This window comes from Rana temporaria, chromosome 2 (genome assembly GCF_905171775.1).
Source record: "Rana temporaria chromosome 2, aRanTem1.1, whole genome shotgun sequence".
Taxonomy (NCBI): domain Eukaryota; kingdom Metazoa; phylum Chordata; class Amphibia; order Anura; family Ranidae; genus Rana; species Rana temporaria.
In genome coordinates, this window is record NC_053490.1 from 382,196,310 (window position 1) to 382,484,667 (window position 288,358).

Sequence of the window (288,358 nt, forward strand, 5' to 3'; positions counted from 1 at the left end):
GTCAGTTAAAGCGATGCAGTGCCAGAAGCTGAAATTTCACCTGGGCAGGAGGGGGGTATATGTGCCCAGTAAGCAAGTGGTTAAACTTCATTGATCTCGGCTCGTCCCACATCTTGTACATCACCGCCTTCTTAACGGTCGGAATTTGTGTGACCGTGTGTATGCAACACAAGTTTGAACCAACATTCTGTCAGAAAAAAATCCACGGTTTTCTTGTCAGAATTTCCGATCATGTGTACGGGGCAATAGTGCCATACCACTTCTTCTCTCCCTTATTTGGATGTAAATATATTTTTTGGCAAAGCAGCACTTCCACATTTCTCGCCTTGGCAAGAATGATGTTGACATCCCCCTCCCCACTTGTGCTTGCTGAGATGTGATTTAGGGCTCCAGGTACAGAGTGAGCCCTGCTGCACATGCACTGGTTTCCCCACCTTTGGTATCTTTGGGCACGCTCCAGAAATCTCTTGCTCAGATGTGCCAAAGGGCTCTTTCAGGACTCAAAGGCCTGGCAGAGCCCTTCACCAAATCTGTGTATGCACAATAATGTTGGTGCCAGTACAGGGAGGATTGAAGCTCCTCTTTAGGACAAGAATCACCACTAAACTCCTATACATTGAGGTCATCTATTTATTTTATGTAGGTTTAGCACACATATTGTAAATGTTTCAAGAATCTGTACAAGTGTGCAAATTTAAAAGTAACCAGCACTTTGCCCATGCTACCCAAATAACAGGTTTAATTTGGAGCCGGCACAATAAGCTAGCTGTACTTGCCCACCTGCACTTCCTTGCCACATGATCTGCCGCTGGAGCCCTCAGAAATGTACACAGGATTGTACACACCAGTGTTTGCCCTAATGTAATTGTACTGGGTCCTTGTGATTTGCCACTTAGCCACTATACCTGGACAAAACTTGGGGTTGCTTTTTGGGGGAGCCTGAAGGTAAAGTACAGCATGTACATATTCACTTTTTGGCTTTCTACTGATGGGGAAAAATTGGGTATTCTGCAATGGCTGGTGTTTCCACATAGTACACAATGACCAAGCATGTTATGGTGAGGTGAAATAAATGGAACCAAAAAAAGGTTGTCAATCCCTGCGCGCCCGTCCTCCTCTCCCTCTGTCCTCTTCCTCCAGCAGCCGCTGTAACAAGTCACGGGTCTATTGATAGGCAGAACACTGATCCAATGGCAAATTGAATCCCTGTGACGTGATTTATAGGAGCCGGGATTTTGTTACAGCGGTTGCTCGAGGAGGAGGGGGAGGACAGAGGGAGAGGAGGACGCGTGCGCCGGGATATTTAAATTCCAGATAGAGGTAAGGCTGCATTTGATGGGCACTGGTAAGGCTAGGCTACAATGATAGGCACTGATCAGGCTGCATTTGATGGGCACTGAGGAGTGAGCAGACCGGGGGCCTGGGCCCCACTTTGCACAATCAATACAGGAAGCTTGAGGAGAGGGGCCCCAGGCCGGCACACTCGGCACTCCCAGCCTCACTCCTCTGCACAGACCAGCACATGTGTGTGGACGCCTTGGGGCAGGAGGGGCCCCACATATCAGAACCTGCATAGAAACATTGGGCAGGAGGGGCCCTCAAACCTCAGAAATACCCTGCATAGAGACATAGTGCAGAAGGAGCCACCAGTCATTGCAACTTGTTGTAAAAATTCCCTGCGAGAGAACCATTATCACACATTATGGTGTTTTTTTGTTAGCATAGCATACAGGTTAAAGCGGTGGTTCACCCTGAATTTTGACTATGGCTGTATTAAACCACCAGCCATCGACAATAACTGATCCGTTTTTTGTTTTTTTTTAATCGCGATCCTTACCTTTGTAATGCAGCATTTTGGGTCCTGTCAATCACTTTTCCCCGCGGGAGTGGGCGTGTATCACAATTTCCCCCGACCAGCGCTGTCTCCTGGGAATGAGTTATGAGAATCCCAGGAGACGCGCTGTGCTGTAATCCCGCGATATCTCGCGGGTCACGTGACTCAGCAAGCGGGTCATGTGACGTGGGCGGCGACGAGAATTCTCCATTTCTTTCACCGTATCCCGGAAGGACAAGCTGCTGGGCCTCACAGTGCCCACAGTAAAGATGGAAACGTCCATCTCGGGATTTCAAAACATATCGTTTTCGGGAGAAATGCAATGCAGCGGGCTGAAAGACTGGGAGACACGAGTGCTTATTTGAACAAGGTAAGCGCGGCAGAAGCACCCAAAAAAAAAAAAACGAAAACCCGCGGAACCCCCGCTTTAAATTATTTTGTTGTTACATCTGTTCTATATATATATATTTTTTTTGCATTTGAATTTTGGAGGTGTCCTTGTAAACTGGCACTTTACAATAAATGTCCATCTCGGGATTTCAAAACATATCGTTTTCGGGAGAAATGCAATGCAGCGGGCTGAAAGACTGGGAGACACGAGTGCTTATTTGAACAAGGTAAGCGCGGCAGAAGCACCCAAAAAAAAAAAAACGAAAACCCGCGGAACCCCCGCTTTAAATTATTTTGTTGTTACATCTGTTCTATATATATATATTTTTTTTGCATTTGAATTTTGGAGGTGTCCTTGTAAACTGGCACTTTACAATAAATGTTGCACTTTATTTGTTTAAAAAGGAGTACTATATATATATATATATATATATATATATATATATATATATATATATATATACACACACACACACACTTTGAGGTGGGGAATCTTAGGTGAGTTCCCAAATTTTTCTCCCAGGACATGACACTTGTGCAGATAATATACTGAAACTATTGCCCCGTACACACCATCACTTTATGTGATGAAAAAAAAACGACATTTTCTGTGAAGTAAAAAATGACGTTTTTGAAACTTCAATTTTCAAAGACAAAGTTGCCTACACACCATCGTTTTCTCATAATGCTCTAGCAAAGCGAGGTTACGTTCTCACCACTTTTTCCATTGAAGCTTGCTTCATAAGTAGCTTCTGGGCATGCGCGGGTGAAAAAACGTCGTTTTAAACTACACACGGTCAATTTCTGTGAAGTAAAAAATGACGTTTTGAAAAACGACACATAAAATTGAAGCATGCTTCAATTTTTTTTGGTCGTTTTTTACAAGACATAAAATGACGTTTTCCCCCACACACGGTCAATTAAAGTGACGTTTTTAAAAACGTCGTTTTTTTTCATCACATAAAGTGATGGTGTGTACGGGGCATATGTGCCTCAAGAGGACTTATTGTTGCTGTGGTTGTAAACCTCAGACATGAAATATGAACAAAGCATATCCCTCTGCAGTACATGTACACTCTGCGGTGTGTACTTGTCTCGATCCAGAGCACTAATCTCTGCTTTTTGACTCATTCATTTGCTATCTGCATGAGTCACTTCTGACAAGTTTTCCTGACACCAAGAGAAAAAATGGTGACAGAGGAGGGACCTACAACAGTTTGACAGCCTCAGCTCTGTTCCCGTGTGGTGTGTGAAGGAGGGTGTGTCCCTCCCCTCCAATCAGCTTTCGATGCTCTCCTCACTGATGTAACTTCAGCTTTCCACTCCCTGCTTTTCAGAGCAGAGAGATCCTGTGTTAATTCGGCACTTTGAATAGATGTAGGGGAAAGACACCTACAGATAAGCAGATACATCCTGTGTAGAAGGATTTGTTTCATCTCTGTGTATCACCTGAGGCTAGTCCCTTCACTGGGTATATGTGAGGGTTTATAACCACTTTAATAGAGTAGTGAAGATGTAACAGTGGGTAAGATCAGTTATGAAATATCTTTAGTCTAATGCATTGAATTACTACTGAGTAATCTGGAAACAATTAAAATGTTCTATTTCAATAATATTGGTTTTAATCTTTTGAAATGGAAACTGAACTTAAGACCGATTTAAACAGGATATAAATTGATGTAGCTTCGTAGTCATTAATACATAATGAAATTTGTATTTTTTTATTGCAAGCACCTTAAATATCTGAACTAGGCTGGGTATTGGCTTTTGTAATCCGATGTACAGCAAAGCTCAGTCTAGTAGAGGGAAAAGCAGCACAGACAGTGTCGTAGCTGGGAGTCCGAAAAGATGTGGTCCACACTGAGTGCCGACTATCTGGGTTGGGCTGTGGCCACTTGACATTATAGCGTGACCCTTAGCCCCAAAAAAATAGGCATGCAAAGGCAGTGACTGCAAACCTCCTTTCATCTCCCTTTGAAGAGTGATCCACTGCAGATTTTCAGTAGGACAGTAAGGCCCCTTTCACACGGGGCGGATCAGTAATGATCCGCCCTGTGAACCTCCGCTTGCTCAGCGGGGATTGCTCCATTGATCCCCACTGAGCCGGCGGATGTTAGGGCGGTCCCTGCACACTGTGCAGGGACCGCCCTGTCTTTTCTCCGCTCTCCCCTATGGGGGGATCGGATGAACACGGACCGTCTGTCCGTGTTCACCTGATTCGCCAGACGGATGGAAAAGTAGGTTTTTCCTCCGTCACACTTTGGCGGGTCGGATGTCAGCAGGTCACCGCTGACATCCGCGACTCCATAGAGGAGCACAGAGCGCCTGTTCAGGTCCGCCTAAAAAACTGGCAGGCTGTGTGAAAGAGCCCTAACTGTGAAATGAACCTTCCTGATTTTCCTTCACCTCCTGGCTTGTAAAAGTTTTGCCTGCAGGAAAAGAAGTGAGTGTAAATCTTTCTAACGGAGCCCCAGATAGCAGTAATTATGGAAGAGCCCTGGGGCCATCATAAACAAAAAATACAAAATTCTGAGTTTCAAAGTCAGAATTCTGAGATTAAATCTCAGAATTCTGAGATTAAAAGTCAGAATTCTGAGATTAAAAGTCTGAATTCTGAGTTTCAAAGTCTGAATTCTGAGTTTCAAAGTCTGAATTCTGAGTTTCAAAGTCAGAATTCCGAGTTTCAAAGTCAGAATTCCGAGTTTCAAAGTCAGAATTCCGAGTTTCAAAGTCAGAATTCCGAGTTTCAAAGTCAGAATTCCGAGTTTCAAAGTCAGAATTCCGAGTTTCAAAGTCAGAATTCCGAGATTAAATCTCAGGCCCCGTACACACGTCCGAGAAACTCGACGGGCAAAACACATCGTTTTGCTCGTCGAGTTCCTTGTGAAGCCGCCGAGGATCCTCGGCGAGCCAACTTTTCCCATTGACTAACGAGGAAATAGAGAACATGTTCTCTTTTTGGCCAGACGAGATCCTCGTCGGTTTCCTCAGCGAAAAGTGTACACACGACCGTTTTTTCTCGGCAGAATACGTCTCCCATCGAGTTTCTGGCTGAATTCTGCCGAGAAAAACGGTCGTGTGTACGGGGGCCTCAGAATTCTGAGTTTCAAAATCAGAATTCTGAGTTTCAAAGTCAGAATTCTGAGTTTCAAAGTCAGAATTCTGAGTTTCAAAGTCAGAATTTTGAGTTTCAAAGTCAGAATTCTGAGTTTCTAAATATAGTGAATGAATGAATGAAAAACTTATATAGCGCGGCGCATGCGAACTAAATCGCCGCTAGTTGTTCCTGTCTTTCTAGACATCAAAAGAGCAGAGTTTTGATCTGTCTTGAAGGTTAGGTGGTTTTCCTCCAACCGAATGCTGGTTGGTAAAGCGTTCAATAGTCTAGGACCTTGTACCGCAAACCTTCTTTCTCCCTTGGACTTGTATCTGGCTTTGGGTATCTGGAGCAAATTTTGGTCAGTGAATCGCAGAACGCGATTGGAATTGTGGGCTTTTATCTTTTCGCATAGATATTGCGGAGCCTTCCCATGGATGCACTTATGTGTCAGACAGAGTGCTTTAAAAGCAATTCTGTCCTTTACTGGCAACCAGTGAAGGGTTCTCAACGAAGGTGAGATTGATTCCCATGTTTTTTTCCCAGTCACAAGTCTGGCGGCCGTGTTCTGAACGACTTGTAGACGAGCGATCTGATACTTTGGGAGTCCGAGGTAAAGGGCATTTGCATAGTCCAGTCTGGAGTTCACAATTGTTCTGACCACGACTGCTACGTCTTTTTTAGGGATGAATGGAATAAGTCTGCGTAGTAGGCGCAGCAGATGGTGAGATCGGCTGACTACTGACCCTATTTGTGCGTCCATTGTCATGTAGGTGTCGAAAGTGACCCCAAGACTTTTGACTTTGGAGCTAGGGGTGATGATTTTGCCCAGAATGGGCGGAGGTGTCCAGGTTGTTGCCAGTTGATTCTTCCGACTGGCGTGAAACAGAAGAAGTTCTGTTTTGGAACTATTGAGTTTAAGATAACTCTTTGTCATCCAGTTATCTATCAAAGAGAGACATTTCTCTAAACTGAGATGATGATCCTTTTTGTTGCAAATGCGAAAATATAGTTGCGTGTCGTCTGCATAAGAGTGATAGAGTAGTTTTTCGCTACTAATGATATCAAAAAGAGGGTCGAAGATAGATGTTGAAGAGCACAGGTGATAGGGGAGATCCTTGAGGGACTCCGCATGATACCGTGCGTTTTTCAGAAGTGAAAGGTCCCAATTTCACTGTTTGTGATCGGTTTTCCAGAAAGGAGGAGAACCATGATAACTCACCTTCTGCGACTCTGGCTACCTCAGCCAACCGAGTAAGTAACAGTTTGTGGTCTACCGTGTCGAAGGCTGCGCTTAGGTCCAGCAGAACCAGGAGACAAGATTCTCCTTCGTCTGCGGCCTCAAGTGCGTCGTCCCATATTTTGAGCAATGCTGTCTGACGGAAACCTGATTGAAATGGATCAAGTAGATTATTGGTATCTAGATGCTGTTGCAACTGTTGTACCACTACTTTCGTACAACACTATGACGGGCCGAGAAAAATGAAGTTCAATGATTCCGAGTATGCGTTTACCTTATTCCAAGCATGCACGTTTTTTGTGCGTCTAAATTGCATACAGATGAGAGCTTTTCCCGTCGGAAAATTTGAGAACCAGCTCTCAAATTTTTGCTGGCGGAAATTCCAACAGAAAAAGTCCGATGGGGCCTACACACGCAGTGCCGAATCGCAAAAAATGTCCCGGCCATTGGGCAGCCAAATCCTCCGGGGCTGAAATGGTTAATCTGCTGGAGTGCCTTTAAAATTATTACATCATTTGACGATAACACAACTGGGAACATTGGGAGAGGGCCCATGGCCTCAGATCTTTGAAAAGCTCATTTTACTTATCCATGAGTTTCAGACATCACTGGCTTTCAGTTGTTCAACCTTTATCCCTCTTTCTTTCTGGCCTATTGCTTTGACCTTTGGTTTACTTACTAGTCTGCACATTTCAGAAACTTGTTTACCTTGCTTAGTACTGAATTTTTCGAATCAAATAAACTATTCTCAAGTCTGAGGCCTTTTATACATCGTATACTAGGCATTGGCCTGAATTGAACTTCAGAGCTTAGAAAGCAACATGAGTGTTGACCAAGAAAGTTTATAAACAAAATATAGTGTTAACAATGTATAATTCTGGCGCCTAATTGTTTTTTTGTCCATTAGCTACTTTTAGTTGCTTTATAGGTCATGAATTACTAAAACTAGTGTAACGCCCACTACCTTTTGGTAAGTGCTAAAATAGAGTTTATTTGTTTTAAACTGTCAGTGCAGGCAAAAATCTAGTCAGGTCTATACCTTATGCTAGGCCTGGTTGTTTTGATCTGGGACTGGGAGTGTCAGAGTAGCAGTGGGTGTGGCCACCTGAGCTCAGGCTTTGGAACTCCTCCCCTGCCTTCAGGAGAATCTTCTGGAAGGGGGGTGGAGCTGGAGGCTCTGAATGACAGGCAGCTTGTGTGGCAGCTCTGCCAATCCCCAACTAGGGTTGGCAGGGGGCGGGCCTGCTATATAAGCTGAGGTAACATGGGGGGGAGTCGTGAGAGAGAAGAAGATGGGGCAGTAGTCTCTGTGTGAGGGGCCCCAGGCCTGCAGGCCTACCAGATGCTGAGGAGAAAGTCATAATGGAGGACCACCTTTCTTCAACACCGCATAGGAGGAATTCAATACTAACAGAAAGAAACCTGGAATTGTTACTGCTGGGCTGTGCTGTTGAACCATGTCTCTTCCATGGACCGGGGACCATGGAACAGGTCAGTGGGTACATTACAGCAAGTGATGGGACCAGAGGAGGCTTGGGAATATCTGCTGTTGCCCCTAGTAACTGAAAGCCACAAGGGGGTGTCTTAGACGGGATGTTGCACGGTCAGTCCTACACAGCGGGATATTACAAGGAGGGACTCTAACCTTATCTCATCTCAATATGGAAGGCTGTGGCCGGGAAAACTCAGCCTTTCCATCACTGGACTATTTGGCCTAGTAGTCCAGCAGTTACCATTTGCAGTATAGAGACTGTGGGGTTGGAGGGGGGTGTATGAGGATACCTTCCGGACACAGGGCTGGCATTTGGATAACTGTTCATCACCACAACAGTCATTTAGAGTGACTTATTCTAAACAGGGCAGCATGAAGGGAGCAATAGTCTGCAATGACGCACTTCACCAAAAATACAATCTTTGCTGTGCCTTATCATCAGAATTTTATCTACTAAGTGCTAATTTCTATGGGCATCCCATAGACTGAGCAGGGCTGACACCATTTACTGAGATGTCGGTCCTGAAAAATGCATGTGTTGTCAGGCCACAACAGGAATTCTGAGCTATTTTGGCAGTTCAACAGGTATCTAAAGAGATATCTACTGCAGAGATTTATTGTATATGTTTTTAACTGCTTGTGAACTGCCCCAAGCACATGTACAGCACATATACATGTACGCAATGCAGCATTTCTGGGTAGGGAATGCGTGTGCGCTGCCCCATCTGTGCAGTGATTTGCTATAGCACAAATCAGTTAGCAGGTCCCAGCCAATGTCCGGGACCTGCTGATTGGCTTAGCAAATCACAATACAGAGCCCTGTGTTTATGAACAACACAGGACTTTGTACACAGAGCAGAGATGTGGCTGTGTTTTCCCCCTGAAAAGCAGGGAGAAAAATCAGACACCTCTACTAGTAAAAGAAGCACCAATTGCACACATTACACTTATTAGGCACACAGTTAACCCTTTTATTACCTCTAGATAGTAACCCTCTTCCTAGCCAGTGTTATTAGTACAGTGTATAGTATTAGCACTGTATTAATGTCAGTGGCAGTTAGTTCCCACCCAGCGTCAGTGTCAGATTATATGCCGCACTATCATGATCCCACTATAGGTCGCTGATCTACGCCATTGCTAGTATAGAAATAAATAAATACAAATTTCAGTATATATACCATAGTTTTTTGTAGACACTCTGGGCCAGATCCACGTACATCGGCGCATATATAGGCCGGCGTAGCGCATCTCATTTCCGCTACGCCGACTCATCTCAGAGAGGCAAGCACCCTATCCTCAGAGCATTTTCTTCCAACGTTGCACCGGCGCAACGTAAATTCGTAGGCGTAAGCCGGCGTAATTCAAAGTAGGAAGGAAGTGGGCGTGTTCCATTTAAATGAACCGTGACCCCATGCAAATGAAGGGCCGAACGAACGGCGCATGCGCCGTGACGTGGATGTATGTCCCGCTCCCCTCTGCGCATGCTCACAACTCCGCCCGGCGTAACCCCTGAGATACGCCCAGTGCATAAATACGCCCAGACATGTGCCCGTCGAGCGCAAAAGTACATCCGCTTCTTTCCCCCCCTAAAGCAAGGTACTTTTGTTTGCTGTTTGTTTTAGAGCCATGTCTGCTCCAGCTACTGAGAAGGACAAGAGGAAGAAGAATTTTACAGACCAGGACAAGGATGTTATCATCAGGGCCATGTCCAGGTATGATGTGTACCTCCATGGTGCAGAGAGTGGCAACACCACTAAGGCCAGGAAGGCTCAGATCCTGTTGCAGATTGCGGCAGCGGTCAATGCCCTGGGATACGAGGTCAGGTCCTCCAAGGACATCCATAAAAAAATCAATGACCTGCGTCGCCTGGTCCGAGGTAAGCTGGCCAAGATAAGGAGTCATGCAAGTGGCACTGGAGGGGGACCAGCCACTACTATGACGCTCACGCTCACTCCTGATGAGCAGGTGGTTGCCCAGTGTCTCCACAGGCATCAAGCGGAGGGCTTTGACTCCATTGAGGATGCCTTGAGGACAGGTAAGTGTGTGTTTTATCTCCTATCTGGTGTGTAGCATGTGAGGGGGTGGAAGGGAACATGTGACAAGTGTGTGGCTCCACCAACATGTGAATGTTTTGTGTCATCCACAGATGTGCTGGAGGGAGCTGGGCCATCTGATGCTGGTGGCAATCCCACACCATCCCCCGAACATCATTTCGAGCCTGACCCCCTGGGAAGCCAGGAGTCATCGGTGGAGGGGAGTGGCCACACCTCTCCTCAGGAGGTGGTTGAGGAGGAGACGGTGAACATTGATGTTTGCCTCTACTTGGAGGAGTCTCCCCCTTTGGCCGGGCCCTCTCAGACCTCCACCTCCATCAGGGGAAGCCCCTCAGGGTCCTCCCCCAACAGGTCACCCCCCTCAAGGGCCTCCCCCAACAGGTCACCCCCCTCAAGGGCCTCCCCTTATAGACGGCCCCAAGCCTCTTCTGGCCACAGGAAGACTAGGGGGTGCCTGAGGCACAGACCCGCCATCTGGGTGAGGTTGCCGTCCAGATGCAGCGAGTGGCAGACAGCATGGCCTCCTTTGCCAACATCAATGGCAGTATCCTGGATGTCAGTGCCAACTGTGCTGCTGTTGTCACCTGCCTGGGGGATCTGCAGGCCACCACAGCAGGCCTTGTGGCAGAGGTCCAGACCCTGGCAGAGGCCGTACGGGACAATACTGCTGCTATCCAGGCAGAGGGGAGGCAGTCAAGGCTGCTGCAGGCCGAGACCAATGCGGTCCTTACCCGCATCGCCCTGGCGTTGGAGGGCAGGCAGCCAGCCACGGAGAGACCAGGGGATGCTCCTCCTCCTGTTTCCCCCCCCCACCCTAGGCTCCCACCATGCAGTTAAGGAGCCGGGGCCGTGGCACCAGGCGTGGGCCACGACAGGGCAGATGAGTGCGTTTTTTTTTTTGGATGCTCAGGATATGAGTTTTTTTTGTTTGTAGACCCAGCACACGGTCAGTAGTGACTGGTGTGTGAATGTGGGGGTGACACTCCTGCCAGTAAGGGGTGTCACCCTGGCTCGTCGGGGAGAAGTTATCCCCACGGCCGTGTGAATGTGGTATGAATGGACAGCGACATAATTGGGGCCTTGGTGTGGCGTTGCTGCTCCCAAGTCCTGCATGGTGGACTTAGGCTAATCCAATGTGATGAGGATGTGGGGTGTGTGAGCTAGGGACCACAGTGGTGTGCATGCGTGCATTGTCCGTGTGCCATGATGAATGTGTGTGTTTAACGTGCAAAGATACGTTCCACGAGCCACCTCCTGACTGCTGTTCCATCAGCAGAATGGGTAGCCTCGGTCAGGGGGGGACTGTCTGGTTCGGGGGTCAGGTCATCACGTATGTCAATCTCCAGGCCCTTTCTGACGGAAAAGTTGTGCAGCATGCAACATGCACCGATGATCTGGCACACAAAGTTTGGGGAATACAACAGGGTCCCCCCGGACTTATCCAGGCATCGGAAACGGGACTTCAGGATGCCAAATGTGCGTTCCACCACTGCACGGGTACGTATGTGTGCATCATTGTATTTTATCTCTCCTCTGGTTTGGGGATTCCGGAATGGAGTCAGGAGATGGGGCCCAAGTGCATATGCCGCGTCACCTGGAAGGGAAAAGACAGGAGGATGTTAGTCGTGCATGTGCCCCTCGTGATGTCTGCATCATGGGGTCGGACAGTCATGCCTGACTCCCATGTCACTCACCAACCAGCCAGCTGTCCCCGTACACGTTCTGTTCGAATTCTGTTGGGATGTGGCTTTGACGGTATATGTAGCTGTCATGGCTGGCACCGGGGTGTTTGGCATGGACGTGCCATATGAGGGATTGGGCATCGGCTATCACCTGTAAGTTGATGGAATGCCACTGCTTCCGATTACGGTATATGTGTTCTGTGGCACGGGGGGGCTGTAGTGCCACATGTGTGCAATCAATGGCCCCGATGGTGCGTGGGAATCTTGCAATACTGTAGAAATCACGCATTGCCTTCTGCCGCAGATGCTCCTGGGTGGGTCTGATGATTGCGGGGACAACCTGGTGCACACATCTGCTCATGGAGGATTGTGCCATCCCAGCCACAACTCTACTTGGAAATGGAGTGTTGCCAGTACCTTGACCAGTGGCTCCACTGCATGTGAGCGATCTGTCTGGCTGGTGATGTTATCATGCAGGGTTGTGGCTAATTCCAGGATGGCATCAGGGCTGAATCTGAAGATGCGATACACCTCTGAATCCCCTATGCCAAAGACGTTTATGCGCGGTCGGTATATACTCTCCCGTGCCCTTCTCCTAAGGGCCTGTGAAGCCAGTAGTATAGCTATGACCATGGATGCCCCTGGCATGTTGGCATACAGATTGTTGTCCTGCAAGTGTGGATGCTCAGCTCGTCTGTAACAGTGCTGCTGCAGCTGCTCTCCGGCTGACCTGTGCATGTCTGCTGCTGACTTACCCCTGCTTTTATGAGGGGTAACTTTAGGCCAGACGTACAACTTACGCGGGGCGCGCGTTACCGGCGTCGGGCGCACGTACGTTCGTAGATCGCCATATGTCCCTCATTTGCATATTTGAATTGGAAATCAATGGGAGCGCCAGATGCGTCCAGCATATATATGCGCCCACGCTGCGCCGGCGTAGGAAAGTTACGTCGGTCGGAAAAAGCCTATTTTCAGACGTATCTAGTTCTGTGGATACGGCGCATAGTTACGCCGGCGCATATAAACACTTACGCCGCGCATCTCGAGATACGCCGGCGTAAGTGCTTTGTGGATCTGGCCCTTTATCTTTCATGCAAACCAATCAATATACACTTATTGGAATTTTTTTTTTTTTTTTTTTTGTAAAATTGTTTTTATTAAGTTTTCAAAAACAGACATACATTAACAGGCCACATACATGACCAACATTGACCGGTTGAAACACAGAGACCGGTGTACAAAACTAAAACCTAACAAAATTAGGGGCAAAAAGAAAAAAAAAGGGGGGGGGGGGAGGAATGAGGGAACAGAAATGCTCGCATTGGAGACCGTCCATATTCACTGAACGGACTAGGATAAATAGAAGCAAAATGCAGTTAGAGCATAACCAATCACCCCCATACAACATAAGGCTCTTCCGCCCACACCCAGCTCCAGTGCAAAAACCAAATGATATACGGTCTCATTCCCACCCTAGAAACCCATCCATATCAACAGATTACCACATGCCCCTTTGCAAAATTGAACAGTCACCCCCACGCGCTTAGGGCAAATGTTTCTACGGTTCCCTCCTACAGGATTTCTCTACCACTGCACCCGCCAAATACTACACCTCTCCGTCAAATTGGTTTAGTCTGATACCGTATCCGTGGAGGCCATCCAACCCCCCCAGACCTTATCGAACTTGGTCAGTGCTCCTCTGCTCAAGTATGTGGCTTTGTAGAATGGGATGGCTTTGTTGACTAAAACTTTCGAGGCTGATACCGTGGGGGCAGAGGAACTCTTCCATGAGAGGATAATTCTTTTTTTGGCGTAGAAGAGAACAAGAATGAGAAGGGTTCTTATAGCCCTGGTCGTAGCCAGGGGTTCAACCAACAGTAACAGACACACCTCCACTGTCATGGGGACCGAGATGTTGGTGACCGACCGGATACAATCCACCACTTCCTGCCAGTACGTCTGAATCTGTGTGCATTCCCAAAAAACATGCATGAAATCGGCAGCAGGCATGGAGCACCGCCAGCAGGTCGATCCCTGCCCTCTGAACATTTTAGCCAGTCTAGCAGGGGTCAGGTACACCCTATGTAGAAACTTATAATGTATAAGTCTGTCTCTAGAGGAAACTAAGGCCAGGAAAGCTGCCCCCCAGACATCATCCCAGTCGTCCCTGTCCAGTCCCGAGGTCACCGAGTCCCAGGCCTGCCGACAGGGCGACAGTAATCCGGTAGTCTCCGTAAATAAGTTTTTGTAGAGGCTGGATACCTCCTTGGGAAGTGATTCACAGCGAGCCAATGATTCTAAGTCTCCAGACTCCAGAACCAGGGGGTTCCCTCCGAACTGGGCTTGAAATGCATGGCGCAATTGCAGGTATCTGAAGAAATGAGTATTAGGTAGGTCGTACTGCGTTTTTAGGTCATCAAACGTCCTTAGTATACCATTGACTGCAATGTGATTTAGGGTTTTAATCCCATAGGTCGTCCACACCACCGGGTCTGGGTAATCCAAAAAATGGATCAAGTTGGGGTTCCTCCATATGGGAGCATGGGGGGAGAGGGTGGCACGGCCAGTGGGTCTCAACGCCTGCGCCACAGCCCACGCTCTGATCACTGACCTCGTGGAAGGCGTTAAGGGGTACGGGCCCTCGGCCCCCTGTAGACTAACCGGGAGAGGGCTTCATAGGAGCCCACGCATGCAGCTTCCAGCGACACTGCCGCATCATCCAGGGCGGAAGTGAGCCAACGGTGTGCCACTGCTAACTGGCCGGCCAGGAAATACTTGGAGAAGTTGGGCACCGCCAGGCCCCCCTCCCCCCATGGCTGCTGGAGGATGGCCAACTTAAGGCGGGGTGAACTACCCTGCCACAAAAAAGAGGAGATCATACCATCTATGGCCCTAAAAACCGACTTTGGTATTCACACCGGGGCATTCCTAAGTGTATACAGCAGAAGAGGAAGGATCTTCATTTTGATAAGGTTGACCCTACCTATGAGGGACAGAGGGAGATTTTTCCAGGAGTTCAGCCTCTTGGAGACAATATTAAGCAATGGGGACACATTAAGGTCAATAAAGTCTGATACTGAGTTTGTAATCTGCACCCCTAAGTACCTAATCTGGGTCACCCACTGTAAGGGGTTTAAGGGGTCAGCCCCTCTAGGGGACGCATGAGAACGTAGTGGGAGGATTTTGGATTTGGTCCAGTTAACTTTGAGACCAGATACCTCAGTGAATTTGCCCATCAGAGTCAGTGCTGCATGTAAAGAAGGGCCAGTATCCCCAAGAAACAGGACCAGGTCATCCGCATAAAGAGTCACCGATTCAGTCAAAGTGCCCACCTTGATACCCTGAATTAGGGGCGAGGATCGCAATGCAATCGCCAGGGGTTCCATCACCAGGGCAAACAGACCCGGCGATAAGGGACAACCCTGCCTGGTGCCTCTGGATACCGGAAAGGCGTCCGACACCTCGCCGTTCAGACGAATTGCCGCCACAGGTCTGTCGTACAGCAATGATATCCATTTTTTTTTTTTTTTTTTTTTTTTCACGTCAGACTCTGCTCACGTATGATCGTGGGACAAGCTCACGGTTCGACCGCCCTTAGCGTCTCTCTTGTGGCTTCGCATCATCCGTGGAGTTCAGTTTTTTTTTTTTTTTTTTTTCCTTTATATTAATTATATATTTAGGTTCCTTTTCTATTATACGGTTAGAGATTTGATGTTTTTTGAGCCATTCATTATTCTTTTAGCGATTCATAGGTCTGACGACATTACTTACTATTATATCATAACTAACCCCTTTTTTTTTTTTTTTTTTTTTTTTTTTTTCCCCCCTTCCCCCCCCCCATCCTGGATCTGTGTGTCATGCAGTCTTCTATTTGGTTTCTCACCTATCTACTTCTGTCATTCCCCGGACAAACTTCTCTGTAGATTTAAACACTTTCCATTTTTCCCAGATCGCCCTGTATTTGTCCTCTTCTCCTGTCTCTCTACAGGCAAGATACTCCATCTCTTCTATATATTCCATCCTTTCTATCCACTCTTTAATTGATGGCCTCTTTGGAAGTAACCAATTTTTTGGGATCAGGGCCTTTGCTGCGTTTAGCAACACTGGGACCAGAGTTGTTCCATATTGTTTTTTTTTTTCAGTTCCGTGAAACAGACAGGTCAGCGGGCTGCAGGGAATCCTTTCTCCTGTTATTTCTACCGTATATTCCACAATTTCTTTCCAGTATTCCTGTATTCTCGGGCAGTCCCACCATATGTGCATATTTGTTCCTTTTTGTTTACAATCTCTCCAACATAACTCTGAGTTATGTGGGTGAATCTTACTCATTCTTGATGGAGTCAAGTGCCATCGAACCATGCATTTATAGTTTGCTTCTATGGTGGTAATATCCGAAGCATAGTTGTATACTGCTCCTATCGTTTGTATTTTATCAATCTTTATGCCCAAGTCGTTTTCCCACTTTTCTAAGAAGGGAAGTGTGTCCTGGGTCTCGAGCTCCGTTAGTATCCCGTATGCTTTTGATATACCATGTTTCAGGGGCTTGTCCATATTACATATTTTTTCTATTGGGTGTAGTGTCTTGTCTTCCCTAATCGGTTGTGCTAGTGTGCTCACAAAGTGTTTTAGCTGCAAATACTCCCATTCACTCATCCTTTGTTCCCCTTCTCCTATCTTTATATCTTGTCTTAATTTAATTTTTCCCCGTGTGACAATGTCTTTTAATTTTTTCTCCCCCAATAACTTTCCGAAACGTGATCCTTTACCTGGTGGAAAAAAATTTGTGCCTGCTAATGGGATTAATGGGGAATTATACTCCCATTTTTCCCGTCTAAATAGTATATCCCACACTCTAAATACATTCCTTGTTATACTATGTGTATTTGTGCCCAATTCCCTCATTTTTGGTGGTATCCATATATTTCTATTTAATTGTGTGCTACTTAATTTTTCTTCCATTTGTACCCATTTTTTTTTTGTGTGTGTATTTGACCATTCTATCAACCTAGCTAAATTAACTGCGAAATAATATCTTTTTATGTCAGGGAGCCCCAACCCCCCTCCTTTTTTTTTCATGCTCAACAATGAATAGCTTAGTCTAGCCTTTTTACCTGCCCATATGTATTTCAAGATTACTGTTTTGATTACTTTAAAAAAACTTTGTGGTATTTTAATTGGGAGCATTTGAAGTTTGTATGTAATCTTCGGTAATATCATCATTTTAAACGCATTGATCTTACCTATCCAAGAAATGCGTTTTTTTGCTAGATTTTTCAGATCTTGATTAATGTCGTTAATTAAGGGGACAAAGTTAACCGAGTAAAGTTTTTCAAGTGTTGATGTAATTTTTATTCCTAAATATGTTATAGCTTCTTTCTCCCATGTAAATGGAAAATCTTTCTGTAGTTCTTCTGCTTCTTTTTTATCTATCCCCAAATTCAAAATTACTGTTTTAATCGGGTTTATTTTAAAATTTGATAGTTCACCGTATCTTTTTATTTCTTTTATGACATTAGGGAGGGAAACCCTAGGTTTGGTCAGATATAGGAGTATGTCGTCTGCGTACGCCGCCACCTTATGTTCTTCATCTCCCACTCTCACCCCCCCTATATCCGGGTTTTCCCGGATTTTTGCTAACAAAGGTTCCAGAGCTATTACATATAGGAGAGGTGAGAGCGGGCACCCCTGTCTGGTTCCATTTTTCATTTCGAATACAGACGACATACTCCCATTGACCTTCACCCTTGCCGTCGGGTGACTATATAAATTCTTTACCCATTTCATAAACCTGGGTCCCAGGCCTGCGTTCTGTAGAGTTTCCATCATAAACCCCCAGTCGACTCTGTCGAATGCTTTTTCAGCATCTAATGACATGAGTACGACTGGGGGTTTCTTTTTTGGATCGTGTTGTAACACCAACAGGGTCCTTATGCTATTATCTCTCCCTTCTCTGCCTATTACAAAGCCTGCCTGATCTGCGTTTATTAATTGCGGCATTAAACCCTTTATCCTAGTTGCTAATATTTTCGCATATACCTTCAGGTCTGCGTTTAGCAATGCTATTGGTCGATAGTTAGAGCACAGAGTTCCATCTTTTCCTGTTTTAGGGATAATAGAAATATTTGCCAATAGGGATTCTTTTCTCATTTCCTCTTCCTCTCCTATTTTATTAAAATAGTTACACATCTCTGGGACCAGGAGTTCTTTAAATTTTTTGTAATATTTAATCGGCAGGCCATCAGGGCCTGGGCTCTTACCACTCGGTGTTTCCTGGAAAGCTCTGTATATCTCATCTTGCGTTATTGGAGCCTCTAGTGATTCAATATCCTTTTGAGGGATTTTAGGTAATTTCACTTCTTTTAGGTATTCCCTAATTTTCATTTTTCTAGTTTTTTCCTGCTCTTGAGATTCGTTGGGCCTTATTGAATATAATGAGCTGTAATAGGTCCGAAAAGAATCCGCAATTTCAGACGTCTTATATTTCACTAGGCCGTCTTGATTTTTTATTTTTTCTATGTAATTTTTTTTTTTTTTTCCCTGGATATTTTAGCTAGGTATTTCCCTGGTTTATTCCCCCATTTATACCTCTCTTTTCTAACGTTTTTGAATATGTCCCTTGTTTCAACCTTCATCAAGTCTCTGAGCTGGGCCCTCTTTATAACAATTTCTTGATATATTTCACTTTCCCCTCGCTCTTTATGCGTTTGCTCCAGTTTAAAAAGCTCATTTGTTAAATTTTCCATATTTAGTTTTCTTATCTTTTTTTTCCCTGCTCCTATCGAAATTAGTTTCCCTCTGATGTATGCCTTGTGGGCCTCCCAAACCGTGGCTGCGCTTACTTCGGGAGTATTATTGAGAGTAAAATATTGATCCAAATCAGTACTCACTATGTTATCTACCTCGCTGTCCTCTATAAGTTCTTCATTTAAATTCCATGATCCTTTTCTTTGCTCTATCTCTTTAAATCTAATTGTCAATGTTACAGGGGCATGGTCTGAGATTGTAGTTACTCCTATTGATATTTTAACTACCTCTTCTAGTAGCTCGTGGTCTACCAATAGATAGTCCAGTCTTGAATATGTTCCATGCACAGAGGAGTAATAAGTATAGTCCCTTTTGTTTGGATATGCAATTCTCCAAGGATCTATTAAACAGCAGCTGTGCATTTTTTTTCCTAATATTCTTAGCTGTTTAATATTACGCCTCTGTGCCCCGGACGTGCTATCCAGTTGGTAGTCCATTGAGAGGTTGAGGTCTCCTGCTAATATTACATGTCCACATTTAAAATCCATTAAAGCATTCAAAATCCCCCTCAGGTATTTGTGTGGTTGGCTGTTTGGGCAGTATATGTTTGCTAGCGTGTATCTTTTTCCTTGGAGTACTCCTTTTAAAAACAAATAACGGCCTTCGGGGTCTACCTTCCTATCTTCTACCGTGAAAGCGATGTTCTTCCCTATTCCTATGGCGACCCCCCTAGCCCTCTTCTTTGGGGAGTCCCCATAGTACCAGGTGGGAACTGCCCGAGAATACAGTCTAACACTAGAATCCAATGTTATGTGGGTCTCTTGTAAAAAAACTATTTCAGCTGAATACCTTTCGACCTCTCTTAATATCATATGCCTTTTTTCCGGGCAATTGAGGCCTCTTACATTATATGTTAAGAAATTTATGTTTGTCATTTCTTTCTTTTTTTTTTTTTTCCTTCTATCTTTCTCCAATGCTTGTGTTTTTTCCCCTGTTGCATGACACACAGATCTACGTCCCCTTTCCTAGTCCTCCCCTCCCTTCTCCCACCCGAACCCCCTCTCCCTCCCCTCCCTCCCCTCCTCCCTTCCTCCTCTCCCCGCCACTCCTGCCTTGCCCCTATGATCTTTGTATGGGGCTTTCTCATCCCCTCCCTCTCCCCCCCTCCCTTCTGATCGATCCTTGACCCTTCGGTCATTTGGAGCTTTTCCTGTTTGGCGCTCTAGGCGCTCTTTTGCTCCTCCCGCTAAGGTGGAATTCTTTTTGGCCCGGTCTCCTATCCCCCAAAAATGGGAACTCTGGGGAAGGAATACTCTCCAGGGCCCCCCCTCGCCCGCCCAGCTTCCGTTGTTTACTATCTTTGAATCTCCCTTTCCCCCCCCTCCCGCCGCCCCCCCCCTCCCCCCCTTCCCCATCGCCTCAACATTATTAATCTCTCTTTGGTATTGGGATATCTAGACGCTGACAAAATTCTGGAACTTCCTCTAGGAACCTCAGTCTTGCAGAGATACCATTTTTCCTGCCAATTAGGCAGGCCGGGAATCCCCAATTGTATTGTATATCATGTTCCTGCAGGATTCCCAACAGGGGTTTTAAGCTTCTTCTCCTTTTTAACGTCTCTTGTGACAGGTCTTGGTATATTTGGATATTATGTTGATCATATTCCAATGGCGACTTCCCTCTCAGTTTTCTCCATAGTTGGTTTTTCTCTTCCCAACTTTCAAATCTGACAATAATGTCCCTTGGATAGTCTTGTACTCTCTCTCTCGAACTCCTTATCCTATGTGCGCGTTCTATTTTTAGTGGGGAGGTTGTTTCTCTCTCTAATATTGGATTACATACTTTTCTTATTATTTCTGGGAGATCCTCAGCTTGTGTTGTTTCTGGGATTCCACGTATTCTGATGTTCTTCCTTCGATCTCTGTTTTCTTGATCTTCTAATTTATACGCCTGTTCTCGTTGGATTATTTTTAATGTTTTTATTTCATCCTCTAGTTTTTTAACTGAAGTTGCATTACAATCGACTTTTTTCTCCACTTCTTCAACTCTTTCCAGTATATGCCCCATATTTCTCTCCATTTTTTCCATTTGCGATTTAAGTGATCTCTCTAAAGCAGCAAACATTCCCTCCATTTCCCTTTTTGTTGGCAAAAGTGTCATGTCCTGCGTTTCGTCCTTATTTCTTTGTTCGGGGTCTATTTCTTTATCTTTGTCTGTTTCTCTGTCTTGGTCTGTTATAGTCTCTAATAGTGACTCTGAAAGTGATCCTGCGTCCGCCAAGGTACTACCAGTCCCTTTTTTTTTATCTTCTTTTTTTTTCTTTTCCTTTTCTGCTTGAGTTCCTCTAGTGGTTATTGCTTTCTCTATTTGTGGGTTGTCTCCGTTTATCCCATGTGTCACAAATTTACACATCGGGCCTGGGCTTTGACTTAAGCGGGGGCCCTTTGGGATTGCCCCGCCTCTCGCTCCTTTTCCCCTAGTGGCCATCCTTCAGCCCTATCTGTCATACAATAGCCCTGGATGTATATCCTTCTTGCCGCACCTGAGATGTGCCTGCACACTTTACCGGTATTTTATAAAATGTCCGTTTTACGGTAGTGGAGAGTGTATGCTACATGTAACAATACTTATTCAGCTTACAGACAGAGAAAGGAAAAAAAAATTGCTGTTTTGAGTTATACTGTATACTGTATACAACTTTCTTACATAAATGTTTATCCGTTTTTAGCCCCGTTCTCTACTCGGTCATATATATGCTGTAACCAGTAACACACAATGTGAACTATATAACATTACTGACTTCTCGTGGGGTTCCACGTATGCTCCACAAAAAAAAAACGGATCTCACTGTATCTTAATGAATCCTCACAATAGGAGAGGGAGAGATAGCGGGGGAAGCGGCCGCTAAATCCAAATGATTACAGGTACAGAGAACAACATTAACAGGCATATATCTCTTATGTTACTTATTGTTGTATCTCTGTGTCAGTCCCGGCTGTTGGCCCTCTAATACCAGTGTCCCTTTAAAATCCTCTTTCTTTTCTCTTTTCCTTTTCCCTTTAGTTATTAGATCTTAGTCCGTATTAAAGCCTTGTACTCACCATTCTGATGAATATGAACTACTCACCGTTCTGGTAGTTTTCAAAGGGAATAAAATGCCACATATGAACTGCTGCTGTTTGTTTCGGATCTTACCCTCCTGTTACAGGGATTTGTAGGGCTAGATGTGGGCTCAATCTTTTCTTTGCTTTTGGTGGGGTGGGTTACTTAGGCTGCAAGACAACGTGGTGTTGCTGATGTTAGGTCTCCCTTTCATCTGCCTCTGACCTGCTTGCGGGACCTGTTGATATGCACAGCTTGCCGCTGACCACCCCACTACTGCCCAAGACACCTCCCCAGCGTGGGAACCCGCAAACTCTGCAGAATTAAGAGGGCACGATACCAGACAAAAAAAAAAAAAAAGAAAAGAAACTTTCTGTTGCGTCAGGGGGGAGCTCCGGTCCCCATTCGCGTCACTGCATCTTCCCCCCACTCTGCACAGAGTGGCGTAGTATCGTCTCCGAGTACCGCTCTCGCGATACCACACACCCCCGTCGCCGCCGCTGCTCAGGGAGAGAAGCCGCAGCGCACCCGATCGCGCACCTTCCGTGCACCGCGGACGTCCGGGAGATCTCCGGCAGACCCAACCGAGACGATGAGGGCGAGGACTCGGCACAGAGACCGCATTTCCAGGCAGGGGAGAGGGAGGGGGGACGGTCTATCAGGGAGGGGGAGAGGTCCGGCTCCTATGCATCAGCTGGGCTGGAGAGCGAGGGCTCCCATCTAGCTGCTCTTCCACGCTGACCGCGCCATTCCAAGACTCCTCCCTCTGCAATGATATCCATTTAAGAAACACAGGCCCGAAGCCCATACGCACCAGCACCTGAGTCATATAGCCCCAATCAATGGAGTCGAACGCCTTTTCCAGATCGAAAAACACCAGGGCCCCCCCGTGAGATAGATCGCCATCAATTTGCGTGTGCGTGTATACCCTGCGGATGTTAATATCAGTGGCCTTCTTGGGCATGAATCCCGTCTGGTCAGGGGAGATCAGGTGGTCTAGGCAAGACATCAGCCTGTTGGCCACCATCTTTGTTAGGATTTTGAGATCCATGTTCAACAGTGCAATGGGCCTATAGGACGAACAGTGTAGGGGGTCCTTTCCAGGCTTGGGGAGCAAGACCACATGGGCCTCATACCATGATGGGGGCATACTCCCCACCTCCAAACACTCCCCGTAAAGTTTCAGCAGTCTGTGGGACACCGCCTCTGAATAGGTCTTATACCACTCCGCCGGGATCCCATCAGGGCCCGGTGCCTTGCCATTCGGGAAGGAGGCAATAGCCACAGCCAGCTCTTTAGGAGAAAAAGGAGCCTCCAAGAGCTCCACCGCCTCCCCAGGCAACACCGGGATCTGAAAGGAATCCAGTAGATCCGTCAGAACCTGGCTGTCATAATGTGGGATGGTCGCATACAGATCAGAGTAATAGGACACAAAAGCCTTTAGAATATCTCCCCTATCCCGTACCAGAGCACCCCCAGTCGTGTAAATACATGGGACAGACACGTGTGACCTAGCATCTGCAGCCAAGTAGGCAAGCAGTTTCCCATTCTTGTCTCCCCTTTCAAATAGATCCTCTGCCCTACGCCTAAACGTGCATTGTGTAAGTGATTGGAGGTGAACCAGGAAAGCTCTCCTAGCCATCTGTAATTCCGCCAGTGTAGAGGTGGAGGGCGCCTCCGCATGAGCCTTTGCACATAGTATCTCATGCACCTGAAGAGCCTCCGACTCTGAGTTCTTTTCGGTTCTAGCAGCTTTGATAGCTGCAATATACACTCCCCGGGTGGATGCCTTAAACGCGTCCCATACCATGTGTCCACCCGCAGAGCCCTCATTTACCTCCCAGTATTCCGCCACATGACCTGAGACCTGTGGCTCCACTGATGGTTCATCCACCCATCCCGGGTGCAGCCTCCAGAGTCTCCGACCACCCCCCCCAGGACGACTCAAAGTCACCTGCAAAGGAGTGTGATCTGAAAGTCCTCCGGCCAGGTAGCTAGCATCTGACACCTGTGGTAGGAGGGCCGGGTTCGCGAAGGCAAGATCTATACGGGAGGAGGAGGAGCTGACGTGGGAAAGATAGGAGTAACCTCTCTCACCAGGATGTTTCCACCGCCACAACTCCTCCACAACCGCCACATCCGCCCAGTGTCCGAGGTCCAGATTACGCACCCGATTGGGGTTAGAAGCGTCCAACCCGTAGTCTAAGATATTGTTAAAATCCCCAGCCATTAACAACTTAAGTGGGCCAAAGGTAGCAATTTTCTCTAGAATCGAATATAATACCTCTTTGCTGAAGGGGGGAGGAATGTATACATTAACTATTGCTAGCAGTTGGGAGTCAACAGTGAGAACCACAATGGCATATCTCCCATGGGGGTCCGTCACAACATGTTCTATATTGCATTGTAGTTTCTTGTGCAGCAGGATGACCACGCCCCTAGCATATGAGGAATAAGTGGAGTGCACCGCTCTCTGTATCCAGCTCCTATTCAGGGAAAGGGTTTTACTACCCACTAGGTGGGTCTCTTGCAAAAGGATGATATGTGGGTTTAGAGATTTAAGGTACTGCATAACTAGAGAACGTTTGAACTTAGAGTTTAAACCGCGGACATTCCACGATACTAACTTAATATCATTCATTAGGTGGGGGGAGGTAACATGCTAAGGGAAGGAACACGTAAAGCAAGCATATCAGGAGGGCAGAAGCTGGACACAGAGAGCCATCGCACAGCAGGACACATTAACTCAGTGTAGGAAGACATGTAAAGCATTTCACGATGCACAGTGGGACATATGTGGAGCGAGACCCAAGGGCCAATAGGGGGTGAAGGCACAGAGTCAATGTCACATGAATAAAAACAGGGGACAGACAAAAAGCGTCTGAGGACACAAAAAAAAAGATTGCAACAAAAAGGTAAAACAAAAAAAAACATCGTGAGAATCCCAACTCCCTGTTTGCTCCAGGCGAACCAAACTAAAAAACGGTAACACCGCCAGAGAAACTTTATACCCAAAAACTTTAGAGATCAGGTGTGGAGCGTCTTAGTAGTTCATCCACTCCAGAAGAAAAATAAGCGGGAACAAAAAGTTCCGAGGGGTTCCAGGGAAACACAGAAAGAATGTAAACCGTGCTCAACAGTACCTGTTGCTCCTGTCTGGAAAGGATGATTGATCACGCAGCTTAGTCTAGCAATCATGAATTCACTCAGTTCAGCAATCAAGAGAAGCCGGAGTGCAGGAAGGAAACACTGCAGCAAGGAGCCACAGCTCCCAGCAAGGACATCATTTTGAGGTGAGTAACTTTCCTCCCTAGGCCGACCGCGCCGCCATCCAGCCCCGCGGGCCTTTAGGCCAACGAATCCAGCCAGTCCACCGCCTCAGCCGGAGATTCAAAAAATTTTGCGGAGCCCCTATGGATCACCTTCAGGCGACTAGGATAGAGCATGCTATATACCAGACCTTTTTCCCGCAGACGACGACGGACATCTGTGAAGGAGCGCCTCCTCTTCTGCAGCTCCTGGGAGAAGTCAGGATACAAGTGAATCACCGCATTATCATGTTTCAGCTCCGGGTGTTTTCGGGCCTCCGCCAGGATCATGTCCCGGTCTCTGAAATTCAGGAGACGGACCAGAAACGCTCGCGGCCATGCACCCACAGGCCTCTTACCGGTGGGGACCCTGTGGGCGCGTTCCACTACATACACGGGGGACAGGTTCCGCAGGCCCAGGAGTTCTTTAAAGAATTGTTTCGCGAACTCCACCGGGTTAGCTCCCTCTGCGCCCTCTGGAAGCCCGACCACCCTCACATTATTGCGGCGCAGGCGATTTTCGGCATCCTCGGAACGGGCCAATAAGACCCTGACCTGCTGTTGCAGCTCCCCAACCGAGTGAGCGGTGGAGGCCACCGTGTCCTCCACTTCAGATATGCGGTGCTCTGCTTCCGTCAGGCGGCCTCTGAATTTGTCCATGTCCTGCCTAATCAGCCCACATTCTATGGCCAGGGTGTCAATCTTACCCTCCACGGAGGACTTGCTATCTGCAATGGCCGCCAGGATCGCGGCGGTGGACCGACCTCCCAGCATCTCCGGCGGATCCTTCTCCTCCATCTGCGGTCCCTCCAGGCCCAGCGACTCAAGGTCCGCCATCCAGGACTCCGTTTGCGCCGCCACCGAGGCCGGGGAGGATGGTGAAGGCGGCAAGATGGCCGCCGCGCGCGTGGTCAGCGGTGGGTGCCAGGCAGAAGAACTCGCTGCCTTCTTGGACGAGCCGCGTTTACCGGTCATCGGGAGAACCGGGGCTGCCCCCCAGACAGGAGGGAGAAGTTTGCTGAGCAGGATGGCCCTCTAACGGTAAGGATGGAGTCGGATATACAGCACGGATGGCAGGAGCACAGGCTATGCACGTCTGTCTCGCTCTACATCCCGGCCACGCCCCCCTATTGGAATTTTTTTACCAAAGACATGTAGCGGAATAAATTTGGCCCTAAATTTTTGAAGACATTTTATTTTTTTATTTGATATGTTTGATAGCAGAACGTAAAATAGGGGAGACACTCATAGAAGGTATTGCACTGTTTGTTACATTATGGATATCTGACATAAACACAAAAGGGAGCCCTGAGAAGGGGATCACCTTAAACATTTGAAAAGTAAGGTTTATTTTTTCCCATGACTTTCAGATAACATTGGTTTTCCTTGTCTAGCTTGTTTCCTTCACCTTTGGTTCACTAACTAGCTTGCAAATTTCATAAACCTGTTTACCTTGATTAGTACTCAATGCTGAAATTAAGTTTAACTGTACTCAAGTCTGAGTCCTCTAGGTATTTATGTGAACTGAAATTGAGAGCTACATCGTTATAAAAATGTAGAATTATGTCACTTTTTGTTCATCAGCAATATTAGTTACTTTATAGGTCATCAATTACTTAAAAAAAATGTTGTTGCTGAAATGACTGTTTACAGGGTATAGAGACATAATAGTTAACTGATTCCTTTTAAAAATAGATAAAAATCAATCATATAATGTACCTGCAGTTTCTAGTTTCGTTTTTGCATGTTGTTTCCTGCTTCTGTGATGTACAGAGCCACAGAGCCAATACAGGGCAGTGATGGTTTGGAAAACTAAACTGATTGGTGCTGTGGGGTTTTAGACACACAGTAATCACACCTCTCTCACAGAGAGAAAGCTCCCTGTACTGTGGTCATCAGGAAACAGACAACCAGGAAGTGTGGAGATCAGAGAAGAATTACAGCAACTTGAGAGCAAAAACGAACAATGAGGACATGAAAACAGCACTGCATTAAGGTAAAGGAAGCTATTAAGATAAAAAAAAATCCTTTACAAACCCTTTAGCGCAGTATTAATCCCAGTTTATTTGTCTTCTTTTTTTCCCCCATTATTTTTACTTGTTGATCTGGCAAATAAGTCTGTTATTTTTTAAAAAAAAGTATACATTGGTCACGGGACTGAAACATTAGGCAAATCACTTTGAAACATGATTACAAATTTATTACATAACAGATTTCATGTTCACAGTTTACAAACACAATAAATAAAATAAAATAACAATTCAAAAGAAATATAATAAGCTGATCCATACCATAATAGGTTACCACAGGAGCGTAACTAGAAATCATAGGGCCCCACAGCAAAATGTTGTATGGGCCCCCCCCTGCACACAGGCCCACCCCACCCACCAAAAAAAATTAACTAATGCCATTGAACAACAGATTACCACACCCATGTGTCACAGTACCCAGGCAACAACTTATATTAATTTCGAACAACAAAGTATGCAGTATACTGTATGCAGCCCCTGAAGGACACACATTGCTGACCTGCATGCCTTCTAAACAATTTCTGTTCTGATTAAACTTATGTGTAAATACAAGAAAAATAGGGGAGAAATGAGACAGCAATGATGAACAGTGGCCCTAATTGTAGTTTGATCAAGTTTATTCTTAAAGCGGGGGTTCTTTCGGCAACTCGTGACGCGCTGTATGCGCCGGTCGGAAGCATGTCAATCAATTAGGAACGCCCAGTCCCACAGATTTCATACCTGGAAGCGGCGGTGAACATATATATATAAAACGGTATGTACGGCAAGGAGATAAAAAAAAACAGCAAATTGTCATTCTAACAACTCGGCTGAATGTAATGTTAAATTTTTTTTGGGGTGAACCCCCGCTTTAAGATCTTAGGAACATCTGTACCCTTGAACATGGCATTGCTCCCCATCTCTTTGTGCCGAAATTATCCTAATGAAAAAATATAGCAAACATTTTCTTCACAAAAATAGCAAAATAGTCTCCCACTCCCTTCCTATCTCCTGTCCAGACTCCAGAGCCTCCTTGTGCTAAAAATAATGTCCCTTCACAGGCACGCTCAAGCACTCTGCTCTCTGCTCCTGCCTCCTGCTGTATGCGTCTGCGTGTGTCGGGACACGGCCGGACGCGCAGGGCCCGGGAGGCTTAACAGTAAACTTACATTCCTCATCCTCACCTAGGGGCGGACCCAAAGTCTAGTCATGGGAGGGGCACTGCCAGAAAATAAGATTTTTTTCGGGCAAATTATTTGGGAAATGGCTGGTGTTAGCGCTTTAATCATCACGACACCATGGTTGTTATGGTGTCAGGATACTTGTAGCGCATTATTTCTATTATTACATTGTTATAGAAAACAAAATAGTTTAACTCACCATAATGCAGAATCAGTGGGAGCCCAGAGTGTGTCACCGTCGCTTGCCATCAGATACAGATTGTCACTTACCACAAGTTGCGGATTGTCACTTGCCACTTCACCTGCCACAAGTTGCGGATTGTCCACTTGCCACAAGTTGCGGATTGTCCACTTGCCACAAGTTGCGGATTGTCACTTGCCACAAGTTGCAGATTGTCACTTGCCACAAGTTGCGGATTGTCACTTGCCACGTCACCTGCCACACGTTGCAAATTGTCCACTTGCCACGTCACCTGCTACAAGTTGCGGATTGTTCACTTTCCACGTCACCTGCCACACATTGCAGATTGTCCACTTGCCACGTCACCTGCCACAAGTTCCTTGTCACTTGCCACAAGTTGTGGATTGTCACTCGCCATGTCACCTGCCACAAGTTGCGGATAGTCCACTTGCCACAAGTTGCGGATTGTCCACTTGCCACGTCACCTGCCACACATTGCGGATTGTCCACTTGCCACAATTTGCGGATTGTCACTCGCCACAAGTTGTGGATTGTCACTTGCCACATCACATGCCACATCACATGCCACAAGTTGCAGATTGTCACTTGCCACGTCAGCTGCCACACATTGCAAATTGTTCACTTGCAACGTCACCTGCCACACATTGTGGATTGTCCACTTGCCACGTCACCTGTCACACATTGTGGATTGTCAACTTGCCACGTCACATGCCACAAGTTGCGGATTGTCCACCTGCCACACATTGCTGATTGTCCACTTGCCACATCACTTGCCACACATTGTGGATTGTCCACTTGCCACGTCACCTGTCACAAGTTGCTTGTCACTTGCCACAAGTTGCGGATTGTCACTCGCTACATCACCTGCCACAAGTTGCGGATTACCCACTTGCCACAAGTTGCGGATTGTCACATGCCACGTCACCTGCCACATGTTGCGGATAGTCCACTTGCCACACGTTGCGGATTGTCCACTTGCCACGTCACCTGCCACACATTGCGGATTGTTCACATGCCACAAGTTGCGGATTGTCACTTGCCACAAGTTGCGGATTGTCACTTGCCACATCACATGCCACAAGTTGCAGATTGTCACTTGCCACGTCAGCTGCCCCACGTTGCAAATTCTCCACTTGCAACACCACCTGCCACAAGTTGTGGATTGCCCACTTGCCATGTCACCTGCCACACATTGCAGAATGTCCACTTTCCACATCACCTACAACACATTGTGGATTGTCGACTTGCAACGTCACCTGTCACAAGTTGCTTGTCACTTGCCACAAGTTGCGGATTGACACTCGCCACGTCACATGCCACAAGTTGCGGATTGTCCACTTGCCACATCACCTGCCACACATTGCGGTTTGAATATCTCTGTGTGCCTGTGTTCAAATAAACAGTTTATGTTGAGCAGCCAAAACGAGTACTGCCTAGTTATTGGTTGTCAGCGGTTGGAATATCTGATATCTATATTCAGACCGGGAGGAAGCTTTATATGCGGATTGTCACTCGCCACCTCACCTGCCACAAGTTGCGGATAGTCCACTTGCCACAAGTTGCGGGTTGTCCACTTGCCACGTCACCTGCCACACATTGTGGATTGTCCACTTGCCACAAGTTGCGGATTGTTACTTGCCACAAGTTGCGGATTGTCACTCGCCACAAGTTGTGGATTGTCACTTGCCACATCACATGCCACAAGTTGCAGATTATCACTTGCCACGTCAGCTGCCACACATTTCAAATTGTCCATTTGCAACGTCACCTGCCACACATTGTGGATTGTCCACTTGCCACGTCACCTGTCACACATTGTGGATTGTCCACTTGCCACGTCACATGCCACAAGTTGTGGAATTGTCCACCTGCCACACATTGCGGATTGTCCACTTGCCACATCACCCGCCACACATTGTGGATTGTCCACGTGCCACGTCACCTGTCACAAGTTGCTTGTCACTTGCCACAAGTTGCGGGTTGTCACTCGCCACATCACCTGCTACAAGTTGCGGATTGCCCACTTGCCACAAGTTGCGGATTGTCACATGCCACGTCACCTGCCACAAGTTGGGGATAGTCCACTTGCCACAAGTTGCGGATTGTCCACTTGCCACGTCACCTGCCACACATTGTGGATTGTCCACTTGCCACAAGTTGCGGATTGTCACTTGCCACAAGTTGCGGATTGTCACTCGCCACAAGTTGTGGATTGTCACTTGCCACATCACATGCCACAAGTTGCAGATTGTCACTTGCCACGTCAGCTGCCACACATTGCAAATTGTCCACTTGCAACGTCACCTGCCACACATTGTGGATTGTCCACTTGCCACGTCACCTGCCACACATTGTGGATTGTCCACTTGCCATGTCACCTGTCACAAGTTGCTTGTCACTTGCTACAAGTTGCGGATTGTCACTCGCCACATCACCTGCCACAAGTTGCGGATTGCCCACTTGCCACAAGTTGCGGATTGTCACTTGCCACGTCACCTGCCACAAGTTGCGGATAGTCCACTTGCCACAAGTTGCGGATTGTCCACTTGCCACGTCACCTGCCACACATTGCGGTTTGTCCACATGGCACAAGTTGCGGATTGTCACTTGCCACAAGTTGCTGATTGTTACTTGCCACATCACATGCCACAAGTTGCAGATTGTCACTTGCCACGTCAGCTGCCCCACATTGCAAATTCTCCACTTGCAACATCACCTGCCACAAGTTGCGGATTGTCCACTTGCCACGTCACCTGCCACACATTGCAGAATGTCCACTTTCCACATCACCTACAACACATTGTGGATTGTCGACTTGCAACGTCACCTGTCACAAGTTGCTTGTCACTTGCCACAATTTGCGGATTGACACTCGCCACGTCACCTGCCACAAGTTGCGGATTGTCCACTTGCCACATCACCTGCCACACATTGCGGTTTGAATATCTCTGTGTGCCTGTGTTCAAATAAACAGTTTATGTTGAGCAGCCAAAACAAGTACTGCCTAGTTATTGGTTGTCAGCGGTTGGAATATCTGATATCTATATTCAGACCGGGAGGAAGCTTTATATGCGGATTGTCACTCGCCACCTCACCTGCCACAAGTTGCGGATAGTCCACTTGCCACAAGTTGCGGGTTGTCCACTTGCCACGTCACCTGCCACACATTGTGGATTGTCCACTTGCCACAAGTTGCGGATTGTCACTCGCCACAAGTTGTGGATTGTCACTTGCCACATCACATGCCACAAGTTGCAGATTATCACTTGCCACGTCAGCTGCCACACATTGCAAACTGTCCATTTGCAACGTCACCTGCCACACATTGTGGATTGTCCACTTGCCACGTCACCTGTCACACATTGTGGATTGTCCACTTGCCACGTCACATGACACAAGTTGTGGAATTGTCCACCTGCCACACATTGCGGATTGTCCACTTGCCACATCACCCGCCACACATTGTGGATTGTCCACGTGCCACGTCACCTGTCACAAGTTGCTTGTCACTTGCCACAAGTTGCGGGTTGTCACTCGCCACATCACCTGCCACAAGTTGCGGATTGCCCACTTGCCACAAGTTGCGGATTGTCACATGCCACGTCACCTGCCACAAGTTGGGGATAGTCCACTTGCCACAAGTTGCGGATTGTCCACTTGCCACGTCACCTGCCACAAGTTGCGGATTGTCCACTTGCCACACGTTGTGGATTATCACTTGCCACATCACCTGTCACACATTGCGGATTGAATATCTCTGTGTGCCTGTGTTCAAATAAACAGTTTATGTTGAGCAGCCAAAACGAGTACTGCCTAGGAAGCGTTATGAGGTATGCACTCAAGCGGAGTGTGGGATGTTTCGTTACAGGGGGGTCCCAGGGGATGTCTGCCCCTGGGGGCTGGGGTGGCATGACCCAAATGAACCTCAAGGGCAAATGGAGGGCGGACCAAGTTTCTATTGCAGTGAATCCATGACTTATGTGAATAGGTGATGGCACTTGTAGTCAGCAGTGATCTATAAAGATATATATATGCATGAACCCACACGGATGTCTGTCAAATCGCCCCCAAAATTGGACTGTATTGCCGGTTTGAAATTGTGCAAATTTAGCTGAACTCACACAATTTTTAACCAGCAGCAGTGTGAACCTGGGCTAAGTCTTCCTTTTTTTTTTACAATGGGGACACACATTTAAGGCTGAGCCAGTCACATGCCTGACGAAGGGGCCCCACATGGCTCCGAATAGTTGCACTCTCTTTGTGTTGTGATCATGCAATAAAACATCCGTTTGGACGCTATTTACGTTGTTCCATGGTGTGCTGGCAAATATTTCTATTACAGACACATTAGTGAGACATCTAGTGGTGTCCATTGAGAACACGTTACCAATATCCTTCCACAAACGATTCCCTTGATTCCTGATAGATTTTTTGCATATACATTATAAGGAACACAAATGCACAATCCGACATGGCTATGCTGCTGTCCTCCTCCACCTATTAAATAAAGGATACAGGCATACCCCACTTTTAAGTACACAATGAAACCAGAGCATGTATGTAAAACGAAAATGTACTTAAAGTGAAGCAATACATTTTTTCACTTCTAGGCTGTAGTGGGGGTGCCAGGGGCTGTAGTGGGGGCGCCAGGGGCTGTAGTGTGGGCACCAGGGGCTGTGGTGTGGGCATCAGGGGCTGTAGTGTGGGCACCAGGGGCTGTAGTGTGGGCGTCAGGGGCTGTAGTGGGGGTGTCAGGGGAACGCTCACATGTAAATAAGCTCATCCGATGCAAGGGGGGCCGCTCCAATCCATCCCCCGGACATCGTGCTGTGCACAGATGACAGTGCTGTGGAGAGGCTGGATAGCATTCTGCAGCTGACAGGGAAGCCGGAAGAACCACTGAGTGGATATGATGTCACCGGAGGTGGGGCGGCGGCCAGGATACAGGAAGAGCACACTGAAACAGGGCATGATACGTGGGCATGATACGTGCTCAGTTCCATCTAGTGCGGGTGCATGGCGCGGAAATATTTGTACTTGTTTGGCATTTTACATACACTCGCGGGTATGTCCATACTCGCAAGTGTACGTAAAGTGAGTGTCCGTAAAGCGGGGTATGCCTGTATATAGTGGATGAAATGAATTGCATACTACTAAGTATTGAACTTTCCTTTATGAGGATTTCTTATACTGGACGCTTTTTTCAAGTGACTTATCCTCTATCTACTGAAGTTTAAGCCCTTTTGCATTGGCTATATAGGAAATATAAAAGCAAGAGGTGCAATCAGCACAAAAAGAAATAATAACTAGAAAATGCATTCCCTGAGGAAAATGCGAGTGGGAATGCTGAATTGCTGAGCCCGCACCAAAGCCATTCACCATAACCACTACACTATCTTTAGGACACACAGCTCCTTTCTCTATCTGCAAAGTAGAGAGTATGCTGACTTCCTGGTCGCCCCTCCCCCCTCAAGAGGTTTCCCCTCCCCCCAGGTCAGTGAGGAGGAATATTGCACTGAGGTAGAAAGCTATTTATGGAAAGAAATTCCATTACAAACGCCTTTTAATTCACAGACCAATACATTAATTACGCCTCCAAACAAAACGTAATAAATCCACAACCGTACATGCGATCGATACAGCGACTTCACCGTTTGAAAGACACGGCCCTTGTGAACGCATCGATATGAAATTTATGTTGATAAACTTAAAATTGTGGCCATGCCAGCGATTTAGAAAAGAGCGTCTTTGTGTGTTTTGCAGGAAAATTTTTAAAATTTTTAACATGGACGGTCAATGAGAGTGGTTTTGTCACTCTTGTCCTTTAGAAGCTCCTGGAACTAAAACTAAAATACGTATCACAAAACTGATCACATTGCCTGAAACCAGACAAGCATACCTACGTTTTGATATATAAATTGTGTATGACAAGTAGATCTTGTGGGCGTGAGAGCAATTTGTTCGCCCTTTTTTTAAAGATAATTTTTGTTTTCAAAGATCTCCACTCTAAAGGTCACATGACACACTCTAAACCTGCTCCATAGGATTACATTATAACCGATAAAAAAATCACTAAACGTAAATTGCGTTTTCACAAAAACCGTATAAGATATCAATCTAAAAAGTCATGTTTGGATAGCTGAATATTTTGTGACCGCTTTAAAGTTTGTTTGGTGTCTGTAAGTGAAAGTATGAAGGAGCTGAAACTTTTGGCAGAACGTGTGTTTTGAAGCAGGAAAAAGGATGTTCTCATTGACTTCAATGTTAAAAAAAAGTGTCTACAAGCTTAATATTTTAAAAAGTATAAATAGTACAAAAAAACTTGAAGAAGTCCCATCGTTAGCTGAATGAGACGAACATTTTAAAAGTTAAATGGTCTCAATAGCTGAAAGTATGCAGAAGTTACGCAGAGCCAAAAAACGTACGGAATAAAATTAAGAAGAAGAATAATAACTAGAAAATGCATTCCCTGAGGAAAATGCGAGTGGGAATGCTGAATTGCTGAGCCCGCACCAAAGCCATTCACCATAACCACTACACTATCTTTAGGACACACAGCTCCTTTCTCTATCTGCAAAGTAGAGAGTATGCTGACTTCCTGGTCGCCCCTCCCCCCTCAAGAGGTTTCCCCTCCCCCCAGGTCAGTGAGGAGGAATATTGCACTGAGGTAGAAAGCTATTTATGGAAAGAAATTCCATTACAAACGCCTTTTAATTCACAGACCAATACATTAATTACGCCTCCAAACAAAACGTAATAAATCCACAACCGTACATGCGATCGATACAGCGACTTCACCGTTTGAAAGACACGGCCCTTGTGAACGCATCGATATGAAATTTATGTTGATAAACTTAAAATTGTGGCCATGCCAGCGATTTAGAAAAGAGCGTCTTTGTGTGTTTTGCAGGAAAATTTTTTAAATTTTTAACATGGACGGTCAATGAGAGTGGTTTTGTCACTCTTGTCCTTTAGAAGCTCCTGGAACTAAAACTAAAATACGTATCACAAAACTGATCACATTGCCTGAAACCAGACAAGCATACCTACGTTTTGATATATAAATTGTGTATGACAAGTAGATCTTGTGGGCGTGAGAGCAATTTGTTCGCCCTTTTTTTAAAGATAATTTTTGTTTTCAAAGATCTCCACTCTAAAGGTCACATGACACACTCTAAACCTGCTCCATAGGATTACATTATAACCGATAAAAAAATCACTAAACGTAAATTGCGTTTTCACAAAAACCGTATAAGATATCAATCTAAAAAGTCATGTTTGGATAGCTGAATATTTTGTGACCGCTTTAAAGTTTGTTTGGTGTCTGTAAGTGAAAGTATGAAGGAGCTGAAACTTTTGGCAGAACGTGTGTTTTGAAGCAGGAAAAAGGATGTTCTCATTGACTTCAATGTTAAAAAAAAGTGTCTAAAAGCTTAATATTTTAAAAAGTATAAATAGTACAAAAAAACTTGAAGAAGTCCCATCGTTAGCTGAATGAGATGAACATTTTAAAAGTTAAATGGTCTCAATAGCTGAAAGTATGCAGAAGTTACGCAGAGCCAAAAAACGTACGGAATAAAATTAAGAAGAAGAATAATAAAAAACGAATATCAATACTGGGAATGCTTATTAAAGCATTCCCACTAACTAGAAAATGCATTCCCTGAGGAAAATGCGAGTGGGAATGCTGAATAGCTGAGCCCCCACCAAAGCCATTCACCATAACCACTACACTATCTTTAGGACACACAGCTCCTTTCTCTATCTGCAAAGTAGAGAGTATGCTGACTTCCTGGTCGCCCCTCCCCCCTCAAGAGGTTTCCCCTCCCCCCAGGTCAGTGAGGAGGAATATTGCACTGAGGTAGAAAGCTATTTATGGAAAGAAATTCCATTACAAACGCCTTTTAATTCACAGACCAATACATTAATTACGCCTCCAAACAAAACGTAATAAATCCACAACCGTACATGCGATCGATACAGCGACTTCACCGTTTGAAAGACGCGGCCCTTGTGAACGCATCGATATGAAATTTATGTTGATAAACTTAAAATTGTGGCCATGCCAGCGATTTAGAAAAGAGCGTCTTTGTGTGTTTTGCAGGAAAATTTTTAAAATTTTTAACATGGACGGTCAATGAGAGTGGTTTTGTCACTCTTGTCCTTTAGAAGCTCCTGGAACTAAAACTAAAATACGTATCACAAAACTGATCACATTGCCTGAAACCAGACAAGCATACCTACGTTTTGATATATAAATTGTGTATGACAAGTAGATCTTGTGGGCGTGAGAGCAATTTGTTCGCCCTTTTTTTAAAGATAATTTTTGTTTTCAAAGATCTCCACTCTAAAGGTCACATGACACACTCTAAACCTGCTCCATAGGATTACATTATAACCGATAAAAAAATCACTAAACGTAAATTGCGTTTTCACAAAAACCGTATAAGATATCAATCTAAAAAGTCATGTTTGGATAGCTGAATATTTTGTGACCGCTTTAAAGTTTGTTTGGTGTCTGTAAGTGAAAGTATGAAGGAGCTGAAACTTTTGGCAGAACGTGTGTTTTGAAGCAGGAAAAAGGATGTTCTCATTGACTTCAATGTTAAAAAAAAGTGTCTAAAAGCTTAATATTTTAAAAAGTATAAATAGTACAAAAAAACTTGAAGAAGTCCCATCGTTAGCTGAATGAGACGAACATTTTAAAAGTTAAATGGTCTCAATAGCTGAAAGTATGCAGAAGTTACGCAGAGCCAAAAAACGTACGGAATAAAATTAAAATTAAGAATAATAAAAAACGAATATCAATACTGGGAATGCTTATTAAAGCATTCCCACTAAAAAACGAATATCAATACTGGGAATGCTTATTAAAGCATTCCCACTAATAATGTTATTAATGACCCCCCCACTAATGCAAGCTGAACACTGAAGGAAATTCACAAAATCCAATATAAATATGTTAAAAAGGGGTGTAAGTGCAGCGCAAACACAATTATGTAAATTATATAAAAGTACATAAATAGACAACAGTCCAAAATGATGCAAAATCCATAATTGAGTGAACAAAGTCCAAATGATGCAAAAAGTGAAATAAATCCAAAGAATGTGTGAACAACAAGGTCCAGAAAGCCTTTACCGGTGACGTTATAAATTATAATGGTGATCCCTCCACCTCTGATAAGGTTGGCTACTCTCACCTTAAAGCATGGACTCCTGTATTACCAGGCAGTCATGCAAGCAGATATCAATGTCACAGGCTATACCAGGTATTATATATATATATATATATATATATATATATATATATATATATATATATATATATATATATATATATATATATATATATATATATATATATATATATAAATATAGGATATATATCTGTTTTGAATAGATGCTTAATGGACTTCTATGGATTATGGAAGTGCTGAGTAATCCTGGATATATCTTGCTGATAAGTGGATGTCATATGCTTTAAAAGTTTATTTACTTGTTAATACAAGTTAATTTACCTCCTCTAGACCAGCACCAATTAATTCATCAGTGTGAGGGAGTTGAGTGAATAAATACGTGTAGTGACACCTAATTGTGAACAATGTGTCACGAACTGTATAAAGCAGTGCTTACATAAATAAATAAATAAATAAACATATGATTTAAATGAATAAATAAATGAGTGAGTGACCACCCTATATGTGAATTTAAATTAGACAGTGCAAAAGATATGCAAGAATATGGCAGTAATGTCTATAATCCGTGAACTTGATGAGTATATAGTGAAACTAAAGTTCATAAGTGATGATTTCTTAAAAGGTCTTCAGATGTTCTTCCACCACACCAAAGTGTTTCAGTGATTCCACCACCCTTCAGAAATGCCCATTCACCACAACAATAGGCCTCACACTCTCGTGTTTTGGCAAATAAGCTTTATTATTATTATTATTATTATACAGGGTTTATATAGTGCCAACAGTTTACGCAGCACTTTACAATATAAAGGGAGACAAAACAGTTACAATACAATAAAATACAAGAGGATTAAGAGGGCCCTGCTCAGAAGAGCTTACAATCTAATAGGATGGGGCAGGTGGTACAAAAGGTTGTAATTGTGGGGAATGAGCTGATGGAAGTAGTAAAAGATTAGTTGGAGACGTGATAGGCTTCCCTGAAGAGGTGAGTTTTCAGGGATCGCCTGAAGGTAGCAAGAGTAGGGGATAGCCGGACAGGTTGAGGTAGTGAGTTCCAGAGGATGGGAGAGGCTCTGGAGAAATCCTGGAGACGAGCATGGGAGGAAGAGACAAGAGAGCTTAACAGTAGGAGGTCTTGAGAAGAGCGGAGAGGACGGTTTGGGATATGTTTAGAGACAAGATTGGTGATGTAGCTTGGTGCAGAGTTGTGGATGGCTTTGTAGGTTGTGGTTAGTATTTTGAATTTAATTCGCTGGGTGATAGGAAGCCAGTGTAGGGATTGGAGGAGAGGTTTGGCAGATACTGAGCGGTTTGTAAGGTGGATAAGTCTGGCAGCAGCATTCATAATAGACTGAAGAGGGGATAGCCTATAGAGAGGCAGGCCAATAAGAAGGGAGTTGCAATAGTCAAGGCGAGAGATAACAAGGGAGTGAATGAGGAGTTTGGTGGTTTCATTTGTTAGAAAGGGGCGAATTTTAGAGATGTTACGAAGGTGAATTCTACAAACAGAATCACTCAGATCAATTGGTAAGAATCCGTTCCAAAGCAGTGTAGTCCAAGAGGGTTGCCACATAAATAATGAAGGAAAAAGTGCACAATAGTGTAATACTATAAAGCAACTTTAATAAAACACCATATAAAAATCCTCCAAACTATGCACTCACAAACAATCTCTTTAAAACAAGCGGTGAATAAATCCAAAGTAAAATCAAAGTGTTGCCAAAGAAAAAACTCCTCCAGATGAACCAGTGGTCACGGCGGACCAACAAACAGCCCAAACGTACTCACAGCCCTTGTAGTGTAATGGAGCGACTGCTGTAATTGGTGCCTGTCTCAGCTCAAAGCGTCCCACGCCTGAATAGTTCAGGATAAATTATGGTAGTGACCTAGTGACCACACCCCGACATGTTTCGTCACGTGGACTTAGTCATGGGGTTGGTCACCAGGTTGCAGGTCATTCCTTAAATAGGCTGCCATCGAATTAGTTTGTCGAATGCAGCAGCGCGTTCCCGCCAACCACCGACTTACGACGAGAACTACGTCGGCTCACGCCGCCCACAGTTGTCGGCGAGCACGTCCGTATATCCGACAATAAACAACAGTTTGAGATTGAGCAGTTTGAATAATTCTTGAGCATCAGAGGACTATGTGTCCCCATCCCTGCGTCACCTCCTCTAGACCACGGTTTGGTGAATCCATTGGTTTTCTGTTAACCATACTGCTCAAAAGAATTAAAGGAACACTTTGAAAACACATCAGATCTCAATGGGGTAAAAATATCATGCTGGATATCTATACTGATATGGACTGGGTAATTTGTTAGGAACAAAAGAATGCCTCATCGTTTGATAGAAATGAAAATAATCAACCTACAGAGGGCTGAATTTAAAGTAGTCCTGAAAATCAAAGTGAAAAAATTCTGCAGCAGGCTCGTCCATTTTGCTGAAATTTCATTGCAGCACCTCAAAAATGCTATTGTCTAGCCTGATGTCACTGCATCTCTCAATAAACGTGCATCCATTTTTCCCAGGAACACTGACAGGCTACAGGTGGTTTGTTTGGTCAATGGTCATTCATAATTCAGTGGATGTCACAGTATCTGCGTATACGCAGCCCTTTTCTCCTGTTCTTTTGCCCTCCCCTTATCCTCAAGATTGTTCCACAATAGCGGTATGCTCTTCAGCCACAGTTTTGCGCTCCTTTTTTGTATTTTTCTTTATATTTTTGCAATGACCGTTGCTTGTATTTTTACCAATAGGACTGCCTGGTTGGTAGTACAGCTACTGCTAATTGGCACTTATCTATAGTGCTCTGATGTTATATGGTTGCTTGGGTTTTGTCTGTTGCTTTGTTGTTTATTTCTATGTGTTTTTGTCCTTGGTCCCAGACAACGTTGTCTAAATGATGTTAGGTGTAGGATTTTTGTTCAATTTTCTATGGTATTTGGTATACTTTTTTCATAGTATTAATAAATTATTTAAATATTACAATTATCCGTGGTATTATTTCCCTGCACTCCTTCTATGTGGCACTCAGCACTTATAGTACCTTCTCTTTGGTATAGTGCTCAATTTTTTTATATGCCTTCCCAGACCATCACTGACTCACCACCAAACTGGTCATCATAAACAATGTTACAGGCAGCATATTGTTCTTCATGGCTTCTCCAGACCCTTTCATAGTGAACCTGCTCTCATCTGTGAAAAGCACAGGACGTCAGTGGCGGTCCTGACAATTCTGGTGTTCAATGGCAAATGCCAAGTTCAATGGCATTTGACAAGTGCCTGGCAGTGAGCACAGAGCCCACTAGAGGACGTTGGGCCCTCAGGCCACCCTCATGAAGTCTGTTTCTGATTGTTTGGTCAGAGACATTCACACCAGTGACCTGCTGGAGGTAATTTTGTAGGGCTCTGGCAGTGCTAATCCTGTTCCTCCTTGCACAAAGGAGCAGATACCGGTCCTGCTGATGGGTTAAGGACCTTCTACGGCTCTGTCCAGCTTTCCTAGAATAACTGCCTGTCTCCTAGACTCTCCTCCATGCTTCTGAGCCTGTGCTGGGAGACACGGGAAACCTTCTGGCAATGACACGTATTGATGTGCCATCCTGGAGGAGTTGGACTCAGTCAGTGTAAGTGGCCTCCACCTGTAAAATCATTCCTGTTTTGGAGGTTGTCTCAATGTTGCCTATGTAGTGCACCGGTTGTTAATTTCATTAACACCAAAGCAGCTAAAACTAATTAACAGCCCTCTGCTATTTAACTGACCAGATCAATATCCCAGGTGTTGAATCGTTGATGCTATACTCTAAATAAAAAGTTCCCAAATTAGAATTATATCCACTTACCTACAAAGACAACATTTTCATAATTTTCATCTTTGAATCAGAGCAAGTTCGATACAGCTACAGTGGGCTTTCACCACCAACTTTATTTGTCCTCTGGAAAGTTTTTCTTTTTCGTAAAACTTTTTAAAAAAAAATGTTTTATATTTTCTCTGATGGCCACCTCAAGAAATGTTGCTATTATACGTACTGTATTTTAAAGACGTTATGTATCATCTATACCTTAATTTATATAGGTTGGATGGGTGGAGTTGGGGCAGCAGGTTGTTTTAGCTCAATCTTATTTTATTAAAAGACCTAATATAACATGTATGCAACAGTAAAATGGTAGTATCAAATAAATTGAATAGAAAAAGATCACGGTTCCACAAAGTTCCAAAGTCTGCTTTTGGTTTTTAGTAGAACAAAATGAGGACAATAACAAATATATAGCTATAACAGTTTTTACCCATATATGTTATATGTGGAATAATTTTTAATATATATAAAGAATACAGATTTTGATTTATATTACAATTGGGAGCTGAATTATATATTTAGAGAGGTATAAGTGGTATGTTTCATGCAATAGTCATAAGTGACGATTGAATGAGTATGGTTACAGGTAGAGCCCACATCCCATGTGTATTTATTTTTGCATTTAATTGATTGTGGAGCGTTCCCTTACCAACAGTTTTTGCAGGGTAACTCTTTGGTGCTTTGTATTGAAGCTACAGATGTTACATTCTCTACATGTTTCACCACAAGCAAGGCTTCTTCAGGAATTATTGTAGCAAAAAACTATTTATTAAGGACAATTCCTTTTGTACCACAAAAAATGTGTGTATATTGTAACTTTTGACCCTTAATGTGCGCACAAAAAGGATGTGGTTTATAGGTGACCATAGCAGAAACAACGGTCCTGGATGAGAAACATACATATGTTTTTCACCACTGGAGGGCACCAAAGAACCTTACTTCTGCAGTTTTTGTAGCCGACTCAACTAATATGTTCTGGTAGGCTTCCTTTCCCCATGTGGCTACATTGGATTAGCCAACGTGAAAGGAAACCATAACACATGTATTGATTTTATCAAACAATTTTAATGGAATTTATAAATGATTTTGTACATGTTTTTATGTTATCATTGGTGCACCTAACAAATCCTGTTCCATTTGTACAATTCCTGGTCATAGGAAAAAATAATTATGATACATTTCCATCTCAAAGCAAGCTAGGGAAATATAAGCAGTTTCCTGGGCACACAAAATCATGACCAGAATTGAAAATCAGACAGTGCTCAAGTAGGAGTTTCAGCAGCGAGTAAGGATGACTGTATGATCTCTGGTTCTCTGACTTGCCAACCTGGTTCTGACGATACAAGATATCTTTAGACATCACTGAAACCTGGAAAGTTAAATGTCAGCAAATAAAGTAATTTTTCTATAGTATGTGTCCTTTTTTTAATAACTTTCATTAACTTGCACACAATGGGGTTGATTGGTTAGAGACATGTTCATTAGGAAAGGTGGAAAGCCCCCCCACACACACACTTTGCCTACAACCTCTTAAATGCACAAGGGGTACAGAAAAACTTGGTGTGGCCATGAGATTTGAGACACCAGTGCATCGGGAAAGGTTCCCAGTTTTTAGAGGAATCTGTCTCAAAGCACCCTATTCCCAATGTTGAAGGGTATATGGGTAGGTATCAGCATAGCAGTTCCCATGCTATGGGGATACTAGCCCAAATAACAGGCTTGTCAGCTCTGGGGGTGGGGGGTCACACCTTTTTGTTAAATATATAGCTTAGTCTGAGGGCCCTGGATTCTTCAGTGTGACAATTGTGAAGCCTGAGAAACCTACAACCATGTGGAGAGAAAGGGGAGCCATACTGAATACCATACCACCCTCATTTTCCCCAGAATTTGCAAATCAGTAACAAGGATGGTCAGATTTCATTGTCAGGGTCAGGCCTGTTTGTAAGCAACCATACTTAAAGCGGAGATCCACCCAAACATGGAACATCCGCTTTAAGTGATGGTGACCCCCTGACATGCCACATTTGGCATGTCATTTTTTGGGGGGGGGGAGAGGTTACCCACTTTTTAGAGGCATCCGGCTCCCACTTCCTCCCGGGGCTCCACGGTACCGGTAGGAAGTTCACCTCTCCCTCCTCCCTGCAATCTTCTGGGACACATCACAGGTCCCAAAAGATGGCCCGGCCATTCACAGCATGCAGCACGGCTCACGTATGTGCAGTGCGTGCCCGGGTATGAAGCCACAGCCGGGCGCCCACAGTAAGAACCATGGAGAGGAGTGGGGGAGGAGCAGGGCTTCGTATGCCCGTATCGTTGGACAGATGAGTGTCCGATTATTAAAAGTAAGCAGCTATACTTTTTGTACCTGCTGACTTTTATTAATTTCTCTGCGGAACTCCACTTTGAGCCAGCTTAGGACACATTTGATGAAAAGCAGACAAGTTAGATGGAATTCAGACACATTCAAAACCGAGTCCAGGGTCTTCAAAAGACTCTTAGTGAGGCCCTGTCATAAATAGCCATTCGCAAAAGATCACACAGCCAGCTGTGGGCTGTCAAATACTGGACACCTGTCACTCCCCTTAATATATCACTGCCATGGATCCACCCCCCCCAAAGTGCACTAGTGACATCCCCAAATCATTCACTCAGCATCACCCCTGCTCAATTTACTACAATGGGATCTGGTGGGTGGTACAGCTTGCTCGACCTACTGAAGATTTTAGACGGTAGAGCCAAGCGCCCTGCACACTGCATCTTATTAAAACACCTGCTGGGGCTCCAGTACCTCACAGCCCTCACCTGAATTGCCTGCTTCATATTCGCAGCGCCCGGGTGTCGGCGGTAAAGCGCCGCTTTACCGTCGTTTTTGCTGAGCTTTTCGGCCACTAGCGTGGTGCTTTTAACCCCAGCTAGAGGCCGAAAAAAGCACCCGCCCATTGATTTCAATTGGCAGGGGGGCTTTAGGAGCTGTGTATTCACCGCTCTTAAAGTGCTGCAAAGATGGGATTGCATCTGAGGCTTTTTTCAGGCGCTTTACAGGTGCTATTTTTAGCGTTAAAGCGCCTGAAAAAGCCTCCAGTGTGAAAGGGATCTAATGCCGCTGCCAATCTTCTTCCAGAAACACAGCTGAAATCTGCAATTAGCCCTTTAACTACTTGCCGTCGCCGCACCGTCATAATACGTCCACAAGGTGGCTCTCCTAGGCGAGATCACGTATTATGACGTCCTACCCTTTAGCCGCCACTAGGGGCGCACGCGCGCCGCCGGAGGCGCGCGCACGCGCCCCCCGCTCGCCCCCGACTCCCGTGCGTGTGCCCGGCGGGCGCGATCGCCGCCGGGCACACGCGATCGCTCGGTACAGAGCGGGGAACGGGAGCTGTGTGTGTAAACACACAGCTCTCGTTCCTGTCAGCAGGGGAAATGCTTTTCTTCGGTTCATACACTGTATGAACCGAGGATCAGTGTTTCCCCTAGTGAGGCCACCCCCCCCCCACAGTAAGAACACACCCAGGCATACTTAACCCCTTCCCCGCCCCCTAGTGTTAACCCCTTCACTGCCAGTGGCATTTTTATAGTAATCTAATGCATTTTTATAGCACTGATCGCTATAAAAATGCCAATGGTCCCAAAAATGTGTCAAAAATGTCCGAAGTGTCCGCCATAATGTCGCAATACCAAAAAAAAAAATCGCTGATCGCCGCCATTACTAGTAAAAAAAATATTAATAAAAATGCCATAAAAATACCCCCTATTTTGTAAACGCTATAACTTTTGCGCAAACCAATCAATAAACGCTTATTGCGATTTTTTTTTACGAAAAATATGTAGAAGAATACGTATCGGCCTAAACTGAGGAAAAAAAATGTTTTTTTATATATTTTTGGGGGATATTTATTACAGCAAAAAGTAAAAAATATTCATTTTTTTCAAAATTGTCGTTCTATTTTTGTTTATAGCGCAAAAAATAAAAACCGCAGAGGTGATCAAATACCACCAAAAGAAAGCTCTATTTGTGGGAAAAAAAGGACGCCAATTTTGTTTGGGAGCCACGTCGCACGACCGCGCAATTGTCTGTTAAAGCGACGCAGTCCCGAATCGCAAAAAGTACTCTGGTCTTTGGGCAGCAATATGGTCCGGGGGGTAAGTGGTTAAAGATGGATTACACAGCCCCATGGTGCTGAATGATGATTTACTGTTATAAACAAACTGTGGGCCTGTGTCATGTGTGATAGGGTTGCTGGTGCCTGGTAAATTTGCTGGCAGCTTTATTGCATAACCTGACAACACTGATTGTTCTTTCACAGTAGTAAAATAATAGTGGGCTTGGAAAGCGGGTGGGGGCTCAATGCTGACTGTACCTCCACCCACCGTAATGCCCATAAATTGGACTTCAAGCTGGGGTTTGAGCTACAGTCAGCATTAACATAAATAAAGAGGTGCTTTATCCGAAAGGAAGCAAGTGAAACATGCATTTGGTTCCCATGGAAATTAAATAAAAGTGTAAAATTTTTATTAAATTTTATCATGTACCTGGTGATGACTGGACTGTTGTTGAGGCCTCTCTTGCACCTTCAGCCCAGCACTCCTGAAGGTGGAGAGAGTGTGAAGGCAGAGTGGCAAGACTGCTGGAATAGCTGGCTGGCGAAGTTTGCCCTTTAGGTGAATGAAGCTGGGGGTTGCAGTCCTCAGGACAGGATAGTGAAGCTGCTTGGCACCAGAGCAGGAAATGATCATCACAGAGACGGTACGCTGTACTACAACCTTTATCGCTGGCTCTTGGACTTTGGCTTGGCCGACTACCCGATCTGGTTACTGAACTCTGGCTATGTTTTGACTACTCCTACTCTGTCTACCTTTTTATTATTATTATTATTAATAAACAAGTGTGATTTAAGAGCCGGTTCACACTGGGGCACACTGGGGCACACTGAGTCGCGTCCCATTCTATGCAATAGAACCGTTCTAATAGGAGCGACGCAAGTCGCTTCGACTTAGAAAAAGGTTCTTGTACGACTTCGTGGGGCAGCTCGGGGGGATTTGCATTGACTTCTATACAGAAGAAGTTTAGGACGACTTGCAGAGTCGCCCCCAAAGTCGTGCCGCCGCAGTGTGAACCAGCTCTAACTGTACTTCTGTGTCGGTCTGATTCGTAGTTTCTGACACACGCGCACGAATATGAGCATGAGCCCCCACTGGTTTTCTGATGCTGGGAATCCAGTTTGGGTAAAGGGGGAAGGGAAAGTGGAAAATTTGCGCTAGCTGAAAATGTGTGTAAAGAATTAAATTAATACAAATGGTCCCTAAAGGACGTCCTGCTTCTAAACACTACAACCTTGATATAAAGTGCAAGAAAAATAAGTACAAAACAGTGTAGCGCTGGATCAAAAATAAACTATATGTGACAATGAGTGAAATAACAATAAAATGTGAAATCAATCAATATTGATAATCAGTCCACATGTGAAAAATATCAAAATTAATCAATAATAGATGCAGTCCACAAGTGAGAAATTCCAAAAGGAAAAAACTTCAATGAGTTCAAAGAGAAACATCCAATGTGAGGAAAGGTGTGGATAAATCCAATGCGTGAAGATAACCCGTTACCAGAGGATAAATTCAAGGCTTACCATATAGCTAGTGACCACCCTTCTTAGGGGGGTCGAACAGGCTAAATAGATGGGTGAGTCCCACAGAGACATTAGGAAATCCTTCCATCTCTCCCAAACCGAACGGCTCAACTCCACAGCTCCAGATGAATCACGGATACTTCCGGGATAGTCCACAGATGCTTATCAGGATGTGGTGAGCATCCACTCAAAAGTGCAAAATGATTGATGGAGAAAAAAGAGGAAATTCCCATAGTGCAGGCATTAAAAAAAGGGGGGGGGGGGTTTATTTAAAACAAAATGAAAAATTATTCCAAAATGTTCTCTTAAGCAGAGAGATAAAAACGATCCTTGCAAGGAAAGAGAAACAAAGCTCCGTACTGTGTCAGTCTAGCTGAGGCTGTTCGCACATGCGCAATGCGTATGCGTCACGCCCGACGATCGTTTCGTCACACTGACGTCATCAGGGGCACGCACACGCGACCGTGCATGCGCCATTTAACCAGCCTGAGGTGCCAATGAAACACATCCATTGGCTCCAAGGTAGACCAACACACAGAGACAAAAAGAAGGAGTTCAAGGAATGTTATTCACAGACCAGGAACTCACATGACATCTTGTGGACAAATTATATATTGCTACTTCAATGTCGAAATAAAGAAAACATTTTTATTTATTTTTTAAGAAACTATATTAGAGATGGAACACTGCTATCTAGTGGATAAAAAACATATTACTATTTTAAAATACAAAGTGATATATTAATAAAACCAGATAGTCCTCTATATATGAGTATACCATTCCAGTTACGGAATTAATTAATAGTTGACATTTATGCACAAGACGTCGTAAAGTTTGAACCAAAACAACCTCCATATAATTAGGCAACCAAAGAAATTAATAAAAAATATATAAAAATATAATTATTTTTTTTAAATTTGTCCAAATATTAACCATATTAACAGCTTAAAATAAAAAAAAAAATGGGGGGGGGGGGGGGTATAAATATAAAGAGAATTGAGAAAAAATCCAAAAAATAATTAAATGAAAAAGAGAGAGAGCATCTATGCATGAGTGGGACATCAACTATTATTAATTAAACAGTTGATGTCACACTCTACATTAAGCATACCTCCCAACTTGCCCCCCCCCCCCTTTAAAGGAGAATTGTACAAAAACATACGATTGGTTAAACCCACAAATGCTTTTTTACCACTACTATTCCTTTATATTGGCTCTTGGAATTAAAAAATGCAGCAATTTAGAAATCAGATGACAGGTTTAGCACTGGAAAACACTTTGTGTTAGATAAAAAGTGCATTTTATATACAACTAAAAAGATCAGATCAAAATTAGGGACAAATGAGGAGAATGAGGGACAGAGGGACATTGCTCCAAATCAGGGACAGTCCCTTAAAACCAGGGACAGTTGGGAGGTATGCATTAAAGCCTCCTGGAACATGGCAGTCAAGCCTATTGATCCAGTTGGTTGCAGATCTGGATATGGTTCTTTTGCCATTGCCACCACGCCAGTGGGGCACATATTTTTCCAGGGCCATAAAAACTGTACCCTTAGGATCTCTATTATGCTTGAGATCATAGTGTTTGGACACATGGGCCCGGATTCACGTAGCACTTACGCCGACGTATCTCGAGATACGTTGCGTAAGTGTAACTATGCGCCGTCGTATCTGTGCGCCGTGCCCACAGAACTAGATACGCCTGAAAATAGGCTTCTTCTGACCGACGTAACTTTCCTACGTCAGTGTATCGTGGGCGCATATTTACGCTGGCCGCCTCATTGCACATATGCAAATGCGGGAGATACGCCGATTCACAAACGTAGTTGCGCCTGGCGCATCATATACGCGGTTTGCGTAAGTCGTATGTCCGGCGTAAAGTTATTCCCCATATAGGAGGTGCAAAGGTATGGACCACCCATCATATTTTACGTCGTTTACGTAGTAGTACGTGAATAGGGCTGGGCGTAGGTTACGTTCACGTCGTAAGCAGTGATTCGACGTATCTTAGGGAGTAGTTTTGACGTGATTCTGCGCATGCGCACTGGGTTGCGTCCACGGGACGACGGCGCGGTCGCGTGTGCGTGCCCCTAATGACATCAGTGTGACGAAACGATCGTCGGGCGTCACGCAAACGCATTGCGCATGCGCGAACAGCCTCAACTAGACTGACACAGTACGGAGCTTTGTTTCTCTTTCCTTGCAAGGATCGTTTTTATCTCTCTGCTTAAGAGAACCTTTTGTAATAATTTTTAATTTTGTTTTAAATAAACCCCCCCCCCTTTTTTTAACGCCTGCACTATGGGAATTTCCTCTTTTTTTTCCATCGTGCCTCAATCATTTTGCACTTTTGAATGGATGCTCACCACATCCTGATAAGCATCTGTGGACTATCCCGGAAGTATCCGTGATTCATCTGGAGCTGTGGAGTTGAGCCGTTCGGTTTGAGAGAGACGGAAGGATTTCCTAATGTCCCTGTGGGACTCACCCATCTATTTAGCCTGTTCGACCCCCCTGAGAAGGGTGGTTACTGGCTATCCGGTAAGCCTTGAATTTATCCTCTGGCAACGGGTTATCTTCACGCATTGGATTTATCCACACCTTTCCTCACATTTCTCTTTGAACTCATTGAAGTTTTTTCCTTTTGGAATTTCTCTCTTGTGGACTGCATCTATTATTGATTGATTTTGATCTTTTGCACATGTGGACTGATTATCAATATTGATTGATTTCACATTTTATTGTTATTTCACTCATTGTCACATATGGTTTATTTTCATTCCAGCGCTACACTGTTTTGTACATATGGGAATCCAGTTTACCTTGCAGATTTCTTCTTTTCACCCTTAAAGGAGTTGTAAAGAATATTTTTTTTTCACCTTAATCAGCTATGTGGATGTCACATTGCCTTTTTGTGATACAGCTGTATACTGAAGAAGTGCACAATCCAGGTATGAACCAAACTCTTCTCTCCTCAAACTTTTAATGCTTGGCCATTCTGTCATCAATCAAACTGCACTCTCACAAAAAGAAAGTAAGTGAATGGTAAGCTGCCAAATATTGTAGAGAGGATCAATGCATTGTCCCACAAATGTGATAATGCATAGTGAGCCTTCTGGCTCTGTACACACTATTAGCTCTGGCCACTGGGGGCACTTAATAGGCATATGAAGCATCTGCCAGGTCCACCCCACAACAGAGGCACAACTTTAGCTTTCTATTTATATATGATGTATAATTTATTTATTAAACTTTTGAGCATTATTATATTTATCCTTAATATATTTATTTGTGATTTAAAGTATTCTTTAGAATATTAAATCATTAAATTAGAATTAAATTTGAATATTAATAAATAATATTATTATATTATTTTATTATTCTAATACTAAAGTGGGCAGCTGGTTGTTTTTGGGTATGTGCTGTATTTTTTTATTTTGCTTTTTGGCTTACAGTATGCATTCTCAACTTATCTTCTTGATGACAGACATGTTTCACGAGCCTCTGGCACTTTCTAGTGTCTGAAAATATAACTGCAATCATCTGAAGGAACTATAGACAAAACAAAAAAATGCAATAATAATATGTAAAAAAAACAATCAACTTAAAATATGTCAAAGTAAGAAATATGACAAAAAGAAAAGAAGAAGAAGAAGAAGAAAAAAAAACAGTACTGCCTTATGTTTTACTTTCAGACAACAGTCTGCTCCTGTGGTTTCCAGACAACCTTGTTCTCATTATTTATAAACTTCAACTGATGAAGGGAAATACAATTAATCCCATGGGATATCTGCCCACCAGGCATAGTAGCAATATGCCAATACCAGAAATAAACACTTCTATCCCTTACAGCTAAAAACAGGGCCATCTTAGCCTTTATTTATATCTGCAGTTACCATGACAGAGCTGGTCGAATCTCCCAGAAAACTCGGGAGACACCAGATTTTTTAAGCTGCCCTTACATTATGCAATCTGATTGTACAACCTCTTTAGAGTCTCTTAGATTTACTAAAATTATGTAATATGAGGGCAAACTTAAATAATTTGTTGCATTTGTATCAAATCAGGTAGGCCCTTGCACTATATAGTTGATGATAGATCTAAAGGAGATTGTACAATCAGGTGTACAATGGTCATCTTTAGGCTCAATTCACACCTATACATGTTGCTTTAGAGCGTTTCTGCAGTGCTATTTGCTGTGCTTTCTGCATTTTTGGATATTTTTTATGCGTTTCGCATTTTTATGCTTTTTTTCTTAATATTTGGTATTTTTTGGGCAGATATAAATAAAGCAAAACGTGTCAAAAATGCACTAAAAACGTATTACATGCTTTTCTGCAAAGCCTCTATTGCAGTCTATTGAACCCAAAAAAAGGAGCGTCTGCATTTAAAAGAGTCCCTTACCATTTCCAAAAATGTGAATGGAACCTTATGCCCCATACACACGATAGGAAAATTCCCACAGCAAAAATCCGATGTGAGCTTTTGAACGGAAATTCCAACCGTGTGTATGCTCCCTCTGACTTTTGCTGTCGGAATTTCTGCCAACAAAAGATTGAGAGCTTGTTCTCAAATTTTGCGACGGAAAAAATTCCTAACGGAAGATACGATCGTCTGTAGCAATTCCGGCGTGCAAAATTCAGACGCATGCTCAGAAACAATTTGACGCATGCTCGGAAGCATTGAACTTAATTTTCTCAGCTCGTCGTACTGTTGTACGTCACCGTGTTCTTGACGGTCGAAAGTTCCGAGAACTTTTCTGTGACCGTATGTATGCAAGCCAAGCTTGAGCAGAATTTCGTCAGAAAAAACATCCAAAAACATCCGGGTAAGCGCGGCAAGGATGTGGAATTCCCTTCCACAGTCGGTGGTTTCAGTGGGGAGCATCGATAGTTTCAAATAAGCACCTGAACGACCACAACATACAGTGATATACAATGTAATACTGACATATAATCACACACATAGGTTGGATTTGATGGACTTGTGTCTTTTTTCAACCTCACCTACTATGTAACTTTTTCCCGGGGCTCCGCGGCACCGGAAGGAAGTTCACCTCTTCCCCCTCCCTTCCTGCAATCTTCTGGGACATGTCACAGGTTCCAGAAGTTTTCCTGGCCACAGTAGTAATGCCGGCACCGTAGAAAGAGGAGGAAAAAGGAGCGGAGCTTCGTTCGCCCACATCGCTGGACCGTTGGACAGGTAAGTGTCCTATGATTAAAAGTCAGCAGTTAGACTTTTTTTAGCTGCTGACCTTTAAATGGATGGAACATGCTTTAAAGTGGTTGTAAACCTTCCCCCAAAACGTTATCCCATGTAAAGCGGCATAAAAACACATTATGAACACTGCTTGTAGGAATATCCTTACTTGATTAGTATTGTAATCCTTTTTTGTTCTTTAAAATGACGTCACTAGAGCATGCCCAGATCTCCCCTGATTTACGGCACACTCTGTTTGCTTGTCTATCTGTTATCAGGACTTTCTACAGCACAACAGTGAAATCCCACCGAGACTGCATAATCACTCCTCCTACACCCCATGTGACCATGTGACATCACATGGAGTGTAAATCTGGGCATGGGACTGAATTACTGCAGTCAGGGCCGGATTAACAGGGGAGCTGATGGAGCTGCAGCTCCAGGCCCCTTTCTTAAGATAGGCTCATTTGCCCAAAAAAAAATCTTAAAAAAATAAAAAGATCGACTTCTGGGGTTGTAGCTCGACGACCAGAGGTCACAGAAACCTCACATTTGGGGGGTAGGCAGGGGAAGACCTACCCCACAACTGGTCGAAATATGGGACGGCTATCATTTATGGTTCCGGAGATACGGGCCTGCTTGCACAGCCTGTCAGAAGCTACATTCAGAACATTCAGAAGCTACATTCAGATATAAATTATATTTATAAATCAATATAAATACAAGCTGACACACTGCAGCAAACTGATAGGATCACAAGGCTTATAATAATTATTTGTATATTACTCATGGTAATTAACCCCTTGCCACCCAGGCCAATTCTGACACTTCTCTACTACATGTAAAAATCATAATTTGTTTTTTGCTAGAAAATTACTCTATGGTGGTCTTTGCACTTTTTATGTTGCACGGTATAGAGCTGCATGATTCTGGCTAAAATGCGAATTGCAATTTTTTTGCTTAGAAGATAGATCACGATTCTCTCACGATTCTTGCGGCGTAACATCATCTTTCACATTAAAACAAACAAAAAAATAAATGGGCTAACTTCACTGTTTTGTTTTTATGGTTTTTATTATTCATTGAAGTGGGCAAATGCAGTGTGACATAAAATAATGCAGCAATTGCCATTGTATTCCCTGGAGTCTCTGCTAAAATATATATAATGTTTGGCAGTTCCAAGTAATTTTCTAGCAAATAATATTGCTTTTTAACTTAAGAAACAAGTGTTGGACTTTAAGTGGTTACATTTCCCGTATTTACACACAGAAGTTTGATCTAAGAAGGAGGTTGGTTACATTGGGCCAGATCCACAAAAACCTGACGTAACTTGGGGTTCCCCCCCCAGGAGCATACCAGGCCCTTAGGTCTGGCATGGGTTGTAAGGAGACCCCCCCACGCCGAAAAATTGACGTAGGGGGTCCCCCTACAATCCATACCAGACCCGTATCCAAAGCACGCTACCCGGCCGGCCAGGAAAGGAGTGGGGACGAGCGAGCGCCCCCCCCCTCCTGAGCCGTGCCAGGCCGCGTGCCCTCAACATGGGGGGGTTGGGTGCTCTGGGGCAGGGGGGCGCACTGCGGGCCCCCCCACCCCAGAGCACCCTGTCCCCATGTTGATGAGGACAGGACCTCTTCCCGACAACCCTTGCCATTGGTTGTCGGGGTCTGCGGGCGGAGGCTTATCGGAATCTGGGAGTCCCCTTTAATAAGGGGGCCCCCAGATACCGGCCCCCCACCCTAAGTGAATGGATATGGGGTACATCGTACCCCTATCCATTCACCTGGAGGCAAAAAGTAAAAGTTAATAAACACACAACACAAGGCTTTTTAAAATATTTTATTATTCTGCTCCGGACGCCCCCCCTGTCTTCGTTATTAGCTCAATTACCAGGGGGGGCTTCTTCTTCCACTCTCCGGGGGTCTTCCGCTCTCCGGGGGTCTTCCGCACTCCGGGGGGGCTTCTCCGGACTCCGGGGGGCTTCTTCCATCTTCTCCCCTCTTCCGCTCTTGACTCGGCGAACCCCGGTTCTTGTGCAGCTGTCCGGTGCCTTCTTCTTCAGCGCTGGCTGCCTGCTATGTTTGTGTGTTAGCTCGATTTCAAACAGGCAGCCGGCGCGGTCTTCTGTGACGTCAGGGTCTTCTGTTCTTCTCCCCTCTTCCGATGTTGCCTCGTCGCCTGTTGTCGCTGTAATGATGGAAGCGCGCCTTGCATCACATTTATATAGGCATCACCGTCCCATCATGCTCCGGTAGGTACCCACGTGGTGGGTGCCTACCCACGTGCACCCACCACGTGGGTACCTACCGGAGCATGATGGGACGGTGATGCCTATATAAATGTGATGCAAGGCGCGCTTCCATCATTACAGCGACAACAGGCGACGAGGCAACATCGGAAGACCAGAAGACCCTGGCGTCACAGAAGACCGCGCCGGCTGCCTGTTTGAAATCGAGCTAACACACAAACATAGCAGGCAGCCAGCGCTGAAGAAGAAGGCACCGGAGAGCTGCAGAAGAACCGGGGTTCGCCGAGTCAAGAGCGGAAGAGGGGAGAAGATGGAAGAAGCCCCCCGGAGTCCGGAGAAGCCCGCCCGGAGTCCGGAGAAGCCCCCCCGGAGAGCGGAAGACCCCCGGAGAGCGGAAGACCCCCGGAGAGTGGAAGAAGAAGCCCCCCCTGGTAAAAGAGCTAATAACGAAGACAGGGGGGCGTCCGGAGCAGAATAATAAAATATTTTAAAAAGCCTTGTGTTGTGTGTTTATTAACTTTTACTTTTTGCCTCCAGGTGAATGGATAGGGGTACGATGTACCCCATATCCATTCACTTAGGGTGGGGGGCCGGTATCTGGGGGCCCCCTTATTAAAGGGGACTCCCAGATTCCGATAAGCCCCCGCCCGCATACCCCGACAACCAATGGCAAGGGTTGTCGGGAAGAGGTCCTGTCCTCATCAACATGGGGACAGGGTGCTCTGGGGTGGGGGGGCCCGCAGTGCGCCCCCCTGCCCCAGAGCACCCAACCCCCCCATGTTGAGGGCATGCGGCCTGGCACGGCTCAGGAGGGGGGGGGGCGCTCGCTCGTCCCCACTCCCTTCCTGGCTGGCCGGGTAGCGTGCTTTGGATACGGGTCTGGTATGGATTGTAGGGGACCCCCTACGTCGATTTTTCGGCGTAGGGGGGGTCCCCTTACAACCCATACCAGACCTAAGGGCCTGGTATGCTCCTGGGGGGGAACCCATGCCGGTTTTGTTTTTTACAAATTGACGTGGAGTTCTCCCTCGGGAAAGCATACCAAATGCCGTCGCTGGAATGGGCCTTTACAAGGTGTGACTAACTTTACACTTTGTAAAACGAGCCCTAATTTTACACTTGCAAAATAACACTTACGGCGCAAAAAGGAAGCTAGAAAGCTTTGTGGATCGCCTTAAGTGCTAATTTGCATACTAGCAACGGCATTTCGACTCGAAATGCCCCCAGCGGCGGATGCGGTACTGCATCCTAAAATTAGGCAGTGTAATTCAATTACACATGCCGGATCTTCTGTCTACCTTTGGAAAAAGCCTTTTGAGGATCGTTTCCAAAGTTACACACAGACTGAACAGCAGTTAAGTCGGAGTATCTCTTTTGAGGATCTGGCCCAATGTTTCCTGTTAAAAACTTGGCAGACTGCCCAGATATTTTCTTTTGATAGCTGAAAGTCTTTCCACTTGTTCTATGAAAGAATCAGCAAACTCTGCATTGGAGATAATCAGGGGGGTTGAATCGAGATCACAATTTTTTTAACGATTAATTGTGCAGCTCTAGCACGGTATTTGCGCAGCAATTTTTCAAACATGTTTTTTGGAAAAAAAAAACAGTTTCATTCATTAAAAAAAACTAGTTAGTTAAGTTAGCACAATTTTTTTTGGTATCCTAAGCGATGCTTTAAATTTTTTTTAGGTTACATGTTTAGAGTTACAGAGGAGGTCTAGTACTAGAATTATTGTTCTCGCTCTAACGATCATGGCGTATGTAACCTGTGTGTATCTGGCTCTTATACTACCAGTGCCTACCCAGAAACTGACTAGTATCTCTCCCAGCCTGTCCCCACACACCCTCTCACCTGCTGACCTGTGGATGGGGGAATCACTCCTGCAGTGTTATTGTGTTCTGCCAGTGAGTACAATGATCAGTGTTGCTAACTATAGCTGGCAGCACTGATTGTTTTGGGAAAACCTAACAGGCTGGTTGTACTCAATTCGATTAATAGATTGACTTGTGTAAAACCAGCTAGCCCATACATAGATCGACTATGGCTGGTCTCTGCATAATTGGCGTAATTTCAATCCATGTATGACCCGCTTAACCACTACGCAGTCCCTAAATATCCTTCCACTCCTGTACATAGTGCTCACTGTCATACTCTCCACACTCCTCTCCTGTACATAGTGCCCACTGTCATACTCTCCACACTTCTCTCCTATACATAGTGCCCACTGTCATACTGTCCACATTCCTCTCCTGTACATACTGCCCAATGTCATACCCTCCACACTCCTCTCCTGTACATACTGCCCCATCATACCCTCCACACTTCTCTCTGGTACGTACTACACTCTGTCATACCCCCACACTCTTCCTGTTCATACTGCCCATTGTCATACCCTTCACACTCCTCTCCTGTACATAGTGCCTTTTGCCGTACCCTTTGCACTCCTCTCCTGTACATAGTGCCCACTGTTAGACCCTCCTCATTCCTCTCCCTCACCTGCACATACTTCCCACTTATATACCGTCCATACTCCTCCCCTATGTCGCTTACCCACAAAAACAGTTCTTTAAAATTATACTGAATATCCTCAATGTTACCAGCTCTAGAATGGACACCCTTTTGTTAGTTCAACTAAAGGAAATCTCAGTTCTCATATTTGTTCTGCCCCATTATTAGTACTCATTTATTTTTGTGATTACTACTATGATGTATAGAGGAACATCGGGGATCTCAGCTACTCTAAATATAGCACTTATATAAAAAAGTGTCCCTGAAAATATTTGTTAAATGTTGGCAACTGTGCACTTAGGCACTGCCCAAGGGCCACTGGGTCAGTAGGGGCCCCATGAGAGGCTCCTGGGAACCTGTGATATTAAAGCGGTAGTAAACTTTCCTGACATTACTACTTTTTAGAGGCCCTGGGGTAGGTTATGTCACATTGTACAAGTATGCACAGCATATTAGCACATTAGTGTACACTTACATTTTCAGACTGAGCCCTCCAGTGCTGTGCTGTGATGAATCAGGCGGGGCCCGGGCACTTCCATCTTCACCCGGTCTTACTTCTGGGTTCTGTGCCTTTGGTCACTTGCCTTGGCCGGGCTGCGTTCATGTCATTCCCACGCATTTATTTATAATTTTTAAAAGGCCCCACCAAAATCCTCAGCACCAGGCCCATGATGTTCTTAATCTGGCCCTGACTGCAGTCTTATCAGCTGAAGCTGATAAGACTTACATAGGCAAACACTAGATAATCGGCACAAGTAAATACTATGAAATTAAACAAGTGGCTATGAGCAGGGAAGCAGGGTTGCCATAGAAACTTTGGATTGAGAACTTTGGTTAACAGAACAGGAAGTGCTGAATGTATGGGTGGAAATACACTCTATGTGGACTCAGAAAACAATACTTAAGATGGTACTGCCTTACCCCTGGAAAGTTTTTTTAAAGTTTCTTTAAAGCAGCGTTCCACCCAAAAGTGGAACTTCCACTTAAACCACTCCTTGCCCCTTTACATGCCACATTTGGCATGTCATTTTTTTGGTAGGGGAGTGGGGGCTTCAGTAGGAGTAGGATTTCCTGTCCCACTTCCCCTTTCCGCCCAGGGACCGCTTAGGCGATACGTCATATCGCCATTTGGCGGCCCCTCCCTGTAGGTGATCACCTGGGACACGTGACAGGTCCCAGGCGATTGCCTGTCCACTCAGGGAGTGCCATGCCGTGAAGCCGAAAGCCGTGTGCCCACAGTTACAATGGAGGCGCCGGCGGAGAAGGGGGGGAGAGGAGCGAAGCTCCGGGCGGCGTGTCGCTGGACCGTGGAACAGGTAAGTGTATGTTTATTAAAAGCCAGCAGCTACACTTTTTGTAGCTGCTGACTTTTAATAAACATAAAAAAGGCTGGAACTCCCCTTTGAACAGTAAGGCCGCGTACACACGATCAGTCAAACCCGATGAAAACGGACTGAAGGACCTTTTCATCGGTCCAATTCGATCGTGTGTGGGCCCCATCGGTCAGTTAACCTTCAGTCAAAACTTGCTTTAAAATTTAACCGATGGACTGATAACCGGTAGGTCAAAACCGATGGTTAGTATGCAAAAGAATCTGTTAAAAATCCACACATGCTCAGAATCAAGTCGACGCATGCATGGAAGCATTGAACTTCGTTTTTTTCAGCACGTTGTTGTGTTTTACGTCACCGCATTCTGACACGATGGTTTTTTTTAACCGATGGTGTGTAGGCACATCAGACCATCAGTCACCTTCGGACCGTTCTCATCAGATGGACCGATCATGTGTACGCGGCCTTACAGTAAGTAATATGCAATTTGGGCTGGATTCCAGTGGCTATAGATTGATAACTACTTAATATAATGGACTAAATGAAAAGAAGCATCAGAGTGGGAGAGTTTACTTCCTCTTTAATACATTCTTATGCTTGCGTAGCAGTGGTGTATATTGATCTCCAGGTGTTTGGGTTTTTGTTTCCTTCCCTATCTGGCCTATCTGGATACTAATGGTGGATGTCACATACCGGTACTTTATTACCTACACACATTCCTGCTAATTGTTATGACTAATTGTTAAGGCCTGCATAGGCTGAAACACGTCAATACATTTGTTCCTGGAATTTTTACCCCTTAATCATATTTTGAATAAAGACGATTGGATTGTACCTTTCCAGGTTTACGTTTTTTCTTGATTCATTTCCATGTGCAAGATATGTTCTCTTTTCATTAACATATAGTTGCATGTCTAAAGCAGAGCTCCAGCCAAAAATAACTAGAAAAAAATCAATAGCCCATTAAAAGATAAAAAAAAACATATTTTGCTGCAATATTAACCTTCTATTTGATTGATTGATTGATTGATTTTTGAGCTTAGTTAGGTGCCAAATGCCCACTGTGAAGTGAGCGTCTAAGCTCTGCCCCTCTGTATTTAATTTAATCAATAGAGAACCATCAGAAAGTACCCACTGAAATTTGTAACATGCTTGGCCACAATAGTAATGTTTTCTTTCTTTGTTACAAAGAATGAATTGTAAGCTGTGATGGATATTGTCCACACTTCACTCCCCCCCCCCCCCCATCAGGTTCCATATAAATAAAGAATACACCTTAATTTATTGAGAATTTATTGTGGATCTATAGTATCTCAAGCACTGCAGGAGTCTGCTTTCATTCTGGCTTTGTACCAAAAAAAATTGTCCAGTCACATACTAATTTAAATACACGCCAGGGAAAAAACAGTAATCCACACTACTGCACCAATATATACAAGGCAGCATTGGAAAATATAAATTGTTTTGCTATATCTGCAAAAAAGAGTCTATTATAGCCAATATAACACATTAAAAGCTTCAAATGTGCACATGCTAGTGGTATAAAGAAAGGACTCTTCAATATTGTAAAAGATGAAGACAGCATTGTATACGGCGCTGTAAGCATATCTTCCCCTGCTGTGTAAACACAAATAGTAAATATGAATCTCTGATCTCCGAAATTACAACTGAGAAATGCAAATCTGCTTTATGATTTTTAATCTGCAGCTAGCTGCTGCTTTCTTTATCAACTGCTGAGTGGAAGAAACGGGGGCCAGATCCTCAAAAGAGATACGGCGGAGTAACTGCTGTTACTCCATCGTATCCCTTGTCCTAACTTTGGAACTGATCCACAGAAGCAGTTTTCCAAAGTTAGGCAGAAGATCCGGCATGTGTAATTGAATTACACTGCCGAATCCTAGGATGCAGTACCGCATCCGCCGCTGGGGGCATTTCGAGTCGAAATGCCGTTTCTAGTATGCAAATTAGCACTTAAGGCGATCCACAAAGCTTTCCAGCTTCGTTTTTTCGCCGTAAGTTTTAGTTTGCAAGTGTAAAACTAGGGCTGGTGTTACAAAGTGTAAACTAGTCACACCATGTAAAAGCCCATTCCAGCGACGGCATTTGGTATGCATTCCCGAGGGAGAACTCCACGGCAATTTGTAAAAACAAAACCGGCATGGGTTCCCCCCCAGGAGCATACCAGGCCCTTAGGTCTGGTATGGGTTGTAAGGAGACCCCCCCACGCCGAAAAATCGACGTAGGGGGTCCCCCTACAATCCATACCAGACCCGTATCCAAAGCACGCTACCCGGCCGGTCAGGAAGGGAGTGGGGACGAGCGAGCGCCCCCCCCCCTGAGCCGTGCCAGGCCGCATGCCCTCAACATGGGGGGGTTGGGTGCTCTGGGGCAGGGGGGCGCACTGCGGGCCCCCCCACCCCAGAGCACCCTGTCCCCATGTTGATGAGGACAGGACCTCTTCCCGACAACCCTTGCCATTGGTTGTCGGGGTCTGCGAGCGGGGGCTTATCGGAATCTGGGAGTCCCCTCAAATAAGGGGGCCCCCAGATACCGGCCCCCCACCCTAAGTGAATGGATATGGGGTACATCGTACCCCTATCCATTCACCTGTAGGCAAAAAGTTAAAGTTAGTAAACACACAACACAAGGGTTTTTAAAATAATTTATTATTCTGCTCCGGATGCCCCCCCTGTCTTCTTTATTAGCTCTATTAGCAGGGGGGGCTTCTTCTTCCACTCTCCGGGGGGGGGGTTTCTTCTTCCACTCTCCGGGGGTCTTCTTCCACTCTCCGGGGGGGGTTTCTTCTTCCGCTCTCCGGGGGGGGGGTCTTCTCCGCTCTCCGGGGGTCTTCTTCCATCTTCTCCCCTCTTCCGCTGTTGACTCGGCGAACCCCGGTTCTTCTGCAGATGTCCGGTGCCTTCTTCTTCAGCGCTGGCTGCCTGCTATCTTTGTGTGTTAGCTCAATTTCTAACAGGCAGCCGGCGCGGTCTTCTGTGACGTCAGGGTCTTCTCTTCTGTTCTTCTCCCCTCTTCCGATGTTGCCTCGTCGCCTCTTGTCGCTGTAATGATGGAAGCGCGCCTTGCATCCCATTTATATAGGCATCACCGTCCCATCATGCTCCGGCAGGTACCCACGTGGTGGGTGCCTACCCACGTGCACCCACCACGTGGGTACCTACCGGAGCATGATGGGACGGTGATGCCTATATAAATGGGATGCAAGGCGCGCTTCCATCATTGCAGCGACGAGGCAACATCGGAAGAGGGGAGAAGAACAGAAGAGAAGACCCTGACGTCACAGAAGACCGCGCCGGCTGCCTGTTAGAAATTGAGCTAACACACAAAGATAGCAGGCAGCCAGCGCTGAAGAAGAAGGCACCGGACATCTGCAGAAGAACCGGGGTTCCCCACTAACTTTAGCGTAGTGTCCATACTGAAAGTAAGGGGGCGCTACACATATATACAGGATTAGGGGGGGGGGCTGAGTGCGTACAGGTGGGGTGGTCGGTGTGCGGATTCAGTGGGATAGCCCGTGGGCATGCTCTGGGGAATGTTGGTGGTCAGGCTTGAGGGGGCCCAAGCTTAAAGCTGTGTAAGGGGCCCAAAAATTTCTGTTGGCTGCCTTGCTGATGGGCACTAACTAGGCAGCACTGATGGGCACAGGTGAGGCTGCACTGATGAGCAGTGATGAGGTGGCACTAATGGGCACTGATAAGGCGGCACCGATAAGGCGGCAAAAATATACACTAGAAGACACAAACTCCTAGTGCATTACCAAAAAAAAATATTTATTAAAAGCATATAACAGTGTTATACTTACAAAGTATGAATAAAATCAAGCTTGTCATATGCAACACTCCAACCCTTTACACCAAGCATTCCCAGCAGAGTCCTTCTTTACATCAGGTGACCCCAGCAGAATCCCTCCTTACATCAGGCATTCCCAGCAGAGTCCCTCCTTACATTAGTCATTCCCAGCAGAGGCCCTCCTTACATAAGGTGCCCCCAGCAGAGTCCCTCCTTACATCAGGCATTCCCAGAGTCCCTCCTTACATCAGGCATTCCCATCAGAGTCCCTCCTTACATCAGGCATTCCCAGCCCCTCCTTACACCAGGAATTCCCAGCCCCTCCTTACACCAGGAATTCCCAGCAGAGTGCCTCCTTACACCAGGCATTGCCAGCAGAGTCCCTCCTTACATCAGGCATTCCCAGCAGAGTCTCTCCTTACATCAGGTGCCCCCAGCAGATTCCCTCCTTACATCAGGCTATCTCAGCAGATTCCCTCCTTACATCAGGCTATCTCAGCAGAGTCCCTCCTTACATCAGGTGTCCCCAGTAGAGTCCCTTCTTACACCAGGCATTCCCAGCAGAATCCTACCTTACATTAGGCATTCCCAGCAGAGTCCATCCTTACATCAGGTGCCCCCAGCAGAGTCCCTCTTTACATCAAGCATTCCCATCAGAGTCCCTCTTTACATCAGGTGCCCCCAGCGGAGTGCCTCTTTACATCAAGTGCTCCCAGTAGAGTCCCTCCTTACACCAGGTGTCCCCAGTAGAATCCCTCATTACACCAGGTGTCCCCAGTAGAATCCCTCCTTACATCAGGTGTCCCGATGTTGCCTCGTCGCCTCTTGTCGCTGTAATGATGGAAGCGCGCCTTGCATCCCATTTATATAGGCATCACCGTCCCATCATGCTCCGGCAGGTACCCACGTGGTGGGTGCCTACCCACGTGCACCCACCACGTGGGTACCTACCGGAGCATGATGGGACGGTGATGCCTATATAAATGGGATGCAAGGCGCGCTTCCATCATTGCAGCGACAAGAGGCGACGAGGCAACATCGGAAGAGGGGAGAAGAACAGAAGAGAAGACCCTGACGTCACAGAAGACCGCGCCGGCTGCCTGTTAGAAATTGAGCTAACACACAAAGATAGCAGGCAGCCAGCGCTGAAGAAGAAGGCACCGGACATCTGCAGAAGAACCGGGGTTCGCCGAGTCAACAGCGGAAGAGGGGAGAAGATGGAAGAAGACCCCCGGAGAGCGGAGAAGACCCCCCCCCGGAGAGCGGAAGAAGAAACCCCCCCCCGGAGAGTGGAAGAAGACCCCCGGAGAGTGGAAGAAGAAACCCCCCCCGGAGAGTGGAAGAAGAAGCCCCCCCTGGTAATAGAGCTAATAAAGAAGACAGGGGGGGCCTCCGGAGCAGAATAATAAATTATTTTAAAAAGCTTTGTGTTGTGTGTTTACTAACTTTTACTTTTTGCCTCCAGGTGAATGGGTAGGGGTACGATGTACCCCATATCCATTCACTTAGGGTGGGGGGCCGGTATCTGGGGGCCCCCTTATTTGAGGGGACTCCCAGATTCCGATAAGCCCCCGCCCGCAGACCCCGACAACCAATGGCAAGTGTTGTCGGGAAGAGGTCCTGTCCTCATCAACATGGGGACAGGGTGCTCTGGGGTGGGGGGGCCCGCAGTGCGCCCCCCTTCCCCAGAGCACCCAACCCCCCCATGTTGAGGGCATGCGGCCTGGCACGGCTCAGGAGGGGGGGGCGCTCGCTCGTCCCCACTCCCTTCCTGACCGGCCGGGTAGCGTGCTTTGGATACGGGTCTGGTATGGATTGTAGGGGGACCCCCTACGTCGATTTTTCGGCATGGGGGGGTCTCCTTACAACCCATACCAGACCTAAGGGCCTGGTATGCTCCTGGGGGGTGAACCCATGCCGGTTTTTTCTTTGAAAATTGGCATGGAGTTCTCCCTCAGGAATGCATGCCGAGCGACGCTGTCATTTTTTTTTTTTTTTCCCGACGCAACTTTTTTAAGCCGTCCCGATCCTCAAAACTCGGCGTAACGTAACTTCGCGCATGCGCAATACGGCCGGCGCGGGAGCGCGCCTCATTTAAATGGGACTCGCCCCATTTGAATAGGAACGCCTTGCGCCGGCGGAATTTTAGTTACACAGCCTGAAATTTCTAGATAAGTGCTTTGTGGATCGGGCACTTAGGTAGAAATTTTAAGGCAGTGTAACTTAAATGGGATTTTTTAAGTTACGCCAGGTTTTTGTGGATCTGGCCCATGTTCCTATCATGTCCCTTTAAAAGAGAATTTTCAGGTTTAAAAAACTTAGAACATGAGAAATGTGTTTTTATAGACATGCGAGTATTGTAGATTTTCTGTTGCTTTTAAAATAATTTACCTTCAAAAGTATTGTCCATCTTTTGCAAAAAAAAAATAAAAAATGCCTTTACATAAACTAAATAAAAACGGTGCAATTATTATATGTTTGCATTGAAGCCTGCAGAGCATTGCAGCTGCGATCAGTGCGTCATCATACTTGCCAACAGTCCCGGGTCAATCCCGATAATTGGACCCTCGTCCCGATCTAAGTGCATCCCGATGAAAATCCCGGGATTTTGCTTTTGTCCCGGGAATCAAGACTTTTTTTGGCACCGGCCGCAGGTCGTGGCTACGAAAATATGGCTGCCGCTACGAGATCGCTTTCCGGCTGGCAGGTCTCTTTCCCTGCAAAGACACATGGAGCTGCCGCCAACCCTCTCCCCCGTGGCCGGCTGCTGGTCTGTGTCCGACAAGAGGCAGAGCCAACGAAAGCCTACTGAGGACACCTGAGATAGGGAGGGACTCTACTGGGGGCACCTGATGTAAAGAGGGACTCTGCTGGGGACACCTGATGTAAGGAGGGATTCTACTGGGGACACCTGGTGTAATGAGGGATTCTACTGGGGACACCTGGTGTAAGGAGGGACTCTACTGGGAGCACTTGATGTAAAGAGGCACTCCGCTGGGGGCACCTGATGTAAAGAGGGACTCTGATGGGAATGCTTGATGTAAAGAGGGACTCTGCTGGGGGCACCTGATGTAAGGATGGACTCTGCTGGGAATGCCTAATGTAAGGTAGGATTCTGCTGGGAATGCCTGGTGTAAGAAGGGACTCTACTGGGGACACCTGATGTAAGGAGGGACTCTGCTGAGATAGCCTGATGTAAGGAGGGAATCTGCTGAGATAGCCTGATGTAAGGAGGGAATCTGCTGGGGGCACCTGATGTAAGGAGAGACTCTGCTGGGAATGCCTGATGTAAGGAGGGACTCTGCTGGCAATGCCTGGTGTAAGGAGGCACTCTGCTGGGAATTCCTGGTGTAAGGAGGGGCTGGGAATTCCTGGTGTAAGGAGGGGCTGGGAATGCCTGATGTAAGGAGGGACTCTGATGGGAATGCCTGATGTAAGGAGGGACTCTGGGAATGCCTGATGTAAGGAGGGACTCTGCTGGGGGCACCTTATGTAAGGAGGGCCTCTGCTGGGAATGACTAATGTAAGGAGGGACTCTGCTGGGAATGCCTGATGTAAGGAGGGATTCTGCTGGGGTCACCTGATGTAAAGAAGGACTCTGCTGGGAATGCTTGGTGTAAAGGGTTGGAGTGTTGCATATGACAAGCTTGATTTTATTCATACTTTGTAAGTATAACACTGTTATATGCTTTTAATAAATATTTTTTTTTGGTAATGCACTAGGAGTTTGTGTCTTCTAGTGTATATTTTTGCCGCCTTATCGGTGCCGCCTTATCAGTGCCCATTAGTGCCACCTCATCACTGCTCATCAGTGCAGCCTCACCTGTGCCCATCAGTGCTGCCTAGTTAGTGCCCATCAGCAAGGCAGCCAACAGAAATTTTTGGGCCCCTTACACAGCTTTAAGCTTGGGCCCCCTCAAGCCTGACCACCAACATTCCCCAGAGCATGCCCACGGGCTATCCCACTGAATCCGCACACCGACCACCCCACCTGTACGCACTCAGCCCCCCCCCTAATCCTGTATATATGTGTAGCGCCCCCTTACTTTCAGTATGGACACTACGCTAAAGTTAGTGGGGAATGGGAGAGTTATTTTGCTCCAATTCACAATTTGCTAAAATTGGGACTTCTGTCACTCCAGAAACGTCCACTGGGTCAGTCTGTGCTCCTGGGACGCAATATAATCCCTGGCCAGCAGTTGGCACCAGAGGGGTTCTGGCAGAGCATCTTTCCCCAGCAGCCAATTAGAGGAGCTTCTCCCTCGCGGGGCATGCTGGGCGAGGATATATCTGCGACAGGTGTCATGTGCTAGGCAAGTTTTCGCGGGGTTCCGATTCCAGGTGCGGCATCCACCTTCAGGGTGCGCGCATCCATGGACCTCGTCAGCGCAGCCCACCAGGCCAGAATTGCAGTCTACATAAACCCTCATCCGGAGGTAAAAAAGGGACTCCAGTGACTTACTGGGTCCCCAGTTCTATTGAAAGGATCCCAGGCTGGGCGCCGTTTGGATTGGGGGGTCGGCTTGAGGAGAACCCGGAGGCAGGTTGTCCAACAGGGCTTGAACGAACCAATCGGGGATCTGGTGACCGGAATGTTGACAGGTACGTTTTGCTGTCATCTGGTGACCTATGCTAAAACCTACTGGGAGGATTCGCTCCATTTATCCATCTAGCTCACCTAAAGTAGTTGGCCTGTGGCAGAGGCCCTAGAGCCAGGTCTGTGAGAGAGATCTGTTTCTCCCAGAAAATCCTAAGTGACACTTCAGCTGCTAGGCTTGTGAGAGGGGTCCGGCCGGGGGCACTTTACCCACTCCAATTAGAGTGGCGACGAATAATAATTTGGTACTCTATTGAGTAAGGATTGCTCAATTAATATCCGGGCCTGACACTGCAAGGTTCTCCCTTTTCTTCATCAACCTGCTCTTCCCATTTTATGTTGATGTTGGCCGTGTTTGGCCTGGAATAAAGCATTGGAAAACCCTTTATTCACTGTCTGGACCTTCTCTCACTGCTTTGTTCTCCAACTGCACCCATACGCCACATTAAGGTAACTCAATATGCCGATCCCAATAACAAATCAGCGGCTCCTGCGGTGGTAGCGCTACATATGTCAACCCCCTCACTCCTGTATATATGTCAGACCCCCCCTCTCATACCTGTATATACAGTATCTCACATTTTTGTAAATATTTTATTATATCTTTTCATGTGACAACACTGAAAAAATTACATTTTGCTACAATGCAAAGTAGTGAGTGTACAGTGTACAGCTTGTATAACAGTGTACATTTGCTGTTCCCTCTTAATAACTCAACACACAGCTATTAACCTCTGGCCGACCAGCCGCTGCCGTTATACGGCGTGGGCTGGTACGGCTGAGCAAACCGTCGTAGGTGTACGTCGGCTGCTTTAAGGCCCCGTACTCACGACCAAACATGTCTGCTGAAACTGGTCCGCAGGCCAGTTTCAGCAGACATGTTTGGTCGTGTGTGGGCGCGAGCGGGCCGAATTCCAGCAAACATTTGCCCGCCGGGCCTTTTCCCAGCGGACAAATATTCCTGGACTTGTTTTAAAACAGCCCGCTGGAATCTTGCCCGCTCGGACATGTACGGTCGTCAGTACAGACCTACCGTACATGTCCAGGCGCCCGCCGTCCCTCGCATGCGTCGAATGACTTTGACGCATGCGTGGAAGCATTTTAAAGGCGGCCCGCCCACGTCGCTGCGTCATTGTCGCGGCGACACCGCGTCATCGACGCGGCGACACCGCGGACACGCCCTGCGTATTGTTTACGCGCGGACTTCTGTACGATGGTGTGTACAACCATCGTACAGAAGCCCTCTGGCAGACATGTATGGTGAAAACGGTCCGACGGACCGCTTTCACCATACATGTTTGGTCGTGAGTACCCGGCCTTAGAGGTATAGAGGGTGGGCGCACACCGCTGGAGCCGATATGCATGGCCGGCGGCAGTGATGTCCGCCGGCCATCCGTAATCACTTCATAGAGAGCCAGAATAGGCATCTGTGTATGTAAACAAACAGATCTTCGTTCTGACAGGGGAGTAGAGAGGGATCTTCTGTTCCTAGTGATCAGGAACAGCAATCTCTCTCTACTCTCAGTCAGTCCCCTCCCCCCACAGTTAAAAACAGCTACCTAGGGAACCCTTAATCACCCCCTAGTGTTAACCCCTTCCCTGCCAATGTCATTTAAAGAGTAATCAGTGGCTATTTTTAGCTCTGATCGCTGTATAAATGTCAATTGTCCCAAAAAAGTGTCAAAGGTGTCCGATCTGTCCGCAGCAATGTCACAGTCCCGCTAAAAATCACTGATCACTGCCATTACTAGTAAAAAAAAATATTAATAATAATAAAAATGACATAAATAATATATCCCCTATTTTACACTATGGCCCGGATTCACAAAGCACTTGCGCCGACGTATCTCCAGATACGCCGCGTAAGTGCAAATATGCGCCGTCGTATCTGCGCGCCAGGCCCACAAAACTAACATACGCCTAAAAACAGGCTTCATTCCACCGACGTAACTTGCCTACGCCGGCGTAGAGTGTGCGCATATTTACGCTGGACACATGTGGCGCTCCCATTGATTTTCTATTCAAATATGCAAATGAGGGAGATACGCCGATTCACGTTCGTACATGAGCCCGACGCAGGCTACGACTGGTGTGCGTAAGTTGTACGTCCGGCGTAAAGTTAAGCCCCATAAAGCAGGTGTAACTCAGCAGCAGACATGGAAAGGTCTGCACCAGGGAACTCAAGCCCGCGTATTTTACGTTGGACGTGAATATGACTAGGCGTAGGTTACGTTCACGCTGTAGGCAGTGATCCGGCGTATCTTAGGCAGTTGTTCCGACGTGATTGTGAGCATGCGCACTGAGATACGTCCACAAAACAGCGCATGCGCCGTTCGTTATACGTATCTGTCTGGCGCTCGGCCCATCATTTGCATGGGGTCACGCCTCATTTGCATGGCTCATGCCCACTTCCACCTATGCTGGCTTACGCCTAGGAAACCCAGCACAGTTTTGGGAGGAAGTACTTTGTGAATTCCATGCTTGCCTCTCTGCGCTGCGTCGGCGTACCGTAAAGGAGATACGCTACGGCGGCATAAATGTGCGCCGCTGTCTGTGAATCCGGGCCATTAACTTTTGCACAAACTAATAAATATATGCTTATTACGATTTTTTTAACAAAAATATGTAGAAGAATACATATTGGCCTTAACTGATGAAGAAATTTGGATATTTATTCTAGCAAAAAGTAAAAAATATTGTGTTTTTTTCAAAATTGTCACAATTTTTTTGGTTACAGCACAAAAAATAAGAACGAGAGAGGTGATCAAATACCGCCAAAAGAAAGCTCTATTTGTGGGGAAAAAAGGACATACATTTTGTTTTGGTACAATTGTCTGTCAAAGCGATGCAGTGCTGTATCGCAAAAAATGGCCTGGTCAGGAAGTGGGTAAATCCTTCCAGGGCTGAAGTGGTTAATGTCTAAACCGCTGGCAAGAAAAGTTAGTACGCCCCTAAGTGAAAATGTCCTAATTGGGCCCAAGGTGTCAATATTTTGTGTGGACACCATTATTTTCCAGCACTGCATTAACCCTTTTGGGGCATGGAGTTCACCAGAGCTTCACAGGTTGCCACTGGAGTCCTCTTCCACTCCTCCATGATGGCATAGCAGAGCTGGTGGATGTTAGAGACTGCGCTCCTCCACCTTCCATTTGAGGATGCCTCACAGATGCTCAATAGGGTTTATATCTGCAGACATGCTTGGCCAGTCCATCACCTTTACCCTCAGCTTCTTTAGCAAGGCTGTGGTCGTCTTGGAGGTGTGTTTGGGGTCGTTATCAAGTTGAAATACTGTCCTGCGGCCCAGTCTCCGAAGGGAGAGGATCATGCTCAGCTTTAGTATGTCACAGTTCCAAGTTGGCATTCATGGTTCCCTCAATAAACTGTAGCCCCCTAGTGCCGGCAGCATTCATGCAGCCCCAGACCATGACACTCCAATGACCAATTTGATACAGTGTGTGGCGTATGGTCTGAGCACTGACAGGCGGAACCCCCCACCCCTTCAACCTTTGCAGCAATGGTGGCAGCACTCATATGTCTATATGCTGAGCATGTGCCCTTAACTTTTGGTTGACCATGGTGAGGCCTGTTTTGAGTGGAACTTGTCCCGTTAAACCGTTATTACTTCTTTTTAAATTCGTGGCAGCCACCCCCACCCCCCCGGTTCTTTGCTCCAGGGGGCCCATGCCTTAAGCTGTGTAAGGGCTGTGTAAGGGGCCCCATAATTCCTGATGGCGGCCCTGATTGCCGCATTACTGTGCCCCATCAATTGCCGCATTACTGTGCCCCATCATTTGCCGCATTACTGTGCCCCATCGATTGCTGCATTACTGTGCCCCATCAATTTCCGCATTACTGTGCCCCATCAATTGCCGCATTACTTTACCCCATCAATAGCCGCATTACTGTGCCCCATCAATTGCAAAATTACTTTGCCCCATCACTTTGCCCCATCAATTGCAAAATTACTTTGCCCCATCACTTTGCCCCATCATCACTTCAAGACTCACCTCACACAAACACTGGCGCCGCTTTGAGCCAAGGCTGCAGCGCTCTCCTCCTCCTCTTGTATCACACACACAGCGTGCATCTTCCGCTGTGTGTCATGTAGTGGGGTTTGTGTTTGGAGGCGCAATGTGATAAGGTCCCGCCCTCCTAGACCGGCTAATGTGATAGGCAGAACACCGATTCAATCTACTATCACATTAGCTGGGGGGCGAGACCTTGTCACATCGCGCCGCCAAACACAGACCCCGCTCTATGACACACAGCGGAAGACACCCACTGTGTGTGATACAAGAGGGGGAGAAGGAGAGCGCTGCAGCTTTGGCTCAAAGCGGCGCCAGGGCAGTCCAGCCCTGCTGCTCTCTGTGTGCTTCGGCTCACAGTTTCCTGGCTGATCGCTTCAGCCAGGAAACTGTCAGCCTGGTTCACCCCAGCTCCTCACTCGCCCTTGAACAAATTCCACTCGCAAAATGTGAGCAAAAGAGTGAAATTTTGAGGGCTGGCCTAGACCATTTTTATGTAGAGCAACAATTCTTTTTTTCAGATCCTCTAAACTGCTCAAGCTTGGCTTGCATACACACGGTCACACAAAAGTTCTCTGAACTTTCATCTGTCAAGAACGCGGTGACCTACAACACTACGACGAGCCGAGAAAATGAAGTTCAATGCATTCTGAGCATGTGTCAAATTGTTTCAGGGCATGCGTCAGAACTTTGCGCGTCGGAATTGCTAAAGACGATCGGATTTTCCGATAGGATTTTTTTCTGTCAGAAAATTTGAGAACCAGTTCAAAAGCTCACATCGAACTTTTGCTGTCGGAATTTCCGATCGTGTGTACAGGGCATGAGAATTCTTTGCCATGAGGTGCCATGTTTAACTTCCAGTGATCAGTATGAGGGAGTGGGAGCGATAACATCAAATTTAAGACACCTGCTTCTCATTCACACCTGAGACCTTGTAACACTAACAAGTCACATGACCCCCAGGGAGGGAAAATGACTAATTAGGCCCAATTTGGACGTTTTTCATTGTACTCACTTTTGTTGCCAGCGATTTAGACATTAATGGCTGCCAGTTGAGTTTTTTTGAGGGGACAGCAAATTCACATTGTTATACAAGCTGTACACTCACTACTTTACATTGTAACAAAGTGTAAAAGTGGGCAATTAGTGGTCGATAGTCCAAATAAAGATACGGCACCTCATCCCTTAAATTGAATAGAAAAGGGGATGGAGGGGTATGGGATTATTGCGGTGCCTGAATAGAGACCAAACAAAGGCCGATATACAAAAATAGGAAAGTTTTATTGGTAAAACGTTCCTATTTTTGTATATCGGCCTTTGTTTGGTCTCTATTCAGGCACCGCAATAATCCCATACCCCTCCATCCCCTTTTCTCTAACAAAGTGTAATTTCTTCAGTGTTGTCACATGAAAAGATATAATAAAATATTTACAAAAATGTGAGGGGTGTACTGACTTTTAAGAGATACTGTATGTCAGCCCCCCAGTGGCGTAGCGTGGGTTGTCAGCGCCCGGGGTAGGGCAAGAGATTTGCGCCCCCTAACCCACGGATTTTTAGCACTTTCTAAATCCCTTTCGCTAGTACAGTAGTACTGACCAATCTGAATTCCTACACCGACCTATCTGACCACTATACTAACCTACCTGATTCCTAAACTGACCTGCCTGATTCCTACACTGACCACTAAACTGACCTATCTGATTGCTATACTGACCACCACACTGACCTACCCGATTCCTATACTGACCACTACACTGACCCACCTGATTCCTACACTGTCCACTTATTATTGCTCACTGATTGGTTGCTAGACGATACTGCACATAATTACCGCTTACCCATTGTTTGCTAGAGATCACTGCACATCATTACTACAAACTGATTGGTTGCTAGAGGTTACTGCAAATTATTATCGATAACTGATTGCTTGCTAGAGATTACAGCAGATCATTACTGTTCACTGATTGGTTGCTGAAGAACATGTGACGTCACCGCCTGTACACATGAGGAAACGGAGAGGGGCGGGATTGTCTGTGTTGAGGGGGGCGGATATGAGAAGGTACGCCACAGCGGCGAGGGGCGGGCTTGTCTGTGTTGAGGGGTGGAGTGGAGCAAGATGGCCGCCGCTCCGGAGCTAGGCCGAAGCTGGGGACTTTCCTACGGCCGAGGCTCCGGAGCGCTCCGCGGATCGCGTGGTGTGCGGATCCGAATGGGGTGACCCGTTCGGATCACGGATCAGTGACGATCCGTTGCACCCCTAATTACAACCCACTGATTTGTTGCTTAAGGTTACAGCACATTATCTCACTGCCTGCACACCATAGACTGCGGAAGTGACGGGACCCACCAATAGACAGAAAAGAAGAACTAGAACTAATTATTAGCAATGAGGGTTGAGGGGTGCGCTGTGTATGGAGGGCAAGGCTGAGGGATGCGCTTTGTACGGAATGCAGGGTTCAGAGGTGCACTGTGTACAGAGTGCAGGGTTGAGAGGTGTGCTGTGTACGGAATGCAGGGTTGAGAGGTGCGCTGTGTACGGAATGCAGGGTTTAGATGTGCGCTGTGTACAGAATGCAGGGTTTAGAGGTGTGCTGTGTGCAGCGTGCAGGGTTGAGGGGGTGCACTGTGTGTGGCATGCAAGGTTAAGGGTGGTGCACTGTGTGTGGCATACAGGTTTAAGGGGGGGGTGCGCTGTGTGTGGTGTGCAAGGTTAAGGGGGTGCGCTGTGTGTGGTGTGCAGGGTTGAGGGGGTTTGCTGTGTGTGGCGTACAGAGTTGAGGGGGTGCGCTGTGTGTGGCTTTCAGGGCTGAGGGGGGTGCACTGTGTGTGGCTTGCAGGGTTGGGGGGGTGAGCTGTGTGTAGCTTGCAGGGTTGAGGGGGGTGAGCTGTGTGTGGCGTGCAGAGTTGAGGGGGGTGCGCTGTGTGTGGCATGCAGGATTGAGAGGGGTGCGCCGTGTGCGACATGCAGGGGTAAGGGGGGTTCGCTGTGTGCGATGTGCAGGGTTGAGGGGGGTGCGCTGTGTGCGGCGTGCAGGGTTCAGGAGGGTGAGCTGTGTGTGGTGTGCAGGGTTGAGGAGGGTGAACTGTGTGCGGTGTGTAGGGTTGAGGGGGGTGCGGTGTCCCCCCCCCCCCCAAAATACAAAGCTCTCTTTCCCACAGATTCCAGGTCAGCCCCCTCACTCCTGTATATATGTCAGCCCTCCTCACTCTTGTATATAGGTCAGCCCCCCTCACACCTGTATATTTATCAGCCCCCCCTCACACCTGTATATATGTCAGCCTCCCTCACACCTGTATATATGTCAGCCCCCTCACTCCTTTATATATGTCATGCAAGGTTAAGGGGGGTGCACTGTGTGTGGCATACAGGTTTAAGGGGGGGTGCGCTGTGTGTGGTGTGCAAGGTTAAGGGGGGTGCGCTGTGTGTGGTGTGCAGGGTTGAGGGGGTTTGCTGTGTGTGGCGTACAGAGTTGAGGGGGTGCGCTGTGTGTGGCTTGCAGGGCTGAGGGGGGTGCACTGTGTGTGGCTTGCAGGGTTGGGGGGGGTGAGCTGTGTGTAGCTTGCAGGGTTGAGGGGGGTGAGCTGTGTGTGGCGTGCAGAGTTGAGGGGGGTGCGCTGTGTGTGGCATGCAGGATTGAGAGGGGTGCGCTGTGTGCGACATGCAGGGGTAAGGGGGGTTCGCTGTGTGCGATGTGCAGGGTTGAGGGGGGTGCGCTGTGTGTGGCATGCAGGGTTGAGGAGGGTGAGCTGTGTGTGGCGTGCAGGGTTAAGGAGGGTAAATTGTGTGCAGTGTGCAGGGTTGAGGGGTGTGCGATGTCGTCGTCCCCCCCCCCCCCCAGAATACAAAGCTCTCTTTCCCACAGATTCCAGGTCAGCCCCCTCACTCCTGTATATATGTCAGCCCTCCTCACTCTTGTATATAGGTCAGCCCCCCTCACACCTGTATATTTATCAGCCCCTCTCACTCCTGTATATATGTCAGCCTCCCTTTACTCCTGTATATATGTCAGCCCCCTCACTCCTACTTTAGCACCCCCTCACACCCTAGTCCCAGCTCTTGTTTCCACAAACCTGACATGTTGCTGACACACAGAAGAGTTGCAGCCAATCAGAGTACAGGCAGCACACACGAGGGGTGCACATGCAGATAGTAGTCAGAGGTGGCAGTAAAGAGCTTGATGTCTGAGCTCAATGACACAGAGCAGCAGAAGCTACTGATATAGTTTCTGTATTGTATTCATATGCCCGACCCCTTGTCGGGTGCCGGGCATATGAATTACAGCGGTGGTGGTGTTTTGTAAGTGCCTGATTAGAGCCATAGGCTCCAATAGGCTTCCTGATTAGAGCCGTGGGCTCTAATAGGCTTCCAAAAGGGTAAACAGCGGGCGCACTACTGTGCGCTCACTGATTACTCAGTGTTGTGTTAGGGAACCGAATACATCGCTTCCTTAACACTGACCCGCCTCTCAGCAAATCAGGTGCACCGGGTCTGGTTACCCTGTCACCTGATTGGCTGAAACAACAGGCGCCACTATTGGACACCTGACGGGACATGAGGACTGTGTGGAAAAGTGCCCGGCTCCGCAGGAGACATGAAGGTCCCTGCTCGTCGCCATCACCCACTGCCCCACCAAGACAGGGTAAGTGCCAGGCAAGTGGGCGGGGGACACACTGGCAGCATTTGATGGGCAAACTGGCAGCATTTGGCACAGTGGTAGCATATGATGGGCACACTGGCAGCATTTGATGGGCACCCTGGCAGCCTTTGATGGGCACAGTGGCATCATTTGATGGCACAGTGGATGGGTTTGATGGGCACAGTGGCGGCTTTGGTGGGACAGTGGCTGCATTTGATGGGCACAGTGGCAGCGTTTGTTGGGCACAGTGGCTGCGTTTGATGGCACAGTGGCTGCGTTTGATGGCACAGTGGCTGTGTTTGAGGGGCACAGTGGTAGCGTTTGATGGGCACAGTGGCTGCGTTTGATGGGCACAGTGGCTGTGTTTGATGGGCACTGTGGCTGCAATTGATGGACACAGTGGCTGCGTTTGATGGGCACAGTGGCTGCGTTTGATGGCACAGTGGCTGCGTTTGATGGCACAGTGGCTGCGTTTGAGAGGCACAGTGGTAGCATTTGATGGTCACAGTGGCTGCGTTTGATGGGCACAGTGGCTGTGTTTGATGGGCACTGTGGCTGCAATTGATGGACACAGTGGCTGCGTTTGATGGGTACAGTGGCTGCGTTTGATGGCACAGTGGCTGCGTTTGATGGCACAGTGGCTGCGTTTGAGAGGCACAGTGGTAGCATTTGATGGTCACAGTGGCTGCGTTTGATGGGCACAGTGGCTGTGTTTGATGGCACAGTGGCTGCGATTGATGGCACAGTGGCTGTGTTTGAGGGGCACAGTGGTAGCGTTTGATGGGCACAGTGGCTGCGTTTGATGGCACAGTGGTAGCGTTTGATGGGCACAGTGGCTGCGTTTGATGGCACTGTGGCTGCAATTGATGGGTTTTTTTTCAAACTTTTTTCAGTTTGAGCAAAAAATTGGAGCACCAGCTGCCACTGCTAGAAGTCCATCCATCCATCCACACAATGACAGCTGCTGATGACAAGGTGATGAAATCTTCTTCGCCTAAAACTTGATGCTCTCACCATCTCCTTGCACCTAGTCCCATAGCTCTGCATAGCGATGCCACAGACGGCCCCGCCCACCATCAGCCATGTGACTGTGACATCACGTACCGTGCATAGAGCAGAGCTAAGGTTACATAGAGCTTGGAAGAGAAAGCTGAAAGGCGGGGAGGGGCAAGGAGCCTTGTCATAGAGAGAGAGAGGGGAGGCGGAGAGGGAAGAGACGGGCACCTTTGCTGCATGTAGCACGGAGGAGACGAGAGTGGAGGTAGGAGAGGTGTATGGATGTGAGGGGAGCGGGGTACAGTGTCCTGAGCGCTGTGACGTCTATTGTCAGTCCTCCATGGCCATCCTAGGCACGGTTCTATTTCTGGCTGTGTTCAGCTGCCGCCTCTAATCACCTGGCAAAGCCCTGGCTGACATGGTGCTGAGTGCCGGCCGGCCGGGGAGCTGCTCGGGGTACCTGGGGTGGGTGGTGGGCACCGCTGAACTTCACACAACTCCCAACTACTGCTGACACTTGGATTGTTTATCTTCTGCTTTGTTGTTGTTTTGGAGCATCTGGTCCCCGCAGCTGTCAGGGATATCGGTGACATCACATGTCATATTGGTGGCTTCCTTGGAACTTGGGCAGCCTTGGAGCTGGACAGAGGCCACTGATCTGCCGAAGGAAATACCATCTGTTGCCTTTTAACCAAAGGGTATCTGATCTGGAGAAATCACTGCTCAGGGGGTTTTAAATCTAGATGGAGGGGGGGTCTCGGCGCTGCCTCAGATCCTGTGGTCTCGGCGCTGCCTCAGATCCTGGGGTCTCGGCGCTGCCTCAGATCCTGGGGTCTCGTCGCTGCCGCAGATCCTGGGGTCTCGGCGCTGCCTCAGATCCTGGGGTCTCGGCGCTGCCTCAGATCCTGGGGTCACGGCGCTGCCTCAGATCCTGGGGTCTCGGCGCTGCCTCAGATCCTGGGTTCTCGGCGCTGCCTCAGATCCTGGGGTCTCGGCGCTGCCTCAGATCCTGGGTTCTCGGCGCTGCCGCAGATCATGGGTCCTCGGCGCTGCCGCAGATCCTGGGGTCTCGGCGCTGCCGCAGATCCGGGGGTCTCCAGATCAGGGGGTCTCCTGGCTGTCGTGGATCAGGGGGACTCCATACTGTGACCAGTGGGCCAAATACAGCCAATTAGGGGGGACTCTCATGTAAGGGAAAGCGGGGCTCTGATGAGGACTCATGTGAGGGAGGAGGAATTCTGGTGCAAAATGCCAAGTAAGGGGAAGACTTTATTGGGGACAATGACATGTAAGGTGGGGGAACTCTAATGGAGGCTCTTGTGTAAGTGGGGGACTCTGATAACACTTTCATGTAAAGGGGAGAAGACTCAGACTCTCATATATAAGGGGCCGGGACTACTCTGATGAAAACGCTCACATAATGGGGGGGGGGGGGGGGGTGACTCTCATGTAAGAGGTGGGACTCTGATGGGGACTATCACGTAGGGAGGGTGGAACTCTGATTGGAATTTTTACATAATGGTTGGGTCTCCGATTGGAATTCTCATGTAAGGGAGGGACTCTTATGTAGGGGAGGGGACTCTGATGGAGACTGTCACGTAAGAGGTGGGACTCTGATGGAACTATCAAATAAAGGGAGGGTGGGGGGTATTCTGATGGGATCTCTCACCCAATGGGTGGGACCCTGATGGGGACTCTCGTGTAAGGGGGACTCTACACTCGAGCATTTAGGCCTTGCAGTGCAGGGGTTGTTCTTTGGCTAATTCCTGGAGTTGAATGTTGAGCCTGTTTGATATCTGGTGGAAAATGTAATTGATTTGAAAGTTATTTTCTGATTCTTTCTGAAATGATTGAATCTCTTCTGTATTGGTCCTTTATGCCCTCCTTGGACATTCCTGGGGACATAAGTATTGTGTTAAAGTGGAACTTAACAGTTAGGCTCGTTTTGCACCTAAACCGGCCAGGGATCGCACAGAAATGCGGTTTCCCCTATTTTCTGTTTCAGGGACAAATCTGTGCCTGAATTCAGCCCTGAAACAGCGTTTCTGTGTAGCGCGCTCCGCAGCCGCCCCGGAGATATGGGAACATGCTCCATAGAGAGCTGGTCATATTCTCCTGTTGTGCGAATTGGATGCGGCGGAAACCTGCACCCAATTCGCATAGGTGTGAACCGAGCCTAAAAGTAAAGGACCCCATAGACTTCAATGGGAACACTTGAAAAATACACAACATGAGCATTTTGTCACATGTTTTCCAGCCAAACAGTAGCTTTCTATCCCTTATCGCCTCCCCCGTTTGCTTTCTTTTGGCTAAAATAAAACACCTATAGCTGGATTCAGAGAGAGTTAGGCCGGTGTATCAGTAGATACGCCGACCTAACTCGGAATCTGCGCCGTCCTAAGTTTAAGTGTATTCTCACACTGAGATACACTTAAACCTAGCTAAGATACGTCAGCCTGCGCCGTCGTATCTTAGGGTGCAATATTTAGGCTGGCCGCTAGGTGGCGCTTCCGTTGAGTTCGGCGTAGAATATGTAAATGACTAGATATGCCTATTCACGAACGTACGTGCGCCCGTCGCAGTAAAGATATGCCGTTTACGTAAGGCGTTTTCAGGCGTAAAGTTATTCCATCAAATAGCTGGACTAGTCAATGTTAAGTATGGCCATCGTTCCCGCGGCGTCTCTGAATCCAGCTATTAGAGTTTGAATACACCTGTAATGCCCCAGTCAGATCTGGCAATTTGGTATCACAAGCAGCATCGTCTATTTTTCCCGCAATTCCAAATCGCAGAGTAATAGTGGCAAAATGCAACACACATGTTTGGGTGCCATTCATTTTTTTTTTGGCACCTCAAACACGGTGCGGTTTTGCCACAATCATCATACAATAAATTGCACGCCAATCCGTATCACGGGGAGCTTGTCATCTTAGAAAATTAGCTTCTTTTTTGGCGACAAGCTTCACGCAATGCGGTTTGCTAAGCAAAGCCGCACAACACATCTGAGGTGCCATTTTTAAAAATGAATTTCATCCAAACACGCAAGATGCGTTTAGCTAAAATTGCAATGCGCTTTGAAATTCCAGAAAAATTCCAGAGTTCAAATTAAGGAATCTCTCTTTATATTCAAAGGTTGCTAGGGGTTCAACGTGGCTAATTGACCTCTCTTTCAATCCCGTGGATCATTTTTCCATTCATTAAATCAGGAGTAACCATTACAATTTACCACCAAACGAAGGCCCAATTTATTCTGGGAAAAAAAAAAAATAGGTATAATTCGCCTGAATACACTATGTGTTTACATAAGAAATAAAAAAAAAAAAATACACCGCTCCTAAAGTTCCTCAAAGAAACTGCTTGCAGGACTTTTTTTGAAGTCCTGCCATCGCAGCGCCCCAGTGTGAAAGCACTCAGGCTTTCACACTGGGGTTGTAGATGAGGCTTTTTTCCAGGTTCTATTTTTAGTGCTAAAGCACCTCAAAAACGCCTCCAGTGTGAAAGGGGTCATCATTTTAATCATACATGTATTTTAAATGATGGAGATTAGAATCAACCAAAAATCCAGAAAAAACATACAGGTGATACTTGAAAAATTTGAATATTGTGCAAAAGTTAATTTATTTCACTAATGCAACTTAAAAGGTGAAACTAATATATGAGAGAGACTCATTACATGCAAAGCAATATAGTTCAAGCTGTGATTTGTAATAATTGCGACGATTATGGTTTACAGCTCATGAAAACACCAAATCCACAATCTCAGAAAAATAGAATATTACATGCAATCAATAAAACACGGATTGTACAACAATATCGGACCTCTGAAAGGTAGAAGCATGCATATGTACTCAGTACTTGGTTTGTGCCCCTTTTGTAGCAATTACTGCCTCAATACGGCGTGACATGGAAGCCATCAGACTGTGGCAAGGCTGAGGTGTTATGGAAGACCAGGATGCTTCAATAGTGGCCTTCAACTCTTCTGCATTGTTCGGTCTTATGTCTCTCATCTTTCTCTTGGCAATGCCCCATAGATTCTCTATGGGTTTCAGGTCAGAAGAGCTTGCTGGCCAATCAAGCACAGTAATCCCACGGTCATTGAACCAGGTTTTGGTGCTTTTGGCAGTGTGGGCAGGTGCCAAGTCCTGCTGGAAAATGAAGTCAGCATCCCCATAGAGCTCGCCTGGTAGACGACTGCGTTGACCCTGGACTAATGAAGCACAGTGGACCAACACCAGCAGATGACATGGCTCCCCAAATCAACAGACTGTGGAAACTTGACACTGGACTTCATGCATCTTCCAGTGTGTGCTTCTCCATTCTTCCTCCATACTCCGGCTCCTTGGTTTCCAAATGAGATGCAAAATTTGCTCTCATCAGAAAAGAGGACTTTGGCCCCCTGAGCACCAGACCAGGTCTGTTTTTTTTTCTTTAGCTCAGGTAAGACGCTTCTGACATTGTTTGTTGTTCAGGAGTGGCTTGACAAGAGGGATACAACTTTTGAAGCCCATTTTCAGGATCCGTCTGTGTGTGGTGGCTCCTGATGCACTGACTCCAGCCTCAGTCCACTTCTTGTGAAAGTCCCCAACCCTTTTGAATGGCCTTTTTATGACAATCCTCTCCAGGCTGCAGTCATCCCTGCTGCTTTTGCATCTTTTTCTTCCACACTTTTCCACATAACTTTTTATCAATGTGCTTTTGATACAGCACTTTGGGAACATCCAACTTCCTTTGCAATTACCCTTTGAGGCTTTCCCTCCTTATGGAGGGTGTCAATGATGGTTTTCTGGACAACTGTCAGGTCAGCAGTCTTTCCCATGATTGTGATTCCTACTGAACCAGACTGAGAGACCATTTAAAGGCTCAGGAACCATTTGCATGTGTTATGGCTTAATTAGCTGATTAGAGTGGGACATTAGTGAAATAAATGAACTTTTGCATGATATTGCAATTTTTCGAGAATCGCCTGTATTATACAAATGTTATAAATTGAGTTGCAATTCAGTGAGTGAAATAAGTATTTATTCCCCCAAGCAAACATGACTTGGTGGAGAATCCCTTGTTGGCAAGCCCAGAGGTAAGACATTTCTTGTAGTTGGTTACCAACTACACAAATCTCAGGAGGGATTTTGGGCCACTTTTCTTTATAGATATTCTCTAAATGCTTAAAGTGATTGTAAATCTGGTTTTGTTTTTTGTGTTTTTTTTTTTGATAAAAATAAACAATGTTATACCTGCCTTCCCTGTGTGTTTGGTTTTGCACAGAGCAGCCTAGATCCTCTTCTTCTCGGGTTCCTCTTAGACTCCCCGCGCCTTTCTCTCCTGTTTAGTGCCCCCACAGCAAGCAGATTGCTATGGGGGCACCCAAGCCGAGCCGCAACACCCTGTGTCCATTCAGACATGGAGCAGCGGCCTGGCTCTGCCCCCTTTATCTCCTCATTGGCTGACCGACTTTGACAGCAGCAGGAGCCAATGACATTGCACTGCTGTCTCAGCCAATAAGGAGTCCCAGGCAGCAGAGACACTCCTGCAACAGAAACTGCCCCAAAGCATAATGTTTCCATCTCCGTGCTTTACTGTAGGGGTGGTGTTCTTGGGGTCATATTTTTCTCCTTCTTCCAAACGCCGCAAATCGAGTTAATACCAAAGAGCAAAATGTTTGGTCTCCTCTGTCCACAGCACTTTCTCCCAATCTGTCTCTGAAGTTTTCCAATGAACATCTAAATGATTCGGACGGGCCTGTACATGTGCCTTCTTATGGAGGGGGACCTTGCAGGTGCTGCAGGATTTCAATCCATGGCTGCGTATTGTGTTACCAACAGTTTGTTTGGTGACTGTTGTCCCAACTGCCTTGATCATTCACACGCTTCTCCTGTATAGTTCTGGGCTGATCCCTCACTTTTCCATGGTCATCCATCCTTACCCCATGAGGCGATATCTTGCATGGAGCTCCAGACCGAGGGCAATGGATTGTGTTGTATTTCTTCTTCCATTTGCGAATAATTGCTCCAACAGTTGTCTCCTTTTCACCAAGCTTCTTGCTGATGGTCTTGTAGCCCATTCCAGCTTTGTGCAGGTCTACAATCTTGTCCCTGACGTCCTTTGACAGCTCTTTGGTCTTGCCCATGATGGTGAGGTTTGAATAGAAAGATTCTGGTGGCCGGGGTTTTTTACACATAATGAGTTGTAGTTAGGAGCACCTTCTTAAATTGACAGGACTAATCTGTGTACCACATAAGTACATACTGTAGCCAGTCTGTGGGAGCCAGAATTATTGTTGGTTGGGATCAAATACTTATTTTACTCAATTTATAACTGTAACGGTCACCACCGTTTGCGACCTTCCATCAACTACGACAGCTCATCTGACACACAGACAAACCAGCAGGCATCCGATTTCCCCAGAATCAAGACGAGACACGCAGCTCTGTACTTGTTTCAAATGAAGACAATTTTAATGGTAACTCTGTCTTATATACAGTACAACATATTATTGTAATCAAAGGAACAAAGAACTCCCCACCCACACACTAAGTCTAATTACTAACCATTCTAGACAGGTCAGCGCCGGCCTATAATTATCATGTCTAATCACTGCACATTCCTTCATTAACAGCATAACAAACAAAATCCCATCACACACTGAGTTCCCTAGGCAGACGTTCCGTCTCCGCATACAGCTTGACACCTATTCACACCTCTGAGCATCAATAGGTTTTAGACAGTGTTATCACACAATTAAAGGCCTTATTCAATGGTTAATGGAATATCTTAGGAGTCTATGCAATTAACACCTGTCCGTTACAACACCTTTACACAAGGACAATGAAATGTCTTCCAGGCCCTGACTCAATTAGCATGTCACTAGTCAGGGCACAATAACATTTTTTTTCTGGATTTTTGGTTGATATTCTGTGTTTTCCATTTAAAATACACCTATGATAACAATTATAGACCCTTCATTTCTTTGTAAGTGGGCAAACTTACAAATTTTCAGGGGATCAAATAATTATTTTCCCCACTGTACATGTAATAGTTGTAATACGTGTGAAATGTCAAGGTATAACACAAAGGTTGCACCGCTCCCAGGTAAAATCTGAGATTTTCCCTTGCTGTGACAAAGTGTCGGATGACCGCCTTAGTCCACAGAGCAGTGTGTGCATATTGTGTTCTGATTTTAATGAAACTTAAAAAAAAAAAAAAAAATTTCTATGTCTGTGGTGCGCCCACTTTCCTTCCTTTTTTTTTGCTGTGTGAAATGTTTCGCCGGCCTGATGTTTCAACTCGCATAGCCATTCGACAACAGGTGTTATCCAGGGGGCTCCGCTGGGGTGGTGTCCTTGAGCTATATAAACTTTTTTTTACACAGGTAAATAGACTTATTTGCTAGCCTGGGAATCGGATTTGGGGGTTGAAATTTCACAGGAGGAATGGTGGGAATGTTCTATGTCAGTGGTCTCCAAACTGCGCCCGAAGGGCCAGATGTGGCCCTTTGCTTGCTTTTATCAGGCCCTTGGTATCCACTGCTACCTACAATGGAGCGCAATTCTTCCCAATGACACCAACAATGGGGTCCAATGACCTCAATGATGGGCATAATTCCTCCCAATGACAGCAACGGTGGGGCACAGTTTCGAAAACTACTTATTTTCTTTCTACTTCACAATTATGTGCCACTTTGTGTCGGTCTATCGCATAAAACCCAATAAAATTTACGTTTTTGGTTGTAACCAGGACAAAATGTGGAAAATTTCAAGGGGAATGAATACTTTTTCAAAGCACTGTATACTGTAAGGGCATTATAAATATTTTCTTGGTAGAGGCCGGTTTTAAGGTGGTCTCCTTGTTAGTAGTTAGTACCCGAGCACTGATACCAAATGTACTCGGTTCTTTGGCCATCTGTTTTACGAGGTGTGGGCAGTTGGGCTCATGACCACATGTGGTGGTCATGTGGTAAGGTTTGCCATTTCTGGATCAGAGCCCATAACCTGTGTCCATGGTAAATGTTATCAAAGACCCCTAAATAGCTCTAGTTAAAGTGAAACTTCAGTCTCTCAATCAATATTAAAAATTGTCAATCCTTTTGCTGCTAGCATTAGTAAATGGGTAGGAAGGTATAGCGTATTTCCTTGTTTTAAACGTTTTGTATTGCATTTCTTTAGTTACATCCTAGTTTCCAGGCCTAGGCAAATGATTTCATACATCCAAGGAGTCTTCAGGAGGGGGGTCTCAGCCAGAAATGCTTGTTTTTTTTTTTTTTTTTTTTTTTAAGTAAATTCGCTATTCTCTCCCCAACAGACAGGGCAAAAGAAGTAAGAGCCCATTCACACAGGGATGACTTTGGATCCGACTTCAAGTCGCCTCAAGTCGCGATGCATGAGAAAATCAATGTAAGTGAACAGAGCCGTCTTAATGTACACTACTGCAGTCGCTCCGGCTTCAGAAAAGGTTCCTGTACTACTTCAATCCGACTTGTAGACAACTTGTACCCATTGATTTCAATGCAAGTCGCCTCAGAAGTCGGATCACTGTCTTAACTGAAGCAACAATACAGGAAGAGAACATACATTTCTCAGGCAAACCCCTCCCTCCTACAGAGCTGATTGTTGTTTGATTGGCCACTGGAAAGCCTCCTGTCCTGGAGGCGACTTGAAGTTTCCTTGTAAGTTGCCTATTGATTCATACTCAAGTCGTGTCCAAGTTGTCTCCTAAAGTCGTGCTGGAAGTCGTGTTGCCCCTTTGTGAATGGGCTCTCAGGGTCTCCCTTTACAGGAAGCTCGTTTCTCTTACGCCCCCCCATTGAACAGTCTATAATTTCACTTGCAACTCTTTTTTTTTTTCTTTTCTTTCTTTCTCAAGTTTGTAACATTAATGCAAATTCCCACTGGTGATTCCTATAACTGTCCGTATGTATTCCCACGGTTTATGTAATTTCAAAGTTAACATTTTATGCATCGCGGTTTTGCACTTTGTTTACCTTCAGATGATTCAAGCAAGGCCAATAGTGGGCCTTATTTTTGTATGTTCATGTCTACCTTTCTAACCTTTTGTAAAACACTTTCAGTAAATACTACTGAAACAGAAATGTCAATTTCCATTTGTTGCCTTCCGCAGGGCGAATGTGACATTCGATCCAGGAAAAATAGGAGTACAGGCGTTAAAGAACAGTGGACCAGTATAGAAAATAGCCAAACTCTATATGCTAAAAATGTTCTACCAGAAGAAATAATATGAGGGAGATTTCTGCACTGTGTATAAAGTGTATGGAGATTTCTATACTCTAAAAGAGAAGAAAGAGAGCGGAGGGCGCACCGACCTCGTGTGATACTGATAAAAAATATTTATTCCAATAGTAAAATCAATGGTTATACTCACAAAATTGGAGTTAAAAACAGGCTTTAAAAATGAGTACAGCAGATGTCCAGCATCGTCAGTGGAACACGAATAATCGTTTGAACCAATCAGTAGATGTAAAAGCTGACGCGTTTCGGGGGCGTACCCCTTTCCTCAGAGCTAACGTGGTCTGCGGTATTTTTTATCAGTATCACACGAGGTCGGTGCGCCCTCCGCTCTCTTTCTTCTCTTTTATAGTTTCATGAATACCCACGATTCTGAGGAGGGCTGCAAGACTCTAGATGATAACTTTCAATTGAACCGCACCACTTCATAGTACTCCCTATAAAATATCAGAGCGCAGGAGACTTGTTCTTGTAGATTTCTATACTCGCCATGCTTGAGGTAATCACAGCTGAACATTCTGCTTAAACTTTGTGTATTAGTACTGCTTGGAACTTGAAGAGGATATAAGCTTGGATGTTGGTGCAAATGACAAGAATATCTGAGTTTTTTTTTTTTTTTGTTCTGTACTCGCCACCAACAGTGTAATGAATTGGCTACTGCAGAGAGGGACGTGCGCTACAGAATTGATGCATGGTATCTGTAAATGGCTCACTAATGCCTCATACACACAATGAGTATATCGGGCGAACGATGGTCCACCTTTTTGGCATGCTAATCTCACATTGAAAATGAATAGGTTACTAGAGTTACGAAAATTCTTGTAAAAGACAGAATACAGCTTCTCGCAATTATGTATTGTAATTTCTGAGCATACGCGGTCTTCACTCGATTTCTTACGTACGAATACTGTACTGATTAATCACTTGCGAACCGCCCGCCGTTGTTTTACGTTGCTACTTTGAAGAGGAATACCATTGTTATGGTAGCAGCTAGCTGCTATAACCCCGTTATCCTCTTCAAGAGAGGGCAGTCCTCCTTCCAATAAAAGTGGTCTCTGTGGCGGATTCGCTGTGAGATCACTTTTATCGGCCACTTACAGGAGCCGTCGATTGCGGTAGAGGCAATCAGATCCTCTCACGTCGGTGGCCTGGAGACGAGTGAGGGGAAGATGCCCCCGCCCGTCTTCATAGCACTGCAGGGCGGAAACTACCCCAAATCGTCACTTCCGCCCAATGCTCTTGGAGACTTATTATTATTATTATTATTATTATTATTTTTATTTATTTATTTATTTATTTATTTATTTTTTAAATGACATTAATTTTTATTTATTTTCTATTACATTTTAGTGTAAATATGAGATCTGAGGTCTTTTAAAAAAAAAAAAAAGGTAAAATAAAGAAAATTTACATTTTAAACGCACCCCGTCCCTTCGAGCTCGTGTGCAGAAGCGAATGCATACATGAGCAGCGCCCGCATATGAAAGCGGTGTTCAAACCACACATGTGAGGTATCGCCGCAATCGTTGGAGCGAAAGCAATAATTATAGCCATAGACCTCCTCTGTAATTAAAAACATGCAACCTGTAGAATATATATATATTTTTTTAATGTCACCTATGGAGATTTTTAAGGGTAAAAGTTTGTTGCCATTCCACAAGCGACGCAATTTTGAAGCGTGACATGTTTGGTATCAATTTACTTGGCGTAACTTTATCTTTCACAATATAAAAAACTGTTACTATTGTTTTTTATATTGTTACTATTGTTTTAATACACCGTATTTGCGCTTGTAAGACCACTGCGCAAATACGGTGTGACAAAGTATTGCAACAACCGCCATTTTATTCTCCTAAGGTGTTAGAAAAAAATATAATGTTTTGGGGGGTTCGAAGTAATTTTCTAGCAAAAAAAAACAGTTTTTTAATTTTATAAACACCAAATCTCAGAGACTAGGTCCTTAAGTGGTTAAATAAAATATTAGTTCTGTTTCTGTGCTTGTCCCTTCAGATAATTTTTCATGAACTGTTATGAACGGTTGTCAAAAGCTGTGTACTAAAGATCAGATTATCGGACAATCGCTTTGTAAGTTGTATTTTTCATCCGATTTTTCTCATTGTGTGTACAAGGCATTAGACAAGTTTGAAATTTTAGATACAAGGGAAGCCTATTATCATTCCTATTGCATGAAGATGCATCAGTGGCGTGTTTTACACGTGTTTGCGTTGCGCTAAATAACACTCTTCTGTGTCGTTTCTTCTATTGTATGGATTATTGTACCATCATCTTGGCTAGTAAGGCTTTCTAAATGCATCTCAAACACGATATAAACACCATAGTGGTGCATATGGCGTGTTTGTAGCGCATTTACATGGACATAAATGAAAGCTTTGGGGAGCAGTAAAGCCAGCTGAACACTGCATGTCGGATACATTTTGGCGCAACGGAAAGCGCTGCAAACACGACTATGTGAACAACACTGTCCACTGCAATGCACATATTAGGCACACAGCATTGCTGGGTGTTTGTGAAGCTTCAAAATAGCAAAAAGAAACGGCCTCTGCAACATTGTATCTATTCTGAAAAGCAATTCACTCTGCAGTAGCTGATTCATTACACTATGTAATGTGCTTGCATGTGGGATGAGCTATCAGTGCTCAGCTGGTGCAGCAGTCCTGGGGATTTCAAATCCCCAATCTTCTCCCTCTTCTTTTATGCAGCGCTTCTGGGATGGATCAGTGTGATTCTGATTGGTCAGTGCCTGCACAGAGCATTGCTCTGATACGTCCTGTAAGAGCTGCAGAAAGAAGAGGGAGAAGATTTGAAAAACATATACATTTATGTAGGCACTATTAGCCAGATTCATAAAGAGTTAGGCCGGCGTATCAGTAGATACGTCGACCTAACTCAGAATCTGCGCCGACCTAAGTTTAAGTGTATTCTCAAACTGAGATACACTTAAACCTATCTAAGATACGACGGCCTGCGCCGTCCTATCTTAGGGTGCAATATTTAGGCTGGCTGCTAGGTGGCGCTTCCATTGCGTTTGGCGTAGAATATGTAAATCACTAGATACGCCTATTCACGAACGTACGTGCGCCCGTCGCAGTAAAGATACACCGTTTCCATAAGAGATACGCCGCCTAAAGATAAAGATTCCCCCTAGGAGGCGTAGTCAATGTTAAGTATGGCAGTCGTTCCCGCGTCGAAATTTGAAAATTTTACGTCGTTTGCGTAAGTCGTCCGTGAATAGTGCTGGACGTAATTTACGTCCACGTCGAAACCAATACGTCCTTGCGACGTATTTTGCCGCAATGCACACTGGGATATGTACACGGACAGTGCATGCGCCGTTCGTAAAAAACATCAATCACGTGGGGTCACAGTTAATCTACATAAAACACGCCCCCCACATCCTCATTTGAATTTGGCGCGCTTACGCCGGCCTATTCATGCTATGCCGCCGTAACTTAGGCAAGTACTTTGTGAATACAGTACTTGCCTAGCTAACTTACGGCGGCGTAGTGTAAATACGATATGCTACGCCGCCGCAAAGATGCGGCGGTCTATTTGAATCCAGCTATATAACTTATTTTTGCTTTTGTTTTAGAAAGGATCTTGCTTTTTTTTTTTTTTTTAAGGTTAAAGTAGAACCATAGGCAAAACTTCTTCTTTTTTTTTTTTTTTCTCTTTCCCATTTTGGATAGAGCAAGGGAGAGTTATAACCCGTCAGATACATTTTTTTCACCACCTGTGTCTCATTGTGGAGATTTCCCTTTACTTCCTGTTCCATAGCCAAACAGGAAGTGAGAGGAAATCCCTTCAAATTAAGGAGACGACCCAAAATGTGGGGTTTCTTTTACTTTCAATGATATATGGGACAATAGAGAGGGTGAATCTCCTTAAAGTGGATGTAAACCCACTCTTATCCTTTCTAAACTACTGCCTCCTGCATGTATCCTTACCTGTCAAATGTCTCCCCTCTGTCTGTTATAAGAACTGAAAAACTGCAGATTCTGTGGGTGGATCCGTTGTCTGGCGCTCGGTGGGTGGAGTCGTGATGTCCGTAGACTCCCCACCCTCCTCTACACTCCCCTTGTCAACATGCATTTTTTCCTATGTATTCCTTACACTGAATTCTGCTATGATCACTAACATCCATTAAAAATTCAGAATAGTAACCACATGACTTCAGAAAAGGAGTGGGGGTGGGATTTAAAAAATAATGCCTGTCTTCAGGCTAGTGCATGAGATATGTAAATCACCTGTCATTCACAGCAAGGAGGCGGAACGGGCTAAGGTTTTTCTCTGCAAGTCCATTTTCATTTCACTGAACAATAAGAGGATTGCTCAGAGCTGGATTAACTCTGTGTGGCATGACTGGGCACAGATCATGGGAAATCTTATACTCTACATTGTGACATAAAAAAAAAAAAAATAATTTGGGTTTACATCCACTTTAATGGGAGGCATAAACGGCAATAAAAACTGACAAGCATTCTAATCCCTCTTCATGCTATATAAAAGTACTGTAGCATCTGATTAATAGGACACTTGCAGTACCTGTCCAGGGATCCAGATCTTTCCTTGCCCAAGCCGCCTCTTCAGCAGTCTTCGGGTCCAGGCGCTGGCATGTTTGCTTTGGGAACCTGGCGGTGTCTACTTGCAGATGCACAGCTGGCTTCCCACTGTGCATGCACAAGTTGCGCTGTTCTTTGTGAATTGTCCTGCAGCATTCTGAGACCTGTGACATGTTCCAGAAGGCTGTGGGGGGGGGGGCTGAGCCTCTGCTCAGATCCCCACAGCGATCTGCCAAAAAGTGTGAGCAGGTGCCTATCGAAACAAAAAATAAAGAGCCAAAACTTTAAGGGGGGGGGGGGGGGGAGGCGGACAAGCAGAACTTCTTTTGGGTGAGGTTACACTTTTAAAGTGTCTCTTATTCCTGATTGGGAAGGATGGAGTTACAGGACACTGTGCAGACATACAGTGTGCTTGTATTCCATGGAGTGTTCGGCCTGAGACAAAATGCAGACTGCTTGAGCAGGAGGTGTGTACATAAGGCAGGCTATGATTGGTCAGAGGGTGGCTGAACAAACTACCAATACATACATGCATACTGTGTGTCTGCACAGTGTCCTGTACCAATGAATGACCAGCCAAAGGATGAAAACTGTCCACACTTAACACAAATCAGCTTCTGTGCTTTGTGTGACTAGTTTTAGATCAAGGAAGAAAGGTAACTAGCAGGATCAATCATTTTATTCAGATGGAGGAAGTACATGAAAATGATAGAGACTATGATTTAAAAAATACCCATGTGTAAACACACACCTAGGAAAAAAATATTTAGAGTATTCCTTGCATTAAAGCGGGAGTTCACCCATTTCTAAAAATTTTTTTTTTTCTCCCCTTAGATTCCTGCTCGTTCGGTCTAGGGGAATCGGCTATTTGTATTAAAATATGAGCAGTACTTACCCGTTTTCGAGCTGCATCTTCTTCCGTCGCTTCCAGGTATGGGTCTTCGGGAGCGGGCGTTCCTTCTTGATTGACAGGCTTCCGACGGTCGCATCCATCGCGTCACTCGTAGCCGAAAGAAGCCGAACGTCGGTGCGGCTCTATACTGCGCCTGCGCACCGACGTTCGGCTTCTTTCGGAAAATCGTGACGCGATGGATGCGACCGTCGGAAGCCTCTCGGAAGACTGTCAATCAAGAAGGAACGCCCATTCCCGCAGCCCATACCCGGAAACGACGGAGAGGATGCATCTCGTAAACGGGTAAGTACTGCACATATTTTAAAACAAATTGCCGATTCCCCTAGAGAAAACGAGCAGGAATCTAAGGGGAAAAAGTGCCCTCTAAGGGTGAACCCCCGCTTTAAGGTAAACGTTTACTGATGGGCACTGATGAGGTGGCACTGAGTTGGCACTGAAATGTAGAATTGATGGGCATTGATAGGCAGCACTAATCGGCAGCACTGATGGTGAGGTACTGACAGGTGTTACCGCTGGGCAGTGATTGGCACTGTGGTGGGCACTTGCAGATTTTATTATTGGGGCACTACTGGGCACTGGTTTGCAGGTGATTGGTACATTTGGGGGGACTGTGCTGATAATCAATGTGCCCCGATCGGCTCTCCCTGTCAGCGTGAACTGAGAAATGCCATTTACCGCCACTTCCTGGTTCACACGATGATCAGCTGTGATCGGTTTACAGCTGATCACGTGGTAAGAAGCCTCTTAGAGGTTTCTTATCACGATCGGAGATGCGGGTGTCAGTTTGACACGCCGCACTCGTGGGCGCGCGCTGGCATGTTATCCTGCTGGACATCCAAAGACGTCCAGTCAGGATAACAGAACCACTTCCCGGACGTCAATTTGCTATTGACCGGGCGGGAAGTGGTTAAACAAAAAAAAAATTCCTTTCACAACCACTAAGGTTAGGCCCCTTTCACACAGGCGCCTCTGTTGGATGGACTCTGCTTGCCAAGATGTCACCGCTGACATCTGCCACTCCATAGGAGTGAATAGAGGGTCTGATCAGGTCCGCCTGAAAAACTGAGGACATGATCGGACAGCACGTGTTAAAGGTGCCTTATTTTTTCTAGTAATCGAATGCTGGGAAATGTTAAATTTCACCTGCGAAAATAAACAAATAGAAACTGACATTTCACCCATTACAAACGTTACATGTTATTCATGACTTTTACACAAATGTTGAGATATTGGCACAACAAATGCTTTCATAAATCGACTTCAAAGTATTTTCAAAGACCTATAGCTGTACAAGCTGATGTACATAATAAACAACCATTAAAATTCCATTGTTGCACACTATACCGTATTTATCGCGGTATAACGCGCTCTGGCGTATACCGCGCACCCCCAATTTGGCCCCCAATCCTGTGGGGAAAAAAAGATTTTTAGTTTTTTTGTACTTACAGTTTTGATGTCTTGCGCGGCGTCCATCTGCGGCCTCGTCGGGTCCGGCGTCCTTCTGCGGCTTCGGGTGTCCTCTTCGGCGGGTCCGGCGTCTGTCTTCGGCGGGTCGGGTGTCCATCTTCGGCGGGTCCGGTGTCCATCTTCGACGGGTCCGGCGTCCATCTTCGGCGGCGTCCTCTCGCTCGTTTCCCGCCACGACTTTGAATACTGCGCCCGCATATAGCGAGCGCAGTACACTCGTGAATCTTCGGGCAGGCTCGGGCGCCTCTCGCACTGACGTCCTGTACGCTCAGGACGTCAGGACGTCAGTACGAGAGGCGCCGAGACTGGCCGAAGATTCACGAGTGTACTGCGCTCGCTATATGCGGGCGCAGTATTCAAACTCATGGCGGGAAAGCGGGTATTGGCGTATATCGCGCACCCACGATTTTGCCCTGATTTTCAGGGCAAAATAGTGCGCGGTATACGCCGATAAATACGGTAAGTAAACTTCCTATATGATGGAATGTAAATGCATTTCAAAGGTTGATGCATTTTGTGGATATAGTTCTACTTCTTCAGAAGCAAATGCATATCTACAAAAAATATATGAAAGATCTTCCAGATTACTAAAATCAATAAAAGTAAGGACACGAGGGGTGGAAAACGGACACCCCAAAAAAATACTTGCATATCAGCCCTGTAATAGGTCAAGAAATGCTAAGAACTGAAAGTTGAGGAAGGCTGGAGAATGTCCCTGTTGGGAGCTGAGGGGACGTGAATCCGTGGGAAGCCAAGGCGGACAACACCACACTCGAGGGGAGGAGAGGAGAAATGAAGGGTGTCCATGGGAAATGACATGGTAGTGCCTGGAAACTGCACCAATATCTAAATTGGTAAAATGAGTGTGGTCAATAAAGTGTGACTTATAGGGGGCATAAAGCCTATATACTGGGAAGTAAGTGTGAGGGAAGGGCAGAGAAAATAGTGTTTGAAAACCACCAAAAAAAAACTGCATGCCTAAGCTAAGGACAAATGGATTCAAGGAAGTAACTGGCAACATCCAGAAATGTTAGGGGATGTTTTTCAAAGTGATTTCCCAGCAAAATAAAGAATGTAGACATGAAGGGAAGGATGAGTTCGCTTTGAATATTAAAAACAAAATAAACCAAATTTTTGGCTTGTGGTGCTTGGATGCAGTGCAGTTCTGCTTTAAAGTTTACTTTTTACGTTTTTGATAGGTTAGAAGAGATAGAATTTCTGTAGATTTTTTTTTTTGTTTTCCTCACCCCTACCCCACTGTGCCTCCACTGGGAACATTCACCCAATCTATTCTTCTTAATGTGGTACTGACCTCCCCATGTATGATTTTTAGACCATATTTATTAGTGAAGCCACTGTGCCGTTCCTTCAGAGCCGCCATGCCGTGAACAGCAGCTCCCGCGCCCATGTGTGGGAGTGACGTCATCGCGGCTCATCCAACCAAAGGACCAGAGGCCACCACCCCGGAAAGTAGACTGGGTAAAGATAGAAGCCCTGGCAACGGTGACGGCACGCTGCTGATAGGGCTTTGCTTTAATGTAATCGCCTATTGTGCTAGTATAAGAGAGAAAAAAAAAAACGCTGGTTTACTACCGCTTAAAGGCCAATTGTCTCCAATACACAAAGTGATGGGAGAGCCAAATATTTTGAGTTGTCACAGGTACAAGTTCTAAGGGAAATCTTTCAATGGGTAAACCTGTTTTGGTGACAACTGTGTAAGATCGAATGGTCCCCTCACTGTGAAGATATTTCCTCTTATTTTCTGCTGTGTTTTGGACAGGAAATAAATAAATCTTTCTCATCCAACAGTCGCAGGAAAAATTCCACCCAGAGGCAGATTTTCCCTTTTATACTTTTGTTGTCCACACATCCTTCCCCCCTCCATCATCAGTAGAAACAGTTTATTTAGGTTTATTTCTTGATTATCCCAAAAATAAAAGTAATAAACCAGGTTTTTGACAAGTTAAACATGTTTAATGCCTCGTACACACGCTCAGGAAAAAGTCAGTCGGGAATCCCGACGGGGGAAAAAAGAGAGCTGGTTCTCTCTTCCTTCTTTTTTTTTTTTTGCCAGCAGGTTTGGCATTTTTCCCGTTGGAAAAACTGCGAGGAGCATACACACGGCCGGGATTCCCTGCCATAAGCTCTCCTCTCAGTTTTCCCATCAGAAAACCCAGTCGTGCGTACGAGGCATAACACTTTCTTGCCCAGCCCTGCATCGCTTTAACTGGGTTTATGCCCCTGGGCAGGAAGTGTGATTGGCTGTCACATAATTGAGAGCTGGTCCCTCTGGGTCTCAATCCATTGCTAGAGACCAGGAGCACACTCTTGGCACAAGAACCTCCGCCTATGCAAAATAATGGAAATCCTGAAAACATGACCTGTCGGAGCGCCTTGAGTTGAGCACCATATTGGTCAAAAATGCACATGGCCAGGCAGTAAGGGCTCATGCACACAGGGCTTTAAAAAAGGCTGCATTGCAACACAGCAGCTAGACCACAGTGTGGTCTGGCCAGTCCAGTGTCGATAGACTGTGTGCTATGATTTAATCATCCTGCTATGGTATGGGCTCCATAAGGCTGCATAAAATAGCCCCATCATCCCACTAGGCTATGGGTTCGGAGGCGCTGCATGCATTGAACTTGTTTTCCATGTAAATTTTGTGTTATGGAAATTCCCATTATTCTACTAGCCAAGTGGTTTTGTACCAGGCATTGGGCATTGTGAGATTTCATGCTGTAGTCTCCTTATTCAGCTCGGCTTTTTAAGAATGCATGTGTGTGTTTTTCATGGTCTCCCTACCCTGTGTGCTTTGCATAATGCAAGCCTTGGGCTGTTCACTGACTACAGCCTTACCACTGTGGGTCCTGTAAAATGAAATACAGTGCACTCCTTAGTATGGGCTTTGTAAGTTTGCTGGTGAGAAGGCTGTAGATTTTGCTGTTTAGTTTGTAAGAAAACGATATGACATATACAACTATAGGATAGAAAACCACTTGGCAGGGTTGTACTAATTTGAACCTCCTGATGACAGCCAGTACTAACATCCTCTGCCACCCACATGGATTGTGCAGCAATAAACTGACATGAATCAAGTTCCTGTGTGCAGAAGAAATCTTTGGTTAACCATAACTGGGACCAACAGAATATCTACACGTTTCAGAGCTTTTAAGGATAGTTCACCTTTCAACAAAAAATAGTAAATGCACATTTTTTTTTTTTTGCTGGTAAAATCGCTGATGCCATGCAGGTCTCCTGCAGATCTGTCAGTGTATCTGTGTGTCCATACAGGCAAGCAGATACAATCGGACAGACAGAGAGAATAAACTACAATAGCGCTGTGGTAGTTCATTGAAAACTACAAGCCGACAGCCTCAAAGGCTGCCAGACCTTGTAGCTTTCCATTCACAGAACAATGTGAATGAATGACGCAGCTGGGCGGGCTGTCAAAGCAGGCGGTGCAGGAGCTGCTCCGTTTGTAACTTGTTGCACCCTGACTTTTGGTGTAACGTGTTACGAAAGGTGAACTTCTCCTTTTTTTAATTCTGTTATCCAGCACATGCACAAGCAAAGGTCAGGAATAATGGTCTATTTTGTCAGCTTGGTGAATGTGATCGGGTTTAAGAAGGATTATATATATATATATATACATACATACATACATACATACATACATACATACATACATACATACATACATACATACATACATACATACAGATCCACAAAGATCTGCCCCGGCGCAGCGTATCTGATACGCTACGCCGCCGTAACTTACTTGGGTTATCTTCGAATCCTTAAAGATTTTGCGCCGTAAGTTACGGCGGCGTAGTCTATCTCTGGCGGCGGAATTCAAATCGGCGATTAGGGGGCGTGTTTCATTTAAATGAAGTGCGTCCCCGCGCCGAATGAACTGCGCATGTGCCGTCCCTAAATTTCCCGCCATGCATTGCGCAAAATGACGTCGCAAGGACGTCATCTTTTTTTAACATAGACGTGACTTGCGTACATTCCGATTCACGGACGACTTGCGCAAACAAAAAAAAAATTCAAATTAAACGCGGGAACGACGCAGGAACGAAGTCTAACTATACGCAACGAAATAACAGCTTTAAAACCGGCCGCTCGTACGTTCGTGGATCGTCGGAAATAGCCAATTTGCATACCCGATGCGGAAAACGACGTGAACGCCACCCAGCGGACACCGAAGTATTGCATCTTAGATCCGAAGGCGTACGAAGACGTACACCTGTCGGATCTAACCCAGATGCCATCGTATCTTGGTTTGAGGATTCAAACCAAAGATACGACGCGGGTAATTTGAAAGTACGCCGGCGTATCAGTAGATACACCGGCGTACTCGCTCTGTGGATCTGCCCCTAGGGCTGTGGATCTGCCCCTAGTGCTGTGGAAATTAACTATTAATTCATCGATTTAATCTTTTAATTTTTTTGATCGATCAAAATTATTTTGATTGGTACTCACCTCTCCGCCGGCTTCCGGGCCTTCAGGGAGTTCCGTCGCAGATCCGGTAACGTCACGGACACCGGCGGGGCTTGCCGTGTCCATCTGAAGGGCTCGTTTGCTGTGCCTTCATATCTGCATGCCGGCCGGACCTTACTATCTGCCACACGCAAGGGCTGTTGCACTTCTCTCTATCGCTTACCTCTATCAACCTGGGATTCTACAACCATCCACTGGGAATTGTGATAGTTCCCTTCACGGGACATCTACATGCTGACGGACTGATGGTAACCTCTCCTCATCTGGATTCAGCAGTGGCATCGTTGTACCCATTTTTATACCATTATCATACTTGGCTATATGTTTTTATGACTGCCTTTGCTACCGTTTGGTATTACTCGCACCATTTTTACAGTTTATGTAGCTACATCGATTTTATCTCCAGTGCAATATTTATTTTGTTACCTTCTTGAAGACTATAAAAGTTTTAATGCTATTCACATCGAGCGCTGCCTTTGTGCGTTTTTTGTATCCTGCTATTTATTTTTCCAGTGGTTGGTAGCTGCACTGGGAATCAGCCTGCAAGGAGATCACCTAAAAGTAGTTGGATCTGTATGTGCGTTATAATTCATCCAAATTAGTTGATTAATCGATTTAAAAAAAAATAAAACGATTAATCGAACACAAACATTTTGATCAGTAACAGCCCTAATTTATATATATATATATATATATATATATATATATATATATATATATATATATATATATATATATATATATATATATATATATATATATAATTATAAAAATTGAATTTGTGTTCTGTTTCCCACAGGACAAAATACATGTAGTACTTTTGTCCGATCTTCCTAGGTACACTGTAACACTATCTGTGATGTCGAACATGGTGTTCCCCTTATCAAAGCTGCTGTCTTTTTGCTAGCTGCAGTGTCAGTGTCACCGGGCGCCCCTGTCCAACAGCTTGTCCTTGCAGCTAAAGTTGCAGGAAGATGGGACAAAGCACTTTATCTACTTTGTCCCATGGGGAACAGAATAATGTAAACAACGTTTTTTTAAATTGTTTTAGGACAGGGACTGGCTTTTATTCTTAAAGTCCCCTTTCACATGAGGGGACCAATCGGGTGTACCTGTAAGTTTCTCAGGTGGACCCGATTGGACCCTCCATTTATCTCTATGGGATAGCTTAGCGGGGATCGGTGGTAGATTCCCTGCTAAGCAGGTGGACTCCTGGTGAGTTTGTCCCATATGGAAGGGTCCCAAGGTTAATCTTTGTTTTTGCTTAGATGGGAGGAGCTTTGGCTGAATTTTAATGGCATCTGCTGGATAATGTTCAAACTTCTTTCCAGGTTGTAGATGCTGCGTAGTGTTTCCACCTTGTTTTCTAGATCCAGGATCTGGGCTTCTAGAGAAACAACTATCTCACACAGAAGTATTCCCACTATTGATCGATTCACAAATGTGCCCTACACCTTTTTGTATTCTCTTGCTGCACCTATCCTAGGTAATCCTTGAGTTTGTCTGGGCACAACCTTCATTCCTTTCAGTGGTGGAAAAACAGTGGTATAATTTGCATAGCTGCTGGCAATAATCACGTGAAAAATTAATCATGCTGGTTGTACCCAAAACGATTGATGGATTGACTTGGGTACAATCAGTCTGCCCATACATGGTTCAAATCTCAGCTGCCCCCTGCTGTACCGGTGGAGCTTCAAGCAAATATGGCTGGCTTAAAGCTGTCCATAGATGGGTTCGAATCTCAACTGGTTGAGCAGAGACCGGCCGAGATGCGATCTGTCTGTAGGCAGGCCAGTTTTACTAAAGTCGTTCAACTCTCTCACTTCTCCCTCATTCCCAGCCTTCACAGACTGTAGCTTTTGTCAGCCTTCCTCTATCTGAACCAAGACATACAATAAAGGCTGGAAATGTACATATTTTAATTACAGAAAGTGACATATAGTTTTCAGATCTTTTATTTTATTTACATTTTTGGTTGTAACATGACTCAAGGGGTATGAAAACCTTTTCAAGGCACTGTAACTGTTGTTGTATTGGTAAATCATATGTAGGCACTCTGTTCTGTTGACATGCCACTTTGAATTTTCTCAAGCAATTACTATTGTTCTCCTAATAGATAATCTGGTACCAAAGGGTGTTTTAGGGTTTAATTCCTCTCCTCCATAGGTGTAAGTTAGAATGTTTTGCCAATCCAAGTATGCATGTTAACCACTTAACACCCGTACCATATTGCTGGTCAAAGACCAGAGCACTTTTTGCGATTCGGCACTGCGTCGCTTTAACTGACAATTGTGCGACGTGGCTCCCACAAATAGAGCTTTCTTTTGGTGGTATTTGATCACTTTTGCAGTTTTTAGTTTTTGCGCTATAAACAAAAATAGAGCGACAATTTTGAAAAAAAATGAATATTTTTTGCTTTAATAAATATCCCCCAAAAAATATATAAAAAAAACGTTTTTTTTCCCTCAGTTAAGGCCGATACGTATTCTTCTACATATTTTTCGTAAAAAAATCGCAATAAGCGTTTATTGATTGGTTTGCGCAAAAGTTAGTGTTTACAAAATAGGGGTATTTTTATGGCATTTTTATTGATATTTTTTTTTTTACTAGTAATGGCGGCGATCAACGATTTTTTTTTCCGGTACTGCGACATTATGGCGGACACTTCGGACACTTTTGACACATTTTTGGTACCAATGCAATTTTTATAGCGCAGTGCTATAAAAATGCATTGGATTACTATAAAAATGCCACTGGCAGTGAAGGGGTTAACACTAGGGGGTGGGGAAGGGGTTAAGTATGTTCCCTGGGTGTGTTCTAACTGTAGGGGGGGTGGCCTCACTAGGGGAAATGACCGATCTTCTGTTATGAACAGAAGATCAGCATTTCTCTCCCTGACATGACCGGGAGCTGTGTGTTTACACACACAGCTCCCGGTCCCCGCTCTGTAACGAGCGATCGCGTATGCCTGGCTGCGATCGTGCCCACCAGGCACGGGAGTGGCCTGCGCGAGAGCCGACGTATAGCTACGTGCTCTCGCACAGGGGAGCCGACCTGCCGCCGTAAAATGACGGCGGCTGGTCGGCAAGTAGTTAATGGGAAGACAAAAAAAATCATCAGTTGGCTATTGTGTTTGCATGTCTATCCACAGCTTGACTGTTCTGGGCGGCTTTGTTTAATTAGTTATGTGTTGCTTAAGACTGGCCATACATATAATATGAGGTCAAACCTAAACGCCTTCAATTTGTATGCAATCAGGCAGGCCCTTGCACGAAAATTGTATAATGTATGGCCAGCTTACAGTGGTTGTAAACCCTTTACAACCACTTTGTACTACAGGTAAGCCTATATAATAAGGCTTACCTGCAGCTACAATGGATATCTCCTAAACCTACACGGTTTAGGAGATTTCCCTTGTATCAGCATGTGCCGACATCATCGGCACATGCGCACTGAAGCAACGACTCGTTCGTGACGTGACGTTACCGCCGACTCCTGCAGTTTTTTGTTTTATTTCTCCCAGTGGGTATGCAACCTCTTTAAGTGATAAACTGGGATAGAAATGTGGGAGGAAGATCTCGTATCTATCACCTGGTGAGATCAAGAGACATCAGACTTTTTTCTACAATGGGGAAGCACATGCAGGAAAGAAACTACTTTGTTTACACATTCTAAAAATCTGAAAATTGTATATTTCCCCTATTTTGGTGATGTGTTCATTTTAAAATATTTTCCCGTTTAGCTGCTATATGACAAATTTTAAACATTTCCACTAGTGCATTTCTGTGTTGACCTTACCTTCCTGTCTAGTTACAACCGTTTTTTTTGTTTTCCTTGTAGTTGAAAGAGCTATCTTAAAGGAGTGACAGCGCTTGGACTATGTCCCATTGCTGTACTAACCTCCTGTGGGATGTACGAAAACGTGCACTTGGATTGGATGAACCCAGCGCTGTCCGTATCAACTATTTGGGTATGTGATTAAACAACATTGCTCTGAATGTGTAGTAAAAAAAACTTAGTGTATTTTTCATACATATTTGTTGTTTTTGCAATGCTTAAAGTGGATTTAAACCCACTCTCGTCCTTTCTAAACTACTGCCATAGTGCTGATCTATAAGGATATTGATGCCTCCTGCATGTATCCTTGCCTGTCAAATGTCTCCCCTCTGTCTGTTATAAGAACTGAAAAACTGCAGATTCTGTGGGTGGATCTGTTTTCTGGAGCTTGGTGGGTGGAGTCATGATGTACACTCCCCTTGTCAACATGCACTTTGTCCTGTGTATTACTTACACTGAATTCTGCTATGATCACTAACATCCAGTCAAAATCCAGAAAAGTAACCACATGACTTCAGAAAAGGAGTGGGGGTGGGAATTTAAAAAATGTCTGTCTCCAGGCTAGTGCATGAGAAATGTAAATAACCTGTCACTCACAGCAAGGGGGAGGAACGGACAAAAGTTTCCTCCTGTTTGTCTGTTTCACTGAAAAAAGATAAAGAGGATTGCTCAGAGCTGAATTAACTCTTTGTGGCAAGACTGGGCACAGATGATAGGAAATCTTTTACTCTACATTGTGACAGCAAAAAAAGAAAAAGAAAAACATTCCCGGTTTACATCCACTTTAAAAGCAACTTATAAATGTTTTTATTTTTGCTTTTCAAAATTTTTGTTTATTGTATTAGATTAGCAAGATCATAAGGCAGCATTTAAATGCATGGTCTGCTTATCTTGACCAACCAGCAGACTTGCATTGTGAGAAATAATAAAATCTCTGTTCAGCACTATAAAGCAGGAAGTAGAGCATGCATATGTAATGAGCAAAACCGTCTGCTTCCATGTAGACATATAATAAAAAACTACATGAAGCTGATCCCTTTTACATTGAAAAATACTAAACATTCTCCCCAACGATTATTTAAATTCCTCAGTTGCATCTTGGACACATAATTGTTTGCATGCAAATGTACCTGCTGTGCTGCTTTAAAAAAAGATATAGGCCCCGACCAGATACAATGGTGTATCTCTCGACGGGCATAACGTATCTCAGATACGTTACGCCGCCGTAAATTAGGGCGCAAGTTCCGTATTCAGAAAGAACTTTCGCCCTAAGTTAAGGGGGCGTAACGTATGTGGTCCGGCATAAGCCCGCGGAATTTAAATGTGGATGATGTGGGTGTGTTTTATTCAAATTAATAGTGACCCCACGTATTTGACGTTCGTGAAAGAATCCCAGTGCGCATGCTCGAAATTACGCCGCAAATCGTCAATGCTTTAGAGGTGAACGTAACTTACGTACAGGCCTATTCGCGAACGACTTGCGCAAACGACGTAATCGACGGAAAAATCGACGCTGGCCCGACGTCCATACTTAACATAGGATACCCCTCATATAGCAGGGGTAACTTTACGCCGGAAAAAGCCGAACGTAAACGATGTAAAGAAAAAAAAGCCGGGCGGACTTGCGTTTCTGAATCGGCGTATCTACCTAATTAGCATATTCCTTGCGTAAATCTACGGAAGCGCCACCTAGGGGCCAGCGTAAATATGCAGCCTAAGATACGACGGTGTAAGACTTGCGCCGGTCGGATCCTAGGGAAATCTATGCGTAACTGATTCTATGAATCAGTCGCATAGCTACGACCCCGCAACTCAGAGTTACGACGGCGTATCCGGAGATACGCCGTCGTAACTGCTCTCTGAATCCGGGCCATAGGGTCCATCTTTAACCACCAGCCAATTCAGAAATTTCTTGCATACATGAAAAAAATCTATTTTATTTTTGCTAGAAAATTGCTTAAAATCCCCAAACATTATGTATTTTCTGAAAGCAGAGACCTTAAAAAATGAAATAGTGGTTATTGCAATTTTTATGTCACGATCGCGAGTGCAGGCTGTCAGTCTGACAGTCTCCTCACCACGTGATTAGCTGTGACCAATCACAGCTGATCATCGCCTGAACCCAGAAGTGCCGGTAAACGGTATCCCGCGGTTGGCACTGACAGGGAGAGACGATCGGCGGCTCTCCTTGTCGTGGATGGGGTGGGCAGGGCCGATCCGCCCTATAGGCTCACTATGCAAGCCACTTAGGGCCCCGCAAATCTGCAGAGTGCCCCCTAAATTACTAGAGTCCCCGCCTGGTGAGAAGACATTTTCGGCCCCTCACCACGCTTTTCAACTCGCTGACTGCATGGGAGAAGAGGAGAAAAGGTAAGAAGCCAGCACCCCGCTTCTCACTTTAATGTAAGATGTAATTTCCGACATGTCACTTTCGGCAGCGCCATCACCCCACCCCCCCCCCCTCAACTTTAATGTGACATGTCATTTTGCTTGGGGCCCCAGGGAGGTCAGGATCGGCACTGGGGGGGGGGGGGGTTTGTGCTGATAATCACACAGCCCCCATCAGATGTGCCCATCACCTGCCAATCAGTGCCCAACAGCTGCCGGTCCGTGCCCCCTCAAAAAATCTGTGCCAATCAGAGACCACCACAGTGCCAATCAATGCCCAGCAGTAACACCTGTCAGTACCTCATCAGTTCTATCTATTAGTGTCCGTCGGTGCCGCCTATCAGTGCCCATCAATTCTACATATCAGTGCCAACTCATCAGCACCCATTAGTGAAGGAGAAAACTAAATTATATGACAAACTAAGAAAAACATATATATATATTTTTTTTTTTCAAAAATGTCTGTCTTTTTTTTTTTTAGTTTTGTTTAGCAAAAAATAAAAACCCCAGAGGTGATCAAATACCGCCAAAAGAAAGCTGGAGGAAGTCTGGTGCTAGAATTATTACTCTCATTCTGACATTCCTGGCGATATCTCGCATGTGTGTTTTATCACCTGAAATAAATGTAATAGCCCTTTTCTTCCCACCCTATTTTGCTTCAGAGCTCAAGCTGCATATTTGGTGGGAATGAGTATCCTCCAATTTATGAAACTAGTCTCAATTTATAACTTCCATAATAAACTTTCACATCAACCTGGAACTTGCTCTCATTCTGTTAAAGCGGTGTTTCACCCTGAAAAACAACTTTATAGCATCTCATTGAGCATAGTAGCGTGAGCTACAGTATGCCTTTTTTTTTTTTTGGCGCCGCACTCACTGTGTAATCTCGTAGTAAAATTTCAGACTCCCCGCGGGGAATGGGCGTTCCTATTCAGAGGGCTCGTGATTGACGGCCGGCTATGGCGCGTCGCGCTTCACGGAAATAGCCGGAGTAGGTCTCGGCTCTTCCCGGCGCTATACGGCACCTGCGCACAGACATCGGAGCTGACTGCGCAGGCGCCGTGAAGAGAAAACACCTATTTCGGTGAAGCATGACGCACCATAGCCGGCCGTGAATCACAAGCCCTCTAAATAGGAACGCCCATTCCCGGGAAACTTTCGTAGGCTATTACACAGTGAGTACGGCGCCAAAAAATTATATAAAGGCATACTGTAGCTCACGCTACTATGCTGAATGAGGTACTAGGAAAAAAAAAAATGTTTTTAGGGAGAACCCCCGCTTTAAATACAATTTAATCTATTCTGGTTCTTTTATACTTTTATTGCAGCCCAGTTGTCTGTCGTGAGACTGGGAAAAAAAAGGGGTTGCATTGTTTCAAAACTTGAAATGCTTTCATAATAAACCATGTTTAACATGAATTTATGTTTTTAATATATTTGCTAGTTTGACATCTTTTGTAGTATTATTGTTATTAATATTATTATTATTACTATTTAGTCTCCTGCACACTAGGCATATAAAACATCACTTTTAGAGGCTTTTTTTCTTTTTGGCCTCTAAACGCCCCTCTATGTTAGCCTATGAACTTGTTGTCATGCACATGTAGATATTTACAACATGTATTTACTGTAAACAGGAGCTTTTAGAGGCAGAAAAACATGAGCAGCACATTCAAGAGAGGATCATTTGAGCATAAAAAATGCTTGGCACGCGTAAATGTGTCTAGATGCTAGGCACGTTTCGCACTTGAACGTTTACTCATTTCATTGACCAGAATAAATTAACTTTCTGACCAATGGACTGATTGGATACCCAAATGCTTGATGAGCCTAAATGTGTTTACCAAATCCAGTGTGCAAGAGAGTTTATGATCATGATGGCACTTGTTTATATGTTGGTTCTTGTCTGTCTGGATGAACGTGTCATATATTAGTAAAATGGTGTTTAATTGAAAATTAAATATAAAGTAAAATAAATATAAATTGGGATTTGTAGCCTTTTACTTCAACAAGCTGGTTAATAAAAGTTCCATTGGTTATTTTTTTTCCTTCAGCTTTGTTTTTCAATTTCCAACAGGACGAAGAGAATTCGTTCAAAAACTTAAATTGGAAAGAACTCTAAATATACATCATGGTTGTGTAAGTAAATTGTGAAACCACAAACATACTGCTCTAGTATTTTTTGTTTAGACTATTTAGATTAAACTATGTCGAAACAGAAAATCAAAAGTTATCTTGCAAATTTTGAAACACATGGTTTATTCAATTTCAGAAGTATATGAAAGTCTCCGTTGAGTTGTGTTTTTTTTCCCCATTTTTGGAAAAAAAAAAAAAAAAAAATTGTAGAGATGTAATACACAAAGTAACATTAGTGCAGGGGAGGTTAGGTACCTCTGCATGTTTTTTGATAGGAGCCAAAATACCTCAAGACTCCCAGAACCTTGGGTATTTCTGCTATAAAAATATTGTCTCCTGCATGGAAAATAAAGCTCCAAGTTGCCACCTACTGAACTTTTACTTTTTGCTTAGTCTTGTTTAGTTGGAAGGCCCAACAGTATAGTATGAAGTGAGGCAGGTGAGAGCTTGACTTTGTATGTGGAAGTCAAGATGTACTTGGGTGCAAGGCCAAAACTGTGGGGGTAGGCATCTGCCCCAAGCGCCACTTTGAGACGGGTGCCGTGGCTCTTTTCTCCTTCTCATTCCGCCGCACCATCCAAGATCTCCATGATCCTCTCAGGGAAGCTGCTGCCAGCTCCTATAGTGGAGGAAAGTCAGCATGTCCCGCTCCATGCTGAGCCCAGTCAGCAGAAGCTCAGCCGACATCAACACTAAGAAGCCCCCGGGGTGACCTGGGATCTGCACACACAGATGCGGCCTATGTGCAGCAGCAATAAAAGCCCCCTTTCTCTTATCGTCCATGGACAGACACAGCTCCTTAAATCTTGACAAGTGGGTTATGTTCCCTGTTTACAGGAGAGGACTAGGCAGAAACATGTTAGATAATCAAATACATGTTACATTAACAAAGTTGAACAGCCCCGCCTAGGGGGGCGGTCCCTCCAGACATTACCCTCCTCACTGCAGCATGCAGCCTCGGTTTCGTTCTGCCTAGCAAAGGACGACGTATGGCTCCCTTTGGGCCCAGCGCCCTAAGGAGAAATTTTCTTTTATTTTTATTTTCTTTTAATTTTTTCTTGAAGAATATTCTTCCAACTGCCGGCTGAGAGACAGGCTGGATAATATTGATCCTTGTAGCCTACTCAGTCCGACCAGCGAGCGTGGGCACACCTTTGCAAAGAGGCTGGGTCTGCCACGCTATAGCCCATGACTCCTGGGGGGCCAGTGAGCTTTGCTCCGGGGTTCACATATGACTGGGCTGTGGTGTTGTCTCACTCACAGTGGACCGGGCCGACGGCTACCTCCATTGTGGTTGGAGGTCTGTCAGGAATGCGTCAGCGAGTCCTCGCTCGGATGGGTAAGTACAGTCCCTCCCGCTTAGGTGGGTTGGTACGGCTGGGGTTCGGGGGTCCTCTTCTCCTCCCTTCCCTGCTCCTTTCCCTCTACTGCATTGTTAACATTTGCCGCTGTTGGGGGGGGGGGGGGGGGTGTCTTTCCTGAGGGAACTGTGTATCTGGCCTGAGTTTTTTTTTTTTTGTACTGGGGCTTTCCTGTGAGGGGGTTTTCTTTTTTGGCACTTTTAAAGCCCTAGAAGACTTTTTTATGCCGCGTACACACCATCACTTTATGTGATAAAAAAAATGATGTTTTTAAAAACGTCACTTCAATTGACTGTGTGTGGGGGAAAACGTCGTTTTATGTCTTGTAAAAAACGACCAAAAAAAATTGAAGCATGCTTCAATTTTATGTGTCGTTTTTCAAAAGTGCACTTTTTACTTCACAGAAATTGACCGTGTGTAGCAAAAAACGTTGTTTTCTAAGACGTTTTTTCATCCACGCATGCCCAGAAGCTACTTATGAAGCAAGCTTCAATGGTAAAACGTGGTGGAACGTAACCTCACTTTGCAAGATCATTGTGAGAAAACGATGGTGTGTAGGCAACTTCGTCTTTGAAAATTGAAGTTTCAAAAATGTCATTTTTTACTTCACAGAAAGTGTCGTTTTTTTTCATCACATAAAGTGATGGTGTGTACGCGGCATCACTGTTTAAATGCGGCATTTTGCCACCATTCTGCCAACGCTGGCGCCATTTTTTGGGTGGTTTTTGAATTGCATTGAAAACTCCCATTGGTGGCCATTTTATCGTAGCCGCGCCATGTGCGGCTTACATTGCGGTCGGCCATTTTCCTGTGGCCGCGTTCTGAGCGCTCGGCGGCCATCTTTGGGTAGTCCTGACCCCTAGTGCTGAATCCTACAGCGCGCACACAGGTCCCTTCGCAAGTTACCTCACGATTTTTTTTCCTCCCCACACGCCGTGTGCCGAGGGCGGATAGCAGCGCTGGGTAGTCCCCTCCTGAGGTGAGTCCCCTGGGTACCCTGGTCAGCGCTGCAAGGGGTGAGATGCCCTGAATAGGGCATGGGAGCTTCTGTCTTTTGTGGTGATATACATACACACTATTTGTGTGTATTTCTAAACTTTTGGAGTCAGTATCTGGTCCTTCCCCAACATGCTTGTGGTGGCAGCAGGTGTTTAGTGCCTGGGATTCCCACAGATGCTTTTTGTTGGTACTGGACACTTTGGTGCCAGGGTGGGGGCGGACTGCGGTCCGGCGGGGGTTAAAGGAGTGCCCCCTCCCCCCGTTATCCCCTGGGGAATGCTCTGTCATGGAGCAGGTACCTGGGTCTGCGGAATAAGGCATTTATGGGTGCGCTTCTCACTGCTGTAAGGCACTCTCTTTAGCTGGATAGTGCAGCTGGGTTTCCTCTGAGGGCTCGGTCTTTTTTGGGACCACACAAATCAGACCGCTCTGTGTAGGTTTTTTTCCTTCTGTGCCCTTCTTTGCTCATTTCTAAAGATGCGGAATGAGAAAAGCCGCTGAGGGCTTTTGTAGTCCCTCACCGCCTGGTGGTCCAGTGCCCCATTGGGGAGAGCCTTTTTAAGAGAGTGAGCTTCTTCTCTGGTGGTGCACCCTCCGGTTGCCATGTATAGGTGACCACCCTCCTATTGCGGGAACCCCCGCTTGTATGGGTCTGACTGATAGAAGATCCGAAGTACTGACCCGTTCTATGTCTACCATGCTGGGGTCTGCCTTGCGGCTTATTGTGGCCACTACGCTGGGGTCCCAGTCACTCACGGAGTGAGCCTTTTGCACCAGACAGTGGAGGAGCACAGACTCTCTCCCGAAGTTATTAGGCTAACTGATCAGCTGGTCCAGTGCCTTGTATATGTCTGTGTTTCACTGGATGCCGCACCCTTGGTATCCAGGGCTTCGATTTCAGAGATGGTTGCCGCCTTCTCCGGTTGGAATGCTTCTCTGCTGGCCAGGCCTCTGACATACGCCCTGGCAGATTTACCCTTTATGGGTGGGAGACCTTTTATCAAGGATGTCACTGGAGGGAAGAGCACTCGCCTCCCTCAGGCTTCCCGGGGGAAGGAGCCCCACCGTCAGCCGGGTCCTTCCTTTCCCACACCAAAGTGGTATTTTCGTCAGTCAGGGTCCGCGGGTGAACCCTCCCAGGCCAACAAAGGCTCAGCTGGGGGACTGAAACATCCCTGGGTGCGCTATGCCTCTCCTCGTTGTCGAGGAGGTTACAAGGTCGTCCGATCTGGATTCAGCCTGACAACGCCACGGCCGTGGCTTCGGTCTACCATCAGGTAAACCGGCAGGTGGGCTACTGGAGTCGCCTGATGCTGGACCCGGGCGACTGGTCTTGGTATTTGGAGTCCACTTCTTTGCAGGAAGTGAGTCTCACAGGGCATGGATCTCCTAGCCGCTCGTCTCAGCCGCAAGGGTGTCAAAGTTTGTGGCCAGGTCTAGTGATCCTGTACAGATGCGTCGGTCACGTTGGTGGCCCTGTGGGGTCTGTATCGACGACTTTATGCCTTTTCCTCCATTGTAGTGGCCTGGAGGCTGGGGAATCCCGATGATTCTTATCGCTCCAGATTGGCCTCAGCGTCCTTGGAACGGCGATATCGGGCGCCTGGTAGCGGAGGTACCCTGGCGGTTGCCAGGGCGGGAGGTCCTTCTGTCTCGAAGGTCCCATACTTCCTCCTGTTGTACAGTCACTGACTTGCTCAACATGGCTATTGGAAGCCAGACTTTAAGAGACCGGGGTCTGTCCGACTCGGTCATCTCAACCATGCTGAGGGCACGGTAGTCTTCTTCCGGAGGATCTACCGTCGCATCTGGCAGGCCTACATCTCTTGGTGCGAAGAGATTGAGAGACGTCCACGGACGTACTCGGTGTCCAGGGTCCTGCTGTTTTTACAGCTTGGAGTGGATCTAAAAATTGCTTAAAGCACCGTTTGGGGGCAGATTTCAGCCTTGGCTGTGTTCTTTCAGTGGCCTTTTTGCGGCCCGTTCCCTGGTGGGTACCTTTTTGCGCAGGGGGTTTGTCCTATACTTTCCCCTCTGGGCCCATCTCTTCCCCATGAGTTTTGATTCTGGTGCTCTCGGTTCATCCGGGAGATTTCTCTTGACAACTATCTCAGAAGGTGGCCCCTTTGGCGGCCTTTACCTCTGTTAGAGGGGTTTCTGAGTTGGCGGTCTTGTCTTGCAAGCCACCATGCTTGACCCTCCATAGGATTAGGTGGTGGTGCGCCGGCGACCTTCCCTTCTTCCGAGGGTGGTTTCGGCCTTTCGCCGGAATAAGGATTTGTTCTTCCATCCTTCCTTCGTCCGGCGCATCCTACGGAGGTTGCCTTTTTATACTTTAGGCGTGGTACTCGTTTTGCGGGTGTACCAGCCTGCTACGGCAGATCGGAGATCTGACTCTCTTTTGTGTCGGTGTCTGGTCCACAAAAGGGCCTGGCAGTCTAGTCGACCACCTTTTTTCGGTGGATCAGGCAGGCTGTCATACAGGCCTATGCTCTTAAGGGACGGGCCCCCCTTGCTGGTCACGGCACTTTTTAAACAGGGCAATGGTGCTTCCTGGGTTTTTTACAACAGCATGCGTCGGTATCACAGGTGTTGGAGGCGGCGACTTACTCGTCCGTTCACGCTTTTCCCAGAATTTACATGGTTGCTGTAAGTGCATCTTCTGATGCTTCTTTCGGCCGCTAGTTTTTGCAGGCGGCTGTTTAAAGTTGCACCTTCTCTGTTGAGGAGCTCTGCTTGTTTTGGGGTGAAGTTAAAATTGGTTTTACTGATATATTTCCCACCCCTCATTTTTTGACACTGCTTGGGGACGTCCCACTTGTCAAGATTTAAGGACCTGTGTCTGTCCATGGACGATGAAAGAAAATAGGATTTTTTGTACTCACCGTAAAATCATTTTCTCTGAGTCCATGGATGGACACAGCTCCTTAAATCTTGACAAGTGGGTTATGTTCCCCGTTTAAGGAGCTGTGTCCGTCCATGGACTCAGAGAAAATGATTTTACGGTGAGTACAAAAAATCCTATTTTCCCACCCCACACGGTCTGTGTGGCTGGAGTAATGTACAGGAATCAAGGGGGGGGGGGTGCCTGGCATTCGGGCATTACCGACACCTGCATCATCTCCTCTAGGCTCCTCCTCGGCTCTACCCATCTCACAAAAACCAGGAGGAGGTCTCCAGGAATAACATCTCCCGTCCCCACCGAGCCGTGCTGTATCTGGCATCTGTGTTGAGAGAGGACATTTGAGGGGGAATTAAATGAAAATTGTGGTGGCATTTGTACAGGGGTTAGGGGGGGTTGTGATGGCAGGGGAATAGGATTTGCACTGGGTGGCGGGATGTCAGTCCTGTCAAGGATAGGAATTTGGGGGTGTACTTAATCCTGCACGTGGCGTGCCCCTGTACCCTGCACCAGGGAGCTCCTGACAGGGAGGGAAAAGTCCTTGAATGGGGATAAGAGGGGCCCGGACTGTAGCCAATGGGTGATGAAGGGGCTTTCTCTCACGTGGGGGGGTCAACTGAAATAAGTCTTTGTCACAGTTGAAAGAATGTCCTAGCTTCGCTCCTGCTTAGTTGCCTTGGGTTTTGAGGCTGCCAGAGCAAACTGCTATCTAAGGTAGTTGCAGACACCTGTAGTAGTCTAGTTTGGTGAAAGAGATTTACCTTAGTTTCTGTATGTAAAAGATTACTCTACAGCAAAGCTGAGTAGGTTTTGACTGCCATATTAATAGTGCAATGCCATAGACCACTGGTTCTCAACTCCTGTCCTCGGGGGGGGGGGTCCGAGGTCCGACCCAAGTGCCACGCATTGGGGGGTATCAGGACGGCTATCGGAGCTGGGACAAGGCAGAGGCAGGTGAAAGAGCTACTCTCTGCTTTGTAGCGGGGCTGGCTCTTGTTTGTGCGACTCGGCTGCTCTGTCTTTGAGCTCACATCGAGCTCTATACTGCCACCTCTGCGCCCCTCATGTGTGCTTTACTGTTTTGTATTCTCACACGGACCTGGGACAAGAAGGGAGACCACCTTACAAGTGGGGGCTGTGAGTACAAGGGAGTAGGCTGTTTGTATACTGGGGGGGGGGGCAGAGCTATGCATGTGTGAGGGGAGGGGGAGCCAAGTGTACATGTGGGGGGGGGGGGCTTGTATTTTAGCATACAGGTTATGTCAATTATTTGGGGGGGGGGGGGGGAAACTTCATGACATTTGGTCTACTTCAGTTTAGGCTTTGAGAAGAGCGTGCTCTTTAAATACCACTTACTCCAAAACTGGTGCTTTTAGTTGCAATGCAGTGTTGCTTGTTACTGACCAACATTTAGGACTTAGTCACAGAAAACCAATACTCGAAACGATGCATCTGTGTCTTTGACTCTGGTTGTCTTGTGTAAATTCGTGAATTATCCTTCTTGGATGTAGAGCACAAAATAACTTGCTTTGATCTACCCAGGCCATATCCTAGTATATATAAAGGAAAAAAACTCTGCTCTAGCAAAAAATTACACTATGTGCCACAATAGGTACAGCGCCGCCTATACCCACATATCCTAGTATGTTTTTACTGCATCTTTCTTTTTTGTGACCTGTTGCTAGAAATACTTTTTTTTAAAAGAAACTATATGCAGGATATGTTGCAATGTATTACTTGGATAACACTGTATTCCACACCCATCAGAAGAAGTCTGAGGTTAATACCACAAAGGCGACACCGCATTAGCCAGAACTGTACTCATTACAGTGAGATGTTTTTTGTAGATAAGTATGAATTGTGTTGCAGGATATGCCCATGGTTTGTATGTAATTCTGTTAACTTTCCTTTTTTGTAGGCAGAAAATGTACATATTTTCTTCCTTTTTTTTTTTTTTTTTTTTGTAGGGCGTTCCTGTAAAATTAAATATCTAAAAAAGATTGTACTTGCCGTATATACTCGAGTATAAGCCGAGTTTTCCAGCACATTATTTTTTGTGCTAAAAAATGCCCCCCTCGACTTATACTCGAGTCACGTTTTTGCGCCTCGACTTTGGGGACCCAGTACTGGCCAGCCATTTCACCTGTATAAATGTGCAAAGTTTGTTGTCTGGGGGACCTACTGCTGGGGCGCACCGATTTTTTTTTTTTTTTTTTTTTTTTTTTCAAAGCCAGGCACCCCTTCCATAGACTCCCATGGTAAACGTCAGTCTAGTCATGGGCACAGTGTGGCATGGACACAGTGAGGCATGCAGATGGACACCCTAGGCTTATACTCAAGTCAATACGTTTTCCCATTTTTTGCCTTAGAGTGGGTTTGAACACATTTGCACTAGGAGAGCTCTCGCAGGAATGAAGATCCAGTTCATATAAACATTAGTATGGTGACTCAAGTTAGAAATAGTTTTTTTAGGTTCTGTCTTCCTTATTCTTTATATACTGCTTTAGGTGTCACTGACCTGGGACAAGCACACCTCTATATAATTTTTCTGGGGCACCACATGGGTACTTGCTTACTCCAGATCAGTGATTTACTCAGTAGTTGAGGTAAAGAGAAGAATGCTCCAGAGAATACACCTTTTATAAACAAGTTAACAATGGCCGTTATATTTGTGTATTGACAGATTACCTTAAAATAACTGCCAGATGACCAAACTCATTTAGCAAGTTTCGATGACATAAGCAAATGCCTGATGTCATTTGTTTGATGCAATTAAGGATTACTTATATTTTTAACCTTCCCTTTTTTTTTGCTAATAGGTAAATTCGATTTCTTGGAATAGCACAGGGGAATACATACTATCTGGGTCTGATGACACAACTTTGGCCATTTGTAACCCCTTCAATAAAAAGGTAAGTGAACCCGTAATGGTTTAGTATTACAGCCGGGGCCGAATCTAGCCTGTCTGATGTGGGAGGGGCAGAAAAAATGTCAGGGGGCAGAGGATGTAAGTCAGTAGGGTAGTGCACAGGGGTTAGCTGGGCAGAGGTTAGGGTCTGCAGTTTTTAGGGCAGTGTACAGAGGCCATTTGTTTGTAGGGGAATAAAGGGTAGGTTTGTAGGGCAGTGTACAGGGGTTAGCAAGGCGGAGCATAGGGGTCAAAAAGGGCAAAGGATGAGGGGGTCAGCTGGGGAGAGTACAGGGGGCCAGCGGGCAGAGAACAGGAGTTATCAGGTCAGCAAGGCAGGGTCCAGGGTGTCAGCAGGGTAGTGGAAAGGCCAATGCTGGCAGAGCTCCTCCTCCCATCCGCCACACTGCGCACAGCCTGGGCACCCAGCAGACCTCTTGCCCACACAGCACGTAGCTGACATTGGAATCCCTAAATGACACAGTCACAATCTGCATAGTGTGTAGCTGGCTACTGCAGCTGCACTGTCATTCCGACCAGGGAATTTTACAGAGCAGAACTGCAACATGGCAACCAGCTACACTCTGTGCAGATCGTGACTGTAGGGTAATATGATTTTGGCTATGTGCTGTGTGGGGCGGAGGAGAACTATTAAGTGCCCTGTGTGCCATGCGAGCAGTGCTGGGACAAGGTCATCTAGCGCACATAAATATGACAAACTGTGCCCCCCCTGATGTGTGAACATCATGTCTCCTCCCTCCTCCTCCTTCACCCTTCTCCCAGCTCAGATTGTTCCCCCTGCTAGCACAAATCTCCTCTGAACAAAAAAAATCACCCCTCCTAGCACAAACCCTCCCCAAATCCGTCCTCCAAGCACAACACACACCAAATGGCTCCTCCCAGCACAAATCCTACCTCCCAGCAAAATCCTCTCCCCCCAAACCCCCTCCTGATGCCGCGTACACACGATCATTTTTCAGCATGAAAAAAACGTTGTTTTTAAAAAAGTAATTTAAAATGATCGTGTGTGGGCTTCACATAATTTTTCAGGTTCTGAAAAACGACAAAAAAAAAAAATCGAAAATGCTGCATTTTTTAACGTCGTTTTAAACAATGTCGTTTTCCGGGTTGTAAAAAATGACCGTGTGTGGGCTAAAACGCTGAAAAAAAACGTGCATGCTCAGAAGCAAGTTATGAGAAGGGAGCGCTCGTTCTGGTAAAACTACCGTTCATAATGGAGTAAGCACATTCATCACGCTGTAACAGACAAAAGCGCGAATCGTCTTTTACTAACACGGAATCGGCTAAAGCAGCCCAAGGGCGAATGGAACTTCCCCTTTAAAGTGCCGTCTTACGTGTTGTACGTCACCGCGCTTTGCTAGATAATTTTTTTTAAAATGATGGTGTGTAGGCAACGTCGTTTTAATGATGAAGTTGGGAAAACGTTGTTGTTTTTTAGACATGCTGAAAAACTATGTTTATTTTTCATGCTGAAAAATAATCGTGTGTACGCGGAATAACACAAATTCCTCCTCCTAGCACAGTCCCCTCCAAATTTACCTTTCCCAGCATAAATCCTCCCTCCCCACCCAAATACCCTCTCCTAGCACAAATTACCCCCCCCCCCCCCCATATCAAATATCTTTCTCGGCAGATGTAGGCCCCCTATCCCCTATTGCTACCACCAGTCCAATCTAACGATCCAGTGTTATCTTCTGTATGAAGGGCATGCCACTGTTAGAACTTTACTGCTCACAGTTCACTCCACCAGGCTGCCTCATCTTGTCCTGGCTTTGAGTGTGAGGATTGGGGAAAGAACCCTGGATTTTCATTCTTGTCAAGAAAGCCTAAAATTTTCCCACAATAGGTACCGTTCACTCTTTCCCTTTTTTTTTTTTTTTTACCCAATGGGAAATCTTACAAATGGAGCATTGTTTTTTAGTTATTAAATTAATCCTGGGAATCTGCAATTTCACAGCAATACACTGGCATAATTATATAAGTGAAATATTTCTGCATTGAAAATAGCATTGTTTTTGTATGTTAAAATGTTCAAGTCTAATTTTCCAAATTTTTAGGTCTTGACAAGAATCCGCTCAGGTCACAGAGCCAATATCTTTAGCGCAAAGTTCCTGCCACTTACCAATGACAAGCACATCATTTCATGTTCTGGAGATGGAGTCATTTACTTCACAGACATTGAAAAAGATACAGAGACAAACAGACAGTGCCAATTTACATGCCATTATGGAACAGCATATGAGGTGTGTGATGACAGATGGCTGTATATAATTATATTTTCTGTTAAAAACATTACTTTATCCTACATTTCCTATTAATTGTGTATCACGGCTACATACTTGGTGCTTGATTTTATTTTTTTTCAGGTACTTGTGTATACAGTATATTTTATTAGAGTATAGTCTGTTCATCTGTTTGTATAATACTTTGTTTAAACTGATTTGAAAAAAGTGTGGACCTAAAGCAAACTAGTTTTGTTTAGGGAAAAAAAATTCCCTTCTAGTTAACTTTATACTTTAAGAACACCCTCTTTTACCATGTAAAAGGGTTCTTATCAGTATAGTCAATCAGTACTTTCAAGACTAACCTGAAGGACTGAATTACACTTTTTTGTTACAGTAACAAGCACGTTACCGCAAAACACGGTAACACACATTGGGCCAGATCCACGTACCCTGGCGCATCTTTCCGTCCGGCGTAGCGTATCTGATACGCTATGCCGCCGTAACTTACAGCGTATTTTTGGTATCCTGAAAGAATTTGCGCCGTAAGTTACGGCGGCGTAGTGTAAATTTGGCGGCGTAAGTGCGCGCAATTCAAATGGATGTGATGGGGGTGTGTTTTATGTAAAAATGTCTTGACCCGACGTAAATTACGTTTTTTTTTTTTTTTTGTACTGCGCATGCGCCGTCCGTGGGGGTATCCCAGTGCGCATGCTCGAAATTAACCCGCAACAAGCCAATGCTTACGACGTGAACGTCATTCCAAGCAAAGCCCTATTTGCGAACGACTTGCGCAAACAACGTAAAAAATTCAAAATCCGATGCAGGAACGACGGCCAAACTTAACATAGGATACGCCTCATATACGCCGAAAAAAGCCTTACGGAAACGACGTTAAAAAATGCGCCGGACGTACGTTCGTGGATCGCCGTATCTGGCTAATTTGCATACTCGACGCGGAAATTGACGGAAACACCACCTAGCGGCCAGCGTAAATATGCACCTTAGATCTGACAGCGTACTAAGACATACGCCAGTCGGATCTAGCACAGCTTCAGGCGTATCTTGTTTTGTGGATACAAAACAAAGATACGCCAGAAAAAACTAGAAGTTAGGCGGCGTATCAATAGATACGCCAGCGTAACTTCTTTGTGGATCTGCCCCATTGCATGCATTGGTAAAGTGTTATTCTTGAATGGTACACCAACACAACTTCCTCAACTCTTCTGCACTGTAGCTTGCCCTGCCAAGCATGTCAACACATGGTGGCGTGTTCTGTTACAAAAAAGGGTCCTGTCTGATTTTTGGACACACTGGGGTGCGTTGGCAGCACATACAAAGTGAATTAGCTGCCTTAACTAGTTGAGGACACTGGGTGTGAAAACAGGGGGGCCTCTATCTGAGTGTGGAGTATTGAAGGAGACTGGGTGTGCTACACATGCCCATAAAAATTTAATCAAAGTATACAAGACATGTGTAGCACATCCAGTCCCTCTACCCTGCGGCCAAGCATCCTTTCCACTTGCTTCAATTACAAGCTCTTAAAATAAGCTCAAGCTGTTGCTTCTGCTAAAAAAACAATATCAACCCTGATGAAACATACAGAAATACATTGGAAATGGGGGGCATAAGAGCACCCAGTAGAGCCTTGAGTGCCTTGAGTATGACCTGTAAATATGGTTTAGGGTACAGAAATACATTAACACTTTTCCTTTCATCTGCATATCATAGGAAAGCGCTTTGGCCCTGTTCCCTGTACCGGCATCCCATTATTGTCTATTGGGACACAGCTGCATGGACGCATCTGCTGTGTCTCAAAATGATGTGCGGTTGCAGGTCCGCACTAAAAAAAATGCCTGGTAATGGAGTATTACAGGCTGGTACTCGAGTGCCTAAGTATTACATGAAGAATTCTTCTTTTTTTTTTTTTTTTATCTATAAGGGTAATGAATGTTATTGCTGAAACAAAAAAAGGGTCCTTGGCAGAAATGGGGGGAGGTCTATGATGTACAGGTGTAAGAGCTTAAGTGGCAAAGTGTATGTTATCCTAAAAATCATATCTGATAAATGTGTCTGTGTTTTCATGTTAATAGTATCTCTAGCCTGTTCTTTATTTAGTTTTTTACCTTGGTGATCTGCCAGTTCCCTTTTTGCTTTCTGCTTGAAACTGAACACTTCAAACGGAGGAACAGATCTGTGCTGGTGTGGTCGGTTTCATCACTCAGATGCCTGTTATAAGTTACAGGATGACATGCTGCCCCAAGGCGCGTGTTCAGCGACGGAAGCTCCCAGCAAGAGTCTTGCTGTTAAAATTGCACAGTACAGAGTGGTAAAATTGTTCCTGTTTACACTGCCTGCCTGCCCCCCACCCGCCTACCTGCTTATATAATGCAGACGCGGTGAAGTCACGGGAAGAATGGTGAAGCCTTATTCAGGTTGGGCTGGTGGCATGGGTGTCCTAAGCAGAGGAGGACATGCGATGTGGCAGGGATTTCCAGTCAGTGCATGAACCCATTCGGGAGAGGGAGATGGTAGGGTGGGTGGACTTGGAAATGCCTTTTCAGGTACTGGACTGGAGAGGCCTGCTGGGTGTTTTCAGCATGGGGAAAATGCCCTAATTTTACAGGTCTCCAATGTATGTGTCGGACCATTGGTTTTAAAGTGCCCTGTTCACACCATAGACCTGCGCACAGGGTTTGCTGGAGGTGCCTGGGCACACCCTAATCCCCCCATGTGCATTAGCATTATCCAGGGCGGCACCAGGTGGGTAGTTGGGGGTGCCAGTGTAAATGCCCCTATTATATGGCTAGGTTCAACTTTAGGAACATGTTACACCCGTATCTAGGGTGTAATGTAATATGATCCCAATCAACCGTCTCTCACCACCAGAGCCTCCTCTTTGTGACAGCTGGTGATGATCATGTGTGTTTGAGCTTTGGGGTGCAAACCCTAATGCAATAGGCTGCACACACCTACAGTTCACACCATACATGTGTGGTGTGCCAGAAATTACTTCCTCCTTCGCTAGGGCTTCATTTAAAGTAAGAAACTTTAAAGTTGTTTTTTTTTTTTTAATACACAGCGCCACAGCGCAACACATGGCAGCATATTTATGACCATGTTAAAAAAATGCAGGTAAAAGCATATCAAATAATCAAGCATTTTAAATGCGTACTAGTGTTTTTTTCTTTTCCATGGATGATTTTTTTTTTTTTTTGTTAACTTGCAGTGTGCTTTTTAATTTGCTAGAAAAATTCTCTAGTCCTTTCTCTATCACAGCCCTACCCCTCCTGCTACATCAAGTCCCTTCTTCTGGAAGTGTTTAGTCATTCGCTCTGCTTGGTCTATCATCTCCACTTCACTCCTCACCTTTCTAAATAACCTTTAATGTGGCAGTTAGGGGAGCAAAGAGGACATACTGTAGAGGTTTACTTGAGTGATAGTTCAGAGTCCTTTGGGACTGCAAACATCACATGATGGCCGCTCCCATCAACGGTCTCAGGGCTTTTGATTGTCCATACAAGGGAGACTTTTACAGGTAAATAACCTGCAAGAAATATAACTTGCATATACTTTGGGGAATTATTTTGTTGAAATTAATGATCTAACAGCTAAGCTACAAAATGCCTTTTGTTTTTTTATATTATACAGGATTTATTATAGGATTTACACTGTATATAGTGCCAACAATGTAAAGGGGCACAGTAGGATTGCAAAACAGTTTGATACAGAAGGAATAGAAGGGTCTTGCTATTGCTGTATCAATCGTATGGTTCAATATGAGAAAAAGTGAGCAACAGTTTTGGCCCTAATGCCCTCTCCCCAGTAGCACACAACTCACTTTTTTTGCCCACTTCTTCTTTCAGCCACTGGAGCAGAGAATATAAACAGTACTTCAGGTATTGAGGAGCATCTTATTCACTCCCCTCCCTTCCATGTGTCGGTGTTTCTTCTTCATGATAGGCTCATTGCCCTTACATGGGGGATCAGGGCCACCTCTAGAAATTAATAGAGTAACTGTGGTGCACGTGAGCAAAGAGCATAGCGTGGCTTGGCCTGTTTTGAAGAAGAAGCCTGTGTAACGCTGGACAGGGTTGCAGGTAGAAGTAGGGCCGAAAATTACTATTTTCATAATCGATTAATCGGCCAGCAGATTCGTTGGCCTGCATACAGAATGCATTATTTGTTTACATATCATGTATTACAGTGCAGCACACATACAGCCCAGTACACCATTCATACATGTAAGTGCCTGAGAACTTGTAAATGTGTGAGCAGCAATGCCTTATGGGACATGTAGTCCTGGGCAGGATGTGAGTGGTTCTAAAAGCAGAAGTTTTCTTTACCTTGCTAAAGGTGCACTCTATACTATACTTTGCAACTTGCTATTGGGGTCACTCTAAAGGCAGGAGGAGCCAGAAGTGTCAGCAGGGGACCCTATAAGAGGAGAATCCAGGCTGCTCTGTGCAAGATCATTACACAGAGCAGGTAAGTATAACATGTTTGGTTGGTTTTAACTAAAAAAAAAGATGGTGGAGGTTGATAGACTGGAGGTAATAGAAGGCATTACAATTGTATTTAAAGTAAACTTTTACCAGTATTGTGCATTATATGTAATATGATCATACCCATGAAAAAATTAAAAATAAAGTCTCAGCTTTTAGTACTACTTTAATACAAACTATTTCTATCTCCCTTTCCCTTCATACAGCTTAATGTCGGACTCCTAGTTAAAATGCCCATATATCCTACTTCTGGGTGTATTTATTATATATGATATAAGTAATATATATTACATTTCACTGTTCCACAGTAAAAAAAAATATAACCCCTTTTTATAGTAGCGATTATCTGCTCTTTGTGTAAATGGCTAATTTTAGTTTAGTTTTTTTTTAACCCCATGATGACGGGATACAAAAAAAAATCATGCTGCTGTTACTAAACATTTTATGCTTGGTTCACACCTAATGTGTGTGTTGTGTTTGTTTTGTATTTTTTGTGCTTTTTGCAGAAACGCACTACAGTTCATTTAACATGGTTTGCTATGGGACACATTCACATCTGCTTTTTGCAGCTGCTGCGTATTTGGAAAGGGTCAAGAACGTTTTCCAACACAAAACTGGGTTTTTGTTGTTTTTTTGGTTCACTACTTCAATGAAAAAGCTGCAGAAAAGCATGTAGTGCGTTTTTGCACAAATTTGTGTTTAATCTGCCCAACAACAAATTGGACAAAAAAAGCATAAAAAAAATGCAAATCGCAGCAAAAGCATGTGCGCAAAAATCAAAAACGCACTGCAGAAACGGATAAAAAGCAACCTTTTTATGTGTGCACCGTGCCTTTATGCCGACCACACGGATCAATTTTCATACGAGAATATTCATACAAAAAATCTTTGTACATTCGCTGAATGAAAGAATGCTGTTTGAAATTTTCACTTGCTTTGAGCATTTTGTTTTAAAATGAATGCAATTTCTGAACAAAATCCATATACACTCCTGAAAACTCCTTTGACCAAGAAGTTTTATATTTCTAAATTTTCCCATCTCTGTGGTTGAAAATGAACGTTAATTTGACCCCCACTAACAATTAGAAAATTTGAACGACCTTTCTTAAAATTACATTTTTTTTTTTTTTTTTTTTTTTTATATATTAAGGAAGGCATTGTTTTTGTATGACAGTTCTGTCTGAAAATCTACAAAATAGTCTGGCCCAGATTCTCGTCCAGCGGCGTAATTTTGTGTGGGCGTAACGTATCTGCTTTACGTTACACCTCCGCAACTTAGACGGGTAAGTGCTGTATTCTCAAAGCACTTGCTCCGTAAGTTGCGGCGTAGCGTAAATCGGCCGGCGTAAGCCCGCCTAATTCAAATTTGGATCAGGGGGGCGTGTTTTATGTAAATGTACTGTGACCCAACGTGATTGACGTTTTTTCCGAACGGCGCATGCGCCGTTCGTGGAATTTCCCAGTGTCCATTTCTCCAAAGTACGCCGCAAGGACGTCATTGGTTTCGTGAACGTAAATGACGTCCAGCCCCACTCACAGACGACTTACGCAAACGACGTAACTTTTTAAAATTTCGACGCGGGAACGACGGCCATACTTAACATTGTTACGTCGCACTTATGCCACCATATAGCAGAGGCAACTATACACCGGGAAAAGCCTAACGTAAACGGCGTAACTTTACTGCGTCGGCCGGGCGTACGTTCGGGAATTTGCATATCTAGCTAATTTGCATACTCTACGCGGAATTCGACGGAAGGGCCACCTAGCGGCTAGCGTAAAAATGCAGTTACGATCCGACGGCGTAAGAGACTTACGCCTGTCGGATCTAACAGATATCTATGCGTAACTGATTCTAAGAATCAGTCGCATAGATACGACGGCACAACGCGGAGATAAGACGGCGTATCTGGAGATACGCCGTCGTATCTCCACTGAGAATCTGGGCCTCTGTCTTTTTTTTTTTAAATAAAAAAATTGGATCCGAGTCTGATATTTACCAGATTCACCCTTTTAATAGTATATACAGTATATCTCTTCTGTCTGTTATTCTCAGAGTGGATTAGAGATTTTGCTACCTAACCATATAGTTGGTTATTTATATTTACCACTGCATAGTGACATTTAAGAATAAATTGCCCTTTTTTTTTACTTATTAACTAAATTATACACCACACTTCTTTTTTTTTTTTTAAGTTCTTAACCGATTGATCAAAATAATAATTGGCCAACTAATCAATTATGCAAATAATCGTTAGTTGCAGCCCTACATTGAAGCTGTCAGAAGCAGGGCTGCAGGTAAGGAATTGAGTTGCAGGGGAATGGGGGCTCCATAAAGAACAACTTTTTTCTTAAAGTATAAAACTTTATGGAAAGCAGTCTCGCTGTTTTGTAAAAATATGGATAAGACAAACAAGCAAGTAAAGCACAGCCTTTGTACAAGACATGCAAAAACTTGACGTTCATCATGTACATATGAAATAAATAGTCGCAAACAGTCACCACTGGATAATGTTCTGTTAACCGTTGGAGATATATATATATATATATATATATATATATATATATATATATATATATATATATAAATTTAAATAAAGGATGTTCAAATACTGTTCGGAGTAAAAATTTAATGGATGAAATCTGTTTACAGATTATGACTGTTCCCAATGATCCCTACACATTTCTGTCATGTGGTGAAGATGGCACTGTGCGGTGGTTTGATATTCGCACCAAGACCAGCTGTACAAAAGAAGACTGTAAAGATGTAGGTTTAATTATTTTGTTAAATTTTTCATATGGAATAAAAAATAAAAGCCATGTATAAATAGCTTTTTATAGTTTTATCTGCTATTTAGCATTCAGTTATTACATATTGTGTTTGCGGGGAATACGTATAGATGATTATTCAGGTTAAAAAAAAAAAAGTGTTTAATGCATTAAGTCTTTTGGACATCTTTTATAAAAACAAAAGAGCATAAGGTTCTCTATGAGAATGGAGTACTTGTCTGCGGTAACCAATCTGGTTGCTTTGTGTAAGTTGCCTATTCATATAAAATAGTTCTTGCACATAATACTAGGTTTTAAACTAAGTTACTATAAACTACATTCCACTTCTCTGCACTTAGGTTTCATACTGATCTGAGTATTAGCTGTAAGCATTGTTTGATGGTGTATGCAGCCTGTTATTTCAAGGGCTTCTAAATATAGAACCAAGCCTCTCAAGTCAGGCACATTGCTAGCTCTCAATGTTCAGTAGAAAGGTTTTTTACATAGTGTTTTGTGGTCAATGACTTTACATCCCTTAAAAATGTGTATAGACATTGCAGTCTTTATTACTTTTCACACATCTGAGCTTATCTTTTAAGGAAGTGTAAAGTGCAATTGGAGCACAGCATCCCTCAGCTGCCAAGAATACTGCAAAGAGTTGCATGACTGTTCAAATAGTTTTTTTCTGTTTTAAATAATCCTTTGTAGGTAGTTCAGTAGGAATATCCCCTAAATAAAATTGTGCTGCATCACCTAATATACTACTATACTACATTAGTATAGTATACTACATTACTTTATATACTAATATAAGTGCTGGTTATCTTTTAACATACAGCTAATTCGACTTCTGATTGCCATCTTTGACTGGCCTAACAAAAACTGTGTTGCATTTGTGTTTTTTTTTTAAATTATTTTTAATATTATTTATTTTGATTAGCCAGTTGACTGATCAAAAAAAAATGCATTCCACTTCCACACATTCAAGGTGGATAAAGGAATCCTCCCTATGATATTGTATTCTTACAGTTGGGACTCCTCAGCTGTCAAAACACACTGATCAGCACTGCATGCACTGATCGAACACTAATTTTCTAATGCCTCGTACACATGATCGTTTTTTCCATCGGAATAAACTCCGACGGGTTTTTCCGACTGAATTCCGCTCAAGCTGTCTTTCATACACACGGTCACACCAAATTCCGTCCGTCAAAAACCCAGTGAAGTGCAACACTACGACGAGCCTAGAAAAATTAAGTTCAATGCTTCGGAGTACGCGTTGAATTGTTTCCAAGCATGGGTGTTCTCTTTCTTATGCCGTCGGAATTTCCGAAGGAAAAAGTCCGATGGGGCATACACATGGTCGGAATATCCGATGAAGAAAATTCCGTCTGACTTTTTCCATCCGAAATTCCGACCGTGTGTACTTGGTCAACTCCTCTCAAATGGCAATGACCATAAATGTGTCAAAGTTTGGCAGGCCCCTGCTGCACTAGCCACATTTTGATCCCTGTATGGCCTGTTTTAATCTAGAGAAATTGCTATGAGAGATTCTCCTGATCCTCTCTATCCAGATGGGAAAGGACATCTTAGACCTTGCTAATAATCTGCCTGTAAAAGGGCCACGACACATAAATAACTGGAAACAGCTATTCAAGAGCCACATTGAGGTGTGTGGGCAAGACAGTCTGATAATTGGTTCCATTGCTGCTCTCAACAGTATGGCCCCATGACACTTGCCTAAATTGCCCCTATTATGACATATTTTCTTTTCACTGTGTATGATCACATCTGTTGCAGATCAGGCTAAATGTCAGGAAAAAGTCTTAGATGACTGGATCTGCAGGAAGCTTGAGGATCTTTGTTGATGGATTTTTTTTAAAATGGGTTTTGCATCCCCATACAAGTCTGTGCAAAACCAGCTTGAAGCAGGTCACATACACCTGTCATTAAATTCTGAGTGATCTCTTAAATGAAGCAGCTCAAACTGATGGCATTGTCTTTAGTAAAAGTCAATGAACACTGCAGCAATCCAAGGTTAATATTTAATAATGTTATTTTCCTATCCTGCTTCCCAGGTAAACCTTTTCCATTTAAGTTCATTGTAATCTAATTTATGCAACTGTTCTCCAGCCTATTCTATCCTATCCTCTGCCAAAATGTGCTTGCTTGCCTACCACATTTTTACTTTTTTTACTTTTTTTTTTTTCTAGGATGTTTTAATTAACTGCAGACGTGCCGCTACCTCAATAGCCATTTGCCCTTCAGCTCCGTTCTACCTTGCAGTTGGATGCTCTGATAGTTCCGTGAGAATCTACGATCGCCGAATGCTTGCAACAGGAGCAACAAGTAGGTTTCTGTATAGGTGGTGGTAGTAGATTACACAAGAAAAAAACTAAAACTGTAAAACTAGTGATGGGAAATCCAAATTATTAGATGAGAACACCTGTTCCAGTGTCTCAAAACATGCGAAGTAATAAAAAAGAGAAGTGGGTTGTGGGACTTTAGATGAGGCATGGATCTGTATCTGTAATTGTCTAGGATATCAGGAATGGATAAATTGTCACAATCCCTTGGGGGAAGTCTCTGGAGCCATAAAGAATTGCTAAGTAATCAATCCAATAAATGAAATTCAATAGGTAGATATGAAAATAATATATTGTAATGTATCCTAATATAGAATACAAAGATCATGCATACAGAGGCATAATACATATAGTGTTGGTCACATTTAACATATTTGATATTCACAATGGATGAACATGATTAAAAAAGCAAAACATATCAAAATGGACATACAGATAAAGTGATCTAATTATCCTAATAAATGGGTACAAAATAACAATTGATAAAATTCATAATTTAGGCAAACTTTGGCTTGGCATCCCTGAGTATGGACTCAACGCGTTTCTTGACGTTTAAAGCCAGTCATCAGGAGTAGGATGCGTAGATTTTAACTACAGGAAGAATAAGTCAGATGAGTAGGTCAATGGGGTCTCAGGAATAGATCATGCTTTCAAAAAGAGAGCAGGGTTAAAAATGTATACATTACCAATGACACGATCCAGATAGATAGCCCAGTGGCCCCCAAGTGGGAGTGGGATGATGGCCCTGGATGAGCTGTCTCTCCCGGGGTTGGGGCAGGGACAGATCCCCCATGATCCAAGGACTCTCCAGCGAATAAGGAGAGCCAAAAGAACGGTAGCGAAAAGGCATCAGCCCAGGAGAGAATCGGACAGCCACAGCACAATGCCAAAACATGAAGGCACAATGGGGGCACCAATGGGTTCTAATGAACAAAAAGGGGAGTGAGTGAAAAAATGAAATTAACTGAAGGCCACACAAACAGTGTCATCTTAAGAGCATTATAGGCCCCCGGGCAATACAGTGCACTGGGGCCCTGTCTACACAATCACGCACGAGAATTTACTGACAAAAATTATAAAATTTACTGGCAGTACCACATTTTTTACTGCCACTGCAAAAAAAGTACCTAAAATTACAGTTTTCAGGGCCGAACAATGCAAATGTCAGTATTTAAACTATAAACATATAGCTAGTGCTTATGGCAATGTGTTTAAAGTGGATGTAAACCCAACAATTTTTTTTTTTGTTTTTGATGTCACAATGTAGAGTATAAGATTCCCTATCATCTGTGCCCAGTCTTGCCACACAGAGTTAATCCAGCGCTGAGCAATCCTCTTTTAATGTTCAGTGAAAATTAACAGAATTCCAGATAAAAACTTGCCAAATTATAAAGTCTGTTTCTCTGTTCTTGCTTTGTGTTACAGGTTATTTACATATCCTGGTAATATACAATGAACTTTGGATCACCTCATATTATGATAAACATAACATAACATATGATAAACCTGTCCAAGCTCTAGATATGTAAATAACCTGTAACACAAAGCAAGAACAGAGAAACGGACTTTATAATTTGGCAAGTTTTTATCTGGAATTCTGTTAATTTTCACTGAACATTAAAAGAGGATTGCTCAGCGCTGGATTAACTCTGTGTGGCAAGACTGGGCACAGATGATAGGGAATCTTATACTCTACATTGTGACATCAAAAACAAAAAAACAATTTTTTGGGTTTACATCCACTTTAAGTTAAACAAAAGTAAAAAAAAAATGTCTTCATTGACATGAAGGTCAGGTTACTATAACCCAGCCAGCACAGAGTTTCCTCTTACATCAGAGTCTGCAGGATTCCCCCTTACAGTGAAAGGGAACTCTTATGTAAAGGGGAACGCTGCAGATCATGATCTAAGGGGGGAACTCTGATGTGGAGGGGGGCTCTGGTGACCAGAGGCCACCTTATATCAGAGTCCACTGCTTTCTCTTTCCCACTTACATCAGGGTCCGCAGACTGAGTTCCCCCTTGCATTGTAAGGGGGAATCCTGCAGACTCTGATGTAAAGGGGAACTCTGATGTGGGGGGCACTCTGGTGACCAGAGACCACCTTCCGTAGAGTAAATACGCTAAGGTAAGGGGGGTCACTAATATAGGAGGGGGAACCTTTATATCAGTGCCCCCTTACATTTTTGCATTCACTCCCCCCTTACATCAGCAACCCCCCGCATTCGTGGAGGACCGGATCTTCTCTGTGATTTCCGCAAACTGGGCATGGGCAGTTCTAACCCGTCACTCTCCACAATTTTTTACTGGGGTTGCTGGGCAGCCAGTGGGGCCCCCCAGGCAAGTGGGGCCCCCGGGCAACTGCCCAGCGTGCCCAATGGAAAAGATGGCCCTGCACACACAGAATGTATTGTGGATTATCAAGCATCAATCACACACTGATTGTGGTCACCCATTTAGATTGCTTGATAATCCACAATACATTCTGTGTGTGGCCTGGTGATTGGTTGCTAGGACCACTTGGCAACCAATCACCTGCTGGTCAGCTTGGAAAGTTAACTCCTGCAGCTCCCACCCTCTACTATTCAGCGCTGCTGTGTCTCATGCTGTATAGAATTATTCTGCTCTGCCTCCTGCTTTTTTTTTTTAGTGCCTGTAATCAGCACAGGACCAATTAGCACTGTCTAAACAGAGGGTCAGGGGGTCATGCAGCCTCATAGTCAAGGGAGAATAAAAACTCCTACATGCTTTAACCAGAGCTCAGCCAGACACTAATAGAAGTCACAAGACTGCTATATACTGCTGATAAGAAAATGTATTTTAGCAGTTTACATTTACTAAAATAATTTCATTTCTGTGTACTGTGGGAAACTAGATATAGTGAATGCAGGGTCCTTGGTTTAATGGCAAAAAACAGAGCACGGGGGTTAATACCAAGCAAAAAAACACCTCTATTGAAAGCAGCACACTTGCATGTCAAAAATCGCCAATCCCCCAGTGGATAGTTACACAACATTTTGGGACACCAGAGCTGATCAGCTGAAAGTACACAGGCAATGCATGGCCACCAGGCATGCATCAGCAGGGGCTCCAAAGCACCAGCAGGTAGTATGGAGAGAAAGGACTGGCAGCGTCTCCAGCCACACTGAAGATGACAGCCGTCAGAATCCTATGGTGATGTCAGGAAGGGAGCGAGCATAACGCCTCTCAAGGGACTTTGCCCTCTTTGTCCAATGCATAAAGGTGCATATATACAGTGAGGCACGATGACAGACATACAAAATAATTTATTTTAGGTTAACATAATGTTTTAAGGCTCCCACAGTTAGACTTGTTTTTTGAAGCAGACATTTATCCAAATGTTTCTGATTGATGGTTGCTCGCTGAGTAATACTAACCACAATAGAGTGATTTTTTTTTTTTCATGAGAAAAATAAAAATGTATTATATTTCAACTTGCCATTCCTTAGATGTAGTCGCTGCATACGTTTTTTCATTTTCAGGCTTTTGTTCTTCATTTTTTACCTAGTTAACCTGCCAATAGAACACTTCCTGTAATTGGGTGACAAAACTCACTAACCATACTTTATCCATGGAGGAGAAGCAATGTCATCCTTGGCCGCTCTTCTTCTTTGGACTGCAAATGCCTCCCTCTCTTTATTCCATTGCGTAGAGGGGAGCTGCTTTCCAGTGCACAAAAGATAGCTGATCACTTTACTTGAGACTTTATTGCACGGTTTTTGACAAGATCAATAGTAATTGTTCTGTGTTTTGATCAAAATGTATTTAGCGTTAAAGGGAAACTAATGCAGTCACCGCATCTAAGGGCTGGTAAACTTTAAAATATATATTTTTTTAGATATACTGCACTTAAAGGAGAAGTATAGGTTTGTTGTTTTTATCAGTTTTATACTTACCTAGGTGGATGCGGCATCGGTCCCCTGGTGCCTCTGCACTGAGAACCGAACACCGCCGATAGCTTGGTTTTTACAGCTCCCCAAGCAGAGAGCTGCAGACTGTCAGCTCTCTGCTCTGCCCTCTCCTTGATCACTGGAGTGTTGAGCTTTTGAGGGATGAGTAGCAGCCAGCTCAGGCTCTCAGCGGCTAAGAGGCTAAGCCAGGTGTCGGTCCAGGCACCTGGCGGATACCGACCCCCATTGTCGCAATGACGCGGTGTCTGGACTTCTGTGACGTCAGCAGAGAGTAGATTTCAGTCCGCTCTCTGTTGAAAACGGGTCACAGGACTGCAAAACTGACTGCACTCCTGTGATCCACAGGAGAAGTACAGCTATACGAGCTTTGGCTGTACTTCTACTTTAAATGATCTAAAGCTGACCATAGGTGGTAAAGGCCAGTTTGCTGGTTAAGTATGATAGAAAACTGTTCATCTTGTTTTATTGATGGGTGCCTTTTCTCTTCTGACAGCCAATTATTCAAATCGCGGAACTACAGGAATGTGTGTACGGTTTGTCCCCTCACATCTTGCAAACAAATCCTGCCGTGTTACCTCCTTGTGCTACAGTGAGGATGGGCAAGAGGTTCTTGTGAGCTACTCATCGGACTACATTTATTTGTTTGATCCAAAAGATGACCAAGCAAAGGAGCTCAAGTTTTCTTCAGCTAGTCAAAGGCAAGAAGAAGTAAGAACCTTTTCTGTTACAATATTTATTAAAAAATTTGTTATGAACGTCATAATTTTTTTTTTTTTATATTCTCCTCCATTTTTTTTTCTCCCTCGTATCTCCCTCTACCTCTTGCAGGTGGAGGGTGGATTGGGGGGGGAGGGGAAGAGAGGGAAGGGGGAAGTAAGAGACATAATCTGAGGGTGCTCTTGGGGGGGGGGGGGGTAATGTATGTACTTGTATCTATATATTTATGGTGATTTTTTTGTATTTTTCTTGTTGTCTTTATTTGTTCATGTTTCCTTTTTTTCATGTATGTGTTGTAATTTGTTATAATAAAGAAAAGAAGCAATTATAAAAAAATGAACATCATAAAATAAAGCGGCAAAGAATCCTTGCCATGCTCTCTCATCATGTAACAATACAAATGCATAGGGAACAAAAGGAAGGGGAAGTAGTGGGGCATAATTGAGGCTTCGCGAATAAGACAGGTCAACCTTGGTGGCCGATATAGGCATTATGGTGAGCATGAGGTCCAAACATATCATAGGTGGTTGCATAAAGGAAACCCACGAGGCCCCCGCAGGTGGAAGAGAGGGTCCACCACGGGGTAGCCCTACAGTTCCTTACACCATACACACATAATCCTAAAAGCTTTTAACACCAATATCGTGAAACCTTTATGAAATATTCTTCAAACAATTCAACTTTTATCTTGCGTTGTAGGCTGAAGTCTGTTTCCATTGTCGGCACACAATGCATTATTTTATGGGAAAAGTAACTCCCACTGCCGAACATTTGTAAAAAAACAAGTAAAGTAAGGGGAAAAATGGGGGGGGGGGGGGAGTGAGAAAGATCGAAAAGAAGAGGAGGTGAATCCATCCAGGAGTCTAATGCCCACCGTTCCTGAAATCAGCACTTGGTCTGGGACCTGCAAGTAAGCAAGCCAAGGAGACCATATTTTGTCGAAAAGAAGTAGTTCATCTTACAAGACACTAACCATTTTTTTCATTTAGCATTATCCAAGTTAGTTTACGCTTCATTAAGGCTATAAGTCTATAAATGGACTTTTCCAGGCGGATGCAATAGCAATTTTGGCTGCCAGGAACATGAAATATATTTAAGGTTTGTGTGTGCCTTGGGACATTTTCGACTGGTTTATTCCGTAGGGCAATATTTACATCTTTAATAATATTGACCGACGTAACAAAGAATAAAAGCGTGCACTCTCATCCAAAACCGGCACACTTGAAGACAAGTTCACCTTGTATGTAAAGGTGTGCCTATCTGGCCACATCCTCTGAAGCAGAATGCTGACGTGCCTGGAAACCTTTTACTAGCATGCACTTTTGTAGCTAGCCTCAATCAAAACCACATTTAAAACGCCTTTGTGAATCCATGTGCTCCATTTGTGCCAGTCCTCTGCCTCAGGAAATATGTCCAGGTCCCTCTCCCAGGACATCTGATAATTCAACTTGGCTGTAGGGTTGCAGGGTTGTAGAATAGTTTATATAGCATAGAGACCAGGTGCATGCACCTATTTTCAAACATGAAGTGTACTACTAGTCTGGGTTGGATTGCTGTAGCGATTTTAGGAACTGTATAAATTTGCTGTAGATGGAAATTTTCAGAGTGGGGCATCTCCAGACGGTTAACGAAGTGTGATAGAGGACGTAACCCTCTGATCGATATAGTCCCTAATGCGGTAAAGACCCTTGTTTAACCACCAGTCAAAGCCTACAGCCTGCAACCTTGGTGGAAATAAGGGGTTGCTAAAGAGAGGAGCTGCTGGTGTGTGTGGTGAACGTAAAGGCCATCTCCTACAACCCATGTCCCATAGACTAATAGAGTGGGAAAGCTTAGGGCATTATATCGCTTTACGATGTTGCGAGGGAGACCAAAGTACTAGGTCCGTTCTGGGTGGGGAACAAGCTTGGGCCTCCAATTTGGCCTATGTTTGCTATGTAGTTGTTGCAGTTGAGTTAGTTGTGCTGCTATATAATATTTATTTATATAATATAATATTTGGCTTTCCCAAACCTCCCATTTCCTTAGAAGTGTACATTGTGGACTGTGCTATTCTGCTGCCCTTGGTACCCCAGATATACCTAAAGATTTTTGATTGAAATTGCCGCGTTGCGTTAACAGGGACCTGGATGGGCAAAGTTCTGAAATTGTACAATAGCCTGGGAAGGACAATCATCTTTACTGAGGTAATTCTCCCCAAGACAAGCTCACATCGGACCATGCCTTCACGTTGGGGTTGTCCCGATACCAGTATTGATATCGGGACTGATACCGAGTATTTGCGGGAGTACGGGACACGGCTGCAATATGTGGGGGGACACGGCTGCATATATGTGGGGGGACACGGCTGCATATATGTGGGGGGACATGGCTGCATATATGTGGGGGGACATGGCTGCATATATGTGGGGGGGACATGGCTGCATATATGTGGGGGGACATGGCTGCATATATGTGGGGGGACATGGCTGCATATATGTGGGGGGACATGGCTGCATATATGTGGGGGGACATGGCTGCATATATGTGGGGGACATGGCTGCATTTGTGGGGGGACATGGCTGCATTTGGGGACACATTTAAAAAAAAGTATTGGTATTCGGTATCGGCGAGTACATAAAAAAAAAAGTATCTGTACTTTTACTCAGTCCTAAAAAAGTGGTATCGGTACAACCCTACTTCACGTCCTCCAAAAGTTTAGTGAATAGTGGTGGATAGTTTGTCTTAGATGGCTGGTAGATGCAGAAATGCCTTCTCTGCATCTACCATTCATCAGATCAGTCAGTGGGGCTGCAATTGGGTATGAAAAACTGCCTGTAGTACCCTGTGATCCCCAGGAAGCACAAACTTGTTTGTTTTATAGGTTGGGGTCACTTCTCGCCTAGCCTTGGGTTTTCTATAGGGCTTTACGTTTACATGGACACCTGGTTCTCTAATTATGCCATGCTGTATAACACTGGTCTGTCTGGGTAGGTGAGAGAAAACATCTCCTATTCTCGCTCACAAACTATTTTAAGCGCACCTTCAGTAATTTTTTTCAACTTTCCATCTATTGAATCTTCTGCCCTTGTTTTAATTCTGGATAGTAAGAAAAAAACTCTGACATTAAACACCTTATACAGCCCACTTCCTGTTTCTTGTCTTGTCATTAACCTAGGCTTATGACATCATGCACAGCTCTCTCTTATGTGAGAGTTTGTCAGGAAGGAAGTGGGGTAAGTCATAAGAGAGCCAATGAGGGCTGCAGCGCTGAAGGTGTGCCTCTGTGTGTGTCTGTGTAAATCCAGGAAGTTAACAGGCAGCAGCTTCAGCTGCCCACAGTTAAAATGGATGCAGGGCAGATTTCTGCAGCATATTTGGCAAGTACAGAATCACAGTACATATAAAATAATTTGCAAAGTGGTTGGAGGGAAGTTTTCAAAATGTTTTTCTTGCCAACTATGTGAGCAGACTGCAGTTCCTCGTTAACGTCCTTTCAGTTATGCGTACCTCAGGTGTCAGCAAAAAATCCCAATTTCTCCCATCTTTGTCCACCACCTTTTTTTTACATGCTTTTGTGCATTTTGGTAAATCTCTCCACAAGACCATAAGTTTGGGGGTGGTAGTGAGTGTGGAGTTTCTTAGTAGTTCCGTACAAAAATCATCTTTTCTGATTTCTTGGACAGGCACCACATTTCGACGACTCTCCCTACTCGAGTCCTTCTGACTGTGTGTGTGTGTGTGTGTGTGTGTGTGTGTGTGTGTGTGTGTGTGTGTGTGTATGTATGTGTATATATATATATATATATATATATATATATATATATATGGGCCCCCCTGCGCCGATTACCGGAGCTGTCGGCAGCGGCGGAGGCGATCGGGTCCTGTCCCCTGCTCGGCTGGGATACGAGTGAGGGCAAAATGGCCCCCACCTGTCCCCATAGCATAGCAGGGCGGAAGCGACGTCAAAACGTCACTTCCGCCAATGCTTCTTAAAGCGGGGGTTCACCCAAAAATAAACTTTTACATTAGCTACATCCCTCCAGCATACTGCTAACATCTGCAGTATGCTGTTTTTTTTTTTTTTTTTTTTGTACTTATCGTTATACGAGCCCTTGTTATCCGGCTCCGAGCGGGGGATTACTTCTGGGTATAGGCGTTCCTAAGCTGAGAGGAGTTGATTGACGGCTGCTAAAGCGCGTCACGCCTTTCGAAAATACCCAAAGTCACACTCGGGTGTTTACGGCGCCTGCGCAGTCAGCTCTACACGGCAGGCAAACGTAAACGCCCGAGTGTGACTTTGGGTTTTTTCGGAAAGCGTGACGCGCCTTAGCAGCCGTCAATCAACTCCTCTTTGCTTAGAAACGCCCATTCCCCGCAGGATTCCCCACTCGGAGCCGGAAAACAAGGGCTCATATAACGATAAGTACAAGGAAAGCAATTTTGAGGCGTGACATGCTGGGTATTATTTTACTCGGCGTAACATTATCTTTCACAATTTAAAAAAAATTGGGCTAACTTTACTGTTGTCTTTTTTTTATTTTTTTTATTAAAAAAAGTGAAATTTTTCCAAAAAAAAGTGCGCTTGTAAGACCGCTGCGCAAATACGGTGTGACAAAAAGTATTGCAATGACCGCCATTTTATTCTCTAGGGTGTTAGAAAAAAATATATAATGTTTGGGGGTTTTAAGTCCTTTTCGAGCAAAAAAAACGATTTTAATCTTGTAAACACCAAATCTGAAAAACAGCCAAGGTCCTTAAGTGGTTAAAGCTTCTTTGATGTTTTTGTCTCTTTTAAACCATAGTGGGCCACTAGCAATTTATTTGGAAATGTATTGTAAGTTGTAAGCACTGCACTAATTTTTCTTTTATGCCTCATTGCTGCGGTGATGTGAATAACGATGCTGAGTTCACTTTTTTTCTTTTCATATGAAGGTTCGACAACCACCACTTAAACGCCTTAGGTTACGAGGAGATTGGTCAGATACAGGGCCCAGATCAAGGCCTGAAAGTGAACGAGAAAGAGATGGTATAATATTTACATTTATTATGTATTTCAGTTGTATTTTTAAGTGTTTTTGTTAAAGCCTTTAACCCTTAAAGCGTTTCTAAACCCAAAATCAAAAATGTTATATATTGTAGCTTACAGATTCGTAGATGTGTTGGCTGCATTCGTTTTTCTACCTTTTTCCCATTATTTTCACCTGTTGGGACAAACCACTGGCAGTGATGCTTACAATGGTTCGCTTTTATTCATAAAATAAAAAACTTTATCCCAAAAAGAGAATAAACTCTTTCTGCAACTGCTTAAAAGAAAGCTGGAGTTTGGCTTTAATGTGATAGTCACTTATTTAAAGTTCATGTAAATTTACTAGTAAACCTAACACTACCCTCTAAAATGCTGCAGTGCAAAGGTGGCTACATTGCTCCTCCATAGATACAGTGGACGACTGAGTGCAGCTACCCTAAAACAGGAAGTGTTACTGACATAATCACCAGATGTTCAAAGGACAAAAGCCTAACAAAATGAAAACTGATGAAGCCAACACCTCCTAAGGATTGGTAAGTGGCAATATGTAATATTTTTGCTTTAGGGTTTAGATCCGCTTTAATGAATTATTATTTGTTATGTTGTTTAGAGCAGAATGTTTGGTAAGGTGTTTAGCATTTTGTTAACAGGCATGGGATTGTTTCTTGTTGCTTAAAATTATGTCACAAAATTTTAATGACCTTTTTGTTTTGTGGAAGTAAATGTCACTTATTTTCTAGGTGATAACGCTACCAATGCGTCACTCATGCAAAGAATGTCTGATATGCTTTCAAGATGGTTTGAAGAAGCAAGTGAGGTAGCTCAAAGCAGCAGGAGAAGAGGAAGGACTCCAAATAGAGGTACATTTTTATTAAGCTCATCTGTATGTCGCCCCCCCCCCCCCCTTTATTTTTTCTTTATTCCTTGGTTTTAGAGATTCTGTAAAATAACTAGACTAGTGGTCGACCGATTATCGGAGCGCCCTTTTTTCGGCGCTGATATTCACATGTTTCAAATGATCAGTATTGGTCAGAAACGTGCTGATGTTGGTCAGACCTCCCCCTGTTCCCGCGCGGCACTCGCTGCAGTCTCTGCCAATCTCTGCCAGTGGTGCGGCGGGCAGCACAGAGATGACATCTCACTGCCCGCCTCGCATCACTGCTGTGGCAGGTGACATACTGCATCTGGTGGCAGGTGACACGCTGCATCTGGGTGGCAGGTGACAGTAGCAAGTGACACGCTGCATCTGGGTGCCAGGTGACGGTGATGTACAGAATCTCGGCCCCTGACATTGGCTCTCGGCCTGAAATGCTGCCGTAAAATAGGCATCGGTCCTGAAAAAATTATATCGGTCGAACCCCTAATACAAACTACAAGACAGAGATGCAATAGGAAAAACATCCAGTATGTCTAGTTTCTTGAAAACAAAAACTTGCATGTGATGCCGCGTACACACAATCATTTTTCGGGATGAAAGAAAACGTCGTTTTTCAGCATGTCCAAAAAACAACGTTTTCCAACTTCATCATTAAAAAACGACGTTGCCCACACACCATCGTTTTAAAAAAATGATGAACAAAGCGCGGAGACGTACAACACGTACAACGGCACTCTAAAGGGGAAGTTCTATTCGCCTTTGGGCTGCTTTAGCTGATTTCTTGTTAGTAAAAGACGATTCGCGCTTTTTTGTCTGTTACAGCGTGATCAATGTACTTACTCCATTATGAACGGTAGTTTTACCAGAATGAGCGCTCCCATCTCATAACTTGCTTCTGAGCATGCGCGGGTTTAAAACGTCGTTTTAGCCCACACACGATCATTTTTTACAAACAGAAAAACAACATTTTTTTAAAACGACGTTAAAAAAAATGCAGCATGTTCGAGAAAAACACAATCATTTTAAATGACTTTTTTAAAAACAACGTTTTCTTTCATGCCGAAAAATGATCGTGTGTACGCGGCATGATAGTTAGTTTGTTTACAAACTTATTTTTTTATTCAGACGTTTTTGTAATAGAGAGTTGTCAGTTTGAAGAGGGTCGACGCAATCCTTCTCATCTTCCAGACTATGCAATGTTTCCTCTGAAGAAAGCGATTATTGTGCCTATATTTAACTCTGTGTCACGTGTTGCCATTTTCGATAAGGTTTAGTGTATATAAATAACCCTACATTCTGTAATGTTCCCTTGCTTGCTGCAAGTTATTAAGTGAATCAGGGTTCTTCACCTTGCCATAACATGCATGCATAAAACATCAGCGAATAGATTTGCCTTACAATATAGCTGAACAATGTCTGCATCAGTGCAATGTCTGGAGCTTTAATTGGCCTCCACATGAAATGGTGTGTTAGCGTTTGTATTCACAAATGTGACAATTTTTTTCTGTAAAGCACTACAAGGTAAGCAAGATCGGCATAAACGAATAACAATATGGAACTATCATAACACTGCTATTATGTTGAGTTTTATGAAGAATGCAGTAGGTAACTGCTAAATTTGCCTGTCACAAATCTCTTTTTAGCCATTATAGCAGGGATCTCCAAACTGGCCCGAGGGCCAGATGTGGCCCTTTGCTAGTCTTTATCCGGCCCTTGGAGCACAATTCTTCCCACCAATATAAGGCACTATTTGTCCCACTGATACCAACAATGAGGCACTATATCTTCCACCGATCCCAATGATGGGATACTATACCTCCTACTAATAGGGGGCATACACCTCCTCCTATTGGCTACCAACCCTAAGGCCATATTTATTCTCACTGATGCTGGGCCCGTGACATGTTCTGCCCCTGCTGGCCACAATCCGGCCCTCCTAAAGTCTGAAGGACAATAAAGTGGCTCTTTGTTTGAAAAGTTTGGAGACCCCTGCATTATAGGTTATTGTTTTCACAATCGGGGGGGGGGGGGGGGGGGGCGCCTCTATCTGTGAAAGGGGTCTTGATTAAACAATGCTTACATGATTGATTGGTGTGTGCAGAGATTAATTTATATTTATTTTTATATTAAAGTAGAGTCCGCACCAGACACAACAACTCCAGCAACTACAAATCCAACAGAATCACAGGCTGTTGAAGCAAGTTCAGGGATGGGCCATGATGAAAATGCACCTATAAGAACAGATGTTGGAGAAAGCCATATCTTGCCATCTGCTGAAGAGGCTGCACATCAACAGAGTAGTTCATCAGGCAGCTCTACTTCCCCTTCTGGTAAGAACATTTTGTATTCTAACACTACCATACTCAGAAATTAGAATGTATATCTGCCGATGAATGTCCAGATAGTTTTACAATGTATTTTTTTCAATCTTTCCATTTCTGATATGTATTGCCATGGTATATAATGGACGACCAAATCAGGTGCTTTTTTTTTCTAAATTGGGATCTGTAAAGCATAACTGTATCATTATAGTAACTATTACAACATTAATCCCTAAATCAAGCTAAAACTGCACTTAACCACAAACAAGTACACTGTCTGCGTTCAGAGCCTCCCAACCACACACCTGTCAAATCAAGATGGGTGCCTGTGTTTATGCAGCTGCAGTGTCCGGATAGGCTTAAAAGGGGTTGTAAAGGTTTGTTTTTTTATTTTCTAAATAGGTTCCTTTAAGCTAGTGCATTGTTGGTTCACTAACCCTTTCCTTCGATTTCCCTTCTAAATGTTTTTTTTCTTTATTTTCTTTGTCTGAATTTCTCACATCCTGTTCCTCCTCAGTAAGCTGGTCTGGCTGACTAACCCCATTGGATGATGGGGGCAAGTTTACTGAGGAGAAACAGGAAGTGAAAAATTCAGACAAAGGAAGAAAAAACATTTAGAAGGAAAAGGTAAGTGAACCAACAATGCACTAGCTTAAAGGAACCTATTTAGAAAATAAAAAAACAAACCTTTACAACCCCTTTAAATATGCTGTCTGTACAAAGTACCTGGTGGCTCCACATAAACAAATGGCCAATTCAGTGTATGGGCCTCAGCACCCATGTATATGAGTCATTAAGTAAGTTTGCAGCTTGTAGACACTACAAGGAGCTGGCGTTATCCCAACACATCAGTAGTGATTAACTGGGAAATTTTAACCCAGTAATCTGACTTTTTCATCATGAGACTGATTGGTCAGGAGTGCTTGCTGCAGTCATGTAATGCCCATAGATCAGTCATTTATAGCCTCTTTACCTCCATATAACCCTTAAATGTTTTTTTTTTTTTTTTTCAAATCTTTTTTATTGAAAACATTTTACATACAGACGTGTACATATACAGTGCCTTGAAAAAAAGTATTCATGCCCCTTGAAATTTTCCACATTTTGTCATGTTACAACCAAAAACGTAAATGTACTTTATTGGGATTTTATGCGATAGACCAACGCAAAGTAGCACATAATTGTGAAAGAAAAAGTGATGAATGGTTTTCCAGATATTTATTTGTAAAAAATGTGAAAAGTGTGATAGGCATTTGTATTGAGCCCCCTTTACTCGGATACCTCTAACTAAAATCTAGTGGAACCAATTGCCTTCAGAAGTCACCTAATTAGTAGACTCCACCTGTGTGTAATTTAATCTTGGTAAAAATACAGCTGCTCTGTGAAGCCCTCAGAGGTTTGTTAGAGAACCTTGGTGAACAAAAGCATCATGAAGGTCAAGGAACACACCAGAAGGGTCAGGGATAAAGTTGTGGCGACGTTTAAAGCAGGGTGAGTTTATAAAAAAATAATAATAATAATCCCAAGATTTGAACATCTCATAAAGCACTGTTCAATCCATCCGAAAATGGAAAGAGTATGGCACAACTGCAAACCTACCAAGACATGACTGTCCACCTAAACTGACAGGCCGTGCAAGGAGAGCATTAATCAGAGAAGCAGCCAAGAGGCCCATGGTAACTCTGGAGAAGCTGCAGAGAGCCACAGTTCAGATGGGAGAATCTGTTCACAAGACAACTAGTAGTCATGCACTACACAAATTTGGCTTTAATGAGAGACTGGCAAAGAGAAAGCCATTGTTGAAAGACAGCCATAAAATGTCCTGTTTGCGAGGAGCCATGTGAGGGACACAGCAAACATGTGGAAGAAGGTGCTCTGGTCAGATGAGACCAAAATTAAACGGTTTGGCCTAAAAGAAAAACGCTGTGTGTGGCAGAAAACTAACAATGTACATCACCCTGAACATACCATCCCCACCGTGAAACATGGTGGTGGCAGCATCATGTTGTAGGAATGCTTTTGTACAACAGGGACAGGGAAGCTGGTCAGCGTGGATGGAGCCAAATACAGGGTAATCTTAGCAGAAAACCTGTTTGAGTCTGCAAAAGACTTGAGACTGGGATGGAGGTCCACCTTCCAGCAGGACAACGACCCTAAACATACAGCCAGAGCTACAATGAAATGGTTTAGATCAAAGCATGTTCATGTGTTGGAATGGCCTAGTCAGTCCAGACCTAATTCCAATTGTTAAGACTTGATTGCTTTTCAGATGCTCTCCCTCCTGTCTGACAGACCTTAAGCTATTTTACAAAGAAGAATGGGCAAAAATGTCAGTCTCTAGATGTGCAAAGCTGGTAGAGACAAACCTAAAAAGACTTGCAGCTGTAATTGCAGAGCAAGGGGGTTCTACAAAGTAGTAACTCAGAAGGGCTGAATACAAATGCACTCCAAGCTTTTCACATATTTATTTGTGAAACATTTTGAAAATCATTTATCGTTTTACTTCCACTTCACAATTATGTGCCACTTTTGTGTTTTTTAGTCTATTACATAAAATCCCAATAAAATACATATACATTTTTGGTTGTAACATGACAAAATGTGCTAACATTTTAAGGTGTTTGATTAACTTTTCCAGGCACTGTATGTAGTCCCAAACTGTAGATCCCCCTACAAAAGTATAGCTTATAATCAGACCCATCATTCCTCAAATCACAATTCTAATCTTTTATCCTTTAATTTGCAATAGTAAAATCTTATTATAAACCTTCTAAACTTGGGGGGCGTGGTCTGGACATGACTGCAGGTGGACGCATGTAGTCCAAGCTCCCGACCTATGCCCACCTCGACTGGCTTAGACAGCTTCTATAATCACGGCATGCCCTTGACACAGAAGAGGGAGACAGGGATTGGGTGCCAGGAAACTAAAAATTATAAAACGAGAGGCAGTATCGATCACTATTTCCTGCGCTCCCCGGCAGCCTCTCCAGACCCCAAGATGGCAGAACCACGTGGCTCGCCGCCTGTAGTGTCAAGCCCATACATTTATTCGGCCTCTCTGACTGCCTCCACTGCTTCGGATGCACTCTACGACATTCTGCCGGATCTCCGCTTGACCTCTCAAAGCTTCTCAGTATCCCTGTGTACCTTCCAACTTGATTCTGACCCCTGAGCCCTCCTCCAGGACCTCCCGACTAAATCAGACATTGAACTGCTCATTGGCTGCGTGGAGGAGAATCGCCGCAAGGAGATGCAGGGGGTTAAAAGCGAGGTACAGTCCCTTTCCACCAGACTGTCAGTGGGGGAGTCCTCTCTGTCAACCCTAACACAGAGAGTGTCGGCCCTGGAGTCCTGCCAGGACACTCATGTGGATGCCGCGTGACTCTCCAACTCCACACCGAAAAAATAGAGCACTGCACAGCAAACACTCGTTCAGAGATGAACCGAAAACCGAGTATATTGGTCCCACAGACCCAAGGTGTCAACTGATCGCCCACCACCTCCCCGCTGTTCCTTCCTGGATCTCTGCTTCCTTGATCGGCCTTGATACGTCACACGTTCACTTCAGATGGTTGCCGCAGAGCCACGCCCTTGGGCGTTTTCGGTTCATCTCTGAACGAGTGTTTGCTGTGCAGTGTATTGCTCTATTTTTTGAGATTCATGTGAGTGCTATAGTTGAAGATTTAAGTGTGTTATTAAACTGATTTTACGGTATCACGCTATTTTGAGCACTTCTTTTATTTACATGCGGAGCTTTCTGGCAGTGAATTGGTTGGAACTGGAATTATCTGCTATACCTACCAGTGAGGTCTTTTTGTACACGTTTACACGCCGAACACGAGAGTGTAAGGCAATTTGAGTTGGTGAGTTTTGCATCTGACGGGAGAGGATTCACTGACACAGGGTGTGGTGGAAGATTGGAAGCTATTATCATTTTTTCACAAACCTACTTGATGTGTTTTATGGACTTATATTCAATTAATATTTAAACACGTTTTTAAATTTGTGCACCTATTCACTTTTGTCACATGGTGATGTTTATGGACATTAGCATTATTTTTGAATACCTGTGAAAACGGATATTTCATCTTACATTGTTTACAGCACTGCTTAGAATATGATATATAATATGTTATATTATTACTAGTAGTCAGTGGCGGCTGGTGCTCAAAAATTTTGGGGGGGCGCAAACAAACAAAAAAAAACATCAAGTGCCCTATGCCAAACTCCGCTACTGTGCCCATCTATTTCTGCTACTGTGCCCATCTATTTCTGCTAGTGTGCCCATCTATTTCTGGCAGTGTGCCCATCGATTGCCGCTACTGTGCTCCATTAAATGATGATGATGATGATGACGACCGAGCAGCCTGTCAGTGGGACTGGAGGACGGAGGACAACCGCGGCTGTCTCGCAGCTCGGGTCTTCCACAGAAGCTAAGGCAGCCTGTGTGTGCACACTGCACACAGTGTGAGGTGAGCCAAGGAGGAAGGCTCTGGACCGATCGTTGGGGATAGAAACTCACTCCACGTGTCTCGCATGTTGACACCGGGTGGCTGGGGATGCCGTCAGTGGGGGGGCAGGAAAAGAGGCACGGCTAACGCCCACGGCTCCTTCCAGTTCATCGAGGGGCGGTAAAAGAGGCGTGGCTAACACCTTTGGCTGCTTTGAGTTTATGGGAGGGCAGGAAAAGAGGAGCGGATAACGCCCAGGGCTTCTTCGGCTGCTTTCACTTCATCGGCAAGGCAAACAGTGGCGCGCGGGTGATTTCATAATTTAATCGATTTTTGCAAGTCGTAGCATCGATGCCGCATCGTGGGTGGTCGAATCGTGATGCATCGATGCTACGATTAATTTCAAAATTCCTAATATTTTGCCACTATAGCTTCAGGGCCGTGAGCCTGTTTACACAACCCTTTGAATCTAACTGCTAATTTGTTGCTGAAATAGTCGTTTATCCAGATTTTTTTTTTTCTAATTTTTACATTTCTATCTTGTCTATATTGTTTTTGATACTGTTCCCCCCCCCCCCCCTTTCCAATTCCTGTTCCCTACCCTGGGACGGATACTGTTAAGATACTTTCGCTCGATGCCAAGGGGGTAAATACCCCCAAAAATAAATGTATACTATTGAAAGACCTGAAACGCTCACATGCTGATGTGACGTTTATCCAAGAAACGCACTTCAGAGACGATAAACTTCCCATTTTAAAGAATAGGTTTCACCCAGTTGCTTACCGTTCCACTAATAACCTAGCCAAAACCAGGGGCGTGTCCATACTACTATCTAGCCGATTCCAGTGGTCCTGTCAGGACACCCTGGCAGACCCGACAGGACGCTTTATGTTCATTAAAGGAATGATGGGAGAGGTAAAAATTACCTTTGCGTCTGTCTATATATGCCCCAAATGACCACCAAGACTTTTTTCTTAGCCGCACAATAGATCAGCTCCTGGAATTCTCTGAAGGTCAGCTGATCTTAGGAGGCGTCTTCAATGTTCCGTTACTTCCCAACATGGATACTTCCTCTGTTACTCCTGGTGCCCGTAAGCGAGTGTCACAATCCCTTCACCAGGTTCAATTGATTCACAACTGGCGCCTACAATCCTCGGGTGAGAAAGATTACACATTTTATTCCTCTCCTCACAAACTACTCATGCATTGACTATTTTCTTATCCCACATGCGCAGTTACAGGCTGTTCACAGTACAGCAATTGGTGCTATTATATGGTCGGACCACGCACCGATTGAGCTGACGTACCGACTCTCTGAGCCTACCAGTGCTGATCAGTGCCCATTACTGCCATCTATCTGTGCCCATCACTGTCACTTATTAGTGCCAATTCTCAGTGCCCACCGGTGTCACCTCTCAGTGCCCATCAGTATAGCCTTATTGGTGCCCATCAGTGCAGCCTTATCGGCGTACATCAATGAAGGAGAAAAATTACATGTTTGCAAAATGTTATAACAAAATATAAAACGGTTTTGTATTTTTTTTATTTTTTTTATTATGTTTTTTTATTTTATTTTTAACAAAAAAATTAAAACCACAGAGGTGATTAAATACCACCAAAAGAAAGCTCTGTTTTTGGGTGCAGTGTTGTATGATTGCGCAATTGTCATTCAAAGAGTGAGAGCACTGAAAGCTGAAAATGTGTCTGGGCAGGAGGGGGGTTTGAGTGCCCAGTAAGCAAGTGGTTAAATTAGCTCAAGTTCCAGCACTGATTCAGCACACACAAGAGCGGCAGCTGTATGCAATATGAGGGAACTTGTGTTACCATAGCAGCAGTTAATATCCCTATTTTGCCTATAGGCTACCTTCCAATATTCTCTGTTGCAACTATCCCTGTTTTCTCTTGCAAAACTCTTCCTTTTATCTCAGCCTGAAAAGAAAACCACAGCATGGCAGAACTTTTTTGTGTTGTGATATAAAAATACACGATACATTTTACTTGCAGTTGGCATCCTTTTGACCTGCATTTTAAATGCTTTAAAGGGGTTGTAAAGGTAAATGTTTTTTTTCCTAAATAGCTTCCTATACCTTTAGTGCAGTCCTCCTTCACTTACCTCCATGCTTCGATTTTGCTTTTAAATGTCCTTATTTCTTCTGAGAAATCCTCACTTCCTGTTCTTCTGTCTGTAACTACACACAGTAATGCAAGGCTTTCTCCCTGGTGTGGAGTGTCGTGCTCGACCCCTCCCCTGGAATACTCTACGTTGCAGATGGAGAAAGGAGCTGTGTGTTAGTGGGCATCCTGACTCTCCTGTATTTCAGGGGAGGGGTCGAGCACCACACTCCACACCAGGGAGAAAGCCTTGCATTACTGTGTGGAGCTACAGACAGAAGAACAGGAAGTGAGGATTTCTCAGAAGAAATAAAGACATTTAAAAGCAAAATCGAAGGATGAGGTAAGTGAAGGAGGACTGCACAAAGGAAGCCATTTAGGATTTTTTTTTCTACCTTTACAACCACTTTAGGCTGCTTTTGCATTACTATAGTCATTGTAGATAGAGAATCGGTACTGATGCAAATAAGACAGTTGACATAGACCAGGGGTACCCAACCAGTGGCCCGCGGAGCCCTCTGATGTGGCCCGCGACTTCCTGCTCTGGGATGGAATAGAATACTGTCATTAAAGGTAAGTTTTTTTTTTATTACTAAAGTCACAGAAATATATATATATATATAATCTGTTCTGCAGTGGTTATTGGGCTGCTTTCAAACTGATCCGCAGGTGCAGATTAGTTTACCTGTGAGTTATCTGCACTGAGCCATAGACTTCTGTTATTACCTGCGAGTTTGGTGAGCTTTCTGAAAGCACACCAAACCTGCAGAATATAATAGAAGTCTATAGTAAAGTGCAGGAAAGCCAAAGGTACACTGCATTGCACCCACAGTGCCTGTAAACTGCAGCGCATCAGCGTGAAAGCGGCCCCCTTTCACACAGTCAGTCTGATTGTCTGACAGTTTGGACCCTCCACTCACCTCTACGTAGAGGCAGACATAAACCCACTTGTGTCCTACCTCCAATACTATCCGCTAAGATAAAAATAAAAAGAGTAGAGTAGGCTGTGTCCGTGTCTGCTTATGCAGAGCGGACACAGACATGCCATCCACCCGCTCCGCTCATTGTGGCCCGCGATCGGTTACCAAGTTGCTTAAGTGGCCCTCACTCTTCAAAAGGTTGGGCAACCCTGACATAGACCCTTACATGGAAAATTTTACTACACAGGGTCTTTTATTTTGATGCTACTAAGCGGATTTCTACTGAAAATGTGTTTTAAGGAAGGTTGTTTAGCGCAGTTTTTTATTTGACCAAGCAAGTTAGAAGGCATGATCCTCTTCTAACCTCATATAAATTTATCGAGAGCATATCTGCCCACTCCTGCTCCTAATTACTAGGTTACATTGATGTTATAATGAGGGGGCAGGATCTAGCAACAGTAAGAGCTTTTCCAAAGAGTGTCTGCAGTGGATGGAAAAATGTACCTAGCCAAAAAGAACAGCTTCAGAATGTGTAATATAGGTGCTACATCTTCCACAACTCATTGCTTTAGTCTGCTTTAAGTAGTTGGAGAAATTAATTGGCTGCCATTGTTGACTTCAACTTCTAAATACTCGAAATATGCATACACTATATTTGCCTTTAGTGAATCCACTCCAATGTGTAGCCTACATATTTCTCTCAATTCAGGTTTTTCTTTAAGAGCACTAACCCATTTTTGCATCAATTATGTGTTTAAAAGGGCCTGCATCGGTTAACATGTGTTGCCTACAAAACATTCTGACCAAAAATGTACTTGTTTCTAATTACAATGCAGGTTTTTTAACGTGTAAATTGCATTATTTCTTAACATTGCACATATTATACTTCTCTGCACAATAAGGGAAGAGTGTGAGATGTGCTACTCATAGGAAATGTGATTTTAAAGTATTGTAATCGTAGTCTACGACCTGGTCTTTGAGCAGAGTAGTAAACTCTGGTTGTTTTTGGACCTCTGCATTGCTTTTTTGATGATTATTATTCTTAAAGCAAACCAGGGAGCTTTAATAAACTCACTGTACTAGATCTATATAGAAGCGTCATTGCTTCACCACTCTTCTCCACCCCACAGCTCATATATAAATCCCTCACTTAATACTGCACTCACCAACTCCTGCTAATTCTAAATCCACACACTAATATCTCCAGGACAATGGGGCTTGTCCCTTCATATAAATCAAACTCCCACATTACCTCCCTTACCTTTCTGCTCATCCCTACCTCTGGAGCTATATCCCCAAACTCTGGGCTTCCATCATTTAACTGAACTCAACGCACCCATGACCCTGCAGCCTCTGGGAGCAGCTGCAATCCACAAAATTCCCATTCTCCTCTTCCCAAGACTAGACTCCCCTTCTTGTGTGCCCTCTGGAATGCCAGCTCTGTCTGTAACAGACTCTTCTCTCTCCATGACACAGTAGGACAACCCAAAAACAGTATTTTTGAAATGTGTTTTAGGTAGGATAAAAAAAAGTAAAATGTACACATTTTCTTTTTTGGGTCCTACTACGAATACAAACAACAAATACCAAACGCCATAGTTGGTATTGCTGCAATTGTCAGGAACAGAAGAATGGATTTTTTTTAATTCTACCTAAAATATACCGACCCTGACCTTTTTGACACTGACACTAGAGTGGATCAAGCCTTAATCTAGCTATTTTTTTTTTTTTTTGTCACACACTTGTTTGTTTACGTTTTTCAAACCCCCCTAGCAAGGTGAAAAAGATGCACATAGGGGAAAAAACAGACGGCTCCCAATTAGAGACTATCATGGCGATCATCTGTTTGGGAAGCAGGACTCTCAGTTACTGATCATTGGTATGAGACCCAGGGCTCTTGGTGAAAGCCCAGTTTCTGTGCTGTGGGGCATACAGTATTTAACAAAAGTGAGTACACCCCTCACATTTTTGTAAATATTTTATTATATTTTTTCATGTGACAACACTGAAGAAATGACACTTTGCTACAATGTAAAGTAGTGAGTGTACAGCTTGTAAAACAGTGTAAAATTTGCTGTCCCCTCATAATAACTTAAAGGGGTTGTAAAAGAAAACCTTTTTTTCCCTAAATAGCTTCCTTTACCTAAGTGCAGTCCTCCTTCACTTACCTCATCCTTCTATTTTGCTTTTAAATGTCCTTATTTCTTCTGAGAAATCCTCACTTCCTGTTCTTCTGTCTGTAACTACACACAGTGATGCGAGGCTTTCTCCCTGGTGTGGAGAAAGCCTCTTGAGGGGGGGGGGGGGCGAGCAGGAGTGTCAGGACGCCCACTAACACACAGCTCCTTTCTCTATCTGCAAAGTAGAGAGCGTCCTGACCCTCCTGCTCACCCCCTCAAGAGGCTTTCTCCACACCAGGGAGAAAGCCTTGCATCACTGTGTGTAGTTACAGACAGAAGAGCAGGAAGTGAGGATTTCTCAGAAGAAATAAGGACATTAAAAAAGAAAAATCGAAGGATGATCTAAGTGAAGAAGGACTGCACTAAGGTAAAGGAAGCTATTTAGGGGGGGAAAAAAAATCCTTTACAACCCCTTTAACACACAGCCATTAATGTCTAAACCGCTGGCAACAAAATTGAGTACACCCTTAACCAGTTAAGACCTGGACCAATATGCAGATTAAGGACCCGAGGTGTTTTTACAATTTGGCACTGCGCTGCAGTTTTGTGCCATCTGGGCATTCCATGGCCTCCGAAACTGTGATAGGCAGTGAGAAGTGAAATCAAAAATTTACACCCTTAGAAAGCCTGAAGGCAGTGCTTGGTTTTTGGGGTCCCGAATGCGGCTAGGCTCCCAAAAACTCTCACACATGTGGTATCCCCGTACTCAGGAGAAGGAACAGAATGTATATTGGGGTGTAATTCCACATATGCCCATGGCATGTTTGAGCAATATATCATTTAGTGACAACTTTGCGCAAAAAAAAAAACTTGTGTCAAAATATAAAATATTCAATGGACTCGACATGCCTCTCAGCAAATAGCTTGGGGTGTCTACTTTCCAAAATGGGGTCATTTGGAGTGGGGGTTTAAACTGTCCAGGCATTTTATGCACAACATTTAGAAGCTTATGTCACACATCACCCACTCTTCTAACCACTTGAAGACCAGGCCCTATCTGACACTTTTTGTTTACATGAAAACATATTTTTTTTTTGTGCAAGAAAATTAAGTTGAACCCCCAAACATTATATATTTTTTTTTAAAGCAAAGGCCCTACAGATTAAATGGTGGGTGTTGCATTTTTTTCCCCACACAGTATTTGCGCAGCATTTTTTTTTTTAATGCACTAAAACACGCTATATTACCCAAATTTTTGTATGAAATAAAAAAGATGATCTTAGGCCAAGTACATGGATACCAAACACGACATGCTTTAAAATTGTGCACAAACGCGCAGTGGCGACAAACTACATACTTTTTTTAAAAGCCTTTACAGGTTACCAAATTAGATTTACAGAGGAGGTCTACTGCTAAAATTACTGCCCTCGATCTGACCTTCGCGGCGATGCCTCACATGCATGGTGCAATTGCTGTTTACATATGACGCCAGACCGACGCTTGTGTTCACCTTTGCACAAGAGCAGGGGGCGACAGGGGTGTTTTTTTATTATCGATTTTTTATTTTATTTGTAAATTGTACCTTCCATTTTTTATTTTTTTTTTTTTTTTACCATTTTTATTGTTATCTCAGGGACTGTAAATATCCCCTTTGATAGCAAAAGTTAGTGACAGGTATTCCGTCTTCTTTTTTTTTTTTTTTTTTAAGAATTGGGGTCTATTAGATCCTAGATCTTTCCTCTGCCCTCAAAGCAATCTGACCACACCAAGATCGGTGTGTTAAAATGCTTTCCCAATTTCACAATGGCGCTGTTTATATCCAGAGGGGGACATTCCCTCCCACTGCTTGTAAAAGCAGTCTAGAGGCTAATTAGCCACTAGGTTTGCTTTTAAATGAAAGCCAACCGCTAGCTGAAAAGAATACCACAGGCATCATTCTGGTATAACCATTCAAAGTCCAGCAACATACCAGTACGTTGATTCTTGTTGAACATGTATTGTAATTTATTTATTTTTTTTTTTCATGCAGCCTGTTGGCTGAATGAAAAAGAGATTGATCGGTGGGTATGCCCACCATTAGAATACCTCCCTGCATCCACCCACTTTTAATGATGGGAATACATGCACCATTTATATATGCCGAAGCATGGGGGCATCCTCCCGCAAAAAAGTTATGCCGCGTACACACGATCAGACTTTTCCACGGGCAAGCCTCCATCGGAATGTCGACCGTATGTACGCAGCATTAGGAGCAAAATCGCTCCTCCGCCCCTAATGCCCCCATGCTTCGGCATATATGCTCTTCTTTTTTTTTTTTTTTTTTTTTTTTTAACTGTGGTGGTGAACTCACCTCCTACAGTGTTGGAGTCGCTGCTTTATGTATCGTGGGAGAAAACGCTGTTGCTGTCAAGCTAAATAAATCTGCGCTGCAACTGAATGGCGTACCAGCTAAGAAAGTGATGATTAACATTAAAACAAAGTAACATTTCAGTATAACAGTAAGATCATACCATACCTGCAAAGCAAATACAAAAAAAAACATAGTAAATAATTTTTTAACGCAACCTGTGCCTAATATAAATTATATATATATATATATATATATATATATATATATATATATATATATATATATATATATATATATATATATATATATATATATATATATATATATATATATATATATATATATATATATATATATATATATATACAGTGAGGAAAATAAGTATTTGAACACCCTGCTATTTTGCAAGTTCTCCCACTTGGAAATCATGGAGGGGTCTGAAATTGTCATCGTAGGTGCATGTCCACTGTGAGAGACATAATCAAAAAAAAAAAAAATACAGAAATCACAATTTATGATTTTTTAACTATTTATTTGTATGATACAGCTGCAAATAAGTATTTGAACACCTGTCTATCAGCTAGAATTCTGACCCTCAAAGACCTGTTAGTCTGCCTTTAAAATGTCCACCTCCACTCCATTTATTATCCTAAATTAGATGCACCTGTTTGAGGTCATTAGCTGCATAAAGACACCTGTCCACCCCATACAATCAGTAAGAATCCAACTACTAACATGGCCAAGACCAAAGAGCTGTCCAAAGACACTAGAGACAAAATTGTACACCTCCACAAGGCTGGAAAGGGCTACAGGGAAATTGCCAAGCAGCTTGGTGAAAAAAGGTCCACTGTTGGAGCAATCATTAGAAAATGGAAGAAGCTAAACATGACTGTCAATCTCCCTCGGACTGGGGCTCCATGCAAAATCTCACCTCGTGGGGTCTCAATGATCCTAAGAAAGGTGAGAAATCAGCCCAGGACTACACGGGAGGAGCTGGTCAATGACCTGAAAAGAGCTGGGACCACCGTTTCCAAGGTTACTGTTGGTAATACACTAAGACGTCATGGTTTGAAATCATGCATGGCACGGAAGGTTCCCCTGCTTAAACCAGCACATGTCAAGACCCGTCTTAAGTTTGCCAATGACCATTTGGATGATCCAGAGGAGTCATGGGAGAAAGTCATGTGGTCAGATGAGACCAAAATAGAACTTTTTGGTCATAATTCCACTAACCGTGTTTGGAGGAAGAAGAATGATGAGTACCATCCCAAGAACACCATCCCTACTGTGAAGCATGGGGGTGGTAGCATCATGCTTTGGGGGTGTTTTTCTGCACATGGGACAGGGCGACTGCACTGTATTAAGGAGAGGATGACCGGGGCCATGTATTGCGAGATTTTGGGCAACAACCTCCTTCCCTCAGTTAGAGCTTTGAAGATGGGTCGAGGCTGGGTCTTCCAACATGACAATGACCCGAAGCACACAGCCAGGATAACCAAGGAGTGGCTCTGTAAGAAGCATATCAAGGTTCTGGCGTGGCCTAGCCAGTCTCCAGACCTAAACCCAATAGAAAATCTTTGGAGGGAGCTCAAACTCGTGTTTCTCAGCGACAGCCCAGAAACCTGACTGATCTAGAGAAGATCTGTGTGGAGGAGTGGGCCAAAATCCCTCCTCCAGTGTGTGCAAACCTGGTGAAAAACTACAAGAAACGTTTGACCTCTGTAATTGCAAACAAAGGCTACTGTACCAAATATTAACATTGATTTTCTCAGGTGTTCAAATACTTATTTGCAGCTGTATCATACAAATAAATAGTTAAAAAAAATCCTACATTGTGATTTCTGGATTTTTTTTTTTATTATGTCTCTCACAGTGGACATGCACCTACGATAACAATTTCAGACCCCTCCATGATTTCCAAGTGGGAGAACTTGCAAAATAGCAGGGTGTTCAAATACTTATTTTCCTCACTGTGTATATATATATATATATATATATATATATATACCGAAGCATGGGGGCATCCTCCCGCAAAAAAAATTTATACCGCGTACACACGGTCGGAATTTTCCACGGGCAAGCCTTTGTCGAAATTTCGACCGTATGGAGCAAAATCGCTCCTCCGCACCTAATGCCCCTATGCTTCGGCATATATGCTCCCTTTTTTTTTTTTTTTTTTTTTATGTGGTGGTGAAATCACCTTCTACAGCACTGGAGTCACGGCTTTATGTATCGTGGGATCAAACGCTGTTGCTGTCAAGATTAATAAATCCGCGCAACAGTTGAATGGCGTACCTGAAAACGGTAAAGTAAATTACATACCTGAAAAGCAAGCATGATAAAACATAACAATAAAACATTGCAGAATAGAATACAGTAAAAAGGAGCAGAACAATAGAGAGAGAATAGAGAGGGAGAGAACAATAAAACTCCAAATATTATTTTATTTTTTATTTTATATATATTTTTAACTTTTCGTTTTCAGGTTTGGGTCTCTCAAAATGCGATGGCATCTTGGGAGTCCCTGTGAAATGCTTTACCCTACGCTAAAACTTCACTTGTGTGTGGTAGCGTTCAAAACATTTCCCAATGCAATAACCAGGATTGTCAGGACAGAGTGGACAATAATAACAGGTGTCACGCCTATATCCGCGCTTTCTACAGACACATTTTCTTTGGGGGGCTTTTTGGGTAGGGGTACTCTCGAGGACGAAGGGAAATGCCTCTCATGCAGTCCGCTTACTGCATTTGGTTTGGAATGGTGAGGTGCAGAACCGCCTGGATACAGGAGTTCTATGATGATCTCATCCTGGAATTGAAGCTATGTATATGTCATGAGCATTCAGCAAAGTCAATTGAAATAAATATAGAGACACTTTTTTGTACCAGCGTCTCGCCTTACGGGCAATATGATAAAGCGCCAACAACTGGTCGTTGAGGTCCACCCCTCCCATATTTTGGTTATATTGGTGGACACAGAGGGGTTTCTACTCAACACCAGCCGCCAAACGAATTTGGACTGTCGTGTCTGCGTGAAGGGTGGCAAGAACAAAAACATTCTTATTGTCCCGCCACTTCACAGCGAGCAAATTATTACACCTTGAGCAGGCTGTCTTCCCCAACCTAAGACGGGAATCTACAAGTCGCTGGGGAAAGCCCCGGCGATTAGGTCGCGTGCTCCAATCTGATGATAAAACAAGTGACTAAAAAGTGGCACGCTCGTGTAATAATTGTCCACATACAAGTGGTACCCCTTTCCGAATAAGGGTGGGACTTGGTGTCACACAATTTTGCCAGCACTTCCTATGTATTCTGGGCAGTCCTCCGGCTCTACCTGACTATCTTTTCCCTCATAAACCATAAAGCTCCATGTATAGCCTGTTGCCCTGTCACAGAGCTTATAGAGCTTGACCCCGTATCTGGCACGCTTGCTAGGAAGGTACTGCTTGAAAGACAAGCGGCCAGAAAATTTAATTAGGGACTCATCAACGCAGACAACTTGATGGGGAGTATACAAGGCTGCAAACCATTTGTTGAAGTGGTTTATGAGGGGCCGAATTTTGTAGAGCCGGCCGTATTCAGGGTCTCCACGTGGACGACAAAGTTAATTGTCGTTGAAGTACATGAACCGCAAGATGGCATCTTGTCGTTTCCTGGCCATGGAAGCAGAGAACACGGCATATGGTCATGTGGACCTGTGGAAAAATACATCCACAACTTTGGAAATTGATGTATGCCCATGTTGAGGCAAAGGCCCAGAAAGGTTTTAAATTCGGAAACCGTAAGTCGTTTTCATTCTCTGGCAAGGACGGACTGGGGATTAGCTGCGATGAAATTACCAGCATATAAATTACTCTGGTCCACAATAGATCTATAGAGATCTTCCGTGAAAAACGGCAAATAAAAATCAAGTGGCATAAAATAAGCTGTTTCCACCTGAATACTGGGTTGGCCAGTGAATGGGGGAAGTACGGGTTCTGCGGAAGTGGTGGGGACCCAATCAGGATAGGCAAATTCTGCAGGAAGGGCACTACGGGCCTGTTTTTGTCTTCTTCTTGGTGGCAGTGGGACACTACTTGTGCTTGCCACCTCGCCAGCTTGAACTGCACTTATGGGACTCGCACGTCACCAAGTGTTACTGCAGTGCTGGATGAACGACCAGGGTGTACTAGGCCGCTGGTGATTGCCAGTTGACCAGAAGGAATAGCGGCACTAGTACTGGCTCTCTGCTCCATACGAGGGTCCTGCGGTTCTTGCACCTCAACAACCACAGAATGGGGTCGGGTACGCCTGCCCTTAGCAGGGACCACAACTTTGTCGACAGAGCTATCTGACATGGAGGCGCTGTCTTCTACAGGGATGTATTGAGCCAGAATCTGACAAATGCGTGACCTCCTCTTCACTACCTTTCAGGCTCAGAAACTCGTAGGCCTCTTTACTATTACATGTACATTCGCTTTGCCATTTTGGGCTCTAAATTTAGTGGTACACTAGTAAGGATTCACAGATAAAAAAAAAAGCACCGGATCTGTCAGCAAATGTAGAAAACGCTACCAAAAAAAACCTGTTAGCGATCGCAGGGATCAGGCCTGTCTCTGCGAACGCTGCAGTTATGTGTGTTGTGTTTTGTTAGTGACAGTGATCGATCGATACTGCACTTGGGTGGGCTGGGCGGAGGGGCAAAACGCAGGTGCTAGCGGGTATCTGGGCTGATCCCGCTAACAATGCATTTTTGGGAAGCCTAAAATGCTGGGTACGCTAGTATAGATCTGATCAGATCAGATATTGATCTGTTCAGATACTATACCACTAAGGGAGGTGTATGCTTTGCGCGTGGATGTAAGCATTACTGGCACTAACTTGACGCTGCCTGGGGCGATGCAGACCCTGACTGGAGCTAAAATGTAATTGATATCACCCGCCGGGCGATCAGGGGGTTAAACCTTTTATTGGGTTATATATACGGCGGGTGCCCTGATGCTATAAAAAGCAAACTAACCAGCCAGCGTTACCTGTAACACTTATACGGTGATCACTGGTGAAAGGGTTGACTAGGGGGCAATCAGGGGGTTAAAACCTTTATTAGGTAATATATGGGGGTACCTGGCGCTATATAAAAACCTGACGGGGAACCTAAAAAAATAACTGACTACCTAGCGGCACCAGCGACACTAAGGCCCCGTACACACGACCGAACATGTTTGCTGAAACTGGTCCGCGGACCAGTTTCAGCAGACATGTTCGGTCGTCTGTACAGCTGAGCGGACAGGATTCCAGCGTACATTTGCCCGCCAGACCGTTTGAGCGGGCAAATGTTTCTAAACTTGCTTAGAAACATGCCCGCTGGAATCCTGTCCATCGGACATGTTCGGTCGTCTGTACAGACTTACCGTACATGTCCGAGCGGCCGCCATCCCTCGCATGCGTCGAATGACTTCGACGCATGCGTGGAAGCATTGAACTGCCAGGGCCGTGCACGTCGCCGTGTCATCGTCGCTGCGACTGTGACTAGGGGTGACTGGGGGGTGAAAAGTGTGTCTGTGTACCTACGTGTTGGTGCACTTACTTTGATATCTTCTCTCCACAAGCTCCAGTCAAAAAGACCGCCTCGTGGAGCGTGACATCACTTCCTCTGCCTGTGTTTACATTACACAGGCATAGGAAGCAGGTGATTTGCTGTGAACGATCACGAGGGGGTGGCCAGAAACCAATGCCCGCCCCCTCATCCCGGATTACTCCCACAGCAGAACGGACCGCCGCTGGCACCGGGGGGGGGGTCCGATCGGACCCCCGACCCGCGGGAAGGCAGGGACGTATATATGTGCCCACCAGTGCCATTCTGTGGATGTATATCGTCGTGCTATGGTCCTTAACCACTTAAGGACTGCCTCCTGCACATTTACGTCGGCAGAATGGCACGGCTGGGCACAGGCACGTACCTGTACGTCCCCTTTAGGAGCCACATCGCACGCAATTGTCAGTTAAAGCGACGCAGTGCCGAATCGCAAAAACTGGCCAGGTCCTTTTACCTGCATAATGGTCCAGATCTTAAGTGGTTAAATGAAAATGTCCAAATTGGGCCCAATTAGCCATTTTCCATTTCTGGTCTCAGTTGTGAATTGGGAGCAGGTGTGTTAAACACGTAGAGCTTTCTTATAATGCTACGTCACAGAAACTATATGTATCATGTCAGTATTTTATCTTCTCCCATAATGAATCGTTCCTATACACATGTATCATGTTTTTATGTGGTTATGCTTATTGCTTTCTGGGTATGCATACCTAATATCCATTATATGTTGTACCATGTTAGAGTACCTATGTGTATATATTCATTAATTTTTTTGACAATATTTATTGAGACTTCTTATCCTCTACCGTTACTAAGATGTATGTACACCCCGTTGCAATATTAAATGTCCATTATATACTTATTTGGTTTGTTCATTCAGTTGTGTGCTTCATATAAAATCCCAATTGCTCCCCCTGTTTTTTTCATAATGTGTAACAGGGATGGAAGTATATGAATATACACAGTCATTGCCTCATACAAAGTCCCATTTTCCTCTTTTATCCTCCTAGCTGATGGCCTCCCATGGTTTCCAATACCATCTCTACGCTGATGACACCCAAATCTATTTCTCTGACAGATGTCGCACTACTTCCTCAAACCCAATCTATCCAAAACCAATTTTTTCCTCCACCGCATGCCCCTTCCCCTGATCTGTCAAAATCAATGGCCCAACTATAAGCCCTTCCCCGCATGCCAAGGTCTTGGGTGTAGTCCTGGACTCTGAACTCTCATTTAAGCCCCAAGTCCAAGCACTGTCCAAATCTTACCGCCTCCAACCTCCGCAACATCTCCAAAATATGCCTCTTTCTAACCAAAGACACAACACAGCTCTTAATTCACTCCCTGATCATATATCGCTTTGACTACTGCAACTCCCTTCTCATTTGCTTACCTCTACATAGGTTATCCCCCCCCCCTTTCAATCCATCATGAATGCTGCTGCCAGACGTATCCACCTTACCAATCTCTGTGTCTGCTACTGAACTCTGTCAATCCCTTCACTGGCTTCCGCTCACACAACAAATTTAATTCAAAATACTAACAACAACTTACAAAGCCACAAACGGTTTAGCCCCCAGCTACATAACCAACTCAAAATACCAACCTTATGTTCCCTTAATTCCTCTCAAGACCTCATGCTCTCTAGTTCCCTTGTCACCTCTTCCCATGCTTGCCTCCAGGACTTTTCCAGTGCCTCTCCAATCTTATGAAACTCCTTACCTCAATCTGTCCAATTATTTCCTACTCTATTAGCTTTTAGAGGATCCCTGAAAACCCTTCTCTTCAGAGAAGTTTATCCTACCCACACCTAACAACTGTATTTTCATTTTCTCAATCAGTTCATCCCCCACAGTTATTACCTTTTTTGTTTCGCTTGACCCTCCCTTCTAGAGTGTAAGTTTTAATGAGCAGGGCCCTATGATTCCTCCTGTATTGAATTGTATTGTAACTGTACTGTCTGCCCTCATGTTGTAAAGTGCTGTGCAAACTGTAGGAGCTATAGAAATCCTGTAAAATAATAAATAATACCGTATTTTTCGGACCATAAGGCGCACCGGGTTATAAGGTGTAATATCATTGATCGACTGCTAACGGGTTTATTTTCATACATAAGGCGCACCGGGTTATAAGGCGCACGCATTAAATGAAACAAAACTCTGATAAGTCAAACTTTATTCAACTCTTTCACATAAACTCTCAACATTGTTCAGTGTTGCACACATGAAATACAAAACAATACACTGACTTTTTTAGTTTATTCCTCTGCCAAAAATCCATCAAATTCTTCATCTTCAATGTCTGAGTTTAACAGTTGGGCGATTTCGGCATCAAGCATGCCCGGATCCCTCCTCATTTATCATCATTATCAGAGTCCGTCTCGTTGCTGTTGCTTAGCTGTTCAGTGATGATTCCGGCCTTCCTGAAAGCTTGGATGACACTGGAGACTGATACCTTTGCCCAGGCATCCACGATCCACTGGCAGATAGTGGCGTAACTTGCCCGGCGTTGCCTTCCTGTCTTAGTGAATGTGTGTTCACTTTCTGTCATCCAATGCTCCCAAGCAGCTTGCAATTTAACTTTAAACCTGTTGACACCAATATCTAGCGACTGAAGTTCTTTGGTTAATCCACCCGGAATGATGGCAAGCACCAAATTAGTTTTCTTCACTTGGGCTTTGACAGTATCGGTCAGATGGGCGCACATGGAGTCACAGATCAATAGGGACGGAGATTTGTGGAAAAAGCCATCCGGTCTCTTGACATAAACCTCTCTCAGCCACTCACTCATCTTCTCCTCGTCCATCCAGCCCTTTGGGTTAGCCTTTAAAATGACGCCAACCGGAAACTTTTCTTTTGGCAAAGTCTTCCTCTTGAAAATTTCCATGGGTGGTAGTTTTTGGCCATTAGCCTGGCAACCGACAACTACAGTGAAGGATGACGTCTTGTTTCTTGTAGTGCATATAGATACCGTACTGGTCCCCGTTTTCTCAACAGTACGGTTTACGGGGATATCAAAGGTGAGGGGGACCTCGTCCATGTTGGTGATGTGTTCTGGCTGGATCTTCTTTTCATTGATCTTGTTCTTGCAGTAGGTGCGGAAAATGGCCAGCTTTTCTTTGTAATCCTTTGGCAGTTGCTGTGAGATAGTAGTTCTTGTGCGGATGCAGAGATTGCACCAAGAGGGACCTCCTCGAAAGTCGTTGATCTCCATGTCGCGTGCTATCGCTGTTGCTTTGAGTCAAATAGAGACCGTAGAGACGCTTCTACCTGTGGTTCTCTGTTCAATAACCCACTGTTCAATTTTGTCCTCCAACTGTGGCCATCTCGCTTTGTTCCCTCGGAAACTCAGTTTTGGTCTTCTTTACCTGGTGCAGGGCGTCTTCTTGCTTCCTCCACTTCCGTACCATTGATTCATTAATGTTGAATTCTCTCGCAACTGTTCTATTTCCATGTTGTACTGCGTGACTGATAGCGTTGAGTTTGAAATCCGCTTCATAAGCATGTCTCTTAACGGGAGCCATTTTTGGGGCAGCGGGTATAGAAATTTAATGAATGAATACACCCACCTCCTGACTACGATGGCCGTAATGCTCAATCCAAGCCAAACTTCGTAGCTTACCAAGGCCATGCTAAAACATGTTGACAGATTTTTGAGCGCCGTGTACCACATAAAATCGGTTCTAGGTCAGAAAGCACAACCATACATTGGGCGCACTGCATTTTAAGGCGCACTGTCGATTTTTGAGAAAATTAAAGGATTTTAAGTGCGTCTTATCGTCCGAAAAATACAGTAAAGCCATTTAAAATGAGGCAAATCAATGGGGAAATAAAAATTGCCAGTGCATTTTTAACACTCAAGAACTGAATGGCACAAAGTTTTAAAAGTGACTGGAACTCTGCTTTAAATACAGATTGTGGGCAGTTAAGGGTAAAGCGATTAGTAAACCGCTGGTTGACTTTTTTTTCTGGCCTGCAAGGTATAGCCACAGTGTGCTAGTGCGGGGGGGGGATGTGGGGGGGGGGGGAGTCGCAATTTACAGCACAGGACTCTGAAGGCATGGGCGGGGTAGAGCGCATGCCCCGATGACGGCATCGGCTGCATATACAGTAAATAGGAGATATTTACAGTGCCTATAGGTAAACCTGATTATAGGCTTATCTACAGTGCCTTGAAAAAGTATTCATACCCCTTAAAATGTTCCACATTTTGTCATGTTACAACCAAAAAGGTTAATGTATTTTATTGGGATTTTATGTGATAGACCAACACAAAGTGGTACATAAATGTGAAGTGGAAGGAAAATGATTAATGCTTTTCAAAATATATTTTACAAATATGTGAAAAGTGTGGTGTGCATTTGTATTCAGCCCCCCTGATAAATACTTTTTTTTAGAACCACCTGTCGCAATTACAGCTGTCTTTTTTTGAGGTATGTCTCTACCAGCTTTGCACATCTAGAGTGACATTTTTGCAAAATGGCTCAAGCTCTGTCAGATTGGTTAGAGAACATCTGTGAACAGAAAGTCTTGCCACAGATTCTCAATTAGATTTAAGTCTGGACTTTGACTGGGCCATTCTAAACCATTCCATTGTAGCTCTGGCTGTATGTTTAGGGTCGTTGTCCTGCTGGAAGGTGAACCTCCGTCCCAGTCTCAAGTCTTGTGCAGACTGTGACGGGAAGGCCTGTGGAACCCAGAATCCCTTGGAAAGGTTGGGAAACTTTTTTTTTTTTAGCTCCCCATGCACCTCTTATGTCTAAGTCATCCTGTGTCCATTAGGAGAAATGTGAGAAAATATGGCTTGAATTACTTAAAATGGGACAGTAATATTTATCCACAATATCTCCCAGGATATATATATATATATAGTTGCAATAAAAATTATATGAACCCTTTTGGAATGATACGGATTTCTGCGCAAATTGTTTATTTTTGTGACTTGGATGATAATCAGATCACATTTTATGACCAATCACAGTCTGCTTAATCTAATAACACACAAAGAATTAAATGTTACAATGTTTTTATTGAACACACCATGTAAACATTCACAGTGCAGGTGGAAAAAGTATGTGAACCCCTAGACCAGGGGTGGCAAACACAAGGCCCGCGGGCCGAATCCGGCCCGCCAGACCTTGCCATGTGGCCTGCGCAACGGGCCGTCCGTTGCCACTAGTGGTGCAACGGACCGTGACCGATCCGCGGAGCGCACCGCTGCCTCGGCCTTAGGAAAGGCCGCGGCTTCGGCCTAGCTCCGGAGCGGTCGGCCATCTTAGTACACCCGGCTCCTATGATGGATGTCCCGGAGATCCAATCCCGGGACCGCGTGACGTCCATCATAGGCGCCGCAGACTCCAGAAGGCGGCAATTACAAGTCTCCACTGTAAAGAAAGATCCCGGTGCGATAGGGAGAAGAATATGACAACACACCGGCTCGGGCGGGCGGCTCTCCTCTCCTCCCCTCCTTTCTGGCTGGCTGGCTGCCGTGACACATGATGGGTGTATGTCCGGTAGGTCCATGTTACATGTATGTCAGGTAGGTGAAGTCATTGTGTATGTCAGGTAGGTCCATGTATGTCAGGTAGGTGAGGTCCTTGTATGTCAGGTAGGTGCATGTATGTCAGGTAGGTCCATGTATGTCAGGTAGGTGAGGTCAGTGTATGTCAGGTAGGTCCATGTAGGTCAGTGTATGTCAGGTAGGTGAGGTCCATGTATGTCAGGTAGGTTCATGTATGTCAGGTAGGTGAGGTCCGTGTATGTCAGGTAGGTCCATGTATGTCAGGTAGGTCCATGTATGTCAGGTAGGTGAGGTCATTGTGTATGTCAGGTAGCCCATCCCATCCTATCCCACCATACCCCATCCCATCTCATTCCATCCCATCCTACCCCATCCCATTCCACTCCACCCCCACCCCACCCCATCCCATCCTACGTCACCCCCCGCCCACCCCATACCATCCACCCTTATCCCGACCCCATCCCATCCCATCCTACCCCACTCCACCCCATCCCATCTCATCCCATCTCCTCCTACCCCACCCCATCCCAGGGTGGATAGGAGGATGGAAGGAGAGTGGAGGGTGCAGAGGTCAGATATTCCACACTGTCCACAGCATACTCCTGTATCCTGCATTTCGTACGCAGCAAACTCCTGAACCCTGCGCTCCATAAAACCAGTAATAAACACATGCAGTGACAATTATTTATGATAATAGTGGACGCGTAGTCTTACAGACACAACCGGCCCTTTGAGGGCAACCATACTGCTAATGCGGCCCCCGATGAATTTGAGTTTGTCACCCCTGCCCTAGACTAATGACATCTGCAAGAGCTAAATGGAGTGAGGTGTCAGCCAACTGGAGTCCAATCAATGAGATGAGATTGGAGGTGTTGGTTACAGCTGCCCTGTCCTATAAAAAACACACACCAGTTCTGGGTTTGCTTTTCACAAGAAGCATTGCCTGATGTGAATGATGCCTCGCACAAAAGAGCTCTCAGAAGACCTACGATTAAGAATTGTTGACTTGCATAAAGCTGGAAAGGGTTAAAAAAGTATCTCCAAAAGCCTTGCTGTTCATCAGTCCATGGTAAGACAAATTGGGCCAGATCCACAAAGCACTTACGCCGGCATATCTCGAGATGCGCGGCGTAAGTGTATATATGCGCCGGCTTTTTCCGACCGACGTAACTTTCCTACGTGGGCGCATATATACACTGGACGCATCTGGCGCTCCCATTGATTTCCAATTCAAATATGCAAATGAGGGAGATACTGCGATCCACGAACGTACTTGCGCCCGACGCCGGCTACCCGCGCCCCGTGTAAGTTGTATGTCCAGCCTAAAGTTACCCCTCATAAAAGCAGGGGTAAGTCAGCAGCAGACATGCACAGGTCAGCCGGAGAGCATCTGCAGCAGCACCGTTATGGACGAGCTGAGCATCCACACTTGCAGGACAACAATCTGTATGCCAACATGCCAGGGGCATCCATGGTCATAGCTATACTACTGGCTTCACAGGCGCGTAGGAGGAGGGCACGGGAGAGGATATACCGACCGCGCATAAACGTCTTTGGCATGGGGGATTTGGAGGTGTATTGTATGTTCAGATTCAGCTCTGATGCCATCCTGGAATTGGCCACAACCCTGCATGATGACCTCACCAGCCAGACAGATCGCTCACATGCAGTGGAGCCACTGGTCAAGGTACTGGCAACACTCCATTTCCTCGCCAGTGGCTCGTTCCAGCGTACAAGTGGAGTTGTGGCTGGGATGACACAATCCTCTATGAGCAGATGTGTGCACCAGGTTGTCCCCGCAATCCTCAGACGTATGTCCGACCACATCATCCGACCCACCCAGGAGCATCTGCGGCAGAAGGCAATGCGTGATTTCTACAGTATTGCAAGATTCCCACGCACCATCGGGGCCATTGATTGCACACATGTGGCACTACAGCCCCCCCCCGTGCCACAGAACACATATACCGTAATCGGAAGCCGTGGCATTCCATCAACGTACAGGTGATAGCCAATGCCCAATCCCTCATATGGCATGTCCGTGCCAAACACCCCGGGGCAGCCATGACAGCTACATATACCGTCAAAGCAACATCCCAACAGAATTTGAACAGAGCGTGTATGGGGACAGCTGGCTGGTTGGTGAGTGACATGGGTGTCAGGCATGACTGTCTAACCCCATGATGCAGACATCACGAGGGGCACATGCACGACTAACCTCCTCCTGTCTTTTCCCTTCCAGGTGATGCGGCATATGCACTTGGGCCCCATCTCCTGACTCCATTCCGGAATCCCCAAACCAGAGGAGAGATAAAATACAATGATGCACACATATACGTACCCGTGCAGTGGTGGAACGCACATTTGGCATCCTGAAGTCCCGTTTCCGATGCCTGGATAAGTCCGGGGAGACCCTGTTGTATTCCCCAAACTTTGTGTGCCAGATCATCGGTGCATGTTGCATGCTGCACAACTTTGCCGTCATAAAGGGCCTGGAGATTGACATACGTGATGACCTGACCCCCAAATCGCACAGTCCCCCCCCCCCAACCGAGGCTACCCATTCTGCTGATGGAACAGCAGTCAGGAGGTGGCTCGTGGAACGTATCCTTGCACTTTAAACACACACATTCATCATGGCACATGGACAATGCATGCATGCACACCACTGTGGTCCCTAGCTCACACACCCCACATTCTCATCACATTGGATTAACCCAAGTCCACCATGCAGGACTTGGGAGCAGCAACGCCACACCAAGGCCCCAATTATGTCGCTGTCCATTCATACCACATTCACACGGCCGTGGGGATAACTTCTCCCCGACGAGCCAGGGTGACACCCCTTACTGGCAGGAGTGTCACCCCCACAGTCACACTGTAGTCTGCACTACTGACCATGTGCTGGGTCTACAAACAAAAAAAACTCCATAACCTGAGCATCCAAAAAAAAAAAACGCACTCATCTGCCCTGTCATGGCCCACACCTGGTGCCATGGCCCCGGCTCCTTAACTGCATGGTGGGAGACTCAGGTGGGAGGGGGGAATCAGGAGGAGGAGCATCCCCTGGTCTCTCCATGGCTGGCTGCCTGCCCGCCCTCCGACAGGGCGATGCGGGTGAGGACCGCATTGGTCTCGGCCTGCAGCAGCCTTGACTGCCTCCCCTCTGCCTGGATGGCAGCAGTATTGTCCCGTACGGCCTCTGCCAGGGTCTGGACCTCTGCCACGAGGCCTGCTGTGGTGGCCTGCAGATCCCCCAGGCAGGTGACAACAGCAGCACAGTTGGCACTGACATCCAGGATACTGTCATTGATGTTGTCAGAGGAGGCCATGCTGTCTGCCACTCGCTGCATCTGGACGGCAACCTCACCCAGATGGCGGGTCTGGCGGGACTGTTTCCTCTTGAGATGTTCCGGGAGGAACTCAGGCACCCCCCTAGTCTTCCTGATACCCTTCCTGTGGCCAGGAGAGGCTTGGGGCCGTCTATAAGGGGAGGCCCTTGAGGGGGTGACCTGTTGGGGGAGGACCCTGAGGGGCTTCCCCTGATGGATGTGGAGGTCTGAGAGGGCCCGGCCAAAGGGGGAGACTCCTCCAAGTAGAGGCAAACATCAGTGTCAATGTTCACCGTCTCCTCCTCAACCACCTCCTGAGGAGAGGTGTGGCCACTCCCCTCCACCTATGACTCATGGCTTCCCAGGGGGTCAGGCTCTGAATGATGTTCGGGGGATGGTGTGGGATGGCCACCGGCATCAGATGGCCCAGCTCCCTCCAGCACATCTGTGGATGACACAAAACATTCACATGTTGGTTGAGCCACACACTTGTCACATGTTCCCTTCCACCCCCTCACATGCTACACACCATATAGGAGATAAAACACACACTTAGGCCTCGTACACACGGATGGAGAGTCCGCTGAAAACGGTCCGCCGGACCGTTTTTAGCGGACATGTCCGCCCGCAGATTTCTGTCTGATGGTTGTACACACCATCAGACAGAAATCTGCGCGTAAACAAGGGGACATGGCCGCGCCGTCGCCACGACGATGACGCTGCGACATGCAAGGCCCTGGAAGTTCAAAGCTTCCACGCATGTGTCTAATCAGTACGACGCATGCGAGGGATGGCGGTCGGTCGGACGTGTCCGGTGAGTCTGTACAGACGACCGAACACGTCCGACGGACAGGTTTCCAGCGGACAGATTTGTTAGCAGGCTAAGCAATTTTGGTCTGCTGGAAACTGTCCGATCCGCAGGACAATTGTCCGCTCGGGCCTACACACGACTGGATCTGTCCGCTGGAACTGGTCCGGCGGACCAGTTTCAGCGGATCGATCCGGTTGTGTGTACGGGGCCTTACCTGTCCTCAAGGCATCCTCAATGGAGTCAAAGCTCTCCACTCCCTCCACTTGATGCCTATGGAGACACTGGGCAACCACCTGCTCATCAGGAGTGAGAGTCATAGTAGTGGCTGGTCCCCCTCCAGTGCCACTTGCATGACTCCTTATCTTGGCCAGCTTACCTCAGACCAGGCGACGCAAGTCATTGATTTTTTTCTGGATGTCCTTGGAGGACCTGACCTCGTATCCCAGGGCATTGACCTCTGCCGCAATCTGCAACAGGATCTGAGCCTTCCTGGCCTTAGTGGTGTTGCCACTCTCTGCACCATGGAGGTACACATCATACCTGGACATGGCCCTGATGATAACATCCTTCTCCTGGCCCGTAAAATTCTTCTTCCTCCTTGTCCTTCTCAGTAGCTGGAGCAGACATGGCTCTAAAACAAACGGCAAACAAAAGTACCTTGCTTAAGGGGGGGAAAGAAGCGGATGTACTTTTGCGCTCTCGGGTGGCGCATGTCTGGGCGTATTTAGGCCCTGGGCGTATCTCAGGGGTTACGCCGGGCCTAGTTGTGAGCATGCGCAGAGGGGTGCGGGACATACGTCAACGTCACGGCGCATGCACCGTTCGTTCGGCCCTTCATTTGCATGGGGTCATGGTTCATTTAAATAGAACACGCCCACTTCCTTCCTACTTTGAATTACGCTGGCTTACGCCTACAAATTTACGTTGCGCAACGTTGGAAGAAAATGCTCTGAGGATACGGTGCTTGCCTCTCTGAGTTGAGCCGGCGTAGCGGAAATTAGATGCGCTACGCCGGCCTATATATGCGCCGATGTACGTGGATCTGGCCCATTGTCTATAAATGGAGAAAGTTCAGCACTGCTGCAACTCTCCTTAGTAGTGGTCGTCCTGTAAAGATGACTGCAAGAGCACATCGCAGACTGCTCAATGAGGCGAAGAAGAATCCTACAGTGTCAGCTAAAGACTTACAAAAGTCTCTGGCATATGCTAAAATTTCTGTTAGCGAATCTACGATACGTATGGGAGGATACCACAGAGGGATCCACTGCTGTCCAAAAAAAACATTGCTGCACGGTTAGTTTGCACAAGAAAACCTGGATGTTCCACAGCAGTACTGGCAAAATATACTGTGGACAGATTAAACCAAAGTTGAGTTGTTTGGAAGAAACACACAACACTATGTGTGGAGAAAAAGAAGCACAGCAACATCAAAACCTCATCCCAACTGTGAAGTATGGTGGCGGGGTCATCATGGTTCAGGGCTGCTTTGCTGCATCAGGGCCTGGACGGATTGCTATCATCGAAGGAAAATTAATTCCCAAGTTTATCAAGACATTTTGCAGGAGAACTTAAGGCCATCTGTCCACCAGCTGAAGCTCAACAGAAGATGGGTGTTGCAAAAGGACAACGACCCAAAGCATAGAAGTAAATCATTAACAGAATGGCTTAAACAGAAGAAAATACACCTTCTCTAGTGGCCCAGAGTCCTGACCTCAACCTGATCGAGTTGCTGTGGCATGACCTGAAGAAAGTGAAGGATAAAAGAGAAAACAGAGATGCACATAGTGTAAAACCTGTATATAAAAATTTACTTGGCAGTAAAAAAATATGAAGCTTACACTCACATTTCAGTAGATAAAATCAGGCATATAATCATAAAAGCAGTAGGATCAGCGGGCCCCGACGCGTTTTCGATCACTAGATCGTCAGCACCCCAGATGACGATCTAGTGATCGAAACGCGTCGGGGCCCGCTGATCCTACTGCTTTTATGATTATATGCCTGATTTTATCTACTGAAATGTGAATGTAAACTTCATATTTTTTTACTGCCAAGTAAATTTTTATATACAGTTTTACACTATGTGCATCTCCGTTTTCTATTTTATCCTTCTCCACACGCTGAGTTTTTGAATTGGTTATATGGGCTCAAGCCCTTACCATCATTGGCTGTTATTGGGATAATCCTTTCTTCTGGTACATCTATACTGCATTGCATTGGAGATCTCCTTCCTGCTTGTCATTTAAGATACCTCCGGAATTAAGATACCATCACTCTATAAGCCTATATGACCCACTAAGTATAAGCTTAATTGGGTCCACATATTCTGGTAAGCCTCCATTTATTTTGGTGGTGGATTCACTATAGACCTTCACTTCATGTTTTCAACGTCAAGTCACTTTCTGTTGAATGAATTGATTTTGCATACCTCGTGGGACTTTATCATTCCAAGGCATCTTAATTTATTCCTGTTTTATTCACAGACTTTTTGAGCACTTCTGGTGTTATGATTACACGTTACTAGATTTGTATTATAGTCTTGTATATCAGTTCACATATATTTAGCGCTACACTTTTTTTTGTTTCATTTGTTTGTTTGCCTGCAGAATTGATCATATTCTGTGGTGTTGGCTGCCATATATATGCTATTTTAGTTAGTGCGGTGATATATATACAAATTATTGTATATTGTTTGCACACATTTTCTTCTAAGCTTGCCCTGTATTTGGCTCCACCATCAACTCTGACCAACTTCCCTGTCACATGGTTCATAGTGGGGATGGTGTGTTTAGGGTGATGTGCAGTGTTAGTTTCCTGGCACACATAGCATTTTGCTTTTAGGCCAAAAAGTTACATGTTGTTCTCATCTGACCAGAACACACCCCCACATCACTCTTCGCAAACAACTGCAAATGGGACTTCTTTCAACAATGGCTTTCTTCTTGCCACTGTTTCATAAAGGCCAGATTTGTGGAGAGCACAACTAATGGCTGTCCCGTGGACAGATTCTACCACCTGAGCTGTGGCTCTTTGCAGCTCCTCCAGAGTTACAATGGGTCTCTTGGCTGTTTTTCTGATTAAAGTTCTCCTTGCCTGGCCTGTCAGTTTAGGTGGACGGCCATGTCTTGGTAGGTTTGCAGTTGTGCCATAATCTCCATTTTCTGAATTCAACTGTTCTACTGAATTGAACAGTGCTCCATGAGATGTTCAAAGCTTGGGATATTTTTATATAACCTAACCCTGCTTTAAACTTCTCCACAACTTTATCCCTGACCTGTTTTGATGTGTTCCTTGGCCTTCACGATGCTGTTTGTTCATTAAGGGCTTTACAGAACAATTGTATTTATACTGAGATTAAATTGCACACAGCTGGACTCTATTTACTAATTAGGTGACTTCTGAAGGCAATTTTGAAAACCATTTATCATTTTCCTCCCACTTCACAATTCTGTGCTACTTCGTGTTTAGTCTATCACATAAAATTCCAATAAAATACATTTACGTTTTTGGCTGTAATATGACAAAATGTGGAAAATTTTCAAAGGGTATGAATACTTTTTCAAGGCACTGTATAGGTACATGTCAAAGATTGGAGTTTACAACCATTTCAAGTCCTTAAAGTAAATGATCTTTGACGTTCTTGTTGCTCTGACTGAATGCAGGGTACAGTTAATCTATTGTTCCATTTTTTTTTTTTTTTAAGCATACAGATATGCTTTTGATTTCAGTACAAACAACTATGTACCTCCAGATATATTTTCCTGTAAGCCACTGGTTTTCCATTTAGACCCACTGCTGCACCTAAATTCCTGCTGTTGTGATCGGCAACACTCTGGCACTTCATTATTTTACTAGGTTCTAGGGCCGAAACAACTAATCGAAATTAATCGATTACAATTTTCATAATCGATTAATCGGCCAGTAACATAATGGGGTTAAAAAAAATAAAATTGGCCCCTCATTAGTACAAAAAAGCACATTGCTACTGTAAATATTACTTTCACTGTCCCACAGTAAAAAAATATAACCCCTTAGGCCCCGTACACACGGTCGGACAAAACCAATGAGAATGGTCCGACGGACCGTTTTCATCAGTTCACTGCTGAAGTGGCCTGATGGTCTGATGTGTGTACACACCATCAGTTCAAAATCCGATCGGGTCAGAACGCGGTGACGTAAAACACACGACGTGCTGAAAAAACGAAGTTCAATGCTTCCAAGCATGCGTCGACTTGATTCTGAGCATGCGCGGGTTTTGAACCGATGCTTTTCTGTACTAACCATTGTTTGGTTCGATGGGGCAGCGGTCCATCAGTTCGGTTTTGAAGCATGTTTTAAAATTTTGGACCGAAGGAAAACAGACCGATAGTCTATACACACGGTCGGTTTGGTCCGATGAAAATGAACTTCGGTTCATTCTCATCGGACCAAACCGACCGTGTGTACGGGGCCTTACAGTAGCGATTATTTTGCTCTTTTTGTACTTATTTTTGTTTTTTTAACCCCATTATGTTACTAAACATCTCAGGCCTAGGTTCACACCTCTGTTTTTTTTGGTGCTTTTTGCAGAAACACACTACAGATCATTAACATGTTTTCCTATGGGACACGTTCACATCCAGGATTTTTTTTCAGCTGCTGCGTATTTGGAAAGGGACGGGGACTTTTTAACGCAAAGCGGTGCCATTTTGTTTTTTTTTGGTTCAATATACTTCAATGGAGAAGCTGCAGAAAAGCATGTAATGTGTTTTTGCTCCAATTTGTGTTTTGTAATCTGCCTAACAACAAATTGGCCCCAAATTTTTTTTTTAAAGGCTATTATCCGATTAATCGAAACAATAATCGGCCAACTAATCGATTATGAAAATAATTGTTAGTTGCAGCCCTACTAGGTTCTTATACCCCTGTTTCTGCTACACATGCTGATATTGAGAATTTTTTTTAAACAGGTATCAAGAAAAGTGGATTGTCATTTAAAAGTGCCCAAATTCTGTTCCAGCTAGCTGAAATATCACTCTTCTTTCAGATTCTACTTCTGTGATTAGCAAACAGCTTGGATCCATGTCAATTGATGAAGGACTTGGTGCGTGGTATACAAAAGTAGCAGTATAGTATATGTGTGGTTTTTAATAAAAATGAGTGTTGCTTTAGTTTGTAGATTGCAGCTTTACAATGTTTTAAGTGTGGTTTTACTACTTCACATAACCAACTAGAACTATGCATTTTGTTGCTTTCTTGGCTGCAGTTGTTGTTTGGGACATTAAAAAAAAATTATCAAATTGTTTTCATGGCATTGTCGACAGACTTACTAAAGTCTATTTTACCCACATTTTTATTCTTTAAAAAAAAGTTTGACAGTTTGCTATAATGCTTGTAGATGTCTGGTTACATTACTAGAGAACCTTATCAAAAAATATTCTATTAAACTTTCTAAACAGTTTTTTCAAACATAAACTGCTGCTTAATGACTTATTTTATTAGGTTGCCAAATGTATGCCTGTAGTCAGTGAGTGCATATTGTTTATGAATAACATTGAGTCACTAATGCACCAGATCTGAGCATGCCTTGTCAAAGTATGCCTCGGGGGCTGTGTATGGCTATATGTGGCATCAGATGTAATGTCTTGTGTACGTTTTTCTGTATGTACTGTAAAACTAGCAAGAAAAAAAGCGTATTCCCTTATTTCACATGAGTGACTTACTAACGGGGAAAAATTGCCCTAAATGGGAATGCATTGTTCAGTTATACACGTATACTGTGCATCCCTGTTTACCCCATTGGGTGCTAACTAATATGACACCATTATCATGGACAATTCAAGAAATTAGAAAAAGAACTGTGAAACCTTGATATTACTCCTGGAATAATACTGAAATATGGTTTAAGAACTGCAGCTCATGGTTTGAGTGAGGTAGAAGCTCTAGGGTGACTAGTCCATATTTACCATAGTTTCTCAAACGTGACGTGTTGTAATTTTTATATGCTAACATTAACTCATATTGAGTTTGTGTATTCAACCATATACCATCAGATAAATTTGGTGCTTCGTTGGTTTTTCATAGTTTTGTTATAGTCAGCCTTGCTGCTAGTAATACATTTGCTACTACTGTTCTATACTCTAAAGAGTAAAGATCCAGATTTATTCCCTAACCACTTAAAGTGGAGGTTCACCCGAAAGTAGCCGAACGTTGGTGCGCAGGCGCCGCATAGAGCCGCACTGACGTTCGGCTTCTTTCGGCTACTCGTGTCGCGATGTATGCGACCGTCGGAAGCCTGTCGGAAGACTGTCAATCAAATAGGAACGCCCAGTCCCGACCATACCCGGAAGCGGCGGAGAAGATCGCTCTCTAAAACGGTAAGTACTGCTTAGATTTAAAAAAAAATACCCGATTCCCCTTGACAAAATGAGCATCAATCTAATGTTAAAACATTTTTTTGGGTGAACTCCCACTTTAAAGGAGTTGTAAAGGGAAAAAATTTTTTGGCTAAAATGTCTGTCTGCAATGAATTTCCTGATTCTCGGCGCTCATTCGTGTTATTGACGTGGCTGTAGTGCATTGAACTACATTTCCCAGTATCCTTTGCGCATCACGCATGCACAGTTTAAAAAAACGAGCACGAGAGCTTGTCCACAGTTTATGAATAAACCAAACCGCCCACTATACCTCCCACTATACCGCCCAACGATTACTGTTCATGCTTTGAAACCCACCCACACAGCCATACAGAGCCATAGACCACGGGAAAACAAAGCACAGGAAAATGCCTGACGCACTGCTCTGTAGCCCATAGGACGGGCGCGAGCACGTTAGTGACCACAGAGAGAAGCTCTCATGTGTCCAGAACAGAGAAGAATTACAGCAACTTCAGAGCAAAAATGAAAAATGAGGACATAAATCCAGGACTGCAGTAAGGTAAATTAAGTTATTTAGCTTTCGGTGCTCTCACAAATTGAATGACAATTACTCAGTCATACAACACTGTACCCAAATGAAATTTTCGTCCTTTTTTTCACACAAATAGAGCTTTCTTTTGGTGGTATTTTAATCACTGTTGGGTTTTTTATTTTTTGCGCTATAAGAGAAAAAAGACTGAAAATTATGTAAAAAAAATGAATTTTTCGTTGTTTCTGTTATAAAATTTAGCAAATTTTTGTATTCGTTCTTTATTCTTTTGCATAAATGTGAAAGATGAAGTTACGCCGAGTAAATAGATACCCAACATGTCACCCTTCAAAATTGCACACGCTCGTGGAATGGCGCCAAACTTTGCTACTTAAAAATCCCCATAGGCGACGTTGCAGGGTATTGCAGAGTAGTGTGGGGTATTGCAGAGTAGTGTGGGGTATTGCAGAGTATTGCACAGTATAGGTGTGTAGTATTGCACAGTATGGGGCAGGGATGGCTGGATCTGTGACTGCATGTGTCACAGATCCAGCCCACAGCACTTGTGCTGCATCTGCTCTCTTCCCCCCCTCTCCTCTCACACCGTTCGGTACAGAGAGGGGAGGGAGGAACCGGCGTCATCACATGACGCCGGTTTGTTTACAAGTGATCGCTATCAGCGGCGATATACCATGATCGCTGCGTCATTGGACGGAGCGATCACGTGGTAAACCGCCGATATCGGCGGCGATTTACCGTGATCCGTGATGCGCCGGGTCCGGAGGACCCGGCGGTCACGGACATTCCCGTGTGCGCGATTCTGGGAGGACGTCCATGGACGTCCTCCCAGAGTTAAGCAACCGCTTTTCAGCTGTATTTCGACTGCAGGCGGTGATTAAGTGGTTAATGACCCTTTAAGTACCGCCTCCTGCACATATACGTCGGCAGAATGGCACGGCTGGGCACAAGCACGTACCTGTACGTCCTCTTAAGTGCCCAGCTGTGGGCGCGCGCGCGCGGCCCGGTCCGAAGCTGTGGGACCCGATAGCCGCTGGAGTCCCGTGATCGGTCCCCGGAGCTGAAGAACGAGGAGAGCTGTGTGTGTAAACACAGCTTCCCTGTTCTACACTGTGGCGCTGTCATTGATTGCGTGTTCCCTGATACAGGGAAACACGATCAATGATGTCACGCGTCCAGCCCCGCCCCCCTACAGTTAGAAACACATATGAGGTCACACTTAACCCCTTCAGCGCCCCCTAGTGGTTAACTCCCAAACTGCAATTGTAATTTTCACAGTAAACAATGCATTTTTATAGCATTTTTTGCTGTGACAAAATGACAATTGTCCCAAAAATTTGTCAAAATTGTTTGATGTGTCCGCCATAATGTCGCGCTCATGAAAAAAATCGCTGATCGCCGCCATTAGTAGTAAAAAATAAAATATTAATAAAAATGCAATAAAACTATCCCCTATTTTAAAAATTGTCGCTCTATTTATTTTTGTTTATAGCGCAAAAAAATAAAAACCGCAGAGGTGATTAAATACCACCAAAAGAAAGCTCTATTTGTGGGGAAAAAAAGACGCCAATTTTGTTTGGGAGGCACGTCGCACGATCGCACAATTGTCAGTTAAAGCGACGCAGTGCCGAATCGCAAAAACTGGCCGGGTCCTTTACCTGCATTTTGATACGGGTCTTAAGTGGTGTGAGAAAGTCACTGATCTTTAGACAGAAATGGCGAATAAATGCAGCTTTATTGCGACCAATGAAAAAAATAACACAAATAAACAGGCCTACTCCACCTTAGGAGGCTAACTAAACAAGAGCGTCCCTTACTATGCTTTACCAGAGCGGATATTCCGCTCTATTCAAACAAAAAAAGATAGTCCAATATAAGTAATTGTTCTGACAGACCTTGATTCCACGCATACACAGACACTCTCCAGTCTGTGTCCATCCACTCCACTCCCCCTACACTATCAGGTGCAGGCTAATTAATAGAGGGAGAGAGGAGGTTTACCTGTTGGGCCAGGCTTAACTCTTTCCAAGATAGGGAAAGCTGCCCTTTCCAACCTCTCACGGACATACACAGAGTCGTGCACCCTGTCACAGTGGTTAAAGGGCTATTGCAGGAGTAAGGGGAAGTAAATTGCCAGTGAGGTTAGCAATAAATGTTGAAACTGATTTCCACAAACTACTAAGATTTTTGCAACTCCATAAAATATGATAAAGGGAACCAGTTTGTTCATTGCATCGCCAGCAAGTTGGGGAGAGTGGTGGATAGATTTTGGAAAGTTTTTCTGGTGTAAGGCATTATCTGTTTAATAGCTTTTGGCCATTATCCCAATGTTCAATGCAGGATGATGCCCTAGTGCTCAGAATTATGGTCTTATTCCATTGTTGCCAAGAAATAGATAGGGAAAGATCCTTATCCCATTACAGCATATTATTGGTTACCTAGTTCACACCAGTGCAGTGCATTCAAGTACTGTCAACAAAAGTAGAACATATTATATTTTATTCTGTATGGAATGCTTCTGAAACGCATCAAAATTGCACCAGCACACACATTTCCTCAATTGAGATGGAAAAAATGCACTGGCACACATAAACACTCATGCAGAAACACATTTGAAATGCAGAACTTGTGGTGTGAACTGGCCCTCATAGTTATTAAATTTGGGCATTTATTACTTAAGCAGCACACATTGAGTCCTCCAAAACCACATTTTTTTTTCTTATTTACACAAGTTGAAGCTCAACACAAGCTAAAACATTTTATTTGGATAGAACAGGATCTTAAAGTCTATCAAAATTCATTGATGTCTTAATGTGCATAAAAAAAAAGGGCACCGGGCAGTTTGTCAATTTTTTTTTATATATCTCTATCTTTATTAGTTTTCCATATAAACACAACATTATAATCTACTAATACATTACATTTCAGGAAAGAAGATTATTATACCCAGCCCCTCTCCCTATTCCCTGTCTCCCTATTCCCCGACCTCTCCCATTTAAGATTTCTCCATCTTCCATTCTCTCTTTATTGTATACTTTTCCCCTCTTCTCCCTTCTTTGGTTCAAATTATTAATATTCTAATTTTAATATAGTTTGTTTTATTATGTTATGCTCCCATCATTTCTACGTATCCCATTGTATACTTTGTAATCTGTCCATTTTTTCCACTTTTCTTGAAACTCCTCCATTACCTCCCCCTCAATAAACCTTAGATATTTTAAGTTGTAAATGTCATCTATTTTATTGCACCAACCCTTCAGTGTAGGCCGTTCCGGTTCTTGCCCGTGTGTAGGTATTTGGCTCTTTGCAGCATTTAAAAGCTGTGGGAGCAATGTTCTCGGGTATTGTTTAGTTGTCATTCGAATGCCTTGTAATAAACACCCCCACGGGTCGTCGGGAACTTCAATATTGGTTATTTCTCTAATTATTTGCCTAATCTCACACCAATATTTTTTGATTTTGGGACGTGTCCACCATATGTGGGCCAAAGTCCCTATTTCCTTACACCCCCTCCAGCATAACTGTGATGTTTCCCTTGAGCATTTATGTACCTTTATCAGGGGTTAGATACCAACGAACGAGACATTTATAATTTAATTCTATCATATTACAATTTACCGATGTGGAATACACCCTCTTCGTTAGTTGCTTGATCTCAAAATCATTAACCTGTATCCCCAATTCCTCCTCCCACTTCTTGATGTATGGTGGTATGCCCTGCTTTTTTGTATCATTTAATATCTTATACTATAAATTGCCCCCTTCCTACCCTTTTCCTTGCATAATTTCTCGAGGGGCCATAGGTTTTCTACGGATCTCATAGGCTAAGGCAATTTTTCAACAAAATGTTTTAGCTGGGCGTACCGCTATTCGTTAATCACCATCAGTTCCCTTTTATTTTTTAGTTCCTGATACGTGTACAATTTATTTTGCTTCATTACATCTTTCAATTGTGCGTTTTTCTTGTGTAATCCATTTCCAAATTTTTTTTCCATTTCCAGTGTAATATTTTGTGCCGGTAGTATTAGAGGTGAATTAAAATTCCATTTTTCTTTTTTATGTATCTTATCCCATATTTGTAATGCATTCCTTGTAATACAGTGTGTGTCCGTGCTAAGTTCTCGATTATTGTGCAGGAATCCATATTATCTTCCCCAGTGGTACTTTACTCGTAAATTCCATTTTTACCCACCTCTTTTCTATATTCTTTTTTGCCCATTCTATTATTCGTGATAAGACGATCGCGTGATAATAATTTCTCAGATCAGGTGCCCCCAATCCCCCTTGTGCCTTTTCCTTTGTTAATAGTGTCAAACTAATATGTGGTTTCTTACCTCTCCAAATAAATTTTAGGAACATTGACTGTAACATTTTAAAATATGCCTGTGATGGTGGGAATGGAAGCATTTGCATTTTCTATACTTTTTTGGGTAATATTACCAGTTTGAAAATATTTATTCTGCCACTCCCAAGTTGCCCCGGTGCTATTCTATTAAGTTCTGCTTTAATGTTGTTTAATAATGGGAGGAAATTGGCTCTATATAACGTCTCATTAGTAGTTGTTATCTTAACTCGGTACTTCAGTTCTTTTTTTTCAGCTGAATGGAAAATCTTGGTAGATGTTCCTATCTGCTTTAGATATGTTAATACTCAATATTTCGGATTTGGCCGGGTTTATTTTAAAATTAGACATATTTCCGAACTCTTTAAGAGCTTTCATTAAATTAGGTAAGGTTATTCTAGGGTTAGTTATAAAAAATAAAATGTCGTCCGCATAGGCCGCTAGTTTATGGTCACCCTCCCCTACTTTTATCCCCCTGATGTCCACATTCCACCTTATCCCCCTTAACAGGGGCTCCAGCGCGAGGACAAACAGTAGCGGTGACAGGGGACATCCCTGTCTAGTGCCATTTTTCATCTTGAATGGCGCTGAGACAGTTTACTTTTATTGTCACCGTTGGTCTATTATATAGTGATTTTATCCAATTGGTCATTCTAGGTCCTATGCCTATTGCCTCAAGTGTACTCGGCATCAATTGACAGGAGTAGACCTGGGGCCCAGCTTTCTTTGATTTTCTGTATAGCCAAAAGAGCTCTAATTCCGTTTGACCCTCCCCCTCCCTTCCTGTAATGAATCCAACTTGGTCTACATGGTCTATAACTTTTGAGCAAACAATTAATAAACGCTTATTGCGATTTTTTTTTTCCTCCAAAAAGATGTAGAATACATATCGCCCTAAATTGAGGGAAAAAAAAAAATTTTTTATATATTTCTTTGGGGATATTTATTATGGCAAAAAGTAAGAAATATTATTTTGTTTTTTTTCAAAATTGTCGCTCTTTGTGTTTATAGCGCAAAAAATAAAAACCGCAGAGGTGATCAAATAACGCCAAAAGAAAGCTCTATCTGTGGGGGAAAAAAGGACATAAATTTTGTTTGGGAGCCACGTCGCACGACCTTGCAATTGTCAATTAAAGCGACGCAGTGCTGTATCGCAATAAGTGGCCTGGTCTTTGACCAGCAAAATGGTCCGGGGCTGAAGTGGTTAATCTTTCCACCCGAGACACTGCTGCTAGTACGTCTGATACCAGTCATCTGAGCTAAAACAGCAAGTTGGGGGAAATTTCCCCAGAAAGAACAAAGATCGGTTAAACCTGACAGAAGTTCTAATATTTCGCCACACTGTTGAAAACATAAAAAGCGTTTGGTCTTTATCCTACAGCAAGTAATGATCTTAAATGTAATCAGCAATTTAAGCTTCCATTGACTTGATAATTATTGTCCTTCTTACATGCTTTAGTCAACACCATATTTCTCTAAGTTATGTAAATCCATTATAGGACATATGGTACTTTCATATCCAGGCCCCTCAGCACATCGGGTATTCCAAAGTCATTAACAAATTTTGGTTGAAATTGTTGGCCATTTGGGTTCAGTAAAGTATAATGACCTTTGACGTTCTCGACCTGATGTCAGGAACCCACACTGTCCTTGCATTAGAACCTCTGTAAAATTTCTTAGCAATATTGTCAGCCACATGGCCGGAGTATATTACTCTGTTCTATATCATTGAGTAGATGCAGAACTAAGAACATGACAATTTTTGTTAATGTATGCAGAGTGAAATCATTTTAGTAGTCTGTCTCTTTTTTCATTTAAATGAAGTCTGGTAATTATATCATGCCATTGGTTATCCTATAAAATTATGTTGGAGTGATGATGACCTTTGCCCTGCTTCTATAAAGGAAGTATTTTCAGGTCTACTATCGTAAATGGGTCTATTCTGACAAGTAGCCATATATGAGGCAAATAATCATGTGTTTCAATAAGCCTTGCAGTGTTTTCAGTACTTCACAGATGTTATACCACATTTGATTTTGCAGATGTATAAATGGCACTCATTACTCATATAGATTCCCCTTTCTGTACTGTGGACACCCTATCGCACCTGCAGATAAAAGTGCAACCAGCATGCTCTAATGAAGAGAAATCTTTCTATTTGAAACACAAATGGCAACATCTTGCCACTATTGTATATTGGAACCACATAGCTTTTATCAGTTTGGGATATGTAGAAAATGAGAAAGTAGCTAAAATCCTCTATGTGCTGCAAAACTTTGAAGTCCTTTAGATGCTGACAAAGGGATTAATTATATCTTGGTGGTTTTTATTTTGCCAGGGCTCTCTAAACACCAGTGGCCCTTAATGCCCCCCCACCCCCAGTCCATGCTGCCTGCCCCCCAATCTACATCCAGGGTGCTAGACGCATTGATTCCAATGGGGTTTGTTTTTTAGAAACACATGATTAGAGCCTTGGGCTCTAATAGGCTTCAAAAAGGGTGGGCTCGGGTGCAGAGTGACCCGACTCTGTGTAGTTGAATGAATAGATTTTCTCTTCCTGATTACCACTGCAGTGTAGTCTGGGCATACAGCCAAGACAGCTGCTTGGAGGAAAGGCACACATCCCCTCTCCCTATAGGTAGAGACTTTCAGCTCTGTTTGTTGTATAGTTCAGCTCAATGCTAATCTATTTATAGTATCCTCCCCAACACAAAACTTAGGATGCTTTTATCATATGTGACGGGGAACTTGTCTAGAGTTATCAGGCTGATAACAGAAGGACAGAGCAGGAGAAAGCTACAGGACATAGTGCTTTTTAAGAGTGATAACAAAACGCTACAGATATGTGCCCAGCTCAAACGTCATGAATTGGGTTTACATCCACTTTGAAGGTGATTTAGCATTAGAATTGTTTTAGAGTTCTGTCTCCTTTGGGGCAAAGTACATGTAGTAATCTGTCCCATGTTTTAAAGCGCTTTGTAACCCAAGGAATGAATACCTGACCTGCCCCCCCCCCTCCCTCCCCTCCTGCTGTGGCCAGTCAAAGAACAGCTTTCAAGAAGGTGCTTGATTCATAGCTGCAGCTTGTCTTGGCTGTAAGCACTATCCTGAGACAAGTAACAGCAAGTGGAATGCAGAGGCCAGCTTATCCCCCTTCTGCATTCCTCTTGCCAATGCTTGTCTCAAAGTGCCAAGACATTTTTGGAATTTCAAAATTTTGGAATTTTTCGAAAATCTGAGAAAAAGAGAAAGTCAGTAAAATTTGAAATAACTAATAGGAACTATTAAATTATAGGTATTGGAATTTCCTTTCAAATTTGGCTGTTGGTGAAAGTAACGAATACAAATTTACCTGAAGTTACGAATTATCCGAAAAAACGAATGCCGCATCTAAACAAAATAATAATAATATTTTTTTACTATTTATTATTATTATTATTAGTATTATTAATCGATTGTTACAATCCATTCGATAAATTCGCATTCGTTACGTTCACTAACAGCCAAATTTGAAATTAAATTCCAAAACCTATAATTTAATAGTTAGGAGTCATTAAGTTATTAATTCGTTATTTCAGATTTTCATTTTTATGTAGAGCTTTTTTTTAGAATTTCTGAAATTTTGAATTGCCTAATTTCTAATTCCTGAATATTCGAATTTCCGAAATTTCGATATTCTGAGATTCGAACTTCCTAACTTCGAATTTCTGAAATATAGAATTCCTGAATATTTGAATTTCCGAAATTTCAAATGTCTGAAATTCCGATTTTTCAATTGTCTGAAATTCAAAACTTCGGAATTAACTCATTTGTCAAAATGCGTTAAACAAATTTGGAACTGAACTAATTGCACATGTCTAGAAATGAGTATAGCCTATTAATCCACCTTCTCAAGTGGGCGCCAAAAACTGGATGCTGAAGCACCATCCTCATGAATGTCCAGTCTACCTAATCAAATGCTTTTTTTAGCATCTGTAGATTTTGGAGTGTAGGGGTGTGAGTGGTGTGTACTAAATGAATCACATTTAAAGCTCTGCTGGTATTCTTTTTTTTCTTATTGATCGAGTACAAAGCTCACCTGGTTAGGGTGAATTAACTGATGGATATATGGATTTGGCCTATTAGTCAGGGTCTTGGTAAAAAGTTTTAAGTCTAGGTGAGTAACGAAATAGGATGACGGATATAGTTGCTCGTAAGGAATTCTGAGGAAGGTGGTGGCCAGCTTGGATTGCATTAAAGGCTTAAATAAAGGGCTTGGTTAAAAGATGTGCAAAGGTTTTATAATAAGGCAAGGAAAAGTTTTATGGCCCAGGAGCTTTGTGGGGCTTTGATTCTTTCAGAACTATTCTGAAGTCAGAGGGTCATCTAGGGCCTGGCACTCTGGGACAATAGAAGCAGGCCTGAGTCAGCCAAGTATTGGCAAATATCAGAGAACCTGTCCTCCCCTGGCAGGGAAGTCACAGAAGGTAACAAATTATACAGTGCCCTATATAATTCTATAAAGTGGTTGATCATCGCTTGGGAGGAGTATAGGGATTTCCTGTCTCGGGTTAATGTGGGGCACATGCGATGAGAGCCTAATCTCTCTAAGAGCCCTAGCCAGCATTTTTCCTGTCTTGTTTTTGCATTCATAAGTATGGGTCTTGAGTTTTTAGCAAATTGAATTTTAAAAGAAAGTAAAGCTTCAAACTTGTCAAGGAGAGCTCAGAGGTCATCAAAATTCATAATGCGCCTGAGAACGTTTTATGTAATGTTTTTAGAGAATGCATTTGGGTGAGCAAAGTCACCAGTTGGTTCTTTTATTTGGACCCTTGGGGAAAAAAGGATTCCTCTTTTTTATAAAACATTTGTGATCTTCCCATAATGTTATTGGGCTTCCAGCAGAAGGTTTGTTAATCTGAAAAAAGGAATCGCTCCAAAGGTACTGCAGCTCTCACCTCCTCATCCTGAATATAGGAGTTCCTAAGCTTCCATTGCCAAATCCTATAGGAGTTGGCCAGAAGGAAGTTTTCCATCACTACCAGGGCATGATTAAGATGCATTCAAATCTCAATAGAGGAATTGTGTACACAGAAAATATCTTATTTTGACAAAAAATTGATGCAGAAATAGGTCTGATTCTCCGTTGAGAAGGTTTAATCTTTTCTTTTTAACTATGAAACCCATCAACCAGTTGTTCGGCATGTATGGGTTGTTTAAAGAAAATGTGTGAGAGGTGGGAAGGTCATATTCCTGTTCAGTATAAGAGTCTCCTTCTCAAAAGTGGCCAGATCCTCGAGGGAAGCAGCCTGTAAGTAATCTGATCTGTGTTGGTAATGTAAAGATTCACAAGGGTCACCTCCAGTCCTTCTAGAAAGACTTTCACAAACCGGTACCTGCCATGAGCATCGGCTTCAGAATCCTTCAGAGACTATCTAGTGCTGTGGGCAAGGATAATGCTGGCACCCCTGCATTTAGCATCAGGGCAGGTACTGCAATAAGAATGAGGGTATTGACGATTGGTAGTATGCACAATATGTCTGGTTCTAAAATGAGTCTCTTGGAGAAAGGCTAACTGAACTCTTTCTGTCACCCAAAACCAAAATGTTTAGAACCTTGACATTACAGGACAGCTTTGGAAGGCAATTTAGGATTGAGCTTTTGTGCTTGAGTAGTGGGAAAATACATAATCAAAAGGAAATAAGAGGCCTTATGGGTACCAGGAAAATTAGAAGAAAAAATGAAATGGACCTCTTTTCGGAGGACAGAGGAAGAGGAGAAAAAAAAATCAAGAGTATTCTATTGTCCCACAAGGATTGCAAAAATGTAAAAAAAAGCAATGCTCCTAAACCAATTCTCCCACGCGTTCATAAGATATTTTAAACCTTTAAATATGAAAAAGTGATATGAGTGCTTGTTTGCAGGTTAACTAAAGACTGCCTTTTCTACCTTGCAGAGAGTGGTAAACGAAGACCAGAAAGTGAGACAAGTGAACCAGTGCTGCAGTTGCATTACAGTACAGAAGGAACTACCACAAGTACTATAAGACTGGATTTCACAGATGAATGGTAAGTGGGTTCCATCACATTACTTATCAGTATGTGTGATAGTAATTTGAAATGTATTTCAGAGCAGCAGGCTAGTGCTAGAACAGTGCACCCTTGGGGTCCTGAGTTCTGCACGAACCAGGAATAACCTCTCCATTATGATGCGCCACAATTCTTTGTGTGTGTTTAATTCTTGTGACCCTTCTACAATACAAAAACTTACTGGTAGGCTAATTGGTTTCAACTCGCACACTGGAGAATCCGAGTTATACAGTATGATGATATAGCTAGCTACGTCACTAGCCTAGTCTCAAAATACCAACCTAATCGCCCTCTTCGTTACTCCCAAGACCTCCTGCTCTCTAACTCCCTCATCACCTCCTCCTATATCCACCTCCAGGACTTCTCCTGAGCCTCGCCCCAATCTGTCAGACTGTCTCCAAACGTATCCAATTTTAGGCGATCCCTGAAAACTTTCCTCTTCAGAGAAGCCTGTCCTGCCTCCATCTAACAACTGCACTTCAATTTTCTCCATCAGCTCATCCCCCACAGCTATTACCCTTTTGTATCACTTGACCCTCCCTCCTAGATTGTAAACGGGGCCCTCTGATTCCTCCTGTATTGAATTGAATTGTATTGTAATTGTACTGTCTGCCCTAATGTTGTAAAGCGCTACGCAAACTGTCAACGCTATATAAATCCTGTATGATGATAAAAAATAATAATAATGATGATTGTATAAATGTGGTATTGACATTTTTCTCTCTCTTGCCCCTTGGCTGCTGTCAATGTTCTGATTTTTTTCATGATATCCAATGGCACACACCAAGGCTACCCTTGTAGCCCTTAATCTTTATACTCTCCTTGGAGCCTTTTTTATATACAGTACGGACAGATCCTGGAATTATGGGCTACCAGAAGGCTTCCAGGGTACATAAGGTGGCCGCCTTTCGTGGGCGACCTGATCTTCTTCTTTTTGACGGACTCTGAAATAATTGCTTCAATCGTTGCGCACATATGTCTCCCTTTCCTATTTTTCAAATTAACTTGTATAAGTCCTCTGCCCCTTCTATTTCTTTGTACTGGCCACGATTCATAGTCTATACCCCTCTTTTGCCTTCCGATGGGCATCCGATGCTATTTGTTACTTGGGAGCTAATATTAACCCAGACCCTGCTGCCCTCTATGCAGCCGATTTCGATCCCTTGCTTCTTAGGTTGCTGACAGATCTGCTTCATTGGCACACGCTCACATTGACCTGGTTTGGCAGTTGTAGTGCCCTCAACATGATGTTGCTGCCCCGATTTATGTATTTTGATGCAGGCTCTACCCATCAGTCCCCCCCTCCCTCCTTTCAAACCCATCAACTCCCTTTTTCGAGAGTTTATATGATCCCACCAGATACTGTGCCTTCAGCTTCTTCATCTCCCTTAAATTCAGGGAGGAGTGGGCCTTCTGAATGTGCAGGCTTATTATAGATTGTCTCACCTCACTAGGCTGGCTGACTGGCATTGTCATGCTGAGGCAAAGTACTGGGTGGCCATTGAGATGGAGGACCCAGGCGGTATGGTGAGAAACTAGCCATGTATCGCCTCTCCTCTGCCAAAGGTTCTCAGTTATCATCCTACCTTGGGAAAGTACCTCTTCTTTCATCTTGCAGTGGGAATCCGACCTTGCTATGCAGTTCACCGACTCACGAAAAGAGAAAATCCTCCACTTTTCCCAGAAATCCAACATAGCCAACAAGGTTCAAGACACCATTTAATAAAATTCTGACAAGTTGGTATAGGGTGCCCACGACCCTACATCGTATTTTTCCACAGGTACCTGACGATGTGCTGAGGGTGTAAGGTCAGACGAGGCACTATGTTACACATTTTCTGGGAGGGCCTAAACTTTTTTTTGCAAAATCCTTTTTTTTTTTTATTGAAGTTTTCATTATCGCACAAAATTAGCCCACGCATGGGGCCAAACATTTGCCCACGCAGGGGCAGTTCTTCTGATGCGGCAACATACTGCAACAGGGCACAACATAAACAAACTGACTTCTACTATAACCCCAATGTGGGGAGAGGTTGAGTTCAGGGGAATATGTGCTCAAATTGGTACCGACAGGATAATGCAACATGAAAATAGTTGGGTCAATATACTAAGACTAGCGATATATTGTTAATCTAGGAATAGGTTACTGCATCAGTTGCTGTGGTGGTATCATCTAGCCAACAGGTCCATACCTTCTCAAATGTTTGTGGACAACCCCTGCCCGAGTAGGTGGCTTTATATAGGGGCAAACTGGCATTCATTAGGCTTTTCCAGAATCTGACAGAGGGGGGAGATGATGATTGTTTCCATTTAATCTAAATGGCCTTACGAGCATAGTACAATAGCAGAGATATGAGTATTTTTCTGGCTCTGAGCATTGACATTTTGTTTAAGGAACATGTGTCTTAGTGACCTTCTTTCCAATACTGTTCGATTGCTGGGAAAACCCCAAAAATGTGGATAAAGTCACCCGGTTGGTAGGAGTAGCGCCAGCACGCCGGAGAATGCGACATTTGGTGCAGCCTGTGAGGCGTGTAGTGAACTCTATGCACAATTTTGTATTGAACCAATTTGTCCCTTGCTGAGACCAGAGGGGAGAAGGGAAAGTCCCAAATCTCCCTCCAGTCGTCCTCGTCCAGCTCCGGTATGTTCCCCACCCATTTCCTGCGGAGGGAGGACAACTTGGGGCTGGCAGCAACCAGCAGGGACCCGTAGAGCCGAGACATGGGTTTCTCCAAGTCTTTCACCCGAAGGGTGAATTTGAGTATGCCAATTCAACTGGTTGGCCTAAGAACTGACACCTGTAGGCATGAGCGATTTTGAAGATACCTAAGATGGGTCCGTGCAGGCACATTAATCTTGGTGCGTAAAACGTGAAAGGGGTGAGCTCTCTGTTGGTGAAAACATGCTCAAGGGTCAGTATTTTGTATTTGGCCCAGGCCTGTGGATCCGGATGGTATTAAACTGTGTTAAAAATCTGGAGAAAAGGTATATGGACAGCTGCACACCAAAAATAACCTTAGAAGGTAGCCTTTATTTGTGCAAAAGAATAAAAGCAGTACAAAACACAGCAAGCAGGGGGTATAATTATATATAGCTGACGCGTTTCGCACAGAGGTCTAGTGCTTAGTCATAGCTAGTGCTAGTCGGCTATGACTAAGCACTAGACCTCTGTGCGAAACGCATCAGCTATATATATCCCACTGCTTGCTGTGTTTTTTAGTGCTTTTATCCTTTTGCACAAATAAAGGTTACCTTCTAAGGTTATTTTTGGTGTGCGGCTGTCCATATACCTTTTCTCCTGGTTTTTGCCTTGTGCATTGCCAGTGCCCACCGTTTCTGAGGAGGACATTGATTGCTCATTGCACTCACCTGGGTTAGGGTTCAGCCACAGGGAGGTGTGAGGAGACCGGGAGTTCGGCTGGGGTGCCCTCAGTGCCTCACCCACCTTCCATGCCTGCATAGTGGTACACATAGAAGGGGTGAAATGGTGAGGCCCCACTATAGCCGCCTCCAACACCGTCACAGAGTTGGTCAGGTCTGGCTGCAGCCACCAATGGGTGGTCACAAGCTGAGTGGCCAAGTAATACTTGTGGCAATCAGGGAGAGCCAAGCCCCCACTGTCCACAGGCCTGGTCAGAGTAGTGTATTTGAATCTAGGCGGCTTGGGCCCCCAAATAAAGGAGAGGAAGAGTTGCTTGAGAGAATTGTGGGGAGTTCCGAAAAATGTACGTAAATATAGGGAGGACTTTCAGCTTGAGCTGCACAAAGTCTATACTCTCTCTTGAGATGACAATGCCTAAATGGGTAAACTGATCAACCCACTGGAGTGGGAGAGAGGAGGGTGAGGAGGCCCTAGCCCCCACTGGGAACAGCTGAGACTTGTGCCAGTTCACTCTTAACCCTGTGAAGGCGGAGAGAGTCACCAGCGTCATTAAAAAAAAAAGTAGCAGATCATCCGCGTAGAGAGCCACTCTCTCCTCCCAGCCAGCCCACCCTAAGACCATGGACCTCGAAGGGCTTCAGCAATTGGCTCCATGGCCATATCTTCCTGAGAGGTGACAAATACCCCATCCGCCGTAAGGATTTCCGATATAATGGCTAAGGGCCTGTGCTAGCAGTGCTAGTAGTTTGCTATTCTTGTCTCCATGCTCCAAAGTATTCATGTCTGCTATGTTGTATACCAAGCCTGGTGGCGTCTAAAACATGGAGATTTAGTTCTCGCCTAAGCGATGAAAGGTGCTCAAAGTTGGGGACCGTAGCCGAGGATGAATATTGAATTAAAGCCTTGTCAACCTTGTGCTGCAGGTCAGAGACCATGTCTCCAAGCTCTGCCTTCACCACCGACACAGCCGAGATATACTGACCCCTGCTGTGCGCTTTGGAAGCGTTCCATGTCATCTCCAGGGAGGCCGATCCTGCATTGTGTGCCCAATAGTCTTGCAAGGGAGGAGAAACTCTGTCATGGACTGGAGGATATTGGTTATGAGGAAAGGTTGTGAGGGCTGAACTTATTCTCTCTGGAGAAGAGACGCTTGAAAGGGGATATGATTTCAATTTACTAATACCATACCGGTTACCGCACAATTGGGATAAAACTTTTTCACAGAAGTGAGCTTAACAAGACACATGGCCACTCATTAAAATGTGAAGAAACAAGGTTTAGCCTTAAACTACGTAGAGTGTTATTTACTGTGAGAGCGGCAAGGACACCTTCCACAAGCGGTGGACTCAGCGGGAGGGCATCAATGGTTTCAATAAACTATTAGATAAGCACCTGAATGACCACAACTTGCAGGGATATACAAGGTAATGCTGACATATAAACGCACACATAGGTTGGACTTGACAGACTTTTCTTTTTTGAACCTCTCCTACTATGTAACTATGTAACCTACATTTGTAAGTTTTTTTTATGTACAATAATAATGGTAAAATTATTGAGAGTGGCGAGGAAAGGAAAATGTGAATATAGCCTGCTACAGAAGCTGGCATTTTGGTACATTTTTTACATAGGTTCATGTTAATAGCCCAGAATTATTCACCATCTATTATTATCTACTAATATTATTATCCAGTTGTTATTGCTTCTTTGACTTAAAGTGGTTGTAAATTATCTTATACCCAGTGATGTGTCTCAGGTGATAAATGGAGAAGAAACCTCCTACATAAGTTGTATCTATTTATCTGCAGTCTTCTCTTCAGCCATTCAAAGTGCAGAATTTATACAGCTTGTCTGAGATTTCAGAAAGCAGTGGGCAGGGAGCTGAAGTTACACTCTGTAGATCTAATTGAGGAGAACTGCTTGGAAGGGTCTTATCGAGCAACTGTTATTTTTTATATATTTTAACTTGCATAATTTCTTCTATATACTTAAAGCTAATTTATTTATTTATTTTTCATTATTTTATTTTTTTTAGGAGCAACACTGCCTCAAGTTCAGTAGCTGTAAAAGTGGGAGGTTCTGATGATGCTGCTACACCTGAACCAACTTTGCCAACTGAAATGGAAGGTACTAGATTTGTATTGTAATTGGTTCTATAAAAATGACTCTGTGCCCCATATAAATTTCATCAGACATACCTTTAATTGTCACTTGTGTAGCACAAATGGGCTACAAATGGTTCATAAGCAGTGGCAGCTTGTCCATAGAGGACACACAAGTGACGCCTCCCCTATCCTTGCGTCTGGCCCCCTGATCTACATATCGGTGGCGCCGGACTATGGCTTCCAATGCAATTTTTTTTTTTAGCACTGAATTAAAGCCAGAGGCTTTAATGGGTTTCAAATAAGGGTGGCCTCGGAGCGCAGAGCATTGCGCTCCGAGCCCACCCAGTTGTGTGACCATAGCAAATGAATTTTTGCTATTATCACACTAAAGTTCCTCACCGCAAATTGGGAGGAAGGTCTGTGAGACCTTTTTGCCGATTGGCCAAAGCATCAGGCGATCCTTTTGGATGCCTAGTGCTTTGGCAGAAGAAGGGGCACACTGCAGAGAAAGCTGAAGGCGCGGACATCGGAGCCGCTGTGGCCCGCACATGGTGGAGGCTACAACCATGATCCCGGTATCTATTTTTAGGACCGGCGATTTTCTTTCAGGTAAAAGTTCTTGGAGCGGCTGGGCAGCTGTTGGAATACTTTTACAGGTGGCGGAAGGGGAAGCCCAGCAACGATGCGGCCTGCGGCACCCAGATCCGGCCTTACAGTGAGGGGGAACTGAAGCTGTTCCTTCCACTGTGTAACGGCAGAACCTGGAAGCGATTATTTTGTCTCTTCCGATTCCGGCTTTTTGTTTACTGGCCGCATAGCAGCAGATCAGACCGATCTGTGCCCAATCAGCTGCATTGAAGCCCAAAGGAGAGTCGGGGGTCTAATAGACCCCTGATCTCTCCATAAAGAGTACCTGTCATTGTAATTGCTGGCAAAAGGGATTGTTTACATTCCCTTTGACTGCAAAAAAAAGTGATCAAAAAAAGTTTTTTTCAAGAAACACTAAAAATAAAAATACCATTTTTTTTTTTAAATGCCCCCATCACCTTGTGCTCACACACAGTGGCGAACGCAAATGTCGGTCGAGCATGCATATGTAAACAGTGATCGCATCAGACATGTGAGGTATCGCCTCAAATGTCAGAGCAAGAGCAATAATTCTGGAGCCAGACCTCTGGTAACCTGCAAAGGCTTTTAAGGTGTCACCTATGGTTCATTTAAAGTACTGTAGATTGTCGCCATTTCAATGAGCGTGCGCAAATTTACTCTGTGTAACATCATCTTTTATATTTTACCAACAAATAGGGTATTATATTGTCTTTGGGTTTACAAAAAATGTATCAATGTACATTTTATCCCAAAAAATTGCGTTTTGAAAAACCATTGTGCAAATACCATGTAGCATAAAAATTGCAAAGCCCACCATTTTATTCTTTAGGGCCTTTGCTTAAAAAAATATATAATGTTTGGGGGGTCTATGTAATTTTCTAGAAAAAAAGGTAGATTTTTACATGTATGTGAGTAGTGTCCGAATTGGTCCGGTATTGAGGTGATTAATAGGTTGTCTGCATTAAGTTTTTTGTCCTCCATATATAAATCTTTAAATATTTCTACCTACATTTTTGTTTTGACCAAAAAATCTCCTTATGTTATTACCATGCATATTCTACTTTTTTTTAGTCATTACTTCTGTTTCTACTGAACAAGATGCGGCTGCACTTCCCGACAACATGGAAACAGACCCAAATAGCACAAAGATGAGTTCTGAACAACCAAATGCAAGCTCAAGTACGGCTGAGCAACCTGAAACATCTAAAAACACAGCACAGTCTGACATGTCTGAAAGCTCCAGCCATCGGGAAACTGACAGCGATGACAACACAGTTCGGTTGCCTCCAAGAGCTCAGACTCAAAACAGGTGAGTTAAGAGCTAGACCCCCTAAATTGTGTGCTGCATCAAGCCGTAATTCCATCAATACTCAAAAATACCCTTTGCACAATTAACTAAACACAAAAAACAAGTTACTAATGTGTTGCTGTCTGCACTGATGTGTAACCACATTTGCCAAGAATATCTATACCAATAAAGTGCTGTGCCGCATTTTAAAACAGTTGTGCACCAAAAACAATTTATGAAAATTATAAAATGTATCATGTGTACTGGAAAATGTATACAATACAACTGTGTAGTTGTATTGCAACAAGTGAAATTAATAAAAACAACCTAACAGTCCAACATGTTAATCACACGTGCCAGTGATCCAATGTGTATGATCAAAAAAAAGTGAAGTAAGACCACATGATAGTCCTACATTTTTTTTCATCACAAGTGCCCATGAATAAACTGTGAATCCCATGGGTTCTACCACCTGTCACCTTATGCTCTCACCTGGAGATATTTATGGGTGCTCAACCTGTGGCCCTCCAGCTGTTGCCGAATTACAAGTCCCATCATGCCTCTGCCTTTGGGAGTCATGCTTGTAATTGTCAGAATTGCAATGCCTCATGCAACAGTTGGAGGGCCACAGGTTGAGCACCCATTATCTATATGAAAAAATCAGTCTCAATGTGCCTTGCCCCTTAAGGTATTTATTTTTATTTTTTTTGTACCTGCTGATACCTCCCAAATGATCACATGCCTCTGTCCAATATGGTTCCTTCACAGCATGTGGCTCAAAGAAATTAAAACCATCATCACACTTACATTAACACCACTTTTACCACTTTTATAGTAAAAATAAATAAATAAAACCTGTTGCCCCCTCAGATTTGTTAAACTCACAATGTATATCATTCACCCACATTTGAGTGTGCGTGCTGATGTCCTAAGATCTGCTCCCCAGGTGTGCACGCTAATGTCATAGGCTCCTCCTCAATAGACTTCAGTAATTAGATCTGCGCTCCTTTAGTTCCTGTCTCTGTTCTAGGCCACCTTTTGGAATTTTTGGTGATTTTTTTTTTCAGTTCCCATATTGAAAAATCAATATTATAAAAAATAAAAAAAATTAACAGGGAAAGAGGGCGCTCATCATAATTGGCACTGCACATATGCAGACCTCAGAACCCAAGCTCTGAGATGTCTCCATTTTACAAATCTGCCCAGGTAGTGCGGCGCAGTAAGCATTAGCCAGTGGTTGGTTTATGGAACATACTGAAGCAGGAAAAAAAAAACAATTGCTTTGAAGGATACACCAAAAGCTGTATTTAAATTGGAATTAAATTCCAAACCAAAAATGCATTGTATTGCAGCTTACCAATTAGGTGGTGACTGCATCCATTTTCTTTTCTTTTGGGTTTTCCCCCTCTGTCTTCACCTGGTGACCTGGCCAGTAACTTACCACACCACAGCACAGGAGGCACAGCAGACAGCAGTATTGTAAGTCTGAGGGGAAGGGAGTGTTAAATGTATTAGCAGATTTAGATACACTAACAAATTGAAGCCAAACCCCAGCTCACACTTTATAATCTGTTACAATAAGCGGTTGTTTTCCATTTAAGTAGTAATGTTTATTTGAAACATGTAATATACAGTGGGGAAAGTTATTATTTGATCCCCTGTAGATTTTGTAAGTTTGCCCACTTACAAAGAAATGTGGGGTCTATAATTTTTATCATAGGTGTATTTTAAATGACGGAGACAGAATATCAACCAAAAATCCAGAAAAAACACAGGATACAAATGTTAAAATTTGAGTTGCAGTTCAGTGAGTAAAACCAGTATTTGATCCCCAAGCAAAACAGGACTTCGTACTTGGTGAAGAAACCCCCCTGTTGGCAAGCACAGAGGTAAGACGTTTCTTGTAGCTAGTGACTAGGTTTGCACACATTTCAGGAGGGATTTTGATCCACTCTTTACAGATATTCTCTAAATCCTTAAAGTGGATTTAAACCCGATTCATGACATTTGAGGTGGCTACATATATCTGCAGTGTTTTGTTACTTCTCTTCAAAGCACTATGTCCCATAGCTGTGTCCTGCTCTGTTCTTCTGTTATCAGTATGATAACTTCTGACATGTTCTCCTCCCCATACAATAAAAGCAGCCTGAGTTTTGTGTTGGGGAGGATGCTACAAATAGATGAGCAGAGCCCTGAACTGTTCAACGATCAGCTTTGAAAGTCTCTACCTATAAGGAGAGGGGGTGTGTGCTTTTCCTCCAATCAGCTGTCTTGGCTGTATGCCTAAGCTTCACTGCAGTGTTGAACAGGAAGAGAAAATCGTCTAACACGATCTGAACATTCTAAACAGTATATAAATCTGAAGACAGCAGATATACAGGTAAAACCTATGAAGGGAGATTTGTTTCATCCATGTATATTATCTGAGTGTGAGGGTTTACATCCACTAGGTTTCTTGGCTGTAGATTGGTAACTCGAAAAAAATTGTATAGGATTATGGTCTGGAGACTGGCTAGGCCACTCCATGACCTTAACCACTTGCCGACGGCTGGCCGTCATGGTGTCCTCGGCTTTGTGGGGGTATATCTGAATGCCTAAAGCTACAGGTATCATTCAGATATTGTCATTTTTCAGCCGGCACTTTCCTACACCATGAAAACAACCATAGCGGCTGGTCAGCCGCTTGATCATTCTTGCGAGAGGGGATGTCCCCCCTCCCACCGCCCTTTATTGCTTCTGCCGACTCACCGCTGCGTTCCGCGAGTCGGAGAATGGATTCACCGGCCCCAGAAGTTTACCATAGAGCTTTCCGGCGGAACAGATGGTCGCCGGAGTCTCTATGATCGTCGGAGGCCGGGCGCAATGTTATGACATCACGCCCGAGATCTGCATTCAAAAGCTGGAAAGCCAAGATCGTTTTTATTTTTTTGATTTCAAGCTTCCCAGCATAGAGGTGAGATGTGGGGTTTTATTGACCCCATATCTCACTGTAAAGAGGACCAATCATGCCATATTCCTAGTACAAGGGATCTTTACATTCCCTGTAATAGGAATAAAAGTGGTTTTAAATTGCCCCTGTCCACGTGTGCTCGCACGCAGAAGCGAATGCATACGTAAGTCCACATATCAAACGGTGTTCAAACCATACCATGTGAGCTGTCGCTGTGAACGTTGGCGCAAGAGCAATAATTTTAGCCCTAGACCTCCTCTGTAACTCAAAACATGTAACCAGTAAAAAAAAAATTAAACCGTTGCCTATGGACATTTTCAAGTATCCCCATAGAAGTTTGGTGCCATTCCACAAGCGTGTGCAATTTGGAAAGCATGACATGTTGGGTATCTATTTACTCTGCGTAACTTTTTCCAAAACAAAACGCATTAGAAAAATTGCTGCAGAGATACCTTTCGAGATAAAAAGATGCAATGACTGCCATTGTATTCTCTATGGTCTCTACTAAAAAAGTATTATAATGTTTGGGGGCTCTATGTAATTTTCGAGCCAAAAAAATCATGATTTTTAAATTTTGGCGAGAAAGTCAAAATTGGCCTGGTTGGCAAGTGGTTAATGTGCTTCTTCTTAAGCCACTGGCAAGTGGTTAATGTGCTTCTTCTTAAGCCTTGGCAGTATGTTTTGGGTCATTGTCATGCTCAAAGACACATCCATGACCTATCTTCAGTGTTCTGACTGAGGGAAGAAGGTTCTCATCCAAGATTTTACAATACATGGCTCCATCCATTGGCCCCTCAATGTGGCAAAGTCAGTCTATACCTTTAGTAGAGAAATGGCTCCAAAGCATGTTTCCACCTCTGTGCTTTACTCTAAGGATGGTGTTCTTAGGGCCATAGTCAGCATTTTTCTTCTCCTCCTCCTCCAAGAAGGCACATATACAGTCATGCCAATGAACCTCTAATCGATTCAGAGAAGGAATAGGAGAAAGTGCTGTGGTCATATGAGACCAAAATTTAGCTCTTTGGCATTAACTCGACTTTTCGTATTTGGAGGGAAAAAAATGCTGACTCCAAACAAAGAAAGTCAAGTTAATGTCAATGGTTAATGGTGTTAAGAGCACCATCTCTACAGTCAAGCACTGAGGTGGAAACCTGATACTTTGGGGCTGTTTCTTCGATAAAGGTACAGGCCACTTTGCTGCATTAAAGGCCAGATATTGTAACATCTTGGATGAGGATCTTCTTTCCTCAGCCAGAGCATTGAAGATGGGTCGTGGATGGGTCTTCCAGCATGACAATGACCCAAAAAATACTGTCAAAGCAACAAAATAGGGGCTCAAGAAGAAGTACATTAAGGTCATGGAGTGGTCTTGTCAGTCTCCAGATGCTAATCATATAGGAAATTTATGGAGGGAGCTGAAACTTTGGGTTTCCAAGAGAAAGCCAAGAAACCTTAAGGATTAAGAGAAGATCTGTAAAGAAGAGTTGCCTAAAATCCCTTCTGAGATGTGTGAAACATAGTCATCAACCACAAGAACCATCTTACCCCGTGCTTGCCAACAAGGGTTTCTCCACAAAGTACTAAGTCATGTTTTGCTTGGGGATCAAATGCTGTTTTTAATCACTGAACTGCAACTGTAATTATAGCATTTGTTTTATGTGTTTTCTTTTCTTTTTTGATATTCTGCCTCTATTATTTAAAACATACCTGTGATAAAAATGGTAGAATCTTCATTTGTACGTGGGCAAACTTCCAAAATATGCAGGAGATCAAATAATTATTTTCCCCACTGTATCTAATCATGGACATATTTTAGTCAGACCTATAACTTGATCATTTAAATTTCATTGAAGTGTGGTATTTTTCTCACCTTGACAGATTTAATGTTGGAAGTCCATCACTAAGTGATAGGTTAACAAGGTAACTGTAAATTGCACTGCTATAAAATGTACTAACTTGAATGCATATTAACAGCTGTTTGAAAAAAAACAGTCCAACAGGGTTTTATTGGACAATGAGGGTTGGCAGGGCTTCCCTAACAGTTTCTCATCATGTCCCTTATAGAAAAGTACTTGTGCTGGCATGAAATTGGATAAACCCTTTGAGTCTTTAATGTTGCTGTCACTATGAGCAGTCGTTTTTAAGTTCATGAAATGCCCAACTGTGTGATGTACGGTGTGAAAATTTGTTTTTCTTGCTTGTGTTTGTTTTATATATATATATATATATATATATATATATATATATATATATATATATATATATATATATATATATATATATATATATATATATATATAATATATAAATTATTTATTTATTTTTGTAGCTGCTTTTAAAGTGGAGGTTCACCCAAAAAATCTATTTTTAACATTAGATTGAGGCTAATTTTACTAAGCAGAATCTGGTGTTTTTTTTTAAATCAATGCAGTACTTACCGTTTTAGAGATCGATGTTCTCCGCGTCTTCCGGGTATGGGCTGTGGAACCGGGCATTCCTATTTGATTGACAGCCTTTCGACGGTCGCATACAGCGTGTCACGAGTTCCCGAAAGTAGCCGAACGTCGGTGCGCAGGCGCCGTATAGAGCCGCAATGACGTTCGGCAACTCGTGACGCGCTGTATGCGACCGTCGGAAGGCTGTCAATCAAATAGGAACGCCCAGTCCCGAAGATCATACCCGGAAGCCACGGAGAACATCGATCTCTAAAACGGTAAGTACTGAATTGATTTAACAAAAAACACCAGATTCTGCTTAGTAAAATTAGCCTCAATCTAATGTTAAAAATTTTTTTCGGGTGAACCCCCACTTTAAGTAGCTTCTTGTTTGTACAAAAACCTTTTTAATGTCATGAAAGTGATGGCCATAATTTGTATGGTCAAAAATGTGTCTACACCAGACCATTACACCTACCTATATGGCCAGAAGTATGTGGACATTCCTCCAAACTAGTGAGTTCAGGTTGTCCCAGTGTACCATTAATGCTACAGCAGACAGTACCATTTTAGACAATTGTGTTCTTCCAACTTTTTGGCAACAACTTTTGGGGGAAGGCCCTTTTCTATACCAGCATATATTTGCAGAAAGCCAGGTCCATGAGCACATGGTTTAATGCGTTTTATGTGGAATAGGTCTAGTGGCATGCATAGAAAACTTTATGCAACTTTGAGACATCACCCTTTAGTCCTGACTTCACCCTTGATACATTAGAAATCTACTGTAATTGTGAGCCAGGTCTTCTCATTCAACATCAATACTTGATCTCACACTTTTCTTTTCACTGAATGGGTACAAATTCTTTCAGTTGCACTAAAATAAGAGTGGCACCAGTTATGACTAGAAAGGGGGTTGGGAAACTCTATATTCATGCCCATGGTTTTGGAATGGGATGTTCAACGACCTTACATAATCGTAACGGTTAGGCGTCCACAAACTTTTGGCTATGGAGTTTATATTGGGTTTAAAAATGTGGGAGATGTTTAGGCAGAGAAGGCAATCATAATTGAATGAGGTTTGGACATCATGCATACATTATGAGAAGGTAGCCACTGAACCTACATTCAGCACATTCTATGAGGTATGGGCATAAAACCGATCCAAACACTGGAAGCAGGCCCCTGTTCTCTTTGATATCTTTCACAAGTTGCTTTGCCCATATCCATTAAAGAAAAGTCTAAGGTTGATCTGCCCTTGCTGCAGTTGTCTCTGCTAGTACCAATTGATAAAAATTATGATATTTTATCTATACAATAGTTTAGAAGAGAGCTAAACTTTATTCTGCTTGCCTAAATGATAGATCAGATATTAGACTGCTGTGTTTCATGACAAAGTAAAACTAGCTTGCTGTATTATGCCTGCCACCTATATAATAATGTACTTGTTGGATGGTCAATTATGCTCAAAGTTTGACCATTCTACTAATGGAGTGAAATGCACGGTGTGTGTTTGGGAAAGAAGTTGTGTGCCTCTCTGTTCATACTAAAATTGGAAAACCGCCATTCATATGGTAATGCAGTGTGCAGAAGAAATGTAATTCCAAAATCTTTTTTTTTTCCTGCAAATTAGAGTCCTTTCTGTCTTTTTTTTTTTATTTGTTTTTATTATTTATTGTGGATTTCATTGTCTGTAATAAATTTGCCAATTGCAATACATTAAAAGCAAAAAAATGGAGAGGCGGTTATATTCTTCTCAGTTGGCTATAAAAAAAAAAAAAAAGAAAGAAAATTCAGGATCAGAACAGTCTGGAAATCTATACATTTAACAGTAAAGAAAATGGTAATGGGAGAAAGACATAAGTGGTTGACATAGAAAGGCCACATGGTACTGAGAAATGAGGGCTAGGGTCTTGGATGAAGGCGTAATGTGAATGACAAATATTAGAGCAAGTTATCAGTGGGTGAGCTATCGGAAAATCCTGTACTATTGAATGGATATGTAAATTGCTAATCATAAGATCTTCTTTTATATTTAGATCTTTGCTTAGTTAGATAAATGGGCTGTAATAAGCAACCTGTCAGCGTTTTTTGGTGACCATCAATTTTTACAAGCATTACCCCATTAATGGCACGTACATTGCACTTTTCATGAACATAACCTCAGATCCGTAGTACCATACTGTTCCTCTTATAAAAGTAAAAGTTAATCAAAATAAAGAATGGTTTCACTGGTTAACAAGGCGTTTTAGCGAGGTTCCAAAAAAAAATAAGTCCACAGCTATAAAAACTGTCCTTCGTCAGTCTTTAGGTTCCCGGGACCTGCATGTTAACTGTGGGAAGCCGGCTATGACTCCTTGTGGTTTCACAACTGGCTTCTCATTGCACATGCACAAGCCACACTGCACCCTGTGATGTTTCTCAGAAGGTGGGGGGGATGTTGGGATGGTCCAACTTCCAACAACTTATTTTTTTTGTTCTAGAATATAAGAAAATGGGTTCTATTCCTTCATCTGTTCTGTCCTCTTCATTTAAATTAAATAAAAATAAAGGGTGGGAATGTTGCCATGCATCCTTCTGGGTGGTGCATATGGGGCACTGTGCAACAAAACCAGATTTATTTAAATTCTTGATTTATGTTACTGTAACTTGCATGATCCTAATATTCTGTAACTTCTGTTCCCCGAAAATGCCTGTGTTTCTCTATAATGAATTGTGCATTGTTGCATGTGTATGCAGCCTCTGATTTTATACTGTTTTTTTTTTAATATGCAGTGTATGCGGAAAAAAACTCCAAATAAAAATGTATTGAATGTAACAGATGGGGAGCAAAAACAGCGGAGAGGAGGGATGAGTCCATTATTTGGATCTCTTCAAAAACTGACAGTCTGGTATCGGCTTTAGGAGTAGATGAACTTGTAGTGCTAAGGTCCACGTTGCTGCCCAAATTTTGGATTTATGGTTTCCTTATGGACTGAATATTTATTTTTATATTGCATTGGATCAGTTGGCTTTGGGGAATCACATACAGTATATTCAGTGTTAAGAATATCCACCTTTTTAAAAAATAATTTTAGTGTTTTCTATAATGGTATGTGGAATGACTCAAATATGAACTTTTTTTTCTGTATTTTCTCAAAGTATGGATACCATAACAAGTTATAGTAAACATGTTATATTTACCATCTTAGAGAAGCACAGAATCTTCTCTTGTAGGGTCCCCTGCCAGTGCTCTCGGCCCCCCTCTTCTGTGTGTGCTGCCATAGTAAGCCGCTTGCTATGGGGGCACACCTGCGGAATTGCTCCCAAGCCGAGCTGTGTGTACATGGACATGCTCTGCCTCACCCCCTCCTCCCTCCTGACAGCATTTAACGGACAGCAGCTGGAGCCAATGGCTCCCACTGCTTTGTATGAGCCTATGAAGAGGGAGAGAGCCTGCACAGTGGTGGGTCAAAATTGGGCTTAGGTAAGTATTTTTTGTTTTTTACCTTGATGCAGAGAAGGCATTAAGGTAGAGAAACCTGCAGCCTTCAGAACCACTTTAAAGTACATATGAAATATTTTCTGACAATGGGTGGGTATCGGCAGAATAAGAAATGCACTAATTTTTGAAGATTTAAAACCGTTTCTACATTTTTTTTTTATTCGGAAGCAACATGGAAAAATATCTTGTAGACCATGAAATAGTTATTTAGTGCACGTCTGTGATCTCTCCTGACCCTCTTGCATCATTGGTTAACCACTAAAGGACCGCCTAACACCGATATACAGAATGCAGAATGGCACGGCTGGGCATAGGCACGTACAGGTACGTTGCCCTTTAAGTGCCCAGCCGTAGGTTGTGTGCTGCCTGCGGCGCGCTCATGACCCGGTCCGAAGCTCCATTACCGTGCCAGCTCGCCCCTGGTGTCCCGCGATCGGTCACAGGAGCTGAAGAACGGGGAGATGTAAGTGTAAACACACCTTCCCCATTCTTCTCTGTGGCAGTGTCACTGATCGTCTGTTCCCTGTTATAGGAAACGACAATCAGTGATGGCACACGTCCAGCCACGCCCCCCTACAGTAAGAATCACTCCCTTAGGGCACACGTAACCCCTTAGCGCCCCCTAGTGGTTAACACCTTCACTTTCATTGTAATTTTCACAGTACCCAGTGCATTTTTATAGCAATTTTCGCTGTGAAAATGACAATGGTCCCAAAAATGTGTCAAAAGTGTCCGATGTGTCCGCCATAATGTTGCAGTCATGAAAAAAAACGCTGATCGCCGCCATTACTAGTAAAAAAAAAAATGCCATAAAACTATCCCCTATTTTGTAAACGCTATAACTTTTGCACAAACCAATCAATAAACGCTTATTGCGATTTTTGGGGATATTTATTATAGCAAAAAGTAAAAAAATATTGCATTTTTTTCAATATTGTCGCTCTTTTTGTTAATAGCGCAAAAAATAAAAACCGCAGAGGTGATCAAATACCACCAAAAGAGAGCTCTATTTGTGGGAAAAAAAGGACGCCAGTTTTGTTTGGAAGCCACGTCGTACGACCCCGCAATTTTCAGTTAAAGCGACGCAGTGCCTAATCGCAAAAACTGGCCAGGTCCTTTACCTGCATAATGGTCCGGGTCTTAAGTGGTTAACCTTGATGTGCTGGGGGCATGGCCTATGACATCAGTTTGAGGCATTTCTGACCTCATTCAGAATTTATTGACAATTGCATTTGACCTACAGTTGACCGCCATCTGACCTGCTTTAAGTAGAATACGTATCGGCCTAAACTGAGGAAAAAAAATGTTCTTTTATATATTTTTTGGGCATATTTATTATAGCAAAAAGTAAAAAATATTGAATTTTTTTCAAAATTGTCACTCTATTTTTGTTTATAGCGCAAAAAATAAAAACCGCAGAGGTGATCAAATACCACCAAAAGAAAGCTCTATTTGTAGGAAAAAAAAGGACGCCAATTTTGTTTGAGAGCCACGTCGCACGACCGCGCAATTGTCAGTTAAAGCGACACAGTGCCGAATCACAAAAAGGGGCCAAGGCCTTTACCTGCATAATGGTCCGGGTCTTAAGTGGTTAATCCCTGTTGTTCACTTAGCTGTACCTGCTGTACAAATTTTTTATTTTTCTTGAGTGACAACATTTTTTGCTGACAAAAAGTTAAACGTCAGTGAATGCAAAGAGTGTCTGAAGGAGGAGTCTGGGATATACTTGTAGCAGGCTATTTTACAAGAACATATTGCTTTGTCTGTATTGGTAATATAGCACAAGTTTAAGAGATCTGTATAGATTGAAATCTAGAAACTGGAATTGCTGACTTGTTTTTAAACGTACAAACAGGGCTGCCAGGCTTATCGATCCTTCACTACTTGGTGAGTCACTGTTATGAAAGATGTCTTTATCAGTTGTTGGAACAATTGATTTGCACACACATGTTTTTGTCAGTAATTTATTAAGTAACAAATAACAAGAACATGGCTGGTTACCAGGGAACATGCACCTTCAAAAACATGTCTGCAGTAGCACACAGGCCCGTCGGAACCCGACAGGCAAACCAAACAACTGCTTGGGGCCCCGAGCTGGCCAGGGGCCCCAGCAGGGCGGGCCCTTGCCGCACCGCTGCTTCCTCCTGCAGTTCGGTCAGCCGCACGGTACAGGAGATTCAGTTTCCTGTTCCCGGCCGGACTGACAGGAAGTACGCACACTGAGTGTTCACTTCCTTTCAGTCCGGCCCGGGAACAGCAAACTGAATCTCCTGCCGCGCGGACGCCAACATATGCCGTCGTCTTGTGAGGCTCTGCGGAGGATAGAGGTAGAGTGTCTTGTGCGGGGGTATAGCGGTATCCTGGATGGTGGGGAGAGGAGTGCTGCCCATACACGTGTATGCAGGTGGTGGGGAGAGGAGTGCTGCCCATACACGTGTATGCAGGCTAGAGAAGATTGTAAGATATCCTAAAAAATTAAGTAATGTTTTCGGCAGCAATCCCCCCAGGCCTTAACTTAATAAAATTCAGTAAGCAGCCCCCCCCCCCCTTCTCAACTTGAAAATGTGACATTCTTTTTCTATGCTTGGGGCCCCCAAATTCCTTCAAACGGCCCTGGTAGCACATTATCTCTGTTGTACTTGTCTTTTTATCACTATAACCTTTGAATTGCCCTTGGCTTCTGCAGAGTTTTAGTTTACTTTCTCGATGGCTAGCTTTTACTTTCCATCTCCTGGCTCTATGCTTTCTTAGGTCTTCTTCCACTTTATTAATCCATCTGAACTATGGCCTTCTCTTTTTCTTTGCACCTGGATTTCAGAGTCTCCGGGAAGTTTGGAAATGTTGGCATCATGATGGTTAGACAATCAGGAGGCCAGGAAGTGGTTGGAAAATCATTGATTTATGGATGGTGGCTCCATTGGTTTTCCTAACATGCAAAATGGGTCCAAAGGGACTTGGATATTTGTACAGTCCATTGCAAATTGAGACCATTTTCCAGATGTTTTTCAGTTATAGGGCAGTATCAGAAGATATGACCATGTTAACCACATTACATTTTTTTAATTTATTTTTTATTTAAATGCTTTTCACATAAATGCAAACTTAAAAATTTAAGTCTGATAATACTTTGTTAGGTGACAGGTGTTTCTTGCATAAAGTAGAGCTAATGCCCTCATGGGTAAGATCTTTAACCACTTAAGGACTGCCTAACGCTGATATACGTCGGCAGAATGGAAAGGCTGGGCACAGGCACGTCGCTTTTAAGAGCCCAGCCATGGGTGGCGCGCGAGACCTGATCGCTGCCGGTTTCCCGCAATCGGTCACAGGAGCTGATGAACGGGGAGAGGTGTGTGTAAACACACCTTCCCCGTTCTTCACTGTGGCAATGTCAGTGATCGTCTGTCGTCACACATCCAGCCCCGCCCCCTACAGTTAGAAACACACATGAGGTCACACTTAACCCCTACAGCGCCCCCTAGTGGTTAACTCCTAAACTGCAATTGTCATTTTCACAGTAATCAGTGCATTTTTATAGCACTTTTCGCTGTGAAAATGACAATGGTCCCAAAAATGTGTCAAAATTGTCCGATGTGTCCGCCATATTGTCGCAGTCATGAAAAAAATCGCTAATCTCCGCCATTAGTAGTAAAAAAAAAAAAGCTTAATTAAAAAGTCCTTAAAAACTATCCCCTATTTTGTAAACGCTATAAATTTTGCGCAAACCAATCGATAAACGCTTATTGCGATATATATATATTTTTTTATACCAAAAATAGGTAGAAAATAATGTTTTCTTAATTATTTTTTGGGGATATTTTTGCTATAAAGCAAAAAGTATAAAATATTGTTTTTTTTCTAAATTGTCGCTCTATTTTTGTTTATAGCGCAAAAAATAAAAACCGCAGAGGTGATCAAATACCACCAAAAGAGAGCTCTATTTGTGGGGAAAAAAGACGCCAGTTTTGTTTGGAAGCCACGGCGCACGGCCCCTCAATTTTCAGTTAAAGCGACGCAGTGCCGAATCGCAAAAACTGGCCAGGTCCTTAACCTGCATAATGGTCCAGGTCTTAAGTGGTTAACCTTGATGTGCTGGGGGCATGGCCTATGACATCAGTTTGAGGCATTTCTGACATCATTCAGAATTTATTGACGTTTGCATTTGACCTACAGTTGACTGCCATCTGACCTGCTTTAAGAAAGTTTTGAATTTCCATAGACGTGTGTGTTTATATGACAAACAGGGCTTTATTTTGGGGATCTTGTCCTGCAAAAATTATTTTCTTTTATACAATCCATAAACTTAAAAATTTGAAAAATGTAAAGTTGTGTTTTTTTTGTTTTTTTTTTACTTTTGATCATTGTTAAGCCTCATACACACGGTCGGACTTCAAACAAACTTTTCGGTGAATTTTTGTTTGAAGGGCGTCGGCCGTGAACTTGATATGCATACACACAGCAGGACTTTTTCAACAAAATTTCCCCAAATCACATGTTTTTTCAGCTCTTTTCTGCTCTTTACCGCCACCCTTTGGTCAACTTCTGCTATTGTTGGTTGATTTTAACATTGGTTCTGAGCATACGTGTTTGTACTTTGGACAAAAGTCTGATGGACTTCTGTATACACGATAGGACTTTTGTTGCCGAAAAGATTGGCTGTTTGCAGAGCGAACTTTTGTCCGATGAAACTGAAAAAGTTTGTCCCATGGAGCGTACACACGGTTGGATTTTTTTGAAAACCTGTTCATTTTGAAGTTTGTCAAAAAGTCAGACCGTGTGTATGGGGCTTTAGTTGTAAAAAAAAATACATATTGAGTGGAAGAAGTAGTTCTGAAAAATAAAGATTAATGAGAGAAACTAAAGGCAAAAGTAAAGATTAAGCTGTTAAATAACCAACTGGAAACTTCAAAAGTTCTGGACGACTGCTGTAGAGAGCAGAGTAAGCAATCTTGAAAATTTCCATCATTAGTCCGAAAAGCCCATGCCGCACATCCAGCTAGCTAAAGACACCAATAGAGCAGATGACATGGAAAATCGGCTGCGGCGTAACAACATACGTATTGTAGGTCTGCCGGTAAAGACAAGGGAAAAGATCAACCTCATTTGTAGAAGGATGGTTTATTTATATATTCAAAAAGAATGCTTTCTCCCCATTTTTCACTGTTGAGAGGGCTCGTCGCACTCTAGGCCACCCATTGCAGCCTGGCGCCCCCCAAGACATTACAGGGATAGGGAAGCGGTGCTGAGATGTGCCCGGGAGCGTGCCAATGTTCAGTTTATTGGCACCAGGGTATCCTTTTATCCAGACTTCTTTGCGGAAGATCAGAGATGCTGTGCCAAGTTCTCAGATGTGAAATAAAACTTGGCATACACCTACAAGCTCACGCACCTGGTCCTCGTTTTGCTTAGAACTCTCTATAGGCTCTGTAAGGAAACTTCCCCATTTTTTTTTCCCAATTTGCCGTTTAAGTTTTTGTTCTGCTGTGAGACATTATCTCGTTCTTGGAACTTTAGGCTATTCTGTGAGTTGACAATAAATGTTCCTTTTCTATGCAAAAACGACAGAAACATATTTTTTTTGGTTTAACTCGGGTTACAGTGGCTTGTCCTGTTGACGGCCTTGTTTTTTGTCTTTGTTTTCTTGCCTTTTATATACTGCAGGCTTTGTCTGTAGGGTAGATGTGCCTGGACCTACCACAATGCAGGAGTTGGCACTGTTGTGCCATGTTATTTTAAGCTTGTGATGTCGGCCCTTTTCTGGGGGAGGAGAGGGTGGAAAGCTTTCCCTACAATTTGCCCAAATCGAGGTTCATCCAGTCATGTTAGTTCCTGTGTCCTTGTGTTCCGAGAAGATTTTTATAGGTATACCACTGACACTATATTTGTCCCTCTCTAATTTCTTTCTCCCTGCAAACTGTAGATTGTCCATAGCAACCAAAAGTGTCCCTTTATGTCAAAAATAGTTTTAGATCAGCTAAAAAACAGCGATAATAAATTATAATCACTTGCAGAATTGTGCAATAGCGATTTGTGGGGAAATTCGTCATAAAAATAAATAAATAATGACAGCGACAATTCTGCAACTGAGCAAATTTCAGTGATTTTGATTTGATTACATTATTGAATAATTTTTATTATAATTATATTATTATTTGTTATAATTATTTATAATTATTTATTATATTATAATTTTGTTTTTAAAAAAATGGCATACCCGGGATGCCTATTAGAATCTTGTTTGGTCAGATTTAAGTGAGTTATTTCTAAAAATTACAGACCTACAATATAAAACGCCAAATTTCCTTGCAAATAATGGTACCGCTTTCAGCATGTTTTTTCTGAAAGAATCATACCACCAGGGAGGTTAAGTATCCATGGGTGGGAAGGGCATACCACTCCACTCACACTTCATAGATTTCCAGGAGTTTGATGCATGTATAGACTCTGAAGGACATTTTATTTTTTTTGCACGTTTGTATTGAATCACTACAATGTATTCTTGCTTGCATATATATACCTCCTCCTTTTGCAGTAATGGTGCTCCAAATCCTGTTGTCATATTTGTAGGGGAAATCAGACTTTCCATTATTGATAGTGGGAGATTTCAATTGCATGGAATTCCTTCCATGGACCCAGTCTCTGGGTCTCCTGTCGCATTAAGGGGATCTACACTGCTGAGGTTGCTTAATGAGGTGGGTTGGGTAGATATATGGAGGCATAAGAACCCTTTGGATAAGCAGTTTTCCTGTTTTTCCATAACACATGGTACTTTGTCCAGAATTAAACCTGGCAGTGGGTAACTTGGCCATGCTCCCATCCATCTCTGAGGTCTTGTATAAACCCTGTAGGGTGACGGACCATTCGCATGTGGTGACACGCCTAATTGTTCCCACTGTCTAGGCTGCCTAGGGCACCCTTGAAATTTTAATGCCTTCTGTCTAAAGTTATTTTTATCTCACTAGGGGATGGAGCAGAGCATGCGCAAGTTCTTTACTAATCAGGATTCTGCTCACTCCACTCTAGCCCAGTGGGAAGCATTTAAGGCATATTTCAGGGGACTCCTTATTACAGGAATAACTAAGATTAGGTGACATTCCTCTGGGCTGAGGGAGGAGTTGGAGAAACGGGTACATGCATTGGAGATGCAATATGTGCAGGGCCCTACTGACTTAGCCAGGGAGGCATGGCAGTCTGCTCAATCAGCTTATGAGCAGCTGTTGTCCTCCACGGCGGAGAAAAAGAGGTTCTTTCCTAGGTTGGCATTATGGCTAGGGTTGCTAATTCCCAACAACATTCTTCTGCTATTTTTGCTGTTGGAACAACAGAGGGAAAACTAGCGCACTCCCTGGATCAATTCCTGTGGGAATTGGTGAGCTTCTATGCAAAACTGTATCTTCCTACCATGAAGTATACCCCTGAGGACTTGGCAGGGTATTTAAATGGCATCAACTTCCCACAACTCAGATGATCAGGGGAGACCCTTTGACTCAATAAGTTTCCTAACTGTAAGGCCCCTGGCGAGGATGGTCTGCCCAGGGAAATTTACAAACTGTATGCAGGATTACTTCTACCTAAAATTGCTGGGGGGGGGGGTTAATGCAGCTAGGGAGCGACAGGTACTACTTCCATCTGTGTCCAAAGCCAACATTGTGTTAGTTTTAAAACCTGGTAAGGATCCGGTGGACCCGTGCTCATATAGACCCATATCATTGCTACAGAGTGACATTAAATAGCCAACTGGAACCAACCAAGCATCTAGTCAATAGAAGCGGTTTGACCTTTCTTTGTTTTTTTGTTCCGTATTAATCAATATGCCCACAAGCCATTACAATTCCCTACTTTATTAATGTATTCCAATTAGTACAGCAATAGCTAATGGTGGTGAAAGACAATATACTATGTTTTCTGAAACATTTTGTTTTCTAGGAGATCTGCTGCAGCTCGAATTCAAGAGCTGTTTAGAAGAAGGAAAGAGAGGAAGGAACTGGAAGAATTGGATATGCAAAATGTTCGTCAACCATCTCCTAAAATCCTGTTCAAGGGACATCGGAATTCCCGGACTATGGTAGGAAAATGTTTCCAAATAGCTGGCTATGTACAGGAAGAGAGGTCCTGTATTCTGGTGACCATTTTTTGCTCAATCATAGCTGTCTCTGTTATCTGTCTGCCAATATAAATGGGACATCTTTGGTGCTTTGATTCAAGTGGGCCTAGCATTAGATATTATCTCATGTTAAGTGAAGACATGCTCGCTAATGTGCATGTGAAACACGTACAAGTATTTATTACCCCTTACCAAGATCACAGCATTTCCACCAACAATGCCTTCATCTACTTTAATTTCAAAGTTTTTAAGCAGATGAACCCAAATTTTTAAAGCCGCTGGCAAAAACAATACGGATAAGATGGTAAACCGCATATACAAACACCTGTTAATGACTCCTGTTTTAAGGATATCATTCATGCTGCGCTTGTGACTCTCTCTTATCCAGATTCCATTTCCTCCCCTCACATTCTCCTTGGAGTAATTTACTTGTTTCATGATTGGAATATATCACTTCTTATTGGACTGTAAGATTAATGCCTTCATCTAGTTTTTACTCCAGGTGCTTTCATTGATTTAAGCATAATCCAGGGCCAGCATCTACTTCTGGTTTAGATGCTGACTAATTGACACAATTATGTAAATCTGGTGTCTGGGCAGTTTTTGGCTATGCTCACAAATGTCTGATCAGATTCCACTGAAACATGTCACCTTGTGACTTGGTACAAAATAAGTGTTAATCTGTTCAGCGGAGTTTGCCTGCAGCAGACTAATGACATCATATCAGCCAAAGGTTCTTGACTGGATGTATTGGCTCTGAGATTTGAACTCGCAACACCATAAAGCCCAACTCCAGGCTCCATGATCCTCTCATCCATTTTTTTTCTTTTCTTTTCTTTAAACAGGATTTAGTCTGTTAGCATTTAAGGTGACAAATCTATTAGTAAATATCGAGAAACACATATGGAGTAGGGAGGCTGCACACCCCAATAATAATAAAAGGACAGGGTTTTTTGAGCAGCACAAATTAATGATCCATGACAATGAGTTGTGTATATAAAATGTATTTTAATTATACAAAAAAAAATTAACATTTTACAGAATTTCTAAATATGAGCTCTGGTTGCAGATTTTTTTTTTTTTTTACATCATCCATCATACATGGCAACAATCAAGAAGTAAGGTGGATATACCCAACAATGCAGCAATCCAGCCATGAACTTAAAGGGGTTTAAGCTCATGGCTGGTTTGCTGGCTTTGGTACTTTGAGTTACTGACATGAAAGAAATAAAAGGGTCAGTTGAGGGAAAAGTAAGAAAACACATCGGCATACTGTATCCAGGGTCAGCATTGACTTTCAGTCATCTAGCAGTTTGGAAGCTTTTATTTGGCTTCCAAACCCCACTTTGAGTTAATCTTGGTGTTCCAAAAACCTGTTATACCTGTTTTAACCATTTAAAATACATTTTTTTGCAGATCAAAGAGGCTGGCTTCTGGGGTAAAAACTTTATCATAAGCGGGTCAGACTGTGGTCACGTCTTCATTTGGGATCGACACACAGCTGAGCATCTAATGCTCTTAGAAGCAGACAACCATGTGGTTAATTGTGTTCAACCACATCCATATGATCCAAGTAAGTTTTGAGAGCTGCATACGGCACTTCATTTAGCAAAGCTTAAGTTAACGAAAAAATATTAAAAAAATAAGCACAAGAAACAGAAAAAAAGCTGTTGTCAATTATTGGGGTGCGTTCACACTGGGCACAGTTGAACTGATCCTTGCTTAAGTCAGATTTTCCAAGTTCTGCTCTAAGGAATAAATTGCGCTCACACTGAAGTAAATCCTACCGGACTAGAGAAGTGAGCCGTGCCCAGGGCCACTTCTTGCAAGTGGTCCCCAGGCACGGATTTAAGCACTCGCACTACACAAATGAACAGGACCAAAGACAGGGTAAAATGGCCACTGTAAGTGCACCTTGAGGACTGTTGATTTAAATAAACACACAGTTATTTGATTTAGCCTGACTTTCTGTAGCATTTGTTTTTATACTTTGAAAAATAACGGTGTCTTCATCTGTATAGAAAATTCTATTGAGTCTTTAACCACTTCAGCCCTGGAAGGATTTGCCCCCTTAATGACCAGGCCATTTTTTGCGATACGCCACGGCATAACTTTAACTGACAATTATGCAGTCGTGCAACGCTTTGCTAAGCAAAATTGATGTCCTTCCCCCCCCCCCCCCCCACAAATAGAGCTTTCTTTTGGTGGTATTTGATCACCTCTGTGTTTTTTTTATTTTTTGCGCTATAAACAAAGAACGACAATTTTGAAAAAAAAAAAAAATGTATTCATCAGTTTAGGCCGATTATATAGTCTTCTACATATTTCTGTTAAAAAAAATCACAATAAGCGTATATTGATTGGTTTGCGTAAAAGTTATTGCGTCTACAAACTATGGGATAGATTTAGGGACCTTTTTTTTTTATTTATTTTATCAGTAATGGCGGGGATCTGCAATTTTAAGCTGGACTGCGACAATTATGCGGGCAAATCTGGCCCCAAATTACATTTTTGGGGACCAGTGACATTATTACATTGATCAATGCTAAAAAAATGCACTGATCAATGTAAAAATGACACTGGCAAGTAAGGGGTTAAAACTAAGGGGCGATCACGGGATTAAGTGTGTTCCCTGGGTGTGTTCTAACTGTAGGGTGGGGTGGGGTCACTGGGACATGACAGAGATCGCTGTTCCCGATCACTGGGAACAGTAAATCTCTGACATGTCCCCTGGCAGAACGGGGATCCGCCTTGTTTACATTGGCAGATCCCGTTCTGTCTCTGTACATTGAGTCCACCCGGGCGCGCTCCCGCAGCGTGCCACCTGTGCGAGCCGCCATACAGGTACGCACAGCGATGCCAACCTACCCCAGTATATATGCGTGAGCTGGTCGGCAAGTGGTTAATGCAGTTTCTGCTTTAATGAGATTCGTGTGCATTTTGAATGCGATTGTATACTAGTTTATACTTCATACAGTCGCATCACAAATAGCTTGTGCATGTAAGACTAATGTAGGAAATGCACATAGTTGACCATTCATAAGAAATGCTATGAAATACATCTGCCATATTATGTTTAAAATATCTTCCTATGTAAAATTTGATTTGTTAGGTTATGAATTTGCTATATGGACAACTGTGACTTTGTTAGCTGGCCTTTCCATGAAGCTGTCCTTATCATAGTTTGAGTGTTTGTCACACAACCTCCCCACATCTCTAGCTACCCCCTCTGTCCTTGTCTTCTTAAAGCTTTAACTTGAAGCTTTTATGGTCATACTTGTCTTCTGGGTCACAGGAGAGCCCTTATTTCTAAACTCCTGTGACCTAGATGCAGATGACAGTGAGCTAAAGTCTGCTGTTGGTTGACGTCAGTGGCAGTCGAGGCTCTGCAGGGACCTAGACAATAATGTTAGAAACTGCCCAGGTGCCGTACCGGCAGCTGGCTCAGCCTCTCAGTGCGCCGCTAACAACCTGATCTAGCTGCTTCTGCCCCCTCCACAGCCTAAAGCTCCAGGGAGCACTGGAGGGGCAGAGAGCTGGTGAGTGACAATAGCCGCTCTCTGCTCAGTGAAGACTGAGAACTGGGTGATCAGCAGAGGGACAGCTGCAGCATTGGACTGATGCTGCAGCCATCTAGGCGAGTATAAGTTGTTTTGTTTTTCGATCCTACACTTCTCCATTTAAAAAGGCTTCTTGGGGAGTTAATGCAGGTTTATTCTAAGAGTATGATGATAAATAAACGTTTTTTTCCCCCCAATTATTGGAAACATGAAGCATCAGTTCATTTCAAGCAGTTATGAGGCTGAATTGAGACGCATCATGCTGTTAAATAATTGAAATTATTTGCTTGGCATATATTATGTAAACATATGGTTGTTGTGTCTGCAACCTCTAACTAAAATTCTGGATACAGTTTTAGCATCATCTGGAATAGACTACAATATCAAGATATGGTCACCACTTGAAGAAGACAAATCTTTCAACTGGGCACTGGCTGAAGAGGTAAGACAAGTGATTTAGGGTCATTTCACAGCAGAATCACATAGAAACATGGTCCACAGGCCTTGCAGTGCAATTCTGCAGGCCATTCACTTGAATAGGCTGCAAATTGCACCAGAATGCAGAAAAAGTGGTGCATGCACTACTTTGACTAACATGACACACACACATCTGGTGTCTGCAAATGCTTTGCGTTTACGTGTTTGGAGTGCCATTGACCATGTACTGGCACCCATAGGAGATTCCCATAGAAGTGCATATTGAATGCAGTGCAGGAAACAATCGCAGAACACACATTTCCCACACCGTGTTCTGGTTTGAACCAGCCCTTAGATTTCTCTATACTAAATTAATCCTAAGCTCTTTGCAGGGTTGGAGCTATAATATAGGCACATAGAGGTAATTTTAAACAGGCTGATTATAATGAAAGTGAAAGCTCTTTCCTGCTCCTTTCTGCCTCACATACTGTACATTCCTATTGGACTGGGGAGGAGGGGGGCCCATCATCAATCCCTCATCTGTAGCAATGTGGAATTGGGCAAGCTCCATTGCTAGCCAAAATGGCCCAGTGTTTTTAAGTATACAGAAAGTTTGCACTTTATTCCTGCTAGCAGCTTTATATTGTGTGTTTTTTTTTTGTTTTTAATCCAACAAACTTTTATTGGAAAATAAAAGACAAGTACAGAGGTAAGAAAAAAAATATTGATTTAATTGTCTCTAACACGTGAAATTAGGATCAACACTCAGGAAGGATATGAGATGCAGAACATCCATGGGTATTAGACAAAGATTGGCTCATAGGTGTTCAATGTCCCTGAATGACAGTGGACCAGATAAGCAAAGTACAATGCCTGTAATGCAGCAAATCAATTTGCTACTGGTTCTTCTCCTCTACAAGTAAATGCAGAATCCAGCCAACAATCCCATATTTTGTGGTATTTTGGTGGGGCATTTTCTGTGCTTCTATATAACTGTGTGTTGATGTGGTGTGTTGACTATGGCTTTCTTGACCAGGGAGTATTCCCAGTAAACACTGCATAAGGTCAAGGGTGAGCCCATGCGATCATGCACGAACTGCACAATCTGTGTCCAGTCGCCTTGAATGATTGGACATGTCCATAATAAGAAAAACGTGCCCCCAGATTTTCCACATCTAGGACAAGAGGAGTCCTGGTTTTGTTTATATTTAGAAAAGCGGATAGGAGTAATATATAATTTGTGAAGTGTATATATCTGCAGGAGTCTGTCGGATAACTTTGGGGAGACCAGTTTACAAGATACAAGGGCATCTTCCCACTCCTCGTCCTCCAGCTCCCCCTCCCACTTTGTTTTGAGTTGAAGGGTCAGCTCTGCCACTGTAGTCAACTGTAAAATGCGGATATTAACTTTTCTCTCTCGTTCATGGACGGACACAGCCTTAATCTTGACAAAGTGGGTATTGACCTTCCTTTAGGAGTAACTAGGCAGAAAGTGTTAACAACTTCAAAGTGGAACAGCCCTGCCCAGGGGGCGGTTCTACTGGCTATATCCCCCTCAGCCTGCACTAAGCAGCTCGCTTTCTTTTCTACCTAGCTAAGGAGAAGACATGGCTCCCTTCGGGCCCATAGGCCTAGAGGTTTTTTATTCCATATTAAAATTGTATTGTATTTTTCTTCTTTTTGTTCCTGTGATCTTCGATCCACTGCTGACTGGGCGACAGGCTGGATCCCAGATCCTTGTAGTCCCCCCAGTTTCGGCCATCGAGCCTGTGCCAACCATAGTTACGCACTGGGTCGTCCACGACATACCCGTCACTCTACAGGTGGCCGGTGAGCTATACGCTCCATGGCTTGCATAGGACTGGTCCACAAGGCCGAGTCGCAGTAGCCTGGCCGACAGTCACCTCCGTCACCATGCGGCACAATCCTCAGGAAGGGTAAGTATAATCCCCTGCTCCGGCAGGAAGACAGAGCTGGGCATTCCTGGAGAGGTGAGTAAGGGGTTCTATACTTCCCTCCTCCCTAACCTCTCTGAGCTAGCTGCTGGGGCGGGGGTTTACCTAGGGAGGGCTTCACCTGGGAACTGTGCATATACGTCCGCTAAAACATTGTTAAAGCTGCTTAAAAAAGATTTTGCTTACCTGTGTGTCCTGCTCCATGCTGTCGGTGACCATTTTGGCTGTGATCCATGCTGTATTGCTATCTGCACAGGCGGCCATGTTCTTGTGGCAGCCTTGTATTTGGCCTCTACCTTCCGCTTGGCGGCCATGTTTTTTGTGATACTGTTGTATTTACTTCTATTGCACTGACGGCCATGTTCTTGTGGCTGAACTGTATTTGGCCTCTATCTTCTGCTTGGCAGCTATGTTTTTTGTGATCCTATTGTGGCTGTGATCTAGGCGGTTTGTTTACTACTCATGCATCATGCGCTTGTGTACCGTGGCATTGTTGGTCTAGATCGGCCGCTCAGCGGCCTGTTCCATGCACTGGCTATGGTCGGCGGCCATGTTTTGTAGCCTCTCTGTGTGGGCTTCTAGCTGCCGCTCGGCAGCCATGTTCTTCTGGCCCGTGATCGTTATTGGCCTCTAGTACGCTTGGCGGCCATTTTTCCATCTATCAGACGGCAATTAAACGGCACAGACTGACAGAAACACGCTGCTGAAAGGTCAGACTGCATATCTGACAAGTAAGCAGCTCTATTAGGGTGACGGACGACAGCACACTTTTGTTCCAGGGTGGTGAGTCCTCTGAGTGGGAACCTCTCGTATCCGCTGCAGCCAGGAGGGGTGGTGGGGGGTTTACTGTGCCTTATCTTGAAGTCCCTGTGTCAGGCGTGTGGGTCAGCATGGCATCAGAAGCAGACACTTTTTCCCCTGTAATACCTGAGCTTGCAATTGATGCCCCCGCACCCGATTGTATCGGTGGACGCTATGTCAGCAATCCTAGATGCCTTTGTTGCCAAGGTGGAAGCAGCGTGTGGGAAAATGTGGGCCTGAAAGCGCCCCCGCTGTCTTCTGGGGACAACTCGGATGCGGAGCCGGGTCCAGCTACAGCTTATGGCCCGGGCTCTGATGTATCTGAGAATGCGAACCAAGACCCGGACAGTGAGGAAAACTCCGGATCTGGGTCAGCACGCGATAGGGCTCTGGTAAATGACCTTATCACCGCAGTATGAGATACTCTAAAAAATGAGGGGTCTGCAGAAGCAGTTGAAGTGCCGCTCCCCTTGGGTTTCGTAAGGCGACCCGCACTGCTAAGGTGTTTCCTTGTGTGTCTTATATAGACAAACTTTTATACAAGGAGTGGGACAAACCACATTAGGTTTTCTCGGTCCCTAGAAATCTAGCAGTGCGTTACCCTCTTGAGGAGAGTTTGTTGAAGAAATGGACCTCGCCCCCGATAGTGGACCCTCCTGTGTCCAGACTAAACAAGCTAACCACCATACCAGTGGAGGGGGATCCTGCCTTCAAGGATCCTGCGGACAAGAGGGCTGAGGTGGTCACCCGCAACCTGTTCACGGTAGTGGGTTCGGCTGTACGTCCAACCATAGTAGGGGCCCTGGTGTCTCAGACACACGGAATGGGCAAAGATGCTACACAATGGGTTAGAAGCACTTCAGGCTTCACCGGACGAGGTAGTGTTAGCTGACCAACTGGTACAGGGTGGTACTGGTACAGGGTGCGGCAAATAAAGGATCTCAGGTCAATAAAGCGCCTGCTCAAGGTTTTGCAAACCTGCAAACAAAGCTACGTCCGCATGAAGGTCTGCCCCCACCCATCTCTGGGGTGACGTCTTTGTGAATTTGCGACCCGGTGGACATCTCAGGTCCCCAAACGGTGGGTTTGCAAAGTAGTTTCTTCAGGGTACAAGATAGAATATCTATCTTGCCCACCAAAAAGATTTTTTCCCACCAACCTCCAGCTACAGCGGACTTGTCGGGAAGCCCTACTTGGAGCAGTTCAAGACCTGCTGAAACGTGTGGTGGTTACTCCTGTCCCAGCACAGGAACGGTTTCAGGGGTTTTACTCGAAGCTGTTCATAAAACCAAAGAAGGAGGGCGTTCGTCCAATCCTGGACCTCAGGGCCCTCAATTGCTTTGTGAAGGCATAAAGATTCCAGATGGAATATGTTTGCTCTGTCGTCACTGCCCTCCAGCCGGGGGACTTCTGGCATCCTTGGACATCATTTTGCATGTCCCCATATGCACCAAGCATCAGAGAGATCTGCGTTTTGCGGTCTGGGAAGATCACTCAATTTGTGGCTCTCCCCTTTGGCTTGGCATCGGCACCAAGGAAGTTCACCGCGGTGCTTCCCCCAGTCCTGGCCCTACTAAGACAGCGTGGCATCGCTATCGTGGGCTACTTGGATGATCTTCTGAGGGCCACTTCAAGCTCAGAATTAGAGGTGAGCGTGTCTATAACCTGTCAAACCCTCCGACACTTTGGTTGGGTACTGAACACTCAGAAGTCAGTAATGGTACCGACTCAACAGCTAGTACATCTGGTGTTGATTCTGTACTCCTCAGAGGCAAAGGTTGTTTTTTTTCTCTGTTGAAAAGTTGCAGACCCTTCGGGCTGCCGTGCGGCAGTTGACATCCCAGAAATGGTCGTCACTCCGCTTTTGCATGCGAGTCCTGGGCCTCATAGTGGCCTCCTTCGAGGTGGTACCATATGCACAATCTCACACGCGAGTGTTACAGAGGGAAATTCTGTCCAGATGGGACAAGTGCCCATCATCCCTGAAATGTCAAATCCAGGTGAGCCGCCTGGTCAGGACTTCCCTAGTTTGGTGGCTGACCTCACCGGCACTTCTGTCTGGGAAGTCGTTCCTTCCTTTTCACTGGATAGTCATCACGACGGATGCCAGCCTTACCGGTTGGGGGGGTGGAGTCTGGGAGGTTCAGTTGACCCAGGGTCGCTGGTCTCCGGAGGATTCCCACTTGCCGATCAAAGTTCTGGAACTTTGGGCGATCAGGCTGTGCCTCTCCACATGGTCTCAGAGGCTACAGGGGCTTCCAGTCAGGATCCAGTCAGACTATGCCATGGCTGTGGCATATGTCAACCATCAAGGAGGAACAAGAAGCTCGGCTGCAGCGTCAGAGGTCACTCACACCTTAAGGTGGGCAGAAAGGAGTGTATCGGGCGTGGAAAACTGGCAGGCGGACTACTTGAGTCGCCAGATGCTGGACCAAGGAGAATGGTCTCTGCACCCGGATGTGAAGCATCCAAGATGGGGCACGCCATACGTAGATCTCCTGGCGTCTCGACTTAATCAGAAGGTATTGAGGTTTGTGGCCAGGTCAAGAGACCCATGGGCAGAAGCGACAGATGCGTTAGTGGTACTGTGGAGTCAGTACCGGCTAACCTATGCCTTCCCTCCTCTAAAGCTCCTTCCTCATCTGCTTTGCAGAGTGGAGACAGAGGGGATTCCAATGATCCTAATTGCTCCGGATTGGCCTTGGCGTCCTTGGTACGCCAACCTAGTGCGTCTAGTAGCAGATGTCCCTTGGCGTCTACCACTAGGAAAGGACCTGCTGTCTCAAGGTCCCATACGCCATCCTGTTTTCCAGTCACTGGATTTAACGGCAGGGCTATTAAGAGCCAGGTGCTAAGAGACCAGGGCCTGTCAGACTCGGTGATCCCTACCATGAGAAGTGCTCAGAAATCGTCCTCCAGGAAGATTTACCATCGCACTTGGAGGACCTACATATCCATTTGTGAGAAAATGAGATGACATCCGCGTGCTTATTTGGTTCCCAGAGTCCTGCTATTCTTACAGCGTGGGGCGGACCAAAAATTTGCCTTAAGTACAGGGGGTTCGGCATGCGGCCCCTCCAGTCCGTCCTTCACTACCTCTGTGAGGATTTGAATAGCAGACATCCCTTGGCGTCTACCGATACGAGAGTACCTGCTGTCGCAAGGTCCCATACGTCATCCTGCTTTACAGTCAATGGCTTTAACGGCATGGCCTCTAGGTGCCTCAGAAACCACAGTTTGAGAACATTAGGGAGGTTCCCTTGTTGACACTTTCTCAGAAAGTGGTCCTTTTGGTAGCTGTTATGTCAGTTAAGCCAGGTTCTGAGCTGGCAGCCTTGTCATGAAAGGCTCCCTATCTGATCTCCTACAAGGATAAGGTGGTGCTGCGTCCGCAGCCTTCTTTTCTTCCTAAGGTTATTTCGACCTTCCATCTCAAGGAAGACATTGTACTGCCATCCTTGTGTCCTCATCCGTCGATTCCTAAGGAGACAACGTGGCATTCCTTGGACGTTGTCCGAGCTTCGAGAGTATACTTGTCTGTTACTTCTTCGTTTCCGGAGTTCAGACTCACTGTTTGTTTCGGTGGCTGGTCCCGAGAAGGGCTCATCGGTCTAATCGGCCACCATTTCGAGGTGGATCCGACAGATTGTGATTAGGCTTACGCCATAAAAGGGTCGGGCGCCTCCCTGTCACAATGCATTTGACCAGGGCAATTGGTGCCTCTTGGGCATCAGTCGTCTGTTTCCCAGGTGTGTAAGGCGGCGACCTGGTCGCCTACTCACACTTTCACTAAGTTTTACAAGTTGATTTGAGTGCATCTTTGGGGTGCTTCTTCGGCTGCAAAGTTTTGCAGGTGGCTGTTTTAGAGTTACAACTCCTCAGTTGAGGAGCTCTGTTTTGTTTTGGGGTGAAGTTTAACTTTATGCTGTTCCCACCCCTCATTTTGACACTGCTTTAGGACGTCCCACTTTGTCAAGATTAATGCTGTGTCCGTCCATGAAAGAAAGAGAAAATAGGATTTTTGTACTCACCGTAAAATCCTTTTCTCTGAGTTCATGGATGGACACAGCACCCACCCCTCTTTTTTAAGTTTGTACTGCTTTTGACGAACTGAGATGCTTAGTGCAGGCTGAGGGGATATAGCCAGTAGAACCGCCCCCTGGGTGGGGCTGTTCAGCTTTGAAGTTGTTAACACCTTCTGCCTAGTCACTCCTAAGGAAGGCTAATATCCACTTTGTCAAGAATAAGGTTGTGTCCGTCCAGGAACTCTGAGAAAAGGATTTTACGGTGAGTACAAAAATCCTATTTTTGTGATCAGTGCCCTGGGAGATTTCCAATGGATATAGTGGAGTTGTATCATGGATAGAGTCCCCAAACTGAATATGCATTGCGTGGCGAAGCTGGACGAATTGAAAGGGCATAAAGTTAGACAAATTAAATGCCGATTTTGAGATCCTGAAACAACCAAACTCCATTGCTATCAAATACTTGAAAGAGAAATGCAACCCCACGGACAAGCCACAGTTCCCTATCAGGGATGGTAAGTAGTTCTGGGAGATTAGGGTTGTCCCATAGTGGTATGTGGGCATGCGTACTGGGAGCTTGTAGTTTTTGTAATGTGATGTTCCATATTTTATAATGGTGATAGATCATACCTCGCTGGCCCCCCAAATACATTAAGCCTTGGGTGACTCTAAGTAGAATTTAAAAAGGGGTGTATAGTCAGGCCAAGGGCTTGTGTGCATGCTAAAGCTAGATAACGATCTTTATTGTCCTTGCCAATATAAAAGAAATGGGAGAGCTGGGTGTCTTTATAGTAGAAGTGGAATGTGGGAAGAGCAGTACCATATACCCATACCATATTTGTAGGGTTTTTAAGGGCCCGCCGGGAGAGTTTGTCTAGAGTGTCCCCGAACAAAAGAATTGAGGATGGAGTCCATTGATTTGAATATGCAAAGTGGTAAATAAACGGGAGAGTGACAAAATATGTAAATAAGTTTAGGCAGCAGAATCATCTTTACCATATTAATACGCCCCATAACCCCTAGGGGCAGTCGAGACCAGATTTGAGTTTTCAATTTGAGCATTATGTAGGCGTTCCACATGAAGTCTGGCATATTCTGAAGGGGACTGACTGACCTGAACACCCAGATATTTGATTTGACTTGTGCATAGTAATGACTTGGTGGGCAGTGGGGTGTCCCATGTCTAATCTGAGATTTATCCAAGTTGATCTGTAGACCAGAAAATTCTCTGCCTTGTTTGATAAGGCCCAAGGCCACTGTCAAGGAACTGCCTGCATCCTCTAGAGCTTTATATTGTTTTACGTGAGAAAGTAACTTTACCATCCCCCTACCAGCTATTGTAGTAAAACCTCCACTGGAGGGAGTTTTTTCTGGCAGGCCATTTAATACGGCCCTTTTGTGTACCCAAGCACACACAATTCCACTGCTCTTGCAGTCCTTAGAGCATAGAAGGCAGAGCTGATCTGAGCAGCTCTGTGCCTTGTGCTCACTGTGATGGTCAATTGGTGATCATAAATGTAAACACATAGTACTGTTTACATTGACAAGCCTGTCCCTCCCTCTCACAATTTAGTTGGTCCTCTAGGCTGCAGCAAAGTAGGCTGCAATTCAAGATTTTTATTTATTTTTTAATTCCCTTCCCACTGATCCCCATTGTTGTGGGATTGTTGTGTGAGGGAATTAAAGTGCCAACAAAACCAATAGTGAGGGTAGTGGTTTTAAAATCACTTGCCACCAATAATTGTGGGATTGTTTTGGAGGGAGGTACATTTCCACCTGCTGCCAATGATGGAGGGTGGGGGGTTTAAAATGCCACTAACCACCAATGATTGTGGGATTGTTTTGGGAGGGTTTAAAAGTGTTTCATTGCAAACAGGACAAATAAGAAGGGGTGGTCTCCCTAATGGGGAAATAGACACCAATAAAAACCTGACAGGCGTTTTAATCCCTCTCCACTGTCCAAAAATAAAAAAAAGTTGACCTTCAGGTATACTTTAGGAATAATTCAAAAGCTTGCATAGGCAAAATGGACTAAGGTACAGTTCTTCAGTACCCATAGTACAGGTGTGCACCCGTGCGCAGCATAAGTTATTGTAGATTGCAAGGAACTCCTTAGTTTTGATTGAACATGTGTTTAGAGCACATCAAATCAAAATGTTTGTTTTGATTGTGTGCCACTCCATGCCAAAATTATATTGGACTTCATTTTTTTTGATGATGCAGCCCCCATTCATTAAAATATCTTGTACTGTAAGGCCCTTACCCAAAGGAGTGTTGCTTGAATGCCTGTATTATTACACATATGCTTGTGCACTATGTACTCCAGGGTAGCCTTGTCTTTCATATGCTAATGCACATTGGAAGACTTCTGGTGTTATTAATGTGTTTTTATGTGGATAATTAATAAATTGCAGTCATATTTATCCGTATTCCTTTCTGACCAATTCTTTTTTTCTCTCCCATATTTTGATATGCACATTGGAAGAATGACAGTCTGATATCCCACCATTCGTTTCTTCTTTATAATCTTTCACCATTTTTCATTGATTCCTTATTGTATTCCCATTATTTCTGTTTAATATTTTGTAACTTCTGGCGTTATTTCAGATTATGTCAAGAAATGAATTGATGCTGGAAGAAACACGCAACACCATCACAGTGCCTGCCTCTTTTATGCTACGAATGTTGGCATCACTTAATCATATCAGAGCAGGTAAGATGCACAGAATTTTAATTATTGGAGTGTAAGCTCTTGGGCTGCTATTCTCATTTTTACTTCAGGACCTAATGAGCCACTAATCTTAACCCTGCTACCAATGAAGTTTGTATTCCCTATAGAACAATAGAAGAAATGTGCTGTTTTATAATAAGTTAACTGTATATCATAGACATTTTATATTGAATTAAAATCTATAAAAACCTTATTATTCATGCAATAAACCCCATTAGAGGAAATAATCTAAAGCAGATGTATTATGTAAGAAGTGACACAAAAATCCTTTTTGCAGATTTCAGTATGTGGTGATCTAATATTTTGTCATCTTGCATATTTTAAATTGAATAAGAAGTATCAACCTTTGTACCCTTGTGTATCAGAAAAATGTCAGCCATAGGTTTGCTGATTAAATAAGTATGTCCTAACAAATACATCTGTTTTATGGGACAAACCAGGTGTTGTCTTGGCAAAATTGTCTTGCAAAAATTATTTTATTGATCAATCTAAAAGGTGCACACTTTACCTACAGTAATGCAAGGGAGTGCACCTAAAGCCTAACCTTATATTTACTTTTACATTAAATAGTTGGTTTGGGCCAAGCTGGTATCCTGGTTTTTCTTTCTTGTAAAAGTGATCCGGGCGGGCCACTCGATCACTTTTACAATATTCTGAAGGTCACCACCCCTCCACCCACTGCTGCCTGTGGTTGTTCCCAGGCTCTCCTGTTCCACCGGGAGCCTGAGACTGCAATAAGTTGTGCATTCTGTGATTGCACCACACATATGAGGTATTGCTGTAAATGAGTGAGAGCAAAAATTCCAGAGCCCTAATTCACAATTAAAGTGGTTGTAAAGGCATAAGTTTTTTTTATCTTGATGCATTAAGATAAAAAGCCTTCAGTGTGCAGTAGCCCCCCTAACACTTACCTGAGCCCCATCTTGATCCAGCGATATTGCACGAGAGACTTGGCTGTCCGGGACTCCCCCTTCTCATTGGTTGAGATGGCAGTGAAATGCCATTGGCTCCCGCTTCAGTCAGTGAGCCAATGAGGAGAGAGAGTGGATGAGGCCAGGCCGCAGCTCCATGTCTGAATGGACACGGGGAGCTGCGGCTAGGCTCTAGTGACCCCCATAGCAAAATGCTTGCTGTGGGGAACTCAACAGGTGGGAGGGCAGGAGCACCAAAGAGGGACCCGAGCAGAGGAGGATCTGGATGTTTGTTCTTTAAAAAAAAAGAAGAAACTTTCGTATCACTTTAACTCTAAACTGATAACCTGTAACTGCTTTAAAAGGGTCACCTACAAACAATTGTTGGTACCTTTAGTTTGTCACCTTTTTTAACAGGAACATTTTAAATCTTAACATTTATTTATTCAACACAACATCGTCGTTTATATTTTACCAAAAGTTCGGTATTATATTGTGCTTGTGTGCACCAAAAATGTATTTCAGTGTATTTTTTTCTTTAAATTTGCACTTAACTACTAGCCGACCAGCCGCCGTCATTCTACTGGCTCTCCTGGGCGAGAGCCCGTAGTATAACGTTGGCTCTTAGAGCGGCCACTAGGAACGCGTGCATGCCGCCGGAGGTGCGCGCGCCCCCCGCTCGCCCCCGACTCCCGTGCATGTGCCCGGCGGGCGCGATCTCACACGCAATCGCTCGTTACAGAGCGGGGATCGGGAGCTGTGTGTGTAAACACACAGCTCTCGATCCTGTCAGCGGGGGAAATGCTGATCTTCTGTTCATACAATGTATGAACAGAGGATCAGTGTTTCCCCTAGTGAGGCCACCCCCCCCCCCCCACAGTAAGAACACACCCAGGGACATACTTTAACTCCTTCCCCGCCCCCTAGTGTTAACCTCTTCACTGCCAGTGGCATTTTTATAGTAATCCAATGCATTTTTATAGCACTGATCGCTATAAAAATGCCAATGGTCCCAAAAATGTGTCAAAAGTGTCCGAAGTGTCCGCCATAATGTCGCAGTACCGAAAAAAAATCACTGATCGCCGCCATTACTAGTAAAAAAAATATATTAATAAAAATGACATAAAAATACCCCCTATTTTGTAAACGCTATAACTTTTGCGCAAACCAATCAATAAACGCTTATTGCGATTTTTTTTTAACGAAAAATACGTAGAAGAATACGTATCGGCATAAACTGAGGAAAAAAAACGTTTTTTTATATATTTTTGGGGGATATTTATTACAGCAAAATGTAAAAAATATTTTTTTTCAAAATTGTCGCTCTATTTTAGTTTATAGCGCAAAAAATAAAAACCGCAGAGGTGATCAAATACCACCAAATGAAAGCTCTATTTGTGGGAAAAAAAGGATGCCAATTTTGTTTGGGAGCCACGTCGCACGACCGTGCAATTGTCAGTTAAAGCGACGCAGTCCCGAATCGCAAAAAGTGCTCTGGTCTTTGGGCAGCAATATGGTGTGACATAAAAAATTGTAACAGCCAAGGGGTCTTGAAGCAATATATACCAATATTTTGTAGTCCTCTGGCCATTATTTGTGTGACTGGAGTTCAGCTTTGTTTTCCTATTTTCCTGACAGTGAGAAAAACTTTTATCTGAGCTTTATACATCTGTTTTCCCCACAAATCTCAGGTCTTTATATAAATGAAAGGCCATAACCACCTGGTGCCCAACATGCGACCTGCTCCACTCTGTGTGCTGGGGTCACCTGGCACAATTGTCCCACTGGTAATGCCACACTATGACCATTGACATTAAGGCTGAGGGGTTATTGCGTCCACTGACACCAATGCTGGGGAATTATTATTTCATCCACTGGCACCAATGCAGGGGGTTATTATTGTGTCCACTGGCACCAATGCAGGGGGTTATTATTGTGTCCACTGGCACCAATGCAGGGGGTTATTATTGTGTCCACTGGCACCAATGCAGGGGGTTATTATTGTGTCCACTGGCACCAATGCAGGGGGTTATTATTGTGTCCACTGGCACCAATGCAGGGGGTTATTATTGTGTCCACTGACACCAATGCAGGGGGTTATTATTGTGTCCACTGACACCAATGCAGGGGGTTATTATTGTGTCCTCTGACACAAATTTATTTTGAATAGACTGTCTGACTTGATGTAATGCACCGCAACTTACACTGCCCACCTTTTTTTTCGTAGCCTTAGAAACATTCATATAAAGAGCTGCTTCTAAAATTGACTAAAGACTTGCATGCTTTTAAAATATTGTATGAGTTTCATAATTTTTCTCCTCTTATTCTCAGATCGATCTGAACAAAGTGCAGAAGGTCAAGAAAACTCAAATGAAGATGAGTGATGCAATCAAGTGTATATGAATGTGCTGTAACTTGTATATTGTACTGTATTTACATATGACAAAATGCCTCAATAATATTTTGGTTTAGACTAATGTTTAATAAGTATGGATAAAAAAAAAAAAAGTAATGCGTTGTAAGTTATTTCACAATTGTTTTGACTTTTGAACAAAATGAATGGTGACTCTTGCGTTGTGTAGTGCAGTTGGAAGGAAATCCTATTTACTAATTTATAAAGCAAAAAAAACTTTGTAAGAATGAGTTGATGGATAATGGTTTGTATGATGTATGATTAAAAATTTGTGTTGTATAAGCACATGGCAGGTTGGGAAACGCATCTGAAAGTATTTCTGTATTTTATATGCTATGGGCAGTGTGTGGTTTGTTTTCATAAGTACCAAATTTATGCAGCTTTCCTATAGAATAATGGCTTTATTGTCTGATGTCAAAATAAAGAAATGAGCTGCAGGTCATGTGATAACTGGTGGGAATGTACTTTGGTCTAATTTCTATGTAAGCCATGTTTCTCTATCATCTCTGCATCTTCTTCCGTCATTGATGACTTGCACTATTGCATTTTTTTAAGCATTAACAGTGCATGCACAATTTTGCAATACCAAATATATTTTGTCAGGGAAAATGAAATGTGACATTTCAATAAAACTCCGTTCTAAAATGTCATTTATTGTGTGTTGGTATGTAATGATGGCGTTTGTAGGTTGCTGTGATTGCTTCAAATGTTTTTCATATAGCATAACAAAGTTAAACAGATGCAGCCATCGGGTGTAGACAGTATAGCATTGGAAACCAACCAGCCAAAGTAATAGTTGGGGAACATTGCATAGTCTTGGTCAAAAATACAGTATTGTCACCCCCTGCATTTGTCCAATAACGCACCACTTCGGCCAGAACATTTTCCCTGGATCGTCTTTCAGGACAGCCACCTTAGAGAGATCCCGGCTCCTCCCCTCTCAGGAAACACCGCCTTCAATCAGAGATTTAAGCCTCATCCTCCCACTGGCCCTTCAGTTATGGTGTTTCCTCCGGTGGGGAGACACCGCTGTGGAACCAGGAGCCGATGGCTGGGGAAGCTGAGGCTTATTGGGCAATTTTTAGAAGATTGAGTTCTTCTGCCTAAAAAGTTCACTTTTTTATTGTTTGAATTTGGCGCTCAGGCCGGCTAGTGTGTCGTTACCTGCAGCGCCGCATGTGCGTCCCAGCGTCTCTTTGGAGAGAAGAGTAAGCTGGGAGGTCCGTCGTTTTCTCTGCCTAGGGTGGCGCTGTGGGCTGCCTCAGGCCCCCCTGCTTTGCAGCCAGCTTGGAGCTCGCTGGTCCGGAGGATGGGCGACGTCAGTTCCGGTTGGGGGCGGGACAGCCACACGAGGCCGCGTCTTCCGGTTCCGGACGCGGCCTAGGAAAGCGGACCACGCACGCTGGCTGGTGCAGTCTCTCCAGTCTGAAGTGTCAGCAGAGGAGACAGCAGACCACCGTTCCGCTGAGCAGCAATGTCGGAGACAGAGGTCTCGGACAGCTCCATCCGAGGAAAGCGCCAGCCAGCCGCAGGTAAGTGAACCCTGGGGTGGTGTTCACCTGCCTATACCCTATTAGCTCCACGGGTGTTTTCCCTTCCTGGTGGTCGGTAGGGATAGGAGTTTCTGGGACCCTGGTGGTGGTTGGTCCTGGGGGGCACTCCTGGTGATCCCTGTATTTATTGCTGGTGGGCCCCAGCTAATGTGCTGCTGTCTTTTGTTTGCTTCTCTTTTCAGAAAGCCTCAAGCAAATCAGCCCATGGCTCTAAAAGGAAGTGCCCTGTGTGCAGATCAACACTAGGGGAAACCTGGTTGAAAACGCTCTGTAAGCGTTGTATTGGGGATGTATTAAGAGAACAGACAGCAGAACAGGGGGCAGATCTAGCGGCGTCAGTTAAGGAGCTTTCTAGTACCTTTCAGTCCTTTCAAGCTCTTTTTTCCTCGTTTCAACTGCCCCAGCCCCAAAGCAGTGTCCCACCAGCACAGCAGGTTGTTTCACCTAATCCCACGGATTTTCTCCCTAGTAGTGGCGAGAAACCGGAGGGTCTAGCGGAGGACGTTGAGGAAGAAGCGGGTAGCGCCATTTCTGATTCCCAGGAGGAATCAGATATAGAGGGGCTGGACGGTGAGTCCTCCAAAGCCTCAAGGTACAAACTTTCTCTAGAGGATGTGGAGGAACTTTTAGATGCCATCCACACCACTCTAGGTATCCAGGAGGAAAATAAAGTTTTGTCATTACATGACCAAATGTATAAAGGTCTGGAGCAACAGAAAAAGAAAGTTTTTCCAGTCCATGATGTGTTGGTCAATGCCATTAAAAAAGAATGGCAGGACCCAGAGAGGAAACCTTTTTTCTCTAATGCACTAAAAAGGAGGTTTCCCTTTGCAGGTGAAGATAGTTTAGTTTGGAATAAAACTCCAAAACTAGACGCAGCATTTTCTCAAGTATCCAGAAATACAGATCTGGCCTTCGAGGATATGGGGGTACTCTCTGACCCCATGGATAAGAGGATGGATTCCCTTTTGAAAAAGTCCTGGGAATCATCACAGACAAATCTCAAACCCGCCATGGCAGCCACAGTAGTGGCCCGTAATATGGAGTTTTGGCTCACGCAAATCAAGGCACATATCGAAGCTAATACAGCAAAGGATGTTATCCTTGCTTCTTTTCCCACACTCCTTAAAGGGGTGGCCTATCTGGCAGATGCCTCGGCCGAATCAGTACGCATGTCCGCCAGATCTTCAGCCCTGACCAATTCAGCCAGGAGAGCCTTGTGGCTTAAGACATGGCAGGGGGACAGTGCGTCTAAGATAAAACTCTGTGGCATACCGCTTACCGGAGATTTATTATTTGGGCCTGGTCTGGAAGCCGTCCTGGATAGGACGGCTGATAAAAAGAAGGCTTTTCCCCTTAAAAGAAAATTTGGGCAACAGACAAAAAGAAAATTTCAGTTTCCGAGGAAATCTGAGACCCCTAAAGCAGGTCAACAAAAGAAGTTCTGGGGACCTAAGGGGAAAGGGCGTGGGGCGGCGATTTTTCGCCCTCCTGAACAGCCCAAAAAGGCCCAGTGACACGGTAACAGTGGGAGGAAGGTTGGGGGCCTTTCTCCCACAGTGGGAGGTGATCACCACAAATCAATTTGTTTTGGGGATCATCAGACGGGGCTACAGGTTGGAGTTCTCAAATCCCCCACCTCTCAGGTTTCTGATTACCAACCTACCAATATGCGGGGAAAAAGCCTCCGCTCTTCTATTCTTCTACAGGAATTGGAAGAGCAGGAGGTGATTGCCCAGGTGCCAGGTCCGGAGACAAACAGAGGCTTTTACTCCCACATTTTTGTGGTCCGCAAGCCATCAGGGAAATTCAGGCTCATCCTGAATCTGAAGCCTCTGAATGTCTCCGTCAAGTACAGGAGATTCAGAATGGATTCGGTCAGAGCGTTACTCCCGCCAAACTGCTTCATGGCATCGATCGATCTAAAGGATGCATATCTGCATATTCCCATAGCCGAGGATCATCAAAAATATCTGAGGCTAGCAGTAAGGACTGGGAATTGGGTAGTGCATTGGCAGTTCAAAGCTCTCCCCTTTGGGCTATCGTCTTCTCCCCGAATCTTCACAAAAGTGATGGTAGAAGTTCTGGCTTTTCTGCGACTCAAAGGCCTTTCGGTAGTTGCATATCTAGACGATCTTCTCCTGTTTGCACCCTCAGCGGATCAGTTGGTTCAGGATCTTCAGGTAGCAAGAGACATCCTGGAGAAATTGGGATGGCTTCTGAAACTAGAAAAGTCCAGTTTAGTCCCAGCCCAGAGAGTCACCTTCCTGGGTTATGTGGTGGACTCAACGATCCAAAGGGTCTTCCCTCCGAAAAGGTCCTAAAGGTGGACGAGACCATGTTGCGGTTGCAGAGCAACAGTCAGGTTTCAGTCAGGGAGGCCATGTCAGGATTGGGATTACTAACATCCACACTTCCGGCAGTACATTGGGCGGGACTGCACTTTCGTCCTCTTCAGTTATTTATTCTGAAGGTTTGGGACCACAGTCAGACCTCCTTGGATGCCTTAATCTCCATCCCAAATCAGGTCAAAAGGTCACTCTGGTGGTGGAGAAAGGGAGCAAATCTGTCCCAAGGTCTCGAGTGGATCCTGCCAGTGACCAAAACAGTCACAACAGATGCCAGCGGTTCAGGTTGGGGAGCACACTTGGGTCCCAAGTGGGTCCAGGGGACCTGGAGGAAAGAGGACGCTCTAAGATCCTCCAACTGGAGGGAGCTGAGAGCAGTAGAACTAGCGCTCAGAGCCTTTCAGGGGGAACTTCAGGGACAACATGTGAGAATCCATTCGGACAATTCCCCAACAGTAGCCTACATCAACAGGCAGGGGGGTACCAGAAGTTGCTCCCTATGGCTTCTGGCAGAAGCTATCCTGAAGTGGGCCGAACTCAATATATTGTCCCTGTCTGCAACCCACTTGAAGGGAGATCAGAACCAGACAGCGGATTTCCTCAGCCGAACAACTCTGAAGGAAGGAAATTGGATCTTAAAGCAGGAGGTATTCAACATTGTTCAGAGATGGGGAACACCATGCATAGACCTCTTTGCCTCGAAACACAATACCAAGACAAGTCTTTTCTTCTCCCTAAACAGATGGGACGGAGCGCTAGGAATAGACGCACTCGCCCAGACTTGGGCATTGTCAAGGTGCTATGCCTTCCCCCCTCCGGTCCTGATTCCGGCAGTTTTGAGGAAGTTGCAAGGGGAGAATACGATCCTCATCTTGATCGCTCCTTATTGGCCGAGGAGACCGTGGTTCTCCATTCTAAAGAACCTGGCAATAGAACCTCCTTGGATCCTTCCGGCCCAGACCGACCTTCTTTCTCAGGGTCCATTCTGCTGCCCTCACATAGACAGGTGGAACCTGGCAGCCTGGCTTCTGAGGAGTCATTGTTGAGGGGCAGGGGTTTTTCTGAGCGTCTAATTAAGACTCTCCTAAATTGTAGGAAAGTAGAAACTCAAAACATCTACTGTAAGGTGTGGAGACGTTTTAACATATGGTGCTCAGAAAGCTCCTTTGACGTTCATAGTTCAGTGGCAGTGCTAGAATTCCTACAGTCAGGTGCAGACAAAGGTCTAGCACTTAGCACATTGAAAGGACAAGTTTCTGCGTTGAGCGTCTTTCTAGAGAAACAACTAGCGTTAGACCCTTGGATAGCAAGGTTCTTCAAGGGTCTAAGTAGACAGAGGCCAGTTAGAACCTCTTCCCTTCCAGTTTGGAACCTCTCTTTGGTTTTACAGGCTCTTACAAAGGAGCCTTTTGAACCACTAGAATCTTGTTCTTTGAAACTAATTACCCTCAAAACTGTGTTTTTAGTGGCAATTACCACGGCAAGACGAGTCAGCGAACTCGAAGCCCTTTCCATCAGGGCCCCTTATTTTCAAATTTTTCCGGACAGGGTTATTTTCAAAACCGATCCGGCCTTCTTGCCAAAGGTGGCTTCAAGATTTCATAGGAGCCAAGAAATCATCTTACCCACTTTTTGTTCTAATCCTGTGAGGGAACAGGAACGTTCATTCCATAATTTAGATGTTAGGAGGTGCATTCTCCAATACTTAGAATGCACTAGACAATTTAGAAAGTCAGAGTCCCTTTTTGTATTATTTTCAGGATCTAAGAAAGGATCCAGGGCGTCGAGACGGACTATAGCCAGATGGCTTAAATCGGCTATTGTTCAAGCTTATGAGTTAGGAGGGTCAGACCCCCCAGATGGGATCAGGGCACATTCCACTAGAGCCGCTGCAGCTTCACAGGCGGAATGGGCTGGTGCTTCTCCTGAGCAAATTTGTAAGGCTGCAACCTGGTCCAGCTTCAACACGTTTGTCAAGCACTACAGATTGGATCTGCTGTCAGCAAAGGACCAAGCCTTTGGTCGTAAAGTTCTGCAAGCAGTAGTCCCACCCTAAGGTAAGGTGCTCGCTTTTCCTCTCTAAGGTGGCTGTCCTGAAAGACGATCCAGGGAAATATGGAGTTACTTACGGTAACGTCCTTTTCCAGGAGTCTTTCAGGACAGCACCGGTACCCACCCAGGTACTGGACGTCTGAGGACTCATCACATAAGACCGTCAGGTAAGATTGTAATGTTTGTGTTGTATGACGTGTTCTTGTGTCTCCCCAGTTGGCCGGAGGTACTCGTGATAAACTGAAGGGCCAGTGGGAGGATGAGGCTTAAATCTCTGATTGAAGGCGGTGTTTCCTGAGAGGGGAGGAGCCGGGATCTCTCTAAGGTGGCTGTCCTGAAAGACTCCTGGAAAAGGACGTTACCGTAAGTAACTCCATATTTTGCAATTACAAATGTTTAGGCATTCTCATGTTCATTTCTTTTGTTTGGTATGACACAAAAAAGTGGAGAAACAAAAAGCCAAATCTGACACATTCCACGCAAAACTTCAAAAATAGACTGGACAAAATTGTCACCTTCTCAAAATTATAAGAAATAATTGCATTCCAAGTTTGTGATGCTCCTGTAATTTGTAATTAATCTCTGCTGTATCAATTAACAGGTACTGACAATATAGAAATCACACCGGCGACAAGTTAAACTGGTAAAAAGTTGATTCAAACATTCTGTTGCGACTCTGTGTGCCACACGGAGCATGGAGAAGAGAAAAAATAGCAAAGTATTGTCTGAGGAGTAGGGAACAAAAATTGTGGCAAAGAATCGGATCTCCAAGAAGACAAAGTGCATTAATTGTTTGATTCAGTTCTGATTTGTGGCCCCATTGTGTTTAAAAGAAAACACAAATCTCTTATGTCTATGCAGGCTGTCGGCTCAACCCCAGGCATAAGCCCTTTCATTTTTTATGGGGAAACCCTAACATCAAGAGTTGGAGCCAAAGAACATTCCTCAAGCATTTATGATGGCAACATTAGTGATACTCCTGATCAGGCATTCTATCTGAGATCCTCCAATCAAAATGTGGATACAGTTGTGCAAAAGTGACTTGAAACATTTGTTCACAATGTGAAGAAACATCTACTGACAACAAGTCTCACTGCTTTATGTTGCTACGTGTACAGAGCAATCTTACTAAATCGATACAGGTTTTTTTTTTTATATATATAGATTTGTACTGGTGGATGAACCATGGAAATGTTTTTAAATCCCAGAATATAAAATGTGCAAATATGCTGTCTCAACTACTGCAAAGAGAGCAAAGTCTGTTGCTTCTTATAAAAAAGTTATTAACCAGGCAGGCTGGGGACAATAAAGTTATAAACCTAATCCACATTTTACATCAACGCAAGATACCATGCTTTTTATTGTCCCTTGACATATATAAGGCATTTTTATTTGTTTTTTTTGGGGGGGGTTATCTAGAATTTGTGCTAATGCGGTGGGAATTCCTGGCCTGGATAAAAGCCCTATACTCATCCCCCACAGCTTCTGTTAAGTTTGCTGGGGGTTTTTTTTTCTTGCCTTTTCCGAATTTTCGGGGTTTGAGGCAGGGCTGTCCACTACAACCAGCACTTTTTATTTTTGCATTGGAGCTATTAGCCATGGCTTTCCGAGACAACCCCCACACATTTGGTGTTCCTTACATCGGCAACCATTATAGGGTGAATTGTTATGCAAACGATGACCTCCTGGTCCTCACCGATACCCCTCATTACTCTTTCGAAGTCACAGGCAATGTTGGATCACTTCTCTGCTATTTCAGTACTCCTTCTAAATCTCCAAAACGTTGGCGCTGTATATCACCCTCCCTGACGACCTGGTTACATTGAGGGGGAAAAAGTATTTGATCCCCTGCTGATGTCCGTTTGCCCACTGACAAATGATCAGTCTATAATTGTAATGGTAGTTTTATTTTAACAGTAAGAGATAGAACAACAAAAATATCCATAAAAACTTATTTAAAAAAAGTTATAAATTGATTTGCATTTTAATGAGTGAAATAAATATTTTATCCCCTATCAATCGGCAAGATTTCTGGCGTTCAGGTGTCTTCTATACAGGTAAGGACCTGAGATTAGAAGCACTCTCTTAAAGGGAGTGCTTCTAATCTCAGCTTGTTACCTGTATAAAAGACGCTTGTCCACAGAAGCAATCAATCACATTCCAATATCTCCACCATGGCCAAGAACAAAAAGCTGTCCAAGGATGTCAGGGACAAGATTGTAGACCTACACAAGGCTGGAATGGGCTACAAGACCATCGCCAAGCAGCTTGGTGAGAGGGTGAGAACAGTTGGTGCAATTGATAATTTCTTTGTTAGTGGGCAAATGCACAAAATCAGCAGGGGATAAAATACCTTTTTCTCACTCTACGTTTAGCTACAGACACAATTTCCCTATCGCTGGGCACCCCATTCCATAGATCACATGGGAATTAAACTTGCTTCCTTTTACTCCACCTTGTTCTCGGCCAACCCCGCAAGTGCTCCTTGACCTCTTCTCTCCATTCCTGGCAATTCCCTTCCCTCTCTTGGATAGATCGGATCCATGCAGTCAAAATGACAATCCCCCAAAGTCCTCTATTTCTTTCTGACCTTGCCTATACACGTCCTCTTCTTTTTAGGTCTTTTACAGAACAGAATTCCTTTAGTTTATCTGGGCTCATAAGCACCCCAGAGTCCCCAAATCGATGCTATATACCCATAGATTGCAAGGTTGCCTGGGAGCTCTTAATATGGCCAAATATTATCTGTCAGCCCAGATTTCTCAATTATCAATTAAATTTGCCCTCTGACACTAAGCCCTCTTATGCTTCATATGCTTTAAGCTGTGAGATTCTGTTTGATATTCTGGAAATTTTATGTCCCCTTTCTTTTACCGATTATTAATAACCCCCTTTTTCCACTGGGGTTAGAATAACTTAGTTTCTTCTCCTGGTGGCCCTCCCATGGCCTCACCAGCGTGCGTCATTTTCTAACTGAGTGCTCGTTTCCGTCGTGGGTGAGCCTCCAGGAGACGCACAAGATCCCACAGGGGGAACACTTACATTATTTGCAATTACAGCACTCAGTTTTGTCTCCTCGTTGTAATCCTACCTTTCCTTTTCACAAGACTTCTTTAGAGCATACCTGTCTACACCCCCCGGTGTCCCCTGGCCTTATTTTCTAGTTTTACACCGTTCTTAATGGTAGGTCATCTTTGTTGGTCCTTTCCTATGTGACACAATGGGAGAAAGATCTTTAATCTAGTATTGAGGGGAGGGTCTCTGGTGCAAGGCCTGGATGACGATGGCGAAATGCTTATTTAACACTACCACCCTCGAGGCTGCTTACAAAGGGCTCTTGCGGCGGTACTTGGTTCTTGGCTAGGCTTATCCTGGCAGCAGTGACCGATGTTTTCAAAATTTTGGTCAGCTTGCGGATGTCTTGCGTACACGTCCAATTGGCTTCTGGTCTAGGGTGTTTGGCCTGCTGCAGACATTATTTCATGCGACGGTCTGTAAAGAAGCTCGACTGGCTCTTTTACATTGCCCTATATCGGGCCTTTTTGCACCCAGTAGAAATTGGCCCCATACCTTTTTTTATTTCTGCCATGCGAACGATTGCCAATGCCTGGAAGACTCCGTCTGTTGCTTTCCAGGGGGAAAAAAACAGGATGGCCGCTCTTATGGTTAATAAGCGAATGCTCAGTATATTATGGGATTTGCATGCAAGACTTTTGAAAGTCTGGGAACCGTGGCTAATTTACTCCTTTCTGTCCCTGCCCCTGACTAGCTATGGTCGACTATAATACTCGTTTGTATAGGTACGGCATCCATGGTACTTGCCCACTCCCGGAGTTTCTCTCTCCCTCCTTTTTTTTTTCTGCAATCTCTCATTTTCATTTCTGATATGAAGGTTATTAATGAAGACTGCTGTCCTCTGTGTAGCCTGTGGTAACCTGGTCCCGGTAACAGTTTACTGTTATATTGCTTATGCATACACATGCTGTTTTCTTACATGCCTGTTTGATGTCACCCCTGCGTGGGCAAACCATGGCTTGTTTTAATTTCTTGAAAATCCAATAAAAATATTGAAAAAAAAAAAAAGATTAACCTATCCTAATTGTACAGCACAGGGCACAGGCTGGATATTCATAGACTCAGGGTTTTTGGCTGCTACCTTTTACATAACTGGACACTGGCAAAGCTTTTCTGTGCATACTCCTAAAAGCCCACCCCACACTGAGTCCCAGTTATCGCTTATAGAAAAGTTCTATGCTTAACTAGTTTATTATTTTACTTCAAATGACTCTTCGCTGCCTTCTATTATAACAAGAGAAGCAGTGCATTTGGATTGGTGCAACCTTGGGAACTGTACCCAGACCCCATGTTGTGGGGAACCGCCTGTAATGTATTGGGCATTAGATCCTGCACTCACCAAATTGGGCTTTCATTTAGTGGTTAATGGCAATGGATAACTGCTGATTTTAGTAGTAGTGAATAATGCGCATTTTCCATTTATTTTTTTTAACCACAATTTTTCAAACTTTAGAAGTTTTAATCTTCTTTTTTTTTTGCTAGAAAATTACTTGGAACCCCCAAATATATATATACTTCTTTTTTTTCTGCTTCTTCTAACACCCTAGAGAATAAAATGGCGGTCGTTGCAATACTTTCTGTCACACCGTATTTGCACAGTGGTCTTACAACCGCACTTTTTTGGGGGAAAAAAATACAAATTTCTCTCATCGTCCATGGACGGACGGACACAGCCTTCTCAAGTCTTGACAAGTGGGTTATGTTCCTGTTCACAGGAGAGGACTAGGCAGAAACATGTTAGATAATTAAATGCATGTTGCAGTCCCTCCAGACAACACTCCTCCCTGCAGCATGCAGCCTCAGTTTTTTTCTGCCTAGCAAAGGAGAAGGATGTATGGCTCCCTTTTGGGCCCAGCGCCCTGAGGAAATTTTTCTTTTTGTTTTTTTTATTTTATGTTTTGAGAATCTTCTATCAACTGCCGGCTGAGAGACAGGCTGGATATATAGATCCTTGTAGTCTCCTCAGTCCGGCCAGCGAGCGTGAGCACACCATTGCTAAGGGCTGGGTCTGCTGTGTACTGAGGGCGGGCAGCGGCGCTGAACAGTCTCTTCCTGGGTTGGTGAGTCCCCTGGGTAACCCCCCGGTCAGCGCAGCAAGGAGGTTGGGCTTTATTCAGGTCTTGAATAGGTCCCTGAGAGCTGTCTGGTTTTGGAGTCAGTATCTGGTTCTTCTTCCCCAAACATGCCCGAGGTGGCAGCTGGTGCTCCTGCGGTTCCCATGGACACTTTGTTGGCAGTCCTGGAAACATTTGTTGCCAAGGTGGAAGCGGCAAGCAGGCGTAAGGGGGGTAAAAAGCGCCCCCTCCCCCCGCCATCCCCTTGGGAATGCTCTGACTCAGACCAGGACCTGGCTGCGGCTCAGGTCCTGTGTTGTCAAAAGATGTGGACCAGGACCTTCCTTGTGAGGAAGACTCCTCACTTGGGTCAGTACAGGACACTTGTCAGTGCGCTTATCAATGCTGTAAGGGACTCCCTTAAGCTGGATAGTGCAGCTGAGGCATCCTCTGAGGGGGCAGTCTTTTTTGGGTCCCACAAATCAGACCGCTCTGTAAAGGTTTCCTTATGTGTCCTTCTTTGACAAGTTCATTGATAAGGAATGGGAAAACTGCAGAAGTCCTTTGTAGTTCCTCAGCACCTGGCGGTTCGGTATCCTTTTGAGGAGAGCCTCTTGAAAAATGGGCTTCTCCTCCGGTAGTGGACCCCCCCGGTTGCCTGGTTAAATAAGGTGTCCACTCTCCCTATAGAGGGGACCCCTGCCTTCAAGGATCATACTGATAGGAGGTCCGAAGCACTGACCCGCTCCATGTTTACAATGTTGGGGTCTGCACTGTGGCCTATTGTGGCCGCAACCCTGGTGTCTCAGACACTCACTGAAATGGCAAAAGTTTTGCACCAGACTGTGGAGGAGCACCAGCTCCCTCCCAAATTTATTAGACTGGCTGACCAGTTGATCCAGGGCCTTGTATATGTCTGTGATACTACACTGGTTGCAGCCCCCTGATATCCAGAGCTTCTGTTTCGGCGGTGGTTTTGCACCGCCTGATTTGGCTGAAATGCTGGTCTGCTGACCAAGCATCCAAAAAAGCCTTGGCAGAGTTACCCTTCAAGGGTGGGAGGCTTTTTGGTACCTCGCTGGACGACATTATCAAGGATGTCACTGGGGGTAAAAGCACTCTCCTCCCTCAGTCCACCAAGGGGAAGGAGCCACGCCGTAAGCCGGGTCCTTCGTTTCCCACTCAGAAGCGGTATTGTTGTCAGTCAGGGCCCGCGGGTAAACCCTCCCAGGCCGACAAAGGCTCAGCTGGGTGCATAAGCCAAACAAGCTGGCACCCAAACCCGCCAATTCATGAATTCTTGCCCCCCCGCCCAACTCATGGATGGGGGGACGGCTTTGCAGGTTCACAGCTCAGTGGACCTCCCTGCTCTCCGACCATTGGGTCTGCGAGGTGGTCTCTTCGGGGAACAGATTATTTCCCTCAAGTCTCCCTCTCCTTCCGGCTCGTCGGTCTGCCCTGCTAGGGATCCCGATGATTCTAATCGCTCTAGATTGGCCTTGGTGTCCTTGGTACGCCAATCTCATGCGCCTGGTGGCGGATGTACCCTGGTGGCTTCCGATGCGGGAGGACCTTCTGTCTCAAGGTCCCATACATCATCCTGCTTTACAGTCGCTGGTTTTAACTGCATGGGTATTGAAAGCCAGGTTTTAACTGAGGGCACGGAAGTCTTCTTCCAGGAAGATCTGCCATCGCACCTGGAAGACCTATATCTCTTTGTGCAAAGAGATGGAGTGGCGTCCGCAGACGTATTCGATTTTCAGGGTCCTGCTTTTTACAGCCTGGAGGGGATCAAAAGCTTGCCTTAAGCACCATTATGGGACAGATTTCAGCCTTGGCTGTGTTCTTTCAGCGGCATTTGGCAGCCCATTCTCTGGTGGGTACCTTAATGCAGGGGTTCGTCATATACTTCCCCCCTTAAACCACCTTTTCCCCCCATGGGATTTGAATCTGGTGCTCTCGTTTCTTCAGAAACCTCCCTTTGAAAACATCAGAGAGATCCCTCGCTTAACACTATCTCAGAAAGCGGCCTTTTTGGTGCCCATTACATCTGTCAGATGTGTGTTGGCGGCCTTGTCCTGCAGGTCGCCATACTTGGTCTTCCATAAGGATAAGGCAGTGTTGCGCCCGCAACCTTCCTTTCTTCCGAAGGTGGTTTCGGCCTTTCACCTTAACGAGGACATTGTACTTCCATCCTTGTGTCCTCGGCCGACGCATCCTAAGGAGGTTGCGCTACATACTTTGGACGTGGTACACGCTTTACAGGTGTACCTGTCTGCTACAGCTCCGTTTTGGAGGTCTGACTCACTTTTTGTGTCAGTATCTGGTCCACAAAAGGGTCTGGCGGTCTCGTCGGCCACCATTTCTCATGAATCAGGCAGACCGTCATACAGGCCTATGCTCTTAAGGCGTGGGCGCCTCCCTCTCTGGTCACGGCACATTCGACCAGGGCAATTGGTGCTTTCCTACATCAAGCGTCTGTCTCACAGGTGTGTAGGCGGCGACATGGTCGTCCATTACCACCTTTTCCAAGGTTGATGTGAGTGCATCTTCTGATGCTTCCTTCAGCCGCAAGGTTTTGCAGGCGGCTGTTTAAAATTGCACCTCCTCCCTTGAGGAGCTCTGCTTGTTTGGGGTGAAGTTGTTTGTTTTACTGATACTGTTCCCACCCCTCGTTTTTATGACACTGCTTGGGGACGTCCCACTTGTCAAGACTTGAGAAGGCTGTGTCCGTCCATGGACGATAAGAGAAAATATGATTTTTTGTACTCACCGTAAAACCTTTTCTCTGTCGTCCATGAATGGACACAACAACCACCCCTCCTTTTTAGGTTTTTACTGCTTGTTTTTACGAACTGAGGCTGCCTGCTGCAGGAAGGAGGGTTATGTCCGGAGGGACTGCCCCCCTGGGCGGGGTTGTTCAACTCAGATAATTAAATACATGTTACTTTAACAAACATGTTTCTGCCTAGTCCTCTCCTGTGAACAGGAACATAACCCACTTGTCAAGACTTGAGAAGGCTGTGTCCGTCCATGCGGTGAGTACAAAAAATCCTATTTTTAGAATTAAAAAATAAGACAACAATAAAGATAGCTCAATGTTTTACATTTTAAATCGACACCCAAATGGTATGCTTCAAAATTGCCCCCGCTCGTGGAATGGCGAAAAACATTTATCCTTAAAAAATCTCCATATGCCATGTTTAAAAAAATTCTACAGGTTGCATATTTTGAGTTACAGAGGAGTAGCCAGATTCAGAAAGACTTACGCCGGCGTATCTACAGATGTGCGGCGTAAGTGTAAATATGTGCCGGCGCATTTATGTTCCGTACCCACAGAACAAGATACGCCTGGAAATAGGCTTCCTCCGACCGATGTAACTTTCCTACGCCGGCGTATCGTGGGCGCATAGTTACACTCGACGCATCTTGCGCTCACATTGATTTCCTATTCAAATATGCAAATGAGGGAGATACACCGATTCACGCATGCAAGTGTGCCCGACGCAGGCTACGCCCGGTGCGCGTAAGTCTGGTCTAAAGTTATTCCATCAAAAAGCTGGAATATCTTTGCACCAGGCGTGCACAGGTCAGCTGGAGAGCAGCTACAGCAGCAGCGTTACGGACAAGCTGAGCACCCACACTTGCAGGACAACACATCTGTGTGCCAACATGCATGGGGCAGGCGTGCTCCTAGCACTACTAATGGGTCCACGGACTCGTAGGAGGGCACGGGAGCGGATATATACCGCACGCGCATGGACGTCTTTGGCATGGGTGATTCTGAGGTGTATCGCATCTTCAGATTCAGCCCTGATGCCATCCTAGAATTAGCCAGAACCCTGCATGATGACATCACCAGCAAGACACATCGTGCACATGCAGTGCAGCCACTGGTCAAGGTACTGGCAACACTGCATTTTCTTGCAAGTGGATCTTTTCAGCGTACAAGTGGAGTCGTGGCTGGGATGTCACAATCCTCCATGAGCAGATGTGTGCACCAGGTTGTCCCCGCAATCCTCAAACGCATGTCCCACCACTTCATCAGACCCACCCAGGAGCATCTGCAACAGAAGGCAATGGAGGATTTCTACAGAATTTCCAGATTCCCACGCACCGTGGGGGCCATTGATTGCACACATGTGGCACTACGGCCCCCCTGTGACACAGAGCACATATACCGCAATCGTAAGCACTGGCATTCCATCAACGTACAGGTGATAGCCGATGCCCAATGCCTCATATGGCCCGTCCGTGCCAAACACCCAGGGTCCAGCCACGACAGCTACATATACCGTCAAAGCACCATCCCAACAGATTTTGAACAAAACATGTATGGGGACAGCTGGCTGGTTGGTGAGTGACATGGGTGTCAGGCATGACTGTCCAAACCCATGATGCAGACATCACGAGGGGCACATGCACGACTAACATCCTCCTGTCTTTTCCCTTCCAGGTGACTCTGCATATGCACTTGGACCACATCTCATGACTCCATACCGGACTCCCCAAACCACAGGAGAGCAAAACTACAATGCTGCACACATACGTACCCGTGGAGTGGTGGAACGCACATTTGGCCTCCTGAAGTCACGTTTCCGATGCCTGGATAAGTCCGGGGGTACCCTGTTGTATTCCCCAAACTTTGTGTGCCAGATCGTCGGTGCATGTTGTATTCTACACAACTACGCCATGAGAAAGGGCCTGGAGATTGACCTACGTGATGACCTGACCCCCGAACCACAGTCTCCCCCTAACCAAGGGTAGCCCGTCTGCTGAGGGAGCAGCAGTCAGGAGACGCCTCACAGAAGACGTTTGCACTTTAAACACACACATTCATCATGGCACAAAGAGAATGCACGCATGCACACCACTGTGGTCCCTAGCTCACACACATCACATCCACATCATATTGGATTAGCCCAAGTCCACCATGCAGAACTTGGGAGCAGCAACGCCACGGCAAGGCTCCAATTATGTTGCTGTCCATTCATACCACATTCACACGGGTCGTGGGGATAACTTCTCCCCAACGAACGAGGGTGACACCCCTTACTGGCAGGAGTGTCACCCCCCCACATTCACACACCAGTCACACTGTAGCCAGCACTCCTCACCGTGTGCTTTAAAAAAAAAAAAAAACTCATGACCTGAGCATAGAAATAAAAAAAATAAAAAAAAACTCATGACCTGAGCATAGAAATAATATTATATAAAAAAAAAAAGGCATTTATTTTGACTGACGGGGGCTGTGCCTGGTGGCAGCTTTCTGTCTCCTCAGCTGCCTGGGGTGGGACATCTGGAGGTGGCTCATCCCCGGGTGGGCCACTCCTGGCAGGTGATGGCTGCCTGCCCTCCAAGGCCACGGCAATCCGGCTCAGAAATACATTAGTCTGGGCCTGCATCCTAAGCTGGCAGGTTATGTTATGCCGCTAATTGCGCTGCCTCTGTCTCCCCTCCTCCCGGATGGCAGCCATGTTGGCGTTGACGGCCTCAGTAAGGCTATCAACCTTGGCCACCAGGTCCACCACACAGGTGGCCACTGCAGAAGTATTACAATTGCCATCCAGCACTGCATCATATATTTGGCCAGTTTTATGTGCCATCTGCTGCAGGTGCCCGGCTAGATCCCCCATATGCCGGGTCTGCTGGCCCTGGTCCAGAGCTTTTTGGTCCTGGACACTGACAGCTACACCCCTGGTCTTCCGTGTCGCCTTTCTTGGGGCAGAAGACGCCTGTGAGCGGGTGTAGTGTGAGCCCATTGAGGGTGTTCCCCTGCTGGTGGCCAAAACAGAGGGGCTTCCCCTGATGGGGGAGGAGGTATGGGAGGGCCCAGGCAGGACACTGGACTACTCTACAATCAGACCTATCTGCCCTAGGTCCACCGACTCCTCCACCACCTCCTCGAGAGGAGAGGTGTGGGCACTCCCCTCCCCCGCTGGATCTTGGGGGTCTTGCTGAGGCTGCTCCGGGGACGATGTGGTGGGACGGCCACCGCCAGCAGATGGGCCTGCTCTCTCCTGCACATCTGTGGATGACATAAAGCAGTCACATGTTGGGGGACCCACACACTTGTCACAAGTTCCCTTCCACCTCCTCACATGCTACACACCGGATAGGGGATATAAAACACTTACCTGTCCTTTGAGGTATCGTCACGGAATCGAAGCCCTCAACTCCCTCCAACTGCTCCCTCTGGATACACTGGGCGACCATCTCTTCATCCGGGGTCAAAACAATGTTGCAGGGTGTTAGATGCCGGGGGGCAGGGGGAAGAGGGATGACAGAGTGACAGAGATAGAACAGAGGACATAGTGGACATATGCCTCTAACATGTGTCATGCGATGTGTTGTCAAAAACCTCTTCCTATCCAGGCGTTGCTTCCAAAATATTCAGACATAACTTCATTATATGATGGTTTATTCTTCCAACGATTATGACAGCAAACAGACAGCTTATGCTTACATTGTTACGTTGTTACAGACATCATGGCAGGTAGGCATCACAAAGTTACAGAAGGAGGAAATAGATGGTACATCTTCTATGGTGGCTATAGAGCCTCTCCGAGCAGGTTGGTTTCCAAACTTCCATCTCATCAGCAGAGTCCCTTCCCCCGTCGGGTCGGGGGTGACCCTGAGGTCCCCGTGGGTCAGATGACCCTGAGGTTTTCCTAACTTGCTAAGCTTACCACGTGTACATTTATACAGGTTTAACAGCTAACTAAGCACAATTGGCTCGTTTCCAAAGAAGGTTGCGATGATCGTTCACACCCACTTAGGTATTTTTAAGTATCATCTCCACCCATCTTCTTGACGTATGTTTTTTAAGAATAGTTATGGCCTACCCTACCATCTGTTCTGTTGTCCTACATTGACCTTCGTTTGTCTTTAACAAACCTTCAAATGCTACCATGTTTAAGCATTGATTCAGAGACCTTTATAACATAATATCAATACATTTAAAATCTAACAATTCCCCCTTAATGCACTGTAATTAATAAACAAAATAAGTGCATTCATCTTAAATAATAAAAGGTTTCTGATTCACTTTTTTTCCAAAACAAACAATACAATTTAACATTTCAGATATTGTACATAAACTTTTTCCAAAATTCTGCGATATTCCTGTGAAATATTTAACCATTTCATTCCTTTAAGAAATTATAAATTATTATATTATTAATTAATTTTTAATTTATTCTCCATCTAAATGATGTAATATTAAAATTTTTCTTCCTTTACCTTTATAAATTTTACTTCGTATAACTTCAACCATATCATATTACTATTTATCATAAAGAAGAAATAAATATATTTTTGATGTATCAAATTATATTACTCTATAATATCAATTAATAAATACAATGTTTTCATTTCTTTTGAAATTTCAATAACCAAATTTCTTCAGTATAAGTTTTTTATACATTATCCTAGACACTGAACAATTATAAACATAATACGTAATCTATTTGTTTGTGGATACATAAAAACATAACTTTCCCATTTTTGATTGTCGTATTTTTATATATTCTATCTTTATAATATATTTATTTATCCATCTATTTAATTTATCTATCCATATAATTTATTTATCCATATAATTTATTTATCTATCCATGACCAGCAAGCAACTCTTTCTTTTATTTATTTTTCAATGTTCCATATTATTTAATTTAACAATAATTCTGTTTAGATATTTTAAAAAATCCGTTCTTCCACATAAGCCTGTATGTTTTTTAACTATATTAATACTTCAAATGTATACTTTGTTATACATTTTTGTAATAACAAACTATCCATCCAACTTTCCCAAGTTATGTGTTCTATAAAAATGAATACAAAATTAATTATTCTATGTGAAATAATAATTTTATGTGTATCAATATGTATTCTATAATATAAAAGATTAAGAAACCAAAATAACAACTATTTTTCCATATTTCAAAAAATTCAAAAATTCCTATATTAGAATTACATTCCAACTCCCCCTTACATAATGATCAATCGATCAATATGTCACTTTTGATGTAAATCCATATGAATAAATCATTGAAGTTCATCCAAAAATGTTGATCCTTGATAACATAATCAAAAAATAATTTGAAAAAACTAGAAGTAATAACCAAAATAGAATTTTAGTTGTGCTTGTTTCATGGTCATGGAAGTATCCAAAAAATAAAATGACCTTTCCAATTGAAATCTGATATTTCAGTTGGCATTCCTATTGGAATCCGTGGTACCTTTAAATCTATAATTCCTAACCATAACTTTTGCTACTGGAATAAATTATGAAACATACTCATAAAAAGTAGAAATCTTATTCAAAACATAATTTCTGTTCAAATTAAGCAAAGGCCTAGCCATATTTTGTGAACAAACTTCTGAAATTCCTATACTTGTACTTTGTCCTATTCAACAGATTGAAAATAACTACATATGCTAATTTTAAAAAAAACATAGAAGAACAGACATTCTTCATCCTGTCATTAACTCAAAAAAATGTAACCAATCCTTACATTAGAAAATGTATTAAAACCAAAAATACAACAGGTAAATAAGTCACTTAGTATTTACCTTTTCTTAAATATCTTACCCTATTTAGACTTTAAAATACTATTGTAGCATTCTATAATATTTGGGTACTAAAGATGATAAGAAACAATAACTTTATCAAATACTAAAATTGCATACATGTCCTTCATCACCTGTCCTATAAAAATTAAAAAATCATTATCTGATTCCATGGTTTGAAAACAAACCCCAATGGAATGTGACAAAATTCATAACTTAGCTTTCATTAAAAATATATTATTTTTTTCCTAGAATTACCTCAATTAATTTTATCAAAAAATTAACTAAAAAGGAAAAAATATACTTGTATACTCCTTCAGCAGGTGAAAAAAATCGAATATACTCAATCTACATATATTGCAAATCTCTCAATACTTTATAGTATCAGATCACTCTTTGCCTTTTGGATTGCTCTATAAACATAATAAAACAATATTCAAGAAGTTTGATGACAAAAATGCTCTAATAATGAGTAGTTCAAAATTTCTTTCATTAGCTCAAAAAAAAAAATCAATTAATCAATTTGTCAGTCAATCTGTCAGGTACCTGGATATGCAAAAATAAATATTTTCACTTAAAAATAACTCTATCCATTATTGCTGGAATCAATTATTTTTACAATGAATTTTATCTTCATTATCAGTCTGTACTGAGACAAAATTTTCATCGTCCCCCTTTTTATTCTGTGACTAATTATATTTTGTAAAAGTAATATTTTTATCATATTATTGTACTTTTCTTTACTATACTTTACTTTACTTATAATAGCTTTAATTTTGCAAAAGAACATTTAGGTTGGGTATCCTAAATATCTTTTTTTTCAGAAAGAAACTTAAATCATGTTTAAGTATTTTTCCTTTTTAACCAACTTATACAGTATGGTTATTTGTAACCACATGCCCTGTCACTCTGACTGCTAAACAAACAAGTCTTAAGATCACTTTTTCAGTGTAGACAGATACTCAGAAAGTTTCATCTGTGCCTCCTGGATCCATTTAATAAAAGCACAAAAACCCTCTCAATAAATATCCACTGAAAAATTGATAAAGTAACCTTTGCATGATTAACTTGCATAATTGTGGCTTATTACACTGCATAATTTTAGCTTCAACTGACCTTACTTTTTAACATCCAGTTGTCATTTAGACAAAAGCTTAATAAAAGTCTTGTGTTGACACCTCATGTTTAAAAATAACACCTTTAACAAATGGTGTAAAAACCCACGTATTTTTCAAAACAATTACTTAAGTTAGTAATACCTTATTAAATATTTTTCCCATCCATGAACCTTTATTTCAGATTTCTGAAAAAAGTTTAAACACTTAAAATGTGTTTATATCCATAGAGTTGAAAAACTCTTGTCATGACTGACCATCTGCTTAGTAACTCGACCTCCATTTCTCTGTTAATGACACACTTTTTACATGTCCCAGAGAAAAGATCTGTCACTGTCAGTCTTAACTACCATTCACTATACAATTTTCAACCAATCTCATTTTATCGTTTTTACAATTTTTAACCTTTTTTCAAAATTTTAAAGCATATTAGGTTTGTACATCTGCTAAAAATTCATGTACATAACGTTATAATATGACATTTCTTGATTATAATAATGACAAAACATTGTTTAGGAGAAAATCTCATGAAACTTCACAGATTAGTTCCAGCCTAATGAACTGTGAATTGGCCAATTTCCTGAGAAAATTCCTCCAAACAAAATTCTCATTCTCATTAGAAATAGTCAATTATAAAAACTTTTAACAATACTTTTTCTTCAATTTTTGCTAATTTTAGATTGAACAAAACTTTCATATTTTAATATTTTTCCTGGGTAAACTTTAGTATTTTAGAACAATTTACTACTTTTAATTAAATAACCAAACCCAAGTTTAGAAACTTTTGTAAAATTGCTCAATCCTTAACTTATAATTTTCTACAACCAAATCTGTAGGATTTTTGTTAAATACTAACATACCTTGTTGTTTACCATTAACTGAATTTTATACAGTTCTTACATAATCTTAATCAATAGTTTTTCCTTTAAACTTCTACCCCTGTTCTGTGCTTTAAATGACATGCAATAACACATTTATGTTGTTTAGGGCTAAAATATTCCTAAACATATATATGCAGCATTAAACTTAATTTCCTTATTAAAGAACTTCTTACACTCTGGTATTAATTAATTAATTACCCCACTACTGTTTACATGCCTGCACATATATATATATATATATAGAATATATAAATTCCCGAATATTACTGAGATATACTTCTGAACCTTGAGATTTTTAACCATCCCATGTTAACCCACTTATATAAAAAACATATTTACCCCTTGTTTAGAATGATTTTCCTGTGTACACTTAAAAAAACAAGAGATGCAATGTCCTTTAACTTTGTCTTAGTTTCTTTCATTCGTTATTGTCTTTGGTGATTTTTCTTGTTGCATTTTCATGTTGCTGTATCTTCGTCCGTTGCTTTATCTTGGAAGAGTAATGTCCTTATTTTCTTTGAAGAATTAATTTTCTCTTGATCGTGGCTCGCCTTCTTATTTTTGTTCTTTTTCCGTTCCTTCTGGCTCATGTGTTAGTGTAAATGTTTATTTAAGCTGTAAAGTAGCCTCAAGTAAACAAATGTAAAGATGCGTGCGTAAAAAATAATGTCTTTCTCCTTTTTGTGTATGCGAAAGGAATGTATAATGTATTGTGTATTCTTGGACAGTTCAAACATCAAAATCCATAATAGCTCACTCAAAGAGTACATCTGCCTGTGTGACTACAATGGTGGCCTTAAATATAACGTGAAGCTTTAGATTCTATTTCTTAAAATCTTCTTGGCAGGTCTCCACGTACGTAAACGTCTACGATTTTTCTCCATAACCTGAAAGTCCTCAATGGATTTTCCATGATATCTTGAAACCTTCTGTCCAAAATAGCTTGTTAGCCTCGTGTAAGTTTTTTTTTTTTTTTTCTTCTGCTCGTAAGCTACAAGCATACTGACAGGTGAGAAAACAAATAAAAACTCACCCTGTGTTTTAGAGCCTTCTCATCTTCTGTTGGAAAACAAACGCCTGTTTTGCTAGGTTCTGTGGTCGTATTTTTCTTCAAGGCTTGAAAGAACATTTTTGACTTCATTTCTTCATTTCCCCCTTGTCAAGGCTTTAGGAAAAAAAAATGACCAGTCTGGCTGGCAATCGCCATTGTTAGATGCCGGGGGGCAGGGGGAAGAGGGATGACAGAGTGACAGAGATAGAACAGAGGACATAGTGGACATATGCCTCTAACATGTGTCATGCGATGTGTTGTCAAAAACCTCTTCCTATCCAGGCGTTGCTTCCAAAATATTCAGACATAACTTCATTATATGATGGTTTATTCTTCCAACGATTATGACAGCAAACAGACAGCTTATGCTTACATTGTTACGTTGTTACAGACATCATGGCAGGTAGGCATCACAAAGTTACAGAAGGAGGAAATAGATGGTACATCTTCTATGGTGGCTATAGAGCCTCTCCGAGCAGGTTGGTTTCCAAACTTCCATCTCATCAGCAGAGTCCCTTCCCCCGTCGGGTCGGGGGTGACCCTGAGGTCCCCGTGGGTCAGATGACCCTGAGGTTTTCCTAACTTGCTAAGCTTACCACGTGTACATTTATACAGGTTTAACAGCTAACTAAGCACAATTGGCTCGTTTCCAAAGAAGGTTGCGATGATCGTTCACACCCACTTAGGTATTTTTAAGTATCATCTCCACCCATCTTCTTGACGTATGTTTTTTAAGAATAGTTATGGCCTACCCTACCATCTGTTCTGTTGTCCTACATTGACCTTCGTTTGTCTTTAACAAACCTTCAAATGCTACCATGTTTAAGCATTGATTCAGAGACCTTTATAACATAATATCAATACATTTAAAATCTAACACAGGGTGGTCCACCCCCCGTGCCCCTCTGGTGCTTCCGAATGGCGGACAGCTTCTCCCGCACACGGAGCGTCAAATCATTTATTTTTTTGTTAATGTCCTTGGCGCTGCGGGTGGCATTGCCAAGGGCACTAACTTGAGAAGCTATCGTATCCAGGATTTCCTGCTTCCTGGCGCGGCTGGTATCCCGACTCTGGGCACCATGGAGGAACGTGTCATATCTCTCCATGCCTGCAATCACAATTGCCCTCTCCTGGGAGTAAAATTTCTCTTTCTCTTGCTGACTGGAGCAGCCATAGCACAGCAAAAGAGAGCAGTAATACAGAAAAACAAAATTACCTTGCTCAGGGGGGGAAAAAAGCAGGATGTAATTTTGCACCTGACGGGCGCATGTCTGGGCGTATTTATGCACTCGGCGTAAGCCGGTAGGCCGGTGTAAACCAGAAAGTTCGGCCGGCGTAGTTGTGAGCATGCGCACAAGGAAGCGTTCATACGTCGACATCACTGCGCATGCTCCGTGGAAGATACGCCGGGCGTAATCCACTGCTCCACGCTCAGGCCATCATTTGCATAAGTTCACACCCACTTACACTTACGCCGGCTTACGCCTTCACATTTAAGTTACGCCGGCGCAACGCAGAGAGCAAGTGCTTTGTGAATCATGTACTTACCTCTCTGACTTATGCCGGCGTAGCGCATATACGTTGAGTTACGCCAGCACAAAGATGCGCCCATCTACCTGAATCTGGCTATATGTCTATAGCTAGAATTATTGCTCTCACTAATGATCGTGGTGATACTGCACATGTGGTTATAACACATATGCAGGCGCTTCTACACATGAGCTTGGCGAGACAGGGTGCAAATTTTTTTTTTCTTATTTATTTTACTCCTTTATTTTTACAGTGTTCTTTTAAATAAAATACACTTGTGTCACTTTTATTCCTATTACAAGGAATGTAAACATCCCTTGTAATAAAAGAAAAAAGAGTGCTAAGATCAAAAAGACCTCAGATCTTATATTGTAAATGAAAATGCATAAAAAAAAAAAAAATGTATTTAAAAAGCTATGGGCGGAAGTGACGTTTTGACGTTGCTTCCGCCTTGCAATGGTATGGAGCCAGGTGGGGGCCATCTTCCCCCTCACTCAGCTTCATACCACAGAGGGGAGAGGAGGTGATCAGTGCGGCGCTATACCGTCGGAATTGCCGCTAGCGGTATTAACCCCCGCTAGCGGCCGATAAATGGGTTAATACCGCCCGCAATGTGCCTCTGCAGAGGCGCATTGCGGGAGGTATTACCGCGGTTTCCCATTCTTTTTTTTTTATATAATCTTTATTTATTCATATAGAAAAAAATTTGGCCATGAATAAGCACTAAGTCAGTGCGAAACGTCGGTTATCCTCCTGTTTCTGTTGCTGTGATCTGTGTTTTTCTCCTCTGGGTTACATCTATGGAGAATGTTGGTCTGACATAGAAGATTGGTGAAACAGGAGAGAGAGTGGCAGCTTATCCAGGACCCTTACTGACCTATATGTATACATGCCTGATTTATTTCTTGCTCTGGTAAGCAGTTGGCACATAAGTGGTGGCGGATTTGTCATCTGAGTCACAAGATTTTGCCTGGATATTTAGTCTCACCCATTCGGAGAACTTTCTGTCACTTCCTGCAATCTTCTGTGATACATCTTATATGGACTCTTGCACAACCTTTTTTTAGTTTTAATGCACTGGGGTTTTGTGTGCCCATAACATAATTGAAGATTTATGTTGATTTAATTTGCAGCGCAGCTTTTCCTTTTAAAATTGTATTCTTGTGTGTATCTGACATATAAGCTGCAGCAGCCCTTTTTTTATTTTTATTATTTCCATTTTTATTATTTTTCACATCATTTTTATAGTGTCATCACTATTTCACATATTAGACCTGCGCAGTATCTTCCAATATATAGGGAACATACAATGCCGCCCAACCATACATTCAGTAATTACCAAAAAACAGAGGGCCCAATTGGACGCCCCACAGGCTGAATAAAAGGGACGGAGGTTACAATTTCAAGGTTAGGCATACATATAAACCAAAACAAATTGAAGTCGTCCCTAGTCATTCTGCAAGGCGCAGAGGAACAGAAATAGGCTAGTCACCCCGGTTCAGACAGGCAAACAAAAACAAAAAAGGAAAAGAAAGAGAGAAAGGGGGAAAAAACATCATAAAATAAAAATAAAATGTACTCATGAATGATCATCAAAACGATCAATCTGCAGATATGGTCACGTGTTCATTGGTTCCATGAGAAAGAAAAAAGGGGGAGGGAAGAAAAAGAAGGATAACAGACACCAATCACTGCCCACCACCCACCAGGGATTAAGGTGAGGAAGGTGTAGCTGCATCTCCCTCTCCCTCGTAATGTATGTTTCCCATTCTTTTAAATGGGAAGGAGCGGTATACACGCTGCTCCAAAGATGCTGCTGGCAGTTTTTTTTCTCTCCCGCCAGCACATCGCCTCAGTGTGAAAGCCCCCAGGCTTTCACATTGAGTATGCAGTGCAGGAGTTTTTCAGGAGGTGTTTAGGCGCTATTTTTAGCGCTGTACCGCCTGAAAAACTCCTCAGTGTGAAAGGGGTTTTAGTGGTTAATCCTACCTAGTCCACACTGCCTCTCATACCAATTAAAAAAAAGAAAACCTGACCCAAACACTAACCTAGCTCAAACTGTGAGGTATTATTTTTGTAAAAATAAAAATTTTCTTTACACTTTTTTTTTTTCCAATCTATTCAAGGACAGAGAATGATGCAATGCATCTCTCTCGTTCATTCACAAAGACACTCTCTCCTCAGAGCCTTGGGACTAGCAACATCGCTGGGGCCCCTGACAGTGGCGGAATGCCAGGGTCCGGTCACAAGTGCAACTGGAAGTTTTGCCACTATCTATGGCCCTCAAGTTGAATGAAAGTCAGACCAACGTAGTGCATAAACTACTTTTGAATCACACATAAATCACTGGAAAACATTAGGGGCGACTTGTCACACAAATTTTATGTCTAAAGTCGCATGACAAGCAGCACAAGTGTGACCGGCGTGTTAGAGACCACTCAAACCAGCTCAGCAGGCTATTGTAAGAATATTACACGAGTCTGTACAGGCCAAACACGGCCCATTATGTTCCTTGCGACATAATAGGATTTCAGCTCTTTCCCTTCGTCTCATAAAATTACCTACTAGGCATGGGCGTCCGCTCCATAGGGCAAGGGAGGGTGGTCGCCCCCCCCTGGAATCGCCAGGAGCAGGGCTGGACTGGCCCTGGGGCCGCTTTTAGCACTGCAGTGCTCTCCTCCCTCTGTCCTCGGCGCTTGTATTGTATGTCACAGAGCTGGGTCTGTGTGCAAGGTCCCGCCCCCCTAGTTCGGCTCGTCTGATAGTCTTCTAGTGTTCCACATGAGGTTGGGAAGGTATCAGCGCTTTCCTGATTCAGTCTGCATGTATACAACGTTCCCTCTCCTGGACAGCGTCTTCCCTCCCCCCTCTCCAGTCATTTCTATCCTGCTTTCACTTTCACAGTGTCCCGATGTTTGTGGGAGATCACCACCTCGGCCCCCCCTCCCCCCCAGCCTCCTGTTATCTCTCCCTGCTTTAGACAATCTATTCCTGCTCTGTATAGTGACCCCCCCCACCTCCTCTCCTGTGCTCTTCTCTCGGACCCCCTCCTCTCTCTACCTGCACAGCAAAACGGAGTGATGTTTTCTCCTGTCTCTGTGCTGCTGAACCTGCCTCTACTCAGCCCAGCCAACAGGTAATAACAGTGACACTTTCAGGCTTCATATCACTGCTAATTGTGAAGACAAGACAACTGTTATTTCAGATTTTATTTTTAGTAGGGGCCCATTCACAAGGGGTGCAAACATGCATCTCCCATGCAGGGCTGGCATTTATCAGCAGGGGGTACATAGGTGTTGTGCACATCCCTGTGTCATCACCCCATTCATATCTACTAGGATGTGCGGCTGCATGGACACAGCCTATATGTATCCTAATATGACATGCAGGTGCTGGTCCCTATAGAAGTGAATGGGATGCTGGCACAGAGATGGCACACAATGCCCGTACATCCCTGTGCTGAAAAGAGAGGACACAGGACACACATGTCTGCACCACATGTGAGTGTGGGCCCTAAAGAATTAGTGTGCACGGAGGCTAGCTCCCCAGGCATACGAAGACAGGAGCTAATAAACCTGCCCATTGATGGATGGAAATGTAACGGGTCAAGCAAGGACCGGACAAGTTTTAATCCTTCTGTAGTCATTCTTGCTAAAGAGACATCAATTTAATGATCAACTTCTCTCAAGCCAGCAGAAATGTTTCTTTAGATTTGTAGCTCCGACATCGATGTCTCAGCGGAAAGGGTTCCCTTACCCACCTTAGTTGTGTGGATTGGGGGATCCATTCAATTTTTCAGACAAAAAATAAAAACGTTTTTATCTATGGCCAGCCTCGAGCTTACCATACGTTATACAATCTGATTGTACAAATCTTTTGGATCTACCACCAACTATGTAGTACAAAGGCCTGCCTGATTGGATACTACTTAAATTAATTGTTTAGGTTGTCCATATATTAAATAGTTTTTGTAAATCTAAAGGAGATTGTGCAGAGATTGTACAATCAGATTGTAAAGTGTATGCTATACCTACAGTATAGTGTTCTTGTGCATGAGTACTAACAGTGACAAATGTTTTCCCTGTTATCTTTATTCTCACCTATGCAGATTTGTTTGCCCAGGAACTTGGTCTTTGTGTCTAGGGTTGCACCAATACCTGTTTTGTACCAACAATACTTGTGCTCAAGTACTCGCTGATACCAGTTGCCAATACCTTTGCGGTGCGATTTGAGCCCATACGAAATGACTGGGCTTAAATCACACTGTAAAGAATCACATGTGATTTGAACAGGAATGTGGTGCGATTCCTGTCTGAATCACATGTGGTTTCCTGCACCACTCCTGTGTGAACCCTGGCTGAAGTCATTATGACAAGCCAGGGTTAACACAGGAGCGGTGTGAGAAAGAGCATGTGATTCAGACAGGAATCACACCACATTCCTGTTCAAATCACATGTGATTCTTTACAGTGCGATTTAAGCCCAGTCATTTCGTATGGGCTCAAATCGCACCGCAAAGGTATTGGCAACTGGTATCAGCGAGTACTTGAGCACAAGTATTGTTGGTACAAAACAGGTATTGGTGCAACCCTAGTGTGTACCCAGCTTTAGACAATGTGTCCGTAGACTAGAGTTGTAGCCTACAGCATAGTTTCTAGTTGTCCCTTATTTAGAGTGCCTGTCCCTCTTCTGGAATCAAATCTATTTGTCCCTCATTCCGAAAGGTTCCTCTTAAATAAATATAAAATATAGTGTAGTGTTTCAGTAAAGGGAAAGGGGTGCTGTGTAATATAAAGGGGTCCAGTGTTGCAGGGTGCTGTGTAACGTAAAGGGGGCCAGTGTTGCAGGGTGCTGTGTAATGTAAAGGGGGCCAGTGATGCAGGGTGCTGTGTAATGTAAAGGGGGCCAGTGATGCAGGGGGCTGTGTAATGTAAAGGGGGCCAGTGATGCAGGGTGCTGTGTAATGTAAAGGGGGTCAGTGATGCAGGGTGCTGTGTAATGTAAAGGGGGCCAGTGATGCAGGGGGCTGTGTAATGTAAAGGGGGCCAGTGATGCAGGGGGCTGTGTAATGTAAAGGGGGCCAGTGATGCAGGGTGCTGTGTAATGTAAAGGGGGCCAGTGATGCAGGGGGCTGTGTAATGTAAAGGGGGCCAGTGATGCAGGGGGCTGTGTAATGTAAAGGGGGCCAGTGATGCAGGGTGCTGTGTAATGTAAAGGGGGTCAGTGATGCAGGGTGCTGTGTAATGTAAAGGGGGCCAGTGATGCAGGGGGCTGTGTAATGTAAAGGGGGCCAGTGATGCAGGGGGCTGTGTAATGTAAAGGGGGCCAGTGATGCAGGGTGCTGTGTAATGTAAAGGGGGCCAGTGATGCAGGGGGCTGTGTAATGTAAAGGGGGCCAGTGATGCAGGGGGCTGTGTAATGTAAAGGGGGCCAGTGATGCAGGGTGCTGTGTAATGTAAAGGGGGCCAGAGGTGCAGTTGTGGAGACAAAAGAGATATTAAAAATATGCAGGGGGCACAGTGGGGTGCTTTTTACATTTTAACATGGGGGGTCGCTTCTAACCCCTGCCAGCGGTCAAAGAAAGGGTAAAATGCGACTGTGTATTACCGCTGCCGAAGCGCCCCCCTCTGAAAATATTTCAGCGGACGCCCATGCTACTAGGCATGATTGAAAAAAAACAAATGCTGTGAAGACAATGTAAGAACTTCGTGACGCCACATTCCGATACGTAGTTTATCTGTGGTGTGGTCCTTTCCAGCAAGCGGAAAAAATCTCCAGCTCCTGCAACCGTTCCTGGCAGTTACGACCGTTCGCATGTGCACCACCTCATATACACCAGTTTAATGAGGTAATCCCGTTCACAGCGCCCTCTGCTGGCAGGAAAACGCATGCTTTCAGCCCCGCCTCATCACAGTTCCTGTGGATGAGACGTCACGACGCAGATTCGCGCCTGCGCCATGTGATTGGTACGAAGCCCAGGCGGCTGATCGGTAGTATGGAAACCTCGTGCTGTGTGTGTAAGGCGGAGAGTGTAAAGTACCGCTGTCCCCGGTGCCGGGTTCGCTAGTAAGTTCTGACTGTGCTGTGATTGGACGCTTTCTACTCGACATACTTAATGCAGGGGGTTGCCTTCAGCTTTACAATGGCATGACTTGCTCTTCTTCTGGTATAATGGTTTCTTCCATGGAGTGAGATTCTGGGGCCCATTCACACTGGGCACTGCATGTGAAGCTCGCAGGAACATTGTGCGATTTACATGCAGCGCATGAATGGGCTGAAATCGCACTGCACGAGCTGAATTACTTTTTGAATGCACAGAAACCACTTTGCATGGTACTTTAGTACCTTGTGGTCCCGTGCGGGCAAACGCAACATGTTTGCGACCTACGTTTAGGGTGTCGTTAATGCCGCAGCAGATCGCAAGGGCATTGCGTTAAGCCGCACAGGAATGCGGCTCTCCTGCACTATAGCGTGAATGGGCCCCCAAAGCCCTGGTTCGCAGAGTTGCGAATTTTGTTTGCATTTCAGAATCGCATGTCAAGTGAAATATGGCTTTCTATGGAGGTCGTTCACATCTATGCATTCTAAACAAGATACGATTGCAAAAAGGGTCCTGTGGGTCTTTGGTGTGATTGTGAGCCCCATAGACTAAAATGGAAAATGCATAGGTGGAGAGAAAAACTTTTTTGGGGGCGCCAGTGGAGCGGCACTAGCACAACTAAAACTACCCAACCCCCTCTGCGCAGTGCAACACTAACACCCCCAGCAACCCCCCGCTGTCTGCCAGTCAGTCCGTCCTTACTAAGGATGGGCTCAGACGTGTTCGCAAATTCACGTGCTTGCGGGCAGCTATTTATGGCGGAGCTGATGCAGCCATTTTCCAGCGCGGTCGCCACTATCCTTAAGCGTGGTGGGCTCGGGACAGCTTCCGCCTTTCGTCTTCCCACTGCTCCTCCCGGCGCTAGGCGTCCAATAGAATTGCCTGACGTTTTGGCCAATCGGGTTTCATACCCGCTTCCCAATTGGCCGGGAGAAAGATTGGTGTTGCAACAGTGAATAATCATTCACTGTTGCAACACACCTGGGTGGGCTCCGGACGCAATGCGCTACGCCCCAAGCCCACCCTGATTTTAAACCTTTTTAGAGCCTCTGGCTCTAATCGGGTGTTTCAAAATACACAACCCCCACCTATACCCGCAATTGTAATTCATGGTCCCGGCATCCTTAAAGGGGCCGGGCGATAGGAAGCGGCGACAGTGTTCAGGGGGGGGCGTGCGGCAACAAAGCACGGGCTGCCACTGCTATGACCTCTGAGATGCGTTGAACTGCATAGACCAGTGGTTGCCTACTCATCACTCATGTATCCAAAGGGTTTACTGACAGATGGTATCGCCCCCCTAGCATAATGATTCTCAACGCCAGTCCTCAAGTACCCCCATCAACAGGTCATGTTTTCAGGATTTTCCTCAGATTAAGCAGCTGTGGTAATTACTAAGGCAGTGAAACTGATCAAATCATCTGTGCAAAATAATGGAAAACATGACCTTTTTGGGGGGGGAGGACTGAAGTTGGGAAACATTGCTCTAGCCTAGGTGAGAATAGTGGAGGGGAGGCCTGCACTACTGCAGAAAAAGATGTTTGTGTTTTTTAAAGGGGGAAGATAGTGTTCAATGAAATTTAGATGTAAAGTGAGTAAAAGTCTGATTTAAGGAGGCTGCGGCAAACCTGAAAGTTATTACAGATCTCTGCAGGGATGCTATTTATTGTGCTTTGCTTGTAAAATAGTTTTATAGTGATGTCCGAAATTCATGTTGTTTTTTTTTTTTTGTTTTTTTTTTTCCCTTTGCATTGTTTGCTTTTTATTTTTAAATTGCTGCATTATCACTCAAATTGTTTGAATAAATGCTGCTCCTCACTTATTTTTATTTTTTATTTGTTTTTAAATACAGTTGTTCCTTAACTTGTTGCAAGACACATAAAGGTAATATTTGTTTTATGTTCTGTCTGAGTTTAAAAGCTATCCTACTCTCATGTCTGTGATAAAGAGATGGGCTGAAAAGGAGATTTTCAGCAGAAATCAGGGGGTCTATTCACATGGAACTGGCACCAAAAGGGGAGCTTGCAACCACTTTTTAAATGGTTTATTACCATAAAAAAAAACGTATTCCCTTAAAACATGAATAACAGCACTGTGCTTGTGCTGTGTAATTTGGTCCCCTGTATCACCTGAAATACCTGGCTGATCCTGCCTGGCTATGCCCTCCCCCTGTAGACTGACCACTGTTTATCATGACTGCTGAGCCCTGACACCATGGTCAGTTTAAGTGCCTCCGTCATTTGCAGCTCTCCTCTGTCCCGTCCCTGTCCATCCACTCCACGATCCTCGCCTCCTGCTGCTATACTCTCTCTATAGCAGGGATATGCAATTAGTGGACCTCCCAGCTGTTGCAGAACTACAAGTCCTATGAGGCACTGCAAGACTCTGGCAGCCACAAGCACCACACCCAGAGGCATGACTTGTAGTTTTGCAACAGCGGTAGGTCCGCTAATTGCCTATCCCTGCTCTATAGTATAAGCATGCCATCCCCTCTGTGAACTAACAATGTGTCCCTGTGCTGTATAAAAAAAGATGCAGATTTTCACCTATATCAGAGCGTTTCTTGGTGCTCACGTGACTCCTCGGCTCTCCTCCCCTGCTGACTTCAGTGGGAGTTCTCGGCCCCTCCCGCTATAGCTGTTGGCAGGGAAGAGAAGAGGGCTGAGGAGGCATGTTGGCGCCGGGAGATGCTCTGATAAAGGCAGAAATCTGCATTATTATTTTTTTATACAGCACAAGAACGAATAAGGTTATTTAAAGCGGTTCTCCACCCTAAAGTGGAGTCCCGCTGATCGGAACCCTCCCCCCCTCCGGTGTCACATTTGACACCTTTCAGGGGGGAGGGGGGTGCAGATACCTGTCTAAAGACAGGTATTTGCACCCACTTCCGGCCTGGCATTCACGGGCATTCCGTCACATCCCGTCACCCCCCCCCCCCCCCTGTTGTGTGCTGGGAACACAGCGGGAGCCAATCGGCAGTGAAGCCGCAGCACTTCACTTCCTGGTTCCCTCAGCGTGGATGGCGGGGGGAGCAGCAGAGAGACGAGCGATCGCTCGTCCTCTGCTGCGATCGGCGCTGGACTCCAGGACAGGTAAGTGTCCTAATATTAAAAGTCAGCAGCTGCAGTATTTGTAGCTGCTGGCTTTTAATAATTTTTTCCCATGGCACATCCGCTTTAACAGAGGGGGGTGGCATGGGTATACTATAGTGGCTTAACCACTTAAATTAATACCAGGTGGATGTTTTAGGGCTGTCTGTCAAGGCAGTGGATCAAAGAAAAAAGTGATTGTGCAGGAATAAAGCAAATATTTACTCCAGAGACTGACATCCTACTATCCATGTCTGAGACTTTCCTGTACATTGTTATGGATCCTTTCAGGAAGATCTTGCATTTAGGCCCTTTTCACACGGGGCGGATCAGTAATGATCCACCTCCGTTTGTCCGTAATCTCAGCGGGGATCGCTCCGTAGATCCCGACTGAGCCGTCGGATGACAGGGCGGTCTCCGCACACTGTGCAGGGACCGCCCTGTCTTTTCTCCACTCTCCCCCTATGGGGGGATCGGATGAACACGGACTGTGTTCATTCGATCCGATCTGCAGACGGAAGAAAAAATAGGACATTCTTCCGTCCGCAAAATCGGATCTTTGCGGAGACGGGTGATTACGGGTGTCAGCGGATGTTTATCCGCTCACACCCGCAATCACATAGGGACCAATGTATGTCCCTTTTTCATCCACAAACGGATGGATAAAAAAGCGGATATACGGTCCGCACGTGTGAAAGGGGCCTAAGAAGACTTGAATTGACTCATTGCTTGTAACATTTGGCTTACCTGCCAGGCTGGCCACTGTGCAAGTAAACGTGGTTTGTACAGAAAAGAAGGGGGCTGCTGAGCAGTGACATGGCTCTAATGTAGCCAGCTTTGCTAGCTTCCTAGTATGCATTCAAGATTTAAGTTGATTACCACCCTGGAGGGTGGGGATGCAATTTTTAAATAGTTTCTTGCTTTAGATGTAATTAAACATCTTCATTGATTCGTAGTTGTTTGACTTTTGTTGAATCGTGGAATAAGTTTGACAGGTCCAATTGTAAATGTATAGCTTCATGTCCTAAATAAGTACTGTATATTGTTTTGTAGAGACATGTGTTCCAAAAGAAGCCACAACATCTACAGAAGCTTCATTCTTGGCAAGAGGTGAACCACATCAGACTAAAGGTAATCATGTTGTAAAACTGTTTTTGTTTTCAAAACGGTACAAATGATCGACCAGGAGCAAAGTGACGTGGGCGCACTGTATTTTTTGGGTCCATCCCAAAAGTGGTGTTTCGTTATAGGTAGAGCTTGAGTAAGTTTGGGCCTCCTGGTGGCTTTCTTATATCCTGGTAAGATCTCCCTGGCATATATTCTGCCACTATTCCCACCATAGTTTTTGTTTTGTTTCCTCACAGATGTTTTAGTACGGTTAATGTAGAAAATACAGACTGCAAAATTTGGGGTACAAAGCAAAAACTATATTGAGAGAACATATAAAGTGAGATGCAATTTTAAAGCTGATCTGTGGTATTTGCACAAAATATGGATTACTGTATTGAGCATATTGTTGAACAACCTCTGAAGCAGGTAAAAGACGCAAAGGGAAGAAAAGTATAGATTTTTATTTATTTATTTTTCCTTCTTGGATCCGCTATATTCTGTGAGCAAGTTGGGAATGATGTCTTTGAAAGTTAAGCTGGCTATACATTATACAATTTTCTGATTCAATTTCCTTTAGATTCACCTTTTTTGTTTCCCCCCATGATAACCACTAATATACAGTGGAACCTCGGAATACGAGCATAATCCGTTCCAGGAGTATGCTCGTAATCCAAAGTACTCGCATATCAAAGCGAGTTTCCCCATTGAAGTCAATGGAAACTAAAATAATTGGTTCCGCATTGACTTCAATGGGATGCAATACCGCATGCGGCCAGTGGCGGGGGGCGCGCCGGAGAGCCTCGGAAAAGGCCCAAGGTCAGCCGTGCTGTCCTCGGGCCTTTCCGAACGGCGCAGATCGGCGACTTTTGGCTCAGCTCCGGCACCCCCCCACGCCAAAAGTGGTACTGCACATCGCTTTTGCCTGAATCATGCTCGTTTTGCGAGACAACACTCGCAAAGCGAGTCACGATTTTTTTTAAATACAGTGCTTGTATTGCGAAACGCTCATTAATCATCTTACGCACAATCCGAGGTTTCACTGTATGTGCGACTTCAAATTGGTCCCTGTACTACGTTGGTTCGACTTTCATGCGAGTGGAGGTCTATATACTTCAAGTTTACAAAGGCATTCCCTTAATTTGTGGCAAAATCACAAAACTTTAAGTTGCCGTAGTGTGAAAGGGGCCTCAACTATGTAGTGGAAGGGTCTGTCTGATTGCATACCAATGTAAAGTGTTTAGGTTTGACCTCATTATATGGTTTTGGTAAATCCCAAAGGAAAATTGTACAAGAAAATTGTATGTGTGACCAGCCTTATTAGCTTTTAGTACTGAATGTGGCACAATGTGTGTGACAGTTATCTCTCTGTTCTGATGCCCAGATCTTTTTCACTAGTGAGCATATGTGAAAGTTTGTCGGGAAATGGTTAGGCTTTGCCGGTTAACCATAATGGCAGTGGGAGTATTTATTTTTTATTTTGAGGAGCCTTTAACACCTATTCTATTCCCCAAGATGTAATAATAATCAACAAGGGAAATTGGGACCTTCTATATAATCTTCTGTGGAAGGTGCATAAGTCAGATGTGAGACAGGTACACACCGTATAGCACAACTATTTGTGTGAAGAAAAATGATATAAAAATGAAATGTGTAGCAAATGTGTTGCATGACCGCACAATTGTCAGTAAAGTGGCAAGTAGTGCAGTGCCGTATAGCAAAAAAAAAAAAAAAAAAAAAACACACAACATACACACACACACACGTGTGTGTGTATGTTGTGTTTTTTTTTTTATTTTTTTTTTTTTTTTTTTGCTATACGGCACTGCACTACTTGCCACTTTACTGACAATTGTGCGGTCATGCAACACATTTGCTACACATTTCATTTTTATATCATTTTTCTTCACACAAATAGTTTCCTTTTGGTGGTATGTGATCACCACTGAGGTTAGTGTGTGTTTTTTTTTTTTTTGTGCTATAAATTAAAGACCGAAAATACTTTGCTAAAAAGTGTGTGTGTGTGTGTATATATGTGTGTGTGTGTATATATATATATGTGTGTGTATATATATATATATATATATATATATATATATATATATATATATATATATATATATATATATATATATATATATATATATATATATATATATATATATATATATATATATATATATATATAATATTTATATATATTATAGTGTGTATACATACATACATACATACATACATACATGTAATGGTGGCGATCAGCGACTTCTATCAAGACTGATCGTATGGCGGGCATTTTGACACTGGCCGACTGACATCACCAGTGACACCAATATCGTGATCAGTGCAAAAATGCACTGACACTGTACTTATGACACTTGATAGGAAGGGTTTAACATCTGGGGCAATCAAAAGGTTAACTGTGTGCCTAGGGAGTGTAATGTAACTGCACTGTTTTACTGAGGGATGTGCCGGTTTTTGTCTCTCTGCTGGTGGTGTCTAAACATGGGATTCTTGCTCTTTTACTCTTCCTCTTTACCACAAGTTAATACAGAAGTCTGGCCAAAGCTCTTTAGGCTATACTTTTCCTGTGGGTCACAGATTCTGCAGGGATTCTGACTGGCAGCTAGCTCAGCCTCTTGGCGCGCCCTTGAGACCCTGAGCCAGCCGCTACTGCTCCCTCCAACAGCCTGCACTGGAGGGGCGGTCTGCTCAGAGCAGACCCGAGAATTGGGTGATCAGCATTCTTTGACAATCCGTTTTCTGTGTAGAGCTAGTGGGGAACAGCTTCAACATCAGATCAATGTTGCAGCCATCTAGGCGGGTATGTGTTTATTTTTTTTTTAAATCCCATACTTCTCTTTTAGGCCTCTTTTTATACTTGAAACGACTTGTCCTCCGATTTGGGACTGCAAAGTCACATGACAAGTCTTTCCCCATGATTTCCAATCGTGCTGACTTCAAAGTAGTCACTGCACTACTTTGGTCTGACTTTGATCCTACTTCAGCCCATTGAATATCACTGAAGTCTGATCGCCATCTTAACTGATCTGACTTTGGCATGCAACTTGTGCTCTGATCTTAAAGGGGAACTCCACGTCAAAAAAAAAAAAAAAAACAACGGTTGAGCATACCAGGCCCTTCAGTCTGGTATGAATTTTAAGGGAAACCCCCACAACGAAAAAACTGTGGGGGGGGGGGGGTCCCCCCAAAATCCATACCAGACTTTTATCTGAGCACACAGCCTGGCAGGTCGGGAACCGTACAAGGCCGCATGCCCTTAACATGGGGGGGGGGGGGTGCTTTTGAAGCAAAAAAGTGCCAAAAATAAAACGGTACACAGGTTTTTAAAGTAATTTATTAAGCAGCTCCGGCGTCTCTTCTGGCTTTTTCTCCCCTCTCCATGGCTCTCCTGTCTCCTTGCTGATGTCTTCTGCCGGTTCTTCTCCCCTTTCCAGGTCTTTTCCGCTGATGTCTTCTAGCCCTCTCTGGTTCTTCTCCCTCTGTCTTCTGCCTCTGTCAGGTCTTCTCCGCTGTCTTCACGCTCTTTTGCCCGGTCTTCTCTGCTGTCTTCTCCCTCTGTTCATTTTCCGATGTTGACTCAACGAGCTTTCCCACTCTAATGCTGGATGCGCGGTGTGCCACTACTCATGTTGGCATGGAGCAGGGTCAATGGGCGACATCATCCGGAGGCCATCCCTGGCATGATGGGTGGTGACATCATAAGAGGCGGGCCTCCGGTGATCCCACCCTATGCCAATATAAGTAGTGGCACACAACCAGCATTAGAGCAGGAGAGAGCGTTTAGTCAACATAGGAAGAAAAAGCGAGAAGACAGCGGAGAAGACCCGACAGAGACAGAAGACAGAGGGAGAAGAACCAGAGAGGGCTAGAAGACATCAGTGGAGAAGAACCGGCAGAGGCAGAAGACTTCAGCAAAGGAGAGAAGTCGGAAGAGACGCCAGGGCTGCTTAAAATATTACTTTAAGAACCTGTGTACTGTGTTTTATTGACACTTTTTTTTTTTTTTTTGTGAATGGGTAGGGGTACAATGTACCCGATACTCATTCACATAGGGTGGGGGCCGGGATCTTTTAAAGGGGTCTTCCAGATTCCGATAAGACCCGCAGACCCCAACAATCAACGGCCAGGGTTGTCGGGAAGCGGTCCTTGTCCTCATCAACATGGGGGACCAAGTTGCTTTCAGGGTGGGGGGGGGGGGCGCAGGGCCCCCCTGCCTCAAAGCACTCACCCCCTCATATTGCGGCCTAGTATTCGGGGGGGGGGGGAAGCTCGCTCCCACCCCCTTTCCTGACCTGCTGGGCTGTGTACTGGGATGAGGGTCTGGTCAGGATTTTGGGAGGGGGACCCTTAAAATCCATACCGGACCGAAGCTTTGGTTGTACTTCTCTTTTAGGTGTGTTTATTGTGTATGTTGAAAATTTGAATGAATCCCAAATGTTGGTACTCTTGTATTCTTCTGTAGAGGTGATATTTAATTTTTTTTATCTGTTCTTTCAGCTGGTGATTTAACGGAAGATGATGACTCTGATAAAGTCTCCCTACAAAAGCTGAAAATGTTGGGTAATACTTATTGGTTTACTATATTCTTATTATTCAGATCTACCAATAGTGGCAACATTAGTAAAGGTTGGCTGCTTCTCTCTTTTTTTTTTTTTTTTCACTTTCCCCTTTTTGTGGCAATTGTCAGTCTACTACATAATCTAAAAAAGTAAAAAGTGTGGCACTATTGCTGTAACGGAAAGATAAAAATCTTAATGATGATACCCTTCCTTATAACAGCATCAAGGACCTCATAGGTGTATCCCTTGGAGGAAATATGTGACATTAAAGTGTAACATAAAATGTAAATCTCCAAAATGCATATAAAATAAATTGTAAACAATTGTATGGGTGTTTCAACCACCTGTGTACATAAAACATTAATGCCAATGAACAATATAAAATAGCCCTAAAATTAGGGTAAAACAGTAAAAATGTATTCTTAAAAAACTTCTTCTCCACAGCCACATACAAGTCAAATGACCAAATGCACACAAAAAACATCTCCAAATAAAAATACAAAATTCCAAAAATGACAATTTTTTAAATTGTGAAAAAGCGCAGTCTTGGGGTGTCTGGAGCCGGCGTATGACCCTATGCGTTTTGTCAAATACAGACTTCAACTGGGGTGTACTACATAAGCTGAAAATACTGGAGCAAATCGATTACCCAGAGCAAGCAGGTTCTCCATGGTTAAACAAGAATGCAGTTTACCTGCTGTAGACTTCATTCCTAATCCTTGCCTTTTTTTTTTTTTTCATCCTGTTTTTCATAAATGTACTACATAAAGAGTGGACAATACAGCTCTTGGGTTAAAGCCGATTTTTTTAATCCAAAAACAAAAATCAAGCTTTATGCCCCTTTCACACTGAGGAGTTTTTCAGGCGGCACAGCGCTAAAAATAGCGCCTAAATGCCGCCTGAAAAAATCCTGCCCAGCCTTCTCAATGTGAAAGCCCGAGGGCTTTCACACTGAGGCGATGCGCTGGCAAGAGAGAAAAAAATCTCCTGCAAGCAGCATCTTTGAAGCTGTGAGAGAAGCGGTATGTATACCACTCCTTCCCATTTAAAACAATGGGAAACCGCGGTAATACTGCCCGCAATGCGCCTCTGCAGAGGTTTTAACCCTTTATCGGCCACTAGCAGGGGTTAATACCGCACCGCTAGCGTCCGAATCCCACGGCAATTCCGACGGTATAGTGCCGCTATTTTTTTGCGGCGCTATACCGCCACCGCGCCTCCCACCCCAGTGTGAAAGGGGCCTAACTGTCAGTGAGGTAAATTTTATTTAAGATTCTTTTTTTTTTTTTTTTTACTTGGTAATCCTACAAAAACACCTCCACTTTTCTTGGGTTTCTATACTAATTTGTTCCCACTATATTTATAGAGGGTGCCATGGCTGCCAACTCAGGATGGACTTTAACCACATTTTTTGACCTGGGGGGGGGATTTTTTTTTTTTTTTTTACATACATGCTAAAACATGTATTTTTGCGGAAAAATATCTAAAGTCCCCAAACAATTTATATATTTTTTGCAAATAATCAAATCAGTACGCGCTCTAGTGATAATAGGCTGCTTGCAAATCAATGGGTTGATCTAAATCCTATGGAGTGTAATGCAAATGATTTATTTTCGTTGGCGCTACAAATATTAAAGCCTGAATATGAAAGTATTAAATAAAGTTGAACCTCACATGTAAATGATAAAAAATCGTACCAAAAAAGTGTCAACGTAAGTATCAAAATCCAAATGTGCAAATAATTAGACACGTTTCACACTGGGGCACGTTGCAGGCGCTATACCGCTAAAAATAGCACCTGCAAAGCGCCCTGAAACAGCCACTGCTGCCTCTCCAGTGTGAAAGCCCTCGGGGCATTTACACTGGAGCGGTGCGCTAGCAGGATGGTAAAAAAAAGTCCTGCTAGCAGCATCTTTGGAGCGGTGGAGGAGCGATTTGTGTTTACGCTCCTACTCATTGAAATTAATGGGCACCACGGATATACCGCCGGGAAAGCGCATCTGCAGAGTGGTTTTAACCCTTTCTCGGCCACTAGCGGGGGTAAAAGCGCCCCGCTATCGGCCAAATTGCGCTGAAAAAATAAGTGTTAGTCTCTCCAAATAAAGTTCAGAATGTGCCATAAAACCTAACCGATCCTCCACTGTCTGATCTTAATTGGTTGCAAATCCTAAAGTGTATGTGCACTCGCCAGATGCAACAAATGCAGCTTAATCACTTGCTGACCGTACTATAGCTGAAAGATGGCTACAGATCGGGGTAAAGGGCCAATCACAGCGGCCCTTTACTACGTGATCAGCGGATTACAAGTAAACAGACTTGTCGGTCATCGGCAGTTCTTTCTCTATCTCTGGGAGGAAAGGTGACCCGTTAACCGGCAAGTCTGTCAGCACATCTTTTGCACTGATAATCAGGGCACTGTATTATTAGTGCAGCCTCATCTGCGCACTTTAGTGAGGAATAAAAATAGCTTATTTGCAAAATGTTATAACAGAAACTTAGAGCGGTGCTGTTCTTTCTCCTCACAGGCTCAAAAACAGCAGAGTGAGCTACTGGCTCTTGCTGTCAATCAAATGCTGGGAGCAGGGGGTGGGGCCGAGCACTGTGTGTTAATGGATGCACACAGCCTGGCTCAGGAGCGAGCTTGCAGTTGTGCCACCATAGCAAGCAGCTTCCTATGATGGCACACAGATGGAAGAAGAGCGATGGCGGGGACCCCAAAAGAGGTTCTGGTCTGCTCTGTGCAATACCGCAGAGTAGGTAAGTATAATTTGTGTTTTTTATTATTAAAAATAAATACATTTTACAACCTCTTTGATGCTTGAAAGATGAGGTGTGTGTTACTGCACATGAGTATATGTGAATATGTGGGAACAACTCCATGATTGATCCCTTTTCTCCACCGAGAAGGGAATGGTTCTTCCACTGCAAATGTGCCACATTGTAATGTTCAAGTTGCTACAGAAAATCACAATGAGAGGTTATGATGTGATCAGAAAGAGAGTGCATAAATCTGTCATTTGGGAAGGGTCACAGTTAGGTTTTTATTTCTATGTCCCCATTGGGAAGAATTTCCTTCACTGAATTCCCTGAATAGGTAGACCGCAATAAAATTAAACGTCAGGTTTCCAACCTTTCCCCTGCTCTATTCAAATTGGAGGTTTTATTTCTGTCTGTGCCGTGTAAAGATTTCCCCTGACTTTATGTCCTAGGAATCGCACAAATGGGGACATGTCCCCACTTGGGACACAAATGGCTGGAAAAAAATTCTCAAAAGTTCTATCACTTCTAAAACTAGAAGAAAACACTTGGAGTTCAGCTTTAATGGCAGTCGTGAGTTCAGTGCTTTAGCCTTGTTACCTCTCCAATTCAGTCCTACAAATATTAAGTGGCTTTTTGTTTTCTATCTTTTACAGACGAGTCAGATGAGTTGAAGCATTTATTACTCAATCCACATCTCCAACGACTGATATCAGCACTTGACCAGGCTGAGAACAAAGATCAGGAATTGAAAAAATATATGCAAGAACCATTGTTTGTAGAATTTGCAGACAAATGCCTTTTCATCGTAGACACAGAGGAGAAAGAAAATATTTTTAAGATCTGACGGCAGTATGTGTATAAAATAAAGGGAATCTAGACTGTCCTGTAACTGTTATACTGCTGTATTGTACCAGGAAAAAAGGGCTGAAGACAACATATTGCCATGTTTCGGTTCTGCTTTGTTTCCTGGGATTTAACAGGGTTGAGTTATTGCCAATACTGTTCTTGTGTAAGAAATGTTTTCCTAAACCCATCAATGCTCTTCTCTAACACCCTCTACTTGTAGGCGCTAGATGCTGCTGATGGCCTGTGAAGTTCTAAAATTGGCAAGTGCTCCTATTTCAATGCAGACTGTCAATTATATTCATAGATCTGTCAGTGTTAGACAGGAACATGGTTACAGTTTTGACAATTCAGGCACTCAATTTTGGTAGCTTTTGCCTTGTTTAAACTTGTGGTTGGAGGGTGGTACAAATGCCCAGTTGAGCCGCAGGCAGCAGACGGGGGTGTTTACCGCAGACCCAATGCTTCCTTTTGCAAAGTTGACCCAACTTGTAGTGCTTGGTGCACACTAAACGCTACACATTGAAATCAGTGGGGAAGCATTGCAACTGCATGCAATGGACAAGAATGGGGCATGTTTGGCACAAATGAGATAAGGTGGCATTGCTGGTACATCGATCTCTCCGCTGAGCTATTGTGTTCTGACAGGGGGGCAGCCCCGCCCAGCAGAACACACCGGTCAGTCATCGGCTGATCGATTGACCTTTTTCGGTCATGCCCCTTTGTCAGAAACCGGGCAGTCGGCAGACTTCTGTCAACCAATCAATATTCAGCCCGTGTGTACGAGGCTTTAGGAACAAGTTGCAACTTCCCTTTAAACTTACAGCTGCATTAGATATTCCTGAAATCATTTGAAGCCCATGGATTCTCTGCAGGCCAGAGATCATTTTGTCTTGTGGACTATAGCTATGTTTATATACAGTATATGTTTTTCTGGATATGGTGGTGCTATCCACAGTCTATAAAGTTGCATTTAAACTGAATAAAATTGTGTTTTACTTGCATTAAAGGTTTAATGTTTTTTTTTTTTTTTCTTTTTTTATGAGAACCATTTATTACCTGGTGTAAATTGCAGCAGTAGTAATTTATTGAATAATTCAAATTTCGTTTATCTTCGATAAGATAAATATCATATTCCCAACAATTTAAAACAAAGAACAGAGCTGCAAATTGAATTCCCAGAAAATTAAGAGCCTCAATACCAGATTCACCTTCTTTGTAAAAATTGAGGTTGAAGTGCTTCTGTATACCAGCAGCTGACATCTCTGCACTGGCTTATATCTATTATACTTAATTATGCTACCAAAGAAATACTATGGCACTTGGGGAAGTAAAAAATTATTTGGTCTGCAAGTTTACAGTGTAACACTACTGTACACTTTAGTGCACTTGCATTGGAAAAAATACTGCAGATCCAATTATTTATTTGTGTGTGCATGTTATGAACGGACTGTCTTAAAGTGGTAGTAAACTACGTACTACCACTTGTACCTACAGGTAAGCCTATAATAAGGCTTACCTGTAGGTACTGTGAATAACTCATAAACTAACACCATTTAGGAGATATTTAGAATGCATGCAGCTGATGACATCGACGCATGCACTCTGAAGGTGTGGCTTACGGTTCTGGACTTTCAGAGCCTGTGCCTAAAGTGTTTCCCATGTGGGTGTGTCATTGCGGCCAATCCCATAACTGGAGCTTGCGAACCCGGAAGACAGACGGAACATGTCTGCCCTCTCAAGTTGAGCATTTTATAATGTGCTAGTATGCGATACACACTAGCACTTAATGCCATTGCCTTGCAAGGTTTTTTTTTGTTTTTGTTTTTCTGCAGTTTACAACCGCTTTAAGGATCCAGTCCTTTTCGGTTTTACAAATAAGTCAGTATTTTTGTTTTCCCCTAGAACCCCCAAATATAAAAAAATATATATAATAATAATAATTAGCAGAGACCTTTAGAGAACAAACTGGCGGTCGTTTTGACACAACTTTGTCACACGGTAATTGCGCAGCGGTTTTTCAAACGTACTGTAATTTTTTTGGGGGGGAAAAATCCCCCTTTTAAAAATAAATAAATAATTATGCAAAGAAAATTAAAAAATTTTTTTTGTAAAATATAAAATCTCATGGCGAGTAAAATGTTGGGCTTTAAAATTGGGCATGCCCACGAAGCGGGTACAAACTACGTACATTTTACTATCCATAGATGACGCTTTAAAAGCCTTTACAGGTTACTACTTTATCTACAGAGGAGGTCTAGTGCTAGAATTACTGCCCATGATCTGACATTCGTGGCGATACCTCATGTGCGGGATAATTGCTGTTTGGGTGCGTGTGGGACTAATGCATGCCTTTGCGTGCTGGCATGGGGGGGGGCGGGGACACTTTAACCCTTTCACTGCCAAGTCCATACGCCATACGAACCTACAGAAGTGCCTGCAGGTGGCTAAGTCCGTACAGCTTATGGACCTCTTTTCTCCCTCTCCTATAAGCTTATGGTCACTTCACTTCAATGACCATAAGTTTGTATCAGAATTGTTCAGCAGACTCTGCTGAACAATTCTATAACTCTAAACAGTGGATTACAACCTGCTGATCAGTTATTAACTCTAAATGTGTCTGCCCTCCCCCCACACATGCCACTCCACCTCCAGCCACTCAAACTGCCCCCCCCCACTCCTTTTACTATCCCCTGCAGCCAGCATCCCTCCTCTGTGTGTCTCACCCCCCCCCCCCGGGTCAGATTGCCCCCGTGATCCATGGCTGCGCTGCGCAGCATAGCTCCTTCCCCTCCCGCAGCTTGTATCTTCTACCTGCACAGATTTATGTGACCTGTCAAGCTGAGGATCATGGCGGGGGGGTGGGTAGGGGTGAAGTTGGGGCTTGGGCATGCTTGATAAACATGTGTTTACCAACGCCCCTCCCCCTGTACAATGGATATAGGTAGCGGTCACTGCTATATCCACTGACGCAGCTGATCATTGTAACCGCAAGTGTGTTGCAATGTATCAGACTGTCATTTTATGAATGAATGGCATCTCTATACAGATTCCAATCATTCATGTAAAGTGCTACAGAGAAAGGGACCATCTTCAGTCCCTCTCTCGGTCTCAGAAATGGAGATATGGGGGTCTGTTTAGACCTCTATCTCACCAAAGGCACGTGCCCCCCCCCCAAAAAAAAGTTTTTTTTAAAACACATAGTGAGACTCCCCAGGTCCGCCCCCGCACTTGACTCTCCACGGCTTCTCCTACCGGCCAAACTTATCCATCCTGATTGGCCAGGAGGAGAATCCGGAAGACAATAACGAATATTAATTCGCTATTGTCACAAGCAGGTGGGTTCGGGGTGCAATGCTCTGTGCCCAACCTTTTACAAGCCAATTGGAGCCTCAGGCTCTAATCATGTGGCTTAAAAAAAAAAACTCATGCAAAAGTATGAGTCCGGCACCCTGCAGGGCCCCTAATGGACCAGCCGCTCCTGGCAAGACCCCTTTCACATGGAATGGACTCTGTCAAGCTGATTTTACTGCGCAGTGGGGGATCTGTCTGCTGATCCCCGCTGAGCAGGCGGATGACAGATGCTAGATGGATGGGGAATGGCATCCCCATCCCTCTGTTTTTAGCGGACTGGACTTGATCAGATGCTGGCGGGTGGAAACGGACACATGTCAATTTACATCAGCCTATACTTAGAGAACAATGGGTGGTCCGATGGGGCCTGCCTGAAAATGGACAGGCAGACCTGATCGGTGTGCTTGTGTGAAAGGGGCCTAAGGCCTTGTTCACATAGGGCATACACAGTGTACCTTTACAGGGTTGCACAGGTGTTCCGTGCATCTCTGCGCAGGCAGTTCTATTGATGGGATGTAGCAACTGCATGAACAGAGCCGGTGCTCCCAATTTTACATCCATGTAGGTCTGCATGTATGTCCCTGAGCTCACACTGTAAATGGGCTATATCTGCGGATGTGGAAGAGCAGCTATACCTGTGCAGTTGTTGCATCCCAATTGACATAAATGGGACTGCCTGTATGGGTAAACATGGTCCCCCACCTCCATTGGGCATATACTTTAGTAGCAATTTTTCAGGATATTTGTAAGTTATGTTGTGTTTACAGTTGTGCTCATAAGTTTACATACCCTGGCAGAATTTATGATTTCTTGGCCATTTTTCCGACTATGAATAACGCCAGAACATTTCTTTCACTCGTGGTTAGTGTTTGGCTGAAGCCATTTATTATCAATAAGCTGTGTTTACTCTTTTTAAATCATAATGGCAACATAAATTACCCAAATGATCCTGATCAAAAGTTTACATACCCTGGTGATTTTGGCCTGATAACATGCACACAAGTTGACAAAGGGGCTTGAATGGCTATTTAAGGTATCACATCCATCCTCACCTGTGATCTGTTTGCTTGTAATTAATGTGTGTGTGCGTATAAAAGGTCAATGAGTTTCTGGACTCCTGACAGACCCTTGCATCTTTCATCCAGTGCCGCACTGACATTTCTGGATTCTGAGTCATGGGGAAAGCAACAGAATTGCCAAAGGATCTGTGGGAAAAGGTAGTTGAACTGTATAAAACAGGAAAGGGATATACAAAGATATTCAAGGAATTGAGTGCCAATCAGCAGTGTTCAAGCTCTAATCAAGAAGTGAGAGGATCTGTTGAAACAAAACCACGGTCGGGTAGACCAACTAAAATTTCAGCCACAACTTCCAGGAAAATTGTTTGGTATGCAAAGAAAACCCAACAAATAACACAAGTTGCGCTATTCCTACTGTGAAAACCTTCAGATTTTTTGAGAAATTTGGATATTTACATTTTTGCATACGTTAGATTTTCACCATTTTGCAAAAAGGCGCAATGTAAAAAATGTTTCTTTGTTATTTATTAACTCCATACAGGTTAAGCTTTTATATTGGGTAGGGATTTTGTCAAATTTACTGTGTTTTTTTAATCTAATAATGGTTTTAGTGTATTTTTAGCAAATATATTGGTTTGATAAACATTTGCGCAAATACTGCAGGGTCTAAAAAAATCAGTCAACATATGACAATGGGTGCCACTGCTGACCCGGTATCGGAAAGTGGCATGACGTCCGCACTGTCTGGTCCCTTAATAACGTCCTATTGGACGAAAAGCTTTGGGGAGCAGAAACTAGTCCGATACCGGGTCGGCAGTGGTACACATTGTCGTGTGTTTTTATTAATCATTTTATTTTGGCTTTTAACTTACAATTCCAATAAATATTACACTATGGAGACTTCATCTGGCTCCTGTTGAGCTTTATATACTACAGCTACATCTGGATGGTGTGAGTTGCTGAACAGCCTTCCCCAACAGATGGCAGATGTGTTTGTTGCTGTAACGGCAGACAGCTTTTTTGGCGAGTGTCCATTTCACAGGGGTGCAGGGGATGATTCTAGAGCACTGTACTAGATCACCGCTTCGTTTCTCAAGTCCCCACCACATTTTTGTGCACATCTTTGCACCAAACTATTGTGTTTTCACCTATAAGTTCATGTTGCTGATCCTATCATGAGACTGCATTTAAATCTATATTTTTCACTATATTGTTTTTTTATTGTTTATTTCCATCCACCTGATTGGACTTTTAGATATTTAACTTTAGCATTTTTTTCACTTTCAACACTTTTTTGAACTGTATTTTAATGTGCTCTGCATTTATAACACATTATTCTCATCTCATCGCTGTTCATTTACTTTTGGCGGTAACACTTTTTATTGAATTTTTTGCAGCCTACTGTCTTAGCTGTGAAGGCTTCATTAGCATGATTTTTTTTTAGGCTTTCTTTTACCTGGTGATCCAGCACGTTTGTTTTTCAAAATAACAAGCCTTCCTGCAGATGTAGCAGTTACAGGGTTGAGACAAACCATTTACTACACACAGGGCTGATTACGATTAGGTTTTATTTATTTATGTAAAATCATTATCCCAATGGGACACAAACTGTTGCAACTGCTTATAAAGTGTTAGCTGGAGTTCAGCTTTAATTTGTTAGTGTGTCGAAATCTGCTGGCACATCAAACTCTCTCCTCCTGATTGGCTGGGGCACCATTGTCTCCCGCGGCTGTCAAAGTTAGCCAATCGGGGGAGAGAGGGGGTGGGGCCGAACCAAATCTGTGTATCTGAATGGATACACAGGGCTGCAGCTCAGCTTGGGTGCCCCCATAGCATGCTGCTAGTCTATGGGGCACTTGTTAGGTGGGAGGGGCCAGGAGCAGCAAAGAGGGACATGAGAAGAGGAGGATCCAGGTTGCTCTGCAAAACCAACTGCACAGGTGCTAAAGGAGACTGGTCACCCCAAGGCTCCCATAAACGTAATAGCCAGGCTTCACGCAAAATGAGTGCAAACATAGATATGCTTGCGTCTGCTGTGTGCAAAAGCCTTTGGCATAGTTGCACTTGATTCTCCGCCATGTCACTATGTCCCATGATGCATTGCAAGGCTGACCGTTACAAGCATGACTCCCATAGCCAGAGGCATGATGGGACTCGTAGTTTTGCAACAGCTGGAGGGCCACCAGTTTGAGACCCCTGCACTAAGAACTACCTGCAAAGTCTAAGAAATTCCCCATTCATGAATACATAAAATAGGATCTTTATGGCAATTGGAATACTCCTGAAAAAAAATCTTCACTTCTCTGAGAATCGTGGCTGAACTATATCCAGCAGAAAAATAATTCACTAAAAAGTGGACTGTTCCAGTAGAAAACATCTTGCTGTGCTTGAAGAGGATATTCTTTCATGTATGAATCCTAAAGATAGAAAATGTGACACTTATAAAAAAGGTTAAACTAGACTAGGAAAAATGAACAATCCACAGGATTCTGTATTCCAGGACCAAGTTCTGGCAGAACACTTACAAACATTGCCATCCGCCCTATTCTTCTGCGCTGATGTCCTTGATCAACTAATAAAGCACTTCCAGAATGACTAATTTCTGTCTATATGTGCAGAATCCTATGACTAAAAGCCTTGACAGTTGAAGCTGCCTGTAAAAGACGCCTCACTCGTATGGTCTTTGAAGGAGGACATATCTTTGATGCATAAAGGAGGTCACAGCAGGAAAAGCCCTTCTTTTTCAACAGAAGGCTGCAAAACCCCCCTGTTTTTTTTTTTTACCTCCTCTAAACGAAGATTTAATTTTTTTTTTTTTTAAAGTAAAACTTTACACCTTTTCGTTGGTGGAAGACATAGTACACCAAATTTGCCCAAATGCCTTCTTCACAATGAAGGGTCACCCTCACTCTTAAAAAGTGTAGGATGTCCGTTGGTGTGCCAGGCCTATGGGTTCAATTGCTGGTTTTAAAAGGGTGTAAAATATAGTTTCAAACTCTACACTCTGCCAAAAGACATAATCCCAGAGCATCAAATAGATTTCAAAACAGAGGGACCTACTTGTAATGTTAGAGCTGTAGGAGAGAGCATAAGCCGATGCCTCCTTTGTAGTGCTGGCTTCTGTCCCATGCGAAGTGATACCAACTGCACTCCACCTCTTATCCTGGCTAGCGGTCTCCAGTGTGTTGCCAACAACAGGAAAGAAGAGCTCTTTAGGTCAGTGTGAAGTAATATACTGGGCATAATAGTATAAGGCTGCTTTTACACTGATACACTGCGGTTTACCCACATTGTGGGTGGAGTGCAGTGTACCTGCGGGTTTTCTGCGATTAGCCATAGACTTGTATCCTGTGGGTTTGGTGCACTTTCTGAAAGCGCACCACACCTGCAGGATATAATAGAAGTCTATGGCAAAGCGTGGTTAACCCAGGAAAGTTGCAAATACAGTGCAGGTAAACTGCAGCACATCAGTGTGAAAGAAACCTTATAGGGGACTCAGGGCTAAATTACATTTGCCGTTTGGAGGGCGGTAAAACCACATAGTTAAGATTTTTTTTTACACCTCCCCCAGTGCCCCAATTGCACCCCCTTTAGCTGCAGTGGCTAGGGGTGTATATGTCGCAGCTATACACCCTGTCATGGTTGGTGAGTGTAGCACCTGCCAAGCATAACCCATTCAAGTGAATGAGGCCACTCTGCAACCTTGTGTGTACAGCAAACAAAGGGTTAAAGCAGGAAGCATTGAGTTGCTTTCTCACCACCTGCTTTAACCCCTTGGACCCTGCAGAAGCATGCAGTTGCGGGGAGCTTACCGAGTGGCCCCAATTTCTTTAATGGTTCACAATTTGCAGGCAATAGTACCCACCAAAAGCAACAGAGGGCTTAATTACTGCTGTGGCATGTGTACACCTTTGGCTACTGCCTCAGCAGCTAAATGGGGTAGGGATTCAGGGTGGTAAAACTGAGACTCAACTGGAGCGTTTTATCACCCCCAACTTTATGCGAGACTGAGCACCATGGGTGCTGCTGCTGCCGCCGAATGCATCTTAGGGCTCATTCACAAAAGTGAAAAGTGATCCAAGTGTGTTTGACAGGTGGTGAGGAGGCCATATGTTGCCTCCTCACCACCCGACAAACCCATGATTGTTGTGCAAAGCACGCAATTGCGACACAGCAGTATGCCAATTAGAGGCTTAAATTAGGTTTGAGGAGGTGACACTGTGCCCGGTGATCTTTGACTTCTAACGTTTCGTTTAGGTAGATCGCCACCTCTTTAAGGTTGCCTACCCCTGTTCTAGGGGAGTGGTTCTCAACCCTGTCCTCACGTACCCTCAACAGGCCATGTTTTGGGAATTTCTTTTATATAAAATAGCTGTCCAAAATACCAAGCCATCGACTCTGATTTAACCACTTAAGGACCGCCTCATGTACATATACGTCAGCAGAATGGCACAGGCAGGCACATGTACGTATATATACGTGCCCTGCTTGACGTGGGTCGGGGGTCCGATCGGGACCCCCCCCCCCCCGTACATGCGGCGGTCCCCGTGGCTTCAGGAGCGATCCGGGACGACGGATTATAGCCGCTCCGTCGCGATCGCTCCCCGGAGCTGAAGAACGGGGAGAGCCGTATGTAAACACGGCTTCCCCGTGCTTCACTGTGTCGGCGCATCGATCGCGTCATTCCCTTTATAGGGAAGACACGATCGATGACGTCATTCCTACAGCCACACCCCCCTACACTAGTAAACACACACAAAGTAAACCCTAACTCCTACAGCGCCCCCTGTGGTTAACTCCCAAACTGCAAACTGTCATTTTCACAATAAAGAATGCAATTTAAATGCATTTTTTGCTGTGAAAATGACAATTGTCCCAAAAATGTGTCAAAATTGTCCGAAGTGTCCGCCATAATGTCGCAGTCACGAAAAAAATCGCTGATCGCCGCCATTAGTAGTAAAAAAAAAAAAAAAATTAAAATGCAAAAAAACTATCCCCTATTTTGTAAACACTATAAATTTTGCGCAAACCAACCGATAAACGATTATTGCGATTTTTTTTACCAAAAATAGGTAGAAGAATACGTATCGGCCTAAACCGAGGAAAAAAAATGTTATATATGTTTTTGGGGGATATTTATTATAGCAAAAAGTAAAAAATATAGCTTTTTTTTCAAAATTGTCGCTCTATTTTTGTTTATAGCGCAAAAAATAAAAACCGCAGAGGTGATCAAATACCACCAAAAGAAAGCTGTGGGAAAAAAAAGACGCCAATTTTGTTTGGGAGCCACGTCGCACGACCGCGCAATTGTCTGTTAAAGCGACGCAGTCCCGAACTGTAAAAACCCCTTGGGTCTTTAGGCAGCATTTTGGTCCGGGGCTTAAGTGGTTAAAGCACCAGTGCAAGATAAAGGAAAACCTGCAAACCTGGCCTGTTGGGGGTACTTGAAAGCGCAATGGTGGTGTTTGTACCATTCTGGACCTAAAATCCCAACAATGTTTTTTTGCATGGAATCCCCAAGGTCAGTATTTGCCTCTCTGAGCCAAGAGGACTATCTCACATCAGTAGACATTCAAGATGCCTACCTGCACATTCCCATTCAGGCTTCATATATACGGGCAGCTCATAAACTTCAGTTTAGGAACCTTTGGTGTTTTATGGTTTCTTTTTTTTTTTGCCAAAGCTCCTAAACTCAACTCCATAAAAGCCTGTGTCCATGCCCAACTCTGCTCTCTGGCTTTATTCTAGACACAGGCCCAGATAAATGTTTTCCTTCCAGCAACCAAACTTGCTTCTGCAGGAACAGACCATTTGTGCACAAATTCCTCACAAATGGGATACAAGGCTTACAACTGCTCAGGGAAGCAAACAACCTATCATGGTGCTTCCAATTTGCATAAAGAGACAATTAAAACCGCGGGTTTAAAAAAGGTACGTATTTGTGGCCTAAGGATTTTTAAACAACTTAAGAATGGAAACAGCACTAATAGTGATGGCAGTAGACTGAAACCTTCTAGGGGCAAGCTTATCAGTTATGGATCTGAGCGATTTAAAATCAGGAAGTGTCTCTGTGACTGATGGCTCAAATATAGAATTTGCAGGTGAGGCCACAAGAGCATACTTATAGCTCATGTGAATCAGCAAATTACTAAGTAACATGGGGCCAGATTCACAGCCAGCGGGCGCAACGTAACTTTTCTGATTTAAGTTACACCGCTGCAAATTACACAAGTTAGTGCCCGATCCACAAAGCACTTACCTGGAAATTTGCAGCGGTGTAACTTAAATCCGTCCGGCGCAAGGCGGGCCCAATCGAATGGGGCGAGTCGCATTTAAATTAGGCGCGCTCCCGCGCCAGACGTACTGCGCATGCTCCCGACGCTATTTTCCCGACGTGCTTTGCGCGAAGTTACGTTGCGCCGAGTTTTGTGAATCGCGACGGGTAAAAAAGAGATGCGGCGGGGGAAAAAAAAATTGGACAGCGACGCGGGAAAGACAGGTATACTTTTACATGGTGTACTAACTTTATACTTTGTAAAAGGTACCCTATCTTTGCGACGGCAAACTAACACTTACGGCGACTTAACAAAGGGAAAAAGCTTTGTGGATCTCCGTAAGTGCTAATTTGCATACCCGACGCGGGATTTCGACGAGAAATGCCCCCAGTGGCGGCCGCGGTACTGCATCCTAAGATCCGACAGTGTAAGTCCATTACACCTGTCGGATCTTAGGACTAGCTATGCGCAACTGATTCTATGAATCAGCCGCATAGTTAGAAACAGGGATACGACGGCGTATCAGCAGATACGCCGTCGTAACCAGTTTGTGAATCTGGCCCATAGATCATAAAATCTGTTTGCACATATACCTGAAGCAGATAAAAGTGAGCTGGGTATACCCGGGACTGTCCTTCCCAAGTCTAGAACCAGACATTTTGTGGCAGTCTAGCTCTAAGGCAAGGTATAGGTTTAGGGTACGAAGCTAAGGCTTCGTACCAGTCAGCTAACGCTAGGTGAAAGTCAGATGGCCAGAGGTGACCATAGTCACTGTAAAGTGGGCAGCAGGAACAGATCAAAGGTCAATGTGGCTCTTTGCATGCTGCAGGAGTATCAGCAGGGAGATACTTCCTTCATGCTGTATGCAAGAAAAGAGCACAGGACACTCCACACAGGAGAGGACATTAGCGCTTTAGTCCCCCAGCACTGACCCTTTCTGTTGGAAAATGAGAATAGCAGCAACCATAAGGGTACTTTCACACTGGAGCAGGGGTGCATTTGCGGTAAAGCACCTCTTTACCGTTATTTAAACTGTACTTTTAACCACAGCTAGCAGCCAAAGTGTTAAAAGCGCCCGCGTTGCGGCACTTCTGAAGTGCTTTGCAGGCACTTTGGCAGCACTGCCTATTCATTTCAAGGACCACCCCAAAGATGCTGCTTGCAGGACTTTTCAGAACGTCCCGCAAGCGCATCGCCCCAGTGTGAAAGCACTCAGGCTTTCACACTGGGGAGACATGAGAGGTGCTTTTCAGGCGCTGAAAAGCACCTCAGCATGAAAGGGGTCTAAATATTAGGTAGCTCCCAGTGCTTATCCCAACTGGCCTGCTCACAAAGCGAGTCTTCAGAGAAAGGGCAAGCACTGAGGCAATGCCAACAACTTTTGACCTGGAAAGCACTCCAACCCAACTGAACCTAAAATAAATCTACAACTCGTTTAGAATTTATGTTATAAAAAACAAATATTTATATGATTATTATTTATTATAAATATTTATAATCATTATATCCAATATACATATATATACAGTATATATAGCCAGATAGTGTCAAAAGTGTAGTGTTACAAATAAGAGGCAAACAGAATCCTAAACCCAATCCTGCTTTAGTGCCACTGGGACCAGCTCATTTCAGAAGTAACACAGATAGATCAGTGCAAAACACCCACATATACACAATTGGGTAAAGACAAATAATACTTACAGGACTGTTGACTATACATTATCCAATAATAATTATTGCACATTGATCAAAAAAAAATATTTAAATTTGATGTAAAAATAGTGTCAGAAGTCTTTAAAACAAACATGACAAGGAAAAAAAAAAAAGCACTTAAAGCGGGGGTTCACCCTTAGAGGGCACTTTTTCCCCTTAGCTTCCTGCTCGTTTTCTCTAGGGGAATCGGCTATTTGTATTAAAATATGTGCAGTACTTACCCGTTTTCGTGCTGCATCTTCTTCCGTCGCTTCCGGGTATGGGCTGCGGGACTGGGCGTTCCTTCTTGATTGACAGTCTTCCGAGAGGCTTCCGACGGTCGCATCCATCGCGTCACGATTTTCCGAAAGAAGCCGAACGTCGGTGCGCAGGCGCAGTATAGAGCCGCACCGACGTTCGGCTTCTTTCGGCTACGAGTGACGCGATGGATGCGACCGTCGGAAGCCTCTCGGAAGAATGTCAATCAAGAAGGAACGCCCGCTCCCGAAGACCCATACCCGGAAGCGACGGAAGAAGATGCAGCTCGAAAACGGGTAAGTACGGCTCATATTTTAATACAAATAGCCGATTCCCCTAGACCGAACGAGCAGGAATCTAGGGGAAGAAATTTTTTTTTTTCAGAAATGGGTGAACTCCCGCTTTAACAAAAACAAAAAACATTAAAATTGTGCTTATATTAAATAGTTTTTATCCGTCAAATTTTTCCAGCAAGATCACATTCAATCCTGTTAGACCGCAGTCAATTGCCTCAGGACATACATTGGCAAAATGTAGTGGCGACCTCTTGCAATGGAACTTGATGGGTCTCTGATGAGGAAACAGAAAGAAGAGTTTAGTGATGCCTATACACTGTAGATTCAGTTAGTTAGGATCAACGTCATATTTGGCCATACATGTCTATGGTCAGACCACTGGAACTATCAGCACTCATTTTCTACAACAGTCCCATACACACTATTAGATTTTCTGCAGATTTTTGTCTTTAGATTTACCAAAACCATATAATATGAGGTCAAACCTTAAGATTTTCAGTTTGTATGCAATCATGCAGGCCCTTGCACTACATAGTTTTGGTAAATCTGAAGACAAAAATCTGCAGAAAATCTATTCGTGTGTATGGGGGTCTAAGCTGCTTGAGAATACTCTCCAGTCTGGCAACTACACATGGGATCAAAGGGCCAGATCCTCAAAAGAGATACGCAGGCGGATCTGCTGTTACGCCGTCGTATTCCTGTTTCTATCTTTGGAACTGATCCACAGAATCAGTTTCCAAGAGATAGACACAAGATCCGACATGTGTAAGGGACTTACACTGCCGGATCTTAGGATGCAGTACCGCATCCGCCGCTGGGGGCATTTTGCGTCGAAATGCCGCTTCGGGTATGCAAATTAGCACTTACGGAGATCCACGAAGCTTTTCAGCTTCGTTTTTTCTCCGCAAGTTTTAGTTTGCAATCGTAACATTAGGGCTGCTTTTACAAAGTGTAAAGTTAGTACACCATGTAAAAGCAGACCCTTCTTTCCAGCGACGCTGTCTTTTTTTTTTTTTAATTTATTTTTTTCCCGCCGCAACTCGTTTTTTTTCCCGACGCAACTTTTTTGACCCGGCGCGATTCACGAAGCTTGGCGTAACGTAATTTCGCGCTATGCACGTCGGGAAAATGACGTCACGAGCATGCGCAGTACGTCCGGCGCGGGAGCGCGCCTAATTTAAATGGGACTCGTCCCCATTTGAATAGGAACGCCTTGCGCCGGTGGAATTTAAGTTACACACCCGAAAATTTCTAGGTAAGTGCTTTGTGGATCGGGCACTTAGGTCGAAATTTTCCGGCAGTGTAACTTAAATGGGAAAAGATAAGTTACGGCGGCTGGCTGTGGATCTGGCCCAAAGTGCTATGTGCAAAGTGCTAGTCAGCAGCAAGTGCATGGACTTGAATTGGCTGCATTAGAACTGCACTATTCATAAAATCAGATGAAATCTTGCGAGTAACTAGGGTAATATAATTATTTAACCGTCTTGAGCGGGCAGCAAGGAACACACAATATAAATATGCAATACTTATACTTAAAGGATATGCTGCGCCAATACAGTATATATCAAATAAAGATGAGACTTGCTGAATCTTTACAAATCCTCAAGCGTGCCTTTATATTAATTCACCACAGTGCTCACCATTAGATATGCGCTCACCTCATGAAGTGTGACCTCACAACTAAGTTTGTTCAAAAACAGCCTTTTAGTCACCCTGGACTAACAAATCGTGCTTTCCTCCTTCCCATCCTGTCAGTATTCCTCTGCCATTGCAGTGCTTATAATGTTTAAAACCAGTAACGTTTAAAATATTTGCATTCAACTCACATTTATCAGGTGCTCCAGTGCACCAACTTTGTACAGCATGTAGCAATGTAAAATCCACGGTACTGCAACAAATTCTTACCTCTCCTAGGGAATGCAAAGTGTCTTGTCAAACCAATCTGCCCCTCCCCTCCGCGTTACGTCACAGGGTCACAAGACTAATCAGGGGGATTTAACACTGGAACATGTTTTATATGATTGACACATTAAGAGATAAGAGATTGGCATTAGCTGAAGCAATCCGCACTCTAATAGGTATCCTATTATTTTACATGAGGAAAGCTATAGTACTAAAATGGAAGTCAGCTGTCCCCCCTACCCTGTCCTTATGGAAAAAGTTAATCAATACAATGATACCCCTCTATAAAAGCAACATATTTGTCCCGAGGATGCCCCCAAAAATAGGAAAAATTTTGGCACCTGTGGACGGACTCTGAGTCTACGACGGATAATCAGCCAATTGGGGATCTCCCTGGTTAGATACCCTCCATACTTACCTGGCCCTGTTGAGTGCTGAGGTCCATGCCCTAGAGTGGTGGTGTTAGCCCAGAGGTCATGTGTTCACACTTAATCCTAACTGTCTCTCGTAAAGTCCAGCTCAGACAGAAGAGAGGGAGAAGTAGTCCTGTAGGAACAGATATCTCCTGCCATCATCCTACCATGCGAAACCTGGGTACCAAATTTTGTGGTTGTTTTGTTTTCCTTTTTTTGTCTTTGTTGTTAGTTCACTATGTTTAGTTAATGGATGCACGGTGAGTTGTACACTGTTATGCACATGGCTATGTGCACCAATTGGCTGGGGTATGCCCCAAAGGCCCCGTTTTGTACCTTCACAGTGAAAAATGTTCAATAAAAAGAACAAAAAAATAAATAAAAAAAAAAGATAAGAGATTGGTGATATATATTAGTGCAGCATACCTTACCCTTTAAGTAACTAATCTCTTAATGTGTCAATCATATGTGCCATTGTAATGTGTGTGTGTGTGTGTGTGTGTGTGTGTAGTGCAGGAAGTACCGTATGTGTCAGGTAGGTATGTGTAAATGGTCAGATAGGTATGTTGCACGACTCACTCCTGATCCCTGCATTCTGTGTGCAAGGCACTCCTGATCCCTGCATTCTGTTTTTGGTTCTAGGGGTTCATTCAGAGGGATAATTAGTCCCATCCTCTGTACAGAGCCGCTGGTGGGTTTAATTCTGTGTTGGCACTTTGAAATAAAAAGGTTGGTTTGTGTTGCTGTTTGGGCACTCTGGCTCAAAAAGGTTTGCCATCACTGCCTTAAAGGGAACCGCTCATAAGTGAAACAGGAAGGCTGCCATTGCCAAGTTCTCCTTCTGAGAATGCTGGTTATTGGGCGGTCATAGGAACAATCTAGTTTCAGTGTAGAATAAAAGAGAATTCTCTGATGGCTAATACAGAATAAAAGCAAACTACCTAGCACAGCCTACAGTCTAAATGGGTCCTGCCGAATAGCACGTATTCTACTGTCATTTATGTAGCTCTATTTGGAGCAGCTGTGTGCTCTATGGACATATTGCTTATAGAGACTTTTCTCTATACTAACAGTCTAGTCCTGGGGGTTTTCTTATGATAAAGAAGCTATTGTGAATACTTGAAATACAGTCAGTAAATGGTATCCTTGCTAAAGTTTAAAGATTCTTGCACCATTTAGGAGGCATTCACTCTTTTGGCAGCAGGTGATGTCACTGGCCCATGAGAAACAGCATACCCATGCTGTTCCTTCAGAGTGCTGTGCCATCGCAGTGACTCCCGCGTGCATACACGGGAGTGATGTCATTGCAACTCGGCCATTTAAGCTGCCAGAGCCCTCCAATGGAAGATCGGGTAAAGATGGAAGCCCTGTCAACGCTGACAGTGCACCACTGTAGGGCTTCATTCTATGGCAAGTTTTTTTAGCACGTGCTAGTATGTGATGAACATTAGCGCATTATGCCATTGCCTTGCAGGAGATTTTTTATTTTATTTATTTAAATGCCGGAGTTTACTACTGCTTTTGCTACATGAGCTTTCCAGGTCTATAACCAATTTTCACAGGACAAGAATGAAAACCTCCCTAATTCTCTTTGTACAGGTTTCCTATGACCCAATTACATTTGATGCCAAGATTATTTAGAAAGGCAATGGCCAAGAGACTACTCTATGTTAATACCTAAAAGCATTCTTAAGTGGGGGCACACTTTTCATTTAAGTAGAAACCACCTTTTAGTATGAAACACTTAAAAAAAACATAAAATTGAATAAAGTGTATAACATTTTTACCTGAGGTAATGCTTGAATGGATGCTATGCCGTGTTCTGATTGATTTAATTCTACCTTGTAACCCTTACATTTGTTAAGCACATTTAAGCATGCCAGGAGATTCCGATGCTTGTGAAACCCATCAGCTATCATTGTCTTCCTGATTGGTGGAGCAAGAGACAACACAAAACCAAGATTCCAGGATTGAAACACTTTGTTTGTGATCAATGGACTGTCTTGCATGGAATTTTTTATTGAGGTATTGAGAACTTTAGCTGGAGACCCCGATAATAATGCTGAGTTTTCCATGTCTGAAATATCATCCAGCTCAACCGCCGCTAAGGCTTCCAGTTTTTCCTAAAGAAAATACAAGAAATCTTTAAATGTCATAACAAACGCATAAACACAGTTATGGATAAATGAGCCCTTACATCTTAAAGTATAACTAAAGTTAAAACTTTATTTTTATTTTTTAAGTTTTGGATAGAGTGCAGAGAGATTAGAATGTTTTTCAGCTTTTATTGCTGTCTGTGTCCCGGTTAAGGAGATTCACCCTCTCTAGTTGTCCTGTATACCATTATCATTGAAAGCGAAAGTAGAAGAAAATTCCAAATTGGGTTGTCCCCAGAAAAGGAGGGGAAATCTTCCAATGGGGACCCTAGTTCTGGTGACCAAAGGGTCCCCAAAGGAATTCCCTTAATTTGCAGAGATTTTCTCTCACTTTCTGATTGGTTATGGAACAGGAAGTGAAAGGAAATGGCAATAATAAAAAAAAAAACTGACATGATTCATATAACACTCCCTTGCTCTATTCAAAAAGAAAAAAAAAAAAGAAAAGTTTTGCCTATAGCTCTACTTTAACCACTTCAGCCCCGGAAGGATTAAGGACCAGGCCATTTTTTGCGATACAGCACTGAGTTACTTTAACTGACAATTGTGCAGTCGTGCAACGTTGTACCCAAACAAAATTGACGTCCTTTTTTTCACACAAATGGAGCTTTCTTTTGATCACCTCTGCGGGGGTTTTTTTTGGCGCTATAAACAAAAAAAAAAAGACACCTGATTTAAAATAAAAAAAAATGAATAATATATATATATATATATATATATATATATATATATATATATATATTTTTTTTTTTACTTTCTGCTATAATACAAATAAACAAAAAAAAATACATAAAAAAAAAAAATGTATTCATCAGCTTAGGCCAATATGTATTCTTCTACTTATTTTTGGTAAAAAAAAAAAAAATCACAATAAGTGATATTCAAGTCTTGATTTTTTTGTTTAAAAACAACATGTTATACTTACCTGCTATGTGTAGTGATTTTGCAGAGCAGCCCAGATCCTCCCCTTCTCAGGTCCCAGCACTCCTGGCCCCTCCCTCCTGCTGTGTCCCCACAGCAAGCATCTTGCTATGGGGGGACCCGAGTCGAGCCGCTGCTCTTTGGCTTCCACTGCTATCAATCACTCAGGGTGTTGAGGGGGGCTGCTGCACACAGAAGATTTTTTTTATCTTAATGCATAGAGATGCGTTAAGATAAAAAAACCTTCTCCCATTATAATTGCTTTAATGGGACATTACTATAATAATTAGGTATAAAGCTAATAAGAGATGATGTAGCTTAGAAAAGGTGTATATTTGAGTCAAATTTTCTAAACATCTTTCTTAAAAGGAATGTTGCAAGATTTTCATCGGACCAAACCGATCCTGTGTGGGCCCCATCGGTTATTTATCCATAGGTTAAAAAAAAAGCAATCTTGTTTTAAATTTAACCGATGGATACCTAACCGATAGAAAAAAAACGATCGTTTGTAGGCACGTCCATCAGTTAAAAATCCACGCATGCGCAGAATCAAGTCGACGCATGCTTGGAAGCATTGAACTTTATTTTTTTCAGCATGTCGTTGTGTTTTACGTCACCGCGTTCTGACACGATCGTTTTTTTAACCGATGGTGTGTAGGCACGACTGACCATCAGTCAGCTTCATCGGTTAACAAATGAAAACAGTCCATCAGACCGTTCTCATCGGATGGACCGATCGTGTGTACAGGGCATAAGAGAAGTGTAAATCGCACATAATATTTACCTCTGAGTGCATCATTACTTACACCTTCTCAGACTGCTTTAAAATAATCAGTCATCAATAATCATCCTATGCCCATAGACATTTACCTTCTCTAACCGAACACTCATCACTTGAAAAGAAAGTGAAACATAGTCTCAGAAATGACAACACAAATTGACAGAGGATCTCAATTTCTATACTCCATAACAAGTTTTGGCTTTCAATGTTTATTTGTAAAATAAATATTGTATATACCTATAAAAATATATATATTTAGACATCAGAGATAAAACATATTTTCCATAATAATCTAAAACCATTCCCTTTAGTGGAAATCTGTTTTGTGAGACAATGCAGGCTGCCATAGTTGTCCTCCTAATGGTTAGTTACCTAGCATGCATACTACTCCAATAGCTTCACTTATTTCTTAGTTGCTGACTGGTGAATGCAGAACTTCAGATCTCCATACATGTTCCAGGTCAGTATGATAGCCAGGCAACTAGCAATGGCAGCCTAAATATTTCACAGATTTCTTTAATAAATGCCAATACCTAGTATTAATGCAGCGCTAAGATGTGCATTTCTAAATCCATTGTTACCTTCCATTTCTTCCATGCCCTCTTAATGACAGCTGAAGCCCTTTGCATTCTTTCAATATGCTTCCTTGTAAGCCACCCCCTGGCAACTAGAAAACAATGAAATAAACAAGTAAATGTGCATGCAGTGGAGCCGACTGCGCAGAGAAACTGTCACATAAATTCTGATTATATATGTCAGTACCATGTAACTAAGCAAATTCGGTCAGTAAAAAACCCAGGCCGCTCTGAGCAATCAGTGTATAGAGACAACAAAATACAGATTAACCCATCATACTACCTGCTTGAATAGCTGTAGCCGCCTGCCTTTGCCTGGCCAGCTTCCTCTGTCTGTATCTTCTCCAGCAGCACTGAATACAGAATGCTCTCTGGGAGAAAGCTAGCTCCCTTTGCTTTTCAAGTATGTCGATCTATTAAATATTAAAATAAATTATCATAACATGCAAACCAAGGCCTGCGTATGACAGAATCATTTAAAAGTGAGAAGCTAAAAGGTGACTAGTATAATGAGGCATGATTTACAGACCTAGCACCATAGAACCCATCTCTATGGGATATGTAACATTCAATATGTGAATCAGTGGTATACAGTTGTGTTTATAAGTTGACCCTGGCAGAATTTATGATTTCTTGGCCATTTTTCAGAGAATATGAATAACACAAAAACTTTTCTTGTACTCATGGTTAGTGTTTGGCTGAAGCAATTTATTATCAATCAACTGTGTTTAAATCATAATGGCAACAGAAACTACCCAAAAGGTTACATACCCTGGTGATTTTGGCCTGATAACATGCATACAAATTGACACAAAGGGGTTTGAATGGCTATTAAAGGTAACCATCCTCACCGGTGATCTGTTTGCTTGTAATTAATGTGTGTGTATATAAAAGGTCAACAAGCTTCTGGACTTCTGACTTCATCCAGTGCTGCACTGACGTTTTTGGATTCTGAGTCATGGGGAAAGCAAAAGAATTGTCAAAGGATCTGCGGGAAAGGGTAGTTGAACTGTATAGAACAGGAAAGGGATATAAAAAGATATCAATGAAATTGAGAATTCCCATCAGCAGTGTTCAAAATCTAATCAAGAAGTGGAAAATGAGGGGTTCTGTTGAAACCAAACCACGGTCAGGTAGACCAACTAAGAGACCAGCCTTAAACCTTCTGGCACAAAGTAATTTTGGAGTGATGAGACCGAAATTTAGCCTTTTGGCCACAACCATGAACGCTACATTTGGAGAGTCAACAAGGCCTATGATGAAAGGTACGGAGGTGGATCGCTGATGTTTTGGGATGTGTGAGCTACAAAAGGCATAAGAAATTTGGTCAAAATTGTTGGCAAGATGAATGCAGTATATTATCAAAAAATACTGGAGGAACATTTGCATTCATCAGCCAGGAAGCTGCTCATGGGACATACTTGGACATTCCAACATGACAATGATCCAAAACACAAGGCCAAGTCGACCTGTCATTGGCTACAGCAGAATAAAGTGAAGGTTCTGGAGTGGCCATCTCAGTCTCCTGAGCTCAATATCATTGAGCCACTCTGGGGAGATCTCAAAACGTGTAGTTCATGCAAGACAGCCCAAGAATTTACAGGAACTAGAGGCTTTTTGCCAATGGCCAGAATGCACAGATTTACCATCTGAGAAGATAAAGAGCCTCATCCACAAATACCACAAAAGACTTCAAGCTGTCATTGATGTTAAAGGGGGCAATTAACGGTATTTAAGAACTGGGGTGTGTAAACTTTTGATCAAGGTCATTTGGATAGTTTCTATTGCCATCATGATTTAAAAAGAAGTAAACACAGTTGGTTGATAATAAATGGCTTCAGCCAAACACTAACCACGAGTGTTATCATTCATATTCTCTGAAAAATGGCCAAGAAATCATAAATTCTGTCAGAGTATGTAAACTTATGAGCACAACTGTATATTCATGGGAAGATACCAAAATAAGGAAAACATTTTCTGATATTTTACAGACCCTGCTGTCTCAGGCA

The 288,358-nt window shown here is 44.0% G+C and overlaps 3 protein-coding genes across 7 annotated transcripts in view; 2 read left to right on the forward strand and 1 right to left on the reverse strand.

The window, feature by feature from the left end:
* Window positions 1–76,495: 76,495 nt before the first annotated feature.
* DCAF6 (DDB1 and CUL4 associated factor 6) lies at window positions 76,496–224,651 on the forward strand. Of its 5 annotated transcripts, XM_040337876.1 has the most exons (23): window positions 76,497–76,631; window positions 85,478–85,632; window positions 86,078–86,101; window positions 100,906–101,035; window positions 105,368–105,429; window positions 113,508–113,600; window positions 115,675–115,860; window positions 122,998–123,111; window positions 125,327–125,462; window positions 129,903–130,117; window positions 135,041–135,134; window positions 135,875–135,994; window positions 138,144–138,341; window positions 170,548–170,604; window positions 182,702–182,813; window positions 188,255–188,346; window positions 190,005–190,242; window positions 195,050–195,091; window positions 207,011–207,149; window positions 208,605–208,761; window positions 211,102–211,190; window positions 220,554–220,659; window positions 223,920–224,651. In XM_040337876.1, the coding sequence occupies exons 4-23, from the start codon at window positions 100,945–100,947 to the stop codon at window positions 223,970–223,972; spliced, it is 2,394 nt and encodes a 797-aa protein (XP_040193810.1). In that variant the 5' UTR covers window positions 76,497–76,631; window positions 85,478–85,632; window positions 86,078–86,101; window positions 100,906–100,944; the 3' UTR covers window positions 223,973–224,651. The 5 variants fall into 5 exon arrangements, with proteins under 5 accessions (XP_040193811.1, XP_040193810.1, XP_040193808.1 ...); XM_040337877.1 differs by lacking the exons at window positions 85,478–85,632; window positions 86,078–86,101 and having other exon boundaries at window positions 76,496–76,631; window positions 138,147–138,341; XM_040337874.1 differs by lacking the exons at window positions 85,478–85,632; window positions 86,078–86,101.
* Window positions 224,652–254,137: 29,486 nt separating this feature from the next.
* ZNHIT3 (zinc finger HIT-type containing 3) lies at window positions 254,138–267,711 on the forward strand. Its single transcript, XM_040337880.1, has 5 exons — window positions 254,138–254,297; window positions 256,181–256,212; window positions 258,471–258,548; window positions 263,043–263,105; window positions 266,518–267,711. Exons 1-5 carry the CDS (start codon window positions 254,155–254,157, stop codon window positions 266,706–266,708), a joined length of 507 nt encoding a protein of 168 aa, XP_040193814.1. The 5' UTR covers window positions 254,138–254,154; the 3' UTR covers window positions 266,709–267,711.
* Window positions 267,712–278,942: 11,231 nt separating this feature from the next.
* MYO19 (myosin XIX) overlaps window positions 278,943–288,358 on the reverse strand; it is a 108,171-nt gene continuing 98,755 nt past the window's right edge. The window contains exons 21-25 of the mRNA XM_040337881.1: window positions 286,633–286,762; window positions 286,356–286,441; window positions 283,704–284,039; window positions 279,708–279,875; window positions 278,943–279,184 (exon numbers count right to left, since the gene is read on the reverse strand). Coding sequence (XP_040193815.1) covers window positions 279,756–279,875; window positions 283,704–284,039; window positions 286,356–286,441; window positions 286,633–286,762 — 672 coding nt within the window. The 3' untranslated portion in view covers window positions 278,943–279,184; window positions 279,708–279,755. The remainder of the gene's footprint in view (window positions 279,185–279,707; window positions 279,876–283,703; window positions 284,040–286,355; window positions 286,442–286,632; window positions 286,763–288,358) is intronic.

Excerpts from the sequence above, each read along its gene's own strand:
- DCAF6 (XM_040337876.1), top strand. The coding sequence starts at position 100,945 with ATGTCCCATTGCTGTACTAACCTCCTGTGGGATGTACGAAAACGTGCA. Across the intron at positions 130,118-135,040 it reads CTAGTCAAAGGCAAGAAGAA|GTTCGACAACCACCACTTAA; the intron begins GTAAGAACCTTT and ends TTTCATATGAAG. Across the intron at positions 188,347-190,004 it reads TTTGCCAACTGAAATGGAAG|TCATTACTTCTGTTTCTACT; the intron begins GTACTAGATTTG and ends ACTTTTTTTTAG.
- ZNHIT3 (XM_040337880.1), top strand. The coding sequence starts at position 254,155 with ATGAGACGTCACGACGCAGATTCGCGCCTGCGCCATGTGATTGGTACG. Across the intron at positions 258,549-263,042 it reads TGAACCACATCAGACTAAAG|CTGGTGATTTAACGGAAGAT; the intron begins GTAATCATGTTG and ends CTGTTCTTTCAG. Across the intron at positions 263,106-266,517 it reads ACAAAAGCTGAAAATGTTGG|ACGAGTCAGATGAGTTGAAG; the intron begins GTAATACTTATT and ends TATCTTTTACAG.